Source organism: Suncus etruscus, chromosome 13, assembly GCF_024139225.1.
Source record: "Suncus etruscus isolate mSunEtr1 chromosome 13, mSunEtr1.pri.cur, whole genome shotgun sequence".
Taxonomy (NCBI): domain Eukaryota; kingdom Metazoa; phylum Chordata; class Mammalia; order Eulipotyphla; family Soricidae; genus Suncus; species Suncus etruscus.
Genome location: NC_064860.1, coordinates 98511525 through 98783590, shown reverse-complemented (window position 1 = coordinate 98783590; position 272066 = coordinate 98511525). Strand labels below are relative to the sequence as shown.

Here is a 272066-nt window from a genome sequence, read left to right as displayed (position 1 = left end):
GAAGTGTCCTCCCCACACGCTATGGCTCTGGCCCCCTCTTATAATCAAACCTGAAGCGAGCGCCTCTAAGGGGCAAAGTGCCAAGCTGAAGTCCCTCACCGTGACCCATTTCACCTCCTCTCCTGTTCTTAAAGACACTCAGCTGTTTCCCAAGGGGATCCCATTTACGGGAGACCTTGAGGATGGAGGTGCTGGGCGTGAGAGAGTGGGAGCGGCACAGAGAGTCACGGGGAGCCCCCATTCACGGCACATGACAGGGCAGGGTTGGTGGGCGGGTGGGCGGCCACACCTTCCAGGATGGGCTCGTGGGGCGAGAAGATGCGGGCGTCTCCACAGGGCGACGTGCTGATGTACAAGTGGAACTGCACCGAGTCCTTCAGCCGGAAGCCACCGCGCTCCGAGTGCTGGAAGATGGATTTCTTTTGGCTCTCTCTGCTGCTGCCAGGAAGCATAGTCTGGGTCAGTGAGCGTCCGTAGTGCCCAGGGGGTACCCACCCAGCTCTCAGCTAAGCTGAGGAGGCTGGCACGAGGCGGGGACATAGTCTAGAGTGCAAGCACAAATCCCACTTCTTCGGAGCAGGCCGTGAGGCAGGGACGAGGGTGCCATGTTCTGCCCGCTTCCTGCAGGGGGCGGAGGGACGGGTGGGTACACAAGCTCCCGGACACACGCACCTCAGGGCCAGCTCGAGCTGGGCATAGAGGAACCGGAGCAGCGAGCGACGGGAGATAATCTCGGCGTGGCAGTCGTTGAGCGCCAGGCCCCGGTCACTCATGTACTCGCCGTTGATGCACTTGGTGCCCGTGGACACGCTGATCACCTTGGCGTCCTTCACGTCCGTGCCTGCGCAGGGACACGGCTGGCTCCCTCCTCTGCGCCCCACGGTGCCCCCAGACTCCCCGCCACAGGGGGAGCACAGGCGGGGACACGGCTGGACTGGACTGTCCCTGCAGCAGGTGGGGCCCGGAGGGTGGGGAGCACAGATTGAGTGCTCCAATGTCCCAGTGACTGTCCCCATCAGGACCATGGGTGAGGGGGGAGTCCAGGCCACCCCCACAAGGTGTGCAGGAGCGAGAGGCCGGGTGGTGAGGGGATACACAAGGGGGTGGCAGAGAGCACCAGGGCCCGAGTGCAGAAAAGGCACTGCTGCTGGCTCATGTGTGCACAGGCTGGATGATGCCTCAGCGCCTCCTGGCCATGCCGAGACGGGCCACGGGTGAGCAGGCTGACGAGCAGCAGCTGGCTTCCCAGAGAGGCAGGTGGGCAAGATCGCCCTCACCCGGGTGCAGCCCTGGCAGGGGGCGGGGGCTCTATGGTTGCTGACAGAGTGGGGGTCCAGGCCCTCAGGCTCTTCCCAGCCTTGGCAACAGTCTCAGCCTCACACGTGCCACTGAGCATTCACAGACCGGGGCATCCTGGCACCACCCTCACTCCTGAACAGGGGTGCTCCCCCACGGGCCCCTCAGCGCTCACAGGACCCGCCAGTACTGAGCTCGGTCCTGACAGGGAGTGCTCACCATGACGGCCCCCAGTACTCACAGGGTTTTGGCACCCCTGGAAGCCTCCCCTTGCCCAGGGTGGAGCCCCCCAGCCATACCTGTTGTCATGACGACACCAGCCAGGACCTTCCTGCGTGCGTGGGGGGAGGAGAAGTTGTCTGTCAGGTCCCCGAACTTGTCCAGGACCAGGCGGGCCACAGCATCCGCTAACACCTGTGTGCAGAGCGGGGGTCAGAGTGGGCGGCTTCTGGTGTCCCCACCAGGGTCTCTGGTGTGCAGCTCAGGTTGTGCCTGGGTGTGGGTGTCACCTGCCCAGTGCTCAAGCGTGCCTGCAGCTGCGAGTCACAGGTGTGCGTCTGTGTGGGGTGTGCGTGTGCATCTCTGTGTGAGGGTGTGTGTATGTGGGCGTGTGCCGCTGTGCGTATGGGTGTGTGCTTAGGTGGGCATGGTGTACATGGGTGTGTGAATCTGTGTGTGGCTGTGTATGTGGGTGCATGTGTATATACAATGCAGACCGTTCTGTGTGCAGGATGTGGGTATGCCCAGGAGTGCCTCTGTGCGTGCAAGTGTGAGCACACACATCAGAGCTGTGTGCGCAGGCACAGAGAGGAGGGAGTCCTCCTTGGGGCTGGGCCCAGGCAGGAGTGGAAGCTGCCCTCAGCGGGAACCGTGGCACAAAGGAGCAGCACTCTGAGTCCTGTGGCAACTCTTAAAAGCTGGCCCTGGGCCAGAGAGATAGCATGGAGGTAAGGCATTTGCCTTGCATGCAGAAGGATGGTGGTTCGAATCCCGGCATCCCATAGGGTCCCCCGTGCCTGCCAGGGGCAATTTCTTTTTTTTGGTTTTTGGTCCACACCCGGCGGTGCTCAGGGGTTACTCCTGGTTGTCTGCTCAGAAATAGCTCCTGGCAGGCACGGGGGACCCTATGGGACACCGGGATTCAAGCCAACCACCTTTAGTCCTGGATCGGCTGCTTGCAAGGCAAACGCCCGCTGTGCTATCTCTCCAGGCCCCCAGGGGCAATTTCTGAGCATAGAGACAGGAGTAAACCCTGAGCGCTGCCGGGTGTGATCCAAAAACCAAAAAAAAAAAAAAAAAAAAAAAAAAAGCTGGCCCTGAGCCCAACCCAATAGGGGTCAGCAAGAGGCTGACTCTGCGGAAAGGGCAGTCCCACGGATGGACTTCACATGTCAGCATGAAGGACAGTCACTGGCCTGAAGGAACACTGCCTGGACAGACCACCCCAAGGCTCAGGCCTCACTGGCACAGAACAGGAGCCAGGCCTGAGGAGCTGCCAAGAGCCCAGTGGAACCCACAGGAACAGTTCAGTTACTTCATGTCACTGTCCTGCTGGGCCAAGACAAGCTCTGGGGCGAGAAGATGATGACCTGCTTGCAGGATTCCAGCCAGAGGCAGAGCAAGGGGCAAGGGCTGAGGAGTGAAGCTACACCCAGGCAGCCGGGAGTAAACAGAACTCTGAGGTGGGGGTCCCCACCTGGGAGGACGGGAGTGCTCTGGTCCGAGCACAGAGGGAGCAGCGTAATGGGGACCCTGGGACGGCTCTGACACCCCCACAACCACTCAGGGGACACGGGCTGGACTTATATGTCCCCAAGGGTAGCCTCCCCTCTCAGAAATGGGCCAAACTGGGGGAGCTCGAGGGATGCCATGGGACAGAACAGCCGGAGCCCGGCCCAGAGCTGCACATCCACCGAAGGGCCCAGATCAGTCAGGATGGGGAGCCGAGGCAGGCCTGGGCCTCAGGCATGTCCAGCTAGCAAAAACCTGTCACTGCTCCACAGCTGGGCCAGGCCAGCCGGCCGGCTCAGGGCATGGCCACACACAGGTGGCCATGTGAATTCACGTAAGTACATGCAATGCAGACTCACACAGGTCTGTGCGCACAGACACAAATGCACACAGGTGCATGTGTGTGTGGCCTCCCCCATCCCCAAACGTCCTCTCCCCTTGTGCCCAGAGGCTGCATGAGGGCTCCCAACTCCAGCCTCCCAGGGCAAGGCCCCATACTGGTGTTCCCTAGTTCTGGAAGTGGTTCCTGGTTCTGCCCACCAGAGGCTGAAGCAGCGTTTGGTGTTCTGGGTGACAACCCAAGGCCCAACCCCACCCCACCGGCTGGCTCCTTCAAGCTGAAGCCAGGGGAACCTGCCAGTCTTTGGGGGTTGGGGGGCGTGTCCCATCCCACGAGCAGGAGAAAGCTGGCCTGGCCAGCCATGTGGGCACGAGCCCTGGTGCTCAGGAGCGGCTCACTCTCCTTCCAGTCTGATGCCGGCTGCCCAGGACCAGGCTGAGGGGTCCCACCAGGGCTGAGAGACAGGTGGCAGAGTTACCCGGAACCAGCTGGGGCGTCCGGGCCCCGTGGAGCCACCCAGCACCTCACCTGCGGCGAGTGCAGCTGCAGGCCCTTGCTGGCCACGGGGAGGCGCGACGGCGTCTGGTCCAAGTGCAGGTTGAAGATGGCAGCGAGGGCAGACTGCGCGGCGCGGGCCTTGGCCAGCTTCTTGTTGCGGCCCGAGCCCTCGAAGAAGCGCCCGTCCACCACCACGGACATGACAAACTTTTTGGCATGGCTCTCGCCACTCTCTGACAGGAAGTCGTATCTAAGGCCGGGCCGCAGCTCGTTGAGGATCATCACGGGGTTCTTGCCGCTGGGTGGCGGGAACGGGGGCGGCACGGGCAGGGGTGGCTGGGCCAGGCCAGCAGGCACGGGCGAGGCGGCCAGGCTGACGTCCCCGCTGGAGCCAAAGGAGTCCTCGCCGTTGGTGCCCATGTAGAAGGGCACCTCAGCGCGCTCCGGCGTCTCAAAGCCGTTGAAGAGCGCGTCGGGGAAGTCGGCCTGGTCGGATGTGAAGTCGGTAGCGGTGGACAGAGTCCGGCCCATGGCCAGGTGCGCCTCGGAGGCGTTGGGGAACTGCACGAAGGAGCGCAGCGCCTTCTCGGCCGCGTGCAGCTTGGCCTTCTTCTTGGTGGGGCCGCAGCCCTCAAACACCTGCCCGTTCACCTCCACGGCCATGACGAAGCGAGGGGCGTGCACGGGCCCCGTCTGCGAGAGCAGCGCGTACTGCAGCCCTGGCTTGATCTCGTTGAGCTGCATCAGTGCGTTCTTGGGCAGCGCCGGCCCCGGCACCCTCCTCCTCTTCTTCAGGCGGAACTTGGCACAGCAGCTGCTCCCCTCCTCCAGGGCCCGCTTCCTGCCACCCCCGTTGGAGAGCGGGGCGCCCTCGCCGCCGGGCCCCAGGGCGCGGCAGTCCGGGATGGACCCGGCACCCAGCCCAGAGGGCGCCTCGGCTTTGCCCGCATTGCCGGAACCTGCGGTGCCCAGAAAGAGTAACTTACAACGCCTTCGATGCAGGATCTTGTAAATGCAAAATTTATAGGTTCCTTGGTCACTCTTTGTGACTGGGCGGTGGGTGGTGTGTGTGCTGGCACAGCTATGCTATGCTATGCTATGCTATGCTATGCTATGCAATGGGGCCCAAGTCTAGCCCTCGGGGTGCACAGGGGTGGGTACAGGGATGACCTGGGGACTGAGACACAGCATTAGGGCTGCCTACTCAGGTTCCCACTACTTGTGTGGAGAAAGGGGTTTCAGGCCACTTTTTTCTCCAGAGACGACACTGGAGCAGGTTGTGACTGCAGAAAAGGGCCTGACAGGGCTGGCAGCCGAAGAACTCGAAAGACCTGGAACCATCCAGTCAGGCTAGTGCCGCGTCTACGCAGCGACTCTCCTGCAGCTGGGCGTCCCGGTCACACAGCTGCCTCATGGAGCTGGACCGAGCTGCTACCCTCGTCCTCTGGCCTTTCATGGACTGTGCCAGACGGAGGCTGATCCCAGGCCAGCTAACACGGGCTCACGATAAACATAAAGCGGTAGATTTTGAATCCCCCACATCTCGGAGAGGGACAGACTGAGGTCAGGCAGGTTACAAGCTGCCTTTAACCCTGAAACTTGGTCTCTCCACAAACTAATACTTGGAGAGTTTCCAGAACAGTTTGGTCATCCGCTTTCTGAAGGCAGTATATAGTAATAATGAATGGGAAAAGACTGAGGACTCCAGAAGGTCACGGCAAAATAAAAGTGGCTGTTTTCAGAGGGCAGGCACAGCACCCACGGGTGTCTGGGTTCTAGAGGTGTCCGTGCTGGCGTGGTAAGCAACCCCCACGGCTGTGGGCTCAGCAAGCACCGCATGGACATCAGAAGTACCCCGAGGGTTGCAGCTATAAGATGGTACAGGGCCTGGTATGGGAGTGGTGGCCTGTAGCTCTAAGCTCCAGGGTGGTCGCTGACCCACTGACCTCTGCATGGCCGGGCTGCCCCAGTGGGGGTCAGGGCCAGGGTGGAGAGAGACGGGAAGAGGATGGAGAGGGGAGGGGCCAGTGTGGGGAGTGGGGGGAAGGCCATAAAGAGCAGGGTGGGGACAGGACAGAGTAGGGTGGGGACAGGGTAGGGCAGGCCTGGGCAGGGGCAGGGCAAGGCAGGGCTGGCCTGCCGGCCCATTCTAGCCACTGTCCCTTAGGGGCTCTAGACACACACCACTTCTCCCAGTGACAAAGCGACCGGAATGCACACTAAATTTTCATTTATAACATCCTCCAGCAAAAGCTCGATAGGTTACTCCTTTTGGTACTGAGAGGAAAGAAGAGGTTAGAAGCAAGACAGGCTGTGCAGGGCACATGAGAGGAACCTGCAAGGACGGTCCCTGATCCCACCATCCCTGAGCCTACACGGATGGTCCCTGATCCCACAGGAATGGTCCCAAATCCCACAGTCCCCAAGCCTACATGACAGTCCCGGATCTCACACACCAACCGTCCCCGACCCCACACTTGTCTCCATGTCCCCAGAGACGCCCTATTCCCAAGGCCCAGGGGATAAATAGCACAGTATCTCTCAGCCGCCCAGGTCATTGGGAGTGACAGGCCGGATCACAGGCCTGCAGTGGACAACGAGCCTATCCCTGCCCACTGGGAGGGAAGGACGCCGCCCAGGGAAGGAGCCTGAGAAGAAAGGAGAACTGGCGGTCAAACCCACAGGAGGGTGTCCAGGTTCGGAATGTCCACACTGACTCTAGGGCAGGGCCCGGGGCTCTCACACTGACCCTGGGGGGCAGGTGCCCGGGACTCTCCTGGGTATCGGTGGCCGCCGTGACCTGGGCAGTGCCGGCTGTGGACGGAGCTTCGGCCTGTAGTGGCTGCCGGGCAGTGCCCGGCTTGGGACCAGCACAGGGAGCCCTGGCGTCCGGGGCTGAGCCGGCTCCGAGCGGTGGTGCCGCGGTCTCGGTCCATGCCCGCCGTCTGGCGTTTACTCTGGTTCTCACTGTCCTCGGGGTCCATGGCTGGAACCACGGGGCTCTCTCGGGAGAGCTGGAGGCTGAAAGACACGGGCAGGGGCCATCAGCCTGTGCTCGGCCCCTTTAGCACTGTGGGCCCAGAGAGGACCAGACACAGGGACCCGATGGGCAGGCAGGCACCAAGAATCGCCAGGACACAGCCCTGCCAGCTTGGGCAGAACCCGCACCAGGGCTTCCGCTGGGCTGCACTCCTGGTTTACATCATGACAGGAGGTGCTCGACGTGCATGCACATACCACACACACACACACATACACACACACACACACACACACACACCACACAGACACACACGGCCTCTCCTGGCTAGAGCCCCGCACCTGACAGCATGCTGGGGGTGGAGCCCCCGGGCTCAAGCACAGCCACTCCAGGCAGAAGGAAGGAAGCAGAGTCACACACGGGACTGTGTCTCATCCCCCAGGGCTCCTCCTCCAGATGGAATGTTCTGGTGAGTGCCGCCCCCTGGCCTCAGACTCACGCTGAGGGGCTCAGATTGAGGGGCTCACGCTGCCCAACACCCTGAGAGACTCACACTGAAAGACACTCACAGACGCATACTGAGGCTTACTGAGGGGCCCTACCGAGATGCTGAAACACACTGAGAGACACTGAGGGGCTCCCATTCAGAGACACTGGCGCCCACTGCAGGGCTCCCCCTGAGCGACTCCGACTGCCAGACTGTCTGACTCTGACTGTCAGGCTGCCCCTGGAAACTCCTCGGGGAGGAGAGACGCCTGCTGAGACTCCCCGAGGGGCTCACCCTGAGGCAGGTGACCCTGAGAATTCTGGGCAGCAACAGAGGCTGGGGAGGGGTGCTGGACTATCTGCACTGCTGGAAGGGGAGCTCAGCGGGGAGCAGGCTGCTGGGGGGGGCAGGGAGGTGGACAGGGGCCCCTCAAACTGTGGGTCCTGCGGCCCCACCTCTGCCTCCACCCGCACCTGTACCCCGTGCGGGCCACCGACCGGTTGACCAGATCTGGCAGCTGGGCAGGCACCCCGCCAGGGGCCGCCAGGGGGCAGCAGAGCAGAGGGCGAAGATGCTGACAGGCCATGCCAGGTGCCGGGCGGGGGGGGGGGGGGGGGGGCTCCTACTCCACCGGAGCTCCTCGACCTGCCTGCTCCCCAAGGAGCTCCAAGAAGGACGGACCCCTGGAGCAGAGGGAGGGGAGCAGCAGCAGGCGGGGAGGGCCAGGGCCAGGAGAGTCTGGAATCAGAGGGTCAAGGTCACAAGGCAGGGCTCTGGCTGCGGGAGGAAGCGGCCACTCTGGGGACCGGCCAGGCCCACCTTCTGATCGCAACTCCCTCCCCTCCCGGGGCGAAGGTGGCACCTGCAAGACATATGCGCCACCTGGGGTCCACACGCCATGAGCACGACACCCGGGCGGCATGCTGGGATGTGGGGTATGTGGGCACCGCGGGGCAGGCTGGATAGGGGCATGAGGGCACCCAGGGATGGGGGCACGTTAGGGTGCAAAGCCTACTGAGGTATGGGTAGGTGCGCACTGCGGGGCATGCTGGGGTACGGGGCACACACTGCGAAGCATGCCGGAATATGGGCTGTGAGCACACGTTGGACACTGAAGGGCACGACTGGACACAGTGGGACACACGAGCACCCATGAGGCCTAATGGGATGCGACGGGGTATACTTGGTCTCGGGAGCACCATGGGGCATGCTGGAACATGGTGGGGCATGCGAGCACCCGCAGGGACATGGTAGGACCTGTGATCACCTGCGGGGCATGCCGGGACATAGTGGGGCATGTGGGGTGTCACACATGTGAGCGTCCAGGGGACCCACGTGAGCAGCACAGCGAACAGGCCCAGCTCTGGAATTGAGTGAGGGGTGACAGGTGGGCTAGGGGGTGGGCAGAGTCAGAGGTTCCAGGGTTCAGGACAGCCTGTGGGTGGGTGTCCACAGGGCAGCTGGGCACGGGGGCACCGAGGAAGGAGTGGGGCAGGGATTCCCATGGGCCGGCCGTTGGTTAAGTCACGCTGGGGAAAGAGCTGCTCCATGCCATGCCTGGATCACACTCAGAACCTCTCGCTGCCAGGATGAGCGTCAACCCCTGAGCCCTCGGGGGTCCCACCCCACCTATCAGACAGGCAGTGACCAGGTGAAGCTGATATACCGGTGCTGTGGGGCCAGAAACATGAATGGTGCCACCCTGGATCAGTCACGGGTCAAGCCCGGGACACTGGAGTCAGGGCTAAGTGCAGGGGGGTGTGAGCCTCTGAACACGGGACTGGGGGTGAAGGGGGCTTCACCCCGGCTGGCCCAGGGTGCTGGGACACCGGGACACGCACCCCTCACTCCCGACAAGAGGCGCTTTTGAGTCGGTAGGAGCCGGGAGGAGGCCAGGCCCTTCCTGGCACGCTTGCCCGATCTGGCCTATGCTCAGCTCGGGCAGGGGCTGCGCGTCAGGAGGGAAGCACGCAGAGCAGAGTCCCACATTCTCTCTTCACACTCCAGGCGCGAAAAGGTCAAGTAAAAATAAACACAAAGCAAACAGGCTAATTTGAGCTGTTCTGCACTGGCTCCGAGCACAAAGTTAGTTAAAAATAAAGGAGGGAGAGGACTGGGGTAAAAATACCCTCACACCTGCCTCCACCACTGCCGCTGCTGGGCCTGCCCGCCTCACCTCCCCACCTCGCTCTGCTCTGCCCCGACCCTCCCCACCCCACCCCTGGGGCCAGACTTCAAGAGCAGACAGGTCTCTCTCTCTCCCTCCCTCCCTCCCTCCCTCCCTCCCTCCCTCCCTCCCTCCCTCTCTCTCTCTCTCTCTCTCTCTCTCTCTCTCTCTCTCTCTCTCTCTCTCTCTCTCTCTCTCTCTCTCTCCTCTGTCCCTCTCTCTCTCACACACAAAAAGACCAGTGGGCACCAGTGGGACCAACAGATCCTGCGCAGAGCAGCCACAGAAGCTAGGCAGGCTACAGAATGGGGCTCTAGCCCTCCGAGGACACACGTGTGTACATGCTTATATATCCACTCATGCGAACACTCAAATATAGTCACTTGTGCATACACTCATGCAAGCACACTCACACACATGGCCATCACTCCCAAGCATGCAACACACAAATGTACACTCTCAAGTACTCAACTAGTCAGGCACTCACAAACCTGCACATACTCTCATATAAGCACCCACACTTACAAGCATGCATGACACACTCACATGCCGACACATTCACACACATGCACATAGACTCTCAAGCAAACGCACATGCCCTCACATAAACTCACACATATATACGGACCCAAAGATACATGCACGCTCCTGAAAACCCCTTCCACTACATCCAAGGCACACATGTTCACGCACATTGTGCAAACCAGCCCAGTCACAGTCCACGCTTCGTGAGGGCCGTGTGCAGGGTCCATGCGCACAGGAACACAAAGTGAGAGGTGAGAGCAGGACAGTGACAGCCAACATGTGACCATGCCTGTGACCCGTGGGCACTGCCAGCCAGCTGCCCCGGCCCAGCTCAGAAGCTTCTGAGGCACCTGCTCCAGTGGCCGCCCTCCCCCTGGGGCACTGCCAGGCCTGCTGGTCTGGCACTTTCGCTGCCCCTGGCAAGCATCTCTGTGGGGAGCTGGAGGCAGGGCCAGGGGAACTACGGCTTGCCAAGCTCCCCCCTTGCATTGATTGCTGTGCCTGTCCTCCCATGGGGCATGCCCTGAGCAGGGAAATCGTCTGCTCCCTGCTCCCCGACTCCACAGGGCCACTCAGTTCCTGAACTCTGACTCTTCAGGGTCCCCCAGTCCCTGAACCTTGATTCTGCAGGGCCCCCAAGTCCCTGAACCCCGACTCTGCAGGGTTTCCTGCCTCCGCCCCAGTCCCTGAACTTCAACTCTGCAGGACCTCGCTTCCTCAGTCCCTGCCAAGTAGGAGGTCCCCCCAGACAGTGGGGGGTTAGCCATCTGTGTCCTGTACTCTGTGCCCACATAAAACCCCAAGTCCAGCTGTGCGGGATCCCACAGCACACAGGCAGCACCCCCACATTCACACTGCCACTCTCACCTTGAATGAACCCTCTAACCTCAAGCAGCCACACACACACACACACACACACACACCCTGAGAGTCAGAGCCACCCAGATAGTCATCCTGGACCAGCTTCTGCTGGGCCACCAGACTTGAGCCGGTCTGTTAGGAATAGGGGTTCAGGGGGCACAAGCCCCGCCCTGTGGCAACATAAGCTCCCAGACACCAGCGGGTGTCGATGTGTTAAAGCAAAGCACCAGCGAGTATCGACACGGGAGCTCACAGCACCAGCCACTCGGCATGTTCTGACTCGGGAATGAGATAAAATGGGAAGTCGGACCTGGCCCGGGACCTGAGCACCCACGTGGCCTTACCTGGGTGTCCAGGAGGCCCCTGCACTTTGGGGTGAGGGGTCCAGGAATCCCTGGCATTGTGGGTCCCAACTTGCTCTTGGATCAGCCAAGACTCACCCCAGGGTCCTGGACCCCCAAAGCGGCAAACCCGACTTTTCTCCTGCAGGAAACACTCGCTCCTTAGGCACAGTTTTAAGAATTCCCAAATCACATCACCAGGGAGAGACTGGAAGGGGCCCCAGGAGACTCGAGGACATCCGCTCATGCCCATCTCAGGCTATGGGTGTGTGAGGGTGGCCAGGGGGTGGGGAGCATGGGCAGTTTCAGATCAGCCTGTTCCATCCCCACCACCAAGGGAGAGGGGGCACGCCCGTTTCGGGGCTGCCACGGATAAACCCCAGAAGGCACAGGTACATGGTGGGAGGCAGCTTGGGGGCACAGCTGGGGGCTCAGGGTGCCGTGAGCATCCACAGGGACCCGGGGGTCTCTCGAAGGAAGGGGTTCCCCGCACAGCACCTTACACAGAGGTGACCTTGTGCTGCACCAGGAAGGGACCTACGGGGGCAGACAATGGCTTTGGCCCATCTGGAGTCATTTCTGATCTCTGAAGTACGCCTGACACTGAGTCCACAAAAGTGGCGGGGGGGGGGGGTCTATCCTGCATTGCCTTAGAGCACCCAAGGGTCCTGTCACCCACTTGGTGTCTGAAGCAAAGCTGTTGGCAGCAGGGAGAGAAGCTAAGAAAGGGGTGCAGGGGGGCCGGGAAGGTGGCGCTAGAGGTAAGGTGTCTGCCTTGCAAGCACTAGCGTAGGACAGACTGCAGTTCTATCCCTTGGCGTCCCATATGGTTCCCCCAAGCCAGGAGCGACTTCTGAGCACATAGCCATGAGTAACCCCTGAGCATCAAACGGGTGTGGCCCAAAAACAAAAAAAGAAAGAGAGAGAAAGAAAGAAAGAAAGAAAGAAAGAAAGAAAGAAAGAAAGAAAGAAAGAAAGAAAGAAAGAAAGAAAGAAAGAAAGAAAGAAAGAAAGAAAGAAAGAAAGAAAGGGGTGCAGGAAAGAGACTGAGAATGGAGCGAAGGTCAGGTGGTCTAAGAATGGTGTGCAGGTGAGGTTGTCGGAGATCAGGGTGCAGCTGAGGCGGTCTGGAAATGAGGTGCAGGGGAGACACTCTGAGAATGGGACGAAGGCAAGGTGGCCCAGGAGTGGGCTGCAGGGGAGACATGCCCAGTCCTGCCAGTCGTCGCTGCCCACAAACAGGCTGTGAAGACCAGAGACTCACCGTGGCGTTCAGAACGTGGCCCGCCCAGAAGCGAGGCCTGACGCTGTCTCGACCACCTGCCCTGACTGCCAGCCCAAGTGCCAAGCTCACTCCTCCCTGCCAGGGACCGCCAACCTGACCTTGGCCATGCCGAGCGCTGCAGGACGACCTCCAGAACCCCAGAACCCCAAGGCCGCGCCGGGGGAGAAGCCCTCGCAGGGAAGGGGGCACATGCCGGTGGGGCCTCGGGGCAGGGCCTTGGGTAGGCTTGCTCTTGGGGCCGGTGCTAGGGCGGCCGTGTCCTGGGCCGTTCCTGAACCCCCAGGGTTTCCTGGGACGTGCGTGGCCCAGTGAGTGTGGCCTTCCAAGTGGCTGCATCCCTGCGGCGGACTAGGGAGGAGGCTTGAGAGGCGTTGGCGCAGTGGCGAGTGTCGCAATGGGCGTGTGTCCTGTGGCCGTGGCCCAGCCGGGTGTGGTCCTGGGGGGTGGCTACAGGTGGGGCGTGGCCACGGGCACAGCCTTAAAGTAGGCATTGATTGTCCTGGGCATCGCCTCAGGAAGCTTTGCCTGTGGGCGTGCCTTATGAGCGAGTGGTCAGTCTGGTAGTGGGCGGGGCCTCGTGAGCATATCGTCCAGGGCTGGGGTGGTCATCAAAGCAGCGCCTGGGGCGTGGCCACAGGCATGGCCATATACGGACGGAGTCCTGGAGTGTGGCAGTAGGCGGGGCCTTACAAGCATAGTGCCTGGGCGTGGGCGTGGCCTCGGCAAGCCGTGTCGGGGCGTGGCCTCCTGTGGGCGGGGCTTACGGGCATGTCGGGCGGTGTGTGGGCGTGGCCTCGCCAGCTGGGTCTTGTAGGGGCGTGTTTTGTGGCCTTAGTGCATTGGTCGGGGCATGGTGGTGGACGGGGCCTTGAAGCCTAGTGTCCAGAGTGTGGGCGTGGCCTCACGGACCTTATCTGGGTGTGGGCGTGGCCTCACGAGTGCGCTGTCCTCAAGCGAGGTGTCTTGGGTGTGGCGGTGGGCGGGGACTCGTGAGGGGCGTGTCCCGCGAGGGGCGTGGTTCCACGAGCCCGTCACCCGTGAGCGAGGTTCTTGGGCGTGGCCTCGCAAGGGGCGTGTCCTGTGTGGGCGTGGTCTCCCTTCCGGGGCGGGGCGTGGGCGGGGCTCGGCGGGTTCTAGCCCGGGCCTGCGCAGAGCCACCGTGCGAACCTCGACAGACAGACCGTTAACAGCCGCCGGCACACCTGCCAACCCTCGCCTCCTCTCCGCGCACCCGTCGGCCCGTCCAGCCCCAGAAGCCGGGCGGCGGAGGCCGAGCACCTGCCCCGCACCACCCAGCAGCGCCATGGCCGCGCGGCCCGCGCTGGCCCGCCTGCTGCCGCTGCTCCTGCTGCCGCTGCTGCGCCCGGGGCCGGCCGCCGCGCAGGAGCCGCCGGAGGAGCAGCCCGACGAGCAGCCCGACGAGCAGCCCGAGGCCAACGCCGAGGCCGAGGCCGAGGCCGACGCGGACACGAACTCGGAGGCGGACGCCGAGACCAACGCCGACGTGGACGCCCCGCCCGACATGCCCGGCCGGCCCGACCCCACGGGCCTGGACCCCACGGCCTACGGGCAGCTGATCAACAGCTCGGACGCCGCCGCCGACCTGCCCGACATGCCCGACGTGCCGCTGCTGGGCCGCGCCGCCCGCCCCGGCCCCGGCCCCGGCCCCGGCCCCTGCCCGCTCGCCCTGCTGGCCCCGCTGGCCCCGCTGGCCCTCGGGCCCGGCCTGGCCCGCGTGCTCGGGTAGCGGCGCCCGCCTGGCCCGCCTGGCCCGCCGGACTCTGCGCCGGGGCCGGGACCGAACCAAACCGGCGCCCCGGCCGGACCCGCGGCCGGACCCGCGCCCCGGCCCACCCGGCGACGGACGGACGGACGGACGCACGCCCGCACGCCCGCACACCTGGAGCGCACACGGAGCTGTCTCGCCGAGCCGAGCCGCCGGGGACCCAAGGCCGTCTTTGGGGGTCCCCCGCCTCCACCTCGGGACCAGAAACAAGAATTTCCCTTTATTTTTTTGGTTCAATAAACGTAGAGTCCAGCAGGACTTGGTGGCAGGTTGCGCGTGCGTCCGTCCGTCCGCCCCGGGGTTGGGGGACAGGTTCGGCCCAGCTCACCTGGAGCATTCCAGAGCCGCCGAGTGGAAAGGAAGGGCACGGAAGGGCACCGCAGCACCTGCAGCCTCCTTGCCCAGTGTGGGGGCCACTCCCTGGGGAGACGCTGCAGCGACAGTCCTCCTCCTCCAGGGCCAGCCGCACACCGGATCCGAGTCAAGGGTGCCCCAGAGCAAGGCGGGGTGGGGTGCTAGCTCCCCGGGGTGCCTCTCCCGGGCCCTGCAGGGCGCTTCATGGGAGACCGAGGCGGGCGGGGGCACAGCCCAGACAGACAGGACACCTTTGAGGGCCTCCGTGAGCAGAAGGAAGACAGATCAGGAGGAGGCTGTGGGCCTGGAGCAGATGGAAATGGTCAGAGGGAGGAGGAGCTGCGCACAGGGCCATGCTGGGAGAAGGAGGGGAGCACAGGATAGGCGAGCTGAGCACAAGGCACTGCGACCAGAGGGTGGTGGGCAGCAGAGACGGGAGCGAAGACTATCCCCTGCCGGACCCTGGAAGCTGAACCGACTGGGATGCAGAGGTGCCCGGCCGCAGTCAAGCTCTCTACGGGCTCCTGCCCTGCCCCCTGCTGGTCACGCAGGGGCAATGGCAGCTACATGTCCACAGCGGGACAGCATGACAGAAGGACACAGGGATAGAGGCATGTGGAACAGGGACAGCGAGAGGGACAGAGGGACGAGTGGCCGCAGCTGTCCTGGGAACTGTCCCTCCAGGTCAGCGGAAGTAGATGGAGCCAAAGCTGGCCCTGTGGGTCCCCTGCATCCCAGAGGGCCCTAGAGATACTTGGACACCCACATGGGACCCACATGGAGACCAGGCAGCTCTGCAGAGCCCAAGGTTCAGGCTGGGCCTCACTCAGCTCACCTGCTCTGCTCCCGCGACCCACACCCGCCAACCTCATTCTGGGACCGTGGGCTCGAGGGCCTGTAGGAGCCACAGCCCTCGGGGGAGGTAACCACAGACGTAGCGTCTGGCCGGACCACCCCTGGAAAACAGCCAGGAGGACAAGTGGGCACCATGCCAGGCACTAGGGTGTCCTGCAAGTTGGCAGGTGTCAGCATGACCCACAGCCTGCAGCCCCCACTAGTGGGCCACTCCCACTAGCTGAACCCACCCACCAGACCCTGTGCCCAGCCCAGTCCACCCAGCAGCCAGCCCTCTCCCTCGGGCTCAGCTTCCTTCCTCCCAGACCCGCTTATCTCTGAGTCCCAACTTCCTGCGGTGCAGGGACCATTGTGCAAATATCTGGGGCGCATTGGCGTGGCCCAGCACACAGGACAGGACGGGAGCCCCAATCGGGAAGGGGCCCCTGGGCTCTGGCCTTCCAGACAGAACCGCACAGAACCAGGATGGAGGAATCGCCCGCACCTCTCTGCTGATCCCCGAAGCCACAGGGCAATGGGGTAGGGCCTGGGAGGCCCCACGACCAGGACGCCCCCTGCAACATCTATGGAAAAGCCTCTGCCCCTGAATCTCCAGGCTGGGGCATCAGGTATGGCCCTAGGAGCAGGGTATGTTCTGGGGTCCTGGGGGGACCAGAACCAGCCAGGTGGGAGCAGAGGACCCCGCACCTTACCTCCATCCTCCACCCTCCATCCTGGGGCTCCAGAAAAGCGGCACACAGGGAGCCCAGAGCAGCGCGTATTTTCCTGTCCTCTGGCGTTCGCCCTGCCAGCAGAAAAGGGCAGAGATGGCAGAGATGGGGTGGGAGCCCCTCCCGGCCCCCCAGCACCTGTGCTAACAGGAAGTGCCGCAGAGCTGGGGGAGGGAACTGCTGAGTCGGGCTGAGTCGGCACCGCGGGCAAGGACGGCTGAGTGGACACAGGACGGGCAGCTCTGGATGCTCATGCACACTTGGCCCGACAGACGGGAGTGTGCCATGTGACCAGGACCCCACAAGCACATGCCACCACGTGCCCCAGATGACCACAGCCTCAGCACTCCTGTGGCCCTGTGCCCCCAGAACCATGGCTGCCCCTTGTCAGCCCCAGACGGTCCATTCTCGTCTCTATAAATAAAGTTGCATCTTCTGTCAGAGACTCACGTGGGAAGTGACCCCAGGGCACCCCGTGAGAAGGGTGGGGGGCTCAGGTGCCGGTGCCGACGGAGCACCTGATGCACTGTGGCTGGAACTCGGCTGGGTGAGGGACAGAGAGAAGGGCACAGAGACATACACAGACACAAAGATGGGCACAGACAGACACAGACCAGCAGACACGGGCACACTCAGCCCTCAGCCCTGCTCTGACAGCACACCCACAGCAGATGGTCAGGTGCGGCCAAGGGAAGGCAGAGGCATCCACTACAGGATGGGGTTCTGGGACCCGGATGCCTCAGTCCCCATTTCGTCCTGGGGAAGGAGTCAGGAGGCCCAGTGGACACAGGGGTCAGACCCAGATAGGGCCGGGAGAGATAGCACAGCGGCGTTTGCCTTGCAAGCAGCCGATCCAGGACCAAAGGTGGTTGGTTCGAATTCCGGTGTCCCATATATTCCCCCGTGCCTGCCAGGAGCTATTTCTGAGCAGACAGCCAGGAGTAACCCCTGAGCACCGCCGGGTGTGGCCCAAAACAAACAAACAAAAAAAGACCCAGGATGATACAGGGATGGGCAGTAGAGCCCCAGGATAGTCGATGCGAGACTAGGAGCAGGTGCTGTGCCCTGAGCACTGTGCCAGGGACCCTGGCTGGCCGCACCCAAAGTCGGGGCAGAAGGGTGGACGCAAGCTCACGTGATGGGGAGCCCAGGGGCCAGCTCTGTCCCCGAAACAACTCTTTTTCCGCTTTTAATAAATTAACAAGACAAGACGGATCCAGTTTCCAGGCACCCGCAGCTCTGGCCACAGGGACCACGCCCTCCCCAGCCCGTGCCTGCCCGGTCACATTCCCCAGTGCACCCCAGTTCTGGGCACAGACCCTGGGGGGAGCCCCAGAGCTTCAGAACAGCCGCTGCTCCTAGGGACCAAGGCCCATCAGTGTCACAGGAGCACACCTCACCCAGCCAGCATAGTGTCCTGTGTCCTCTGCCGGGCAGAGCTGGGCTGGTGCAGGGCAGAGGCCACATCATGGCAGTCACAGGTGTGGGAGTTTCAGGAGCCTTGCTGGAGCCCACTGGCCTCCAGCCTGACCCCTGAGAGCTGCCCCCGACCGATCCAGGCAGTGATCCAGGCACTGGCCACTCCTTGGGACAGGCAGAGTGTCCCGGCTTCCCTGACCCTGTGACAGAAATGTCAAGGAAAGGGACCCCAGAACCAGGCAGGGGTCCCCACATCTGCCCTCCCCCTTCTTCCCTCCACCAGACACCTGGCTTTCCCAGAAATCTCGCCGGTCAGAGCCAGGAGCTGCCTGCGAGGGGCTGTCGGCTCAGCCTCTACTAGGGAGAGATGTGGGTCGGTCCCCCAACGGGGTGTCCCTAAGGCACCCCGAGGCCCTGAAAGCTGCCCCGGTCCCCAGGGGACGGAACGAGAACGTAGGGAGACGAGGCACCAGGCTGGCTGGCTGCAGCAGCATCTAGACTTCACGTCATAGATGCATCCCTGCCCAGCCCCCTCCTTCCTCGCCCCTGCCCCCAGATTCCTCCCAGGTCCATCCGTCACCCTTGCCCCAGCCCCTTCCTTCCTCACCCTGTCCCCAGATAGATTCCTCCCAGCCATCCGTCACCCTTGCCCCAACCACCTCCCTCGCTCCTTCCTTCCTCAACTCTACTCCAGCACCTTCCCTCCTCACCCCTACCCTTCTAAACGGCCCCAGTTTCTACCCCAGGCTTTGCTCCCATCCCCTCCGGAAACAGCTCTATGCCCCCACTTTCCCGGACCGGCCACTACCCCACACTGGACAGCCACCCCAGAGGTAGCCAAGGACAGCTCAGCGCACGAGGAGCAGACACGAGCACCAGCCTGCAGCTGGGCAGCCTCCACCCTGTCCCCATCCCTGCGACATGTCCCCAAGGACGTGACCCCGCCTGTCCCCTGTCCTGGCTGGCCCCAAGGACACGATGCAGCCCGTCCATCAGCCCCACCCGTCCCCAATCATCCTCCCCTCCTGGCCCTGGGACGAGCCCGAGCCCTGCCTGGCCGGTCGGCCCCCCAAACCGCCAGCAGCATCTGAACGGTACACAAGCTCGGAGGTTCGTCTCGTGTGGGGCTGATTTCCGTGAACCCACCAGCCCGTCCACACACCAGCGAAGGGCCCGAGGGAGTGGGTGTCCACGGGCATCCCGTACAGCCCCACGCCACCCGCCTCACCCCACCTCACCCTCTTCCTCACTCCGGCCTGCAGCGAGCCAGTTCCCTCCGCGATCGGGGCGCGCCAAGGTCTCCCGTCACGCTGGACCGCTGCGGGCAGCAGCAGGGACCCCGACCCCGTCGGCCACCCTCTGCTGCACCCCCCAGGCCGCCCACGGGCTCTGAGCCCGCCGCTCTGGGGCCCCTCTGAGCACCCGCGGCGGCAGACTTGAGTCTGAAGTTTGCAGGTTCGCTCGCGCAGACCCCCCAGGAAGGAACTTCCAGCCGGGTGAGTCAGCCGGCCGGCCGGGGCAGGAGGCGGCGAGGCTCGGCGACTGCCCGAGGCCCCGTGACCTCACGGCCAGCTCCGCGGGCACCCTGCCCACCGGGCGCGGGGCTGCGGGGTGGCTGGGGCAAGTCTGCGGGGCCGAGCCGCCTCCGCCCGGTCGGGCGCTCTCCGGGACCCCACGGAAGGCGACGCGCGGCCCGGGCACCTGGAGCCGGCCCGGCAGCGCCCACCTCCTGGACGACGGCGAGCGGCCGTCGCTCGGGTCCCGGTGCTGGGCGCGCGGGGATGCCCGCCAGGGCGAGGCGAGGACGGCGCCGCGCACCTGCCCGCTCTCTCTGTCTCTCTGTCTCTGTCTCCCTCTCTGTCTCGGGGCTCACCTCGCCGCGTCGGTCCATCCCGGGCGCAGCCTCCCTTTATCCCGGGCGCAGCCTCGCTCCATCCCGGGCGCAGCCTCGGTGCCGGCCGGGCTTCGGGCTCGCTCCCAGCCGGGATGCCGCCCGCCCGGGGCTCAGCCCAGCCCGGCGCCCTCCGGGGTCCGGCGCGGTCCGGCCGGGCTCGGCACGGCCCCGGCCCGGTCCGGTCTCGCCCCCTCCGAGCCCGCCGCACCCGGCCCGGCCCGGCCCGGCGCGCCTCCCTCCGCTCCCTCCGGCCCCGCGGCCCCGCGCGGACACGGCCCTCCCGGGGCGCAGCGCCTCCGGTCCCGCAGCCCAGCCCGGCCCGGCCCGGCCCGGGCGGGTCCCCCCGCCACCTGCTTACATAAACGCCGCAGCCCCGCGGTCCGGCGCGGTCCGGCGAGCCCCGCGCCCAGCCCAGCCCAGCCCAGCCCGGCCCGGCTCACCTCGCTCGCCTCTCCGCGCCGCCTCGCCTCGCCCGCCCGCCCGCCCGCCCGGGGCTGCCTGCAGCGCGGGGGCCGAGGGAGGCCGGGCGCGCCCCCGACGCCGGCCCAGCGCGCCCCGAGCCAGCGCCGCCCGCACTGCCGCGCGCGCACGCACCGGCGCCGTGACGCACGGAGCCCGCCCGCCCCCGGGGCCGCGCGGCGGGACACCTGGGCACGGCGCGGGCAAGCGGAGGGACGGGACGGGACGGGGCCACCTGGGCATGGGCACCCAGAGCCCGGGGACGGGGACGGGACGGGGCCACTCTGCGACGGGCGCTCGGGGGCCGGGGGCCACCTGGCTGGGGACGACCTGGCGACCGAGGACTGGGCGCTCGGGGACCGGTGGCGACCTGGGGACGGGGACAGCTAGGGACACGGCCACCCGGGGACCGGGCACAAACTGGGGACAGGGTCTCCAGGGATCAAGGACCACCCGGGAATGGGCGCTCGGGAACTGGGAACTGGGTGCCACCGGTCTCCGGGCACGGGACGGACCAGGAACAACCTGGGGATACACAGCCTTGGGGCGGGGGCACCCAGTACCGCTGGCAGCCTGGGGACGGGAACAATCTTGGGACCCGGGACAGCCTGGGAAGGGGCACTCAGGGACCGGGAACGGGACACCCAGGGACCAGTTGCCACCTGGGGACAGGGCGCCCAGGGGGCAGGGACATTCTGGGGAGACCGGGGACAACCTGGTGACCGGGCGCCCGGGACCCAGGGACAGCCTGGGAAGGGGCGCTCTGGAACAATCTGGGAACTGAGCACCCGGAAGCCAGGGACAGTCTGGAAACTGGGTGTCAGGGAGGCTTGCTGTAGGGCGCCCAGAGGTCTGGACGCCCGAGGAAACGCCTGGGGCCCTGGGAAATGACAGAGACCTGGCTGTGACCACAGGGGCTGGGGGTGGGGGCTGCAGGCTGCCTCCCCATCCGAGTCCAGGGCGCTGACACTCAATGCCCACCTTTCCCAGAGAGGACCCCCAAATGAGGCAGCGGGAGTCACCTCTCTCCTTTGTACCAGAGTGTGTGTATGTGTGGGTATGAGTGTGACTGTGAAGGTGACAGTGTGTGTCCATGAGTGTGTTAGAATTGTGTTCCGTGAGTGTGTCTGTAAGTGTGTTAGTATTGTGTGTGTCCATGAGTGTGGTAGAATGTGGCTGTGAGTATTAAAATGTGTCCGTGACTGTCTTAGTGTTTACATGTGTGTGTGGGCCCAGGACCTGTCAAAATGAGCACCCTTGGGATCAGCCAGTTAAGCATGTGTCACTCCGAGGTTCTCCCCAGAGGTGAGTCCACTGCTGGCCACCGGCTGGTCCTGAGCAGGGATGAAGGTGCCCCGGGCCCAGGAAAGAGGTTCCAAGAGAGAATCAGGCAACCAGAAACCAAGAATCTCAATACGTGCATGAGCCGATATTTGCCACCTGCACAGAGACTCCAAGTGTGCAGGCCGTGGGCAACGTCACAGACCGTCCAATGGCCCTGAGCCTGAGCCCTGTCGCGCCCAAGACCCAAGACCCAAGACTGGGTCAGCCACATATGTAGCCCACGGCTGCTCCAACCACTCCAGGCCTCCCACAACTTTGTTTCTGGGCCACACCTGGCAGTGCTCAGAGGTTATTCCTGGCTCTGTGCTCAGGAATCACTCCTGCTGGGACTTGGGATGGGACAGTATAGGATGCTGGGATTAACCCGGGTCAGCCACATGCAGGGCCAGCGCCCTCCCCACTGTGCTCTCTTCCCAGCCCAGATTCCAGAAACCCTCCCTGGTCAGTGATCCCAGCATAATGACAGAATCAAGCCTCACACACCGCTTCCTGCACCAAACCGGACTCTAAAAGTGTCAGCACCCAGGACCGCCACCCACTAGTGTGGGTGTGAGTGCAGAAGAAGTCTATGGGCCAGCCAGCCCGCAAGAATGGTCACCAAGGGAGCGGGTGCCGGCCTGGGGCAGGTGTGGGCAGCAGCCCAGTGACTCACTGGTGAGGGTTGCGTCTGCACCACAGGCCCACACCAAGCCTCCGGCATTGGGAGCTGAGCCCTCCCAGCGAAATGACGAGTATGGGGCCAAGGAGGTGCCCCAGCACCTAACTTCGGGCCACAGCGCCCCCGTGGAGCTGAGGAGACAGCCCAGCGCAGAGCAGCTTGTCTGGGTCTGGTGGTGCGAAAAATGGGTACTCTGGCGGGCATGCACCCTGTTTGCTGTGTGCATAAAAAGGCAGCCATGTCTCCCCGTGCACTGGATACGCGCGTATGTAGCATTGAGTTGCTACACTTACTGGGCAAGGAGAGGCGGATTGGGGCAGAACCCGGAGAGCAGAAGGGATTCTCTGAGCATGCCCAGGACAGAGCACAGAGCATCCCAAGACAGACCTGGACAGAACCAGGAAGACAGAGCCCAGTTGGGATTTGGTGGCCTAAGTGTGTCACCTTCTGAGAAACTGATGCATAGGTCAGGACATGGAGTGGGTGGCCGAGCGCAGTTGGCATAGGAGACACAAGTTCGCCCAGCACCGCTGTCCCCCTAAGTAACAGCCACAAGTAAGAACTTAAAGAACGGGGCCAGAGTGATAGCACAGCGGGGAGGGTGTTTGCCTTGCATGCGGCTGACCCAGGCTCGATCCCTGGCATCCCATAGGATCCCCTGAGCACAGAGCCGAGAATAACCACTGAACACTGCTGGGTGTGACAGGAAGGAAGGAAGGAAGGAAGGAAGGAAGGAAGGAAGGAAGGAAGGAAGGAAGGAAGGAAGGAAGGAAGGAAGGAAGGAAGGAAGGAAGGAAGGAAGGAAGGAAGGAAGGGGAAAGGAAGGAAGGAAGGAAGGAAGGAAAAAGGAAGGGGAAAGGAAGGAAGGAAGGAAGGAAAAAGGAAGGGGAAAGGAAGGAAGAAAGGGGGAAGGAAGGAAGGAAGGAAGGAAGGAAGGAAGGAAGGAAGGAAGGAAGGAAGGAAGGAAGGAAGGAAGGAAGGAAGGGGAAAGGAAGGGGAAAGGAAGGAAGGAAGGAAGGACAAAGGAAGGGGAAAGGAAGGAAGGAAGGGGGAAGGAAGGAAGGAAGGAGAGAGGGAGGGAGGGAGGGAGGGAGGAAGGAAGGAAGGAAGGAAGGAAGGAAGGAAGGAGGAAGGAGGAAGGAGGGAGGGAGGAAGGAAGGAAGGAGGAAGGAAGGAAGGAGGAAGGAAGGAAGGAAGGAGGAAGGAGGGAGGAAGGAAGGAAGGAAGGAAGGAAGGAAGGAAGGAAGGAAGGAAGGAAGGAAGGAAGGAAGGAAGGAAGGAAGGAAGGAAGAATGGACAGCCCAGGGAACCAGAAATGCCCTTTGCATGCACAGAAGACCCTGAAACCCTGAGCAGTGCATGGACGTGGGGGTCAGCCCTGAGCTCTGTGTGGGACCTGAGTGCACAGACCAAAGTCCTTCCCTGTCTCCCTGAAGCTGTGGTTGATTTTGGGGCTGTGCTAGCTGCTTCCATCTGCCTCCCCACACCCACCACCTCCCCCACCCCGATATGTGGCCCCGCACCCCATGGGCTCATCTCCAAGACCCCAGAATGTTCTGCCTCTTCATGGGTCTCTTTTTCTTTGTTTGTTTTTGGACCACATCCAGTGACACTCAGGGCTTACATCTGGCTATGCGCTCAGAAATCACTCCTGGCTTGGGGGATCATATGGGACGCCAGGGGATCGAACCGAAGTCCTTCGTAGGTAAATGCGTGCAAGGCAAATGCCCTACTGCTGCAACACTGCTCCGGCCCCCGTGGTGTCTCGTGTAGGAGCCACTCCTGGATCTTCGTTTCCCCTTGTCTGCCCGTGCTGTGCTGGGTATTGGGGTGCAGGGCGGTGTCTGTGGCCCTCAGCCTACAAGAGAAATTCCAGGGAGTCAGGCTAGTTTTGACATACCAGTGCTGGGGACGCATCTGTACACCCCCATCTCGGGCCTGGACTCCAGCCATCTGCCCGCCGACTGCTTCCCTTCCAACCTGCAGCATCTCAGCCTGATGTCCTGTCCCCTATGCCCAGGTCACCCTGTCCAAGTCTCTCTGCCCAAGGCCCTAAGGACGCTGAGGGTCCCCGTGTGGACACTGGGAGTCACAGCTCCCGCCCACGAGCGAGCCCCCAGTCCAGGCTCAAGTGGGGGCAAAGGTGTCGGCTTGCCCTGCTCAGTAGCTCTCGGGCGCCTGCCGTGGGCTCATTGGCCGGTGCTCCAGACCTCCTGTCAGGGCCCTTTCCAGGTCCAGGAGGAGACGCAGGCGCATTCCAGAGAGCTGAGCACAGCCACGGCGGAGCCACAGACGGGGCTAAACCCACCTATTTTTGCTTTCTAGAATTCCATTTCTATTTTTGGTGGAATATAAAAGCTTTGACTATTTCCCAAATTGGAAAAAGCACTTTTTTTTTTTCCTGGACTGCCTTACGGTTTCTGGGCACACTGTGAAGGAGCGGGCACTGCTGCGAAGGCTGGGCGAGCCCAGCCTGACTGCCGGACAGTGGGTGAGCCCCAGCCACCTCCTCCCTTGTCTCCGCTGGTCCTGGTGCCAGAGTGCTCCAAGGGGTGGGTCGGGCTGGAGGGAGGGGGCCCGCTCACTTCCACCGCCCTCATGGCAGGATGCGAGCAGAGCTGAGAATGTCTGAGGGAGCCACAGGACCTGCAAATGCTGATGCTCACCCACTCATGGACCCCCAGGGCACAGATGCCCCCAGTACCAGACTCCCCGTGCTCGTAGGCACTCTCGGTGCTTCCAAGTGCTCATAAATACGACCAGTTCTCATTGATGCTCCGGATGTTCGTAAATATTTACAATGCTCCCAGTGCTCCCTAGGTGCTCATAAATGTTAACAATGCTCAGAGGTACTCATAAATGATCATGGTGCTCTCAGTGCTCACAGAAGCTCCAGGTGCGGAATTATTATTGAATTGATTATTGTTGAATAAACAATAATAATAATTAATCGTCATTGCATTCATCCCTCGGGTTCCGCCTCGGAACACCGGTTAGCCGCTGGTCTAGGTTCAGAGGATGGTCTGGATAATAGCTCTCACACACATGCGTGTCATGAGAAAATGCAATGCATGTACTACTCAGGCTGACAATCCAAGCAGCTTCCTGGAGCTCCGGAAAAAGAAAGGGCAAAGACCTTTATTCCTTTTCTTTCTTCTTTTTTTTTTTTTTTTTTTTTTTTTTGGTTTCTGGGCCACACCTGGCATTGCTCAGGGGTCAGGGGTTCCTCCTGGCTGTCTGCTCAGAAATAGCTCCTGGCAGGCATGGGGGACCCTATGGGACACCGGGATTCGAACCAACCACCTTTGGTCCTGGATCGGCTGCTTAACCACCTTTGGTCCTGGATCGGGTGCTTGCAAGGCAAACACCGTTGTGCTATCTCTCCAGGCCCCAGACCTTTATTCTTATTCAATCAAGCCTTTTATCTTAGCAAAAGAGTCACACCTGAGGGGCCGGGCGGTGGCGCTAAAGGTAAGGTGCCTGCCTTGCCTGCGCTAACCTTGGACGGACCGCGGTTCGATCCCCCGGTGTCCCATATGGTCCCCCAAGCCAGGAGCAACTTCTGAGCACATAGCCAGGAGTAACCCCTGAGCATTCCCGGGTGTGGCCCAAAAACCAAAAAAAAAAAAAAAAAAAAAAAAAAAAAGAGTCACACCTGAAAGGCAGAACATCCGGTTTTCACCCCTATTCGAGGCTTTACATTCAAAGCTCCACTGAGAAACAATGCATGAAGAAAGGCAGATATAGACAAATTCCATAATTCCACAGGCTCCCAAGTGCTCCCAGTGCTCTTCAGGTGCTCAGAAATGCTCCCAGGTGCCTAGAGGTGCTGTCAGTGCTCACACATGCACCTTTGACAGTCACGTGGCACCTACTGGGATCTGACGGGTAGGTTCTGACACTGTCCAGCTCAGGACCCCATAACACTGGCCCCAAGCACACTGCTTCCGTCGGGGTCTCGGGGACCCTCCAGTCCTTCAGCATCTCCCAGGCTGCTCCCTAACAATCCTGAAGGTCCCTAGCTTTATGCAGCACAGGAGGCTCATGGCCTGTGAGAGTGACACCGACTGTGTGACTGAGAGGACCTAGGAGACTCAGATGGCTATGTGAGAGATGGAGACGGTCTGGGAGACTGAGACGACCTGGGAGACAAAACTTCTTGAGAAACTGAGACAGCCTGGGAGATGGAGATTCAGCCTGTGAGACCGATTCTGAGACGGAGATGACCTGTGAGATAGGATGTTGGGTTTGGTTTGATTTGCTTTGGTTTTTGGTTTTTGGGTCACACCTGGCAGCGAGCACTCAGGGGTTACTCCTGGCTCTAGGCTCAAAAATCGCTTCTTGGGGCTGGAGAGATGGCATGGAGGTAGGGCATTTGCCTTGCATGCAGAAGGACGGTGGTTCGAATCCAGGCATCCCATAGGGTCCTCCGTGCCTGCCAGGAGCGATTTCTGAGCCTAGAGCCAGGAGTGACCCCTGAGCGCTGCCAGGTGGGACCCAAAAACCAAATCTCTACCTACCTCCGTGCTGTCTCTCTAGCCCCTGAGACAAGACAAGACTTCTTAGAAACTGAGTCAGTCTGTGAGACCAATTGTGGGGCTGAGATGGTCTGTGAGACGGAGATCGCCTGTAAGGGTCAGGGTCGGTCTGTGAGACGGAGACTGTCTGAGACCGACACAGGCCTGTGAGATTGTCTGTGTGACTGAAATGGCCTATGAGACAAAGAAGGTCTGTGAGACTGACTGTGAGGCTGAAAGGGCTTATGAGACGGAGACGGCCTTTAAGAGACGGACATGGTCTGAGACTGACTGTGAGAAAGAGAGGCGGAGACGGTCCGAGAACTAAGACGGTCTGCGAGCCTGAATGCAAGACCAAGACGGTCTGCGAGACTGGCACGGCCTTTGAGACTGAGATGGCGTCTCAGGGCTTCCCCTATGTGGGTCTGGGTTCCCAGATCTCAGGTCTGCATGGGGGGTTCTATAGAGCCTTGATCGGGACTTCCACCTGAGGCGAGTCAGGGAGGACCCCTTGCACCCACCAGGGGTTTGAGGATCCTTGCTCAGGAACTGGGACCAGAGGCGGGAGAGAGGCAGGGAGGCTCTGCAGGCCGGGACTGAGCAGCGCTCTGTCATGGTGCCGCACTGATGCTCTGAAACAGAAACAGCAACGCTTGCGTCTCTCAGCAAAGGCAGGATTTTATCTGCCTTAGGATAAAAGGCTTTTCCACTCCCTGAGGAGCCTGGCTGCACTGCCCTCGATGCCGGAAGGCGCCTCTGCGTCCCCACCCAGGCTCAGCTTCTCCCCCTGTGCTCACAATGCAAGCTGGGACCCACATCATGAAGAGGGCTCCCCACGCGCTGCCGCCAGCACGGAAGGGACACTGAGCTGGTCTGCAGAGTCTGCTCGGGGCTTCAGTATCAGTCCCCAAACCCTCGACCTGTCCTGTTGGATTAACCGGGTGCCACCCCACTCAGTATGCGCCTTATTATTCATTGGCAGGAAACATCTTTTTTTGTATTTTGCTTTTTCATTTTTGTTTTTGAGCCATACCCAGTTCCTCAGGGAACTCAGAGATTCCTCCTGGTTCTGCGCTGGCAGGCTCAGTGGACCATATGGGATGCCGGGAATCGAACCTAGGTCTGTCCTGGATCTGTTGCATGCAAAGCAAGGACCCTACTGCTGTGATAGCGCTCCAGCCCCCAGGAAACATCTTTGAATGTAGCACCTTGGATTGGTGTTTAGGCTACTTGCTCTCTACCCCAACGGGTGGTCTGGTTCTTCCTAATAAAAATCCCAGGTCTCTGGAAAAAACTCTTTTGCGTTTCTGGTTTTCCTCCACTGAGCTACCTAGCTCTTAGGAGCAGAAGGCTGGCGTGTCGGAATTCCTGATCTCTGAGTTCTACCCTCCTTCAGTGCGTGTGGATTATTTCCTGTGCCGGTGTTTGCTTCCAGATCCGTGTCTCTCCAATATTCTGGTCTTAGAGTACAACGCTTCCTTCTCACAGTCCCACTGGGGCATTGGGGACCCCCCGGCCACATGAGGACAGACTGGGAGAGGCCATGTTAGCCACAGAGTAAACCCCAGCATTGAGGGAGGAAGGGCCCAACAGGCAGCAAAACACGAACCAGTGAAGGGGTCCCCTGAGGGACAGTGAGGGGGTCCCCGGGGAGACTGTGAGGGGTCCCCCATGTGAGCCCGGGCTCTCTGCTCTCTGAGGTCCCAGCCTCAAGCTGACTCAGATCCCGACTGGCTCAGGGCAGGGTGGCCTGAGTGGCTTCTGATGTCTCAGACCAGTTTCCTCCCAGACTCCACGCCTTGACCACACTTATTTTTGCTAAATTCTTGTGTATCGTGCTCTGTGCTTTATTTGTGCCAGAATCATGTGAAAGAAGCCTGGACCAGGAGGGACCTCCACAGGCTAATGCTCAGCACATGGGGGAAGGGCTCATGGGGCAGTAGAGGGGCAGGGCTCCCCCAGTCCCCACAGGGACCCCGGCTCTCCCAGGAGCTGTTTGCAGCCCCTGGGCGTGCTGGGGAAGCCCCGCTCCTTCGTAAACACAATTACCTGATGGGCCATTTCCCAGCATCGTTTTGAATCTGGAATCCCACAGCATAAAGGAAGAGGCTCAGGACGTGGAATTTTCCTTCCAGTGTTTCTCCCCCAGGACTCAATGCCGCCAAGATTTTGGCTTCCGCGCCATAGCCTTCGCCCAGGAATGCCTGGCCTGGCCCGGCCTGGCCTTGGGTCACCGCTCGGCTGGCTTCAGGGCAGCTGCCTCCGCTTCCCGGACTGGGGCTGGGAAGATGTTGAAATGTGGCTGCTGGGCCAGCCCGGGGAACCGGCCCCTCCCGCCTCTCGGAGGCCACGTCTGACCCTCCCTCGGTGTGGCCAGCAGGCGCCTCTGGGCCGCCATCTTCAGCGGCTTTACAGGGGAAAACTTGAGGTCGTGGAAGGTTCAGTGCCCACGCGAGCAGGAAGGACCGTTCCTGACTCCCCTTACCCTCACGCAGCTGCTCGCACAGCTCATACAGGCCTGGGAACTCAGAAACACGGAGCTCCGGGCAGGGATGAAGCTGGGGCCATGTGCAGGGCCCTTCTTTCATACCTGGCCCCCACCCCAGCACCTCCCCAACTTCTCACCAGACATCTGCACAGCCAGGAAAAGCCCCAGTGTCGACTGCGCCCTCAGTTCAGGGTCTAAGGTTTTCTAACATTTCGGCCCCTTTTACTGAGACCTAAAACCCAGAGCTGAAAAACTAGGACCCTGTGCCTCCACCCAACCTAGGTGCAGTGCCACAAAAGGTCCCCCGAGCTTCGCTTCGAGTGATCCCTGCATGCAGAGCCACAAGTAAGCCCTGAGTACCACCAGGTGTGGCCCTAAACCCAAAGAGAAAGGGAGAGGAGAGGGGAGGGGAGGGGAGGGGAGGGGAGGGGAGGGGAGGGGAGGGGAGGGGAGGGGAGGGGAGGGGAGGGGAGGAGAGGAGAGGAGAGGAGAGGAGAGGAGAGGAGAGGAGAGGAGAGGAGAGGAGAGGAGAGGAGAGGAGAGGAGAGGAGAGGAGAGGAGAGAGAAAGAGAGAGAGAATGGAGAAATGAGAGAAAAGGAGAGAGGATGGAGAGGAGGGGGAGAGGCATAAAATCCGGATCAAAGAACCTCATAGGTGGTGTGGGCTGTGTGGTGTCTAGTGACCACCAGGGGTGGCACCCCAGCGCCAGGATCCTGCAGTCTAGAACAGACCTCCTCTTGATCTAGAACAGACCATCTTGGCCCAGAACATTCCCTGGTCAGGGTCTAGAACACCCGCCAATGTCTAGGTCTAGAACCCGCCCTTGTCTGGGTCTAGAACTCTCTGCTGTTTGGGTCTAGACCACACAGTCTGACCATGATCATCCCTGACCTCACCCCAGTGCAGAATTTGGGGTCCACAGAGGCTCCCGGGGTAGCCTAATGTCTGGGCAATAGAGCTAATTTTGTTCCAGCCCCCACAGGCAGGGGGCCTCAGCCTCAGTTGGTCCTGGGTTCCAGGGCTCACGCAGCAGGAGAGATTGCCCAGTGGTTGATCCACACCCTGTGCGGCTGCACCGAGCCCCCGAGAGCCCTGGGAGCCTTTCAAAAGCCTCGTCCGAGATGACAGATGGCCCATCCTGCAGGCAGCCACCCTTCTGCCCCCCTCCCCCTGCCTCCTGGATGCCTGGACTCTCCTGAGCACGGACCAATGTGGACCATTATCATTAGCGGGGCTCAGACTGTCCCCGCTGAAGCGCCTGGGGCCTTTTTTAACAGCAGGGATTTAATTTTAGAGATGCTGAGATTTATGGAGCAGGGGCAAGCAGGAAGATGAACCCATCAGTGATGCTCCAGGAGGGTCTCCACTGCTGGAGCTGCAGCCTTGGTGTCTGTCTATCTGTCTGTCTGTCTGTCTGTCTGTCCCGAGCTCCATTCGTCTGTCCCGAGTAGGCACAAGGCTCCCAGGTAGGGTAGCCGGAGCAGATGCCCTGGTCTGTCCTGTGGACAGTCCTGAGCCCTGAACAACATGGAAGGGGCCTTCCCAGGAGCCTCGTGTCCCTGCCATCCTTTAAGGGAGATCTGAGGGCTGTCCCTGAGGTGAGCCTGTCATGGGCCCTGCAAAGAATTCTGGTCTCCCCTTCCTAAGAACACACCAGCGCAGGGCTACACTGACCTCACACGACCCCAGCGTGGGCAGAAATGCTGAGACGGTGAATAAATGTGAAAGTGCGAGTCTAGTCATGGCTAAGTCCATGTTCCTGGACACACGCAGGGCCTTGTCCAGGGTTGATGGCTCAGAACGTCACCTGGTGAAGTGACAGGCATGGGAGCTGGGAGACGCCAGACCTCAGGGTGCTGGATTCACATGTGTGTGCTGGGTGTGTGTGTGTCTGTCTGTCTGTCTGTCTTCACTCAGGCTCAGCGGGCCCTCAGCACTGCAGCACTGGACACCCGGCCTCATGCGGCCCTGCTGAACCCACAGTCTCAGGCTGCACTGCCTCACCTGTTGGCTGGTCACTGGGAGTGTCCCCTGGCCCCCCGACATAACAATCTCCTCTGACTCCTCCACTGTGTTAGTTCACTGCCCTTTGTACTCACTGGGCACAGACAGACATTTCTGCAAATGGGGGAAATGGGTGGTCCAGATTTACCCAGCCCAGAGCCAATGCGGGTACCAGGCTAGTTGTGGGACCCTGCCTTCTCCCCTCAGTGGGGCTGAGAGTGAGAAAGTGGGAGCAGGGGCCGGAGCAATAGCAAAGTGGTAGGGCATTTGCCTTGCACACGGCCAACCCCAGACAGACCTCAGTTTGATTTCCAGCATCCCAAAACGTTCCTTGAGCCTGCTAGGGGTGATTTCTGAGTGCAGAGCCAGGAGGAAACCCTGAGCGCCACAGGGTGTAACCCAAATCCTCCTCCAAAAAAAGATAAAATGGGGACAAGAGTCACAGGAAGACTGCCCCACCATACCCTACCTGGCCTGCCCTCGGCTCCTGTTCTGTCCCCTGGGTTTCAGAGTCCAGGAGGCCTCCGAGGAGCCGCAGGAATGAGGCTCTTCAGCTTTTCAGGCTGGGCTGCTAGGGCTGGCCTGGAGCAGAATGCTGACTGACGCCTTTGAAGGTACTTTGCTAGTGGTGAGAACCCGTCAGCGACGGTCCAGAGACAGTGACAGTCACTCAGCCCGACGACGACGTGCATTCAGACGGAAACCTTGGCTCAAAATAAACATGTGTAGAGCCTTAAAATAACAATCCGCGCAGCCTGTGTGCTTTTAATTACCCCTTTCCCGTCCCGAGGGAGGGAGAGACCGCAGGCGCGGGGACTGGCATGGGCACAGAGAGGCCCGGGAGGGCCAGAATCGATTGGCTGGAATCGGTGACTGCTGCTGCTGCTCAGACCAGAGCCCCCCTCCCCCGCTGCCCCTCACACTTCCCTCAGATAAAATCCTCCCTCTGAAAAACCCCCAATGCACCATGGGCCACTGCAGGTCATGGGTGGCACAGGGAGAGGGCCAGTCCCTCCTGGTGCACTTCAACGGCACGGGACGAGGCGCCTGTCCAGGGCCTCCTCATGGCCCTGCTGAGCAGTGCTGGGAGCTGCAGAGGGTTTCAAGGCTGCCCCTAAGTGTCCTCAGCACTAGTCGCCAACGCTCCGAGTTCCCCCAGCCAGAGACCTAGGGTCTGGGACAGGGATGTTCCCAGCATGCCAGGACCCCACCTCCGGGGGTTACATGGCTCCTGCACTGGTCCCCCCAGGGCCCAGATCACCCTCGCGGGGCTCACACATGCCCCAAGACTTCCTCACATTCCCACTTCGGCTTTCCCCACCACGGCTGCACTACTGTGCTACTGGGGAGACAGCAAGAAGGTCCAGAGGTTCGGGGTGTTTTGTGGGGTGGCCCCACAACCTGCCCCCAGGAGGAGCAGAAGTGAAACCAGGGGGGTCGGGTATTTGCCTTGCAACGCAGCCGACCCAGAAAGGATGGTGGTTTGAATCCCGGCATCCCATATGGTCCTCTCGAGCACAGAGCCAGGAGAAACCCCCGAGTGCCACCAGGTGTGACCCCAAAACAAAACAACGAAAAAAAGAAGTGAGACCATGGTTCCCAGAACCCTCTACCTCCCGGAACTTCTGGGGTCCTAACCACGCAGGGGGCTCTGGCCTCAGTCCTTCCCCTCCCCTGGACTGTGGTGGACATGGAACCCAGGGCCCAGGATGGGGCCTTTCAGGGCAGCCCTTTCCCCTCCGACACGTGGAACATGTCAGTCAGCAGCACCCCAGTCCTGGCCGCTGTCACTGCCGATGGGCTGTTTGCTGACAGCACAAACATGGACCCCAGCTGCCCCCGACTCCATGGTCTGAGGTCCCCACACCCTTGTGGGCCCCCTTGACTGTTCCCAGTGCAGAGTGACATGGGGCAGTGGGCAGCCCTGCCACCTCCCAAGAAGCTTCTAGAAACCTGGCATTCTCTGTGCCGTGCGTGTGACCTGGGCTGGGCCACGGGTCAACTGAAGACCAGGGACCTGAGTTCTGAGACGTGCCAGTGTCCCCAAGACACATTCTTCCCAGGAAGTGATCTCACTTGCTGGGTTCTGCCTGGTGCTGAGAGGGAAGGGGCAACGGGTTGGGCAGTGCCACGGGAGACGCTCTGTGCACACAGCCCCAAACTCGGTGCCACTCTGGCGCCCCTTCACTGCCACCTCTCCCTGGGTTGCTCGTGCCGAGGACCACGTGGTGAGCGGCTCAGACACGCTGCTCAACCCCTCAAGCGTCACATTCCTGGAGCTAAAAATAAGGCGCCACCGACAAGCCCGAGATAACTGTCCCTGCCAAACCATTCTGGACGTGAGGCCAGCCCGGGGGGGGGGGTGTCACAGGCAACCCCTGTGTCCCCTGGCAGACCCTTTGTAGCGCCAGATTCAGCTAAGTGTGCCCCCATCCCATGAGGTCCATCTCGCCATGGGCCTCCCAGCCCCCCACCCCATCCTAACTCAGCCCTTCCCCCCCCCCCAGGTCTAACACCCGGGGGACCAGCCACACATGTCTCCCAGACACACGCACCAAGTCTGATGGGAGAAGGGAGCCCCCATCATTCCTCAGACCTGGGGCTGAAGACTCGCTCTGGCTGGGAATAAGGAGGTGAGCGGGGTTTGGGGAACTGGCAGGAGCCTCTGTTTTTTGTTTATGTTTTTGGTGCACACACAATGGTGCTCAGGGATTACTCCTGGCAGACTCAGGGGACCCTATGGGATGCCAAGATTGAACCCAGGTTGGCCACATGCAAGGAAATGCCCTCCCTGCTGTGCTATCACTCCAACACCAGAGTTTTGGGTTATTGTTATTTATTTTTTGGCTGAGGCCACACCTAGCAGTTTTCCAGTAATGCTCCTGGCTCCTGGGGAGCTCAGGATCACACCAGGTCGGGCTCAGAGACCATAAAGAGCTCAGAGACACCCCCCTACCAAGGTGTAGCTTGGGGCTTCACCCCGGGTCTCTGTGATCTGACCCTGCATCGAGCCCTTCTCTCTCCCCACAATAGCTCAGCCCTCATGTTCTTGTCCCTTGTCTCAGGCCATCAGAACTGGTGCTTGGTGTTCGGACGCTGGGACTTCAGCCCTAGCCACTGCCACGCGCTCGCTCACGGCCTCTCTGGCCTGACCTCCACTTCCCGAGGCCTGGCCAGCTGCGATGGGTGCTGGGCAGCCTCCAGCCTCTGGCCCACAGTAGACTCTGGGTAGCCCCGAAAGGGTCCCATCCACTCTGGGCCGGCTCTGCCTCACTGTCTGTCCGAGCCATGTGGGCGGCCACAGGCAGAGCACAGCCCCGACGGGCGTGGGAAAGAGACAGTTCCCAGCGCCCCTGCAGGATGCCAGCCGCGGGGGCAAAGAATGTCTGGGAACCGGAGACAGGCTTGGCCGGGAGCTCCAGCCGGCACTGAGCAAGGGAAACTGCAGATAAGACGGCGCCCACTGGCCCCGTGGTCCCGGGCCCAGGCCTGGCAGGTGTAGACTCAGGCCAGAGGGAGGACCCACGTCTACACCCAGGACGAAAGTCTATGCCCAGCCTAACCACCCCTTCCCTGGCACTGGGACTAGTCACCGCTCTACTAGTCACTACTAGACAGCTATGGACATGCCCAGGCAGCCGGAACACCAGGCCCAGCCTTGTGCTGAAGTGGGCCATGGCTTCCGGACCAAAGCTGACTCTGCCGGGTGTCTCTTCTGTCCCACTTCAAAGCAGGGCAGGCTGGGCTGTGCCTGTCCCGGTCCTTCCTTCTGGCCCTTCCCCAGTGTGTCTGTTCTGTGGTCCCTGGGGCAGTGCCAGTCCCAGTGTCTGTCCCAGCCACAACCGCAGCCCCTCTCCAAGGCGTGGACCAGTCCAGTGGGTCAGGCACTGCCCCTGCCCACCAGGACACATTTTGAGGACAAGCCCTGCCCACCAGCACCTGGCTCCACTCACCTTCAGCTGGCCCCGCCCACAAGGCCTTATCCAAGACTCTTGACTCCACCCCATGCCAGCTCCCTCCACCTCAGACTCCAACCACAGGCTGTTGGCCCTGCCCTTGGCCCCACCCACCTGCTGTTGGTTCTGCTCTAGGCCCCACCCACCAGGCCCCCCAGCCCCACTGCAACCCCATCTCTTCCACAAAAGGGTCCACCATCACCCTCCAGTGCTTGCCTCTGGGCTCCCTGCCCTACACCCCTTGGTTACTAGGGAAGGGTCATCACAGGACTAACAACCCTAATGAAGAGGGAGAGGAGCCCCTGGGGCTGCTAGCTAGGGACCCTCTCTTGGGCAGAGCAAGTACCAGCCTGTCCGAAGCCTGTCCCCTGGAGAGGATCCAGCTAGGAGAGGCGACTGTGTGTGACCTCCACTGAGGGCCAGGCCCAAGGTCTCCAGGCGCATGTGGCCCTGATCTCAGTGATGCCGAACAGGGTCCACTTCCCATTCTCAGCAACTCAGACCAGGGAGGGGGCTGTAGGCCTGGGGCTGGCCCGCACTGCCGCCGTGAGACCCCTGTTCAGGCACTGCCTCTGCCCAGTGCTGCCTTCTGTGGGCATCCACTTGTCATGGCTGGTCCCATGCTCGGGCATCCTGCACCCCACAGCTGTGCTGCTGCCGCAAGGAACCTGAACTGGGAGCTGCACCCACACAGGGTGGGTGAAATGGGGCCCGTTCAGAGGCATCTGCAAGCAGGTGGGAGGAGGTGGGAACCCTGGAGAGGAAGTGAGTACCCTCCCCCCAGGAGGGAAGAGCTGCTGGCCTGGGGAAGAGGTGAGCCAGTCTGCCCCAGGAAGCCTGGTGAAGTCAGTCCTGTTCACCCTTGACCAGAAATTCCATTTTTAGGAGCCTCGAGGAAACGCCAACCCAGGGAGTCATTTCCACACAGTGGAAGACCGAGGCCCAGAGCCTCCCGGGGTCCCCAGCTGTGGGGGGCTTCCAGTACCCCTGGCCCCTTCCTGGGCTTGAACAAGGACCCCCCCTCAGGCCCCAACCTCCCCAGTTCTAGCCCAGGGAGCCCCTGGCAGCTGGCCACACAGTGGCTCAGGGGCTGGCTGGGCCGAGGGCCAGCGGGATGGGGAAATAGGAAACTATTCGGAGCAGCCGACTGAGCCAGCAGGGTTATCGGGCTCGGAGTTTTCTCCGACTTTCTGGCAGCCTGAAGCTCACTACTCTCAGGATAGGAAAGATGCAGGTTTATTTTCCAGCCGGCCAAGGCGTCTGGCCTCGGGCCAGACAGGGACACCCACAGCACGGCGAGAGGAAAGCGGGCGCCCAGTGGCCGTGGGACTCCCAGATCTGCTGGGCCAGGTCTGAGCTTCTCAGAGAGGAGACGAGGGCTGGATGGGCTGGCGAGGCCTTAAGAAATGCTCAGGGTCAGGCCGGCTGGCGGGAGGCCCACCCAGCTACACGCTTCAGTGGGCGGCGTAGACAGGGCAACAACCCAGAGAAAACAAGCTTCTCCAGAGGGGCAGCCAAGGGCACCCCATAAAGGAAAGCATCACATGCACACACCCATGTACACGCGTGCGCACCCCCCCACCACTTGGCTTTGCAAAGCTGATTTCATGGACTTTATTTTTCTGAAATAGAGGAGTCCACTGTCATGGGGAAGAGCCTGGAACTTTTAGGGTCCACCTTCTCATCCTTCTGATGCTGATGGGGACCCTGGGTGACTTATGTGAAATGGGGAGGGGGGAGGTGGCAGCCCGGAGAAGGGAACATGCTCCTTCCTTTCTCCTGCGTCAGCCACCCAGATAGTGGCTGGAGATCCAGGTCCAAGCCCTGTCCGGCAGGAAGCCGACTTGGGTCTAAACCTGCCCAGGCCTTCAGGTCCGACACCTTCCCTCACAGAAAAGGACTTCAGGGGGAAAGCAGTGAAGGGGAAACAGGCTTTGCAGAGGTGCTGAGGAAGGGGAGAGAGAGGATAAGAGGGAGAGAGGACACGAGAGCACAAGCTTCTCCAAAGGTAGAGACAGCCCAGCATGCAAGTGGGAGCACCCACAGCTCAGGACAAGGAGAGTGTTCAGACACCAACCACCAGAGTGTGTGTGTGGGGGGGGGGGGGACAGCACCCCCTGCTGGACAAAGGGCCCTTTTTCTTTCCAGATTTCTTTTTCTCTTTTTCAAAAGGCACCTATAAAACGTATCAATACAGTACAGGCAGCAGAGACCCCAGAGCAAACCTAAAAATTGTCTCAAAATAAAAACCAAGGTTATGTCTTCACATATGGTATTTATTTAGTTATACAATGGTACAAATGGCCTGGGCCATGGCCATGGGCGGGGCAGGGGACAGGCAACTGGTCTGTGGTCTCACCTCAAAGAGCTAATCTGATGGCAGAGGTGGGGGAGCAGAAAACATGAGTCAGTTTAGAGGCGGTTCTTGACTGTGACGGAGGGTTCAGGGACATGAGGTCCAGGTGGAACAGTGTGGGCAAAGTGTCTGGCGGGAGAGCAAGTGGTCCCCAAACCCTGAGTCCTCAAGTTCGACTCACAGGGCACTCTTGCATCTGGCCAGTTCCCACAGGGGTCCCAAACCCTGCGAACACCCTCCTGGGCCTCCAGCCCCTGCATCTTCCCATGAGAACCGAATTCTGTCTACAGGGCACTCCAGGTCAAGCAGTCGCCCCAGGTCTGTGTGACAGGCAGGTTCTGGTCTCCAGATCAGTGTCCCAATTCGGACCAGGAGTTGGGGTCAAGGACCCGCCCTCAGGCCCACAGGCTGAGCCCCTGGTAACCCTGCCCTGAGCCAGGATGAGGCGGAGGGAGGCGGAAGGCACGTTGCTCCTACAGGAACAGCCGGAGCACCTGGGAGTGCTCAGAGGGGGGCTGGCCGGAAGCAGACGCTGTGGACATGCGCCTGCCCCAGCACCCAAGGGCCACTCGTGCTCAGAGCCAAGTACTGCAATGAGCACCCTCCTACCCCAGGGGAACCCTTAACATTGCTTGGGAGCCTCCCAGTTAAGGAGGCTGGGGCCACTTCCAGATCATTCTGGAAGCTTCCAGGCTACAGAGCAGCCCACATGAGCCAAGTGGCCTGTACCACCTGCACCAGGAGAGGCATGGCTTCTATGGGATGATGTCAAAGGTTGGGTTTGCAGGAGGCGAATCAGAGGTGTGCAGGGTGTGGGAGAGGTGGTGCCCCTTTGGCACCAGGACTGTGGGCCTCGCCCTGCAGCCCAGAGGTCACCATCCTGGGGAGCTGCTGTGCTGGAGCCTCTGGGGTACCCAGTTACAGGGCGCTCCTGGAGTCTCAGGAAGGCCGGCCTGTTTCCCGCTCCTGGAAACCCCAAGCCCACAGACCCTGCACTCTCAACCCTGCTCACCCAGGCTGGGTGGTAAGTTCAGCAGCTCCAAGCACTGCAGCCCACACTGCGAGGCCAGCTCTGTGCATCCTCGTCCCGCCCACCATGATCACCTGCTACAGGGCTGGGGCCAAGCACGGTCCAGCCCTGCCCTGAGTTGTCACCTGGGCAGGAGGGCAGGGGCTTCAGAATCCCTGAGGATGAGCCACTGGAGGGCTCATGTTCTGGGGGCAGGGCCCAGGAAAGGGTCTTGCAAGAACCTGGGAAGCCCCCAAGGCGGCTGGTTTGAGGAGCAGGTTCCCGACCAACCCCTGCAGCTGATCTCCTGGTGCCTTTGAGGTCTGTCCATCCTGTCATGGCCAAGGTAGCTGCTACCTGCCCGGGGAAGGTCTGGCCTGGCTCTGTGAGAGCCTGCGGCGGTGGTCCCACCAGGTGGGGACAACCCCAGCTGGAGCCTCGACCTAGTCAGGGCTGTCCCTGGATCAGACCCTCCACCTTCCCTGCGCCTGACCCAGGACTGACCTGCAGCGTTTCCTCCCTCTGGGACACAGAATGTTCCTGCAGCTTCCGGATGCCTGTTTGTCCCTGGAAGCCCCATCACATGGGCAGCTCTGTCTGCTGGGCCTGCACCCCAACCCCCAGAACACATATGTGGGTAGGATGGAACATGGGTAGTGAGAGAGGCCAGGAGGTGCGCATCTGCTCAGGGGTACCATAAATGCATGGGGGCACGCATGATCTGGGGGGCCAAGCTGCCCAGGAGGGAGGGCTGGGGCAGTCCTAGGACCACATGAGAGGCAGGCCTGGTTCCCTGCAGTGAGGTCATCTGGGCCGATCGGGGAGCAGCCCTGTAGCACCAGACCCCCAGACAGCCACCCACTCTGTGGCCTCCACTGTGCCCCCAACCTGCTGAGGAGTTTGTCCGAGGCCAACACAGAGGTGGGGGCTGTGCCAGGAATGACCCCACCTCACATGGCCCTGGCCGTGCAAGTTGGCAGGGCATTATGGAGGGCTCTCCACACCTATTCCCAAGAGGTGTGGACCAGAGCCAGACCATAGGGGGTATCCCACATCAGCCCCCAGAACACTAAAAAACCCCTGGGTGGCTGCACAGACTGGAGGAATGGAGAAGGCCGGAAGGGGTGGGGCTCGGGACCTGAAGTGACAGCAGCTGTTGCCATGAGACCCGTACACACACAAACACATGATACAAACATGGCCACAATGGAGGGTCTCCGGGCCACAGCCGGCAGTCCTGGGTGTGCAGAGCTGCTGGGATCACAGGTTACTGTGGTATGGCACAGGCAGAGCCGTGTGGCTTGAACGTCCAGTGACCCACAGGGATGTCAGAAAGCTTAGGGCATGGAGGTTCGGGGCTGGGCCGGGCCTTTTATTGGGGGCATTTGGGGCTGTGGTTGCACCCCACAAGCAAGTGGGAGTCCCCTGGCCTGGCCTCAAATGTGGGGCACACAGCTCGCACCAACTCACACAATTCACATGCACAACCGCACGGCCCACACCCTGCACAGTTCACACGCAGCCCATATGGCCGCACATCCCAGACGAAGGCTCTGGAGTCTCGGGTCGCTGCAGTGTCCCACGCTGTGGCGTCTTCGGTGGTGCTGTCACAAGACCTGGCCCTGCAGCTGTTCCCGGATGGCCAGCAGGGGGCAGGCCCTATAGACGGAGCTGGCCAGCAGCTCCCGGAAGTGTGTCCTTTCCTCCTCCCTGTGGATGGGGGACAGGTTGGTGCTGAGTGAGGGGGAGGACAGAGAACTGGGGTGGCGGGGTTGAGCCCAGGTGAGAAACTGGGCAGGGCAGGGGCCACCACAAAGGTGAGGGGCCCTGGGAAGTGAACACCCCCCACACACACAGGTACTCACAGCAGCTGTTGCCTCTGGGCAGTGCTCATACGGCTCAGCTCGGTGGGCCGGGGCTTGCTGCTGGGCCTGCTGTGGGAACGGGGTGACATGAAGAGACACCGGATGATGGTGCGGTTCAATGACCCTGTACAGGAATGAGGGATGGGGGGACCCTCACGCCCAGATTTGCCTGAACCCCTCACCTGCGTCTGTGCGGGCCCCGGGCACTGGCCTCCAGCTGCAGTAGCTCGGGGAGTGCATCCCTCAGGGGCTGCAGGTCCCCCACCACCACGGTGGCCCGACGCTTGCGTGCAGCCTGCTGCTCGCGCTCCGCCTGCTTCAGGGCCTCCACCTCTGCGGGACACAGGCACGGTGACGGGACTCAGCATACACACAAAAACTTGCTCTCAAATACATTCACGAGCCCCCACTCCTCACCCACGGCCCGGCACCTTTTCTGTAGCAGAGCAGGGGCACAGGCTGCGTCTGGCTGCCACAGGGAGGGTGAGGGACACGTAAGCTCAGCGGCTGTTTCACCTCTGCAGGGTCCTGTTCACCCCGCACCCCTAAAGGGACTCCATGACTCTGCATCCCTCACCCCTGCAAGGACCCGCTCACCCTACATCCCTCACCCCTGCAGGGACCCCATGGCTCTGTATCCCTCACCCTTGCAGGGACCTGTTCACGTCGCTCACCCTGCAGCCCTCACCCCGGCAAGGACCCACTTACTCTGCAACCACTGCTCCCGCCTCAGCCGACGCTTGTCTTTCTTGGGCAGCACGACCTTGGGGTCCACACCTGGGGACAGAGAAAAGGGATCGCAGGCCTCAGGAGGCAGCAATGGGGCCCGTCCAAAAACCCTGCTCTGCCCATTCAGGCAATCCCAGAGGCCCCAGCTATCTGCATGCTGTCCCTGTGCCAGGCTGCACCCACATCCCGTGCCACCCCAGGGCCCCAGGACCTGGGCAGAGTGAAGACCTAGAGCCCTAGAGAGCTGAGCAGAGACATGGGGGCCACCTCTCAGAGGCAGGAAAGTGACACCGAGGAGTAGGGGCGGGGTCGACTCCTGGTTCCTCCATCCAGGCTGGGAAATGTGTGCAGGCGGCACTCTATGGGCTCTGCTGCCCCCTGCTGGGCACCCACACACCCCACACCAAACAAAGGAAGCTCTAGCAAGGACACACACTAGAGGTGTCTACGGGTGGGTCTCAGCGGGTACAGCCTCCCCCCACAGGCTGCAGGCACTGGAGGTGGAGATGGGGTCCTGAAGATGGAGATGGTGTCTGTGGCCTGCAAGATGGGGACCACACCCAGGGCTGGTGGAGGCCTTTGGAATGCGTGGAAGACCCACAGCACCGCAAGGTCTGCACCCTTACAAACAAGCCTATACCCAGCCTCTCCCAGGATAGCCTTATGGGCAGCCCAAAGAGGCAAAAGGGGAGGATGCCCCAGTCCAGACCCACCCAGACGCTGGCATGTTTCCTGACCCCCATGTCTTGCTCCCCCCAGCTGCAGGACTTGTAGGAGTGCAGGTTGCCTGGAGGGGTGGAGGCTGTCTCTGCACTGACCCAGTGCACACGCTTGCGTGGAAGAACAGACTTCCCAGGGCGACCCAGGAGAACCCAGAGGGGACTTAGGGGGTCCAGAGTAAGCCAAAGACCAAGTGGGGTGGGGGCAGTGCCAGAGGGCGCCTGGGGCATGAGGAGTCCCCAGCGGGCACAGCGAGGAGTGGGCCTGGGTTCCCGGGAACCTCTCTACCAAGACGGCCCAGCCCCACTTACCTCTCCTGAATGAACCCACGCACCGCGATTCTGGCTCCAACTTTGGTTGCAGCGTCTGCACCAGGGTGCTGGGGTCAATCTTGGTCCCCGTGAAGATATCTGAGCCCAGTGGATCCTGAGGGGAGGGAGGGAGAAAAGGAGGGAGGGGGAAGAGAGAGAGAGAGAGAGAGAGAGAGAGAGAGAGAGAGAGAGAGAGAGAGAGAGAGAGAGAGAGAGAGAGAGAGAGAGCCACTCTTCCAGTGTCCACATAGTCCACATAGTCCCACCATCTCGGCGCCCCTGGAGTGTGGGCAGAGCCGTAAGAGCCAGAACTGACGCCTGGGAAGGGGAAATGGAGCGCTGTGTCCCTGTGGTTGAGGCAGGCAAGGTCTGGCACCCACGGAGCTGCTGCAAACCAGAGGGGTCAGGCTGGAGCAGACTAGGAGGGGTGCACAGACATGGGGTGCGGAGACACAGGGCGAACAAAGGGCACACAAGGTCGGGGTACACAGACGCGGGGCACACAAGACACGGGGTGTGGGGTGGGGTGTAACAGATAAGGCGCGCGCAGACTTGGAAGGCACAGACTTGGGGCGCAGACCTGTGAAGCACCAGCGTAGGGCACACAGATCTGGACACACAGACTTTGAGTGTACAGACCGGGACGCAGACTTAGGGCGCAGAGACACGGGGCTCACAGACCCGGACACATAAAGTTGGGACGCACAGACAGACTGCAGACTTGGGGCGCACAGACCCGGGTGCACAGATCCAGGCGCAGACCTGGACACACAGACTGGGGCGCAGAGACCCCGATGCACAGACACGCACAGACACGGGGTGCATGAGCCCGGACACAGAGACTTGGGGCGCACAGAGCCGGGGGCAGGACTGGGGGGTCGCAGACCCAGGCGCAGAGACCCGGACGCAGACTCGGGGTGCACAGATCCCAGACGCGGCCTCTGCCCGGCCCCGCCGTCCGCGCGCCCCGAGTTACTCACCGCCGTCCCTGCGCCGCCGGCAGAGACCTTCGGGGCGGCCGAGTCCCGGGCGGGGGCCGCAGGTCCGCCCGCCGCCGCCCCCGCAGGCCTCACGGCCGCCCGGTGCACCCGCGCCCGCAGCGCCCGCACTTTGCCCATCCCGAGCCCGGCCGCCGGAAGTCGCACGCGCGCGCGCAGCGGACCCGGAAGCCTGCCGGAAGCGGGTCCGGCGCGGCGTCTTCCGGGGGGACGGGGAGCCGCGGAAAGTAGGTTCCGACGGCTTCCGCGCAGGCGCAGGGGTTGGGGCCGTGAGGGCGTGGGCGGGACCGGCTTGGCGGGCGGGGCCTTGCGTGGGCGGGGCGGCGGTGGGCGGGGTTTCCCGGCTCCTCGTCCGCAGCCCGATTCCAGGTCGTAGGTTTGTGTCCTAGGCCCCAGGATGTGCGTCGCGCCTGATGGGCCCCTTCCAGTGGCTCAGCGGTAGGGCGGGCGTTTGCCTTGCACGCGGCTGACCCAGGATGGACGCCGGCTCGATGCCCGGCATCCCATAGGGCCGGCCCCCCAAGCCAGGAGCGCTTTCTGACCCCAGAGCGTCACCGGGTGTGGCCCCCCAAAAGAACCCCAAAATCCAGCACACTGAAGTAGTGCGATAAATTATTATATTTGTTCTATTATATTATAGTAACACAAACCGTCATAAGATGTGTTGATTCATAAAAATAAAAAATCCCCAAATTTGGGGCAAGTGGCCAACACAGGACGGCCCCCAGCTCCAAGCCTGGCATCCCATAGGGCCTGTCCCCGGAGCCTGCCAGGAGTGCCAGAGCGTCACTGGTGTGGCCTAAAAAGCAAAGGAAGGAAAACAAAGAAAGATGGAATCCTGCACAGTGGGGTCACGCACAGTTTGGGCACGCTCTGGGGCATCTGCTCAGCCCCTGGCACACCTCAGCCACTGCCTCACCCCCTGGGACCCCTGCTCTCAGGATGTTGGGCTGGACTTGAGACTCCCAGGCGCCTCTGACAGCCAACTCAGAGCCCAGAGGCCTCCCTCCCCCTCCCGGGCCCTGCCCCCCCCCCAGCCGCCTTCACACTCTCGCACCCAGGGGTGGGTGAAAAAGTTTACAGGAAACAGCGGAATTGAGTGACAGGTTCTGCTTTTGGGGCAACCAAAACGTCAAAAGTCACAGCGGCTTTGCCTCTTAGGGGAGGAAGTGGGGGAAGGGGAGAAGCAGCTACCCCAGAGGAAGGAGGGTAGGAGGGGCAGAGTGGGGTGCAGAGTGGGGGGTAGAGGGAAGGGCAAATGGGGTGCAGAGCAGGTTAGGGTGTGCTGGGCAGGTAAGTCTGGACACCCTGCTGAGCACCAGTGAGCATGGGAGAGAGGAAGTGGAGAGGAGAGAGGGAAGAGAGAGATGGCGGAGAGGGGCCAGAGAGATACAAAGTGGGTAGGGCATGTACCTTGCACGACTGACTCGGTTGCCATTCCTGGCATCCCATAGGGCTCCCCAACTCTGACAGGGGTGAATCTTGAACATAGAGCCAGGAGTAAGCCCTGAGTGCCACCGGGTGTGGCCCCAAAACAAAACAAAGATGCAGGCCGGAGTGATAGCATGGCAATAGGGCATTTGTTTGCCTTGCACGCAGCTGACTCAGGACAGACCTGGGTTCCATCCTGGGCATCACCCCATATGGTTCCCTGAGGCTGCCAGGAGGGATTCCTGAGTGCAGAGCCAGAAGTAACTCCTGAGTGGGGACCCTCTTTTCTATTCTACTTTGGTTCCTGCCCCATCTCAGACCCTCATCTTCCCAGTTCTTTTTTTTTTTTTTTTTTTTGGTTTTGGGCCACACCCAGTGGTACTCAGGGGTTACTCCTGGCTGTCTCTCAGAAATAGCTCCTGGCAGGCACGGGGGACCAAATGGGACACCGGGATTCGAACCAACCACCTTTGGTCCTGGATCGGCTGCTTGCAAGGCAAACGCCACTGTGCTTAGTATTTGGGTTCCCTGAGACACTTAACGGGGTGAGGAGGAGGAGGAGGAGGAGGAGGAGAAGGCTGGGGTCCCAAGACCAGCTCAGTGCTAACCATCTGCCCGAGCTGCAAAGACTGAAGCTCAGCACTGCTTATCAGTCCTGCATTCTCCCCAGTTTCCGGGGTGCAGAGGTGCAGAGAGAACAAAAGAGAACAATTTCCTTCTTGAACCTGCCGCCCTCCTCCCCCACTCACACAAGCCACCCAGAACCCCACACATCTCAATTTGGGGACTCAGGCCGGAGCAAGGGACGTCAGTCCTACCACTTTCGGACCCTTTTTGGAAACTAATCTCAGGAAAGGGCTGGAGCGATAGCACAACGGTAGAGCGTTTGCCTCGCACGTGACAACCCAGGAGGGTCCCGGGTTCAATCCCCGGCATCCCATGTGGTTCCATGAGCCTGACAGGAGCAATTTCTGAGTGGTCCAAAAACCGATAAATAAATAAATAAATAAATAAATAAATAAATAAATAAATAAATTCAGTAGGAGGCAGAGCAGTGGGACAAGTTTAATGGTGAATAAAGGGAGGAAGAAAAGAGAAGGGGGAGAGAATGCAGCAGAGGGGGGCTAGGAGTGTCCAGTCTCGGGAGATGCCAAGGCCGATGCCATGCAGTTGCGTCCTTCGCTCGGATGGTTCCCACTCTTTGCCCAGCTCTGCACCGTCTGTTCTGAGGGTGCTTCCCCAGGGAGTTGGAGCCAGTTGGGTGTCTCTGACCCTGCACTGGACCCTCACAGGGGACCCAACCCCTTGTGCTGGTCTGGATTTCTGCGCCTCTGGACTTCCTGGCTCCTAAGCTGGGTCCTTGTGTCAGAGACCTCCATGGCTTCAAGTTGATGCAGGCCTCACACTGTTTACCTCAAAGTCACATTAGCCAGGTCCCTCCATCTCCCTATCTGCAGAGAGGCTGCCCAGACCTCATTCTCGGGGGCCCTGAGCCCGTGTGGCCCCATCCTACAAGGTCCCCCACATCTGGGAATCTTCCCAGGGTCCCCCCTCCTCAGAGCACCATCCACTCCTCCCTTACCCCTCACCCTTGCTTGACTATTTCTGGGCAGACTTCAGCTCTCACGACGGCCCTGTCTGAAGCTTATGGCCCCAGGTCCAGTCTCCTATCTCCTCCCCTCTTCTCTCTTCTCCTCACCCCTTTCCACCCTTCCTCTCTTCTTCCCATCCTCCTCCTTCCTCCCCCTCCTCCCCCTGTGGAGGAGGATGGCTGAAATGTGGCTTCCTCTTCTCTTCCTGAGGCCCCAAGTCTCCATCTCCTGCTTCCTTTCCCCTGTAATCTCTTGCTTTGGGGCCACACCCAGCGGTGCTCAGAGCTACTCCTGGCCCAGTGCTCAGAGATCACTCCTGAGGGGCTGGAACCTAAGCTGGCTGGGTTCGAGGCCAAGTACCCGTTTTCAGGGTTTCTGTTCCTTTTTGTTTGTTAATTTTTGCACCATACCCGGCTGCACTCAGGAGGTACTCCAGGCTCTGTGCTCAGAAATCGCTCCTGGCAGGCTCAGGGGAACATTGGGATGCCGGAATTTGAACCAGGGTCTGTCCCAGACTGCATGCAAGGCAAACACCCTACCACTGTGCTATCTCTCCAGCCCTGTTTTCAGGTTTTCTTCTAATCAACCAGCCTTTAACTGGCAGTGGAGACTGTTGGGAGGTTGGCGATATTGCAATGTGAGACATGCACAGTTATCCTGAAGAGCACCGTCCAAGGCCTGTGAGTGGTCCAGGCTGGCTGGTTGCGGTCCCCTCCTGCCCCAGTGGGCGCCCCGGCCCCCAGCACTGCATGTTAGGGCAGAGGGCCTGGTTGGGCCCTTCCGGGGCGTCTGCACCACTCGCCCACCGACCCTGCCCTTTGGTCTTAGGCCATCACCCTCTGCTGCCCTGGTCACTTCCTTCCTCTGTGGGAAACTTGCTGCTTTCTGGGGTGCCTGATCCATCCCTCAAGCCACTCCCTGCCCTCTGGGGTACCCCATCCTTCCGGCCCCTGGGCTCCAGAAGTTTCTGCATGCGGTGGGGGTAGGGCCAGAGTCTGTCCCTACTGACCAGTCAAGGGTCGCTGAGTTTTCTCTCCTGATCCCTTGTTTCTCCCTTCTGTACTTCAGTCTACACCCCAGGCTAAGGCCACGTTTTGGCTCAGTGTCACCCACGCTCTCCCTCACTGACTGTGTCATCTGCACCAGGCTGGGTGTCGCAAGAGTCTGTTCGTCAGGTCCCGGGTAACTGTGCTCCGGACCCGCCAACCTGGGTCGGCTTATACGCGCCTGTGCTGGGAGGGACCCCACGGAAGAGCCCTCGGAGCGTCTATCCCGGGCACTGTCAGTGTGGCCGTGTGGACCCAGTGTGCTACAGAGTCTGAGGCCCATGTCCCTAAGCTGCCTTCCCCGTCCCTCCCTCTTCCTGTTAGCCCTCATCCCAGGGATCCATATCCACAGCCCCGGGTCCCAGTGGCACCTGCTGCCTGTCCACCCTATGCCTCTGTGTCCCCACCCTGGGCACTGGGTTTTCTTGGTTCTCAGCCCTCCCAGCCCCCTGCCTTGCCCTTCTGTTGGTTCTGAGAGTTTGTGTGGCTCATCGGGCCAGACCCAGCTGCTGTGGAAGTAGTGAGGGACACAGAGCGACAGGCCAGCACCTTCCTGTCCCTCATGCATGGTCCATGGTGTGAGCATGTGGGTGCGTGTGTGTGTGTGTGTGTGTGTGTGTGTGTGTGTGAGTGTGAGTGTGAGTGTGAGTGTGAGTGTGAGTGTGAAGGAAGAGGCTTCTAGATTCTCTTCCTGCCACTTCCCTGGAAGTGCCCACAGCCATCCCCCAGGTCATGTTAGTGGGTCCCGCACCCCCGTGTGAGCTTGTGCAACAGCAGTGACCCCAAACCCCGGGACCACTGTGACTCAGACAGGCAGACAGCGCCCGCCCCCATGTTTTCCACTTTGCCTGGTCGCCCAGAACTTTCCTTTTGTTTTCCTTAGTCACTAAACTGAAGGGGCCAGAGACACAGGACAAGGCACTGGCCTACACGCAGCCAACATGGGTTCAATTCCCAGCACCACAGAGGGTCCCCCGAACTCTGCTAGGAGTGATTCCTGAACACCTCTGGGTCAGGCCCAGAAACAAAGAAAATAGATTCACTCAGGGGCTGGAGAGATAGCACAGCGGTAGGGCGTTTGCCTTGCACGCAGCCAATCCAAGACAGATGGTGGTTCAAAACCCAGCATCCCTATGGTCTCCGAGTCTGCCAGGAGTGATTTCCAAATACAGAGTCAAGAATAACCCCTGAGTGTCGCCGGGTGTAACCCAAAACAAAACAAACAAACAAAAAATAACCAAAAAGTAAAATAGATTTGCTCGATAATCCGGGACATGCCGGCGTCTGACGGACTCTGGAGGGTCACCACAGACAGATCTGAGTCCAGTGACACTTCCTGTCGGGAATACAGCCTCATCCTGCCTTGGACGGGGCCACTCCTCTGTCCCCACAAATCCACCTCTGGTCTGTGCCCCTGGCTCCACTGCAGTCTCGCGGCGCTTGTCTGACGTGACTCTGGAGCTGCGGTGGGTTTCAGGCTACAGAGCTTTCAAGCAGTCAGTCACTGGAGAGTCAATAGGGGCTCTTTGCTACGAACCCTGATTTTTCTTTTTCAGATTTCGCACATTCAAAGGTGAGGGCTCTGGGGGCTGTGAAAAAGCACAGTGGGAAGTGTTTTTCTCACAGGTGGCCAACCTGGGTTTGATCCCTGGCATCCCATAGGGAGTGATTCCTGAGAGCAGAGTTGGAAGTAACCCCTGAGCATCACTGAGAGTGACCCAAAAACATAGATGATAGGTGGATGGATGGACAGACGCAGACAGACAGATGGGTAGGTTGATAGATAGATACATACATTCATACATAGACAAATGGATAGATAGATAAATAGACAGATAGGCAGATGATAGACACATGAATAGATAGATAAACAGACATATAGACAGATAGATAGACATATAAATAAATAGATAGATAGACAAACAGGTAGATAGATGATAGATAGATAGATAGATAGATAGATAGATAGATAGATAGATAGATAGATAGATAAAGGCAGACCGACAAAGAAGAGAGATGAATAAAGGTGTGTGTTCTGTTCCTCAGCTTGTCTGAAGCAGCTTTTCTCTGCTGGGCTCGTCCTTACAGGGGTCTCTAAAGGTCCTATTCAGGGTAGGGGCTTTGCTTTCTCTTTGCTTTTTTGTTGTCTTCATCTGGTTTTGGGGCCCCACCCAGCAGGACTCAGGGGTTACTCCTGGCTCTGTGCCCTGGGAGCACTCCTAGAGGAAGTGAAGGGACCCTCTAGGATGCCGGGGATCAGGCCCGGGTCAGCCCTGGGCAAGGCCAACACCACCTGCTGTGGCTCTTTCCCTCAGGACTGTCTGCTCTTGTGTAGCTTCCACAGAGAATGCTTATGTCTTTTGAAATTCCTTTCATGGCATTTGGAAGTATTTTTTTATAAGGATAATTTACTTTAATTAAAGAACATGTATCAGATTGTTAACATAATTCATTGTAATATCCTTGTTTCCAGATCAGTAGGAGCAAAAAAAAAAATATTAAAAAAAAAAAAGAAAAGGGGCCCGGAGAGATAGCACAGTGGCGTTTGCCTTGCAAGCAGCCAATCCAGGAACAAAGGTGGTTGGTTCGAATCCCGGTGTCCCATATGGTCCCCCGTGCCTGCCAGGAGCTATTTCTGAGCAGACAGCCAGGAGTAACCCCTGAGCACCACCGGGTGTGGCCCAAAAACCAAAAACCAAAACAAAACAAAACAAAAAAACCAACTTGAATGGTTAGACCATCCCACACTTCAAGTTTTCTTTTCTTTTCTTTCTTTTTGGATTTTGGGTCACACCCGGCGCTCAGGGGTTCCTCCTAGCTCCATGCTCAGAAATCGCCCCTGGCAGGCACGGGGGAGCATATGGGATGCCGGGATTCAAACCACCATCCTTCTGCATGCAAGGCAAACGCTTTACCTCCATGCTATCTCTCCGGCTCCACACTCCAAGTTTTCTTTTTTCCCAAATGCCAGGTTTCTAGCCCCTTCGACTGATGGGTCTGATGAAGCAGGGGAGCGGTGGAGAAATAATACCAAACAGTCAGAAAAGATATTCATTGGAATCAGCCTGCTTTTTGCCTCTCTCAGTCAAGTGCCCTCTCAGCCCCCAAAGCAAGACTTTCTCTCTTTATTCAAACCAACTCCCAAATACCTGGAGGGGGAAGGTCCAGTAAGATCCAAAAGTAATTATCCAAGGGTTTTTACATCTCAAAGGAAGAGGTTTAGGGAAATAGGAAGTTAGGAGAACACCTTTGTTTGAGGTGGATTGCTGGGTATTATCTTATATGCAGGACTTTATAAATCACAATGGTTTCAATAAAATGAAATTAAAAAGGAAAGAAAAGAGAAGGAAAAATTGGGGCTGGAGAGAGAGCACAGAGGAAGGGCATTCGCCTTGCACGTGGCCAACCCAGGACAAATCCTGTTCGATTCCCAGCATCCCATATGGTCCCCAGAGCCTGCCAGGAACGAATTATGAGTGCAGAGCCAGGAGTAACTCCCGAGTGCTGCCAGGTGTTCCACCTACCCACCCCGCAAAAAAGAGAGAGAGAGAGAGAGAGAGAGAGAGAGAGAGAGAGAGAGAGAGAGAGAGAGAGAGAGAGAGAGAGAGAAGGGAAAAAAAGGGAAGTACAGCAACAAGCAAATTTATGAAAATTACTGTATCTCCAATGGGGTAATGAAGTCACTGTCAGAAGGTTTAGTAAGTGCTTTCTGACCTTTATTTTTTTTCTTTCACTTCTTTTTTTTTTTCTTTTGGTGTTTGGTTTTGGGTCATACCCCAAGCATTCAGGGGTTACTCCTGGCTCTGCACTCAGGATCACCCCTGACAGGCTCAGGGGACTAGTTGAGATCCAGAGATGGAGTCCAGGTTGGCAAGCGCCTCCCCTCTGTGCTCTCACTCACGCCATATTTTCCTTAGGTTTGGAGTCCAGCAGGGCGAAGGGGTTACTGCTAAAACAACAGTTTGTTTCTATGATTTTGGAGAGTGGCTTTGGGCCCACTCCACAGTGCTCAGGGCTCACTCCAGATTCTGCTCAGGGGTCACTTCTGGGGTGGGTTCTCAAGTGAATATATGGGGTGCTAGGGATGGAACCAGGTCAACCATGTGCGGAACAAATTTCCCCACTGTGCTCTGCCTCCCGCCCTATTCGTCCTTGGCTTCTCAGACCCACCCAGCTGCCCTGAAGTGACATGCCTCTCGCATAGCGTCTGTGCACATGGGTGGTTCTGAGTGTGGGTGTGGGTGTATGTGCATTTGTGCTGCGTTGTGAGTGTGGGCATGTGTGTGTCGGTGGAAGGGAGCATGTGTGTTCATTGAAGGCAGCCTGTGTGTGCTGGCTGTAGATAGCACATTTGTGTTGGCTACAGGTAGCATATGTATTTTGGTTGAAGGCAGCGTGTGTGTTGATCGTATCCCTCTGAAGTGGTCAGCAGTGGGCAGGCCCAGCTTCTGCAAGTGGGTTCTAAGAGAATTGGTTGGGACCTACGGTCCTGCACTGTCCGTGCCCTTTATTAAGTGTCATTTGGTTTCTGTGGCTGGCCCTGGGTGCTCTGTGCTGGGCCTGGGTGCTTGCTCGTGCCAAGTGCTGTCCTGCCTTCCTCTGCTGGCAGAGCACAGTGGGGCACGGCGGGGGGTGTCTGTGGCTGCCGAGTGAGAGTGGTGGGCGTCGTGCTAGTCACTTAGGCTCCAGATGAGGCTCAGACTGACCCACACGTGTCACATTCCTGGTCCTCGCTGCCCACTCTGCCCTCCATACACACTGCCATGGTATAGCAGGCTCTGGCGGCCCCTGGGAAAGCCGTGATCTGTGCCCCTGACCTCTTCATCTCCTACGTGACCCCTGCCCCTTGCCCTCCCTCCTTGCCTCAGGTTGCGTCACTGAGCCAGGCTGGGAGATGCCAGCTGCCTCCCGGCCCCCTTCCTCTGCCCTGTCTGATGCTGGCTGCTCTCACAACCCAGTCCGGAGGCGGGGGAGCCCCAGACTGGGGGGATTGGCCACACGTTGTCTGAAGTAAAGCAGCAGCTTCCTCCTGGCCCGGGAAGAGGAACAGGCCAGCACTGCTGAGGCACCCGCCAGCCCGCCCAGACGGTGAGTGAGCCGGGGCTTGAGTCTGACAGTGGGGGACGGGGCTTGGGCCTGTCACCGGCTCCTTTCTTGCACACAGCAGGTGTAGCCGCTGAGTCCTGGGTGTGTGTGTGTGAGGGGGGGTCCTCTCGGCTGGACCAGGTTGTGGCCAATGTCAGAACAAGAAAGAGGCTGGGGACAGGCAGGACCCGGTGGGGGTCGAAGGGGCCCCAGTCCCTTCCTTTCCTCCTTATCTACTGCAGAAAAGCCTCCACCAGCCAGCTCTGGGGCAGCACCAAGTTTTAGAGGGAGGGGAGGGTGCTGAGGGCAGCCTGATGGTGGCCGTAGCATAAATTGGGGGGCTGCTGGGTGTTCAGTGCTCAAGACAGGGAGGACCCCAAACTCCAGGGGCTGAACTCATAAAATTTTGGAAACTGATCAAAACCCCATGTCCTACCAATGGGGCCACCTAGGACCATGCATTGATTCTATTTATATATCAGGAGGGTTCACACCGGCGGTGCTCAAGGCTGACTATTGCCTCTGCACTCAGGCCTTACTCCTGGCGGGGCTCAGTGGACTCCCTAGTGTGCCAGGAAAGGAACCCCTTTGGTCTTCTCTCCCACCCCTAAACTCTGACCTTTGATTGTCCATTTAAAGGGGCTCCATCTCTGCATCTCTGGCATGAACTGTCTGCACTGTTGTGAGAATTAGTGGGCCCCCAGCAAAGTCAGGCACGGGGACCCAGGAGTCTTATGCCAAAGTCCCTGGTCCAGCCCTCAGACGAGACTGGGGCCAGGCAGGGTTGGGACAGGCGGCCTGGTGAGCCCCCAAGTGGACACGCAGGCAGAAAGGGGAGCCGCGAGGGTCCCTACCCCTGGTGCTGCCCCCTGAGCCCCCTCATGAGTCCACCCTCATGCCAGAGTGCCACACCCCAGGGCCCTCTTCCCAGCAGACCACAGCACCCAGGCTGTGGGTGCAAATTCCGCCTTCCTCAAGAACCCCTGTTTAGTGCCGAAACCCCATTTCATCAGATATGAAGTCAGTTCCTGCTGCGCGCGTACACACACACACACACACACACACACACACACACACACACACACACACACAGCCCTCTCCCCCTCTCCCTCAAACCCTGCACTCAGGGCAGAGGCACCTCAGAACTTCCAGGAGGAAAGTGGGGGGTGCTGGCCCCAAAGTGCTGTCAGGGTCAGAGGTCCCTGCTCTTTCCATGGGGTGCCCCAGGTCCGGCAGGCAAGGTGTTCGCTGGGGCCTCAGGGGCCCTGCCTGTGCTCAGGAGATGCCCCTGCCTGGGGCCTGGGCAGGGCTGGGAGCTGGTCACCCCCCGCGGAGGACCCGAGGACCAGGCCAGGGCTAGGGGCTCAGCCAGCCAGAAACCCCTTCCTGGGCAGCCTACCTGCCCTCCTGCCCGGCTGTCTTACCCTGGCTCTGTGCCTTGCTCTGCCTTGTGCCCAGGCCCCGCCCTCGACAGCCCAGAGGCTGGGGTGTGCAGTGCCGGCAGAGGGCGTCCTTGCAGGGCCGAGGTTGAGGGCACAGCAGCATCTTCGCTGACCCCCGAGCCCTGAGTGGGGACCTGGCTTGCCCACGGCCTGTGCGGGAGAGCCCTTCGCAGCGCCTGGAGTGCTGAGGCTCCCTGAAGGAACAGGAGGAAGTGTGTGGGCAGGCTCACCGGCATGTGTGTCTACGTGTGTGCGCCCTGTGAATGCAGCGCGTCCTCATATGTGTGTGCCTGCACGCACATGTCCTACATGGATGCATGTCCTCGTGTGTCCACGCGTGTCCACGCGCATGTCCCTGTGTGTGTACCCCCATGCATTCCATGTGTGTTCATGCGATGTGTTCCTTGGTGTCCATACAGGTGTCCCTGTGTGTCCCGTACATGTGTGCCTGTGTCCACATGTCCATGCATACCCGTGTACCGCTCCTGTGTGACATGCATGTATGTTCATTTGCATGAGCTCATGTGTTATGTCTGTGTGTGCGCATGTCCACTCACACACGCACTCATATGTGTCTGTGCGTGATGTGTCCCCGGGCCTGCACGTGCATGCCTATGAGCGGAAAGTTCAGGCATGAGCATTGTGCTCCTCTTTGTGTGTGCACATGCCAAGTGCACGCATGTGCCTTTTATCCTGTGTGTACAGATCTTTATGCTTTGTCCATACACAAACATATTGCGGCCCTGGGGCTTCAACACAGAAGTGTGCACATTCTACGTGGTGAGCTTTGTGTGTGTGACCACTGGAGGTGTCAGTAAGCACCCTCTGGCGAGCTCCAGGGATCCACTCGTGGAATGTGGGGGGCCCAGGACAAGAAACCCGGGCTCGATGGCAAATCTCGAGGCACCTGTGTGTGGCTGGGATGGCTCCCTCATGGTCAGCTCTGTGTCCTGCGATGAGGCATCAGGGTTATGCAGAGGCTGGAGGGGTCGTGCTCCAAAGGATTCAGTGCCTGTAAAGTGCGGAGGGGAACCCGACAGAACCCGGGCATGTTCCCTGCTGGCACCGTGTGGGGGTCCCAGGAGTGAACCCCTCACTCTGGCTTCTGTCGGTCGCAGAAGTCAGGACAGAACTGGGTTCTGCTGTGGCCCTAAGCAGAGCCCCTCTTCTGGGCGGCTGCTCCAGTCAGAGGGTGGCTCTGAGAGCTCAGCGACCCTCTGCGCCCTCCCGGCTGCACACACATACACCCCCACCCCACGCGACTCTGGGTCTCCGCCCAAGTCCATAACTGGGCGTCCTCCCTGCAGGTCCTCATGTACCGCCCCCTGCTACATGTCCTGGTGGCCCTGCTGGCCTTAAAGTCTGGTAAGTTTTGGGGACAGCTCCAGCCACCGGTGGGCCTGGGTCTGGGGAGAACCTCGGCCTGTCAGACCTGCCCCTCCCTCACACCCCCCCAACAGTCCTCCTCCAGGAATGCGCCAAGTACAAGGCCAGCACCTGCCGGGAATGCGTGGAGTCGGGGCCTGGCTGCGCCTGGTGCCAGAAGCTGGTGAGAGCCAACGCCTGCTGCCCCCTCCCTCAGCCGCGCTGCCCTGCCTCTCTGCCCCTTCACTCCTGTCTGTGGTGGGAGGCCACTCCACGCACACGCACGCACCCTCCCAGGCACAGGCACACACATTCATCCACACACACCTGCGCACGCAATGCGACCTACACACATGCATGCCGGCAGGTGATGCACACAGATGCAACAAACATGCGTGCACACACACAGATCTACACATACATCTATCAGATCTACATGGACATCTTTCTACACACCAACATGCACAAACGCACAGGCATGCAGGCATCTGTTGACACAGACATGCTTACACATACAGGCATGAAAATATAGACAGGCATACAGGCGCACAGCTGCTTATGCCAACCTGCCTTACAGAACTGTGGGAGAGGCTAGTACATGTGGGAGGTGCCAGGCACAGTGGGAGGAGTCAGATGCGGTGGGAGGGGCCAATTGTTATGGGTGGAGCCAGTGCTGTGGGAGGAGTCAGGCATTGCGGGAGGGGGCTGTGATGTGGGAGGGAGGAGCCAGGCTATATGCTGGCCAGGTACCTAGGTACCTAGGCAGGACTTAGGCCCTTGCCAAGACCAGCTCCTGACCATGCCCTCTGCCCAGTCTCCCTCTCCTTCCCTTTCTCTATAGGGTCCCGGGGACTTTCGGGGGGACAGAGGTGACCTGTACTTTCCTTGCTATGATGCCAGCGCCTGGCGGGACCCGGCTAGGATCCCTGTGTCTGGCACATGTTTTCTCAGTGGGGACCTGTGAGGGGCCAGAGACGCTGCTCCAGTTAGTGACTCTGTGCCCCACCCCCCAGGGACCTCTGACCCTATCTTGGGTCACCGTGTCCTCACGTTCCCCAGAACTTCACAGCACCCGGGGAACCTGACTCTGTCCGCTGCGACACGCGGGAGCAGCTGAGGCTGAAGGAATGCCCCCCTGACGACATCATAAACCCCACCAGCCTGGCCGAGCCCCAGGAGGACCGGGAGCAGGGCCAGAAGCAGCTGTTCCCGTCCAGGGTGACGCTGTACCTGAGGCCAGGTACGATCTGGAGAGGGCCCCCGCTCTGGGCTGCCTCTGGGGAGGACGAGGACCCCGGGGCCAGTGGGTTCAGCCCAGATGTGCTCCCGGCCCTCAGGGCACCCACAGTCGCTCCTTCAGCTGCTGTCTGGGCCCTTGGAGCCCTGTGACCTAATTCCCACACCTGGGAGCATTCTTCGGAACCCCAACTCACACACACACCATGGCACTCACATGCTCTCTTGTACTTACACATACACCTTTTCAGCGACATTCACCCCACACGTAGTCACGTTCGCACACTCACAGACACACCCTCACCCTCATAAACACACAGTCCCACGCACGCTCTTGTTCACACACATTCAGACCCTGGTCTGCACACATCCACTCACATCCAGCCACACTCACATACATTCACCTCACACGCACATCGTACACACGAACAGTCACCTCTCCAATGCTTTCGTACATGCACTCTCTGGCACGGACACGCACATTCACATTCTCCCAGGCCCTCAGTCACACACAATCATTTACACATAGCCATGCAGACACAGTCTCACACAGTCATGTACGCACATTCATACCCACACTCCCACACATCCTCACAATCTTACATGCTCACACACATATGACCAAAAGTGGCAGAAGAAAGGTATTGATGTCGCCTACAGCCAGCCTGAGGGCCGAGTGAACCTGTTTGAACCAGTTGCAACCTGGCCCCCTGTGGCGGGCCCTTTGAGGGAGTGGTAGGGCCCACGCCTTAGAGCCACCCAGGTCCCCATCCTGTCCTGCCCCGTCCCTTTGGCCCTGTCCTCCTGTCTCATTCCCTGACCCAACCCCGTCCTGCCTCATGCCCAGGAAGTGTGCCTGGGGTCACACCGGGGAGGACACCATGGCTACCCTTGCTCCTCCCGGCTCATCTCCCTCCTCCCTGGGGTACCTGAGCACCTGCCGTGTGCACCCACAGAGCTGCGGGCAGAATGTGGCTTCAAACGTAGGGGTCACCGAGAACAGAAACGAGAGGCTGGTGGGCTGAGGCTCCAGTGGGCCTCGGGGGCCATGACCCCGAGTCAGCTGCCGAATCCACGCAGGCCAGGCCGCGACCTTCAACGTGACATTCCGGCGAGCTCGGGGCTACCCCATCGACCTGTACTACCTGATGGACCTGTCCTACTCCATGCTGGATGACCTCAGGAACGTGAAGAAGCTGGGGGCTGACCTGTTGCGGGCACTCAACGACATCACCGAGTCGGGCCGCATCGGTGAGCGGCTGCGGGCACCCGCTGGGCACCCACCAGACACACCCGGCTGGGGCTCCCAACCACTCACCCACCGCCTCCCTCAGGCTTCGGCTCTTTTGTGGACAAGACGGTGCTCCCCTTCGTGAACACGCACCCCGAGAAACTGAAGAACCCCTGCCCCAGCAAGGAGGAGGCCTGCCAGCCGCCCTTTGCCTTCAGGCACGTGCTGAAGCTCACCAGCGACGCTGGGCAGTTTCAGGCCGAGGTGGGCAAGCAGCGCATCTCCGGCAACCTCGACGCCCCCGAGGGTGGGCTGGATGCCATGATGCAAGTGGCCGCCTGCCCGGTAAGTGCCACCCACTAGCTTCTCACAGCCACGCCCGGGGGAAGGGACACCCATCGCCCACTGACCTCACTCCCGGGAGCCCCTTAAGCAAATCTAATACCTAAACGTGTGCAAAGATTGAGGCCTGAGCGAGAGCACTGCTGGGAGGGCGTCTGCCTTGCATGCAGCCAACTCAGGTTAGATCCCGAGCATCCCATAGGATCCCCTGAGCCTGATTCCTGAGCCAGAGCCAGAAGTAACCCCTGAGTGCTACCCGGTGTGGCCCCAAAACCAAATCAAAACAAATCAGAAATCAAACCAGAAAGTGCAAAGGAGGCTGAAATGAATGTATCCCAAGGCTAGAGCCATGGTACAGCCGGTAGGAAGCCTGACTTGCACCCAGAGGACTGGGTTCGACCCCAAAGGGCCCTTGAGCGAAGTCAGGAGTGATCCTTGAGTACAAAGCCAGGAGTTAGGCGTGAGCACGGCCGGGTGTGGCCGCCTCCCAAGCATAAGCTTGTCCCTGGCCCTCCAAGAAGGGGGTCCCTCTGCTTAGTGGCTGGTCATGGGGCCTATAGCTGGCAAGGCCCCGCCCACATGTCCCCCACTCAATCATGCCCTGTTATTCTGCCACCTCCCATTGGCCCTGCCCCATCCTAGGCCATATCCTGGATTCGCCTATAGTATTGACCCTGCCACCTTGCTCATTGGCTCCGCCGTAGCCCCGCCCCGTTGTGCTGGCTCCGCCCCACCCATCCCAGTCATGTGTGTTGGCCCTGCCCCATTGCATTGGCCACACCCTGGGTATTAGCCCCACCCTGTCCAACCCTTTAACTGGCTCTGCCCCATCATTTGGCCACACCCCTGAACATTGATTTCCCCCCCCCAGCCCCTTCGCACAGCATTGGCCCCGCCCCCTGCACCTTGGCCCAGCTGTAGCCCCACCCCATCGTGTGTGTGTGTCCCCCCCCCCTCCGCCACTCACCACCACCACACCTGCTGCCCTGAGACCCAGTTCAGTGACCCATCAAGCCTGTGTTCACTGCGTCCATGTGCTCTTTCCAGTCTTTCCTCATCCCTTCCCTTCCCGGCTGCCTCTGTACTGGCCGTCCCCCTGCGTGCCCTGGGTCCAACTTCCCCCAGTTTGAACCGGGGTGGGGGGGCCCTATCTGCCAGTTTCCCTTCCTCTGCTGGGAATGAATATGTCTCACGTTCTGGGTCACAGATCACTCACAGGTCTGGGTCCTGCTGAGCTCAGCGGGTCTGCGTGAGCAGCGTGAGGGCAGCGAGGTGGCCCTTGGGCAGCCTCCCTGCCTGGACGGCCCCTAGTGCCTGGAGATCACTGGGTTGGGGAGTCGGAGGACTGGGCACTGAGGGAGAAGATGGGCTGGGCATGGGGAGTCAGCGGGTGGTCCTGGCCCTGCAGGAGGAGATCGGCTGGCGCAATGTCACGCGACTGCTGGTATTTGCCACGGACGACGGCTTCCACTTTGCTGGGGACGGGAAGCTGGGGGCCATCCTGACGCCCAACGACGGGCTGTGCCACTTGGAAGACAACCTGTACAAGCAGAGCAATGAGTTTGTGAGTGCCTGGCCCACACCCAGATCACCCCGCAGCACCTCCCCACAGGCAGGCCCACACCGGGTTCTCCTACCCACCCTGCCGGGCCCAGGCCTGAGAGCAGCTTCCTGATGAAGGGGGAACCAGCCCATCTTTCTTTCCTCTGCTCCTGAGTGTACCCCTTAGGGGCTCCCTCTGGTCTCAGAGGCAGTTGGGGCAGGAAGTTCCTTCTGGGTGTTGACCCAAAGTCAGTGTTGGAGCTGTGGGTCAGGCGAGTACTTCGGGATCACGAGGTTTCACCCCAGGGGTCAGTCAGGGTCTGCCTCGCCCCGCCCAAGCTCACTCCAGAGCGAGCCGCAGGTGCCCACCCCTGCCCTTCCCGCTGGCCCACATGCTGGGATGGGCCTGGTGAGAGGGGAGGCACAGACACCCAAGCTGTCCCCTCAGGACTACCCGTCGCTGGGCCAGTTGGCACACAAACTGGCTGAGAGCAACATCCAGCCCATCTTCGCCGTCACCAAGCGGATGGTACCGACCTACGAGGTACATGATGGCACGGGGCCGCACCAGGCTGGGCAGTCACAGAGCACAGCCTTAGGAGCCTGGGCGGGTGGCCGGGGGCCTGCTAAGGTGGGCAAGACCATAGGGCAGGTGCACAAATGGGGGAGAGCTGGACAGACAGTGGGGGACCCAGGGGGGCTCTGGAGGAAGTAGAGAGTTTCTGGAGAGTTCTGAGTTACAGAGCACCTCTGCATGGAGAGTCCTCCACCCCCCTTGCACTGGGCAGGGTGTGCTCCCAGCAGCGGGAGGTGCTCTGGGGTCCAAGGAAGGGCTGGACACAGTTATCGTAACCATGGCACCTTTGCCACAGAAACTCACGAAGATCATCCCCAAGTCTGCTGTGGGGGAGCTGTCGGATGATTCCAGCAATGTGGTCCAGCTCATCAAGAATGCCTACAACGTGAGGGGCGAGGGAGCAGAGGGCCTGCACGGGAGGGACAGTGGGGCCCCCAGAGGCCTACACACGGGGCGGCTTGCTGAACGCTTGCCTGGTCTATCCATAGGAACTCTCCTCTCGAGTCTTCCTGGAAAACAGTGCCCTGTCCAGTGCCCTGAGGGTCACCTATGACTCTTTCTGCAGCAAAGGGGATCCCAAGCTGGACCAGCCTCGGGGGGACTGCGAAGGGGTCCAGATCAACGTCCCGGTAAGCTGCCCACCCACCTTCTGGAAGTTTCTGAGGGCCCTGTCCACACTGACTTCTAGTTGGCCTGTATGGCCTCCCAGGACACAGTGGGTCACGCTGAGCAGCCCTTGTCCCCTCCCTTCTTGCCAACGCATTTCACACATGCCAGCATTTCTTTTTTTTTTTTTTTTTTCCTTTTTTGTTTTTGTTTTTTGGGTCACACCCGACAATGCTCAGGGTTTACTCCTGGCTCTGAGATCAGAAATCGCTCTTGGCCAGCTCGGGGGACCCTATGGGATGCTGGGGTTCAAACCACCGCCTGTCCCGGATCAGCTGGCTGCGTGCAAGGCAAATGCCCTACTGCTGTGTTATCTCTCTGGGCCACGTGGCATTTCTGAGCCCCGTTTCAGGAGAACTCGGCTGACTGCAGGCATAGTCGCCTACATAGTCACCTGGCTCTGCCTTGCCCTCAGCTCCCACACCGCCCCTTGGCAGCCAGACTGTGGGATCATAGTCCAGCCTTGTGCCGGCTCTGTGGGCAGAATCTCCACAGAGTGGTCCCCCCAAATCTCCATGCAGAAAACAAGTAGAGGGGCCATAGCAATAGCACAGTGGGGAAGGCCATTTGCCTTCACGTGGCCGACCCAGGTTCGAGCCCCAGCATCCCATAGGGTCCCCCAAGAGTGCCAGGAGTGATTCCTGAGCACAAAACTGGGAGTCACCCCTGAGCACAACCAGGTGTGACCCACCCACGAGAAGGCTGCCACCGAGTGTTCATGTTTGGGGGATCCCCTCAGGAGACCCCGGGCCTATGTTGTACAAGCATCTCCCATTTGCTCTGGCCGAGGTCGTACAAGGTGTCTGGAATCACTTCCTTCTTTCTCTGTCCTTCAGACAGGCAGGCGCCCACTGTGGGACCCACAGGCTTTCTTCCCCTGGGGTCCTCGAGGCTGCACATCAGGGATCCAGGGCACCATGCCAGGCACCACCTGCTCTGTTCTTTATAAAGTGGCTCCGAATGATTCCAGGCCACGCCAGGAATCTGCACTTAAAGTCCATGCTAGGGACCAGAGTGATAGTACACCAGTAGGGTGTTTGTTTGCCTTGCCTACTGCTGACCCGGGAACAGCCTGGGTTTGATCCTCAGCATCCCATATGGTCTCCAGAGCCTGCCAGGAGCGATTTCTGAGTGCAGAGCCAGGAGGAACCCCTGAATGCCACTTGGTGTTCCCCCCACAAAAAAAAATAAAATAAAATAAAATAATGTCCATACTAGTGGCAGTCCCCAAGCACAGAGCCAGCAGTTGTAGCTCCTGATCCCTGAAAAAGGAAAGGGAAAAAAGAGAGATAGCATAGCATGCGGGGCGCGCCGGCCTTGCACAGGGCCCACCCGGGTTCCAGGCCTCAACACCCCAGCCTTGAGCCCCACTGGCCCTCACTGGCCCTCACCTCGCATCGCCCTCCCAAGTCCTGGGTCCCATGGTCAGCGCCACCGGGACAGTCCTGGCGGGCACCAGGAGGGGCAGGGCCATGGAGGGGACCCGGCGCCGCCGTGACCGGAGCCCCTCTGTCCAGATCACCTTCCAGGTGAAGGTCACAGCCTCGGAGTGTGTGTCCGAGCAGTCGTTCGTCATCCGCGCGCTGGGCTTCACCGACACAGTGACCGTGCGGGTCCTGTCCCAGTGCGAGTGCCGCTGCCTGGACAGGAGCCGCGACCGCCACCTGTGCAGGGACAAGGGCTTCATGGAGTGCGGCGTGTGCAGGTGCGGGCCGGCCGGGTGGACAGGGCAGGTGCCCCAGAGCCCCGAAAGTCCTCGCGGCCACCGCGTCGTGTCCTCGCCAGGTGTGACGAGGGCTTCATCGGCCAGACCTGCGAGTGCAAGACGCAGGGCCGCAGCAGCCAGGAGCTGGAGAGCCGCTGCCGCAAGGACAACAGCTCGGTGGTGTGCTCGGGGCTGGGCGACTGCGTGTGCGGGCAGTGCGTGTGCCACGCCAGCGACGTGCCCGAGCGCCGGGTGTACGGGCAGTTCTGCGAGTGCGACAACTTCAACTGCGAGCGCTACAAGGGCCAAGTGTGCGGGGGCGCAGGTGCCTGGCAGGGCGGGCCGGGCTGGGGCAGGGACAGGACGGCGGGGGCCAGAAAGCGTCGTGTGGGCGTGGCAACGTGTGGGCGTGGCGGCGGGCAGGGAAAGGATTGGGTGGGATCGCGTGGGCGTGGCGGCGGGCAGGGAAAGGATTGGTGGGGATCGTGTGGGCGCGGCTGTGGGCGTGGCGCGGGCAAGGCGGGGAAGGGCTGGGCGGCGAGCGGTGTGGGCGTGGCGGTGGGCGTGGCGCAACATGTGGGCGTGGCAATGCGAGGGGCATGTCGGAAAGTGGGCGTGACAGTAGGTGGCACCTGGGTGGGCTGGAGCGGTGTGTGGGCGTGGCTCCGGGAGGGAAGGGGCGGGGCGGGGCCTCCAGGTGGGCGAGGTGTGGGCGGGCGTGCTGGGGGTTCCGGACCGTGCTGGGCAGCGAGCGGCGCGGATGGCCATGCCCGGGGTGCAGCCCCGGGGGCCCAGGGACCCACCAGGCTCCCCTCCCGCCCCCGTCCAGAGCGCGGCCTCTGCTTCTGCGGCCAGTGCCAGTGCAAGGAGGGCTTCGAGGGCTCGGCCTGCCAGTGCACCACGTCCACCCAGGGCTGCGTGGACGGCAGCGGCAGCGGCGCGGTGTGCAGCGGCCGGGGCAGGTGCGAGTGCAACGTCTGCAAGTGCGACGCGGGCTACCAGCCGCTCTTCTGCAGGGACTGTCCGGGCTGCCCCTCGCCCTGCCCGCGATTCGCGTGAGTGTCCGCCTGCCCACCTGCACCCGGCTCTGCCCCTCGCGCCTGCACCCTCTGCCCTCCACACGCACACACCCCTTGCACCTCCTGCCCTCCACACGCACACACCCCTTGCACGCCACCTCCTGTTGCGCCTCAGCGTGCCGGGCCAGCCCCAACCACTCCGAGCACTTGCCTTGAGCCCTCCCCCTGTGTGTGGAAGTAATAATGACATGAGTAAGAGCCCTTGAGGGTTATAGATGCTGGTGGATGGATGGCGAGGCCTTTCTCGGACAGTCCGGGCCAGGCGTGAGCCTTCCCTTCCAGGGCTCAGGCTTCAGGGTAGCGGCGAGGAAATGATCCACAAGCAGGCAGGTTTCAGGGGACTTGAAGCTTTTTATCAATAATACGCCTTAGCCACCACGTGTGGCTTCTAAGCTTACCTTTAAGCAGGGCTCTCTAAGCAGCCCTGCACCTCAACCTGTTTCTGCTCTCTCTCTCTGTCTCTCTCTCTCTCTCTCTGTCTCTCTCTCTCTCTCTCTCTCTTTTTTTTTTTTTTTTTTTTTGGTTTTTGGGCCACACCCGGCGGTGCTCAGGGGTTCCTCCTGGCTATCTGCTCAGAAATAGCTCCTGGCAGGCACGGGGGACCATATGGGACACCGGGATTCGAACCAACCACCTTTGGTCCTGGATCGGCTGCTTGCCAGGCAAACGCCGCTGTGCTATCTCTCCGGGCCCTCTCTCTCTGTCTCTCTCTCTCTGTCTCTCTCTCTCTGTCTCTCTCTCTCCCTCCTTCCCTTCCTAGGCTTCTTCTGCTGAATCCTTTTGTTCCCTTCCATAGACCCCTCCCAGAAGTGGGCTGGTCTGACCAACAGGTGATATTAGGATTTTTCCCTGGGAGGGGTGACATGCATCCACCTGCCCACAGCTCGTGTGCCGAGTGCCTGCGTTTCGAGAAGGGCCCGCTGGCCAAGAACTGCAGCAAGGCGTGTGCAGGGGTGCAGCTTTGGAACATAACGGGCTCGGGACGCCGCTGCAAGGAGCAGGACTCGGAGGGCTGCTGGCTGAACTACACCATGTATATGCGGGATGGCCGCGAGCTGTACTATATGCAGGTGGATGACAACCGCGGTGAGTGAGTGGGGCCGGTGTCACAGAAAACCTGTCCTCGCCCTGCCTCCCAGGCACCTTTTCCTGTTCCTCGGTGGGTCAAGCTCAGTGTTTCCAGGTCCCCAAGGCCCGCCGAGGTCTCACCCCTCAGTGAGGACAGGCTGGTGCCCCCATGGCGAGGGAGCTGCTGCAGGGTCACCATATCCCAGAGGAATGGAGACCTGCCCAGGGGCCTCGTGGATGGGACCAGAGGCTGATCCTGAGCAGCGCTGTATGGCTGTAGGGGACACACCACAAGGCAACTGTCCTGGTCTTTGGGGAGACTATGGAGTGGGAGGAGACCCCTCACTGTGCTTCAAGGAACTGGGCATGAAGAATGGAAGGGGGACAGAGAGGGGACAGGGTGTGAGTGACACAGGAACAGGACATAGTAAAGGGACACAGCAGAGACAGGTGGGGAACACAGAAAAGGGCATAAGAGGTGGGTTCTGGGGCACAGGACAAAATGCTCGGGGACAAGACAGACTGCTGGGGGACAGGAGGCTTGTCCATAGCCTGGTTCGGGTCAAGGGCATGGGAGCAGGCTCAGGAATCGTGGTGGACCTGGGAGTCCAGTGCACAAAGTGGGGTTAGAGGTCCCAGGGAGACTGAAAGTGAGCCTGGGGACCTTGGGAGCAAGTCATGTTTCAGAGTTTTCAGTGAAACTTTGGGTCAGGACTGGCGTCTAGGCAGCAGCACGAGATGGAGGAGTCAACTCACTTCTTTCTGCTGGGATTCTATGTGGCGGGGGTGCCCATGAGAGACCTCAGCCTAGCAGCTTCAGCTTGGGAAGCAGACGGAGCCTGGCAGGGCTGGAGAAGGAGGACCTGTCCTCACTTGAGTATCACCGTGTCACATGCTCATCGTGAGGGCGTCACGGGCCCAGGCTCACTCTGTCTCACCTGACCTCCCTCCACCCCGCAGAGTGTCCAAAGGGCCCGAATGTGGCGGCCATTGTGGGGGGCACCTTGGCGGGGGTGGTGCTCATAGGACTCCTCCTGCTGGTCATCTGGAAAGTGTTGACACAGATCAGTGACCTGCGCGAGTACCGGCGCTTCGAGAAGGAGAAGCTCAAGTCCCAGTGGAACAACGTAAGGCCACGGGGGGCGGGGGGCAGGGGAAGAGCCATACCAGGGCTCCTCTCAGCAAAGGTGCCCTCCTGCAGCCCTGCGCTGAGGCCTCTCTTATTTTCTCCCCAGGACAATCCCCTTTTCAAGAGTGCCACCACAACGGTTATGAATCCCAAGTTTGCGGAGAGCTAAGATCTGGTGATGACTTCCCCAGACCTAGCCATCTGCTGACGGGGACCCCTGGGCACTGGGTGTGTGTCCCGCCATCAGACTCCAGACGCTTGCTTTCTTCTAAAGAAATACATATGCCTCTTCCCCCAGGGACAGTTGCTGACACCCCTGAAATGCCACTTCAGCAGGGACACCTGGAGGAGGGCATGGAGGAAGGGACTCATGGGAGGCAGAGGGATGGGGTAACCCTGTCCTTATGAAGACAAGGGATCTGGCCTGTGCCCATGAGAATAAACCACCTCTGTGTGTAGGTCCCCACGCTGGGTCTCTTTTCTCTCCCTCTCTGGCCCTGCAGTCTGTGTGTTGTGGGTGGGCCAGCCTGGGGTGGGTCCGAGGGTGTGTGTGGGGGGGATCCAGGCCCCAAAGGGCCTGAGTGGTCTTCTGAGCAACTGGTCCTGAGAGCAGCCAGGCCAACAGGTCTGCGCCCACTTGCCGGTCCTGGGACTCTTCCAGGAAAGGGCAAGTTGGGTTCTGCATCCCAGGGGCTGCAGTGGGAGGTGAACAGGCAGCGCAGTCCCATTAAGGGGGCCACCTCAGGACTGGGGCCACAACACATAGGGAAGGGCGTTTGCCTCAAACTCTGCTAACCTGATTGAATCCCCAGCACTCCAAAGGGTCCCTCCAGTCCAGCAGGAGTGATCCCTGAGCACTAAGACACAAGCAAGCCCTGAGCATTACAGTGTGAACCAAAAACAAACAAAATGCACTTTTTGTAAAAGGGGTGTGGCTGGGGGTGAGGCGACAGCACAGTGGGGAGGGCATTTGCCTTACACGTGGCTGATGCAGTTAGATCCTGGCATTCCATATGATCCATGGAGCCTGCCAGGAATGATTCCTGAGTGCAGAGCCAGGACTAATCCCTAAGCACCACGGGGTGTGGCCCAGAAACCAACAAAAAATAAAAATAAAATAAGGGGCCGGAGAGATAGCATGGAGGTAAAACATTTGCCTTGCATGCAGAAGATCGGTGGTTCAAATCCCGGCATCCCATATGGTCCCCTTAGCCTGCCAGGAGTGATTTCTGAGCATAAGGCCAGGAGTAACCCCTGAGCGCTGCCGGGTGTGACCCAAAAATAAAATAAAATAATAAAATAAAATAAAATAAAAGGACCAGACCGACAGCATAGGGGAGAGGGCATTTGCCTGGCACATGGCTGACCTGGGCTCCATTCTTGGCATCCCATACAGTCCCCCAAGCATGCTAGGACTAATTCCTTCCTTCCTTCCTTCCTTCCTTCCTTCCTTCCTTCCTTCCTTCCTTCCTTCCTTCCTTCCTTCTCTTTCTTTCTTTTTCTCTTTCTTTTTCTCTTCCTTCCTTCCTTCCTTCCTTCCTTCCTTTCTCTCTTTCTCTTTCTCCCTCCCTCCCTCCCTTCCTTCTCTTTCTTTTTCTCTTCCTTCCTTCGTTCCTTCCTTCCTTCCTTCCTTCGTTCCTTCCTTCCTTCCTTTCTCTCTTTCTCTTTCTCCCTCCCTCCCTCCCTTCCTTCCTTCTCTTTCTTTCTTTTTCCCTTCCTTCCTTCCTTCCTTCCTTCCTTCCTTCCTTCCTTCCTTCCTTCCTTCCTTCCTTCCTTCCTTCCTTCCTTCCTTCCTTCCTTCCTTTCTTTCTCTTTCTCCCTCCCTCCCTCCCTCCCTCCCTCCCTCCCTCCCTCCCTCCCTCCCTTCCTTCCTTCCTTTTTCTTTCTTTCTCCCTTTCCCTTCCTTCCTTCCTTCGAAAATTTTGGGCCACACCCAGTGATGCTCAGGAGTTACTCCTGGCTATGTACTCAGAAATCACTCCTGGCTTGGGGGACCATATAAGATGCCAGGGAATCAAACCACGGTCTGCCCTGGTTCAGCCACGTGCAAATCAAACACCCTACTGCTGCACCACTGCCCTGGCCCCTGTGATTAATTTCTGAGTGCAGAGCCAGGAGTAACCCCTGAGCCCTGCCAGGTGTAGCCCAAAGACCAAAACAAACAAACAAACAAACAAACAAATAAAATAGGGCCGGAGTGATGGCACAGTTATAGGGCATTTGTGCGGAAGAACCCAGTTTCTATCCCCAGCATCCCATGTGGTTCCCCGAGCCTGTCAGGAACAGATTTCTGAGTGTAGAACCAGGAGTATTCCCTGAGTGTTGGTGAGTGGGACCCTAAAACCAAAATAAATTTTAAAAAAATCAAAAGGGGGAGACCTCACCTCTGCAGCCAGCTGGGTGATTCCTCTGAGATGGGATGCACTGAGGGGAAGGAGGCACAGGCACCCTGAGGGTTGGGGTCCACCCTGCTATGCTGTCCCTCAGGACTGCCCACGAACAGGACATGTGGTTGCTGGTCTGGCTGGTGACTTTCTCACTTGATTGTGTTCCAAATCTTGGGTCAAAGCTGACTCTGTGCCACGCCTGCCAAGCCAAGAGCTCAGCTCTCCCCATATGTATCCCGTAACCACTGTTCCACGGACCCCCAGAGATGACTTTGCCCATGGGACTCCCCCGAAGCCATCAGTGCGGGGTCATCCCTGGCGTCCCTGTCTAAGCCGAGCTCTGTTCCTAACAACCTTGGTGAACAGGGGGTCAGTGAGCAGCAGGGACCTGCTTAGGTTGTTGACTTGTAGTGTTCCCCAACTTCCTGCCACCCTTCAGGGGACGAGGAGGATTTGGGGATGAGTTAGGGGCTCAGAGACTGGCTCCTTGGATGGACCAAAGCTGCACTGTGTGGGTCAGAGCGTTAGTACAACAGGAAGAGCATTTCCTTGCACGAAGCCAAGCCACGTTCGATCCCTGGTATCAATATGGTCCCCCTAACCTGCCAGGAACGATTTCTGAGCGCAGAGCTGGGTACACCCCTGAGCTCTGTCGAGTATTGCCCCCAAATAAAAACAAAGGCACAACCAAAAATCCAAAGTTGGACTGTGCCCCGCCCAGTTTCCACATCTGGGAGGCAGCTAGATCTCCCCTGAGGCCCAGGAACGTGATCTGTGGCCACGGGCATCCTGTCGGCCCCCTCCAACAGCAGAGCCTGCCACTGACCCGTGTTGAAACCACATAACTTTCCAGATCCCTCTGAAACCATCCAGTCCGCTGGGCAGTGCTGCTCTTGAGGTTAATATCTGACCTGCTGGAGCCACCTCATCAAGCCCCAGACAGTCCCCTCCCAGCAGTTCCCAGGTGACAGCAGGTACAACAGTCATCCCAGACTTCACGGGTCACCTGTTGTCGAGACAAACCAGGGAGCCAGACAGTCACGGAGTCAAAATCCTACTGCTGGGCCATAATCATGGCACAGGGCCATAATGTGCTCCCGTTACAAAGTGAACCTAGTGAAAACCTACACAAAGGTGTTCCCCCAGCTTCCTTTTTCTCTAACTCTCTTTCGGGATGTAAAAACCCACCTGGATTACAGAACCTTCCCCCTCCCTGGTGGATTTAATTTTGGAGACTAAAGAGGAGGTTTAGGGCTGGTTTTGGCTCGGCAGGAAAAGCACATGGCAGGGAGAGGCCAAGAGGAAAAAACAAACTAACTCCTGTGAAACTTTAACTCACTGCTTGGTGTATTATTTCTTTGCCACTACCCTGCTTCATCTGACCGTCCACCTTGGGGCAGGTCACCCAGACACTGGACCTGGCTCTGCCCCGATGGTGGGCGGGGACACCAGGCTCCCCAGGACCCAGATGTCTGGGGACCTGTGGGACATATGAAGCATGGAGGCACTGACTATAAAGGGGAGTGGGGAGTTCAGTGGGGGATCTGGGATGCCTTTTCTAGCACCTCACGAGCCCTGCACTAGAAATGTGCAGAAGCGGCTATAAGGAAAAGATTTGTCCTGTACGAAGAGCTTGCCTGAGGCTTCTAGGTTTTGCAGCTGCAATTGAGGGAGGCGAGGAGATGACTATAAGCAGAGTGCAATAGATGGAAAAGTTTATTAAATAACAAAAGATGGGAAAGTTTAGGGGCTGGAGCGGTAGGGCACCTGCCATGGCTGACCAGGGTTTGATCCTAGGCATCCTATATGCTCCCCTGAACCTCCCAGGAGTAATCCTTGTATATTGCCGGATGTGGCCCCCAAAACAAACCAAACCTGATAAGGTTGGGAATTCCACACGCACCCCTCTGACTCCAAGAGGCAGAGACCATGCAAAAGCAAGGGGTTTTATTATACGAGCATGCAGGGGCCCTCCCAGAGGATGAGAGAACCTCGAACCAGATCTAACAAGCCTTTATATAGCTTCCAGTAGGGTGGTCCATTTCAGGGAGTACTGACACTTGGCGTTTGCTCAGTTACATTTCTGCAAGACTTAGATAGCCTCAAGTCAGGAGGTTTGCAAAGTTAAAATGTCAAGGACAAGTTCCTGGGATTTAGGAAGGGGTGGGGTCCTGTGAAGCTCAACAGTTAATGTATCTTTTGGTCAAGGGGGAGTCCTTGGGAAGCTGCAGAGAAAAATTATTTTATGTCTTTTACCTTTCCTGCACTCCTGGTTGGGCTTGGGGGAACCTGTGGGATGCAGGGGGTTGAGCCTAGGTCAGCTGCATGTGAGGCAAAAGTCCTCCCTGCTGTACTATCGCTTCTGCCCTGTTTTTGTTTTGTTCTGCTGAAACTGGGTTTTTCCAAGGTTTCAGTTTGCTCGTGATAGATGTCTTGTTAATTTATGGTCCGTTTGTGCTAAAATGAACGTTTTCATTCCCACTCAGGCTGGTTCACTTTCGGTTCCATATTTCACCGTAAATCTAAGTTTTGTGGGCCTGGAGAAATAGCACAGCGGTGTTTGCCTTGCAAGCAGCCGATCCAGGACCTAAGGTGGTTGGTTCGAATCCCGGTGTCCCATAGGGTCCCCCGTGCCTGCCAGGAGCTATTTCTGAGCAGACAGCCAAGAGTCACCCCTGAGCACCACCGGGTGTGGCCCCAAAACCAAAAAAAAAAAAAAAATCTAAGTTTTGTGCCTTATCTCTTAGTCTCTTGTGAGCCTAAGGAGCAGAATTTATGGTTTTGGGGAAATTGTCAAGTCTCAGTGTCAGGGAGCCTGGGGATCTTTCGCACTGTCTAACGGGTGGAACTGGAGACGACGAAAATAGCTGCTTGCAACAGCTGGCAAGGGGAAACTGAGGCTTCCTCTTTCACTGGGCGGGAGGGGCCCACCCAGGACCCCAGATGGGCCATTGGAGCCAGAGCCCCCTTTCCCAGGAGGCCCCACCGGGCGCCCCCAGCGCCCCTTTCCCCATGGGACACCCTGGGTCAAGCTGGTGAGGTCCATAAAACATTAAAAGGGTGAGTGAGGAAGCGTGGGGAGTCACAGCACCTGGGCCAGAGCGTGAGACTTGCTCGCAGCAGACCTGGATTCGATTCCCTGGATCCTATATCCCACCCCACCCACCCCAGCTTTCCTGGAGTGAGTCCAGAGCACATAGCCAGGAGCAACCCGGGGGTGGTCCCACAACAACAACAACAGAATCAACAAAGGAAGGTGAGCATGCAAAGATGGGGGAGAGGGGTTAGTTAGCACTCTCAGCCCCCCCCAGGAGTGACCCCTGAGCACGGGTCTCTGAGCACTCCCGTGTGTGGCCTCCCCCAAATAATGCTTTGCCCTTTTTTTTTTTTTTTACTGCGTGGGATACTGTTTATTATCCATTTATCTTGTTTCACAGTTAAAAATAATGCTGTTGATGTGCACAGCCCATTGTCTCTGAAGCAGCTGGCGGAAAGTTGGGGGCAGGCTGGCCCGGGCGGCCCACAGCGGCCCACAGCAAGCACAGGCCAGGCTGGATCGTTAGCATGCAGCGGGAGGGCAGCCCGGAAACCCCTTTCCCGGATTCTTTTTTGGTTTTTGGATTTTGGGCCACACCCGGCGGTGCTCAGGGGTGACTCCTGGCTGTCTGCTCAGAAATAGCTCCTGGCAGGCACGGGGGGACCATAATGGGACGCCGGGACTCGAACCAAGCACCTTAGGTCCTGCATCGGCTGCTTGCAAGGCAAAACGCCGCGGTGCTCTCTCCGGGCCCTTTCCCGGATTCTGGAGCAACCAGGGCCCCGCCGCGCAGGCGCACTGAGTCCCAGAGGGTCCCGCGGGCGGCGGGCGGCCGTTAGCAGCCGCGCAGGCGTCTCGAGTCCCAGCCCGAGGCGGGCCCGACGCGCGACGCGCCTCCCCACTGCGCAGGCGCGGTGTCCTCGCACCACCGGGGGGCGGGGCGAAGCGCGGTGGGCGGGTCCGCGGCTGCGCACTGGCCGCCCGCCCACTTCCGGCGCGCGGCGCTTCCGGTCGGGGCTGCAGGGCTGCTCCCGAGGCGGGGCCGCTCGGACGTCGACAACGCCGCCGACCCGACCCGACCCGGACCCGGACCCGGACCCGGTCCGGCGCGGCTGAGTCCGACCCAGCCGTCCGCCATGGCGCCGCTGCCGCGCGGGACACTCGTGGGGGGCGCCGCGCTGCTCCTGCTGCTGCTCCCGGCGGTCGCGGCGGGGACTGGTGAGCGGCGGGTCGGGGCGAGGGGTCGGAGGTCAGGGGTCGGGGGTCAGGGTCAGCGTTGGGCCGGGGCGGCGTTCAGGGCTGGCGTTCGGGTCGGTCGGGGGCGGGGCCAGGGCCGGACAGTGGGCAGGGGTTGGGGTCAGTGTCCGAGCCGAGGCCCAGGGGGGTCAGGGCTGGGGTTGGAGACGCAGGAGTCGGGGGTCGGGCCTGGGGTTGGGGTGTTCATGGGCAGGGGGGCTGACAACAGGTTCCACACTCCACCCAGCCCCACCGCCCTACTGTCGGTTCCGTGTAGGCCCCAGCGTTCCTGGCCGGACCTCTGGTCTCTCTGTCTGTCAGTCTCTCTGTCTGTCTGTCTGTCTCTGTCTCTCTGTCTCTGGACCTTAAGGAAGAAGCTAGAAAGTGGGTCTTGGGCGAGCTTGCTCACATCGTCCCTTTGTCTTCTCATTCCTTTTCCAAAGTGAGCAAATGAAACCCAAGGTATCGATCAAGCTTGTTGGATTCGAGAATTGGGGGCTCCAACCGGGACCCTGGCCACGTGATGTTCATGGTCTGGCCATCAGGGGACCTGGGGCGAGCTCTTGGGGACACACCCATCTGGTTTCTACGTGAGGCCCAGTGCTCAGGGGCAGCCCATGGGACGGTGCCTGTTTCTTGGAGCCCCCTGCTCCCAGGGGGCTGACACTAGCAGCCAGCGGGAGCTCCCTCTGCCCTGCTCACTCTGCTGTTGTCCAGGGTGAGCGGGAGGGACCTTTGTTCCCACCCTGCTCTTGGACGGGCCTCCACAGCCCCTCCAGCCTCCGCCTTCTCTCACCCTGGGTGCCTGCAGCGCTCTGCTGACACCGCTGAGTCTCTGCAAGAACGAGCACGAAGGGGGCAGAGTCCCCTGTGAACCTGCTCTGGCCTTAGTCTCCTTGCACAGAAATAGCTGATATTCCCGGGAGTCTCAACCTCCCCAGCTCCCAGCCTGCCTCCTTCCTCTCCAGGGGCTCAGTGTCCAGTCCTGTAGTAGGTGCTCCCTGACCCAGCCCGTCTGCTCCCCACACCCCCTCACCCAGGAGTGTGACTTGGGGACCTTCTCACACTCGGGGGGGGGGCGGCTAGAGCAATAGGAGCAATAGAACAGTGGGGAGGGCGCTTGCCTTGCGTATGTCCAACCCCGGTTCAACCTCCGGCATCCCTGTGGCCCCCTGAGAACCGCAGGTTGTGGCCCCAAACCGAAAAGTGATGAAGTTGCTGGGATGTTCCTGGACTCGAAAAGTGATGATGATGAAGTTGCTGGGATGTTCCTGGACTCGTGTGCTTGTTTTCTGGGGCGGTGGAGTGGGAGGACTGGGTCAGGATGAAGGCTGCTTTTTCTGTACTCCCACTCCCCTGGCTCCCTCCACCTTAGTGTGGCCAAATGGTTGGATCTGAGCTTCCCAGGGGTGCAGCGGGACTCTTCCCAGGTGTGTCTGGGCTTTGTAGGGTTCCGCTGCAAGCGGCAAGGGAGCTGTGGGATGTCAGGGATGACTGAATTCCATTGCGGGTCTGGGTCATCTCCAGGGATGGCTCCTGGGATTCCTAGGCTCTGCCTTAGGCCTGTCTCCCAGAGCTCCTTGGGTACTTAAGGGCAGGCCCGGGGCTCACGGATATGTTTCTTCCTGCCCATAGCCTGTTTCCAGTATACCAACAAGACGTGCCAGGAGTGCCTGAGCAATGCCTCGGTGAGTATCCCTCTGCTAATGCCCGTCTCCACTCTCTGGTTAGTGTCCACCTCTGGTTAGTGTCCACCTCTGGTTAGTGTCCACCTCTGGTTAGTGTCTACTCTCTGGTTAGTGTCCACCTCTGGTTAGTACTCAGCAGTGCCTGCCTGTGGGTCAGTGCCACTTCTGGGGGCCAGGGGTCAGTGTGGGGCTCAACTAGGCTGTTAATGCAGCACCTGTTGGACTGGGCCTCCTCATTTTTGTCCACATCGCTCTGGGTGAGCCATGAGACTGTGGAGGGTAGCTGGCCCAGGTCGGGTGTTTGGGAAATAAACCTGTGAGGTCCCGACCTGGGGGCTTAGCGAGCCTCGAACCCCCAGGTCAGTCTGTGCGGAAGTTTGGAACGTTCCTTCTTGCTGTTGGGGGTGAGGGATGCTTGTCACTATGTTGGGGATCCCGTTTGCGGCACGTCACGTGGTTGCTTGTTGTGACAAGACCATCTACCCTAGATGTCGCTTCTGACTTTGTAATTGGGCAGCCCTGAGCCATCTTCTGGGTGCCCTGGCAAGGCCTGTGTTCTTACATTGGTGCCCGAGTGATAGGACAGAGCATACAGCTGACTGGTGTTCGGTCCTTCATATCCCGGGAGTGACTCCTGAGTGCAGAGCGAGGAGTCATTCCTGAGGGTAGGGCTCAAAAAACCAACTAGCGAAGATCCTGCCTTCACTGCCCTGCTCCAAACCCTGACTGGCCAGCCAGTGGGGGAGGGAGAGGTGCCTGCATCCTTCTAGTGCCAGCCAGTGCGTGCAAAGACCTGGGACGGGCAGCATTGTCTGCCCTCAGCCTGAGCAGAAACCCCAGGCGCTCTGCAGGGCCTCGCCTGGCTTCATGCTATACCACACTGGGGAGTACAAGGGAGCACAGCCCCTCTCCTGTGGGGATCCTTTTCCTGGGCAGGCTCGGGAGGACACTGGCAGGACGTGAAGCTTTGAAACCGCCAAGTGCTCTGCTGACAGCGCCTGGCCAGTGTCACTGAGCCAGCAGCATTTTTGAGTTGTTCTTTGGCTTGGGGCCACGCAGGGCTCAGGGTTTCCTCCTTGTTCTGTGCCCAGGGATCTCTCCTGGCAGGGCTTGGAATCATACGGGGAGCCAGGGATGGAACCTGGGGGTGCAGGCCTGGTGGAAGGGAAGCTTCTCCGCTGTGCTCTCCGGCCTCTGGCATCTTTCCTGCCCGTGCGGCCCCTGGTCTGTGGTGCCCTGTGTGGTCATCAGTCTAGCCCTGCCATGTCCAGTGTGAACATGGAAGGTCCTGAGGCAGGTGCCTTTGAGCTGGAGCTGCCCTGTCCCGGGCGGTGAGATGTGCTCGTGAGTTGGAGCAGTACATGCCGTAGACATTCTCTGAGGTTGACCTTGGCTACAGCTAGCTACAGAGCAGGCACCAGCTCCTGGCTGGCGGCGTTTTTCACCGTCCCTCTCGCTCTTGCTCTGTCAGTGTCTGTGGTGCAACACGAACAATACCTGCTCAGACTATCCCGTCACCCGGATCCTGCCCCCCGCCTCTCTATGCCAACTCAGCTCCGCGCGCTGGGGTGTCTGCTGGGGTAAGTCCGACCTGAGCCTCTGGCCAGCAGCGTTTCAGGATGTAGATGTGGCCTGAGGCAGGGCCCACTATACCTTCCCCTTCACCGGGCCACCTGAAACTCTTGTCTTTGTGAGCAGCTGGACAATTTCAGGGTATGGGGGTGCAGAGAAGCTGCCCCCCCCCCCGGGTGCCCTGGGGTGTGTGGGGCTGTGGTTTTTTGAGCTGTGCTGAGGGCCTGGTGGACGGGTGGGGAGCAGCTGGGTGGCCGACATTGTGGGGCACTGCAGCTCCCCGCCCGCTCTCCTCCAGTGAACTTCGAGGCCCTGATCATCGCCATGTCGGTGGTGGGAGGCAGCATCCTGCTGGGTGTGTGCTACTGCTGCTGCTGCTGTTGCCGCCGCCGGCGTCGCAGTCGGGAGCCCGACAAGCAGGAGGAGAAGGCCATCCGTGAACGTGAGGAGCGACGCATCCGCCAGGAGGAGAGGTGAGGCCGGCAGGCACCCAGCCAAGGCCCTGCCATGAGCAGGAGCAGAGCTGCCCACTCCCCACATCCTTCCCAAGGACGGCACTGCGGGCCTCACACCTGCCAGGACAGACTAGGACAGACCTGGCCCCGGCCTGGCTTAGTGACCCAGGCCCCTGCCCCCGAGGGATCTGCTGTTACCTCAGGCCTTTGCTTGGTTACAGGAGAGCAGAGATGAAATCAAGGCATGACGAGATCAGGAAGAAATATGGTGAGAGCCCCTCCTCTCCTTCACACTCTGAGAGCCCCTCCCCGCCCCACACACTGAGCACTCCTCCACAGGTTCTGCACTCGCCTTCCTCTGGGACCTCCGTCACCCTGCTTGCACCCATTTGTGTGACTGGAGTTAGGCTACAGGGCGGGTGGGGAGCAGGTTTGCCCGCAGCCAGGGTGACACGCGGCACTGTGCCATGGTTCAGCGTCGCGGGAGGGGGTGCAGCTGACGCCCTGCCCCTTGACCTGCTGGTGTGGTGCCTTAGTGATTGGGGTGTTTTGTGTGCAGGTCTGTTCAAGGAAGAAAACGCCTACGCGAGATTCGAGAACCACTGAGACCACTCCTAGGCTATGCAGCCTCCTGGCCGTCCACCAGGGCACCTCGGCCTGTCTCTTTCTCTCTCTCTCACTCTCTGTATTAGCTGTTGGCACCTCAAGCCTATCCCTCTCCTGACATAGGGCCTGTGGGGTGCACAGTCTGCGGCTCTGGCTGCCAGATTGCTGCCCCCACTCAGCAGAGCACAGTCCCCCGCAGCCGTATATTTAGGGAGTTGGGTTTCCATGCCCCTTCTTGGGGGAATTCACACCACTGAGAGAGCTGCCGGGACAGCAGGAATTTTGGACGGGCCAGCCTCTGGGGCCATGGCTGTGTCTTCCTCTGCCTTTTCTGGCCACCGCTCAGCCCCAGGGGGAAGGAGCAACAAGCCCGGCACTTTCCTCTGGGCTCAGGGCCATCGACGTCGCACTGAGTGGTCTCACACAGCACAGCTCTGCCAGTCTGTCCCCCTGGGCCCCAGAACCGTCTGTGTCCCACTGGGTGACCTCACACCAGCAAAACTCAAAGCCAGGTCCATTCCTCTGGGCCGTGGGACCATCGCTGTCCCACTGGGTCACATCACACTACCAGAACCCACAGCTAGGTCTGTTCCTCTGGGCCCTGGAACCATCTCTGTCCCCACTGAATGGCCTCACAGACGGGCTCTTGGCCTGGAGTGACCAGAACAGCAGACCAGGAGCAGGCCCCATAACCAAGTGTGGCTCCCGTGCCTGCCTGTGTCATCCTGTCCACAGGCTCGGATATCTGCCGCCTCCTCAGCATTCAATAGCAACTCAAGCCTTCCGGAACATTCCTAAGTGTGTCTCCCGCAGATCCAGAAAAGTGGTTCACGTGGGCCTTGCCCATTTTGTACTAATCTGTAGCGTGTAGCTGCCTCACTGACTGTCACGCCTGCAGTGCCTTTGCCTCACTAAATATTCCGGCCCTGCCTCTCTGCCTGTGCGCCGCGGCTCCTTCCTTACTGGGCCTTGGCTGAGTCAGATTCTGTGCCCTGAACAGACCTGGGGCACCTGCTGAATCGTGCTGGAGAGAGCCTCTACTGGGCCCCTGTGATGCGGCGGGGTGACCTATGAGGGCAGCAAGGACCACGATTATAAACCGGGAGATGAGACGGGCCCGGGGGTGCCCTGTGGGCACTGCTGAGGAGTCACATGGCATCCCGTCTTTGGGTGGCAGGTCAGAAGTCCTAGGTAACCTCAGGGTGGGAAGGTCAAAGGTCATCCAGGAGGTCCTTGGTTGTGGCCTTCCTCATGCTGGGATTTTGCTAGGGGTCCTGGCCTCCCCTCGTTGGTGCCTCATTCGCTGATAGGGCACATGTGGGCAGACCAGTATCTCCACCTCCATGTTGCCCACGACTGGGCCCTGGCAGTGCTTGTTGCACATGGTTGGCCAGGCTTCAGGCTGCAGTGCTCAGTACCACATCTGAGCCCTGCCAGGTGTGGACTCCAGACCAAACATGTTTTGGGGGTGGAAGGACGTTTACCTCACAGACTGTGCGGTTCTCCAAGCCCAACCAGGGGTGATCTGAGTGCTGGGCCAAAAGGAAGCCTGGGCAATGCTGTGTGTGGTTTCCCAAAGCAAATGAAAAGTATCTGTGACTTGGTTTGGGTTTGGGCCCAGCCAGGGCCTGTCCTCATGGCCCTGGGCCCTCGGTCACTACGATGAAGGGTTGCCTGTTGTGACTACACGTTTCTTCTCCACACATGGGCCTGTCCCTGCTCTGCACTGCTAGCTTCGGAGAGGCTGACCTTCCCACCCTCCTGCTGGTCCTTGGGTCACCTGGTTTACTGCAGGTCCAGTGTCCTGTGGTCCTTCTGGTTGTACTGAAGGTTCTCCCTGTTACTCTACTGTTGCATCACATCCGGCCCTTCACTTTTTTGGTGTTTGGCCATTCCTTGGGATCTTCTGGGAACTCCTAGAAGAGCCATGTAGGATATCGGGTATTGAGCTGGGTTGGTCGCCTGCAAGGCCAGAGTGCTGGCTGCTGTGCTGTGGCTCCAGCCCTGTCCGCTTTTAAGTCCTCTGGGTCTGGGGGTGTAAGCCTCTGGTGGTCCGTAGGCAGAGAAGGCAGGTCCACGGATTCATGGGCCCCACTGGCACCTGCCCCAAACCCTGTCAAAGGTGAGGTGCCAGCTGGAGTTTTTGAGCAGCACAGGACAGCTCACCCAGGCTATGACTGGAGAAAGGAACTGGCTCCACTGACTGCATGGGGGACTAGGCCACCAGCAGGTCCCCAGGTAAAGCGATATACAGGGCCAACACGCCCACTTGGCATGCAGGCAGGAGCCTGGCACACAGCAGGGCACTGGAGGGCATCAGCTGTGCCTGCTGACAGGAGAGCTGCGTTGTCTCTGACTCACGGGGGCCCAGCAGCAGCCCAGTGCCTGGGCTGGAATGGAGGAGGCTGTTGAGGGGAAGAAGGGGTACAGGGTAGATGGGGGGTGAATCCCTGTCCTGTGTGTCCCTTACTAGCAGCCCCCCCCAGCACACTTATGAGCCCCTCGTGTCTGTACAGCGGAGACCTGGGTACGGGCTCTCCCGCCTTGTCTCCTTGGTGCAGTGTGGGCGTGGGGCTCAGAGCCCTGGGCACTAAGACCAGAGCTGGGAAGGCCTCAAATGTACCCCCCCCCCCACGGTCCCTCCGAGGGCTGGGTACTGGGCTATGTCCACATGGGGAGGGAAGACCATGTCCAGAGCTCACCCCACAGCCTGCAGCCCCAACTGCCCCAGCGCGACTCATTGCTCCCTCCTGGCCACTGGCAGAGCTGCCAGCACTGTCACTTGCTCTGAATCTCCCAGCACCTCCCATCTGGAAATACCAGTGAGAATTCCGGGGCATCCCCACCATCTCCTTGATGTCATGCGACGGGCATCTGTTCCCTTGGCTAGCCTATGCAGTTATTTGCCAGTGAGGAGGGATATTGGGGAGTGGGGAGGGTCGGTGGGAGGATGGGGTGGTGGTGAGTGGACAGAAGGGCGAGTGAATAAATGGTGGGTGAGTGGTTGGATGTTTGCCCAACTGCTGACCCTGCCTCTCACAGGACTGACCTCACCCCGAGGTAGGTCACTGCTGTCCTTGCCTTTGGAAGGAGACCACCTGCCTGCTGCCCACACCTGTCCTCTTGGTGTCTGGCTCCTCACAGGGTGCTGGTCGTGTCCGATAGCCTCCAAATGCTCGTCATTTAGATTGGGGGCTGGAGCGATAGCGTTTACCAGGAGTAACCCCATGAGCGCTTCGGGGTGTGGCCCCCAAACACAACAAACAAAAACGATGGAAGGAGGTTGGAGTCTTTCAGGGCCCTTGGCTCCTTCCCCAGTGAGGTGGGTTTCATCTTGAGCTCTGAAGCTGGCTCTGGCATTTCGTGCTGCTGCCTAGACTATGTGAGTGTTTTGGACGGACGAAAGCTCACACGGTCCTTCCCCTGATTCAATAGAGGCGACCCTGCCTCCAAGTCCTGTCCCTGTCCCTTCTGCGTCTTTCTGATCCATCTTCCAGTTTATGGGTCATCTGTTCCGCTATGTCTAACCACACACGGAACACAGCATTTGCCATTTTGAGGTTTCACTTTATTTTTATCTCGAACTTCTCAGTAAACGCATCACTTGCAGAGAGTGAGTGAGTGTGTGTGTGTGTGTGCGTGCGCGCTTGCTTGCTGTTTACTTCTGGCTTTGTGTTCAGGGTTCATGGCTGGTGGTGCTTGTTGGACCATTCGGTGCCAGGGATCCGAGAGGTCAGCCGCACTCACGGCAAACACCTGATCCTCTGTACTATCTCGGACCTTCACAGGTTTTTATTTGGGGCCACACTTGGCAATGCTCAGGGCTCACTCCTGTCAGGCTTGGGGAACACTGTGTGATACCGGGAGTCGAACCCTGGTCGGCTAGGCGAGGCAAACAGCCTCACTCCTGCCCGAGCCTCTTACAGTGTTTTCCGGTTACTCCTCCTTTTCCCCGGACGGTGTTGGGTTCCAGGGTCCCGGCTGTGAGCTTCTCATCTGGCCTCTGGCGTGGTCACACACGTGAGGACCTGGCTCTGCTGCTCGGTGCCCAGCATCCCTCTCCTTGTTGGCCCAACGGTTCCTGGGGATGACTCTTGGCTCGGTGCTCAGTGCTGACTGACTCGACCTGGAAGGACCATGCGTGCCTCCTTGCACACCCTGAGCCCCACCCACACGTGGAATCGTCACCCGCGTTGCTGGAGGTTTTTTGCTTTTTATGTGCGGCTGCTGTTCTCCAGAGGTTGCCTGGGGGCTGCGGACCGTGGCAGAAAGGCCGTGAGCTGGTGAGGCCAAGCCGGTCCCCGCTCAGGGGCTGGGGTCTTGGACCGGTGGGAGCCGTCTCCCGTCGCTCCTGCGTGCCGGGCCCGGTGGGCGCCCCGGCGGGGGTGTGCGTGGGCCACAGACACGGGAGAGCCAGCCGACTCCCGCCAGGTCCAGTCCCAGGCCGTGGCTGCCCAGCACACACCGAGGGTGCCACCGGCCGCTCTCGGGGGGTTCTGTCTGGTGGCGGTTCGCTGTGTCCCTCAAGACCAGGGCTCAACACCGCACCGAGCACACGTTGAACGTACGGGACTGTGCTTTGCGCCCCGACACCCCGGGGGCGATCCCTGGGCACAGCTGCGCGGAGTCCCCGGGCTGAGTCCCGAAAGCTCCGAAGAGCGGTGTAGGCCGGAGAGACAGTCCAGAGGCTTGCTTCCTTCCTTCCTTCCTCCTTCCTCCCCCCTTCTTCCTCCTTCCCCCTTCCTTCTTTCCTTCCTTCCCTCCCTTCTTCCTTCCTCCTTCCCTCCTTTCCTTCCTCCTTCCTCCCCCTTCTTCCTCCTTCCCCCTTCCTTCCCTCCCTTCTTCCTTCCTCCTTCCCTCCTTTCCTTCCTTCCTTCCTTCCTTCCTTCCTTCCTTCCTCCCCCCCAGCCCTGCCAGGGGTCCGGCGACGACTGCGCGCTGCGACCGTGTCCTCGGCCGGCTCGTGGGCCACACGCAGCCGCGGTCGGGCTCTCTCCCGTCCTGGCAGTGCCCGGGATGGGCCTGGAGCGGCCCCCTGCGACTGGGGAGCCGTCCACCGCCACGGGCGCGTCCCTGCTCGAGGTCGCCGGGTCTGCGCGTGGCAGGGAGCGAGGGCTGGGGGCGCGGGCTGCGCGCGACAGACAGTCTTGGGTGCGGGGCGGCAGGGCTGCGAGCCGGGACCGGGCAGCGGAGTGCTCCGGCGGGGTCCGAGGCCGCCCGGGCACCTCCCGCACGCAGCCGGCCAGGCCTCGGGGCGCTGGCTCGGCGGGGACCAGGGCAGGCCGGCGGGTCTGCGCGCGCGGCTCGAGGCCCACCCGGCGGCGGGGGCGCGCAGGGCCCGCCCCGCCCCGCCCCGCATGCGCAGCCGCCGGAGCCCGTCCGCCCGAGCGCGCCCCCGACGCCGCGGGCCGCGCGCCTCGTGCACGCGCAGCGCCACGTGACCCCGCGCGGGCCAATCGGCGCGCCGCGCCCGGGGAAAAGCGCGGCCCCCGCGGGCAGTTGCGGCGGGAGACGGCGGGGCCGGGAGTGACGCGCTCGCTCCGCGCTGCCGCCTTCGCCTCGCCGCGCCTCGCCTCGCCTCGCCTCGCCTCGCCTCGCCTCGCCGCCGCCGCCGCCGCGCGCAGCCATGTCTGAGGAGAAGCCCAAGGTAAGCGCCGCCGCCCCGGGACGGCCGCCCCCGGCTCCGCGGCCCGCCCGGCCGGGCGGCGCGCGCACGCCGGTACCCGGGGCCGCGGCGAGGTTTCGGGGCGCCGGGGGGCGGCGGCGGGCTTCGCGGGGCTCCGGCCTCCCGCCCCTCCCCCACGCCCGCGGCGGCCGCGGCTCCCCTCCCCCACCCGCCCCGAAGGCCCCGCCCCGCCGCCAGGCTCCGCCCCGGGTCGGCCCCGCCATTGGACGGGCCCCGGCCAGACCCCGCCCCGCGCCCAGGCCCCGCCCGGAAGCCGCCCTGCGATTGGCCCGGCCCCGCCCCGCCCCGCGCGAGGCCCCCAGCCGCCGCCTGCAGTTCCTCGACGTTCAGGCCCCGCCCGCCCCCGCCGGCTTGGCCAGGCCCCGCCCCGCCCCAGGGCTCCATCCGCGCGCAGGCCCCGCCCCGTGCGTGCGCTCCGCCCAGGCCACGCCTACGGCAAGCCCCGGCCCCGCCCCGCCTCGGGCTGCTGCTGCGTCCGGCGGGGAACGGCGCTGCTGCTTCGCGTCCCCCTTCTTTTTCTTCGCCTTTTTCTTTTTGCCGTACCCGGCGGCGCTCGGCGGTTCCTCCTGGCTCTGCGCTCAGAAATCGCCCCTGGCAGGCTCGAGAAACACCATATGGGGTCCGGGGATCGACCTGCTCTGGTGGGTCCATCCCGAGCCAGCAACGTGCAAGGCAAATGCCCCACTGCCGCGCCGTGCTGTCTATCACTCTGGCCTTTGCGATTGCCTTTTTCCCGCGCGTTCTCCTCGTTGGGGACTCTCACAGCCGCCCCCTGAGCCCCCCCCTCCACCACTCACCCCTTTATGTTTCCTCCTCCCGGGCTGGTTCCTGCTGGGCGGACAAGCACGACCCAGCGAGCTCCAGCCCCGGTTTTCCCTGTCACAGCTGGGCGCCAAGGGCCGAGCTTCCAGCATCAGCAGCCTGCTTGGCGGGTCCCACCCATGCCTGAGAGAGAGTCCCTTCCTGGGGTGCACTGGGTGCCTCAGCAGCACCCTGCACCCCACCCTGTGCTTCCTGCCCACCCCACCCCCGCAGCACAGCGCTTGTCTCTCTTCACCAGGCTCATGCAGGAGCCATAGGGCTGCCTGGCACACAGATGGCTCGAGGTGGGGCCCCTCGGGTTCCCTGAGCACCGCCAGGTGTTGTCCAACAACCAAAAACCGAAAAGCGAACAAAAGAGCAGTTCCGAAAGGATGGGGACGAAGGGCAGATGCGCTGTGGGTAGCCAGTCTCGGGCGGGACAGAACAAGCTCTGGTCGGCTACAGCCCTGTCCATGCCCGGACAGTGGAGGACAGACAGGCCGGCCTTCAGGAGAAGAGAAGAATCGGCAGGCAGGCAGACCACTGATGGGGACCCGAGAACCCAGCTCGGAAGACCCGACAGAGCACCGACTTGAAAGGGCTTTTTCGCTTGGCACGAGGCTGACTCATTTTCATTGCCTGCACCACCTCTGGTCTCGAGCACAGCCAGGAGTCAGACCTGAGCACCGCTGGGTGTGGCCCAAAAGCCAAAGCAGCAACAAGGACAAATCCCCCAAACCCACAGGAAGCTGGTTGTGTCCAGGGCGGTGGCTGTGGCAGAGCCTGGCCTGGCCTCTGGGGCCCTGAGCTGCATCCCTGCCATGCGCCGTCCCCAAGGCATTCCTGTGCTGGACTGAAATTTCCAGTAACCAGAACCCCAAATCCACAGGCATGGGTGGTGGGTCTCTAAGGATGGGAGCCGGGGTGGGGCTGCACCTTGGGTGTGGAGGCGCCAGACTGTGAGGCTGGACCCCGATGTGGAGGGCTCCCCTGTGGGACCAGGACCCTGGCTGTGGCTGCAGAGCTTCCTGCCTTAGCCCCGTGCCTGGAGATCCTGGCGCCCTGCGGAGAGGTCGTGGCTCAGGCTCTGGGGTGGGCGGGTGGACGGGAAAGTGGCCCAGCGCTGCAGAGCAAGTGTGAGCGCGAGTGTGTTCTCCCGTGTCGTGGCAGGAGGGTGTGAAGACTGAGAACGACCACATCAACCTGAAGGTGGCAGGGCAGGATGGCTCAGTGGTGCAGTTCAAGATCAAGAGGCACACGCCGCTCAGCAAGCTGATGAAGGCCTACTGCGAGCGGCAGGTGTGCACATGCCCTGTGTGCCCGTGTGTGAGCGCCCGTGCTCGTCTCGTGCGTGTGCTCATGTGTACCCTTGTGCTTGCACGTTGGGCCCATGTGTATGTATGGGCCCACACGTGTGCAAGGCTCTGCACCCCGCTCCAGTGTGTTCCCTTGCTCATGTGCTTGTCTCCTGTGTGCTTGTGTATCTGTGGACTCGTGCACATGCCCGTGTGTGTGCTCATGTGTCATAGATGTGCAGTTTGCATGTCTGGTTTGTGTGCACATTCACGTGTGCTTGTATGTGAATGTTCCTATGTGCTCCCGTGATCATGCATTTTTGCTAACGTGTCTGTGCTTTTACGTGTTCCCACATACCTGCATGTACTTGTGTGCATCTGTGTTCTCACGTGCATTGCCCATGTGTACCTTTGCATACGTGTTTACATGTACCTATGGCCCCTCACTTGGCCCTCTGCGGGGGGCTTCTTCCCGCCTCAGTGTCCCCACGTGGGAGTCTCTGCAAAAGGGCCTGGGGCACCAGCGAGATACTGCAAGGGCAGCAGGGAGGGTCTGATGTGCTGGTGCAGTGTAAATTATCTGGGCTGTTAAATCCTTTGTTGGGTATTTGTGAATCCAAGAACAGTCCCCAGAATGAGAAATTACTTCCCATCCCCTTGTCCCCTTTGGGGGGAGACCTTGGTACTATTTATCCGCAGCAAATAATAATCCACACAGACAAGAAGGCTAGGGTGTAAAAGATTGGGCAAAGAGAGAGAGCGAGAGAATCCTCTTGCAGCCTGAAAACAGCTTTCGCAAAAGGCCCCCTCTCCCCTCTCCATCAAGCTATTGATTGCCAACTCCACAGCGCCCCCACCTGGGAGGGCTAGGTGGGGCAATAGTCACAGAACAATCCTAAGGAAATACTTTTATAGACAACAATTCCCAGAATAATCTATGGAAACTTTTTCATATACTACAGTGCAGCATTTGGGAAAGCTGTAGGTGGGGGGGTTGGACCATCATGGGCCCAAACACGGGGCCTCCTCAGACGGGGACCCCCATGATTTCTGTTCTTCCAGGGTTTGTCAATGAGGCAGATTAGGTTCCGGTTCGATGGGCAGCCCATTAACGAGACAGACACTCCGGCCCAGGTAGGTGCGGGGGTGGGGTGGGTGGGACTATCGGCTCGAGGCTGCCGAGGCCAGAGCGGGCATGGGCCCTCGCCAGCCTCCTGGGCTCCCCGAGTGGCTCTGACGCTCCGGGCGGGCTACCTGGATTGTGGGAGAGCTCGTGTGGAGGGCCTGCTGGGGGGTGGGAGGGGTGGGGGCCTGCGGGTGGCCGACACCCTGCGGGGATTGGGCCTGTGCCACCTGACGCCGCTCCCTGCCTTCGTCCCGCAGCTGGAGATGGAGGACGAGGACACCATCGACGTGTTCCAGCAGCAGACGGGAGGCCGGCACGGGACCTGCTCCCCCATGGGCCACCGCCTGTAGGGTCGCCCCCTCGCTCCGTCCTCACCTTTGCTGCTCAGTAGTGACACGTGCCCGCGCCAGCCCTGGGGGGTGCCGGACCAGGACCCGCCGCAGCCCACACCCCCCCCTCCGCCGAGAGCTGCCCAGGGCTGCCGTGACCTCCGCGTGGACAGCCGGTGCCGTGGCCCGGCGGCGGGCGCCACTTCACCCGCAGTCTGTTTGCCGCGATGCCGTCTGCGGCCTGTGTCTCCCGGCAGGGGCCTGCGCACAAAACTGCCTTTTCCCTTTTCTAAGCTCCAAGAAAGCAGGCGGCCGTGGCCGGCCCTAGAGCCACCGTGACGGGGAGCCCGGCCCCCCTGCCTGCGCCCCAGACCCGTCCTCCCCGCCTGCAGCCACCTGCCTGTGCTGCCCTCCGCCCTTTCCCCACCTTCCAGGATCTCGGCGCAGCCTGCTTGAGGGGGCACGGGGTGTGGGGCGCGGCAGCCTGTTCCCCCCACTGGAAACAGTAAATCTAGTTTGGTATTCTGTGTCCGGCTGGCTCGGTGGCTGCGCGGCGGGCTGTGCCCCCGGCAGATGAGGGAGGTTCTGGCAAAGTTGGATGAGCCGTCCTACCACGCGTCCCGTCCCGTCCCGTTCCGGTCCCGTCCCGTTCCGCTCCCTCTCCCCCCCCCCCCCGCAGGTATTTGGGTGGATGGGGGACGGGCCGCCAGGGACAGGGCAGGGCAGACCCAGCCCTGGGCCCCACGCGGCAGGCAGCGGGGCCTGGCCCTCGCCCTCGCCCAGGCTGCACTCGGCGCCGTGCTCAGGGGCCGGGCCGGGCCGGGCGGGAGCTCCCGAGTCGGTGCCCCTCCCCTCGCCCCGCCCCGCCCCCGCACGCCGGGCCCCGCGCACGCGCAGCCGCAGGCCCCGCCCACCGGAAGGCCCGGCGTCCCGGAAGCCGCGCGGCGTCGGCGGCCGCGACCGACCCCCGAGGAGGAGGAGGAGGAGGAGGAGGAGGCGCCGCCGCGGCCCGAGCATGGCGGGCACGGCGCTCAAGAGGCTCATGGCCGAGTACAAACGTGAGTGTGTATGAGGCGGGCCTGGGGCTCCGCCGCCCGCGCGAGCCCGCCCCGCCCCGCCCCGGGCCTGCGGGGCCCGCCGCCCCCCGCGACACGGCCGGACATGGACACGCGCAAGCCCACACGACAGGCACCCGCTGAATGTGTGCCAGCACTCCCGCGCACACGCTGACACCCGTGCGACGATGCCTCCAGAACTGGGTGCGGCCACGCCGGTGGGGCGTGTGTGGGCAGCTCACAGGTGCGCACGTACATGCGGCCACACTAGGTCAGGTGCACATACATGTCACAGAGTAGCCCTCAGGCACGTATCTGTACACACGGGTCACACTACAGCTCACGGCGCACATACGTACATACATACATACAAACACATACATACAAACAGAACAGGCAGCCGTGCTGCAGCTGTGCGTTGTTGGGATGGGGCTTGGTAGGAAGCCAGAGGGGTCAGCTTCCTGTGAGGGAGGCCCAGGTTCCAGCCCCTGGCCCCCTGCACTCCCAGCAGTGACACCAGGAAGGTCCCCGTCGGGCAGAAGCACCCACAGCTGGACTGCGGTGGCAGGCGTCCTGGGGCACTGCCATCTGCCACCGGCCTCTCTCCATCTCCGGACTTCTGCGTGGCCCCTAAGCTGGCATCTCCCGCGTCCCTGGCAGTCCCTGCCCTGTGCCCCCCGCTGGGATGTGCCCTCTACCTTCCAGCTCTGGGCTCCGCGTAGAGGGAGGGGCCGAGGCTGGCAGCCCCTGCCGCCTGACTTGTGCACTCCAGCTGTGGTGGGAAGGATGGTGGGTGTCCGAGTGGCGGGCCAGCAGCTGACGGTGAGCACCTGCGTGTCAGTGGCAGGGTGACCGCTAGGTGGGGGTAAAGGGTCCTTGTCCCTCTGCTCCAAGGGTTGTGTTTGTCCTCTCCCTGCGCAGAAAGAATCAGTCAGGCGCCACAAGGGGCAGTTCTGGAACCACAAGGGGCTGCGGCCCAGCTCAGCTCCCTTTGCCTTTCTGAGTCAGGCCCAGGACCTGCTTAGAAGCGCAGGCAGCTTGTCTTGTCACCGTCACCCACCGTGTGTGTCGCCCGCACCCAGAGCCTGGTGACAAGGGGCGCAGGTGCGTCCCACTGGGGCAGAGCTGGGTGCCCCGCAGGTGCAGGCCAGCTGGAAAGGCTCCTCTCTGTGGTTTCCTGCGGCTGCTGCAGGCCCCGGTGCCCTGGGCGTGGGGTGTGGCACTCAGCCTCAGCCCCTCGCTCAGGGGTAGGCAGCTCCAGGCACCTTGCCCTCCTGGCCAGCTCCATTCTTCCCCGGTGGCAGCCTCGGCTGAGGTGTGGCTTCCCTCTAGTTCCCCCGTGCACCCCCTTCCCAAATAAGGCCAAGTTGATCCCAGGCCGGGTGCACCTGGGAGCTGAACCTGGAGCTGGCACTTCTACCCTCCAGGTGCTGGGCGGGCATGTGCTTCCTCCCTTTTCTCCCAGAGCCTCACCTCTCACACAGCCTAAGTCTTGGGATGGTTCCCTTTTTTTTGGGGGGGGGGGCACACCACACCCAGCAGCGCTCAGGGGTCACTCCTGGCTCTGCACCCAAAAATCGCTCCTGGTGGGCTTGGGGGACCAGATGGGAAGCCGGGGATCCAACCCAGTCTACCGCGTGGAAGGCCAATGCCCGCTCCAATGTGCTACTGCTCCAGTTCCATGGGTGGCTCCTTCCTGAATCTGGAAAGGCAAGACAACAGGGAACCTGGAAGCTAGGAAAGGGCTAGACATGGCAGCGTGCAGGCACCGTCTCCGTCTCTGAAGTCCCATCCCACCTGTCCACTCCACACCTGCCTGGGACTGGGGGAGCAAAGAGTGGGAGAAGAAGCAGCGAACCGGCCCAGTGGGAAGCGGAAAAGGCCACGGCACTCCTTACAAGACACCCTGGGCTTTGTCCATGTACCTCCTTCCTGCCCCCCACATCACCAGGAGAAGCACAAGCTGCCCTCAGACGCTCACGAGGCATCATGTGCCTCTGGGCAGCCGAGGTAGAGTGGCATGCACACTGGCACTGAGGCAGTGTGGCAGCTGGGCTGGGCTGAGCTGAGCTGGGCCCGCCCCAGCGGATGAGAAGCTCCGGGCAAGGCTGCGAAGGGCATGGCTGCCGACACTGTCCACGCAGCCAGAAGAGTAGAAGAGTCCGCTGGAGCCAGCTTGTGCAGTGCCGCTTTCTGGGCGTTCCAACAGGCCTTACAGGCTGGGCAGTAAGAGCATAGCAATAAGGTGCTTGCCTTGCACGTGGCCGACCTGGGTTTGATCCCTGATGCCCCATATGGTCCCCAAGCATGCCAAGAGGTGGGGTCCCAAATGCCCCACCGCAAGTAAAAAAATATAATGAGTTGTTTATGTTTTAAATTAAAATTTTGGGAGGATGGGGGGCTGGAGAGATTAGGGCCTTTGCCTTGCACGCGGCCCATGCAGGTTCAGTTCCCGGCATCCCCTATGGTCCCCCAGCCTGCCAGGAGCGATGTCTGAGCGCAGAGCCAGGAGTAACTCCTGAGCACTGCTGGGTATGGCCCAACAATTAAAAGAAAAAAATTGGGTTTGAGGAGCTTGAGAGAACACAGCAGAGACTGTTTTCCTTGCATGCAGCCAACACAGGTTTGTTCTGACTCTCATCGGGTCCCCTGAGCCTGCCAGGAGTAGCCCTGGACCTTGTTGGTGACTGGAAGCCAAACGAACAGTCCAGCTGGCGTCAGTCTTCGGCAGCTAGCACCCAGCTCCGAGGAAACTCGTTTGCTTCTGGGCTACTTGATCTTGCTTCTGCCAAGAGGCACTGGGCCAGTTCCACCTCTTTGAACCTGCTCCTGGATTTTCCTCAGATGCTGCGTCCCTGTAGCCTGGGAGCTTCCTTCCACGTTTCCTCCACCCTGTCTAGAGTCCGTCTCTCGCCGCCATCTTCTCCCATTAGTTAACACCTAGCGCATCGCCTCTGGTGACGTGGAATCGTTCGTACCATGGAGGGTGGACAAGCCTCATCCGTGGCTCCTTTCAGGGCCCAAACCTGTGTTTCCAGCAGGAGTTCTGGCAAGTCCTGCAGCCAGTAGAAGGGGAAGAAGCCACGTTGCCCACCAAAGCGTTCCACTTACATCCCGGTGACCCGCCCCCCGCCCCTCCCCCTAGTCTTGCCAGGCCAGATGTACTGAGAAGCCAAGGCCAGCGGCAGGCCAGTCTGATGACCCACTGTGACACTGGCACTGGCACTCCAGGCTTTGGGAGACCAGGAGCATCTGTTGCACAGACTGTTCTTCCTTCCTTCCTTCCTTCCTTCCTTCCTTCCTTCCTTCCTTCCTTCCTTCCTTCCTTCCTTCCTTCCTTCCTCCCTTCCTCCCTTCCTCCCTTCCTTTTTTTTTTTTTTTTTTTTTTTTTTTTTTTTTTTTGGTTTTTTGGGCCACACCTGGCGGTGCTCAGGAGTTACTCCTGGCTGTCTGCTCAGAAACAGCTCCTGGCAGGCATGGGAGACCATATGGTACACCAGGATTCGAACCAACCACCTTAGGTCCTGGATTGGCTGCTTGCAAGGCAAACGCACTGTGCTATCTCTCCGGGTCCCTCCCTCCCTCCCTCCCTCCCTCCCTCCCTCCCTCCCTCCCTCCCTCCCTCCCTCCCTCCCTCCCTCCTTCCCTCCCTTCCTCCCTCCCTTCCTTCCTCCTTCCCTCCCTCCCTCCCTCCCTCCCTCCCTCCCTCCCTCCCTCCCTCCCTCCCTCTGTTCCTCCCTCCCTCCCTTCCTTCGCCAGGGCCAGCATTGCTCAGTGCTTACTCCTGGCTCAGCATCCAGGAGTCACTTTTGGCAGTGTTTGGGGGACAGGAGGGGCCTTACGTAATTGCCCAGGATCAAACCCTGATTGGCTATTTGCAAAGCGAACAGCCTAACCCGCATATCTGCTCTGGTCCTCATATCTCTTTCCACAGAGGCAGAAGTGGTCTGGCTTTTGTGCTTTGTCACACAGACTGTCCTGTATTTTGCTGGGCTGGATTTGTTTTTATCCCAGATAAAAATGTTCTTTCCTTTTTTTGTTTTTGGGCCAAATCTCTGAGTGGCACTCAGAGATTATTCCTGGCTCTGCACTCAGAAATCACTCCTGGCAGGCTCGGGGGACCATATAGGGTGCCAGGGATTGAATCCGGGTCTGTCCCAAGTCAGCAGTGTGCAAGGCAAATACTCGACCACTGTGCTATCTCTCTGCTGTCTTCAAAACTTCACTTGGCATTTCTTGAAGTGTGCCTTCTTCTAAATTATCTTACTTTTCTTTTTGGCTACACCTGGCATTGTTCATGTTGCTCCTGGCTCCACATTCAAGGATCATTCCTGTCAGTGCTTGGGGGACTGTATAGGATGCCGGGGGCTGAATGTGGGTTGGCTGTGTGTGCAAGACCAGCACTCTCCGTTCTGTGCTTTCACTTTGGCCCTCACAACTCATTCCTGACCACTTGGACCAGTGCTTCTCAATTATTATCTCTCACGCCCCCCTAGGAAGAAGAAAACATTTTTTGTGCACCCCCCCCCCCCGTGCGACTGTAAATAGTACAGGGGTCTCAAACTCAATTTACCTGGGGGCCGCAGTAGGCAAAGTTGGGGTGAGGCAGGGTCGAATAAGGGATTTCACAAAAAAAAAAAAAAAAAAAAAGGGACAGCGGGCAGGAGCAGCAGAAATGATGTCTGCGCTAGGCGCAAAGTATTCGCGATTATTCACTTACCAAATATTCGCAATAAAAAATTGCATTAGGGGGCCTGGAGAGATAGCACAGTGGTGTTTGCCTTGCAAGCAGCCGATCCAGAACCTAAGGTGGTTGGTTCGAATCCCGGTGTCTCATATGGTCCCCCATTCCTGCCAGGAGCTATTTCTAAGCAGACAGCCAGAAATAAACCTGAGCATCACCGGGTGTGGCCCGAAAACCAAAAAAAAAAAGGAAAAAAATTGCATTAGTAAGAAAAAAATTGTATTAAACATTTGCATACCCCGAACGGAACTGCTCGGAGTATGCGAATGTTTAATGCAATTTTTTTTTTTTGCTAATACGATTTTTATTGCAATTATTCGGTAAGCGAATAATTGTGAATACTGCAATACTTCAAGGCCGGCCGCGGGCCACAAAATGTGTGGCCCATGGGCCGTGAGTTTGAGACCCCTGAAATAGTATCTTTATTAAAAAAAAAAAACTGGGGACGACGAGGTGGTGCTAGAGGTAAGGTGTCTGCCTTGCAAGCGCTAGCCAAGGAAGGACCGTGGTTCGATCCCCCGTATCCCATATGGTCCCCCCAAGCCAGGGGCAGTTTCTGAGCGCTTAGCCAGAAGTAACCCCTGAGCATCAAACGGGTGTGGCCCGAAAAACCAACCAACCAATCAAACAAACAAAAAACTTTAACCCGCAAACCAAAAATATATAAAATCATTTGAGTTGATTTCTTTTTTCTTTTTCTTTTTTTGGTTTTTGGTTTTGGGGTCATACCCAGCAGCGCTCAGGGGTTACTTCTGGCTCTATGCTCAGAAATCGCTCCTGGCAGGCTCGGGAGACCAAATGGGATGCCTTCCTTTTGCATGCAAGGCAAATGCCTTACCTCCATGTTATCTCTTTGGCCCCTGTGAGCTGATTTTTTTTTTTGGTGGAGGCCACACCCACTTGATGTTCCGGTTACTCCTGGGTAAGCGCTCAGGCTCAGAAATTGCCCCTGGCTTGGGGGGACCACATGGGACACCGGGAAATCGAACTGCAGTCCGTTCCTTGGCTAACGCAAGGCAGACACCTTACCTCTTGTGCCACCTCACTGGCCCCGTGAGCTGATTTTTTGGTTTGTTTGTTTTTTTGGGCCACACCCGGCGGTGCTCAGGGCTTTATCCTGGCTGTCTGCTCAGAAATAGCTCCTGGCAGGCACGGGGGACCCTATGGGACACCGGGATTTGAACCAACCACCTTTGGTCCTGGATGGGCTGCTGCTTGCAAGGCAAACACCGCTGCGCTATCTCTCCGGGCCCGAGCTGATTTTTTTTTTTTTTTTTGATTTTTGGGTCACACCCGGCAGTGCTCAGGGGTTATTTCTGGCTCCAGGCTCAGAAATTGCTCCTGGCAGGCACAGGGGACCATATGGGGCGCCGGGATTCGAACAGATGTCCTCCTGCATGAAAGGCAAACGCCTTACCTCCGAGCTGATTTTTTAATCAGAGGTGATGTCTGAATTAATGGCTACAATGAGCATGTTTTGCAATGCATAGTGAAGTGGCGTTTGAAGCAGGATACAGCAACTCTCAGCTCCCGAGACATACAGAGACATAATCACGGGTCTTAGCTTGTTATGACTATTTGCCGAGGTCAAACGCGCCCCCCCCTTTACAGAGCCTCGCGCCCCACTATTTGAGAAGCACTGACTTAGACTAACCCCGCCCTGTGGCACAGACCTGTGTCTCATTGGGTTGTCTGAGCTCTAGTGCTTTGCATCTACCAAGACGGGGGAGCAGCTGGTCCTCTCTGAGGTGTGCATAGACCTCACTACCGTGTCTGCTTCAGAACATGGTGCTCTTGGTGCTGTGGACCCAGGGTTGGAGCCTGCACTGGCTGTGGGCTGAGGACAGTTTGTCCGTCTTAGAGCCGCAGGAGCATCAAACCTTCAGACTCGTGTGATGCAGGCGGGACCTGGGCCTGCCTCTGGTCAGACTGTCCTGCTGCACAGCGCTCACCATGGCCCTGGGCCGGCTTGATGCTGCCCGTGCTGTGTTGTGGAACCTCCTGAACGGGCGAAGATGGGCATCCAGCCCTGAGCCTTCCCGCCTGGCCTCTTCCTTGGCTGTAGACTTGCTAAGCACGTGGGTGGCTTTCTGTGTTTTCAGATCTCCCCAACTGTGCCCCCTAGCTGGGGGGGCCTCTGAAGATCCATGGCCATCTGGGCCGGTTGAGTGCAAAGCCCGGGGTGTTGCTGCTGCTCAGCCCTGTAGGCCCAGGCTCCTGTGCTCAGGCTCCAGCTGCAGTTTGCCTGCATGGTTTCCCGGCCATTCCCAGGGAGCTTCAGGAAGTTTCCCTGTGGACTTGCTCTGTTTTTTTGGGGGGCCACACCTGGCGGTGCTCAGGACTGACTCCTGGCTCTGCTCAAGGATCGCTCCCCACGGGGGGCATGGGATGTAGCCTGTATGTAGCACATTGTATGTACTGTGGTGAGGATCTCACACACTCTGGATTTTTCTCCCACTCCTGTGTCCACTGTCCGCCCTGCCCTGACTGCGTGGCTGCACCCCAAGGTGGGTCCTGTCCTGGCCCCTTTCTGAGCCATGGGGCTCTTTGCCAGGCACTCAGAGCTGAGCCGTAGCTCATGGCTCCTGTGGCCCACGGCAGGGCAGGGGTGGCAGCTCCTTTCTGCCCTGCCAGCTGTCCCCAATTCCCCGCCCTCCCTTACTCTTGTTTCTTTTGTTTTGGGGCCACACCGGCTGGGGCTCAGGCCTTACTCCCATCTGCACTCGCACTCAGGGCTCACTCCCAGTGAGGGACTATATGGGGTTTTGGGTATGCAGGACCAGCACCCTCCCTGCTGTGCCCTCGCTCCAGCCCGTGTCCCCCCTTCCACGTCCCCCAGGACTTCTCAGAGCCGCTGCTGAATCTTGCCCAAACACTCTGGTTTTGGCTATGTCAGGATAGAGTTTGGGGTGTTTGAGGCCAGAGGTTAGGCTCTAGCCTGGCCCTGGCTCCATGGCCTGGGCCCCCTGCTGAACTTGGGGGGCCACCGGCCCCTGGCCCCCTCTGCTCCCCTCTGTCAGGTCGTGGCCAAGCCCAGAGGGTCAGGCATGGCCACCTCCTGACCCCTTCCTCCCTAAATCCTGACTCCCTCCCCTGCCCTCTGTGAGTCCAGGAGGACTGGAGAGGTGGAGGAGGAGAGATCAGACGGCGATGAGCAGACCTTGGCAGTCGAGGCGTGTGCCGGGACTCTGGCCTCTGCCCAATCTGTCCCCAGAAAGTGGACCAGGCCAAGAGAAGCGTCTGAGGTGTGGTCGGTGCAGCCACTGCCCTTCGCCTGCCACTCTGGCCTGCCTTTGGGACACACAGCATTCATGGGGCTGATGGTTCTGCAGTTTCCAGAGCTTTCTCAGAACAGACCCAGGCAGTGGGTAGACCTTCCACCCACCATCTGCACTCCTCTGGCTACTCACCGGGTGCCTCTGGGGTGAAGCCAAGCCTGTTCCTGTGGGCTGGGCAGTGCCACCTGGTACCCAGCTGTGCCTTCCCGTGGGCGGCATTGGCCTGCGCATAGCTGCCTTATACCCCGTGATTTTGTGGAAGATGGTTACTAGTCAAGTGCGTGCGTGTAAGTCTGTGTGTGGTTGTGTTTGTGACTGTGTGTGTCTGTGGTCTGCACCGAAGCCTCTGGCCATATACCTGGTCCCCTTGCTGTGGGCTGTTGCTTACCATTGCGTCTGGTTTTGTTTGCAGAGTTGACGCTGAATCCCCCGGAAGGAATCGTGGCAGGTAGGCCAGCCCCTCCCTCTCCTCCCCTCTCCCCCTCCCCTCTCCCCCTCCCCTCTCTGATGGCGTCAGCCCCAGCCGCTCCCCGCCCCCGCCGTTGGTTCCAATGTGCCCTTCTCCCTTGCAGGCCCCATGAACGAAGAGAACTTCTTCGAGTGGGAGGCGCTGATCATGTGAGTGAGGGTGGGACTGGGCTATGTCTCTGCCCAGCGGGTGGGCCAGGCGAGGCCCTCAGCGTGTTCCAGGTCCTGGCCCATGGCTGGGGGCACAGGTCCAGTCCCTGGCGCCAGGGTGGTCCCTGAACACATGGGGGCGGCCCAGACCCACTGCAGATGAACGAGGCCCAGTCACATGTTTTTCCAGACTGGGAGCCACTGAGCTACCCTTCGTCTCTGCTGCCATTCCTTTAGTGTCATACACACATGCACACGTGTGCTCAAGTGCTCATGATGACTTACACACACTTGCGTACAGCCACTTGCACACTCACACGCTCTTTAAACTTTATTGGTTGGTTGATTGATCTTTAGGCACTGCTGGGGGTCTCCCTGCCTGCCTGCCTACGCCCGAGGGCCGAGAACTGTGGGGGGGAACATCCAGAGCCAAACGAGAACCTGCTGAGGGCTGGCCCAGCGGTGGTTTGGGCGGCATTCCTTCTGTGGGCAGGATCGGGACAAGGCACCCAGCTCTGCGGGACTGGTAGTGCCTTGGGCTCAGGGCGCGGGGAGGTCTGCAACCCTCTCTCCTCATCCTTTCTACGTGGCTCGTGTGCCCTCGGAATCTGGGTGCTCTTTGCACTAGAGAATTGGAGTCCACTCTGTCATGGCTCCTGTGCTTCGCTCTGGCGTGTGGCAGGGGCGGGGGGTGCCCCACTCTGGGGTGGCCCGCTCACCCGGGACGCCTGAGCCCTCGTTTGCCTGGCTGTTGAGGGCCAGGTGGGAGTGAGGCACGATTCTCGGCAAACAGCTGGGGCCCTGTTTGTGGGGCGCCTGTTTGAAGAGGGCTTTTGCTCTTCGCGGAATTCCCCGGGCCCCCGGCCGCTGCCTCTGTGGGTTTTGGGTCCGTTCCAGGCCCTTTCACGAGCACGCGGCCGTTCACAGGCCGACCAGTGGTGGCGAGGAGGGAATTAACTGTCCTCACAGGCTGCCGCGCCCCTGTTCCGGCACTGCTGGGGGTCTCCCAGCCTGCCTGCCTACGCCCGAGGGCCAAGAACTGGGGGGGAACATCCAGAGCCAAACGAGAACCTGCTGAGGAAGCTCGTGTGCTGCCAGGTGTTTGCCTGGTGCTGTGCCCTCGGGCACCTCTGCCCTCTGAAACTGCCCAGAAGTGTCTGTACCCCCACTCCTGCAGCTGCGGTGGGCGCTGTAGAGATTCTGCGTGAGGGGCCATGTCCTGGGCTCTGCCTCACCGGTGCCCACATGGAGACCCATAGCCCCCGTTTGTGCCCACCTTGCCACTGTCGTATCTGTGGAGGCACCGAGGCACAGGGGTATGGTTGTGGCCACGCCTGGTGTGTGTGGAGTCCCTGACACAGGGTGGCACCCTTGGGTCTTGCCTGGAGGCTGTGTGTCCCCACTTCAGCTAAACTCTGGCCCTGGAGAACTTGTGTCCCAGGACAGCGCTGGGGTCTCCCTCTGACTGTCCTGGCTGCAGGGGCTTCAGGCCACCTCATGCATGCTTCCTCCACTCTCTCCCCCAGGGGTCCTGAGGATACCTGCTTTGAGTTCGGAGTGTTCCCTGCCACCCTCAGCTTCCCGCTCGACTACCCACTGAGTCCCCCGAAGATGCGCTTCACCTGTGAGATGTTCCACCCCAACAGTGAGTGCAGCTGCGGGCAGGGCAGGGGGCGCCGTGTGCACTGAGGAGTAAGGGCTGAGGGGGTGGAGATTTGGGGGCTTCTCCACCAGCACGTGCCCCATCCCTGTGCAGCTATGAGGTAGGGGGTAGGGCATGTGCCATTGAGTTCGCGTGCTGAGTCCTCATGGTGATTCCCAGGTCAGGCATGTCGGGGTTCACCTGGGCTTTTGGGAGCCCCACAAGGTAGGCAGGCGAGCGTCCTATAGTCAGTGGAAACCCCCCTGCCGTCTAAAGGTGGGTGACACCAGCATCGGGTACGCTTGAGCCTGCTGTTGGGGTCCCAGGGTGTCTCTGGAGAGGGCCGAGTGGAGTGGGAGACGCTGCTCGGGAGGGTGGGCACAGCCTGGGGGGCACCAGAGCTCTGTAGGTTGTGGGGCTCCTCTTGCCGTCTTGGTGGCAGTCACTTGGGCCCTGTCCATCCTTCTACCTGTTTATGCTTCGTGTCCCTGTGTTGCTGGGCAGGCTCTCACACACTCAGGCTCACCCCAACCCATCCCTGTCTGTCCATCTGTCCCAGAAGTTTGGGGCTCCTTGTCCTGGATGTTGGACATAGGTGTGCACAGACCTCTACCAAGGAATGTTCCTGATTTTGGGGGACAGATAAGAAGTGAGATTTTTGGGTCCTCTGGAAGATATTTTTATTTATTTACATAGGCTTTGGGGCCACACCCAGTGGTGCTCAGGGGTTCTCAGAAATCGCTCCTGGAAGGCTCTGGGGACCCTATGGGATGCCTGGGACCAAGCCAGGATCAGCTGCATGCAAAGCAAATACCCTCCCACAATGCTATCGCGCCAGCCCTGGAAGCTGTTTTCATTCTGCCATTCTCAGGGTTCTTCCTGGCTCTGCTTCCAGGGATTACTCCTGGCAGGCTTGGGGAACCCTATGGGGTTCTGGGGATGGCACCCGGATCAGCCTTGTACAAGACAAGTGCCCTCCCCTCTACTCTTCTCTGGCCCATTAAGGCCTCTCCTCATTGTTCTAGTACCCCCCCCCCCACCCTTGTCAGATCAGTGCAGACAGCCACGTGGCTCAGGTGCGGGAGCTTTGCCCCTTCTCTGTGTATTTGGGGGTTCTGAATGGCCCTCGGAGCGTCCACTGACACCCTTGGCATCGTGGTGTGGCTGTCCTTGGTGGTGTGGTCTGTGCGTGAGCCGCACTGATCAGCGACGGGCTGCCCTGTCCTGTCCTGTCCCATCCCTGGACATATGGTCCTGCCTCTCCGGGCTGTGGGCCGAGGGGGCACCACTGCCCTGCCTGACATCCCCTGCCACCCTCTGCCCTTCGCCCTGAGCCATATCTCTACCCTCAGTCTACCCTGATGGCCGTGTGTGCATCTCCATCCTGCACGCCCCGGGCGATGACCCCATGGGCTACGAGAGCAGCGCTGAGCGGTGGAGCCCCGTGCAGAGCGTGGAGAAGATTCTGCTGTCCGTCGTCAGTATGCTGGCAGGTGGGCTTCATGCTCCCCCTGTGGAGGCGCGTGCTGGGCGGAGGGAGCCAGGCTGGGGATGCCCTGGCATCAGGCTCCTGGGCGCAGCCTGACCCTGGGCAGAAAGGAGTTGGTGGCTGAGTAGTGAGGCATGAATCTGGGAAAAGGTCGAGTCGGGGGGCCGGGTAGGTGGCGCTGGAGGTAAGGTGTCTGCCTTGCAAGCGCTAGCCAAGGAAGGACCTTGGTTCGATCCCCCGGCGTCCCATATGGTCCCCCCAAGCCAGGGGCGATTTCTGAGCACATAGCCAGGAGTAACCCCTGAGCATCAAACGGGTGTGGCCCAAAAACCAAAAAAAAAAAAAAAAAAAAAAAAAAAAAAAAGGTTGAGTCGGAACACAGCCATCCTGGGTACCAAGGGCTCATCCGAAGGGGCAGAGCCGCCCTGCAGGCAGCTGGGCACCACTGTCCTCCGTCCTGGCACCCACTCACAGGTGCTTGTGCTCTGCCCTCAGCTGCTTCTCTGTCCTCCCCTGTGTGCTTGGTCCCTGTGCCCTTCCTGGTGTAGCTCTGGAGGCTGATACTTGGTTTCTTTGAGCTCTGGGCTGGGCACATTGTCTGCACCTATATGCTGGGAGCAATAAAGAACAGTGGGACCCCGGTGAGAGCAGGACCCTGAGGACAGTGTGACAATGACGGTGGCAGAGGAGCTTGCTGGGGTTGTGGATATTGTGGCTTTGCTCTCCTGCCCCCCCTGCTGCATCCCGTCTTGCCCCCTAGCCCTGCCTCTCTCCTGTCCTGACCTGAGCACTGGGTCCCCTGTGGGCAGCTTAGGACAGGCGGAATGGGGACACTGGGTGCCCGGCCCCCGGCGCTGACTTGCCATCAGCGCCAACCTCGCGTCATTCCAGAGCCCAACGACGAGAGCGGCGCGAACGTGGACGCGTCCAAGATGTGGCGGGACGACCGGGAGCAGTTCCAGCGTGTGGCCCGGCAGCTGGTGCAGAAGTCCCTGGGGCTCTGAGGGGCTCCCGCTGCATCCTCGTAGGACAAGGCTTGTCCCCAGCCCAGCCCGCCCTTCTGAGCAGGTGTCCCGCCACCAGGGCCAGGCCGTGTTGTGTCCTTGTGGCTGTGGTATGCCACGCTGGGAATAAAGACTCGGAGCCATGAGCCTGAGCCTCGGGAACCCTCCCGCGCCGCTCTGGGGCACAGGAACCTCCACTGTCTGGATGCAAGCGGGTGTCTGTCCGCTGAGGATGGTGACCGGAACACGCCATTCTGGCCCGCCCTCCTGCCCAAGGAGTCGGATGCACCCTGTGCCTGAGTTGTGTTGCTGTGGCTGCTGCCTCCGCAGTGCCTGCGGGGATGGAACAGGCTGGGCTGTGCAGGGACGTGGGAGTGACTGTCCCACCCAGCTGAGCTGTGTCCTATCGGCCAACCCAACCGGCCTCGGGATGGGTGGGCACCTGCCTGTGAGCACCTCGGCCCCATCTGGAGATTGCTCAGTGGGGCGTCCATGTGGGTCCCCCAGGATCCTAGGTTCTGGTTCTGAGCCCGTTTCTGACTTGAGTGTGAGCCTGGCTAGCCCGGGTTAGGGGTGGTGGGGACAGCCAGCCCTGATTGTGTGGGGACAGCATGGAGCGGACCAGGGCGTGTCCCATGAGTTCCCATTCCCCCACGAAGGAGACACTGTTATCACTTGAGCCTGCCCGCAGCAGGGCAGACAGTCACGTGGCCCCCTGTGTTCTCTGGGTCCTTCTCGGTGTCCTCGAGGTGCTTCTCACACGGGAGGTGTGGGCACAGCTGACCCTATCCTGCTCGTCCAGCTTGGCCGTATGGTGCTGGGTTTGGAAGGAAAAAAGACCGTTTGGAAATTGCCCAGCCACACGGGAGAGGGTCCTGCGCCCAGTGCCCCTGAGCCCTTCCACCCTGCCCACACCTGTGCCCACATTGCCCTAGCACGTGCTGGCACAGCCCGTTCTGTCCTCGCTGGGCCAGACAGCTCAGGTGTGCAGCCTGCAGGCCTGAGCACGCCCTCCGGAGCACCCTATGTGGGGACCTGCAGGGGCTGGTTCTTGGCAGCAGACTCGGGCCTTGGCCGGCCCAGAAAGGCCCCAGGGCCTGAGCCCGCTGCCCTCGGTCCCCCATGTCTCGGAAACGCCTGTCCAAGGTCTACTCGCAGTGTCCGTCTCCAGAGCCATCCCCAAGCAGCCTCTGGCACAGTGGGACAGGGACTTGGTTCAGAAATGGCATGCAAAACCCAGGCCGGCGACAGCGCCCTTGTGCAGGACCTCTGAATCCTGGGCTGTCTCAGTTCCACCCAAGTGACCACACGAGACCTGGCTCATGCAAAGTGTTTGTGTGAAGAGGTTTGACTCAGCCACACTGGAGGGACCCTGAGAGCCTCACAATGTTCCCGCATGAGTGGGAGCTGGGCTCAGCCCACACAGGGGCCCCATACCTGAATTCGGGGCACACTGAGGCTGCCCTATGGGACTCACGCATAGGCCCCTCAGGCTCCTTGGCCCCGCCCTGTCTACAGCCTTGCCAGGACCAAGTGGCCCCAATTATCCACGTGACCTTAACCTTCCATGTGATCCCTCAGTCAGGCCCCATGCTCTTCAGTCAAGCGCCATACTGGGCTTTCCTGTGGCCCCCCTGCTTTCTTGACAGGTTGGTCTGTTGCTGGATCTCGGTTCTGCCCATTGAGGGCTTCAGGGCTCCAATTCTGCTCTGGCACCTACTTCCCAGCCCTGGGTGATCTGCCCACAGCACCTTACGCAAGTCTGAGATGGCAGGGTGACGGGGTGTGCCAGGGGCATTGGGGACGTTGGTTCTAGAACCTCTCGAGGAGGTGCTTAGGGGAGTGAGGTTGCTCTGGGCCTGAGCCCCTCTGCTCAGCCAAAACCATTGGTATGGTGTCTGCAACCAGGAACCTGCCAATAGCACTGGACTGAATGTGGAAGGGTGGAGTGGGGCCAGCACAATGGGGACAGGGGCAGCCACCTGTTTGGGGTTCCGTGTGGACAGTCAGGCTCCAGGGGAATCAATCGCACTGGCAGGCCCCGCCTACCTGGCCCCAGCGTCAGACCCGAAAACCAGCACCCACCAGCTGCTCCGTCAGATCTGGTTTCCCGGGAGACTGGGTTTGGGGCACATCGTCGTCATCTCCCCTCCCAGGTGACAGATGTGACCAGCCTCAGTCCAGCGCCTGCGACTCACCCCTTGGGCCGATCGCACACTCCCTGCCTGGGGCCCACTGGCAGTACAGATCAGGCGTGCTCTTCCCGCCCAGTGCTCTCTGCACCTCACCTCACCCCACTTGATCCCCAAGAAGATTAGTGTGGGTGGCATGGAAGAGACCGCAGCCCGACCTCCCCTGGCCCTGGCCCTTCCCGCATTCCCCACTGCGGGACTGTGTGTGGGTAGTTCTTGCTTCAGACGGTCCAGCCACCTTGTGAGGGACCAGAGCAACGTTGTGGGTCTCTGTTACGTTCCGAACTGGGCGGTGTGCACAGCTATTCACCTCAAAGACAGTCTAAGGCACATATTAAAATCAAAAGCAAATTATGAGTCATTTGCAAATTTAAATTGTAATTCGCATGAGCTGCAAGTCAGTTCACAACAGTTAAGGTTTTGAAGTGGTTTGACTCTCTCCCTCTCTCTCTCTCTCTGTCTCTCTCTCTCACTCTCTCTCTCTCTCATTCTTTGGTTTTGGGCCACACCTGGCAGTACTCAGGGGTTACTCCTGGCTCTGCACTCAGGGCTCACTCTTGGCAGGGCTCGGGGGACCCTCTGGGGTGCCAAAGATGGAACCCGGGTCAGCCACTTGCAAGGCAAACACCTTACGTGCTTTAGTAGTACTCTTCCCCACAAATGGAGTTCTTTCTTTTTTCCCTCTTTATGTGCTCTCTCTTACTTTTTTGTTTGTTTTGGGGCCACACCCAGGGCGCTCAGAGGTTACTCCTGGCTCTGTTCTTTTTTTTTTTTTTTTTTTTTTTTGGTTTTTGGGCCACACCCGTTTGATGCTCAGGGATTACTCCTGGCTATGCGCTCAGAAATCGCCCCTGGCTTGGGGGGACCATATGGGACACCGGGGGATCGAACCGTGGTCCGTCCTACGCTAGCGCTTGCAAGGCAGATACCTTACCTTTAGCGCCACCTTCCCGGCCCCCTGGCTCTGTTCTTAGAAATCACCCGTTTGGGGGGCCCGGAGAGATAGCACAGTGGTGTTTGCCTTGCAAGCAGCCGATCCAGGACCAAAGGTGGTTGGTTCAAATCCCGGTGTCCCATATGGTCCCCCGTGCCTGCCAGGAGCTATTTCTGAGCAGACAGCCAGGAGTATCCCCTGAGCACCGCTGGGTGTGGCCCAAAAACCAAAAACCAAAAAAAAAAAAAAAAAAAGAAATCACCCGTTTGGGCCCGGAGAAATAGCACAGCAGCATTTGCCTTGCAAGCAGCCGATCCAGGACCAAAGGTGGTTGGTTCGAATCCCGGTGTCCCATATGGTCCCTCGTGCCTGCCAGGAGCTATTTCTGAGCAGACAGCCAGGAGTAACCTCTGAGCACCGCCGGGTGTGCCACCCCCCCAAAAAAAAAACTTTAAAAAAAAAGGGCCCGGAGAGATAGCACAGCGGTGTTTGCCTTGCAAGCAGCCGATCTAGTACCTAAGGTGGTAGGTTCGAATCCCGGTGTCCCATATGGTCCCCCGTGCCTGCTAGGAGCTATTTCTGAGCAGACAGCCAGGAGTAACCCCTGAGTACTGCTGGGTGTGGCCCCCCCCCAAAAAAAATCAACCCTGGTTGGGGCCGGCGTGATGGCACTAGAAGTAAGGTGCCTGCCTTGCCTGCGCTAGCCTAGGACGGACCTAGGTTCAATCTCCTGGTGTCCCATATGGTCCCCCAAGCCAGACGCGATTTCTGAGCTCATAGCTCATAGCCAGGAGTAACCCCGGAGCATCACCGGGTGTGGCCCAAAAAAAAAAAAATCACTCCCGGCAAGGGATTGAACCAGGGTCCATCCCAGGTCGGCTGTGTGCAAGGCAAATGCCCTACCACTGTGCTATCGCTCCAGCCCCTCTTACTTATTTTGAGTTTTAGGCATTGTGATCTATATAGTTTGGTTAACAGTAAGGCTCCCAGTATAAAACTTTCTGACGCTCTGGGGGCCAGAGCAATGGAGGACATCAGGGAAGGGAAGGCAATTGCTTTGTACATAGCTGACCTGGGTTCGATCCCTAGCATCCCATATGATTTACCCTACCTCAAACATCACCAGGAGTAATTGGGGGCGGGGGGTTGGGTCACACCTGGCGGCATTCAAGGGCTACTCCTGGCTCTGCACTCAGAAGTTGCTCCTAGGAGGCTCGGGGGATCATAAGGGATGCTGGGATGATGGTCCTGGACCAGCTGCCTGCAAGGCAAATGCCCACCTCTGTGAGCCAGGAGGATCCCCTGCGCACTGTTGGGTGTGGCCCACCCGGCAGACAACCCCACCCCAACGATCTGCTTCCCCTCAGGGATCAGCTGCACCTCTTGTCTGGGGTTGAGAATTATTTCCCCACTGTATTCCCCCCCCCCCCTGATTCTGGGGCTACCTCCTGGCAATCTTGGGCTGCCCAAGATTGAGCCCTGGCCTGTGACATGCAAGGCCAGCGCCCTCCTTGCTGTGCTGTCTCTGCTTGGTCCCATGATCGAGGTCGTGTCTGTCTGTCCTGCCTGACCTCACTCAGCAGGGGCCGCTAAGATGATCGGCCAGCTTTCCTTACTGAAATGGACTTTCTTTCTCCATCCATCCATCTATCTATCTGTCCTGCTCCATTTCTTACCCCGCTCCTCCCAGGCCTGGCTCTGTGCAGGGGGGGGGCCGTTTAGCAGACACTGTGAGGGTCTTTGTGGAAGCCAGGAGGGTCCCGTCCCCCGAGACGGCCATGCTATAGCCCAACCTCACTGTGATCAGGGGGTGGGCGGCCCTCCTTGAGGAGTCCCTGGGACCCCACGTATAGTGGAGCTACTTGGGTGGGCTCCAGGCTGGCTCAGGTGACCCAGAGCTGAGGGTCACAGATGGTGCCTTGGTGCGACCTGATGCCACAGGCTTGTGTTTACACGTGCCACCCAACGGAACTGAGGTGCTGGGCCTCCCACACATGCCTGAGACCCTCTGGCCCAACTCGAGACCCTTGGGCCATGCATTCCTGTTGCATCTGTGCGTTCTCTCCCCTGGGGCTTGGTGCATCTCAGAACAACTCCGGGACGGGGACCTCCAGAGCCCGGCAGGTTCCTGGGTCACACTCCATGGGTTGGTATTGGGGGGCACCAGCTGCAGCCCACTGTCTCTCGCTATTGGTCACCCTGCTGTCCTGACCTGAACCCGCTGATGAGGCACCCCGAGCCTGGCTGTGCTCCCCCAGCACAGTGCAGGCCTGGGCGGACAGTGCCTCATTAGCGATGGGGCCCCGCGCACACCCAGGGCTCCCAGGGGACCTTCCTGCGATGCCCTGAGGGCTGCCAGCTGTGCGTGGTGGCAGCTGCCCGCGCTGACTCAGCCCTCGTCCTGGGCCAACAACACACTGGATCGTGAGCAGCGGCTGCACATGGGACATGTGCTGACACGTGCGGACATGGACCACACAACTCACTGTCCTGGGGGACACATACGCAAACCCACCCGCACTTGGACATGCCACAACGTACATGTGTGCCCACCTGCACACACTAACATGTGGACCCACTTGTACACACACAACTATGCTATAGATACAATGCTATAGGTGTGTACATCCATCTGCACACACACTACCGTATACATGAGCATACCCACCTGCACTTACACTATAACACATGCATATACATGCCTCACACATACACGCCCACCTGCACTCACACTATGACACCCATGTGTCATATGACACCCACTTTACACACAGGAAAAATATGTACAATGGGACTGAAGCGATAGCACAGTGGTAAGGTGTTTGCTTTGCACGCAGTTGACCCGGAACAGACCTAGGTTTGATTCCTGGCATCCCATATGGTTCCCCGAGCCTGCCAGGAGCGATTTCTGAGCACAGAACCAGGAGGAACTCCTGAGCACCACCGGGTGTGGCCCAAAAACCAAAAAAAAAATATATATATGCAAACCCGTGCTCGCTTCGGCAGCACATATACTAAAATTGGAACGATACAGAGATCAGCATGGCCCCTGTGCGAGGATGACACGCAGATTCGTGAAGTGTTCCATATTAAAAAAAAAAAAAAGCAAACCCCTCCACATCATACGTGTGTGGCGCACACACCTGCATGCTCGTCTTGATGTCTAAATGCACATCTCCATCCACGCACGTGGCGCGTGCCCACAACCTTTCTGTGCATACACACAGGAGAAGGACAGACTCCCCAATGCAGCGGCCTGTGGGGGGCTGAGTGGTGTCTTCCAAGGCCCCTGGTGGGTTTCCCACCTCTCCTGTGCTGTGGGCCTTACCCCAGGGCTGAGCCTTCTGGGATCTAAGCTCTGAGCCCAAGGTCTTGGGGATGGACCCCTTGGGCCCAGGAGGAGACGGTGGCGTGTGTGAGTAGGAATGAGAATGAATGTGCGTATGAGCATACGGGTAAATGTATTTAGGAGTGTGTGTACGTGAGTGTGAGTGCATGTGTGTGAGAACACAGGAGTGAGAGAATGTAGGAGTGTTGAGCGTGTGCGAAGGTCCATGTGTTTCTCGAGCACTGCAGGCGGGGAGCTTCCCGCTGCCCCCAGTGCTCTTTCCCCCCTGCTGTGGCCATTTCTGCTTCTGCTTCTGCTCCCCACCAGGCCCCGCCCAGCGTCTGCTTCTAGCACTGTGGATAGGGCGGGAGGGGCCGCTTGACTGGCTTGACCCAAGAGTCCTGTGACAGGAACCCTCAATCTGGCTCTGCTGTGGAGGGTCCTGTTGGGCTGGTGAGGGTAGAACTCTAGCTGGGGCCTGAGGAGGGACCCCGCTCCTGGAGTTTGAAGGTCAGAAAGGCCCCTTGGCATCGGGTGTGTGGAGCCCTGGGGAGTGACCTGTGACAGGACGTGGGTGGAACCACCAGGCCTTGAAGACTCGGCATCCAGGCCTGTCCACAGCCTCAGGCATGCCCTACGGTTCACGTGCCAGAACCGTTTCTCTGTCCAGAGGGCCTGGGCTTGGACTCTGATGCTCGAACTTTCCTTATTCCTTCCAGAAGGTTCTTGTCTCTCCAGAGGACACAGAAACGGGTTTCTCCTTCGGCTCTTAGCCAGACCCCCTGCACCTCAGCCCTGCCTGTCTCCCCCAAGCACCCACATCTAAGACCTGCTGTATGTGGGGAGGTGGGGACCAACCTGTCTGGACTGCCAGGACCTTTCTCCTCAGCCTGAGTTTCAGCGCCTGTGCCCACATCTCTGTCTTTCAGATGCTGGCACTGCCGCGAGCGTCAGAGCTCACTGCACCACACAGGCCCTGGGGCCCATTTCCATTGGCAGGCTTGCAGTTCTGGAAAGTTCGGGAAGGTTCTGGAAAGTCCTGGGAGGTTCTGGTATGTTCTCACTGAGCAGATGGAGCCGTCTAGACCCAGGAAGCACCTCCCATCCAGATGTTCCCTATAGAATCCTGGGCACGCAGCCCCCATGGTGCTGGGCCGAGGTCAGTCTGAGCAGAATGGGGTGATATGTCCCTCAACTGTGTTTTCGGGATTCAGCTCCCCTGGCAGGAAGATCTGAGTGGACGTGAGCAGGACAATCAGCTATTCCTTCCCTGTGGGGGAGACAGAAACCAGAGGCCCCAGAATGAGAGGAAATACTGGGGTCCGGGTGAATGGGTGAGAGCCACAGAGCACTAGGCTGGGAGAATATGCCGAGGGAGGGAGGAAGGGAGGGTGGTGCAGGCAGCATGGGGCAGAGCCTGGGGCTGGCGGGGGCAGGAAAGGGGCCCATGTGGCCCAGCCCCTGAGGAGATGATGCAGAGACCCCTCAGGAGAGACAGCTCCGGGGGGCCCCGCAGGTCCTCGGCAGAAACCCTCACCATGCAGGGCCAGTGGGAGGTGGTGGGAGGCCCGGAGCAGAGGTGAGCCTGGAGCCCGCCTGGCCCTGGGCTGTATAGGTGGGAAGCGGCTTCGAGAAAGGAGGAGGGACTCGGGGAGTCAGGGAGGGTTTAGGTCTGAGGGGTCAGGGAGGACAGGACTGTGAGAGGTTCAGGGAGGACTCGGCCATGAGAAGGTTAGGGAGGACTCGGCCATGAGGAGAGAGAGTCCTGGCATGGGAAGTCTGGGTCACGTCTGGGCCAGTGGTGGCGGGGGGGGGGGGGGAATGAACTCGGTGGTCCCTGCCAGTGGCGATGTTCGGTAAACTGGGGCAGTTGGGGACTTTCAATCTGTTGGAGTAAACAGCCTCACTGCAGGCTCAGGGCTGTCTCCTGCTCTGTGCTCAGGAATCCCTCCTGGCAGGGCTCGGAACGTTATGTATGGGATGCTGGGGATTGAACCCGGGTCAGTTTGTACAAGGCAAGTGTCTTAACCTCTGCACTATCTCTCTGACCCCACCAAACCTTCGAAGTTGACCCCAGGGGCCCTCTGTGCCCTCCTTTCCTTGTAAACACCCCAGGTTCATGGCGGGAACGGGGTGACTCAAGGATAGGACAGCTGAAATGACTGGCTGGTCTCCTTGGGACCCGCTGCCTGCCAGGGCCCCTTCCTGGGTACCATAGGCCCGTCCGTTGGGGTGAGGGGGTCTCCTGGTGTGCAGGGGTGCAGGAGGCCGCTGGGGTCCTGGAGCAGGGTGGGGCGGCCTGCCCCTGGCGCTGTGACTCACATCAAACATTGGCGCTTTGTTCAAGCCGGCCCGGTGCCCGCACGTGGGGCTTTCTCGCCGCTCGGGGCCGAGGCGTGAGCACGCCCGTGGTCGCCTGCCCGCCCTAATTACAGCTTTGCCCGCACCGCCCCCCACCCGGCCCTTTGAAGTGGGCGCCTCGGCCCCGCAGCCCTGCACCCCATAATTGCAGCTCAGCTCCTCCTGGGCCGGCTGCTGGTTGCTAAGCTTCCTGGGGCTTTCAGCAGGTTGTTGGGGAAATTACAACGTAGCCCCAGAAACAGGGAACCCCGGGCTTTATGGGTCTTAGGGGACCATGGGCTAATCTGTAAAGAATTTTAAGAACAGCCTTTGTGTGGGGAGGGTGGCTTTGCCTGGAGCCGGGGCCCTGCGGAGCTGGAAATGACAGGCTGCGCAGAGTAGGAAGCCGGCCACGGTGCCCCAGTTCCCTCGAGTGTCGCCTCACTTGCCTGCACCCCGACGCTGGTTCCCGAGGACGCTCACTGTCCACCCCGTGTGGCCCTGCCGCATCTCTCAAACAGCCAGAGGCACCCAACCAACCTCTAAGGGGAGGGGCAGAAGGGTGGGACCCCCCAACACGGCTGCAGAAGGAATCAGGTCAGGGCAGTGGTGAGGAGGAATCTGGCAGGTGCTTTCCTGGTTTATCCTCTCCCTCTTTCTCTCCCTCTCTCTTTTCTTCTCTCCCCCTTTCTCCCTTTCCGTTTCGCTTTCTCTCTTTCTCCCCCTCTCCCCCCCTTTTCTCTCTCTCTCCCTCGCCACCCTCTCTCACACACGGAGCCCTGTGAGCAGGACCCTCTGCCCAAGCCACCCCCCAAGTTGCACCTCGGGGATCCCACTGGACCTACTTCCCAGAGCCCATGGGAGGGGAGTGGTTTGTGGGAGTCCAAGCTGACGCCCAGAGCAGGACAGAAGAACCCGGCCGTCTGAGCCTCGTCTGGTGCCCATAGAGCTGGCACTGCCCACTGGTGGGCAGGTAGGAAACATCTCCTGGTTCCCCACATTTGGATCAGGGTGGGGACAGCCTCACCCTGCTCTCCGAGTGCTTAGGGTCACAGGGTCGGACCTCAGGGGTCCCAGGTGAGCCCAGCCCAGGGCTTTTATGAGAAGGTGAAATGTGCCCACAGCTCAGTCAGCAAGACTTGAGGTCAGGGGTCATGGCTGTGAGTGGGGGCCAAGGGTCATGGCCATGTATAGAGGTCAAGGGTCATGGCATGGGTGGAGATCAGGGGTCAGGGGCGCATGGTGGATCCGCCCGTAGGCTGTGACTGTCTGGAGGTTCCCCATGCCCACCCACTCAGCCCCCTCTGTTCCGAAGTTTCCCTCACCCGAGAGTGACCATACCCACAGGCTAAGGGGCTGCTGGCTTTCATCGTGGCCCAAGTTCGTCCTAGAGCGGGAGCCCCTCACCCTGAGGTCCTCTAGGTCTGTTCTCACAGCCCTGGGCACTGTGTCAGTGCCACCTGTCCACCACTCATCTGTCTGCCAACCAGTCTGTTCACCTGGCTGTCGTCTTGTCTGTCTGCCCACCTGTCTGTCTACCCACCTGTCTGCTCGCCTGTCTGCCTATGTCCTTGCCCGTCTGTCTGTCTTGGCTACCATTCCGCTCTGTCCCTCTGCACGCAGCCGACAATAAGGGAGGAACGGGGCCCCCATCTGGGCTGCTCTGTGAGGAGTTTCCATGTCTGTCTTCTACCTGCCTGCAGCCCCCTAATCCCAGAGCCCTGGTCAGGCCAGCGCCTTGTACCCGGCACGTCTCCGCAGGGCTTTGGGTGAGCCCCCCCCACGGGCTACACAGACCCCCCCTTGAATTGGGGCGGGGCTCAGGGAGTTGCGGGTCTGTGGGGTTCTGTCACGCCCCCCGCTGCTCCCGGCCGCGCCCCCTCCCCACACCCAATCTCATTAGCTGCTCCCTGGAAGCCCAAACTTCCTCCGAGGGAAATTCCTGAAGCCCAGCAGTTGGCACACTGCGCGCCCTCGGAGGCCGGGCAGAGGATAAAAAGCCCTTCCCAGGCCGGGCTGGGCAGCAGCGCTCGGCTCCCAGCGCCCGTCCTCGCTCTGCCAACGGCGCCCTGGGCCGCATTGGCCCCTGGCCGGCCGTGCTATTCCTGGCGGTGCCGGGAGGCTCCAGTGAGTAATCGGAGATCTTATCGCTGTCACCTGCAGCCGACAAGACAAGCCGACGCTGGCGGCTGCCCCACCTGCCCCGGCCCCAGCCCATCGATGGGGCCCCCGGTGACCGCCCTGGGGACCTGAGCAGCCCTGCATGGAGCCCCAGCCCCGGCCCCCATGTCTGCCCTGCTGACCCTCTGTGCGCTGCTGCTGCCCCTGGGGACCCCTGGCCGAGGCGCCCAACCCTGGGAGCCCTGCACGGGTAAGTGGGTCCGGTCCGCTGGGGCACAGCTGGGCAGCGGCGGCCAAGAGCTGCAGGCACCCACAGAGCAGCCACCTGTGCACCTGCTCTCCCGCGGGCCACAGTGGCCTCCAGACGTGCCCAGTTGGTCCAGGGGTGCAGGGAGAGTGGCCCACGGGAACTTGGAGCAGAGGACAGAGTGGCTGGGCTGAGACTCCACGCGGGCCCTCGGGCTGGCCTCACCAGGTGCGTGTGTGGGGGACGGAGGCCGCCCCCACTTTCCAGGTCCTTAGGTACCCAAGAGAGCTGGAGAGTGGGCGGGTAGGTGGGATGGGGCCCTGGGTGGCCTCGATGCTGGCCTCCCGAAGTTGCGCCCGTGTTCAGGGCTGGCTCTCCGGTTCTGGGGTGCTCAGGTGGCTCAAGCTTGGGGACACCATCCCGTTGTGGGTGGGGTCTCTGCTTGTGGTTGTGTTGGGGAGGGGCTTGGGCCCTGGGGTCCTGTGTGGGCTGGGGTCTCTGAGCTTCCGCCAAGTGCTCCCCCCACGAGGTGGCTCTGCGAGGCGGGTGCAGCCATGGCCTGTCCCCAGCTCGCTCGCCTGGCTCCGGCTCGGACCCACATGCGCCCCATGGCCCGGCCCTGCAGCTGTGGCAGCTCCGGTGACTCACGGCGACAGGCAGCTTCATGCTCGTCGCGAGGAGCCCAGAGGAGCTGCAGAAAGGCTGCTTGTGCAGCCGACCCAGCCCCTGAGCCCCGAGCCCCCGAGACTATGGCTACCACCACGCTCTGCTTCCCAGTCTTTTTCTGCCAGTTCTGGACCCGCTGGGAGTCTACACTGCGGGGCAGGAAGGGGACTCAGATGTCCTGATCCTGCTCATGGCCTATGAATGCATGTGTGTGTGCATGCATGTGCACATCTGACTTCATTCCAGCTGTGATCTCGTGTGAGTGTCAGTGTGTGTATGTGAGTGTGTGATTGTGTATGTCAGTGTGAGACTGTCAGTGTGTATGTGAGTGTGTGTGTGTGCCCTATGTGTTATTACCCATACAGGGACAGGATTTCCTTCTGCGGTGGAGGGCAGCCCCACTTGCCCACCCTGCTCTGGAGTGCTCTGGGCTCTCCAATTTCTGCCCTCTTGGTGGGCATGTTTGCAGGAAGACCCACCCCAGGCACTCAGCATGGCCCTGGGCAGCCCCAGCAGGTGCCGGAGAGGCCTTTGTTGTCCCGTGTGCAGGTGCCCCCTGCTGGCTGAGGGTAGACTCGATGCTGAGCCCCTGGCAGGGGCCTCTGGGGGCCCCTCCAGGCCTCACCCCAAATGGCACCTACCTTCACCTTGGCACCACCCAGCACCCGCTCTGCTCCCACCCCTATTTCCTTGAAAGTCTTTGCCCCGACGGCCAGTCTTTGTTTGTTTGTTTGGTTTTGGGACACACCCAGCAGTGCTTAGGGGTTACTCTTGGTTCTGCACTCAGAAATCTCCTGGCAGGCTCAGTGGACCATATGGGATGCCGGGAATAGAACCCAGGTCGGCCTCTCTCCCACTGTACTACCACTCTGGTCCTAATGCAGAGCCATTTCTGGTCCTCATAGAAAATTGGGCCACAGCTTCGAATCACTCTGTGCTCCCTCACAGGATTTCCGGGGTGGGGGACCCTGGCAGGACCCATCTCAGGGCTCTCAGCAACTTAGTTCATGGGACCCCGGGTCCCCCAAGTATCTGGTCAGACTCTTTGTCTTGTTCCTGTGCGTGGCTGTGTCTGGCCATCTGAGCCTCGTGAGGGAAGACCCTGTGTGTGACCCCTGAGTGACCCGCATGATCCGTGTGTGACCCCATGTGGGGGGGGTCTCTGCTTCCTTCTGTCAGGTCGGCTGAGACCTGCAGGGACCTGGGCGTAGCTCTGCCGAGGGCTGGGCTGGGTGTCCCGGCCTCTGGACCCCTGTCACTCACCCCACAAGCGGGGCACGACCCCAGCTCCATCTCTTAGTGTGGGGGCTCGGGGTTCAAAGTAGCTCCTGCCATCCCTCTGAGGGTGGGGACCCGTGAACATGCCCAGCTTGCGTGACTCTTAGGCGGCCACATTGTTAGGGTATCAGTATCCCTGGGGGCAGGCTGGCAGCTGTGGGGCGGCTGGAGCCCCGTGGGGGTGGGGTAGAGCAGCACTGGCCTGGACAGTGGCTGCGGCAGTAGAGCCGGTCATGGGGCCTCCGGCCGAGCCCCTGCAGCACCGGAATGGGGACCCTGGGCAGTTCTGCACGTGTCTGCACCCGGGCCTGTGCGACTCGAGCATGTGTGAGCACCAGTATACATCCTATTGCTCTGGCCCTTGCGTGAGATCACTGATGTCCATTTTGTGCCTCTTCTCCATCCCTCGAGGCATCCTTCTTTCTCTCGGTCCCTCCATCCCTCGGTCGCTCTGTCGAAATCAGGGTGTTTGTACAACTGGTCAAGTGTTAAAGTGCACACACACGATCACACAAAATCCAGTGCATTGACACACAGGCATACATGATCATATATAGCCAAGTGTATGCACACACCACCAGAAAACACACACATGATCGTTAGAACCCAGCACATACATATATGCTCATATACAACCACTGTATACACACATGCACGTGTCACACAGGGACCTGGGTTCCCCCAGCACACAGATAAGACAAGAACATACGCTCAAATGAAATCACATTCGCGACACACACGCGCACTGTTGCTATAATTTGTGCAGGTGCAGCCCAGCAGCCAATGCAAGTACATCCTCCCACGTGCACCCAGGGGCTCCTGGACCCTGCACAAACACACAGACCCTCTGGCTGCCTGGATCGGACAGGCACTCGGAAGCTGGCACTCAGAGCAACCCCGGGGCTGGACAGCTGAGTCAGGTGCTTGGCGATCTGCCCGACCTTAGGGTCTCAGCACCCCCGATCTACCCTGTACCGTTGTGCGTGCCTTGAGGAAGTGGGTCCCAGAACCTCAGAGCACCACGGAGGCAGTAGGATGGAAGCTACGAGAGCTTTATTTATTTATTGCTTTAGAGGCCAGGCCCCCAACTAAGAGGGCAGGAGACGTTGGGGCCAGAACAGGTGGGACTTGTGGCCACAGTCTTTCCAGGAGACGTCTTAGACATGCTGGTCTGGACAGTGAGTCTCGCAGGTGAGCCAAGCTGTTGGGGACACATGTCAGCAGCAGCAGCAGGGGCGGGGGCCACATGGGGAGCAGCTTATGGGCGCACAGCAAGGCGGGGGCCCCACAGGACACGGGCTTGCAGAGCAGGGTGGGGCCACAGGGTGGGGCAGCACCCCGAGGACGACTGGCAGGAGGGCACCATGACCATCATGGGCTGGCAGCTCACAGACGCACAGCAGGGGGGTGGGGGCCCGGCAGGGACAAGGGCTTGCAGAGCAGGGTGGGGCCACAGGGTGGGCAGCAACCTGAGGATGACTGGCAGGAGGGTGCCAGGCACAGCATGGACTGGCAGCTCATGGGCACGCAGCAAGGAGGGGGCCCGCAGGACACGGGCTTGCAGAGGCAGAGTGGGGGCCACAGGGGAGGGCAGCACCCTAGAGATGCCTGGCAGGGAGGGTGCCAGGCACAGCATGGACTAGGCAGCTAGTGGGCATGCAACATGGCGGGGGGCAGGGGCTGGATGCACAGCAGACCAGGACACAGGCAGGGGCCTGTCCGCAGCTTGGGGGGCAGCAGGAGGCCTGGCACACACAGGCTGGCGGGCAGGAGGGGCCAGTGCTGCAGGCCGGCTGGCAGCCTGCAGAGCCTTTGCAGTCGGAGCAGGCCGGCTGGCAACCTGCAGAGCCCTTGCAGTCGGAGCAGGCTGGCTGGCAGCAGGACGAGCGGCTGGTGTGGCACATGGTGGCGGGGTGGGATGGGGCGGTGTGTCGGCTCCGTCCCCCCAGGCCGCCTTTATACCCGGCTGGCCTGCGTCCACCGTGTACTTAGTGTGGCTTCCTTCCCTGTTCCTGCTTGATCCCTGAGGAAGCTGGTTCCACAAGGACATCCTCGGACAGCGAGCACCACACAACCCAGCGCGTGACCGAGTCAGCTGGCCCAGGTGGACAAACACAGGCGTGGCCCCCCTGTGCTCACACACCTGCTCTTTGGTCTGTGGCAGGCGCTAGCCTGCTCCCTGCAGGCTTTGTCCAGGCTCAGGGTCACTGCCCCTCCTCTGGTCACTTTTACAGGGGCATTGGGATCCTGCCCACTGGTTGGGCCTCAGAAAGAGGGAAGGAGCTTTCCTTTATGGTTGACTGATTATTGAGTGACTAGTTTTTATTTTATTCAGGATAATTTGTTTTTTTTTGGAGCCAGTTCACAAAGTCTCTTTATTTCTCTGTAGTTCCTATGATTTTTTTTTTAAATAATGTCTTGGGCCGGAGAGATAGCATGGAGATAAGGCACTTTGTCTTGCATGCAGAAGGATGTTGGTTTGAATCCCGCCATCCCATATGGTCCCCTGAGCCTGCCAGGAGCGATTTCTGAGCGTAGAGCCAGAGTAATCCCTGCTGCTGCTGGGTGTGACCAAAAACCAAAATAATAATAATAATAATAATAATAATAATAATAATAATAATAATAATATCTTTAAGCACTATGAGTACAAACATGTTTGTAGTTGGGTTTCAGTTATAAAAAAGAACACCGCTCTGGGGCCAGAGCAGTGGTGCAAGCAGTAGGGTGTTTGCCTTGTATGTGCTAACCCAGGACGGACCGTGGTTTGAGCCCCTGGTGTCCTATATGGTCCCCCAAGCCAGGAGCAATTTCTGAGGACATAGCCAGGAGTAACCCCTGAAGTCACCGGGTGTGGCCCAAAAAGCAAAAAAAAAAAAAAAAAAAAAAAAAAAAGAAGAAGAAAAAGAAAGCAATTTCCCTTCACCAGCGCAACCTTCCCATCACCAATGCCCCCATCTTTCTCCTCTCCACCCCTCCTATCTTCAAGAAAGGTATTCTACTTTTCTTACTCACTACCATTGTCATGATAGTTGTTGGTGTAGTTATTTCTCCAACTAAATTTACCAATCTTTGTGACAAGCTTCATACTGTGGGCTGGTCTTCCAGCCCTCATCTTTATTGTCTCTGTGTATTATTCCAATAATGTCTTTTTTCTTAAATTCCATAGATAAGGGAGACTATTCTGTGTCTGTCTCTCTCCCTCTGACTTCTTTCACTCAGCATAATAGTTTCCATGTTCATCCATGTATAGGAAAATTTCATGACTTCATTTTCCTGATGGCTGCATAGTATTTTTTTTTTCTTTTTGGTTTTTGGGCCACACCCTGTGACGCTCAGGGGTTACTCCTGGCTATGCGCTCAGAAGTTGCTCCTGGCAACATATGGGGACCATATGGGACGCCGGGGGATCGAACCGTGGTCCGTCCTAGGCTAGCGCAGGCAAAGCAGGCACCTTACCTCCAGCGCCACCGCCCGGCCCCTGCATAGTATTCTTATACCACTCGTAGGGTGTACCCTAGGAACACAGACACACAGCACAAAAAGGCCTTCTGCACTCCTATGTTCATTGCAGCGCTATTTATAATAGCCAGAATCTGGAAACAACCCAGACGAGTGGCTAAAGAAACTGGGGTACATTTATTCAGGATATTTCTTCTTTGCATACGCTTGTCCCCCCTGGGTGAGAAGCACCTCTGGATTGGCTGCTACCTGTTCTCCACCCATGGGGTGGACTTTCTCTTCCCCATTAAGACCTTGGGTGTCAGGGAGAAGCGGCTGTGGCTTCAGTTTCTACAACTAGCATATCTGCCTGCTGGTGTCTTTTGCTAGTGAGCGGAAAGCTTGTGGAACCTGTTTTTTCCCCTTCAATCTGTGTGGATTATTTCCTGTGTCAATGTTTGCTTCCAGATCCATGTTCCCCAATCCCTCAGAATTGGGCATGAGGTTTCTGCTTCCCACTACCTCCCCTTTCCCAGTGTCCCATCTCCCATCCTCTACCCCAGCCTGCCCCTTGAAGGTACAAATTCACATCATATTGTCTGTTACAACAAAAAGGCAATGGAATTATCAAATTTTAGATCAACAGGAGTAAGTTTGAAATGATTGTTCTATCTCTCTGGCTTTTTTTGTTTGTTTTTGGGCCACACCCTGCAGTGCTCTGGGCTTACTCCTGGCTCTGCGTTCAGAAATCGCCCCTGGCAGGCACAGGGACCATATGGAATGCCGGGATTTGAACCACCATCTGGTCTGGCTCATCTGCATGCAAGGCAAACACCCTACTGCTATGCTATCTCTCCGCCCCCTCTATGGCATTATTAATGTTAGTGTCTGAGTATTTCCTGGGCTGTGGTTGACGCTAGTTGAGGTTCTGTGTTATTGTTCAGGCTCTCTGAGTTTGGGAGGTTTCTATGGAACTTTCCATCAGATTTCCTGGGACGTGACTATAAGCTATTGAAGAGTCACATGCCACAGCATTTCAGGATTTGTGGATCTGAAACAAATTTCATGGCTTGGCTGTTTGATAAGATTAAGCCACAGAGCTGTGGGAGGGTGTAGGGGTTGGTGCTGGGCTGTTGGGGGTCACTTCTAGAAAGATGGGATGTACCCCCAACGCCTTTCTGAGAAGGCCACAGAGGAATCCCTGGGCTACTGGGAAGAATGGTCAGTTCTTATTTTCTCCTGGACTTGGTGGGGCAGCTGGGTCATTTTTCTGCTGGGAAGATTTCTGGCAGGTTTGGGTGGAGGCTGCTAGTTATTATGATTTTTAATCTGAAATCTATGTTGAAGTTTGTCAAGCGACATTCTGAATAGGTTGTCACAGTGTCTACTGATAATAGTAAATGACTTGCTAATATCTTTTATGGGTTTTGTAGTTGATGTAATTGATTGTAGTTGATGGATTTGTTTGTTTGTTTGTTTGGGTCACACCCGGCGGCACTCAGGGATTACTCTGGGTCTACGCTCAGAAATCGCTCCTGGCAGGCTCAGGGGACCATATGAGATGCCGGGATTTGAACCACCTCCTTCTGCATGCCTACCTCCATGCTATCTCTCAGGCCCCTTGATGGATTTCTTTTTTTTTTTTTTCAGGCCACACCCATTTAATGCTCAGGGGTTATTCCTGGCTATGCGCTCAGAAATTGCCCCTGGCTTGGGGGACCATATGGAACGCCGGGGGATCGAACCGTGGTCCTTTCCTTGGTGAGCGCTTGCAAGGTGCTTACTTCTAGCGCCACCTCGCCGGCCCCGCCTTGATGGATTTCTTACAGTGGTTTGCTTGATTTCTTTCTTTCTTTTTTTTTTTTTTAAATATGGAACACTTGGGCCCGGAGAGATAGCACAGCGGTGTTTGCCTTGCAAGCAGCCCATCCAGGACCTAAGGTGGTTGGTTCGAATCCCGGTGTCCCATATGGCCCCCCGTGCCTGCCAGGAGCTATTTCTGAGCAGATAGCCAGGAGTAACCCCTGAGCACCGCTGGGTGTGCCCCCCCCCCAAAAAAAAAAAAAAACAAAAAAAAATAAAAAAAAAATAAAAAAAAAAATAAAAAAAAAAAAAAATATGGAACACTTCACGAATTTGCGTGTCATCCTTGCGCAAGGGCCATGCTAATCTTCTCTGTATCGTTCCAATTTTAGTATATGTGCTACCGAAGCGAGCACTTGATTTCTTGTTTGTTTTGTTTTGGGGCCACACCTGTTGATGCTCAGGGATTACTCCTGGCTATGTGCTCAGAAATCGCTCCTGGCAGACACCTTACCTCTAGCACCACTGCTCCAGCCCGTGGTTTCCTTGATTTCTTTTCAAGTTATACTGAATTGGGGGGCCAGAGCAGGGGCGTTTGCCTAGGACAGACTATGGTTCAATCTCCCGGCATCCCATATAGTCCCCTGAGCCAGGAGCGGTTTCTGAACACAGAGCCAGGAGTAACCCATGAGCTTCACTGGGTGTGGCCCAACCCCCCCCCAAAATAGATTATACTGAATTGGGGCCCGAATGATAGCACAGTGATAGGCTGTTTGCTTTATACATGGCTGACCCAGACAGACTTGAGTTAGATCCCAGGCATCCCATAGGTTTCTCAGAGCCTGCCAGGAGCGATTTTTGGGGGAGGGCCAAACCTGGTGAAGCTCAGGGGTTACTCCTGGCTATGTGCTCAGAAATCGCTCCTGGCTTGCGGGGACCATATGGGACACCGGGGGATAGAACCGCGGTCCGCCCTACCTAGCGCTTGCAAGGCAGACACCTTACTTCTAGCGCCACCTTCCCGGCCCCTCCAGGAGAGATTTCTAAGTGCAGAGCCAGGAGTGACTCCTGAGCGCCGCTGGGTGTGGCCCCAAAACCAAATATAAAAAAAAATGCTGGTAAAGTGCCCATTGCTGTGCTATCGCTCCAACTCCACATCATCCAAACATTTTGTTATGCCTGTATGGCCTGTAGTGGTGCCTCTAACGCTGTGTCTGTGGGGCAGGTGGGGTTTCCTACCCCCCTTGGCACAGGACCCTCAGGCAATGGGGTCTTGAGCACCATGTGGTCCCTCACTGGCCTACCATGACCCCTGTTTCTTTTTGTCCTGCCCACGGGAAGCAGCACTGTGCTGTGGCTTGTTTGTCCCAGAACCCCAGAACATCAGACAATGAACCAGAGGGAGCTGCATGGAAAATCAGGATTTATTGGGTCTCAGGAGTTGTGACTTCTCACTGGAGACAGAGCGGAGTCCTGATGCCAAGGCTCCCCAGGAGGTGTCCAGGGGCACTGGGGACTATCCCTATGCAGAACAGACTTTCCAGTTCCATGGGCAGACCCTCAAGGCCACCCAGGGAGTCTTCCTGGAGGAGGGGCCAGCACTGGAGCAGCTGGCTGGAGTGTGGAGTTCAGCAGCAGCAGGACGGGGGGCCACATGGGGAGCAGCTTACGGGTGCACAGCAAGGCGGGGGTCCACAGGACACGGGCTTGCAGAGCAGGGTGGGGCCACAGGGCGGGCAGCACCCCGAGGACGACTGGCAGGAGGGCACCATGACCATCATGGGCTGGCAGCTCACAGACACACAGCAGGACGGGGGCCCGCAGGATACGGGCTTGCAGAGCAGGGTGGGGCCACAGGGTGGGCAGCAACCTGAGGATGACTGGCAGGAGGGTGCCAGGCATAGCATGGACTGGCAGCTCGTGGGCATGCAGCAGGGAGGGGGCCCGCAGGACACAGGCTTGCAGAGCATGGTGGGGCCACAGGGTGGGCAGCACCCTGAGGACTGGCAGGAGGGCAGGCACAGCATGGGCTGGCAGCTGGGGGAGCAGCCGGAGGAGCAGCTGGTGTGGCACATGGTGGGTGCTGAGGGCGTTGCTGGGGTGTGTGTGGTCTGGGGCGTTGGGTGTCTGTGCCCCCTGCTGTTCCCCGGCGGCCTTTATACTGGCTCTGGGCTTGGGCACTGTGGAAGCTGCCTGCGGACTTCCTCCTGGCAGGCTCCACACTTCCCCGTATGGCCCCAGGATGCGCTTTCCCTTGCTGCTGTCACAAACAAGTCTGGCTTCGGCCGGGCGCCTGCTGCAAACAGGAAGATCTGGTGTGACTCAATTGTCCTGGTGGGTTCCTCAGGGCCGGTTGTGCCAACTGTGGCAGAACACGGCACTGCCTCTGTCCTTTTCCAGCCTCTGTGAGGCCCTGGGTTCATGGGGTGATGGAGCAGCGATGACCACAGGACACTAAGGCCGGGCAGTTCTGGTTGGGGTGGGTTCTGTGGGGTGTAGACATGACAGTCTGGGGTCTAGACTGGGCAGTTCTGGGTTAGGGGGTCTGTGGGGTCAGTATTAGGGTATGGGGGATTTGGGGATGTAGATCCTTCATAATTGGTTACTTGGGTCTGTGGAGAGTCATATTATTTGGGTCTGTGAGTTTAGATAGAACCATGCTGGTTTGGAGGGCCTGTGGGTGTAGACAGGGCAATGTAGGCTATTGTGGCCAGCCCAGGACCTGACTGCCCTGATGTGGTTTCGAACCCTCCTTTGCTGTCTGAGCTCAGTTGTCCCCCCATATCTGCATTGGCATGTGCTGTAGACGCCGGAGCCATCCAGGAAGTGAGGCGACAGGTGTTTCTGGAGAAACTCAGCAGCTGGACCTTGGGAAGGAGCTGAGAGTCACACAGTGCCCGGTCTCCGTGGTCTGGGACTGTGAGGCTGGTACCATATCCCACAGCCACCCTGGTGCGTACCGAGCCCAGCCTGGCCTCCTCTTTGAGCCAGGTATCCCCCACGTGAAGACCCCCATGGGTCTCCTCTGTCACTAAACCCCAAGAACGTCTTGGTAATGGGCCATAACCCACATTGTATGTTTTGGTTAGTTTTGGTTAGTTTGTTGGCCAGACCCTGGTGTTTTGGTTAGTTTGTTGGCCAGACCCTGCGGTTCTTGAGGGTAACTCACCACCGATTGTGCTGGGGGTTACTACTGGTGGAGTTGAAACTGTAAAGAGTGCCGGGGATCGAACCTATGTCAGTTGTACAAGGCGTGTGTCCTGCCTGCTGTCCTGTGTTTGCCCCCACCAATTTCATTTTTTTTAAATATATATAAAATCTTTATTTAAGCACCATGATTACAAGCATGGGTTTGTATGATTACAAGTTGGGTTTCAGTCATAAACAGAACACCCCCCTTCACCAGTGCAACATTCCTACCACCAATGCCACCTTCCCTCTTCCCCCACCCCTGCCTGTATTCGAGACAGGCACTCTACTTCTCTCATTCATTAAGATTCATTAAGATAGTGTAGTTATTTCCCTCACTGAAATTACCACTCTTTGTGGTGAGCTGTTGTAAGTCAACCCCTGATGAGGTTGACTGATGGAGGGATGGAGGATGAGGCCTTTCTCCTCCAGCTCGGACCACGCGTCTGTTCCCCTGTTCAGCCAGTGGTTCTGAGGAGAATGCGGCGGGAAGAAAGCCAACAGGCAGTCAGGCTTCCGAAGAAAACAGCTCTTTATTCCGTGAAGAGGCCTAAGCCAAAAGGCCTAAGAATAGGCCTCAGGAAAAAAAGCCCCTCGCCTTCCACAAACCCTTGCTTATATGCCCCAGAATCAGGTACCACCCAATGGTGGGATCAGGTACCACCCAATGGTGGGAGCAGAATCAGGTGCCACCCTAGGGTGGGAGCAGAATGCCAGGTCAAACCCTACGGTAGGGCACAGTCACCGATCAGGGTAGGTCAGTAACATAATAATCCCATAAAAATGTTTACATGCACAACAGTGAGCTTCATATTGTGAGCCAGTCCTCTCATCTCTAATGTCTCTGAGCAATATTACAATAATTTCCTTAATTTTTCTTAAAACTCATATATGAGTGAGACTGTTCTCTCTCCTTCTGATTTATTTCTCTCAGCATGACAGATTCCATGTACATCCACATATAGGAAAATTTCATGACTTCATCTCTCCTGACGGCTGCATAATATTCCATTGTGTGTATGTACCACAGTTTCTTTAGCCATTCATCTGTTGAAGGACATCTTGGTTGTTTCCAGAGTCTGGCTATTGTAAAGAGCACTGCAATAAATATAGGTGTGAGGAAGGGATTTTTGCATTGTATTTTTGTGTTCCTAGGGAATATCCCTAGTAGTAGGATAGCTGGGTCATATGGGAGCTCAATTTCCATTTTTTTTTTTTTTTTTTTTTTAGTTTTTTTTTGGGCCACACCAGCGTTGCTCAGGGGTTACTCCTGGCTGTCTGCTCAGAAATAGCTCCTGGCAGGCATGGGGGACCATATGGGACACCGGGATTCGAACCAACCACCTTTGGTCCTGGATCGGCTGCTTGCAAGGCAAACGCCGCTGTGCTATCTCTCCGGGCCCTCAATTTCCATTTTTTTGAGGAATCTCCATATTGTTTTCCATAAAGGCTAGACTAGACTGCATTCTCTCTCTCTTTTTTTTTTTTTTTTTTTTTTGGTTTTTGGGCCACACCCGTTTGGGGTTACTCCTGGCTATGCGCTCAGAAATTGCTCCTGGCTTGGGGAACCATATGGGACACTGGGGGATCGAACCACAGTTCGTCCTATGCTAGCGCTTGCAAGGCAGACACCTTACCTCTAGCGTCACCTTCCCGGCCCCTAGACTGCATTCTCACCAGCAATGAATGAGAGTTCCTTTCTCCCCACATCCCCACCAACACTTATTGTTCCTGTTCTTTGTGATATGTGCCAGTTTCTGTGGTGTGAGATGGTACCTCATTGTTGTTTAGAGCATTTTTCCATGTGTCGTTTGGCCATTTGTATTTCTTCTTTGAGGAAGTGTCTCTTCATTTCTTCTCATTTTTTGATGGGCTATATTTTTTCTTTTTCTTTTCTTTTTTTTTTTTTTTTTGGGCCACACCCGGTGGTGTTCAAGGGTTACTCCTTGCTATCTGCTCAGAAATAGCTCCTGGCAAGCATGGGGACCATATGGGACGCCGGGATTCGAATCAACCACCTTAGGTCCTGGATCAGCTACTTGCAAGGCAAATGCTGCTGTGCTGTCTCTCCGGCCCCCCCCCCCTTTTTTTTTCTTATTAAGTACTGTCAGTACCTTGTATATTTTCGATAATAGGCCCTTATCTAATGGGGATTGGGTGAATAGTTTCTCCCATTCTGTGGGTGCCTTCTGTCTCCTAGGCACTATTTCCTTTGAGGTGCAGAAGCTTCTCAGCTTAATATAGTCTCATCTGTTTATCTCTGCTTCCATTTGTTTGGAGAGAAAGTGCTGTTTCCTCCTTGAAGGTGCCTTTAGTCTCAATGTCATGGGGTGTTTTACCTACGTAAAAGACCTATATGTATACCTTATGGTTTCAGGCCTGATATCAAGGTCTTTAATCCATTTGGATTTGTCTTTGTGCATGGTGTTAGATGAGGGACAATTTCATTTTTAACTCAAAATTCTGGCTCCAATCTGGTCTCCAAGGATCCACCAGGTCTTTGTTTGTTTGTCTGTTTGAGGTCGCACTTGGCAGTGCTCAGGGGTTACCCCTTGCTCTGTGCTCAGGAGTTCATCCTGGAGGTGCTCCTTTGAGATGCTGGAGATCGAACCCTGGTTGGCTGCATGCAAGCAAATGCTCTCCCCACTGTGCTATGGCTCCAGCTTGGGACTTTAGGTCTTTTTTGTTTTTGTTTTTGTTTTTGGGTCACACCCGGCGGTGCTCAGGGGTTACTCCTGGCTGTCTGCTCGGAAATCGCTCCTGGCAGGCACGGGGGACCATATGGGACACCGGGATTTGAACCAACCACCTTTGGTCCTGGATCGGCTGCTTGCAAGGCAAACGCCGCTGTGCTATCTCTCCGGGCTCAGGACTTTAGGTCTTACCCACCCACACATCTTGAACCTCTCCTGCCCACTGTGTCAGCCATCCCCCAAATGTCCTGCACGTGGGGTCCATCTGTGCCTATGGCCAGTGGTGAGGACCCCCTAGAAGCTTGCAGGGCCTGGCACAGAGCTCCCTGTGCATCCTGCCCATCTCCACATCATGGAGACCAGGTCCTGGTCTTAGGATCTCCTGCTCACCAACGCCAGCCCCATGTGAGAACTGAGGGCAGGATAGACACACGGCTGACCTTGTAGCCCTGAGAAGGCCCTCGTCCTAATGATCCCCTCTAGCAGCTGCTGAGTCACCCCGAGTCACTGCGAAGCTGAGGCTGTGCTGAATCATGTCCCGGAAGGTCCGAGCGTGGCTGCCAGGGCCTGGGGGGCAAAAGCACCTGCCGGTCCAGGAAGGACGTGAGGGCTGGGCACCCGGGCCAGGTATAAAGGCTGCCGGGGAGAGAGCCCACAGATCAACTTCTGCACCCCGACCTCACCAGTACCGCATCACCATGAGCCAAGCCAGCTGTTCTTCCTGCTGCATCCCTGCCAGCTGCCAGCCTCTGATGATCATGGCACCCGCCAGCCAGTCCCCAGGGTGCTGCCCACCCTGCGGCCCCACCCTGGCCTGCAAGCCTGTGTCCTGTTGTTCCTCTCCCTGCTCCGCATCTGTGAGTTGCCAGCCCATCATGGTCATGATGCCCTCCTGCCAGTCTTCCATGGTCTGCAAGCCCATGTCCTGTGGCCCCTCTCCCTGCTGTGTGCCTACGAGCTGCAAGCCCTTGATGGTCATGGTGCCCTCATGCCAGTCTTCAGGATGCTGCCAGCCCTGTGGCCCCACCCTGACCTGCAAACCCGTGTCTTGTGGCTCTCCTTGCTGCTGAGTTGTGGCCCCAGGACACCTTCTGGGTGTGTGGGGTCAGCGGGGCCCCCTCGGAAGGGCCCCTACAGGCCCCAGGACCCGACTCACTCGCCGACAGAAAGTCACGTGGTCCCACCCACTGGCCCACCAGGGCTCTCCTCACCCCCTCCAAGCCCAGTTCATCCAGGTGATGCAAAGCCGGGGGCTGCTGGCTTCAGGCGTTGAGCCCACAGCTGAGGGTCCAATAAATTCTGAGCACAAAACTTCCTTCGTGTCCTCTCTCCTGTCACAGCACAGACGTCCCTGTATCCTCTGTCTCTCCTCTTGTAGGGATTGGAAGGTTTCTGCTCTGTTCAGGGGGCTCGTGCAGGGTACTGGGGTGATCCCGCACCCAGGGGCCTCCCTGGACATGCATTCCTGGCTCCATCCGGTGGGGGCCTCAGTAGAAACACCTGCTTTTGCTTGGGTGGCAGAGAGGGTGTTGGGGAGGCCCTGCCCAGCGCCCTGTGCCTTGACCCTTCCATGGTGGCAGTTTCTCCCTGGTGTTCCCGCCTTCGCCCATCCCTGGCACCTGCATCCAAGGGCACCTGGGGCTGATGGGAAGTAGGGCAGGGGTGACCCCAGGGATCTCAAGACTCAGCAGCGGCCTAAGGAGTGTGGCCTCATGGAGCAGGTGGCTGGGATCCTAGACCTGGGTATGGGAGGAGCAGTGGGGGAGAGACAGCCACCTCGGGAATCTCCCCTGGATCTGAGTTTGAGGCATGGGTGATGGGAGTAGGGGCCTGGCCTAAGCTGCCCGGGGTGTGGCCTGGTTGGGAGCAGGGCGTGGCCTAAGCCCCTTGGGGTGTGGCCTGGGCATGACAGGATGTGACCTAAGACAATTGGGGCTTGGTGAGACTTCCTTGGCTGTGACCTGGAATAGAATGGTGGTGGTCTGAGCTGCTTGGGGTGTGGTCTGGGTGTGGAGGGGGTGTGGCCGGGCAAGCCAGGGTGGGTGGGGCCTAGCCTGCCAGGGCGTGGCCGGGGCATGGCTGGGACTTGGTGGAAGGGCTGGAGGCCCTTTTTTAAATTTTTTTATATAATTATCTTTATTTAAACACCGTGATTACAAACATGATTATAATTGTATGATTACAGTCATGTAAAGAACACCCCCCTTCACCAGTGCAACATTCCCACCACCAATTTCCCAGATCTCCCTCCTCCCCACCCCCCTACACCTGTACTCAAGACAGGCTTTCTACTTCCCTCATTCATTCACATTGTTATGATAGTTTTCAGTGTAGTTATTTCTCTAACTGCACTCATCACTCTATGTGGTGAGCTTCATGTCATGAGCTGCACCTACCAGCCCTCATCTCTCTTGTCTCTGAGATACTGGAGGTCCTTTTTAACATCACCCACTCCTGGGGCCAGTGAGGTGGCGCTAGAGGTAAGGTGTCTGCCTTACAAGCGCTAGCCAAGGAAGGACCTCGGTTCGATCCCCTGGCGTCCCATATGGTCCCCCCAAACCAGGGGCAATTTCTTTCTTTCTTTTTTTTTTTTTTTTTGGTTTTTGGGTCACACCCGGCACCACTCAGGGGTTACTCCTGGCTCTACGCTCAGAAATCGCTCCTGGCAGGCTCGGGGGACCATATGGGACGCCGGGATTCGAACCAATGGCCTTCTGCATGAAAGGCAAACTTCTTACCCTCCATGCTATCTCTCTGGCCCCACCAGGGGCAATTTCTGACCCCTCAGCCAGGAGTAACCCCTGAGCATCAAACGGGTGTAGCCCAAAAAACAAAACAAAAAACATCACCCACTCCTCTCTGTGTAGAATTACATATTAATTATCGAGTCCTGGATGGTGGTGGATGGCTGGTGAGGCCTTTCTCAGCCAGCCCGGGCCAGGCACCTACAACCCCTTTCAGCCTGTGGGTTTCCAGGTTCAGGGTAGGGGTGAGGAAATGATCCACAGTCCATCAGTAGAAGTCAGGAGATGACCAACTTTAAAATAATACGCCCTAGCCACCTTGTGTGGCTTCTAGGCTAACCTCTTAAGCTGCCCTGAATTTAATCCTGAATCTGCCATCTCTCCATGCTGCCTTCTTCTGCCCAGTCTTCTTGCTGAATCTCTCTCTGAATGTCCTTTCTGCCCTTGAGGCAACTCTTTTGTTATTTTCTATAGACCCTTCCCAGAAATGTGTGGGTCTGACCAACAGGTCATATTAGCATTTTGCCCTGGGAGGGGGTGCCACCTGCATGACCTGTATCCTGATCTCAGCAGCTAGGTGCCCACACTCCACACCCAAGTGTCCCTTCCTGGGTGCCGTCGTCGGTGCCCCCTCTGCCAAGGCCTGCCCTGTGCAGACTCTGATGTGCTGAGTCCTCTCCTCTCTCCAGGTTTCTGGACTGTGGGGACCTGAACAGTCCCCACTCTGCACCAGAGTCTACCTTGAGCGTGTCTTCCTCCCTCAGGAGCAGGGTTCTGGGGATACCCACAAAACCCTTCAAGCCCGCACCACCATCTCCTTGGCTGATCCTCCCTCTGAGGCCTGAACTTGGGGCAGCAGTTATTTCAGGGTCTGGGCTGGGGGGGCAGTAGTAATTTCCCAGTATGAACAGGTGGGGTAGGAGTCATTTCTGGGTCTGAACTGGAGAGGGAGTATTTTCTGGATCTGGACTGGGGGGCCTGGAGTAATTTCAGGGTCTGAACTAGGTAGGGGACGGCAGCATTTTCCATGTCTGAGCTGAGTGGAAGTATTTTGGGTCTGGATGGGGGGCGGGGTAATAACGGGACTCAGTGAATTGGCGGGTGTCTAGCCAGGCCACTCTTATTGGAAAGACCTCAGGCTTTTGTTTTGTCCCCCCCCCTTATTTGGGGAGCATACCTGGCAGTGCTCTGGGGTTACTCCTGGTTCTTCATCCCGAAATCACTCCTGGCAGATTCAGCGGACCATTTGGGATGGCTGGGATTGAATCTGGGTCCGTCCCATATTGGCAGCATGCAAGGCAAACACCCTACCACTGGCCTATCACTCAGGCCCCACTCACGTTCCATCCCTTCTTGCAGCAGAGTTTAGTTGAGGGAACCCTCTCACCCCACCGGAGGAATTTAGTCCTTGTCTCATCCTTGTGTCCACAGCTCTATCCGCTAAGCCTGGAGATGTTGGCATGGGACCCAGGGGCATTGGGCACTGATGGGCACTTGGCCAGTGTCCCCCGCGTCCCACACTTGTGGCCCAGAGATGCCGGGACCATCCTCCTGCAGGCTTGGTGCCACCGCAGAACCTTGAGCAGAACTAGTGACAACCTAGTAGTCGCTGTAGGCGACTGTGTTTGAGGGTACTGGCGGGCACTGTTGGCACCTATGTCCAAGGGTGCTGGGTACTGTAGATGCCTATCTCCTTGGGTGCTGGACGCTGCACTTCCAACCCTCCTATATGGGGACCTGCTGCTTTCCAGTTTACCTGAGCCTGTGTGAGGCCCTGGGGCTGTTTGTTTTTCCTGCCCATCCCCTGGCTCCTTGCCAGCCCTGATGCCCTCGTGGTGAGGCAGCCGCAGGCAGAGGGAACAGAAACCTCAAGCCTCAGCTGTCAGATTGGCACCAACTGCTTTTGACTGGGATGTGGGAAAGTGACCTGCCCTTCTTCTAGCTCATATTCTGGAAATTTCTACCAAACTCAAGGCCCAGATGTGTGTGTGCGGGGTGGGGGGGAGGCAGGGATTCATACAAAGAAGAGATGCATACATAGCACAAATCACTCAGCACAAATATTTTATTGTTATAGCAAGAGATACAGGCACATCAAAGGCCATGAGCAGCCTGCAGGGAACCTCCATTCATGCTCACTCCCTTTAGGATTTGTTGGTCGTTTCTTCTCAGAGAGGAACAAATTCAAGGCCCCAGGGACCACCGAAGGGCCCCTGATGGTGTGAGGGAAGGTCAGGGCTCAGCAGAGGGTCCAGGTATCCTGAGATGGAGCAGCTGAGTGGGATGTTGGCTTGGGGCACAGAGCTCAACAATCAGCAGGTCTTTTGGGCTGATTCCGAAGCGCAGCAGGAGGGCTTACAGGCAGGCTGGCATAGCAGGGACACGCTGGACCCCGAGCGGCAGCAGCTGGGTTGGCAGCAGGGAGAGGGGGCACAGCAGGCGGGCTGACAAGTGGGCTTGCAGATGAGGGACACGCTGGAGCAGGGTTTGCAGCAGGGGGAGCATGAGGGCGCCTGGCAGGGGGAGCCCCCACAGCAAACTGGGGTGCAGCACATGGGTTTGCAGCAGACTGGGGTGCAGCACATGGGCTTGCAGCAGACTGGGGTGCAGCACATGGGCTTGCAGCAGACTGGGGTGCAGCACATGGGCTTGCAGCAGACTGGGGTGCAGCACATGGGCTTGCAACAGACTGGGGTGCAGCACATGGGCTTGCAACAAACGGGGGTACAGCAGGCTGGCTGACAGGGGGAGCAGGAGCAGCAGGATGGGGAGCAGGAGCTGGAGCAGGGCCCGCAGCTCATGGGGCTGCAGAGGAGAGTTGGGGCACAACAGCTGGGAGCGCAACAGCTGGGGGCACAGCAGCTGGGAGCACAGCAGCTGGGGGCACAGCAGCTGGGGGTGCAGAGGAGAGTGGGACCGCAGCAGGAGGGAGCACAGCAGGAAGGGCCGCAGCAGGAGGGGCCGCAGCAGGGGGGCTCACAGCAGTTCTCCGGGCAGTCGTCCCCCAGGCAGGAGGGGGCGTAGGGGTCACAGGCCTCGGGCAGGCAGGCCCGGGTGTTGTAGCTGAGGTTGCTGGAGCAGACGGACAGGGCGGAGGAGGCCATGGTGGGTGAGGAGGATCAGGGTGAGTATGAGTGTGTGAGTGAGTGAGTGAGCGAGTGAGTGAGTGAATGTGGGGTGTCGGGGATTCCCCTTTTATATAGACCGGGGTGAGTCCCCCCACCAGACTCACGTGCCTCCTTCCTGCTGCTGGGCCCTGTGGACTCAATAATTTTGTGTCCTCCTGAGGTGACTCATCACCTTGTGTTGCTTTGTTTGGGGGTTTTGGGTCACACCTGGCTGTGCTTACGGGCTCTTCTTGGCCCTGCTCAGAAGGGAACCCTGGCCCTATAAGGCAGAGACTGGGCTAGATCTGAGCTTCACACCAGACAAGCACGGAAAATCTTGAGAGCGTCTCTCCAGCCTGAGGGTGTGGGTCCTGAGGGGTGGTGCTGGGGAGCCTCCCATCCCACCTCTGTGGAAAATGGCAGCTGGGCGTCACCCTGGGAGCGAGTTTGAGGATCCTGGAACCCATCCATGCTGCCGGCCCTCCCCATGGCTTTCCGATCACCCCTGAGGTTTAACTGGGGTGTGGAGTTGTGCGAATCTTGAGCCTTCAGCCATGGATCTGCCCACTGCTATGGCCTGTCACAGACCCACGAGCCTCCCAGTCACAGCCTCTGAGCTCCATCCGAAGCCCCCTCAGGCCTGTCGCGCCTGCACAGCCCCAGGGCTGAGTGGACCTAGTAGGAGGGTGGCTAGGAAGATGCACACGTACCCGGGCGGAGCCACCCGGGAGCTGGGGCACCTCCTGGTGCCCCTCCCCACCAACTCCCTCCAGCTCTCACCCCTGGGCCAGCTTTCACTGAACAGTGGGGCCTGCCCAGGTGCCCACGCGGATGCTGCAGAGCTGGGACCCTAAGCCCTCCACTGACTGTGCACAGGACCCCCAGGGACTTGGGATGGGGCTGGGCACCAAAACCAGCGCAGAGGGGCGCATCTATACCTCAGAGGGGTCCCTCCCCACGACCCTGCAGGCCCAGTGATACAGGAGTGTCTTGGGACCAAGTATTGGCCTAAAGACTCCAAGAAGAACTTCTAGAAACAATAGATCTAGGTGGTAAACTGGCAGGCTACCAACTCAGTAGCAAAGTCTATGGCTTTCCTTGGTACATTTAATGAAGGGGGAGAATGGGGTGTTGGAAAACCTTCCATTCACAGATGTGCCTCAGAAAATTAAGTACCTGGAATCAATTTTTTTTCTTTTTACCTGGAATCAATTTAAAGAAGTGAAAGACCTCGACAAAGAAAACTATGAAATAAGGACTCGAGGAAACGGAAATACTTTCCCTGCTCTAGGATTGGGAGCATTAACAGCATTAAAATGGCAATTGTCCCCCAAAGCATTGTATAGATTCAATGCAATTCCTATGTTGATACCCATGGTATTTTTCTTTTTTTTTTTTTTTTTTTTTTTGTGGTTTTTGGGTCACACCCGGCAGTGCTCAGGGGTTATTCCTGGCTCCAGGCTCAGAAATTGCTCCTGGCAGGCACGGGAGGACCATATATGGGACGCCGGGATTCGAACCGATGACCTCCTGCATGAGAGGCAAACGCCTTACCTCCATGCTATCTCTCCGGCCCCCATGGTATTTTTCAAAGAAACAGATCAAATATTTCTGAAATTCAAATGGAACAATAACACCCCCCTGTTGTTTTAATATAAAATATAAAGTCCTAGAGTTGGGTGAGGCCTTTCATAGCACAGCACTTCTAGGCCCTTTGGCCAGTGGGTCTGAAGATGAGGGATAATGGTGGAGAAATAATCACAAGCAGTCAAAGTTTCATCAGAGACAGCTCAGTTCAGTTTATTCTGTGGCCCTACCCGCCATGTGCATTTCCTCACATGGCTTCTATGCTAAGCCTTTTCCAAGCAGCTTCCTCTCTGCACCTTCTCCTCTGGCTTTCTGCCTCTTTCTTCCTCTCTTTCCTCCAGCCAGACTCTTTTCTTTTTCCTCTATATCCCCACCCACCAGGGTGTGGGGAGTCCTTGTTTTGTTTTTGTTTTTGTTTTTTTTGTGAGGAGGCCTTGTAATCCCGGTGTGATGAACCTTTCAACAGAAAATTTAAGGCGTTAGGGGAAGAGATACCTACAATCCCCCAATAATTGCTAAAGCAATCCTTAGAATAAGAAGATGAGAGGAATCACTTTTCCCAACTTCAAACTGTACTACAAAGTGTTGGTAATTAAAAGGACATGGTATTGCAATCAAGACAGACCTTCACATCAGTGGAATAGAGTTTGAGATCCTGGGACACAACTTTAAGTCTATGACCAGAAAATCTTCTATGAGGAGCAAAAAATTTGAACTGGAGCAAGGAAAGCCACTTTAACAAGTGGTGCTGGGAAAACTGCTCAGCTACATGCAAAAAACAAACAAACAAACAATGAATTCAGACCTGTTTCTAGTTATGTGCACAAAAATCAAATCAGGGGCTGGAGAGATAGCACAGTGGTAGGGTGTTTGCCTTGCATGCAGCTGACCCAGGATGGATGGTGGTTTGAATCCCAGCATCTCATATGCTCCCTTGAGCCTGCCAGGAGTAATTTCTGAACGCAGAGCCAGGAGTAAGCCCTGAGCACTGCCAGGTGTGACTCAAAAACAAACAAATAAAAAATCAAATCAAATTGGATTAAATACCTTGATATCATACCTGAATCCATAAATTGCATAGAGTAAAATGTAGGTAGGATTCTCCATGATACTTAAGCTAAAGGCATCTTCAAGGAAAAAACATCACATACCAAACAAGTGGAAAACAAAATAAACAAATGGGACTATATTTAATCAAGAAGCTTCTGCACTGTGAAAGAAACAGTGACCAGGATGCAAAAGCTGCTTATGGAACGGTATAGATTATTTACCCAACAGCCACATGACATGGAGTTATATCCAAGATATACAAGGCACTGGTAGAACTTCATAAAAAATAAAAACACATCCAACTCCATAAAGAAAATAGGGAAAAGAGATGAACAGAAACTTCCTCAGAGATAAAATTAAAATGGCCAAATGCACGTGAAAAAAATGCTCCATATCATTATCAGTCAGGGAGATGCAAATCAAAACAATGAGATATCATCTACAGTACACCATGGAGTCTGGCCCACATCACAAAGAACAAGAACAACCTGGGCCCAGAGAGATAGCACAGCAGTGTTTGCCTTGCAAGCAGCCAATCCAGGACCAAAGGTGGTTGGTTCGAATCCCGGTGTCCCACATGGTCCCCCGTGCCTGCCAGGAGCGATTTCTGAGCAGACAGCCAGGAGCAACCCCTGAGCAATGCCGGGTGTGACCCAAAAACCAAAAAAAAAAAAAAAAAAAAAAAAGAACAACCACAGGTGCACAGATGCAGGGAAAAAGGTTCTTTCATTCACTGATGGGGCAGTGTCAACTGATTCAGCCTTTTTAGAAAACAAGGGGCTGGAGAGATAGCATGGAGGTTAGGTGTTTGCCTTGCATGCAGAAGGAAGGTGGTTCAAATCCTGGAATCCTATATAGTCCCCTGAACCTGCCAGGAGTGACTTCTGAGCACAGAGCAAGGAGTAACCCCTGAGTTCTGCCGGGTGTGACCCGCCCCCCCCCCAAATAAAAACAAGATGTATATTCTCAAAAACTATAAGTTGAGTTTCCATATGACCCAGTAATACTGCTCTTGAGAATATACATGAGGGTCCCAAAAACAACACAGAAAAGCCCTCTGCATTCCTATGTTCATTGCAGCATTATTCACAATAAACAGAATGTGGAAACAATCCAAGTGCATGAGAACATGAGTTGATAAAAAACTATGGTACATCTACACAATGGAGTATTATGCAGATTTTAGGAAAATGTCATGATTTTTTTTATCCATGGATGAATATGGAGAGTATTATGTTGAATGAAATGAGTCAAAGGGATAGGAACAGACATAGAATGATCGCCTTCATTTGTGGGATATAAAAAAAAGATAAGGGGCCGGAGAGATAGCATGGAGGTAAGGCGTTTGCCTTGCATGCAGAAGGACGGTGGTTCGAATCCCGGCATCCCATGTGGTCCCCCTGAGCCTGCCAGAAGCGATTTCTGAGCATAGAGCCAGGAGTGACCCCTGAGCGCTGCCAGGTGTGATCCCCTCCCCCCCCAAAAAGAAGATAAGATGGTAGTAATATTCCAGTAGAGAAGAGGAACAGGAGAAGGACCAGTCCATGGGAGGAAGCTTGTCACAAAGAGCAGGGGATGCAGTTAGGTCAGAGAAGGAAGCGCTGTGACAATGAGTTGGAAGTGATCACTCTGGACAAGAGCTCAGTGCTCAAAGAAGATGAAGTGATCAGCCCTCAATAACAAAATTACAAACCACAGTATCTAAAAGGGAAGAAGAGCTAGTGCCTGCCACGGAGGCAGTCTGGGGTGGGAAACTGAGGACATTGGTGGTGGGAAAGTCCTCCAGTGAAGGGAAGAGTGTTGGAATATTATATGACTGAAAAACTCAACCATCAACAACATTTTAGCTCTGTATCTCCCAGTGATTCAATTGCAAATAAAATATATCACAAGAGAGAGAGAGAAAGAGGGAGGGAGAGAGAGAGAGAGAAAGGAAGGAAGGAAGGAAGGAAGGAAGGAAGGAAGGAAGGAAGGAAGGAAGGAAGGAAGGAAGGAAGGAAGGAAGGAAGGAAGGAAGAAGTAAAAGAAAGGAAGGCAGAAAGAAAAGGTCATACTTGTCTAGGATCAAATGCAGGCCCCAGAGAGGGGGACGGGACAGAAAGGGCGGGTCCTAGAGAAGGGATGGGTGTGGCCAGTGGCATGAGGGTGGGGACAGGGTGGGACCTGAGATTCTTGGGTGGGTTGGGCGGGCCTTGGGTGCAGGCGCCAGGGCCATGCGAGATACGGGCTGGGAGGGGAGAAGGCTTAGCAGAAGAGTGGGGGACATGGCAGGGCCTGAATATTCTGGGACTGGTTTGGTGAAGCCTCATCCCTCCATTCTCCCTAGGTAACTTGACCTTACCTGAAAGACCCCGCCCATTCCTGGGAGGGGTCTTGGAAAAGGTAGATAAGGCCTTTGACCCAGGGGATTGGGGGTCTTTTGGTCTTTGGCCAGCATGGAGGTCAAATGGAAGATGGCTGAAAGGAGTTAAGATGCAGGGCTAGCTAAGAATAGCAAATGCTTAAAAGGTTATGATAGAGGCCACACATGTGGTGCACAGGGCATGAATAAAGCTGATGCTTCCTGATGCCTGTCTCTGGATGAGTGATTCCGCCGTTCACCTAAACCTGGGACCCGCCAGCTGAATGGGGATTGCGGAGCCACGTGGCCTGGGATGGCAGAGAAAAATTCCTTCACCACCCACATCCATCCTTCACTATCCACCACCATCGTTAATTATTTAATGCAACAGTTTGGGAGGGACCTTGGACTGAGGGGCGGGGCCTGATGGATTTTGGTTGATATTGGGCGTGGCCTTGGGCAGAGGGTCAGGGGAGGACATGGGCTGGGCCTGATAGTTCTGGGGAGCTGGGTGTGGCCTTAGGCAGAGGGAGGGAGTGTGGGTGGGGCCTGGTAAATGGACTGGATTGGACAGAGCCTTCGGAAAGGGGCGGAGCCTGATAATGAGCTCCATTGGGCATGGCCTTAGGCAGAGGCAGAGGCATGGCATTGTCGTGGCCTCGAGAGGGGTGGGGGTTCAGGCAGGAGCCAAGGCAGGGTCTCTCTCTGTTCCTGCCCAGTGTCCCGAGTCCTGCAGGCCCTCGAGGGATCTGCCCACCTGGAGGCCACAGCGCTGGGCTTGATGGCTACCGTGGAGACCTTGGACACCAGCAGGTCTTCCCTGCGAGGGGATCCCTGTGACTCTGGTGCACCCAAATGTCTTCTCCCTGGAAATGGTCCAGTAGCCTTTGGCCCTTGGTCCCTCTGCTGCCCTGCCTGGCCCCACCCGGGGCCCGTGAGTCTTCCCTGTTGGTCCCACGAGGGGCTCGCCTTAGTGCTTGAGTCCTAAGGGGAGCTCCTGGAGCCCACCTGTGGAAGGACACCTTTGTGTTCTGCTTTGGGGCCCAAGTGGGCAAGGCCAGGAGTGCCTCAAACTGACCAGTGAAAGAGAGGTGCATCAGTCAGCTGCTTGGAGCCCTAGAGATGGGTCTCCCTTAAGCAGGCAGCCGTTGGGTCTGGGGGTGTCTTCCTACCGACACCCTAAGACCCCTACCCTGGGTGTTCAACGTGCGGTGCTACATTCTTCCGCAAGTTTTGCATCAAAACTGCCCCCCAAAGCCTGCACACAGATAGGGCCGAGCTGTGCAGTGCCCGAGAGATCCACACTCAGAGCCATTCACAGGGATGTCAGTCAGCAGCTTTATTGGTGAGCGTGCATGTCAGTCACCAAGGTGCATAGAGCACCGTCCACCCATAGGGAGGAGAGGACTTCGGGCGCCTGCTTGCAGCAGACGGGACACCTAGGCCAGGGGAGGTGGGTCTAGGCAGTGACGCCAGGCTGGGCCTCTGGCTCCAGTGATGTGAGCAGGAATCAAACTGGGTGCCAGAGAACGGGCAAGGGGTTCAGCAGCAGGCGGGCTTACAGGCTGGCCGGCACAGCAGGGACATGCTGGACCCCGAGCGGCAGCAGCTGGGCTGGCAGCAGGGCGAGGGGGCGCAGCAGGCAGGCTTGCACGTGGGCTGGCAGATGAGGGACACGCTGGAGCAGGGTTTGCAGCAGGGGGAGCATGCGGGCGCCTGGCAGGGGGAGCCCCCACAGCACACGGGGGTGCAGCACAGGGACATGCAGCAGGAGGGCTGGCAGGGGGAGCAGGAAGACTGGCAGCAGGAGTCTGAGCAGGGAGAACCCCCACAGCACATGGGTGAGCAGCACATGGGCTTGCAGCAGAGCGACACACAGCAGGCTGTCTGGCAGGGGGAGCAGGAAGACTGGCAGCAGGAGTCTGAGCATGGGGAGCCCCCACAGCACACAGGAGTACAGCACATGGGCTTACAGCAAACCGGGGTGCAGCACATGGGCTTGCAGCAGAGGGACACACAGCAGGCCGGCTGGCAGGGGGAGCAGGGCCCACAGCTCATGGGGGTGCAGAGGAGAGTTGGGGCACAACAGCTGGGAGCACAGCAGCTGGGGGCACAGCAGCTGGGGGTGCAGAGGAGAGTTGGGGCGCAGCAGCTGGGAGCACAGCAGCTGGGAGGACAGCAGCTGGGAGGACAGCAGCTGGGGACACAGCAGCTGGGGGTGCAGAGGAGAGTGGGGCCGCAGCAGGAGGGAGCACAGCAGGAAGGGCCACAGCAGGAGGGGCCGCAGCAGGGGGGCTCACAGCAGTTCTCCGGGCAGTCGTCCCCCAGGCAGGAGGGGGCGTAGGGGTCACAGGCCTCGGGCAGGCAGGCCCGGGTGTTGTAGCTGAGGTCGCTGGAGCAGACGGACAGAGTGGAGTAGGCCATGGCGGGCGAGGAGGAGAGTGAGTGTGAATGTGAGAGAGTGAATGAGTGAGTGAGAGAATGTGGGGTGTCGGGGATCCCGGCTTTTATACCCAGACCAGCTCTGTCTCACGAGGCCTTCTTGCCCCTTCCTTATTGGTGTCAGCACTGAAGCTTCGGTAGTGAGTGAGTCATGGCTGGTGCGTATCCTGCCTGTGTGTCCGAGGAAGTGGTGGCAGGGCTTTGTGGGCCCCGCATGACCTACCCCAGAGTTGTGAGGTACCTGAAGGCGAGAAGCAGTTTTGGGGTCACTCTCTGCAACTGCTATGCCCAAGGCCTGGATCTCTTATATCCTCAGTCTGAGACCCACCACATGGAGCTAGGTTAGGTCTGACTTATCTCAGTCTGTTCAGCCCAATCCAACCTATTTTAGTCCAGTGCATCTTTTTCCAGTCTTTTCTAGCTTGTTCCAGTCTGCTCTAGTTGATTCTGGTGTCTTCTGGCCAGTTCTTGTCATGTCTTTTTTTTTTTTTTTTAGTCTGTTCAGTTCTAGAATGTTTCAGGCCAATCCAGTCTGTTTGAATCTGTTCTTGGTTTTTGCAGCCTGTTCCAGTCGGTTCTAGTTTCTTCTGGACTATTTTTTTTTTTGTGGGGGGGGGGGTCTGCTTTTTTTGAGTCTATTCTGTCCTATTCTGGTCTATTTTAGTTTGTTTGAGTCTATTCCAGTTCGTTGCAACCTGTCTGGTTTGTTTGTATCTGTAGCAGTCTGTTCTGGTCTCTTCCAGCCTTTTCCATTTCGGTCTTCCCAGTCTGTTGTGGTCTTTTCTTGGTCTTTTCATGTCTGTTCTGGTCTCTTCCAGCCTTTTCTGGTCTGTTCTAGTCAGTTTTGGTCTGTCTCTGTTTGTTGTGGTCTTTTCTGGTCTCTTCATGTCTGCTCTGGTCTCTTCATGTCTGTTCTGGTCTCTTCCCGCCTTTTCTGGCTGTTCTAGTCAATTTTGATCTGTCCTAGTCTGTTGTGGCCTTTTCTGGTCAGTTCTGGTCTGTTCCAGTCTCTTCCAACCTTTCTGGTCTGTTTAGGTCTATTTCAGTCTGTTCTAGTCTTTCTTGGTCTATTCTGGTCTCTTCCAGGCTTTTCTGGTCTGTTCTAGTCAGTTTTGGTCTGTCCCAGTCAGTTGTGGCCTTTTCTGGTCAGTTCTGGTCTCTTCCAGTCTGTTCCAAACTTTCTAGTCTGTTCTGGTCTGTTCCAGTCTATACTAGCCTTTGTTGGTCTATTCTGGTCTCTTCTGGCCTTTTCTGGTCTGTTCTAGTCAGTTTTGGTCTGTCCTAGTCTGTTCTGGTCATTTCTGGTCTATTCATGTCTGTTCTGGTCATTTCTGGTCTATTCTTGTCTGTTCTGGTCTCTTTTAGCCTGTTCAAGCCTATTCTGGTGTCATCTTGTCAGTTCCTTCTTGTTCTGTTCAATTCTGGTCTCTTCCACATTGCAGCCTGTGCTGGTCTGTTCTAGCCAGTCCCAGCCTGCTCTGCTCTGATCTGGTCAGTTCCAACTTTTTGGGGGTCAGTTCTGGTATGTTCCAACCTGTACTGGTCTGTTCTAATGGACTATTCTAGATTGTTCCAACTTGTTCTGTTCTGGTCTGGCTAGTTCCAGTCTGTTCTGATCCGTTCCAGTCTATCCCAGCCTGTTCTGGTCTGATCTGCTCAGTTCCAACGTGTTTAGATCTGTGCTGGTCAGTTCTGCTCTGGTCCAGCCTGTGCTTGCCTGTTCTAGTCTGTTCTTGCCTGTTCCAGTCCATTCAGGTCAGTTCCAGCCTGATTTAGCCTGTTTTAGATGACACATGGCCACATCTTTGAGATCCTGCCCTGCCCTGGCCCCTATGTCTGTGTGATGGCTATGAAGTCTCCGTTGCATCCCTCGCCTACTGGCAGGCACTGAGGCCAAGACCCTGACAGTGCAGTTGCATATGCGAGGGCATATCTGGGCACATGTACAGTATACATGAACTTGTATGTAAGCACATGCACAACCCTTATGTGAGGGCATATTTGAGCAATACTGTATACTTCACACCAGAGCACAGATGCAGCTCTGTGTACGTTAGCATGCATGAGTCCCATATACATGTATGAGCATGTATTGGAACATAATAATTTACTTCAAATTGCTTGCTTACAACTGAATGGTTTTCTTTTTTTTTTTTAATTTTTTTTTGTTTTTTGTTTTTTGTTTTTTGTTTTTAATTTTTTTTTTTTTTTTTTTTTTTTTTTGGGCCACACCCTGTGACGCTCAGGGGTTACTCCTGGCTATGCGCTCAGAAGTTGCTCCTGGCTTCTTGGCGGACCATATGGGACGCCGGGGGATCGAACCGAGGTCCGTCCTAGACTAGCGCAGGCAAGGCAGGCACCTTACCTCCAGCGCCACCGCCCGGCCCTGAATGGTTTTCTTGTTCTCCTTCCATTCCTTTTTTAGTAAATGAAGTAATTGGTTTACAATAGTTTAGTTATTTATGTTTAAGAATGCATTTCTATCATAACTGCGATCAGACTGCTTTCCCTCCTCACCTTCCATAGATGTTTTTCTGACTGTGCCCCCTTCCCATGAATCCCATTACATGATACAGTGAGTCCCATACACATGAATGTATATGTGAGTCCCGTATACAGGAGTACACATGAGTCCCATTATGAATGCACATGAGTCATACATGAGAGCTCATGATTTTACGTGTGAATCCTATATACCTGAGTGCCCCTGTAAGCATGTGAGTCCCATGTACATGATGCACATGAGTCCACTATACACGAGTGCATGTGTGAACTCATATGACATCCTGTGTGCAGCTCCAGCTCTCCATCATGCCCCTTGTCCTCTTTTCTTTCTCCCACCACTAGACCCCTTTGTGTCCCCCAGACCACTGCTGTCCCTCCTATAGTGTCTCCCCCTGCCCCAGGCTGGCCACTTTCTCAGAGCAGGCTGCTCATGGTCCTGCTGTTCTAAGAGAGTGCAAAATCCGGGGATCCCGGCCCTCACATCAGTGTCTGCCAGGGTCTGGGTGCTGTGTGGGGCCCCTGAGGCTGATGAACATACCATAGGCCCCTCCTCACCAGACCCCACAGACACGGAGCCTCCATATTCCCAGGGGCCTGGGACATTTCCGTGGGGGCCTCTAGCCGAGAACCCCTGAGGGCCTGGTTCCCCGACAGGCTCAAAGCGAGTCCCGCCTCGTGGTGGGTCTGAACAGTTGGGCCGGACCTAGAGCAGAGGGTCTTAGCTCCTGGCACGGAGGCAGTGGGTGAGGGCCGAGGGGACAGCGAGGCAGAAAGGAGCAGCTGGCCCTGTGGCCCTGACCGGATAGACGTGCATGGCGTTCCCAGGCCAGCGCTGAGCTGGCCAGTGCCTGAGAGATCCACACTCAGAGCCATTTACAGGATGTCAGCAGCTTTATTGGTGAGCGTGCATGTCAGTCACACAGATGCACAGAGCACCTCCCACCCAGAAGGAGGAGAGGACCTTGGGGCGCCTGCTTGCAGCAGATGGGCAGGTGGGCCGCATGCAGGGCCTCCCCAGCCTGCAGGGGAGGTGGGTCTGGGCAGAAACCCCAGGCTGGGCTTATGGCTCCAGCAATGTAAACAGGAGCCTGACTGGGTACTGGAGGTCGAGCAGGGGGTTCAGCAGCAGGCGGGCTTACAGGCGGGGCGACACAGCAGGGACATGCTGGACCCTGAGCAGCAGCAGCTGGGCTGGCAGAGGGCGAGGGCGCAGCAGGCAGGCTTGCACGTGGGCTGGCAGATGAGGGACACGCTGGAGCAGGGCTTGCAGCAGGGGGAGCATGAGGGTGCCTGGCAGGGGGAGCCCCCACAGCACACAGGGGTGCAGCACATGGGCTTGCAGCAGACTGGGGTGCAGCACATGGGCTTGCAGCAGACTGGGGTGCAGCACATGGGCTTGCAGCAGACTGGGGTGCAGCACATGGGCTTGCAACAGACTGGGGTGCAGCACATGGGCTTGCAACAAACGGGGGTAGAGCAGGCTGGCTGACAGGGGGAGCAGGAGCAGCAGGATGGGGAGCAGGAGCTGGAGCAGGGCCCACAGTTCATGGGGCTGCAGAGGAGAGTCGGGGCACAACAGCTGGGGGCACAGCAGCTGGGGGCACAACAGCTGGAAGGACAGCAGCTGGGAGGACAGCAGCTGGGGGTGCAGAGGAGAGTGGGGCCGCAGCAGGAGGGGGCACAGCAGGAAGGGCCACAGCAAGAGGGGCTGCAGCAGGGAGGCTCACAGCAGTTCTCAGGACAGTCATCCCCCAGGCAGGAGGGGGCGTAGGGGTCACAGGCCTCGGGCAGGCAGGCCCGAATGTTGTAGCTAAGGTTGCTGGAGCAGACGGACAGGGCGGAGGCCATGGCAGGTGAGGAGGAGAGTGAGATTGTGTATGTGTGCGTGTGGCTGAGGAGTGAGCGTGGACTGAGCGTGCACATCCCGGCTGCAGCTTTTATACCCCCACGGGGATGTTTTCTTCCTGGTCCCAGCTGGCCCTGCCTGGCCCTTCCTGCTTGGGGCAGGCGCGGGCACCTGACCTGTGCGTGTGCCAGATGCAACGAGAGCAGGTGTTGATGTCTCTGCTGTTTCCTGGTACCTGCTGGGCAGTTGTGCGGGTGCATGTTTGGTACCGGAGAGGCGGCTTGCCCAACCTCCTCTAGGCTCCCTCTCTGTCACCATCAGGGCAGTCGACTGGCCCCCGTGAGCAAATTCTGGGGTCCTGTGTGAGGCCTCTCGGGCAGAGACTGAGGCTGAGAGCCTGGGATGTGCACAGGCCATGTGCAGGGTAGGGGCTGGACACAGGGCAAGACAGGGGAGGTGAAGGGACGTGGTCAGTGCAGGGAGAACAGGGCAAAAGGCGTGGTCAGAGCAGGCAACATGTGATCATGCAGGTTCTAAAGGTAGAGCAAGGGTAGTGGTCAGTGTAGGCTGTAAGGGAAGGGACGTGGTCTATGCCGGACTATGCCCAATAAGGGGCGGGTCAGCGCAGGCTACACATTAGAAGGGGCATGGTCAGTGCAGGCTGTAGGGGGAATGTGGTGGTCTAGGCAGGACTTGGCATTGGAAGGTGGGGTCTGTGCAGGCCACACACCGGAAGTGCTGGCTCACTCCCTTTCTCCGAAGTGGACTTTGGGAAAGTCCTTGCTGCAAAGCAGCCCCTTCGTGAACCACATGCCCTTGGGAAGTTCTGCTGTTTTTGTTTCTCAAGTAAGCCCCCCCCCCAATGTAAATGGACATATGCTAAGAGATTTGTATATTCTTTTTTCCTAAATAGGATTTTTCATACTTGGATTATTTGGCATTAGGAGTTTGGGGATTTAGGCCGTAGGGTGTGTTATCTGCTGGACCTGGTATCCCTTGCTGCAGTGGCCACTGGCCCAGAGGTGCTCAGTCACTAGTGGCACCTACCTGGAGGAGCTGAGGGGCCACCCAGGCAATGCCTGTGGATTTGAAACCTCATGCATGCAGATGTGAACTCCAGGCCTTGAGCTGCTTTCCTGGTCCCCTTTAACATTTGTCATATCCTCCCGCTGTCTGGTGCGGCCACAACTGCTGCTTCATTGAGCCTGGTTTTTCTGACAATGAATGGATCCCAGAAAGAGCCTGTTTTCTGTGGCAAGGTTTTCATCTCAGGCTCTGTACCTTCAGCCCTGGAATTCCCGTTGGTTACCTTCATGTAAATTCTGCCTCAGTGCTGACGCTCTGTCTGGTGAGATATAATTCTTGGGGGTTCCTCTCAGGACTTGGGCTCTGTCTTTTGTTTTTTTTTTTTTTATTTTTTGGGCTACATCCAACAATGCTTACGAGTTACTCTTGGCTCTGTGCTCAGAAATCATTCCTTTCAGCCTCTGGGGACCATATTCGATGCTGAGGATTGAACTGGGATTGGCTACGTGCAAAGCCAACACCCTTACTACTGTGTTGTTGCTCTGACCCTTATGTCTTTTTTATTTGTGGTAAGTTTTAGAATGCACCAAGGCTATAGAACCCATCTAGGAAGTTCCATTTGTTGGATTCTTCAAGACATGCATTTTTCCCTTGGGAATAAACATGCATGTCTTGTCAATTTTCTCAAAAAATGAACACGTTATGTACTAAAATGTGACCAGCCTGGGTTTGCTGTTCCCCGTTGTCAGCTCCTCGTTGAGCGATGTTGTCAGTTATGGATGGTGGTTTCTGTCATCTTGATGAATCCCCTGAGTTATTTTCCCAGTGACTGTCCCAAGCTGGGTGTGGTCACTAACCCTAGTGTGACATAGAGTTCATTTAATCAAGCACATGGAGACAAACTCTGGCAGAAGAACAGGAAGGTCTTAATTTTCACCGGTTGATCAGAGTAGTGGGTCTGTTGGGGTCCTCAAACGATGGCCCATGGGCTACATGGGGCCCACCAAGGACATTTATCCAGCCTGCCGGTTGTTTTTGCTACCACTGCCTGTCCTGCTTAGTAGCTGACTTGTCCCAGCATGCATTGCTCATGTTGGATGTGCCCCATCATCTCTGACTCCCTCCTCTCCCCCTCTCAACTCCTTTCAGTCTCTAGCAGGGGTCCTCAAACTATGCTGGCCAAAAGCAGGCCCATAGATCCCATTGAAATACTGGTAGGTTTGCAGATTTAACTTGACTTGCTCTTCATTTTAAATCTTGTATTTGTTCTAATTGTTTTTGTTTTGTTTTGTTTTACCTTTTGGACCACACCCTGTGACGCTTAGGGGTTGGTTACTCCTGGCTATGAGCTCAGAAATTGCTTCTGCCTTGGAAGACCATATGGACACTGGGGGATCAAACCCAGGTCCATCCTAGGTTAGCGTGTGAAAGGCCAACACCCTACCGCTCACTGCACCACTCCGTCCCTTGTTGTAATTGTGTTGTTTTTTATTTACTTCAAAATAAGATATGTGTAGCATGCATAGCAAATTGTTCATAGTTTAATTTTTTTTTTTTTTTTGGTTTTTGGGTCACACCCGGCAGCACTCAGGGGTCACTCATGGCCCTACGATCAGAAATCGCTCCTAGAAGGCTCCAGGGACCATATGGGATGCCAGGATTCGAATCACCATCCTTCTGCATGCAAGGCAAACACCCTACCTTCATGCTATCTCTCCAGCCCCCCATAGTTTAATTTTTTTTTTTTTGGTTTTGGGTCACACTGGGCAGTGCTCAGGGGTTACTCCCGGCTCCATGCTCAGAAATCGCTCCTGGCAGGCTCGAGGGACCATATTGGATTCAAACCACCATCCTTCTGCATGCAAGGCAAATAAATGCCTTACCTCCATGCTATCTCTCTGGCCGCCATAGTTTAATTTTTAAACAATAGTCTAGCTCTCCAACAGTTGGGGGACAGTGAACTGGCCCCTGTTTGAAAACCCTGGTCTAGGCTAAGCAAGCACCTTAAACCTGAGACAAAGCTCAGGGGTCCAAGAGCCTGCTTTCGTAGGACTTCACTGCAAACTCAGTGTTACTTCTTTCATGCTTAAGCAATGTGGGAGCACATGCACACTGTCTATCTTATCAGTCCGGCTCTGGGGCATTTCCTAAAATCAGTAACTTTTAGCTTGGAACAGGAAAGTTCAACCTAAGTGCAGAGAGGGTGGGCAGCTTTTAAAACTTTCCATCCACAAGCAAGATCATCTCTTTAAAGCGCTTGCTATGAGTCAATATAAAATCAAGCGTACACATCATAAATTTCCATCATAACATGAGGTGCCACATATGACGAAGCCTGTCAGACATCTGGGGACAAAATCATTTTCTGCCAGTCCTCCTAGCAAGCGCTGAGTGTGGCCGGCGTGTGCGGTGAGGCCCTCACAGTTCTCTTTGCTGCCTGCCTTTGCCACCCTTATTGCATCTCCAGCCCCAAAGTCCAGCCCAGAAGAGAAGAACACTGAGGACTGTCCCGTGTGGCCTCTGAGGCACTTGTAGCCTTCCTTTTCCGCGCATTGCCAACTTCCCCACTAGTCATTCACTGAACACCTGGTCCCAGAAGCTGGCAGATGAGGGAGATTTGGTTGGAGGACAATCGGCAGCAGCGAGAGCACGAGGGGTCCTGGCAGAGGGAGCCCTGATAGCACATGGGGTACAGCACATGGGCTTATAGCAGATGGAAGTGCAGCAGACAGGCACCCCGCAAGCTGAGGATCAAGAGCTGGAGCAGCTCATGGGGGTGCAGAGGAGAGTCAGAGTGCAGAGGGAGGGGGTGCGGCGGGGGCTCACAGCAGTTCTTGGGGCAGTCTTTCCCCTGGCAGGAGAGGGTGTGGGGGTCAGAGGTGTTGTGGCTGAGGTTGATGGAGCAGACAGACACAGGGCGAAGGAGGGAGTGGGTGAGGGCATCTCTTGGTGAGTGTACTGGGTTGAAGGTCTGTAGGGGTGAGAGTGAGGGATGAGGGTGTGAGGAGGTGCGTGCAAGAGTAAGAAGGAAGAGGCGGAGGAAGAAGAGGAGGAGAGAGAAGAGGAGCTCCTGTTCTGGGGTCATGTTCCCCCTTCGGAGTGCTATGTTTCATCAGAGTCCCCAGTAGACATCTCTGCCCCCTGCGTGCCCTGAGCCACAGCCATGCATTGAGACACTGGTACCAGCCAGGCCCTTGGTGGGCTCTAATGCTGGCAGCGCCCGAAGCTGCTCTGGCTGCAGGGGCGGGGAGAGTGTCCACGGAGGGCATCGTGTTAGTTTCTCCAGGGGATCTGCTAACATCAAAAGTGACACTCGCAGCTCGCTCCGATGGCTCCATGGACACAGATGCCCTGCCCATTCCCCTGGGCCAGGACTGGCACCCTGCCGGGTGTCAGTTATGGCCCCTTGCCAGCTTCCAACCCAGTTCTCTGGTCCCCTCACAGCTCCATGGGATGTGTTCACTCTTGTCCTCAATCTTGATTCAGATGGGACAATGTCTCCCTCCCCATCTCCCCCTCCTCACAAGCTCCTTTCAGCTAGGGAGTGAGATCCCTGTCTGGATCTGCCTTGTTCCCCCCAGGGCAGACCTCTTTCTTGATTTTTTTTCTTTGCTCATTTCTGTATCTGTCATTCAGTTTGTCCCCAAGCCCTGATCCGTTTCATTCCTGAGTTCTGTTCAACTTGCTTCCCAATCTGGTCAGCAGTGAACAGCTTCATGCTGGGAACCTCCCACCCCACCAGCGCCTCCTCTGAGGTTGGCCTGAGCTGCCTCTCCCCCAACTGAACACCACCCCCTCTGCCTCCCCATCTCTCCTCTCCTCTCGACCCCCAACTCTCTTCTCTCCAGAATATCAGATGTTTTCTCTCTGGAGTCTGACTGTGCTGAGAGGTTCCCTCTGGTATCTTGCTGGATCTGGGTCACGGGAGATGATTTTTTCTGTCGAGCACGAGCAAAACATCCATTTCTGCCCCCTCTTGATTGACAGTGTAGCTGGGGGTAATGGTCTGTAGTCCAGAGGCATTTTGGGTTTGTTTTTATTTGCTTATTTTTTACGATGTCGAACTTTCCAGAATGTTCAAGAATGACAATTCTGTTTCTCAGCTTTCCCACTTCTTCTGAGAGTTCCCACCACCCCACCTTCCCCCTCACTCATGAGATTGGGGCTCCCATTGCTCACCCTACTATCTGTGAATAACACCTGTGTTGTATACTGACTTATTCTAAGTTTCATCATGCTGTCAATCACTGCGTTCATCCCAACTACACATTATCTGTTCTCTTGCGCAATGTGGATTGTGAAATGATTTCAAATTGTAAAATCAGACGCTTGCCTTATTTACAGGGTTATTTACCTTCCTTATTGATTTGTAGAAACATATCACGTACTCCAAACACAAGTTCTTTGCTCACATATGGAGCCGGCAAGTGATTAATGTTTAATCATCTCCCTGGAAACAAAAACAAGCCCTGATTTGTTGACTTTGCGAAGTTTGCATGGTGTCAGCACACTGACCAAATCTGCAGGTGAGACCTCGCTAGCTCAGACTGGGAAGGTGGGGCGTGGTGAGCTCTCGAGAATTGGTGCAAGGAGTCAGCACCAGGGGGCACGCACATTGCCAGGGGTCATGCAAGTCCTCTGGAGGGTGTGTTCAGAAATAAAAAAAGATGGCTTCTTAGAGGCATGTTTGATAGATTGTGAAACGTATCCTTTACAAACATCTGTTTGCTCAACTTAGGGATACGTACATCCATTCACCATACCTCCTAGCAAGAGAAAGAAACCCCATCACTCTCAAAGTTTTCCACCCTAGGGGCCAGAGAGATTAGGATGGGAAGGGCACTTGCCTTGCTCATGGTCTATGTGGATTGATCCCTGGAACCCGGTATAGTCCCCTGTGCTCAACGAGTGATACCTGAGCACAGTGCCAGGAGTAAGCCTTGATCACTGCTGGGAATGGTCTCCAGAACAAAAACATAGCAAAGCAAAACAATCCAAGTTTCTCAGGATCTTTGCATAGCCAGATCCAACTTCTGCAAAGCCCCAAGCAGATTTTTCCTCCAGATGTAGATGAGGTAGGGTTTCCAGAGTATCACACAGGATGAATTAGGCAGATTTATTTCTCTGAGCTAACTGCAGTGGCGCTCTACCCGAGTCCAGATGCCTGTGTGTGTCTTCTCATCTCTCTGTCTGCCTGCCTGCCTGCCATCCTGAGGGACAGATCTCTAGCCCAGGTCTATCTCTCGAACTCTCACCGTCTCCTCAGCCACAGTTCCTTTCCATCTCTGTGGCTGTGTTCACCCACGGCTCTTTCTGCAGTTGTGCCTCATTGTGTGGATCCGATACAGCTTGTGTGTGCATTCGGCTGTCCGTGCACATCCAAGGCTAGTGAAGACAGTTCTGTGCAAAGGGAGTGAGCCTGTGCGGACACGCTTCTGCCTCTCCTGGGTAAGCAGCCAGGAGGGGACGTTGGGTCATGGGGTGTGTGCGTGTCTGTCGTGAAGAGAGCTTGTTTGGTGGTCTGACTTCTCCGCCTCCTCGCTGATGAGGGCGCTGGGTTTTCCCTTTGAGTCATCCTCGGGTGTGCTGTGGGACTCACACACCTTTTGAAGCACAGTTTTTGATTTTAATGAAATCCACTGCGCTGATTTTTTCCTTTTGTGTGGAATGTGGTTGCGTGCAGTGGCCGAACCTGCCTCCCACATGCTCGCTCTCGGGGACCTGGGTGCAGCCTTTCAACCTGGCTTGCATCTTGAGGCGAGGCTGCGGCAGCTGTCCCAGTTCCAGGACCCCACTCCTCATGTCCCCCATCCTAGTGCAGTGCCACTGCCCGAGGCCTGGAAGAACCATCACCGAACTTTCCAAGGGTCTGTCCCCGGGGCTGGCATGACTATGCAGTGTACCCTCATTTATTTTCTCTTCATCATGGCTTTTGTCAACCGTCTATTTGCTTCACCTACATTGATTTCAGCAATTGTATTTTCCTGGAAAATGATCCTCAAGTGTTGACTTAAAGGTACTTATTTTTCTAGTAATTTAATCTTTCTTCACCCATGAGACCAGGGTCTGTTTTCCCACTGGCCCTGGATCTCACTCCTTTTGATTTGCCTACATTTAAATTCTTTTTTAACTCTTGTTTTTTTTTTTTTTTTTTATTTCTGTGGTCCTCACTCAGTGGTTTCTCCTGAATTCAGCCGGGATCAAACTCAAGTCGGTCACATGCAAGGCAAAAACCCCTACCTGCTGTTCTATAACTCTGGCCCTTTCTGTAGCTCTTTTTTTTTTTTTTTTTTTGGTTTTTGGGCCACACCCAGCGGTGCTCAGGGGTTACTCCTGGCTGTCTGCTCAGAAATAGCTCCTGGCAGGCACGGGGGACCCTATGGGACACTGGGATTCGAACCAACCACCTTTGGTCCTGGATCGGCTGCTTGCAAGACAAACGCTGCTGTGCTATGTCTCCGGGCCCTTTCTGTAGCTCTTTTTAAAAGTAAGTGTTAGGCCCGGAGAGATAGCACAGCAGCGTTTGCCTTGCAAGCAGCCGATCCAGGACCAAAGGTGGTTGGTTCGCATCCCGGTGTCCCATATGGTCCCCCGTGCCTGCCAGGAGCTATTTCTGAGCAAACAGCCAGGAGTAATCCTTGAGTACCGCCGGGTGTGACCCAAAAAACCAAAAAAAAAAAAAAAAAGTAAGTGTTGAGGGCCTGATCACTAGTGCAGCGGTAGGGCGCTTGCCTTGCATGTGCTGACCCCGGACGGACCGTGGTTCGATCCCCGGTGTCCCATAAGGTCCCCTGAGCCAGGAGAGATTTCTGAGTGCATAGCCTGGAGTAACCCCTGAGCATCAACGGGTGTGGCCCCCAAAAACCCCTCAAAACAATAAAAATAAAGAAGTCTTGAGCTTTGGTCAAAGAACATTTTCTTGTGTAACTACTTCCTGTGGGAAGTTTCTCTCGCTGTGTATGGGAGTTTTTCTCGTTTCCTGTGGGATGTCTGTTCCTCGGGCCCCTGGAGCGCTGAGGCGGTTTCTTTAGGGAATGTCCTTCTGACTTTCTGCACCTCTTGCTGAGTCTGCTCAGGGGTGTCCATGGCGTCCAGTTTCCACGCTGAGGTGTTTGAGGAAGGGAAGAGCAGAAAGGAGCGCCCTGGTACTTGCCAGCTCTGAGGTGGAGCGCCTGTGGCCTGCTGTGGACATGGATCACCCACGTCCTTGCCCTTGGGCCTTGCCTTTGTTTCTGCACCCAGACAGGGAGTCCTGTGAGGCCTGGGTGGGCGGGGGGGGGGGCTCTGCTGGCTCCAGACATACTATGCCCCATGAGTCGGCCGCATGCATTCTCCTTCCCGCCTCACATGCCCAGATGCTTCAGCTCTGAGGGTCTCTGAGATTCAGTGCTTCATTCCCTGAGGGAACTGGGGGTCTTGATGCCCCAAGAACAGCCCCAGTCAGGTTCCTCAGGGTGTTGTGCGGGCGGGGGGGGGTGCAGGGGTGAGCACAACGTCCGCCCATGTGAGAATGGAAGCTCCTCAGCCCACCCTTGTGAGGGACAGGGAGCCCCTCAGTCTGCCCATGTGAGGGACAGGGAGCCCTCATTCACCCTTATGACGGACAGGGAGCCCCGCAACCCACTCTTGTAAGGGACAGGGAGCCCCTCAGTCACCCTTGTGAGAGCTTGGGAGCTCCTCAGTCTGCCCATGTGAGGGACAAGGAGCCCCACAGCGCCCTTATGAGGGGCAGGGAGCCCTCAGCCTGTCATGTGCCGAGAGTGGGACTTGACTTTGCCTGAGTGACATCCCACAGGAGCCCACGCCCCGGCGAGTCCATGAGAAAGGCAGCTGTGCTCCTGCCTGCACAGCCCAGGGTCCACCCTTTGCCTCAGTGGCCTTGGAGGAGGGCGTTCGCTGCCAGTCAGAGAGCGAGTCTTTGCAGTTTGCTTTAGGGAAGGTTTATTGCCAACCTGGCCAGGCCGGGGCTGGGGGGCAGCGCCTCCACCTGCCCATCCATCAGGGTGCCTGGAAATCTGGAGCTCTTCCTGGAACTCGGGCTTCTGCTTGCAGACACTGAGGCTGCCCGGCTGGCCTCTCGGGGTCACTGCCGGCTGAGGCCGGCAGGGCACATCGATTGGGGGCAGGGCGTGAAGCCAGAAGCGCAATGCCCTGGCCGGCTGCCAGCGGGCTTAAAGATGCCCCGCTGTGAATCAGGAAACCCAGGGAGACAGGCAGCACCCCAGCTCAGAGGGGACACAGCATCATGAGCTACATAGGACTTCTGGACTGAGGAGGTCACACCAGGCAGGCTTGCATACGGGCTTACGGATGACGGAGACACTGTAAGAGGGTTTACAGCAGAGGGAACATGAGGAGGTCTTGCAGGAGGAGCCCCCAAAGTAAATGAGGCTTTAGCATGTGGAAGTGCAGCACATGGGCTTGCAGCAGACTGGGGCACAGCACATGGGCTTGCAGCAAACAGGGGTACAACACATAGGGGTGCAGCACATGGGCTTGCAGCAGACTGGGGTGCAGCACATGGGCTTGCAACACACTGGGACGCAGCACATGGGCTTGCAGCAGACTGGGGCGCAGCACATGGGCTTGCAGCAGAGGGACATACAGCAGGCCGGCTGGCAGGGGGAGCAGGAACCGCAGGATGGGGAGCAGGAGCTGCAGCAGGGCCCGCAGCTCATGGGGCTGCAGAGAAGAGTTGGGGCACAGCAGCTGGGGGCACAGCAGGAGGGGCCGCAGCAGGAGGGGCCGCAGCAGGAGGGCTCACAGCAGTTCTCCGGGCAGTCGTCCCCCTGGCAGGAGGGGGCGTAGGGGTCACAGGCCTCCGGCAGGCAGGCCCGGGTGTTGTAGCTCAAGGAGCTGGAGCAGACGGACAGGGCAGAGGCCATGGCGGGTAGAAGAAGGAGCGGGAGGAGTGTGAGGGCGAGTGCGGGTTGAGTGCAGGGTGAGTGTGCATGAGCCTGTGCTCTGCCCCCTTTTATACTCCTGCTGGGGTGTTGCTGGCAACAGCTTCCATTTCCCTATGGGCACGTGCATGTGGGAAACCCTGTCATTACTGTGCCTGTTGACAGACTGACCTGGCCCCAGCCCATTCTCCAGTGAGCGCCGTCACAACAAACTCAGGAGATGCACAGACAGGACTCATGGTCAAGGGTTGCGGACGCTGCTCCAGACCTGAGCGCAGCCTTGGCATGGGAGACCCAGCTTCCATTCCCAGCACCCCTTGGAACCCCAAGCACTGAGGCCAAATGATTCCTAAGCACTGCCGGGTGTGGCTCCCTAGCCGACGTCAGAGCCAAACACCAGTCACAGCGAGGACTGGTCAGAGCAATAGAAGACAAGAGCTCAAGCTGCAGCTAAGACCTGGGAAGGCGGCATGAAGGGGAAGATCTGTGGTCCTGCAGTTCTGGCCACCTGTCCAGGCCTTGGAGACGCAACGATGCAAGAACAGTGTGTGCCGGGTGCAGGGGCTTCCGAAGGCCAGGGACTGAGGGATGGATGCATCTCTGACAGGATGGGCAAATAAGGCCGATGCCACTTGGCTTGCATCATGTCACCACTTCCCAGCAGTTGGTCCTTGACAGGCTGTTCCCAGGGGGTCTGACTCTTACGTAGCTTAGAAATATGAGGGACCCAGTGATGATGTGTAGGGAGGCTGAGCTCGTCTCCCCTCCAGGAGAGTTGTACAGACCATGCAGAAACTCTGGGCGATGAAGGATGAGAAGTCAGGGAGCCATGTTTTGAATGGACACTTGGGGACGCGGAACCCATCAGCCAACACTCTAAAAACACTGGACAGGCAGAGCACTCACTGATTACGTGCAGATATCACATTGCGAGTCTGTGAAAGGCCGGAAAGCACATAATGTGCCCAGACCTCTGAGGCACAGAGATAGCAGGGAAGGGAGGCCAGGGTCTGGTGGGGTTCCTGTGCCATGTCAGAAAGAAAACATGCCTGAGGTCAAGGGCATGGTGCTCCAACAGATGAAACACGGCTTAGAGCCTGTGCTGCAGCGCAGGTGAAAAGGGCACCGTTTAGGGGCATGTCTCTCCCGCTTGACAGAGGCTAGAAAATCACCTCCAAGGGGAAAGGTTCAGTCTGAGCCACAGCCAGGAATCAGCAGCAGGACAGGAGCACTCAGGGACGGGACTCAAGAACCGGGACCAGCAGAGCGTCAGGCCAGCTCGTGGCAGTGCCCGTCAAGCACCTGCGGGGCATAACTCAGTGACAACAACACTCGAGTCCCCAGAATGTCAGGGATCATATCCTCGGGCCTGGGAAGACAGGGACAGCCTCCTCCAGTGCCCAGGACTCCTCAGAGTAACAGGCATCTTGGCCCACAGAAAGGGGTCCCGGAAGGCAGAGATCAAGCAGTAGTAGCACCTGCCAGCTGCGAGTGCGGTGGGAGAAGCGGAATGACCCCTCGTCTTTGTGAATGTGGGCTGTAGCTGAAGTGACAGTGGGCAGTTATGGCTGAAGTGACTTATGTGGGCAGATACGGCTGAGGTGACTGGTGTGGAGCATGTGGGGTAGCTGAAGTGACTGGCTGTGGCACGTGTGACTTGCCAAGTATGGCCGCAGTTTCTGGCCCAGGCGACAGCGGGCACGGTCGGGACTGGCTGAGGGGACTGGATGGCGTCAGGTAGAGATGAAGGGATTGTGGATGTTCGCTGTGTGGCTGAGGTGACTGGAGACTGACTGGTCACTGTGGTTATGGGACGAGGGTGTCTGAGGCGACTGTCTTAGCGGAGTGGCTGATCTGGGTGAGGTGGTCTTGCTACGTGGCAAGCGTGGATGAGGGGGCACCCTGATGGCACAAAGTGAGGCGGCACAGCAGGCTGGCGGGCTTCTCGGGAGACTGTTAGAGGCCTGTCTGTGTGTCAGACACTCCACCTTCACTGCTCTGAGACCTGCCAGGTGATCCCCCGGGTATGCCCTGAGGGACACAGGAATGAGTTTACGAGCTGGGTCTCCACAGATAACAAACAGCCCCGTGCCCCCAGCAGGAAGAGGAAGTGGGCTGGCAGGGACAACAGGAGAGCAGGGGTATAAAAGCCACAGCACACACACTCTTTCACACACACGCTCTCCCCTGCACTCACCCAACTCACACATCCACTCCTTCCTCCACCGCCATGGCCTCCTCCGCCCTGTCCGTCTGCTCCAGCAACCTCAGCTACAACACCCGGGCCTGCCTGCCCGAGGCCTGTGACCCCTACGCCCCCTCCTGCCTGGGGGACGACTGCCCGGAGAACTGCTGTGAGCCCCCCTGCTGCGGCCCCTCCTGCTGCTCCTGTTCCCCCTGTCAGCCGGCCTGCTGTATGCCTGTCTGCTGCAAGCCCATGTGCTGCACCCCAGTTTGCTGCAAGCCCATGTGCTGCACCCCCGTTTGCTGCAAGCCCATGTGCTGCACCCCCGTTTGCTGCAAGCCCATGTGCTGCACTCCAGTCTGCTGCAAGCCCATGTGCTGCACCCCAGTCTGCTGCAAGCCCATGTGCTGCACCCCCGTGTGCTGTGGGGGCTCCCCCTGCTCAGACTCCTGCTGCCAGTCTTCCTGCTCCCCCTGCCAGCCCTCCTGCTGCATGTCCCTGTGCTGTACCCCCGTGTGTTGTGGAGGCTCCCCCTGCTGCAAACCCTGCTCCAGCGTGTCCCTCATCTGCCAGCCCACGTGCAAGCCCGCCTGCTGTGCCCCCTCACCCTGCTGCCAGCCCAGCTGCTGCCGCTCAGGGTCCAGCATGTCCCTGCTGTGCCAGCCTGCCTGTAAGCCCTCCTGCTGCTGAACCCCCTGCCTGGCCTCTGGCGCCAACTCACTTTGTGCCCACCTCAGCCCAGAAGTCCTGCAGCTGACTAGGCGTGGCCCTCAGGATCAGCAGGCTCCAGGGCACCCCCCCAAGATCCTCAGGCCAGATATGACCCTGAAGGTGACTGCCCCCTCAGAGGGCTCCATGTTTGCCCTATCCTAACCTGACCCCAGTCTCCAGAAACTGTCCGGTGCTCCTGGGGTCCTATCTCCCAGCGGCCTCTCCTGCGCGGGGTCCCTGTCCTCACTCCCATGATCTTTGCCGGGGTCACCAGCCCCCTCTCCATCCTGCTGGCCCACCTGGGACCCCAATAAACTTTCTTAACCTGATCTTGTGTTGTGACGGTGACTGTGCTGGGGACATGTGCCTTGAGTTCTGGTCTGTGTCCTGCAGCCAGAATGTCCTGGGGGAGGAGGAAGCCCTGGAAAGCGTGGCTGGACATTTGGCCAGACAGAGGGGGTCAGGCAGCATGGACAGGGTGCAGGTCTTGCCCATCCTGACCCCTGCTGGCGACTGTTGTTCTGGGGCTGTTTTCCTTGGTGCTACCTGGGCACTCTGGCCAGGAGCCCAGTGAGGTGGGCTACGTGGGCTCCTGGGACTCTTAAGTGGTGCCAGGAATCGAATCCAGGTTGGCCAAGTGCAAGGCGAACTCCCTGTCCGCCATTCTCTTGCCTGCCTTGTTCAGTAGGCAGGAGCCCGAGACCATCCACTTGCTCTGTGGTTAATGGGGCACTTACTTTGTTTGGTTCTATCGCTCCTTGCTGAGACACGGAATTTCTGGACGTTGACCTTGAGCTCTGCCCCTGGCTTCGTTCACTGGGGTGACAGTCCTTCCTCAGTTTCACGGTCTGAGAAACTCTGAAGTGGCATTTCAGCAGACCTCACCTGCTACATGCCAACGTTGGCCCCATAGTCCCACTGCTGACTAGGCCAGTCCCGCAGGACGGATAGGCTCAGGCCTGCCTTAAAGTGTGTCCCAGTGCCATCCCTGAATCTGTAGCCGTCCTCTGCGAGATTGCTGCAGAGTGAATCTGCTCCCAGGGAACTTGGAGCCCAGGACTCCACCAGAACCAAGATGCTCTGGGGTTGTTTGTTAGGACCTCTGAACCTTTCTTTCTACAAGCCTGCTTTGTGGGTGCTGGTAGAAGGGCCCCTCCAAAGGGGTTCAGCAGGTGAGGTTGGGTGCTGCGAGGTGGGGACTGTGTGGGACACCAGAATGCCACACAGCTGGGTAGGAACAGAGACTTCAGGGACCCAGCAGGACTGGCAGCAGGAGGGGGCACTGAAGTGGGAACCGTTTTTATTTTGGAATATTGTTCCCAAGCATCTGATTGGACAGCACCGCTAGTTAGTCCAGGGCACCTCCCACACATCTGATTGGACAGCGCTGTCGGGCACGGGCACCTCCCACGTGTCTGATGGGACAGTGCTCTCAATCAGGGACAGTCAGAGCACAGAGCTAGCAGGTCAAGGGTGGGCCACCTTCCCTACTCCCTGGGTCTCAGTACCCTCGGGTTTCTCCTTGGCTCCCTTTTCCAAGTAACAGTGAGATTTGCAGGGGGGCCCCCAGGACTCTCTAAAAGTGCAAAGATCCTTGTGCAATGAGATCACAGCCACAGACCAGGACAGGGGACAGGTGGTAGGGGTGTCGGCATATGTCTGGGACCCCTACCCTGGCGCCTTTCTGAGGTGTGTGCGTGTGAGGTCTGGAACCCTGGGCGTCCATCAGAGCTAGGGGTAACTGCTCTAAGGGCCCTTCAGAGTAGGGGCGACAGCATTCCTTTGCAGAGGAACTGTCAGCTTCATGGGGTCCTATCGGCTTTCGGTGCATGGCCCATAGACTGCAGGGGTGCTCTTGGGCACCTATTTGGTGCGTCCCCCTCCCCCGAGTCCAGTTGCCTGCTCCTCCCTGGCCTCTGTCCCCTGGCCCTGGGGGGGGGGATGTCAGGGAGACCGAGATTCCCACCCCTTCCTGCCTGTAAATTCTGGGATCCCAGCCTGGCTGGAGCTACTCACTGTTTACTGGGAACCAGGAGAGCCCCAGCCTCTGCTGCTATCCTCATGCCAGCCCTGGAGGGAGGGGCTCAGGGCATCCCTTGTCCCCTCTTGCTCTGGCCCTAGCTCCTCAGGGGCCCTCACATCTCCCAGGAGTCACCAGGAGCAGGTTCTGTTGAGCACTCACGGACAGAAGAGGTAGCAGGTGGGTGTGGGCCTGTCCTGGTTTTCAGGGTACTCCACCCTCACCCCCAAGGGTCATGGTGGCCACAACTTTCCCTAGTTCCCTCACCTGCGGTCTCCACCTCTGCCGAGCCCTTTCCTTTTCTTTCCTGCCTCCCAGCTCACGGCTTTTGGGTTTCTTTGAAGCTTCAAATGCAGCCAATTAAGTTAATTGATTGTCTGAGCCTCTAATTCCCAAACAATTACAGCGTGGCAGGAAATGGCAGAGCTGGTCCCCAGGCTCTAGTCTTGGTTATGGGGCCCTGCGTGCCCCACTTTTTCAGTGGTGCCAGGCTGAAGGTCCCAGGGCCGAGTGGGAAGCAGGTGGGTCAGCAGAGAAAGAGATACACACACAGAGACTGAGAGATAGAGACAGAGACAGAGAGACACCCCGCCAGCCCCCATAGGCTAGTGTCAGGATGTCAACGTCCTTGTGGCTGGACTGCGGGGGTGAGGGGAGTCCTGGTGTTGGCCGGGGCCTGTTCCCCATCTTTGCACAAACACCCGGCTTCACCGGCGCCTCTGAAGTCTCAGCAGCTCCTCCTAGTGGCCCCCAGGGGAAAAACCGCCTCTGGACCTTGGGGTCCACCGGGTGATCAAACGGGGTTGCAAGCTCGGGTGTAGCCCTGTGTACCCCACCTGGAAGGTGCAGGGAAAGGACAGGAAGCGCTACGCTCATTAGCTGGGGCGGGGATCATGCTGGATTAGCAATGTTGGGGGAACCCCGGCTGGTAATGGGCCCTAATTGCCGTGCCTGGGGCTGGGCCAGGCTGAGACTCGTTCTGGAAGATCCCATCATCAGGCTGCAGTGCCCACGGCTTCCTGGAGCAGGGAGGCTGTGCCCCGCGTGGGGGAGACTCTCCTGCTGGGTGGGGTGGGGTCCACTCCTTCCCATCCAGGGGATAGGGTCCTTGTGCCTCAGAGCCCCCGGTGCAGTCCCTGCTGCCCAGGGCCTGGGGGCTGACCCTGTGAAGGGCTGAGTGGGACCCGACCCAGACCAGCCTGCACGGTGGAGGAGCGTCTAGGGTGCAGCATGCTCTGGAATAACCTCTGCGCTCTCCCTGGCACAGACCTGCGCCCTCTGGACATCCTGGCAGAGGCGTTGCCCATGCACGGCGCCCCACACGCTGTCCGGATGCTGCAGGACCAGGGGGTCCGAGGACTGCAGCTGGTGGCCGGCGCGCCACATGCCCTGAGCTTCCCGGCCTCGAAGATCTTCTCCAGGTGCCACTTCTTCCCCGAGGAGTTCTCCATCGTCGCCACCCTGAAGGCGCCCCGCCTGCCGCCCAAGGTCAGTAGCGAGCACCTTTTTATTCTCTCTGTTATTACTCATTTATTTTGGTTTTGGGGCCACACCCGGGAGCGCTCAGGGGTTACTCCTGGCTCTGTGATCAGAAATCACTCCTGGCAGGCTTGGAGGACCATGTGGAATGCCAGGAGTCAAACCTGTGTCTGTCCTGATTGACTATGTGCAAAGCAAGTGCCCTGGACCCACTGTACTGTCTTTTTGGTTCCAACATTCTCTTTGGCCACCTGTGGTTCTTTTGCTCCTGTGGTTCTGAGGCGGTGGCCGGCTGTCCGGCTCTCAGCTGTGGGAATGTCTGTGTCTGCCAAGGGTCTGGTCTCTGCGCTGCCTGGGCCCTTTGCCTTGTTGGTGGGCGCCACAGGAAGCTGCCGCTGCAATGTTTACTTTCTCTGTCGTGCCTCAGTTGTTTTCACATGTCTGGTTTCTCTCACATTACTTTGGCTTCTGGCTGGCACCTCTCATTCTTTGTGCTGGTCTAGAATTGGTTTTTCGTCCTCTGGCCCATCATGGGGAGCCATGTTGGGGTCATGTGCCATGCTTATGTGGCCAGAGAACCAAATGGCTTGCATCTGACACCCTGTCCTCTCCCAAGTGCCCCAAATAGTGGGGGTTCCCAGCTTACAATGCCCGGGTCAGTGCCAATGTTAGGGTTGACACCCATGTCAGCACTGAGACTCAAAGACCATGTCCAATAATGCAAGGTGCAAAAGGGAGTTTATTTGGCTAACCAAGGTCTGAGCCCCATACCACTGGGGAAACTTGGCAAGGACCCCCTGAGTCAAATCTTCAAGCAGTAGAAATCACAAGCAGTAACAGTACAATCATTTCATTGTAGAGATGTCTTAATCACTGATTTTTCTTGCTCAACTTTCCTTGTCTAGGGATACTCTGATTCGAACCTTGGTTGTCTAGGAATACTTTGATTCAAATCATGACTGTCAAGGGATGCTCTGATTCAAACTTTGGTTGTCAAGGGAGCCTCTTCAGATAGAACATCCAAGCTCACTCAAACCCTAGTTCCTTATTCCTGGAGGACGCCAACTTTGGTTATATTTCTGAGTTAACTCTCTCTGCCTGCAGCTAGGAGTGGAAAAGTCCACTTTACTAGGGTTTGGGCTCATCTTAGAGTTTCTTATCACGGACTTATGGGGTGGAATCTTGGTCTCTGCACCAATGCTCAGGATTTCGGTGCTCAAGGTCTGAGCCAAGTATCCTCTGTTGCCATCCACTGTTGAAGGGGGGAAGGAGACAAGTGGCAGAGGGTGCGTGGCTTCCTCCCTGACTGTGCCTCAGCATCTTGGCTCTGTGACTTTGTACCTGCATCTCCAGCTACTGTTTTGGGTGGACCAGCCTTCAGCACTTGCAAAGGTCTCCTCTCTGGAGATGGCTTTGGCCTTCCAGGGCTGCCTACTAATGCTCTTCATTAGCTTCCCTGAACTTACTGTGGTATGGCCTGACCTTTCCACCCTTATTTTCTACCTGTTAGTCCTTTAAGATATTATTTTTGTTTTGTGTATTGTTTTGGGGTTAGACCCAAGGGTACTTAAGGCTTACACCGAGTCTGTGCTCGGAAATCACTTTTGGCAGTGCCTAGGGGACCTTATGTAGTGTGGGGATCAGATCTGGTTGGCAGCATCACCGGACAAGTGCCCTCCGTGCTGTCCTATCTCTCCAGACCTCTCTTGGATCTAAACTGTCACAGAGAGTATGGTCAGGTTGCCCGATCCCACCATAAGCTATACTTGCTGTCTGTTTTAAACATTCAGTTCCAGCGTTGTTGTGTTATGGGGTCACACAGAGAGAATGAGAATCCTGGAAAGGTATAAGAATTTCACAGACTTTTATTTGCCGGTGACTGCATGGAGCCCCAGACCCAAATCACACAGCCTTGATCCTCGTTTTCCCAGCCTTTTCGAGTGGGACACAGGCTCTTCTAGCAGATGTGAACAGTGTCACACTCGTGGGAAAGGGGATCACAGGCCTGAGGCTATCTTAGCAGTTAGTGTCTAGTCTGCACCAGTAAGAATTATTTTCAGTCTATAGCTTGAAGGAAGTCCCTGTCATTGGTCTTGCTTGATTACTTTGCCCAAAAGTTAATTTCCATCGGCAGCTCTCTGAAAAGTGTCCATCACTAATTGCTATCACAGAACATGTGTTCAGATTGATTAGTCAAGGAGTTTGATTCAAGAGGGTCGCCATGGGGCCAGAGAGGAAGCGTGGAGGTAAGGCATTTGCCTTTCATGCAGGAGGTCATCGGTTCGAATCCCTTAGTCCCATATGGTCCCTCGTGCCTGCCAGGAGCAATTTCTGAGCCTGGAGCCAGGAATAACCCCTGAGCACAGCCAGATGTGACCCAAAAACCACAAAAAAGAAAAAAAAAAAAGAAAAAGAAAAAAAGAGGGTCGCCATGTGTGAAGCCAATTATAGTTGCAAAAAATCCTTGAGCCTCAGAGCTGTCACTGCTTGTGGGAGATTCACAGGAGCCCCAGGCAGATCCGGGAAACACAGTCCCCAAAATCGTTGTCTCTGTGTTGACGTGTTGGCAGCTCAATGTCCCTAAGGCCTAAAACTCCAAGTCCTAATACCAGATGATCCAATGACAGAAAATTACACCAGGAAAAAAGAATTTACTAATATCTTAGTGTTGTGTTAAATAATTAACGATGGGGCTGGATGGCGATGGATGGAGGCCTTTGTGCTTAGGCCCCAGCCACGTGGCTTCATCCCCCATCCAGCCGGCAAGTTCCAGGCCCAGGTGAAACGCGAAATCACTCACTCACAGGCAGGCGTCAGGAAGCATTAACTTTATTTAGGCCCTATCCACCACATGTGTGTGGCCTATCTCATAACCTTTCAAACATACAGCCATTCTAGGCTTGCCCTGCGTCTTATCCTCTTTCAGCCATCTCCCTCAGAGAGCCCAGCAGGGCCAAAAGGCAAAAGCCCTTAATCCCCTGGCTTCTGGGTTTATCTACCTATTCCAAGACCCCTCCCAGGAATGGGCCGGGTCTTGCAATTAAAGTCACACCTATTATCCGGTTCCCAAGACCCCTCCCAGAAATGGGTGGGTCTCAGATAAGTACCCTACACTTAGTATATGTTCACTTACACTTGTGTGTGGCACATTTGTTTGAGAGTCAGAAACAGCACAACTTTGCAGGCCACTTGGCCAATGGAGGGGCTGCTCTGAAGCAAGGACCTTCCCAAAGTCTACTTTGGAGACAGGGCTGGAGGAACGAATCAGCACCTCCTGCGTGAAGCCTGTACGGCCCTTTCCCTACGCAGCCTGTGCTGACCCTGCCCTTCCAATGCAAAATCCTCCGTAGACCACTCCCCTTCCAGTGTGTGGCCTGCACTGACCCTCCCCTTAAGTTGCATAGTCACATGTTGACCTGTATTGGCCATGCTATTTGGTGTGTGGCCTACACTGACCCTTCCCCTTTATTTGGCATAGTTCTGCATAGACCATGCTCCTTCCCTGCAGCCTGCACTACCACACCCTTTGTCCTGTTCTCCTTGCACTGACCACGTCCCTTCATCTCCCCTATCCTGCCCCGTGGCCAGCCCCTACCCTGCACATGGCCTGTGCACATCCCAGGCTCTCAGCCTCAGTCTCTGCCCGAGAGGCCTCACACAGGACCTCAGAATTTGCTCACGGGGGCCAGTCGACTGCCCTGATGGTGACAGAGAGGGAGCCTAGAGGAGGTTGGGCAAGCCGCCTCTCCGGTACCAAACATGCACCCGCACAACTGCCCAGCAGGTACCAGGAAACAGCAGAGACATCAACACCTGCTGTCGTTGCATCTGGCACACGCACAGGTCAGGTGCCCGCGCCTGCCCCAAGCAGGAAGGGCCAGGCAGGGCCAGCTGGGACCAGGAAGAAAACATCCCCGTGGGGGTATAAAAGCTGCAGCCGGGATGTGCACGCTCAGTCCACGCTCACTCCTCAGCCACACGCACATATACACAATCTCACTCTCCTCCTCACCCGCCATGGCCTCCGCCCTGTCCGTCTGCTCCAGCAACCTTAGCTACAACACTCGGGCCTGCCTGCCCGAGGCCTGTGACCCCTACACCCCCTCCTGCCTGGGGGATGACTGTCCTGAGAACTGCTGTGAGCCTCCCTGCTGCAGCCCCTCTTGCTGTGGCCCTTCCTGCTGTGCCCCCTCCTGCTGCGGCCCCACTCTCCTCTGCACCCCCAGCTGCTGTCCTCCCAGTTGTTGTGCTCCCAGCTGCTGTGCCCCAACTCTCCTCTGCACCCCCAGCTGCTGTGTCCCTAGCTGTTGTGCTCCCAGCTGCTGTGTCCCCAGCTGTTGTGCTCCCAGCTGTTGTTCTCCCACTCTCCTCTGCACCCCCATGAGCTGCGGGTCCTGCTCCAGCTCCTGCTCCCCCTGCTGCTGCTCCTGCTGCCCCTGCCAGCCAGCCTGCTGTACCCCCGTTTGCTGCAAGCCCATGTGTTGCACCCCAGTTTGCTGCAAGCCCATGTGCTGCACCCCAGTCTGCTGCAAGCCCATGTGCTGCACCCCTGTGTGCTGTGGGGGCTCCCCCTGCCAGGCGCCCTCATGCTCCCCCTGCTGCAAACCCTGCTCCAGCGTGTCCCTCATCTGCCAGCCCACGTGCAAGCCCGCCTGCTGCTCCCCCTCGCCCTGCTGCCAGCCCAGCTGCTGCCGCTCGGGGTCCAGCGTGTCCCTGCTGTGTCGCCCCGCCTGTAAGCCCGCCTGCTGCTGAACCCCCTGCCTGGCCTCTCTTGCGCTGGAGCCATAAGCCCAGCCTGGGGTCTCTGCCCAGACCCACCTCCCCTGCAGGCTGGCCCACTTGCCCCGTCTGCTGCAAACAGGTGGCCTGAGGTCCTTTCCTCCCTATGGGTGGGTGGTGCTCTGTACACCCATGTGATTAACATGCACGCTCACCAATAAAGCTGCTGACATCCTGTAAATGGCTCTGAGTGTGGATCTCTCAGGCACTGGCCAGCTCAGCGCCGGCCTGGGAACACCATGCACGTCCATCCGGTCAGGGCCACAGGGCCAGCTGCTCCTTTCTGGCTCGCTGTCCCCTCGGCCCTCACCCACTGCCTCCGTGCCAGGAGCTAAGACCCTCTGCTCCAGGTCTGGCCCAACTGTTCAGACCCACCACGAGGCGGGACTCGCTCTGAGCCTGTCAGGGAACTAGGCCCTCAGTGGTGGTGCATGGCCAGAAGCCCCCACAGAAATGTCCCAGGCCCCTGGGAATATGGAGGCTCCGTGTCTGTGGGGTCTTGTGAGGTGGGGCCTGTGGTAAGTCCATCAGCCTGAGGGGCCTCTCACAGCGCCCAGACCCTGGCGGGTACCTGGGACCCCAGGGCCCTGTGACAGCGGGGCCGTGACCAGCCTGCTCTGAGAAAGAGGCCAGTTTGGGGCAGTTGGAAACACTCTAGAAGGGATAGAAGAGTTTGGGGACACAGAGGAGTCTAGGGGTGGGAGGAAGAAAGGAGGCTGAGAGATAAGATGGAGAGCTGGAGTTGCACACATGATGTCATATGGGTTCACACATGCATCATGTATATGGGACTCACATGCTTACATGGGCACTCAGGTATATGGGACTCACATGTACACTCATGAGCTCTCATGTATATGACTGGTGCACTCATGGGACTCGTGTACTCATGTATATGGGACTCATGTACATTCATGTGTGTGAGACTTACTGTATCGCATGATAGGATTCATGTGTGCTCATGTGCTCGTATATGTATATCAAGATACTGATACATGCTAACATGTCTAACAGAGCTGTTATCCATATAACCTGTGCTCCGGTGTGTATTGACGTCTATAGGACTACACACATACTCAAATAGGCCCTCATATAAGGGTTGTGCATGTGCTTACATACAAGTCCATGTATACTGTACATGTGCCCAGATATGCCCTCGCATATGCAACTGCACTGTCAGGGTCTTGGCCTCAGTGCCTGCCAGTAGGCGAGGGATGCAACGGAGACTTCATAGCCATCACACAGACATAGGGGCCAGGGCAGGGCAGGATCTCAGAGATGTGGCCATGTGTCATCTAAAACAGGCTAAATCAGGCTGGAACTGACCTGAATGGACCAGAACAGGCAAGAACAGACTAGAACAGGCAAGCACAGGCTGGAACAGACCAGACCATAACTGACAAGCACATATCTAAACACGTTGGAACTGAGCAGATCAGACCAGAACAGGCTGGGATAGACTGGAATGGATCAGAATAGACTGGAACTAGCCAGATGAGAACAGAACAAGTTGAAGCAAACTAGAATAGTCCATTGGAACAGACCAGTACAGGCCAAAAAAAGACTGGAACTGATTTAAAAAAAGAAAGGTGAAACTGACCCAAAAAATGGTGAAACTGACCAGATCAGACCAGAACAGGTTGGAATGTGGAAAAGACCAGACTGAATAGAACAAGATACAACTGACCAGATCAGACCGGAACAAGCTGGAACAGGCTAGAAGAGACCAGAACAGGCATGAACAGACTGGAACAGACCAGAAAAGACCACAACAGACTGGGACAGACCAAAACTGACTAGAACAGACCAGAAAAGGCTGGAAGAGACCAGAACAGACATGAACAGATCAGAACAGACCAAGAAAGACTAGAACAGACTGAAACAGACCAGAAAGGTTGGAACAGGCCAGAAATGACCAGAAAAGACCACAACAGACTAGGACAGACCGTAACTGACTCAAACAGACCAGAAAAGGCCTTACGAAACCAGAACAGGCTGCTACAAATAAAAACAAATCAGACAGGTTGCAGCTGACTGGAACAGACTAAAACAAAGTTGAATAGAACAGAACACGACAGAATAGACTAAAACAGAGTAGACACCCGTCCTCCCCAGAATATGCCAGAAGAAACCAGAACCAGCTGGTTGCAGAACAGGCTGCAAAAGACCAAAAGAGTCTGGAACAGATCCGAACAGACTGGATTGGTCCAAAGCAGTCTAGAACTGAACAGATAAAAAATGACAAGAACTGGCCAGAAGAACGAGAATCAACTAGAAAGAACTGCAACAGGCTAGAAAAGACTAGAATAGGCTGAATCAGACAGAAATAGGCTGGACTGGGCTGAAACAGACTGGGATAAGCCCAAAGCAGTCTACTTCTGTGTGATGGTTCTCGGACTGGGAATACAGGAGAACCAGGCCTTGGGGGCAGCAGTTGCGGAGGGTGACCCCAGGACTGTTTCTCGCCCTCAGGTGCCTCACAGCTTTGGGGAGGTCATGCAGTACCCACAAAGCCCTGCCGTCACTTCCTGGGACACAGGCAGGACACGTACCAGCCATGACTCACTCACTACAGAAGCTTCAGTGTTGACAACAAGGAAGGGGCAGGAAGGCCTCGTGAGACAGGGCTGGCCCGGGTATAAAAGCCGGGATCCCCGACACCCCACATTCTCTCACTCACTCATTCACTCACTCACATTCACACTCACTCTCCTCCTCGCCCGCCATGGCCTACTCCACTCTGTCCGTCTGCTCCAGCGACCTCAGCTACAACACCCGGGCTTGCCTGCCCGAGGCCTGTGAACCCTACGCCCCCTCCTGCCTGGGGGATGACTGCCCGGAGAACTGCTGTGAGCCCCCCTGCTGCGGCCCCTCCTGCTGCGGCCCTTCCTGCTGCGGCCCCACTCTCCTCTGCACCCCCAGCTGCTGTCCTTCCAGCTGCTGTGCCCCAAGTTGCTGTGCCCCAAGTTGCTGTACTCCCAGCTGCTGTACCCCGAGCTGCTGTGCTCCCAGCTGCTGTGCCCCAACTCTCCTCTGCAGCCCCATGAGCTGTGGGCCCTGCTCTAGCTCCTGCTCCCCCTCCTGTGACTCCTGTTCCCCTTGCCAGCCAGACTGCTGTGTGTCCCTCTGCTGCAAGCCCATGTGCTGCACTCCAGTTTGCTGCAAGCCCATGTGCTGCACCCCAGTCTGCTGCAAGCCCATGTGCTGCACCCCAGTCTGCTGCAAGCCCATGTGCTGCACCCCCGTGTGCTGTGGGTGTTCCCCCTGCCAGGCACCTTCGTGCTCCCCCTGCTGCAAACCCTGCTCCAGCGTGTCCCTCATCTGCCAGCCCACGTGCAAGCCTGCCTGCTGCGCCCCCTCGCCCTGCTGCCAGCCCAGCTGCTGCCGCTCGGGGTCCAGTGTGTCCCTGCTGTGTCGGCCGGCCTGTAAGCCTGCCTGCTGCTGAACCCCCTGCTCGACCTCCAGTACCCAGTCAGGCTCCTGTTTACATCGCTGGAGCCATAAGCCCAGCCTGGGTCTCTGCCCAGACCCACCTCCCCTGCAGGCTGGGGGAGCCATGCACGTAGTCCATCTGCCCCATCTGCCACAGCAGGTACCCAAGGTCCTCTCCTCCCTGTGGATGGGCGGAGCTCTGTGCACCTTTGTGACTGCTGTGCACGCTCACCAATAAAGCTGCTGATGTCCCTGTGAATGGTTCTGAGCCTGGATCTTGGCAGGCACCGTTAAGCCCATCTGCGTGTGGGGTGGGGTGGAGGGTTTGACGCAAACTTTGCTGGGGAAGGTGGCACCACACTCTGAACATCCAGGGTGGGGTGTTCAGGAGTGTCGGGAGGAAGACACCCCCAGACCCAGTTGCCTGTCTGCTTTAGGGAGACTCATCTCCTGGGCTCCGAGGCAGCTGACTGACACTCCTCTTGGATCTGCCCACTTGGATCTGCACCCGCCCCAAAGCAGGGCATAAGGGTGTCCTCCCACAAGTTGGTTCCCAGGGGCTCCCCTCCAGGATTCAGGCACTAAGGAGAGCCCCTCGTGGGACCAACAGGGAGGATTCTCGGGCGCTGGGGTGTGCTGGGCAGGTCAGGGCAGGGCAGCAGAGGGACCGAGGCAGAGAGACCATGGGTCAAAGGCTGCTGGAACATTTCCAGGGAGCCGGCACTTGGTTGCACCCAAATCACCGGGAGCCCTGCGCGGGGAGGACCTGCTGGTGGCCTGGGTCTCCATGGTGGCCATCGGGCCTAGCACTGTGGCCTCTGGGTGGGAAGGTCCCTCGAGGGCCTGGACACTGGGCAGGAAAAGACTGTCCTGGTTCCAGCCTGAAGACCCGTTCTCATCACAAGGCCATGCCACTGACCACAGACCTCCTAGACCACGCCCATGCCCTGCCCCCAATATCCAAGACCTGCCCCCTTGTCACCCTATTCCACTGGCCACGCCCCATCCCATCTATGGGCCCCGCCCTCTCTGACCCTGCCATCCCTCCAGTCCCTGCAGCTGACCCTGGCCAACTGACCTTTCCTTCCTTCTTTTTCTTTCCTTTCCTTTTTCTCTTTTCTTTTCTTTTGGGGTGATATATTTTATTTATTTTTAATAATATCTTCATTTTAAGCGCCATGATTACAAATATGATTGTAGTTGGGTTTCAGACATAATAAATATTTTATTTTATTTTTTTTTTTTTTTTTTTTTTTTTTTTTTTTTTTTTTTTGGTTTTTGGGCCACACCCGGTGACACTCAGGGGTTACTCCTGGCTATGCGCTCAGAAGTCGCTCCTGGCTTGGGGGACCATATGGGACGCCGGGGGATCGAACCGCGGTCCGTCCTAGGCTAGCGCAGGCAAGGCAGGCACCTTACTTCTAGCGCCACCGCCCGGCCCCTATTTTATTTTATTGGTTTTTGGGTCACACCTGGCAGCATTCAGGCTTTACTCCTGGCTCTACACTCAGAAATCTCTCCTGGCAGGCTCAGGGGACTGAGCTGGAATGCTGGGATTCGAATGACTGTCCTTCTGCATTCGAGGCATACCGCCCTACCTCCATGCTATCTCTCCGGCCTCACTAAGGAGTGAAATCTTTCTATGTCTGTCGACTCCAGACTTTTTTGTTTGTTTATTTATTGTTTTTCGGGCCACACCCGTTTGATGCTCAAGGGTTACTCCTGGCTAAGCGCTCAGAAATTGCCCCTGGCTTGGGGGGACCATATGGGATGCGTGGAGATCGAACAGCGGTACTTCCTTGGCTAGTGCTTGTAAGGCAGACACCTTACCTCTAGCGCCACCTCTCCGGCCCCCAGACTTCTTTTTTTGTTCTTGTTTGTTTTTTGGCATATCTGATGGTGCGCAGGGGCTATTTCTGGCTCTGTGTTCAGGAATCACTCTTGGCGGGCTTAGGGGACCATATGAGATAGTAGGGATCAAACCCGGCTTGTCTGCATGGAACGCAAATGCCTACCCAATGTATTATTGCTCTGGCCCTTTGACTCATTTCACTTAGAATGATACTCTCTATATCCATTCATGTATAAGCAAGTTTTTTGACTTCAATTTTCCTAACAGCTGTGTAGATGTACCACGGTTTCTTCATGCACTCATCTGTTCTCATGTACTTGGGTTGTTTCCAGTTGCTGGCTATTGTGAATAGTACTGCAATGAACATAGGAATACAGAGAGTTTTTCTATGTTGTGTTTTTGGGCTCCTAGGATATAATACTAGGAGTGATTTTACTAACTTATATGGAAGTTTAATTTCTTTTTTTGTTTGTTTTTGTCTGTTTGTTTTGGGGCCATATCCAGTGACGTTCAGAGGTTACTCGTGGCTATTCGCTCAGAAATTGCCCCTGGCTTGGGGGATCATATGGAACACTGGGGGATCGAACCACGGTCCGTCCCAGGTTAGCATGTGGAAGGCAGACACCCTACGGCTTGCACCACGGCTCAGGCCTCGGGAGTTCAATTTCCAGTTTGTGGGGTTTTTTGTTTGTTTGTTTGAGGAATTTCCATATTGTTTTCTAAAGAAGCTGGACTGCACATTCTCTGCAGCAGTCCCTTTCTCCCCTCATTCACTCCAGCTCTGGCTATTCTTGTTCTTTTTGCTGAGGGCCAATTTCTGTGGTGTGGGATGGACATTGCTTTGATTTGCATCTCCCTAATGGATAATGATGTGGAGTACCTTTTTCATGTGCATTTTGGCCATTTGTCTTTTTTTTTCTCCGAGGAAGCATCTGTTCACTTCTTCGCTCCATTTTTCTTATGGGTTTGGATTTTTTGCTTGTTTTGTTTTATCTGTACCTGTGTATCTTGGACATTAAGTCCATGTCACATGGTTGTTGGGTAAATAATCTCTCCCATCCCATGGGAAGTCTTTGTATCCTGGTCACTGTTTCTCTCGCAGTGCAGAAGCTTCTTAATTAATTATGTAGTCCCATTGTTTATTTTGGCTTCCACTTGTTTGGTGTGTGATCTTTCATCCTTGAAGATGCCTTTAGCTTCAAAGTCATGGAAAGTTATGCCTATGTTTTCCTTTTCTCTGTGTATCTTATGGATTCAGGTCTGATATCCAGGTCTATAATCCATTTTGAGTTGACATTTGTGCACAGCATTTAGCAACAGGTCTGAGTTCATTTTCTTGCATTAGCTGACTAGTTTCTCCACCACCACTTTTCCTTACACATTTTTTGCTTCTTTATTGAAGGTTTTCTGGTCATATAATACAGGGTGTTTCTCAAGATTTTTTTTTTTTTTTTTTTTTTTGGTTTTTGGGCCACACCGGGTGGTGCTCAGGGGTTACTCCTGGCTGTCTGCTCAGAAATAGCTCCTGGCAGGCACGGGGGACCATATGGGACCCGGGATTCGAACCAACCACCTTTGGTCCTGGATCGCCTGCTTGCAAGGCAAACACCGTTGTGCTATCTCTCCGGGCTCGTTTCTCAAGATATTAAACTATTTTATTGATCAGAGTGTCTGTTTTCATTAACATACCATATCAAGGTTTTTGTTGTTGTTTTGCTTGTTTGTTTTTGGGTCACATCCTGTGGTGCTCAGAAGTTACTCCTGGCAGATTCTGGGGACCCTATGGAATGCTGAGGACCAAACCTGGGTCGGCTACATGCAAGGCAAACGCCCTACACACTGTGCTATCACTCTGACCCATCATGTTGTTTTTATTACTATAATTTTGTAGTACCGCTTGAAATTGGGGAAAGTTATGCCTCTCATCATATTCTAAGGATTAGCTTTAGCTATCCTGTTTGGGGTGTTATTATCCCATTTAAATTTCAGGAATATTTGATCTGTTTCTTTGAAAAACATCATGGTATCCTTATAGGGATTGCGTTGAATCTGTACAATACTTTGGGGGACAATTGCCATTTTAATGCTGTTAATGCTCCTAATCCATGAGCAGGTGAAGCCTCATCCCCTACCCTTTCTCCCTAGGTAACTTAACCTTACCTGCAAGACCCCGCCCATTCCTGGGAGGGGTCTTGGAAAAGGTAGATAAGCCTTTGACCCAGGGGATTCGGGCCCTTTGGCCTTTGGCGGGCTCTCCCCTTTTGGTCTTTGACCAGCATGGAGGTCAAAGGAAAATGGCTGAAAGAAGTTAAGATGCAGGGCTAAGAATAGCAAGTGCTTAAAAGGTTATGATATAGGCCACACACATGTGGTGAATAGGAATGAATAAAGTTGATGCTTCCTGATGCCTGTCTCTGGATGAGTCTGATTCCACCGTTCACCTAAACCTGGGACCCGCCAGCTGAATGGGGGTTGTGAAGCCACGTGGTCGGGGCCTAAGGACAAAGGCCTCCATCCTTCGCCTTCCACATCCATCCTTAATTATTTAATTCTACAAGCAGGGAATGTGTTTTCATTTCCTCATGTCCTTATTTCATAGTTTTCTTTGTCAAGGTCTTTCACCTCTTTAGTTAATTTGATTCCAGGTATTTGATTTTCTGAGGCACATCTGTGAATGGAAGGTTTTCCAACACCTCTTTCTCCCCCTTCATTAAATGTACCGAGAAAAGCTTTAGACTTTGCCATTGAGTTGGTAACCTGCCAGTTTACCACCTAGATCTATTGTTTCTAGAAGTTCTTCTTGGAGTCTTTAGGCCAATACTTGGTCCCAAGACACTCCTGCATCGCTGGGCCTGCAGGGTTTTGGGGAGGGACCCCTCTGAGGTACAGATGCGCCTCTCTGCGCTGGTTTTGGTGCCCAGCCCCATCCCGAGTCCCTGGGGGTCCTGTGCACAGTCAGTGGAGGGCTTAGGGTCCCAGCTCTGCAGCATCCGTGTGGGCACCTGGGCAGGCCCCACTGTTCAGTGAAAGCTGGCCCAGGGGTGAGAGCTGGAGGGAGTTGGTGGGGAGGGGCACCAGGAGGTGCCGGCTCAAGTCCCAGCTCCTGGGTGGCATCTGGGTTAGCCAGGCTCCGCCCGGGTACGTGTGCATCTTCCTAGCCACCCTCCTACTAGGTCCACTCAGCCCCGGGGCTGTGCAGGCGCGACAGGCCTGAGGGGGCTTCGGATGGAGCTCAGAGGCTGTGACTGGGAGGCTCGTGGGGCTGTGACAGGCCATGGCAGTGGGCAGATCCATGGCTGAAGGCTCAAGATTCGCACAACTCTGCACCCCAGTTAAACCTCGGGTGGCCTGAGAGCCCTGGGGAGGGCTGACAGCAAAGACGGGTTCCAGGATCCTCAAATTGGCTCCCGGGGCAGTTCCCAGCTGCCACTTTCCATGGCGGTGGGATGGGAGGGCGCCAGCACCACCGCCTGCAGGACCCAGGGCTGGAGAGATGCTCTCAAGACTTGGGGTGCTTGTCTGGCATGAAGTTTGGATCTGGGCCTTTCCTCACCTTAAGGGCCAGGGGTCCCTTCTGAGCTGAATCAAGAAGGTCCCCTAAACATCGCCAGGTCTCACCCCAAGCCCCCAAACAAAACAACAACACAGGGTGATGAGTCAAGTCTGGAGGAGGCGGAATGAATGGTCCACAGGATCCAGCAGCAGGAAGGAGACGCATGAGGCTAGAAGGGACGGACTCGCCGGGGTGCATATAAAAGCCGGATCCCGACACCCCACACTCACTCACTCATTCACCCACACTCACACTCACACTCACTCTCCTCCTCGCCCGCCATGGCCTCCTCCGCCCTGTCCGTCTGCTCCAGCGACCTCAGCTACAACACCCGGGCCTGCCTGCCCGAGGCCTGTGACCCCTACGCCCCCTCCTGCCTGGGGGACGACTGCCCGGAGAACTGCTGTGAGCCCCCCTGCTGCGGCCCCTCCTGCTGCGGCCCTTCCTGCTGTGCTCCCTCCTGCTGCTGCGGTCCCACTCTCCTCTGCACCCCCAGCTGCTGTCCTCCCAGCTGTTGTGCACCCAGCTGCTGTGCCCCAACTCTCCTCTGCACCCCCAGCTGCTGTGCCCCCAGCTGCTGTGCTCCCAGCTGCTGTGCCCCCAGCTGCTGTGCCCCGACTCTTCTCTGCACCCCGAGCTACTGTGCCCCCAGCTGCTGTGCTCCTAGCTGCTGTGCCCCGACTCTCCTCTGCACCCCCATGAGCTGTGGGCCCTGTTCCAGCTCCTGCTCCCTGTCCTGTGGCTCCTGCTCCCCATGCCAGCCGGCCTGCTGTGTGTCCCTCTGTTGCAAACCCATGTGCTGCACCCCCATGTGCTGTGGGGGCTCCCCCTGCCAGGCACCCTCATGCTCCCCCTGCTGCAAACCCTGCTCCAGCGTGTCCCTCATCTGCCAGCCCACGTGCAAGCCCGCCTGCTGCGCCCCCTCGTCCTGCTGCCAGCCCAGCTGCTGCCGCTCGGGGTCCAGCGTGTCCCTGCTGTGCCGGCCAGCCTGTAAGCCCGCCTGCTGCTGAACCCCCTGCCTGGCCTCTCTTGCGCTGGAGCCATAAGCCCAGCCTGGGGTTTCTGCCCGACCCACCTCCCCTGCAGGCTGGCCCACTTGCCCCGTCTGCTGCAAGCAGGCGCCCCAAGGTCCTCTCCTCCTTCTGGGTGGGAGGTGCTCTGTGCACCTTGGTGACTGACATGCACGCTCACCAATAAAGCTGCTGACATCCTGTAAATGGCTCTGAGTGTGGATCTCTCAGGCACTGGCCAGCTCAGCGCCGGCCTGGGAACGCCATGCACGTCCATCCGGTCAGGGCCACAGGGCCAGCTGCTCCTTTCTGCCTCGCTGTCCCCTCGGCCCTCACCCACTGCCTCCGTGCCAGGAGCTAAGACCCTCTGCTCCAGGTCCGGCCCAACTGTTCAGACCCACCACGAGGCGGGACTCGCTTTGAGCCTGTCGGGGAACCAGGCCCTCAGGGGTTCGCGGCTAGAAGCCCCACGGAAATGTCCCAGGCCCCTGGGAATATGGAGGCTCTGTGTCTGTGGGGTCTGGTGAGGTGGGGCGTATGGTACGTTCATCAGCCTCAGGGGCCCCACACAGCCCCCAGACCCTGGCAGACAGCAATGTGAGGGCCGGGATCCCTGGAGTTTGCACTCTCTTGGGCACAGTAGTGCCATGACCAGCGTGCTCTGAGAAAGGGGCCAGCCCCAGGCAGGGGGAGACGCTATAGAAGGGACACCAGCTGTTTGTGGACACCGGGAGACTAGGGGGAGGGAGAAAATAAGGAGGGTGAAGGACGGATGGAGAGCTGCACATGGGATGTCATACGAGTTCACACATGTATACGGGACTCATGTGTGCGCTCACGCCATAGTGTCACGGACTGATTAGATACTAAGGCATCTTCTGGGGTTCCTTGAAGGGTGGTGTACAGAGTGGCTGTGGGAGACAGAGGCCAAAGACTCCAGTTGGGTTCAAGCTCTGTTCTGTTTATTCAAAGCAAAAGGTGGAATTTGTATGTTCAATTTCTTGGCAAATCATAAAGCTAACTTACCCAAAAAGGCACCGGGGCAAATATTTCGAGGCCTAGTCTGACGTAGGGCAGTTTCACCTTTGAAGCCGCTTTTTGCTGTCTGAGGCCCCTAGCCTACAAGGTCAGTTTGCCAGTGACTAATATTTGTTTGGATCTTATTCTAGCTAATGCATTTTGAACTGGGGCTTTTAGTGTGAACCCTTGATATTACTGCACATAGGCTAACAGCAAAGTTAAACTTGAGAGTGAGTAATTTATTCTGTAAGATTAAATATAAAATAATTGAATCTGTGCAAATGTCCCTCATAAGGTGTGCTTATAAATCTGAGTAATCTTTAAGAGAGACTCTAAAAAAAAATAATAAAGAGAGACTCTAAGAAAAGTGAATAATAATTATTAGATAAAGAATATTTGAGGGGCCGGAGAGATAGCATGGAGGTAAGGTGTTTGCCTTTCATGCAGAAGGTCATCGGTTCAAATCCCGGCATCCCATATTGTCCCCCATGCCTGCCAGGAGCGATTTCTGAGCATGGAGCCAGGAGCAACTCCTGAGCACTGCCGGTTGTGACCCAAAAAAACAAACAAACAAACAAACAAAAAGAATATTTGAATTAGGGCTGGAGAGAGAGCACGGAGGTAGGGCGTTTGCCTTGATGCAGAAGGATGGTGGTTCAAATCCTGGCATCCCATATGGTCCCCCAAGCCTGCCAGAAGTGATATCTGAGCATAGAGCCAGGAGTAACCCCTGAGCGCTGGCAGGTGTGACCCCCCAAAAAAGAGAATATTTGAATTCACAAAAATGTTAAATCTGAGTAATCTTTAGAATGTTCACTGAAGTTATGTCTCAAGTAATATTTATGCTACATCCCCTTTTTTCCCCCCGAATGCCTCAAGGATAGGCAGCCATGGTTTTACAGGCCCTAATACCTGTGAGCACAGATTGTTCTCCAAGCGTCTTTTTGTTTTTGGCCACACACCTAGCCGCGTTCAGGGGTTTCTCTGGCTCTGTGCTTATCAGTTGCTCCCGGCAGGCTCGGGGGACCATTTGGGATGCCTGGTATTGAAACTGGGTCCTCCCAGGTCGTCCACGTGCAAGGCAAACATCCTAGCACTGTGCTATCACTCTGGCCCCTCCGAGCAGCCTTTCTGCCAGGTACTATTTGCATGGCCCTCTCTGTGAGTACAGACAGTTTTAAAAAAGTTAAATAGGAGACAGCTTTAGAAAACCCCTCCCTCAGGTAGTTGGGGCCGTTTCAAACGTGATGCCTTCCTAGGTCGCAGGGTCAGAATAGTCCTCACGCACAGTCACTGCGCACGTGTTCGCCTGTGCCCTCACAGCCACGGGGCTGCACGTTGCTCTCGTGAACACTCACCATGGGTCTCCACATGTGGGAACATGGTATCCTACACATACATGTACCCTGATATCCATGGGACAGCACATGTGCTCATGTACAGGTTGGTGCATGTACTCACATGTACCTCCCAGGCCTGCAACGTGTTCACACATATGCATGGGTCCGCATATGTGCTCACATGTACACGCAGGACTCTGGACACATTGAGAGATCCCAGAGTGTGGGGAGCAGGGATCCAAGAATGGATGTTTCTTCTGGCCCAGAATGTGGGGCTATGGCTAGAGCCCAGTGAGGAGGGTCATACCGGAACAGCTGGGGGAAGGAAGGAAGCAGAAAACAGGCTGTCAGAGGACAGGCCCACAGAATGGGGTCCCTAGTCAGGAGGGAGGGATCACTCACGAGAAGACACTGGGCCCCTCCTCCCCACAGGCACAGGGAGGTGCAGGCTGCTCAGAGAGGAGCAGGTCCACAGTCCTGTGGGTGTCACACCATTGTCAAGGTGGCCAAGATTCCCACCACCCGCCCTATGTCGTGGGTTCCTCTGCCTGCCAGCAGACCTCAAAGTGTCCGCACAGGCAGGGATAAGGACAGGGTGGGATCCCAGGATCATGACCATGTGTCACCCAGAAAAGACTAGAGCAGGCTAGAACTGACCAGATTAGACCAGAACAGGCTGGAGCAAGCTGGAACCGATGGGAGCTGACCAAAACAGGCTGGAACAGGCTAGAACCGTAGGAAGAGACCAAAACAGGTGAAACAGATGAAGTCGACTAGAAAAGGCTAGAAAGTTCTAAGCAAACCAGACAGGTTGGAACTGACTAGAACTGACTGGAATAGGCTAGAGCTGACCAGAAAGGACTAGAAACAGTTGGGACAGACTGAGATGGACTAGCAGGTAGCAACTGACTGGATCAACTAGAACTGACCAGAAAAGACCAAAATGGCTGTGACAGACTGAAACTTGAACAGACCAGAAGTAGCTGGAACAGACACAAGCAGACAAGACAGGTTGGAACTAATTGGAACAGGCTGGAACAAACTAGAATAGACCAGAACAGGACCCACACCCACACCCCCAAAAAAGAATCGGCTAGAAGATACCAGAACCCACTGGAAGAGGCTAGAGAAGACCAGAAGAGGCTAGAACAGACCCTAATAGACTGGATTGAGCTGGAACAGACTGGAACATGCCGGAAGCAGTCCAAACACAGGCAGGACACACACCTGCCAGTGACTCACTCACTAATGAAGCTTTAGGGCTAAGGAACAGGGAAGGGACTGGGAACAGGGAAGGGGCTGATCTGGGTATAAAAGCCAGGACTCCCCGACACCCCACACTCACTCACTCACTTATTCACCCACACTCACTCACACTCACCCCGCTCCTCCTTCCCTGCCATGGCCTCCTCCGCCCTGTCCGTCTGCTCCAGCGACCTCAGCTACAACACCCGGGCCTGCCTGCCTGAGGCCTGTGACCCCTATGCCCCCTCCTGCCTGGGGGACGACTGCCCGGAGAACTGCTGTGAGCCCCCCTGCTGCGGCCCCTCCTGCTGCGGCCCCTCCTGCTGCGGCCCCTCCTGCTGCGGCCCCTCCTGCTGCGGCCCCTCCTGCTGTGCTCCCTCCTGCTGCGGCCCCACTCTCCTCTGCACCCCCAGCTGCTGTCTTCCCAGCTGTTGTGCTCCCAGCTGCTGTCCTCCCAGCTGCTGTGCTCCCAGCTGCTGTGCCCCAACTCTCCTCTGCACCCCCAGCTGTTGTGTTCCCAGCTGCTGTGCCCCCAGCTGCTGTGCCCCGACTCTTCTCTGCACCCCGAGCTGCTGTGCCCCCAGCTGCTGTGCTCCTAGCTGCTGTGCCCCCAGCTGCTGTGCCCCAACTCTCCTCTGCACCCCCATGAGCTGTGGGCCCTGCTCCAGCTCCTGCTCCCCGTCCTGTGGCTCCTGCTCCCCATGCCAGCCAGCCTGCTGTGTGTCCCTCTGCTGCAAACCCATGTGCTGCACCCCCATGTGCTGTGGGGGCTCCCCCTGCCAGGCGCCCTCATGCTCCCCCTGCTGCAAACCCTGCTCCAGCGTGTCCCTCATCTGCCAGCCCACGTGCAAGCCCGCCTGCTGCGCCCCCTCGCCCTGCTGCCAGCCCAGCTGCTGCCGCTCGGGGTCCAGCGTGTCCCTGCTGTGCCGGCCAGCCTGTAAGCCCGCCTGCTGCTGAACCCCTGCCCTACCTCCAGTGCCAATTCACTCTGTGCCCATCTCAGCCAAGTATGGCCCCCGGACCAGCAGGCTCCAGGGCACCCCCAGACATCCTCAGGCTAGACGTGACCCTGAAAGTGGCTGACCCCTCAGAGGGACCCCATGTCTGCCTGTCCTGACTGACCCCCAGTCCCCAGAACCTGCCCTGTGCTTCTGGGGTCCTGCCTCCCAGCAGCCTCTCCTGCCCAGGTCCCTGTCCTCTCTGCCACAGTCTCTGCCGGGGTCACTGGCTCCCTCTCCATCCTGATGGCCCCACCTGGACCCCAATAAACTCTCTGTACCTAACCTGCGTTTTGACAGTGACTGTGCTAGGGGTTGTAAGTCTGAGTTCTGGGCTGTGTCCAACAGCTGGAGTGTCCTGGGGGAAGGGGGAGCCCCGTAAGTGTGGCTGGTTCTGGGCCAGACTGAGGGGGTCAGGCAGTATGGACAGGGGCAGGACTCCCCCATCCTGCCCCCTGCTGGCGACTGTTGGACTGTGGCTTTCTGCTCCTTGGTCTCACCCGGGCACACCCTCTCTTGGTACCTTGTGGAAGAACACGTTAATTACCGAGTCCTGGATCTGATGGATGATGTTGGGATGGATGGATGGCCTTTCTCCTCCAGCCTGGGCCACGCGCCTGCAGCCCCTTCCTTCCAGCCGGCTGGTCTTAGGGTGGCAGCGAGGAAATGATCCACAACAGTCAGGTTTCAGGAGACATCAACTTGATTAAGGCCCTGGCCAACATGTGTGGTTCATAATCTTAAACCTATTTAAGCATGCTCTCTTCAGCTGCCCAGCATCTTAACTTCTCTGCCGTGTCTCCTTCTGCTGATTCTTGCTGAAATCTTCTGAATGCAATCCTTCCTGCACCTCAGGCAATCCTTTTGTTACCTACCAAAGACCCCTCCCCTTACCATCAGATGAGGTTACACAGGAAGAATGGGGCACGGTGGTAACAGTACCTGATTTAAACATCAGCTCAGGGCTGGGACTTGGGGAACTGGAGATGCCCCCCAGAGAGTCTCCGGTCACCGTGTCACAGGCCTGCCCTGTGGGTGCCATGTCCAGAGTGATTCCAGAGTGGGCAGCACTAAGGAGCCTAATGGTGCCCCCAAGGTCCCCACTTGGACCTGCCTGTGACCCCCAATTCACTTGTGAGATGCCAAGGGAGAGTGGGGGTGACCCTGCTGTCAGGTGGATTTGTTATTCCTGCCCGTCATTGTTGGGGACAGGGGTGAGTCCTGTGACAACACAGTCCTGAGTCTGGGACACGCCACCGAACCTTTGGTCCTGTGCGTCATGCAGAGAGTTCCAGAAAGACTGGGGAGCATTTATTTCCCACACGCCAAGAGCAGAGCTTGGGAATAGTTCCAGGGGTCCCGGGTCCTGGAGGTAGAAGCCACAGCCCCCATGACCGATGGTCCCATCAGCAGTGAGGATGGTGCATTCTCAGGGAGGGACCTATCACAGCTGAACTGACTGGTCAGAGCTTAGAGCGGGGGCCAGTGTAGAGGAGGCCAGGGGCTCAGGCAGGGACCTCTAAGTGATCCCTGAGCACAGAGTCGGGAGCAAGGCTGAGCACTACTGGGTGTGACCAAAATTCCTCCCCCTAAAGGGGAAAGACACTAAGGCATGAACACTGAGCCCCAGGAAAGGAGACCCAAGACAGCAGACGCATTCCAGAAGTCTGGCTGGGGTATTTGGGTCTTGATAAGGTCGGGAATTCCACACGCACCCCTCTAATGACTCCAAGAGGCAGAAACCATGCAAAAGCAAGGGGTTTTATTATACGAGCATGCAGGGGCCCTCCCAGAGGATGAGAGAGCCCGGAACCAGATCTAACAAGCCTTTATATAGCCTTCAGTAGGGTGGTCCATTTCAGGGAGTACTGACTTGACATCTGCCCAGTTACATTTCTGCAAGATTTAGATAACCACAAGTCAGAAGGTTTGCCACAGTTAAAATGTCAAGGCAAGTCCTTGGGATTTAGGAAGGGGTGGGGTCCTGTGAAGCTCAACAGTTAATGTATCTTCTGGTCAAGGGTGAGTCCTCGGGAAGCTGCAGAGAAAAATTATTTTAATTCTTTTACCTTTTATAAATAGGAGCCGGAGCAATAGCATATCTGTAGGGCATTTGCACGCAGACAACCCAGGATGGACCCGGATTCAATCCCTGGCATCCCATATGGTCTCCCGAGCCTACCAGGAGTGATTTCTGAGTACTGCCAGGCGTGGCCCCCAAAAATAAATAAATAAAATAAAATAAAAAGAAATAAAGGTTTTTTTTTTAAAAGACTGGTAACAACTCGACATAAATCAAATGGGCACAAATAATTACTGTGCAGTTATGTGCAGGCTTGTGCCTCAGTTTCTCCACCAGCTTCCACCCCGAGGAAGACCTGTTTCCCTGCAGTGGGTGTTGTTCGAGTCCAAGGACTGTTCTAATGGTTATTTCTGCCCGACACATTGGTCAGAACAACAGCCCTACAGTGAAGACTCAAACAGCATCTCGGGGGACACAAGGGGGTGTCTTCTCCCTTTAGACTGGCCGCTTGTGTGTCTCGGGAGGGTTCGCGGCTGAGTCTGTCCGAGTCACTGATTCTCACTCTGTTCTCTCTTATAGGACTTGATCACTGTTGTGCTGCAGAAAGACTGGTTGGGGGGCAGGTTTCTCTCAGAAGGGCTCTTCAGCTTTGACCCCCTCACCTACGGTCCTTGAGTCTCTCTATAAAATATACATGAGACTGAGGGCAGAGCGATAGCACAGTGGTAGGGCATTTGCCTCGCACACAGCCAATTCAGGATGGATAGTGGTTCGAATCCCGGCATCCCATACGGTCCCCTGATCCTGCCAGGAGCTACTTCTGAGTGCAGAGCCAGGAGTGACCCCAAGCGCCACTGGGTTTGGCCCTCGAACCAAAAAATATATACACAAGAAAGAAATATATATGTTTATAAATATATAGTATAAATATAATTTATAGTATATAGTATACAATATATCACATCTTTATAATATTATAAATATATTTATAAGTAGATATAAATATACATACCTGAGAAAGAAGACTGTTGAGATGCGTGTCTGAGCATCAGTGATTGACCTGTGCTCTGTGGTTCTGGAGCACTGTTGATCGTAGCTGATGATCGTACATCCTGGCTTTCAGGCTGGAGGCCCCTGGCCTGTGCCCACACTGGGTCCTCCCAGCTGAGCACTTTGCCAAGAGTAGCCCTTAGCCCTCAGCAACCAAGGTAGCCCCGTCCACGGCCACAGTTTTTCCTCTTTCCTCTTGGTGAGGAAGAGGGGAGGGGAGTGTCCTAGGTCCCCCCCCCACTGCCCTGCAACCCTGTGACCTCCTCCCTCCCTCACACATGCCAGGCTCCACTCTGCTCCTGGCATCTCCCACCGTCACCCAGACCAGGTTCTAGCTATAGGAGCCCAGCGGGCATGGGGCGACTTACACGGCACACGTGGATTAAGACACCAGGTGCAGGGGCCGGAGCGATGCACAGCAGCAGGGCTTTTGTCTCGCACACAGCCGATCCAGGAGGGACAGTGGTTCGATTCCCGGCATCCCATACAGCCTCTCAAGCCAAGAGAGGTTTCTGAGTTCATAACCAGGAGTCAGCCCTGAACGTCACCAGGTGTGGCCAAAAAAAGACACTGGGCGCTGACCATGGTACAAGCCTGGCATGTGGGACACTGCTCACCTGTGCCCTTTCCAAACTTTGCTTCACACTACACAAAATGGAAGGCCAAGGCCAGTGCCCTCCTCAGGACGCTGCTCACACTGCCTTGTCTCTTGAACTCCTGCTCAGGGCTCAAACCATCCCTGGGATTCTGGGGAGCCCTCAGTTCCTGTGTGTCCACTTGTCCACTTGACTCTGGTGCCCCCAAGCCCAGGCAGCCAGGCCATGCACAGGCCCCCAGACCAGCCCCTAGACATAGTCAGATGTTTGTGAGACATCCAGGCAGGCTGAGGTGACGATGCCCACAGGAGGGCAGGCAGGGGCCGGGCCAGTCCGTCAACAAGCCCATAATGAGGGGCTCCCACGCGGCACGCGCCACACGGAAACGGAAACTGCCGCCAGCAACACCTGGCAGGAGTATAAAAGGGGGCAGAGCACAGGCAGATCACACACACAAATACACACACTGACACTCACACTCACCCCACTCCTCCTCCCCCGCCATGGCCTCCTCCGCCCTGTCCGTCTGCTCCAGCAACCTCAGCTACAACACCCGGGCCTGCCTGCCCGAGGCCTGTGACCCCTACGCCCCCTCCTGCCTGGGGGACGACTGCCCGGAGAACTGCTGTGAGCCCCCCTGCTGCGGCCCCTCCTGCTGTGGCCCTTCCTGCTGTGCTCCCTCCTGTTGCGGCCCCACTCTCCTCTGCACCCCCAGCTGCTGTCCTTCCAGCTGTTATGCTCCCAGCTGCTGTCCTCCCAGCTGCTGTGCCCCCAGCTGCTGTGCCCCCAGCTGCTGTGCCCCAACTCTCCTCTGCACCCCCAGCTGCTGTTCCTCCAGCTGTTGTGCTCCCAGCTGTTGTGTTCCCAGCTGCTGTGCCCCGACACTCCTCTGCACCCCCAGCTGTTGTGCCCCCAGCTGCTGTGCTCCTAGCTGCTGTGCCCCCAGCTGCTGTGCCCCAACTCTCCTCTGCACCCCCATGAGCTGTGGGCCCTGCTCCAGCTCCTGCTCCCCGTCCTGTGGCTCCTGCTCCCCATGCCAGCCAGCCTGCTGTGTGTCCCTCTGCTGCAAGCCCATGTGCTGCACCCCAGTTTGCTGCAAGCCCGTATGCTGCTCACCCATGTGCTGTGGGGGCTCCCCCTGCCAGGCGCCCTCATGCTCCCCCTGCTGCAAACCCTGCTCCAGCGTGTCCCTCATCTGCCAGCCCACGTGCAAGCCCGCCTGCTGCGCCCCCTCGCCCTGCTGCCAGCCCAGCTGCTGCCGCTCGGGGTCCAGCGTGTCCCTGCTGTGCCGCCCCGCCTGTAAGCCTGCCTGCTGCTGAACCCCCTGCCTGGCCTCTGGCGCCTACTCACTCTGTGTCCACCTCGGCCCAGATGTCCTGCAGCTGACCATCACGGCCCCTGGACAAGCAGGCTCCAGGGCACTCCTGTGACCCTGAACCCAGTCCCCAGAACCTGTCCAGTGCTCCTGTGGTCCTGCATCCCAGCGCCCTCTCCTGCTCAGTATCCCTGTCCTCACTCCCACAGACCCTACTGGGGTCACCGGCCCTCGATCCTGCTGGACCCACCTGGGACGCCAATAAATTCCCTGAATCTGAACTTGCATTTTGACAGTGACTGTGCTGGGGGCGTTTGTGTTGAGTTCTGGTCTGTGGCCTGCAGCCAGGGCATCATAGGGAGGGCAGATGGGGTCCGCACACATGATGCCGCCCTGGCCAGGAAACATGGGACCCAGAGATGTCCTGACCTGAGAGCTGCTGCCCAGCTGTGTCCTGGGTCTCCTCGGTCGATTGTCCTCCTTGCCTAGTGCCAGCAGGGATGGCACCCGGCTTCTCTTTCGTTCCTTGATGGGCCTGGGTCCGTGACAGTCCCAGCGTCATCCTCGCTCCCACGGCCCGGCCCGTTAGGTGCTGTAGACAGCGATTACCCCGAAGGATCCCGCAGCTTGGACCCCACACCCTGTGACCCGTTGTGGTAGCAGGCGCCTGGTCCCACCTCAGTCTGCAGAGTGGCCACTAGCGTGGGGGACCGACGGGGTCTCGGGACCTGCCACGCAATGACCTTAGCTGGCCAGCATCAGCCCTGCTCCTGCCGGTCCCCCCTCCGCTCCCCACTGCCGTCCTCCCCACAGCCTCCCTGCCTCACTGTGCTCCCACCCTCTCTTGCAGAAGAACGAGTACCTGCTCACGGTGCTGTCTGAAGAGCAGGACTCGCTGCTGCTGGGCGTCCGCTTCTCGCCCAGCCAGCTGCACTTCTTGTTCCTGAGCGAGGACTCTGCCGGCACCTGGCAGACGCGCGTGTCTTTCCGCAGCGCGGCTCTCGCCGATGGCCGCTGGCACACGCTGGTGCTGGCCGTGTCTGCGGGCTCTTTCTCGCTGGCCGCCGACTGTGGCCCGGCCCTCGACATGTAGGTATCGGGCCCAAAGGGTTCGCTGGAAGCCACGGAAATGGGGGGGGGGTGCCTGTTTCGGGCTCTGAGCCACTCCGTGTCCGCAGAACAGCCGACGTGCCCTTCCCAGCCGCCCTGTCAGTGAGAGGTGCCCGCTTCTTCGTTGGCAGCCGCAGGAGAGCCAAAGGCCTGTTCACGGTGCGTCCAGGGCCGAGCCGGCCCCACTGAGCCCGCTCCCTGCCGTGGCCCTTGGCCGTGCGCTCCTGGGCCCCGACACACTCACCCACGGGCCCCGCTGCTGGGACCCCGCCAGCAGGTTCCATCCTGGTACGGCCCCTGACTCCCGCAGTGCCCACGGGGTCCCCACTCACCCCTCTCACTTTCTCACGGCCCTCACCCCTGTGTCTGCCGGGAGATGAGCTGACCTCGGCTGGTCCCCTGGGTGGCCCTGGGGTGGTCCTTAGGCGGAACTTCTGCACCCTGCTGTGCAGGGTTTGAGCCACATCTGGGTCAACAACGGTGCCTAAGACAGTCTGTCCCGGCGTATGTAGACAGTGAAGGGGCAGGGGAATGGACACACAGACAGAGCAGAGGACATTCGTGGTGGGGCGCAAGGATGTGGACGGGAATGGATATGACCCCTCTTTGCAGGGACTAGACATGCCCGTCTCTACCTCTCTCTTCCTCTCTCTCTGTGGGGACTGGATGTACCCCATTATCTCTCCCTCTCACCCTTCTCTTCCTCTCTCTCTCCCTCTCCCTGTCTTTCCCTTCTCTCTCTCCCTCTCCCTGTCTTTCCCTTTTCTCTCTCTCCCTCTCCCTGTCTTTCCCTTCTCTCTGTCTCTCTCTGTCTCTGTCTTTCTGTCTCTCTCTCTGTCTTTCTGTCTCTCTCTGTCTTTCTGTCTGTCTATCTTTCTGTCTCTCTCTGTCTCTGTCTCTCTCCTCTCTCTCTCCTCTCTCTGTCTCTCTGTCTCTGTCTGTCTCTGTCTCTGTCTCTGTCTCTGTCTCTGTCTCTCTCTCTCTCTCTCTCTCTCTCTCTCTCTCTCTCTCTCTCTTTCTCTCTCCAGGGCCTGCTGCGGCAGCTGGTGCTGCTACCTGGTGCTGATGCGGGCCCCAGGGTGTGCCCATGCCCAGCCGCAGAACTCGCGGTCCTCTCCCTGCCCCCAGTTCTACAGAGGCCTGGGAGCCCTGAAGATAACGAGGTGCTGGAGCCCCATTATGGTCAGTAGTCACCGCTGTGCCCCTGAGTGGCCGGCGCAGCCTCCTGTCCTATCCCAGCCACTCTGGCTTCCTGCAGATGCCCCATTTCTTCCCCAAGGGCTCTGGGGACCCTGATCCTCTCACTTGGGACCCTAGGATGCAGCCGGTGGGTCCTTCCCCGTCACACCTGTACTTCATCTAGCCAGGGGGCTGGGGCCCCACCCTGCCTATCTCTTCCCCCAGTCTCCTTGTCTGAGCCCCAGAGCACCCACCCATGTGCTCAGCTCTGGTCTCAGCCTGAGGCATGAGGGAATCTGTGCTCGCCTCACCTCAAAGGGCTCTGGGCTGGATCCAGCTCAAGAAACTGAGTGTGGGCAGCACTCTGGGGTGCCAGGGGACCCCAGTTCTTGGGGAGTGGAAAAAGGCTGAGAAGAGAAACAGGAGATACTGTGGGAGGAAACACAGCCTGTAGCCCCCCCCATGGGGGTGGGGATGAGGCGAGAGCTGAACTCTCCCTGTCCAGCCGGTCCCCCCTGCTGTGACCCCTGCTGTCCCATGGGCTTCACTCTTGGGCTGTGGACAGTCTCCCTGGTGTTTCCCACGCCTCATGCCTCCCGCCCTTGTTGTCTCCCCAGAAACGCAGCTCAAAGTGACGCTGGGGTCCCGGCCACCCTGCACTAAGGCCGAGGCCGCCCAGCTGTGGCTGGACGCGGGTCGCCAGAGGCTGTACCTGTGCGCCGGCCACCAGTGGGTCTCCGTGCTAGCAGGTGGGCACTGTGGGGACAGCTTGGGGTGTCTCAGAGAGGAGGCACCAGGGAGCTGGGAGGCTGCCCGTAGCCTTGTGTTTGGCCCTGCCCTGGCCGGGGACTGAGGGAGCCCATGACCCTTCCCAGACATGGATGCTCACCTGGGACTCTGGGGGTCCAAGTCCACAGTGGAGCCCTGAACCCAGGTCACAGGCAGATATCGGGGGTTCTGCCTGTTCTCACCCCTCAGGCAGGACCTGGGCATCCAGGTGCCACCCACCTGGATGGGTGGGCAGTCCAGTTAAGCACATTTCAGCAGAGACTCGCCCTCAAGGCCACTTGCGGCTGCTGGACGGACCTCGGGGAGGGGAGGAGGAGGGGCGTCCCCTTGGGGCCCTGAGCAGCGCCGCCAGCCCAAGGCCGCTGTCCCGCAGCCAAGGAGCGGCTGGACTACGTGGAGGAGCACCAGAGCCTGCTGACTGGCGCCGAGACGCTGGGCGTGGAGGTCTTCGCTATCCCCGGGGCAGGGCTTTTCGTGGCCACGGCCAACCGCAGGGCCACGTCGGCCATTTACAAGTGGACGGATGGCAAGTTCGCGTCCTACCAGCGCATCCGCACCCACCAGGCCCAGTCCTGGCGGTACTTCACCATCGGGGAGCAGGCAAGTGTGGCGGGCACAGTTGGTATCGTGGGGTGTGCAGGTGTGTTGGGAGGGCACAGTTGGTGCCTTGGGGTGGGCAGCGCATGTGGCGGGCACAGCAGTGAAGCAGTGGGGTCTTTCTGGGGCCCCCCAGCAGTTGCTGAGATCCAGAAGTCTCACCCCTCACCCCATCGTGGATGGGGGCACCCAGCTCCCAGGATATAAAGACGAGCAGCCCCTCAGCAGTGCCTGGGACCCTGCATCCCCATGGGACTGAGCGACCCGAGCACTCCCTCCTGGCCCCACATCTCTGCCCCTGGATGCTGTGTGAGACCTGGGGTGGCCTGCGGTGGAGGGTTGAAGAGCTGGTCCCTGTAAACTCCAGTTTATAGTCCCTGTAAACTCAGTTTCCCTGCCTGGCTCCACTCCCGTGGCAGTGTCCTTCGGGCAGCTACGTCCCTGATATTCGTGCCACCCCTGCGTGCCACTCTGTTCTGCCCCACTCGGGCACTATGCACGGCTGAGAGAAATTTCACAGAGGAAAATAGGCAGATTTAGAAACGCCAAGGAGAGGCTGGAGAAATAGCACAGCGGTTGGGCGTTTGCCTTGCACTCACGCGGCCGCCCCCGAACGGACCTGGTTAGATTCCTGGCATCCCATATGGTCCCCTGAGCCTGCCAGGAGTGCTTTCTGAGTGCAGAGCTACGAGGAATCCCTGAACACTGCTGGGTGTAGCCCCAAAACGGGGAGGGCCTTTGCCTTGCATGTGGCTGACCCAGGTTCAATCCCATAGGTTTCCCCCCCCCCTGCCCCAGTGAGAAATAAAAAAAAAAACAAAACACTTGTGGGTGAGACTGCCCCAGGCACTGTGTTTTAACCCCTTGCAGCTGGGTCTGAAGAAACAGGGTAGCAGCAGAGAAATAATACCAAGCCAGTCAAAAGATTCATCTGAGTTTGCCTGCTTTTTCCTCATGGCCTCTCTCTGCCGTGGACTGCTTCTCTCACACCCAAATCCAAACTCCTCTCTTTATTCAAAACAACCCCCAATCCCAGGACAAGGAAGGTCGAGTCAGATGCAAAAAGTCCCGTGGATTTTTACATCTCAAAGAGTTTACAGAAAAAGGAAGTTGAGGGAAGGGTTCACCTTACACCCTAACACTGCCAGAATGATTCCTGAGCGCAAAGCCAGCAGTGAGCCCTGAGCACTGCTGCGTGTGGCCCCAAACCCAAAAAGGATAAAAGAATTTCTGAGCAGACAGCCAGGAGTAACCCCTGAGCACTGCCGGGTGTGGCCCAAAAACCAAAAAAAAAAAAAAAGAAGAAGAAGAAAAGCCGGCCCATCTGCAGAGATGCCGCTGGCACACGGCTTGCCCCAGCCCTACTCTGAGGCTTGGGCGGTGCCCTGGGGCCTCGATGGCGAACCTATGGCACGTGTGCGAGCGGTGGCACGCGAAGGCCTTGCAGCTGGCATGCAGGAAGGTCCGCAATCACGTTATGCTTCTCGACGGGAGGCAAGTGTGCCGGTGTCTGCTTTACTCTGCAGCTCACCTGGCAACAGAGCCGGACTGGCCATTGGGAGGACCGGGCTTTGTGCGGCAGTTTGGGCTCCTAAAGGTTAGCCCTCACTGCGGGTGTCACTCATGGCATTTCCATGGAGACCACCCCAGCTCCAGCACTATGTTCTGCTTCCACCATGCTCAGACAAGGGCAGATGCCAAGTGAAAACCCCCCCGGGTTTGGGGATTATGGGTGGACACAGTTTCGTAACCCTAATGGCCAAAGACACGGCTTCTCCACTGCCTGAGGCTGTGCCCCTGAGCTGGCGCAGCCTGGTGTGTCGGAGGCCGGCACAGGGTGCCACGGAGCACTGCCACAGTAGGACGGCCTCACTGTCTTCCAGGCCTTCCTGGCCGTGGCCAACTTGGAGCCCAACAAGAAGGGCCAAGAGTTCTCGGTCATCTACAAGTGGAGCCGGACGAGGCTGCGGTTCACCCCGTACCAGCGGGTGCCCACCCACAGCGCCCGCGACTGGGAGGCCTTCCAGCTGGCCGGGGAGCACTTCCTGGCCGTGGCCAACCACCGAGAAGGTGGGCTGCTCCTCACACCCCTGCAGGGAGCCCCTCAGGCTTCACGCCAGCGTCTCGCTATCCCCATTTCCAGGGTCTTGGGTCACGTGTGTGTGTGTGGGGGGGGGTATGTGTGCGTGTGGGGTGTGTGTACGCCTGTGTGTTTGTGTGTGTGTGTGTGTGTGTGTGTGTGGCGGTGGGCATTTCTATGGGCACCGGACCCCCGAGAGACATCACAGACTCCCAACCTGGGTTGCCTGGGGAAAGTAATCAGCCAACCAGAGTCACCAGACCAGCCAGAGCCAGCACCAGCTTCCCAGACTCACCAGCTGACTCACTAATCCACCCAGCGACTCCTCACCCAATTCAACCTCCACCCACCACTTCCCCGCCGGCCAACACACCAGCACAGCAGGGTCCTGGATGGAGTTGCAGTGGGCTCTTGGTGTGGACAGGCAGGGACCGTCCCCATGCGGCCCTAGATGATGGTCGTTCCACTTTGAAGGTCTGCAGGGTGGTCACACGGAGGGCTGGCCCAGGACCAGGGAGCAGCGCCCCCTCCCGGACACAGGGAGCAGGGTCCGAGGTGGCCTTGGGCCAGAAGGGTGTCTGGCTCCAGCTGGCTCTGGTGTGGGGGTCCAGGCTCCATACTCAATTCCCCTTAGCCCTCCACGACACCGGGAACTGTGGGACCACTGGAGGATCCCAGGATGCTCCCAGAATCCTCGGGAAGGGAGCAGCAGTATGCTAATGAGATGTACAAGGGGGAATGGTTGGCCAATGGGGGGTTCTCCCCATGGGGCCTAATCTGGAGTGGGGGGCTGCAGAGGGCAGCAAGTCCTCCCATCGACATGACCCCTTGCTCCAGGTGACAACCACAACATCGACAGCGTCATCTACAAGTGGAACCCGAGGACGCGGCTCTTTGAGGCCAACCAGACCATCGCTACGTCGGGTGCCTACGACTGGGAGTTCTTCACCGTGGGGCCCTACTCCTTCCTGGCCGTGGCCAACGCCTTCAACGGCACCTCCACGCGGCTGCACTCCCACCTCTACGTGTGGCTGCTCGGCGCCTTCCGCCTCTTCCAGTCCTTCCTGGTAAGCGCCGCGCCCAGTCTGGCATCCACATGGCCCAAAACACCAACGCACTTGGCCTGGCATCTACACGGCCAGCACCAGGCACACACCAGGCCTGGCCTCCACGCACAGCGAGACCAAGCAGGGTGCAGGCCCAAGCGAGCTGGCTGGCGAGTATCACATCCTGCGGCCCTGGCCCTCCTTCCCTCCCAGCTCTGTCAGCCCCAAGCCTGTGAGGGCCCCTGGGGAGCCTTGCCCGACAGCCGGCCTGTGTGGACATCAGGATCTCTGGTGCAGGAGCCTCTTTGCTCTCGAACCCTGGCTGGTACTGGTCCAAGGGGTCAGCTCGAAGAGCTTCTGAGTAGTGGCAGCTGTGTGTGTATGTATGTGTGGGGTGTGGGGTCGGGGACACACTGGACACCCCAAGGGCGCACACGTGGGTAGTGTGGCCTCAGGCTAGTGAGAGATGCCATGACCTGTCAGGCACAGTGGGAGCCCTCGCCTGGACTCCCTCAGTTCCCTTACCGGGCAGAGCCCACCCTGACCCTACCCATGCCCTTCTCTGGCCTGGCACCTCCCATTCAAACCCACCCACTCATCCCCTGCCCGTTCACTGTCTGGCCCCATCCATTTTCTGAGGTCGCCCCATCCACCCCCTGGTCTGCCCCCCCCCCACCGTCCACCTAGACTGCCCACTTAGGCCACAACCTATATCTTGTCTAACTTTGCCCATTTAGACCACACCCCTTACATTGCCTGAACCTGTCCTCTGGCTCCGCCCACCTAGGCCCCACCCACTTAGGTCACACCCCTTAAGCCTGGCCCGTCCACTCATGCCACGCCCTTTCCTTGTATGCCCACGCCCACCGAGGCCCTGCCCACCCAGGGGGAGCCTTGGCATAACCCCCCCTTCTTGCCATTTCCCACACTCTCCCCACTCCTGGGTCCCACAGGAGGGCATAAGGGGTCCCCACAGTGCGAAGATGTGGGTGCAGGTGGGGGCACCGCTGACCAGCGCTGAAAGCTGGGCCCATCTGGGGTGGGGCTCAGGCCTCCCAGTGGAGCGAGGTCAGCTGGGCTGCGGGGCCCACCTGTGCTCCTGGCTGCTTCCTGCCCCCACCCCAGCTGTGGCACCCCGTTTCTGGGTTCCTGACTGCATGAGCTCCCTCAGGAGGTGGTGAGGGTGGGTGGGTCCAGGCACCCACATCCCGGGGTCCTGCGCCCACCTCAGCCCTGGGGAGGCTCCAGAGCACCAGGCTGTGCCAACTCAGCTCTGTGCCAGCCAGTGTGGGGGCGCCCTCTGCTGCCAGCTGCTGGGACGTGCCCTGAGAGCGCGCCCGGCTGACCAAGATCCACCTGGGCTCAACCCAACAGGCAGCAAAGGCACACACTGGCACAATGCCTTCGAAGGGAGGTTTTCTTTCCTTTAATATCGAAGCAGTTTTGTTATTCATTACTTTATTTAAACAATGTTGCTCCTTATTTTTTGGGGGGGCCACACCCGTTTGACGCTCAGGGGTCACTCCCGGCTATGCGCTCAGAAATCGCTCCTGGCTTGGGGGACCATATGGGACGCCGGGGGATCAAACCATGGTCTGTCCTACGCTAGCACTTGCAAGGCAGACACCTTACTTCTAGCGCCACCTTCCCGGCCCCAGTTGCTCCTTTTTTGTGTGGTTATTGGTCTGTTTGGTTTGTTGGTTTGGGGGCCACCCCAGGCAGCGCTCAGGGGTTCCTCCTGGCTCTGTGCTCAGAAATTGCTCCTGGCAGACTCGGGGGACCATATGGGATGCTGGGAATAGAACTGGGGTGTGTCCAGGGTTGGCCACGTGCAAGGCAAATGCCCTATTGTTGTGCTATCGCTCCAGCCCCTGCCCTGTGCTTGTTCCATCTGCCTTATGCTCTCACTGCCCTGTGCCTCCTGTGCTTTTTCTCTCGAGAGCCCCAAGCCAGACTCCTCTTCATTATCCAGAACCCCACATACCAACAGAAGAAGTTAGGAAAAAAGGAAGTTGGGGGAAGGGTCCCGCGGTCCCATCCTCTGTCCCATCTACCCTGTGCAGACTTTCGGAGCCGCCGACTGGGAGGTCTTCCGCATTGAGGAGCGGGTTTTCCTGGCTGTGGCCAACAGCCACAGCTACACAGTGGACGCTGAGGCCCGCAGCGACTCCTACATCCTCAACTCGGTCATCTATGAGCTGAACGTCACGGCCCAGACCTTCGTCACCTTCCAGGAGATCCCCACGTGCAGGTGGGGAGGCCAGGAGACGGGGCGGGGGCTCTGGGCTGAGTTTCCGGGCTGGTCCTTGCCCCGGTGCCAAGTTTCCCGCGGGAGGGCATGGTACCACCCCACCTTCCTGGACAGACGGGGCAGTGCTGGACCCCGGGGTGCTGAGGTCTCGCTGTCCCCGCAGTGCTTTGGACTGGGAGTTTTTCTCTGTGGGTGAGGACCACTTCCTGGTGGTGGCCAACTCCTTCGATGGCCGCAGCTTCTCGGTGGACAGCGTCATTTACAGGTGAAGCTCGGCGGCCACCCTGGTCACAGTTCCCCCACTCCCGGGAACCCTCCCCGTGGTGTCCCCACCGGCTCCTGGCCACTGTCGTGTCCCACAGCTGGGGCGCCCAGAGACGCGCCGTCTGGGGCTGGAAACCGGCCTGGGGGGACCCGGGTGTCCACAAGGTAGGCTCCCAGCACCGGCGGGCACTGTGCTCACGGTGCTGTCCTGCAGGTGGCAGGGGTACGAGGGCTTTGTGCCGGCGCACAGCCTGCCCACGTTCGGCTGCAGGGACTGGGAGGCCTTCCGCACAGCTGCCGGCTCGTACCTCGTCTACTCCAGCGCGAAGGAGCCCCTGTCCCGGGTGCTGCGGCTCAGGATGCGCTGACCCAGGGACCTTCCGGGTGACTCTCCAGGTCGGATCTTCCAGGCCTGACCCTCTGGTGCTGATCCGGGACCTTCCGGTTGACCCTTTGGTGCTGACCCTTCCGGGTGACCCTCCTGGTGCTGACCTTCCGGGATGACCCTCGAAGAGTGACCTTCCCAGGGTCATCCTTCCAGTGCTCACCCACAGTGCTCACTTCTAGTGCTCACTCTCCTGGGCTGTGATTCAGGACACGCTCATGTGGCACACGGAAGAGCCTCCTGCTGTGACGCTGCTGCCCTGCGTGTGTTTGTGCGGGCCTGGGCTGCCCACCCAGGAGGCCACGTTTATCCGTCTGTCCGTCTTTCTATTGTGCAGTCTCCGTAGGGCTGACCGGACGTGCACTTGGCCCCTGAGGCCTATCCGAGCCTTACCTCACGCCCAGCAGTGGGAGCCCCGGCTCACCCCAAACCCTATTTATTGTACCCCCGCAAATATATTTATGCCACTCAGGGGGCTGGACTGATCTTTCCGGTGAGGATTCACACTCAGAATCCATCTCCTTTCTGCTACCTCAGTTTACCCTCCTGTGCCCCAGGCTGGGGCTCAGCAGGGACTGCCCAGTTTGTGCCCTGCTCTCCCCAAGGGCCAAGGATCTGGGGTGTTTTCCTCCGGCACAGCCCTCCAGGGCCCATCCAGCGGCCTAACTCATGCCCCGAACCCCAGAGAGTGAATGCACCTTCATGGTGCAGAAGGTTGAGTCCAAGCTGTCCCTCCAGGAGTGCCCCCAGGTGTGACCCCCCACGAATGACCCCAGATCCAGAGCATGATAAGGTCGGGAATTCCACACGCACCCCTCTAATGACTCCAAAAGGCAGAGACCATGCGAAAGCAAGGGGTTTTATTCTACAAGCATGCAGGGGCTCTCCCAGAGAACGAGAGAGCCTCGAACCAGATCTAAGAAGCCTTTAGGTAGCTTCCAGTAGGGTAGTTCATTTCAGGGAGTACGTGACACTTGACATCTGCTCAGGTACATTTTTGCAAGATTTAGATAACCACAGGTAAATTGTCAAGGGAGGGCCCGGAGAGATAGCACAGCGGCGTTTGCCTTGCAAGCAGCCAATCCAGGACCAAAGGTGGTTGATTCAAATCCCGGTGTCCCATATGGTCCCCCGTGCCTGCCAGGAGCTATTTCTGAGCAGACAGCCAGGAGTAACCCCTGAGCAACGCCGGGTGTGGCCCAAAAACCAAAAAAAAAAAAAAAAAAAAAAGTCAAGGGCAAGTCCTTGGGATTTAGGAAGGCGTGGGGTCCTCGGGAAGCTACAGAGAAAAATTTTATTTCTTTTTTACCTTTCAAGCAGTCTCCTGGGAGGTGCGTCAGACACCCTGAGGCCCTTCCGGGGTGTCTTGCCCACCCTGTATTTGGTTCTGCTCTGTGGATCTCAGCTGTAAACTCCTGGTACCTCAGTTTCCCTTCAGTGGAGCCAGCAGCTCTCCCACGGCCTCTGTGGTCTGCGCCTGCCCTTCCTGTAACCCATCCGTTGCCCGTCCGCCTGCCTTGTCCCTCTCCCCAACAGGGCAGCAGCAGCGCCCTTTTCCACCAGTGAAATTCCAGCAGTCAGTGATGGGATATGGTGGGTGGACTCCAGGCTGCTTGTGCAGGGCAGGGCCTGTTGCTCTGAGGTCTTCCAGGCCGAAGCAGCACCCCCCCGCCCCACCCCCTTCTACCTCCAGCTCTTCTGAAAATAAAAACGTGGGGCCTGGAGCAGCTCAGGTTGGGGGCCCTACCCGCCCCGGGGAGCCCCGACACCCGCTTCTGGCTCCCACCACTCGGTCGGGCCCTGCCTCGCTGCCCCCAAAGCTGCCCACAGGCCTTGCTCTGCGCCAGTAGGACCATCCCCGCCTCACGGGGAGGGGACAGGGGAAAGCAGGAGTGTGCCCATGTGTGTGAGGAGTGGGCCATGCAGGTTTGGGTGTGTGTACATACATGGGAACGTGAGCCTGTGGGTGTGTGCTACCATGTACACTCGAGGACACACATGTGAGCGTGTGTGATTGTTCACATTTGAGAGTGTAAACTGCGGGGTCATGAACATGTGAGGGAGCGTTACATAGGCCAGAGCACGTGTGTGGGAGTATATGTGCGGAATGTCTACATGTGGAGTGTGCTGTGTTGGAGCATGTACACCTGTAGGAGTGTGTGTTCACTCATGGAATGTGCCGTGTGGGAGCATGGCTGGCTTGGTGCTTTGCGCATGGTGGAGGAGGCAGAGGGCACATGGGTAAACTGAAGCCTCACTCTGGCTCTGAGCAGCACAAGTCTCCGAATCGCCACAGCGGATGGCCCACAGTCCTAGACCTTCCTGCAAAGGTGCCTCTGCCACCTGAGAGGAGCTGAGACAGGGCAGAGCAGAGCGACCCCTTCCCAAAAAGCACAGGGAAATGCCTGGAAATTGGGGCCCACCTGGGAGCTGAGGGGCCAGGGCCTGGTTTGGGCTGCTGAGGATGGCAGCAGCAGGGATGGGCACCGGGGCCAGTAGGCGGGGGAGAGGGGCTTGATGGAAAGACTGTTGGGACTCTTGGGGTGCTCTGGCTCACGGGTGCCCCCTGGCCCCCTGCCTGGCCCCTCAGAGTGCCCCAGCCACAGCAGCAATGGGGGCACTGCATGGATGGATGTGACACGTGCCAGTGCTATCTGTACAAAGGCCCCCAAAGGCCAGCACCCGAGCTGCACCTCCCTGTCCAGGAATCCTGACTCACGAGGAACACAGAGACATGAGCACACAGGGCCATGGGAGCCCTGAGCCCTGAGCTTCGGACTATGGGAGCACTAGCTACAAGAGCAATCGGGCTACATGACCCCTGGGCCATGGGACCATCAAGCCACAGGGCACTGGGCCAGGGCAGCTTTGGGTTAGGGGAGCATCAGGTCAGGGCACATAACTGGGGGCACCATGCAGAAGAGGTGTGCCCTCTCCGTCCATGCTGCGCTGTCCTCACACCCCTAGGAACGGAAGGGGCAGCCAGTGGGTGAGGGCATGGGTTCTCCCCAACCCCGAGAAATGCTACCCCAGAGTAGCAGCCCTGCCTGAGCCCTCTCCCCCATCACCCCTGCACTCCCCACTCCCTCCAGTCACACCCCAGCACCCAGTCCCTCCCCCGTCACATCCCTGCACCCACACTCCCTTCACACTCAAAGTGTCAGCAATTCACCTGTTTCCTCCCCCAGAAGTTATTCAAGACAGACAGAATTACACAAAGGCTGCCAAAAATAAAAATAGATTAAAAAGACAGCAGGTGGGCCCAAGCCCAGAAGAAAAAAAAAAAAAGACAGCAGGTGTGGGGGGAAGGAAGCAGGTCACAGATGTGAAATGAAAAAGGAAGAAGCTACCGGACACAACTCTGCGGGACCCCAAGGTGAGTGGGGGAGAGTGCAGGAGAGAAAGGGGGAAGGGGAGAGGAGATGGAAATGAGGGGAGGGGTAAGAGGAGAGGAAGGGGAGAGATTGACTCATCCCAGGGGCATCTGGAGCAGAAATCATTCCTGGCAGGCTCGGGGGATCATATGGAATGCCGAGATTCGAACCACTGTCCTGCATGCAAGGCAAACGCCTTACCTCCATGCTATCTCTCCGGCCCCTGAATTGCCTTTGTTTGTTTGTTTGTTTTGGGGGGGGCACACCCGTTTGATGCTCAGGGGTTACTCCTGGCTAAACGCTCAGAAATTGCCCCTGGCTTGGGGGACCATATAGGACACCAGGGGATCGAACCATGGTCCTTCCTTGGCTAGCGCTTGCAAGGCAGACACCTTACCTCTAGCGCCACCTCTCCAGCCCCCTGAATTGCCTTTTTTTTTTTTTTTTTGAAAATCAGTAGTTGGCATATGTATGAGTCTACCTGCTTTTTCTGTTCCATGGGTTTACTTTATTGCAAATATCCCAAGTTGTCTCTGCTGATTTATAATAATTGCAGAAAGCATATTCCAACTTTGGCTCCAGAGTTCTCTTGATCATCCTAGAGCCTTTCTCATTGCCCCTTGGACTTTAGTTTCTGGTTCACCCTTACCCCAAATCCATAAAAGTCTAGTGGGGCTGGGAGAGGGGTACGTTGCACTGAAACTAGTTTTCAGTGTTAAAAAAAAAAATCAAGAAACTGGAGCGATAGCACAGCAGGGAGGGCATTTGCCTTGCACGAGGCCAACCCCGGATTCAATTCCTAGCATCCTATAGGGTCCCCAGAGCCTGCCAGCAGTAACTTCTGAGCACAGAGCAAGGAGTAACCCCTGAACGCTGCTGGGTGTGGCCCCCAAATAAAAATAAATAAATTCAACAGCTTGACATTTGATTAGACAAGTCATGAGCATGCTATTGCCTGTCGTCATGTAGAACATCTTTGATATTTTTTACCCCTGTTTACTAGTTTATAGAAGGGGCCACACCCAGTGGTACTCCGGGCTTACTCCTGGCTCTGGGGCTCAGCGACGATATGGGAAGCTGAAGATGGAGCCAGGGAAGGCTGTAGCCCCAAACCAGTCTTTTAGTTTTTTTTGTTTGTTTGTTTGGTTGGTTTTTTTGTTTGGTTTTTGGGCCACACCTGTTTGATGCTCAGGGGTTATTCCTGGCTACACGCTTAGAAATTGCCCCTGGCTTGGGGGGACCATATGGGACGGCGGGGGATCGAACCGTGGTCCTTCCTTGGCTAGCGCTTGCAAGGCAGACACCTTACCTCTAGTGCCACCTTGCCGGCCCCCTTTTAGTTTATTTTCATGCTGAATTGCACCAGCCGGAGCCTCTGGTTCACACTGAACAAACTCACCCCTATTCTCAGGGGACCCTGTTCCATGTTCCACCTTGAAGAGCTGTGCCCCATCCTCATACTTGGTCACTGTCCCTGCAAGAACCAAGACATTTCCTTCTTTGCCATCAGCTGGGGTGTCTGTGGGGGACAGGTGGGTGTTCTGCATTTGCTGGAAATTCCCTTTCACGTCTGTTCACTGGGCAGAATTTGTTGACGGATTTCCAGCATGGAATCCACCTTATTCTCTGGGAGGCAGAGTTTGGTCCTTATGCTGTTGTCGAGCTCTTTTCCAGACCAAGGGCTGCAATGCTCATTCGGACCCATGATCATTGATGGCTCGTGTTGCTCAGAACCTACATTTGGGATCTAGAGCAACAGCACAGTGGGGAGACTTTGCCTTGCGGGCAGCAGACCTGGGCTCCGTCTCTGACACCCCATATGGACCTGAGCACTGTCAGGAGTAATTCCTGAGCAATCAGGAATAAGCCCTGAGGATCACCCGTGTAGCCTAAAAACAAGCCAACGAAAGCAACAACAAAACATATTATTTTCCATTTTATTTAAGTCGTCGAGTTCACCACGAGTCCTTCCTGATCATAGCATGACATATGAATTTTTGGTTTATTTGTTTTGGGGCCACACCTGGTGGCGCTCAGGTGTTACTCCTGGCTCTGTGCTCAGAAATAGCTCCTGGCGGTGTTGAGGGGGTCCTATGGGATGCCAGAGACCGAACCTGGGTCAGTCATATGCAAAGCAAACACCCCACTGTGCAGTCGCTCCAGCCCCATAGCGTGTGACATTTGATACCCAAACACAGGATGGAATGCCGAAGTCATAGCTCTGATGGATGTTCCTTCTTTTTACTGATCTTGTCAAAGCAGCAGGTTTTGGTTTCCTTGACTTTCCTGTTCTTTTCCTTTATTTTTATTTATTTATTTATTTATTTTTTGTGGCTTTTGGGTCACACCCGGCAGTGCTCAGGGGTTACTCCTGGCTCCATGCTCAGAAATTGCTCCTGGCAGGCACGGGGGACCATATGGGATGCCAGGATTTGAACCGATGACCTTCTGCATGAAAGGCAAGCGCCTTACCTCCATGCTATCTCTCCGGCCCCCTTTATTTTTATTTTATTGGGCTTTTTTGAGAGAGGTCCACAACTGCAGTGCTGAGGGGTTACTCCTGGCTCTGCTTCAGGAATCACTCCTGGCAGGCTCAAGGACCCTATGGGATGCTGGGGATGGAACCTGGGTGGGCCTCATGTAAGGCAAACGCCCTTCCCTCTGTGTTCTCGTTCCAGACCGTTCTTTTCCTTCGTCACCGTCTAGCATGCTGGTGGTTTGCTTACTGCAGGTTCACTGTTTTCACATCTTTCCAGCTCAAGACCACAGATCTTTCCCCCAAGAACAGACATTCGAGCCCCATAGCAACTGTAGCTCAGAAAATCCGGCATGTTCTAGCCTCAGACTCAGGAAGCGCCAGAAACTTCCTACGAGAGGCTTGTGTTTTGTTTTCAGATATCTACTTGAGGGAGTTTTCTGGAGAAATTTTTCTAGTGAGGATTGATTTTTGAAAAATCTCCACCACTGAGGTTGGTGCGATAGTACCCCAGTGGGATGCTTGCCTTGTACACAGCAGACCTGGGCTTCATTTCTGGCACCTTACAGGGTCTCCCAAGTCCCACCAGAGATGACTCCTGAGCCCAGAGCCAGAAGTATGCCCTGAGCACCCTATGTATGACCCGCACACACACACACACACACACACACACACACACACACACACACACACACACACAGGCTGTTGGTGTTTCTGCTGGACGACCCTGGAGTCAACACAGGCAGGCCAGTGGGGCTCAGCCGCACTGTGGGTGGGGGTGGGGATTCCCTGTCCCTCTCTGGGACTTCCTAGACCTCCTGGGCTCTGGGGGGGCGGCAGAGTGTGCTGGGTTGTGACTGTCCGAAGTGTCACCTCATCAGCGCTAAGGACACACACATACACACGCATGTCATGTCCTCCGCTGCAGCACTCCTCCTGCTATCTGTGTGTTCCCCTGACCTGCCCTTCAGTTCCCCACAGACGCCCCAGAGCAGATGCTTCTGGACAGGCACAGTTCCCACCCAGTGAGTCAAGCTGGGAGGCACTTCCAGGGGGTCCCTGCATCGCCTTTCTCTGGGCCCCTGGATCAGCTCTGGGCACCTGTCACCTTCCTTGCTGTGTTTATACACCAGGACACCCCTTCTCCTGGCCAGAGCCAGCCCTACCAACGCCCAGCTCTCACAAGGCTCTTCCTGGCCTTTTGTCTCCCACTTTCCGAGGGCCAGAGGAGGTCTGGGAGCGAGCACTGGGGAGGAGCTTTTGCCTCACCTTGAACCCAGGGGCCCAGCTCCAGTTCATCCTGCCCCCAGAATCCCTCAGTGGTGAGGGAGTCCCCCCCACTGCCTCCTGGGGGCTCCCTCTACCCCAACTCGGGTGACCTCCTACTCCGCTGCTCCACTGACCCCCAAGGAGCTGGGGATGGACAGAGGCCAAGTCACCTTCCACCCATGGCTACAGGTGTGTTTGTCAGTGTGTGTCCATGTGTCCCTGGATGGCTATGTCTGTGCTTCTACGTGTGTCTGTGTCAGTGCAATCACACTGTCTCTGAGTTTGTCTGTGTTCGCATGTGCACGCAGGGACCCTCTAACCGGTGTGTCCTCAGCCTGCCCATCAATCCCTGCAGGCAGCACCTGTCTGGTGAAGGGTTCTTGGGGGGGCACCCTGAAGCCTTTAGTGGGTGTCCAGGTGGGTTCTGGAAGCCCTGCACCTGGGACCAACTGAGCCTGTGCCCCATGGAAGCAGTCTAGGGGGTCCCAGTTCCCTGTAGCAGGGCCGGGGGGTTGAGAAAACCCAGAGCTACAGGTCTGCAGGGTGGCGGGGTGCTGGCCAGCCAAGAATGCGTGGGATGGAGGAGAAATGGGGAGACCTGAAGGGCACAGGAGCTGGAGAGGCTGAGCACAGCTCCCACCTCAGAGAGAAGTTACCCCACTGCCTCACCTCAGAGGACCCCACCATGAGAGCAAGACCCAGCTCAGAAAGTACCCCACCACAGGGAGTACCTCACCTCTGTGGCCCAATCTGAGTGTACCCCACTTCAGAGTACCCACAACTGGGAATACCCTGCCTTGCAGAGTGCCCTACCCTGGAAGTACCCCGCCCTACAGTGCCCATCTCTGTGGTCCTCTGAATCTTTATTAGGGACACTGGGGCATTCACCTGGGCCTCGGGCTATCCGCCTAGGGTGCAGACAGTCGCCTCTGCTGCAGCCCAGGCCCAGACACACAGGCTCCTCACCCCATCCCTGGGACTTCCTGCCTCATGGAGTCCAGCCCTGCAGGCGATGGCCAGTGGGGGTGTCCCACGGTGCCCAACAGCCAGGCAGGGGCCCGAACTAAGGCTGGGTGGGTGATGGGTCCCAAAAGTGCCTGGAAGCAGTGGGTGTGGTTCCCCACTGCAGCCCTGTCTCAGGCCCAAGAGGCGTCGGGGATCCACGCTGTTGCTGTCCCTGGCTGTCCTGGGTCGGCCGCTCAGTAATAGGCACCGAAGAGCGAGGCAGCCTTCTGCAGCAGTGTCTTGTGGTCGGCGTAGAGCGGGAGGCGTCGGTCCAGCACCTGCCACTCCACGGCGCTGCTCCGGGGCTGCGGGCAGAACGGGTGGGCTGGCAGGGGGCGAGGGGAGCCCCGTCCCCGCCCAGTGAGCAGCTTCCCCAGGAGCCCCGGGAGCCCCCGCCCCGTCTACTAGCAGGAGCCGCCCTCCCAGACCAGCAACCTCCCAGGCCGCCGAGGTGCCTGGCCAGGCCCCACCACCCCGGCTGAACGTGTCCACAAGCCCCCAAGAGCCGGGCCCCACCAAGCCGAGCGTCCGCAGCAAGGGGTCGTTCTGGTCAGGGAAGTGAACGCTCACGGCCACCGTCTCAATCCACGCATTGTCCGTGTTCCGGGGATCATCCACGTAGCCCTTGTACAGCTGCGGGTTCGGGGTGCAGGGTGAGCCGTGCCGAGACCCCAGGCCTTACAGGGCTGACCCGGAAGCCCCTGGCCGTCCCCAGCCCCCAGCCCCTCCAGGCCTGGCCTCTCCGTCCCCCTATGATGAGAACGAGGTGCCAGGAGCTGGGGGGCAGTGGGGACACCCCAGCGTCTAGCACAGCCCAGCGCTCAGTGTCCGTGTCCCCTCACACGTGGAGCCGGGCACAGCCTTCCCCCTCTCAGGGCCCAGCTGTCCTTTGTGGGTGGAATGTTCTGGAATGAACTAGAGGGGACAGCTGCCCCATCGTGCCCTTCACTGGCAAATGGCTCGTTTTCAACATTTGCGTTTCAGCCAATAAACTCTCACAAAGTCAACGGAGGTGCCTCCTGGGACAAACTGGGGGAGGGGAGCCGTGGGGGGTTGCAGGAACCCCCTCCCAGCACCAAGCAAGCCCTCCGAAGGCACCGAGGGGGCATGGCCTCACCTCCGTGCCCTGGGCCAGCAGGGCCTCGAGGGCAGCCCAGCACTCAGCGCCGACCACCTGCTTCAGCTTTCGCGGCAGCATCACGCCTGGATCCCGGGAGCCCTGGGGAGAGGGTGCTTGAGTGAAGGCTCGTGGACCCCCTCCTGCTGACCCCCACTTCAGCCCGGTCGTGTTGGCCAGAGAGGCAATGTCCAGAGGTGTGGACAGCCACGGGGCAGCTTCTGGACTGAAAGGGGAGGGAAGCTCTGAAAGTGCCCAGTGACTGGCATGTACTCCCCGGTCCAGCCCGTCCATAGGGCTCTGGCCCCCCAGACAGCCGCCCCCAGGTGAATGCAGAGGGGCAGCTCCCCCATCCCTGACCCTCCCCCGGTGACAGGATCCCAGGGCAGATCTTCCCCCAGTGAGGGGCGTCTCCAAGAACCCCACAGCTCTGGTTGAACTGGGTTGATCTGGCCAGCAGGCCCAGCACAGGAGCACCCAGCCTCGCTAAGGTCCTTCTGGGGGTGGGGGGAGCGCAGTGCAGGGGAGGTGGTGTCAGCGGCAGGTGCACAAAGGCCTCGCTCGGCCTTACTCACCCCCGGCAGGGCCCAGAGCTCCAGCCCAGGGCGTCTCAGCACCAGCACCTCCAGCATCTTCTTAATGCTGCGTCTGCAGATGCCTCCGTCCTGGTTCCGCCGCCACCTGCGCGACAGCCACCCCCACTGGTGACCCAGGGGCCTTGGGGGAAACGGACAGGGGCCGGGCAGGTCTCCAGGGCTGCCCGCTGGAGACCCTCCCCATATCACCAGGCCTCGCCCCTTGTAAGCAGGCTTCTGCCATCAGGCCCCGCAGCTCCCCAAAGTCCTCCCCTGCCCATCAGGCTCCGCACCAGCAACCAAGCCCCTTCCTCCTGTCTTGAGACCCAGCCTCTCCATTAACAGCCCCTCCCACTGCCACCAGACCCCGCCCCTTTGGTGATCAGGCCCCGCCCCCGGCAATCAAGCCCCTCCCCTCTCATCAGACCCAGCCCCCTCCATTATCAGACCCCGCCCCTAGCAATCTAGCCCCGCCCTCACCTTAAGGCACTGACCCTCCTGCCCATCAGGCCCTGCCCACAGCAATCCAGCTCCTCCCTCCCTCCTGTCATCAGACCCGGCCCCATCGGTGAAGCCCCGCCCCTTCTGCCACCAGACCCCGCCCTTCATCATAAGGCACTGCCCCTCCTGCCCGTCATGCCCGCCCCTCCCACCAAAGCCCCCCTCTCCCACTGGGGTCCCTTCAGAGTGTCTTGGTCTGTCTCCACAGCGCTGCCCAGACACCCCCCATTTCTGGTTTCTGCGTCACTGTCCTCACCCTAGGTGATGGTCCCACAGGCCCCACCACCCAGGACCCTCTTTTCCAGGTGCGCTCAGGTCTCACCGCGTGATGACAGGCTGCAGCGTGTGGTTGGGTCCGAAGAAGCGCAGGGTCCCGCGGCCCTGCAGCCCTGTTCGGCCCATGGGGTTCCTGGGGGCGAGGCCAGCTCGGTCAGCCCGGGCGGGGCTGGGCTGGAGCCGGGCACAGGGCGGGGCTGCCAGCCAGAACCCGACCCCATCAGTCACCAGGCCAGGCATCAGACACAAGGCTGGGCCTGATCCCCTCAGACGCCCAGGGGCCCCCACTCAGATGCCAAGATGGGGAACTCCCCCTCATTGCCTGTCCAGGGCTCCACAGACCCCTACTCCTGCTCCCCGCCACCCTCCCGTCCCCATGCCCTTCCCCCTCTCCCTAGGGGTCCCCCAGCCCTCGCCCCACCCCTCTGCACCCAGGGATGGCCCCACACCCCACCTGCTCTGTCCCAGCCCAATCATCTCTTCTCGCTCCTTGTCACTCCTAAATATACCCCAATATCCCTCCAGGAATGAGGGCCCAGTGTAGTCCCACTGAACAGAGGTCACAAGTCATGTTCTCAGTGGGGTGGAGAGGGGTTTAGGGTGACCAGATGCTGAGGCGGGGATGGGGAGGCAGGGTTCAGGCCCCACCTCATCCCGCAGCTACTCACAGTGGGAGCCCGTCCTGCACCTCATAGGCCCCGTGGAAGCTCCGTCGGTCCACAGCCCCATCCACCGTGTTGTAGCTTATCCCTGCACGCAGCTCTGGGGTACTGAGCAGAACACCCCAGAGACAGGCTGCAACTGAACCTGGCCTGATGGTCTCCCTGGCCCCCAAGGGCCCCTCCTTCTCTCTCAGCCTCCAACACCCCCTTCAGCTGGCCTGGATGTGGTGTTCGGGGTCACAGCAGAAAGGAGGCCCCAGAGACTGCCCAGGTAGCAGGGCATCAGGGGGAGGAGACCCTGGTGTGAGGCACCCCACCCCATGTCCATAGTGGGGAGAGCGGCCGAAGGGACATACTCACCTTCCCACAGGATCCTCTAGGCCCTTGTCCCCCCTCTGGGCAGAGTGAAAGGGCGGATCATAGATGAGAAACTCGGCCTGCAGGGGAGTGATGGGCCCCCTAAACACTTGTGCACGTGCATGGGGGTACACCAGGACCTGGGCCTCAGGAAAGTGGAGCTGAGGAGGTTTCCCAGAGGCAAATGAGAGGGCAAAGGTCACAGAAAATGGTCTGGAATGTTCTAGAAGGGCCCAGAAGATCGGGATGACTGCTTCAAGGCCCGGCCTGAGTGGGGCAGGGAGAGTCAGAGGGGGCTGGTGTACAGCAGGCTCATGGGGTCCCTAGATACCCACTCCAGCTCCACCCTACCTGTGCGTGCCAAGAGCCCGGGCCCAGTCCAACCACTCACCCCCAGACCGGACACCACTTACCTCCCAGGGCACTTTCTCGTCGGGCACTGGGAAGCGAGTGACTGAGGAGTTGGGGTACAGTAGGTGCCGGGCATTCATGTGGTGGGGGCCAGCACCAGCATCCTCTGCCTTTTGCCTGCTGTCCAGCGCTGAGTCCTGGCCTTCGGGGGTACTTGGGGGGTCTGGGAATGGAGCCAAAGGATGGGGAGTGAATCATCTGCATCCATCCCTGAGGCCAGGCTCCCACACACACATGGCCAAAGGGTCCTCTTGTGCCCTTGCACTGGCCCCGGAATGACAGGGACTGGGGTGGCACTGTCTTCCTGCAGCGACCAGCCATGCCAGGCCCGCAAGTCCAATAGCTCCACAGAGCTGAGGGGCAGCAGGGCCAAGACCCCCCTTCAGTGTGAGATGCAGGTGGGGATGGTAGCCGAGAGCTGGGCCGCTTCCTTGCAAGGCACAGATGTGCAAGCTGAAGGCCCCAGCCTTCCTCCCACTGCTCCCCACACAGTCCCCCACTCACCCAGCAATGGGGCATCCTCCTCCCCACCCAGGCCAGCCCTGTTCAGGGTCTTCGCAATGCAGTGCAGTGCTCTGGCTGTCTCGGCCACCTGCAAGGCAAGTCCCGAACTAGCCGTCACCGGCCATCCTGTTCTCTGCTGCAGGCCATTGTGGGGCTCCCCAACCACACCAAGCTCGTGGCTCACAGGGATGCCAAGACTGACACTGGAAGAGGCCGAGAGAGTGAGGGAGACAGGAGGGTATCTCCCCTTTACCTCCTGAAAGCAGTGGCCCAGGGTTCACTGCAGGAAATGGGGGACTCAGATAAGGGGGACTGGGAAGGCGTCAGAGAGTGGGTGTCAGTCAAAGAGGCCACACCTGAGTGCTCACAGACTGAGCAGACACCCAACAGAACCAGAGGCTGAGGCGACAGCACTGGGGACAGCTGGTGCTCTGGGGGAAGGAGACATTCTGGAGGGAACCTGGGCAGAACCCACAAGTAAGGAAGAGAATAGGGCGCATGGGTTCCAGCCTCCACTGGGCCACCCCACCTGTCCTGGAGGATAGAGACCCCTCTGGCTGTTGCTCACCCTGCTTCTCTCCAGAGGTTCCCAATTGGAAGGCTCCAGGGCAGTGGTCCTCAAATTATGGCCCGCGGGCCACATATTGTATATGTATCTGTTTTGTTTCTTCATTGCAAAATAAGGTATGTGCAGTGTGCATAAGAATTCGTTCATAAGTCTTGTTTTTACTATAGTCAGACCCTCCAATGATCTGAGGGACAGTGAACTGGCCCCCTGTTTAAAAAGTTTGAGGACCCCTGCTCCAGGGTGAAAGAATGCCTGCTCATGGGAAGTTCCCAAGGCCACCCCATCATAGCAAGGAGGAGGGATGGAGGTTTGGAAGATGGGGTTGAATAGTGGATACATGGATGAGTGGATGGATGAGTGGATGGATGAATGAATGAGGGTGGATGGATAGGTGGGTGGATGACCCAGATATTAGGATGGGTAAATGGGTGGGAAGATGGTGGAAGAATAGATTGATGGATGATGGATGGATGAATGGATGAATGAATGGGTGGATGGTGAATGTTAAAAGAATGGATAATGAATTGGTAGATGAGTTAATGTAGGTGGGTAGATGGATGGTAAGTAGATGGATAATATATGTATGAATAGACAGTGGATGGATGGGTGGGTGGCTGGCTGGGTGGATAGATGGGTAGCAGGATGAGTGGCTGGGTAGCTGATGGGTGGATAGATGGATAGTGGATAGCTGGATGGTGGATGGATGGATAGATGAATGGATGAATAGTGATGGATAGATGGTAGATGGATGGGTAGAGGAATGGATGAAAAAGTGAAGTGGTTATATGAATATTTGAGTGGGTGGATGGATGGGTTGGCTGGATGAGTGGATAGATGGATGGTGGATGGATGGTGATAAATGGATGATGGATGAATGGTGGATAGATGGGTGGATGGGCAGATAGATGGGTGGATAGATGGATGGTGGATGGATGGGTAGATGATGAATGACAGAAGGATGGATAATGAATTGGTAGGTGGGTGGATATATGGTAAGCAGATGGCTAATGGATGGATGGACAATGAACAGGTGGGTGGGCTCATTATCACATATCACTGTCCCTCAGCAGCTCTGGCCCTGCATAGATACCCTACAAAACATCGACCCCCATTGTCCTGGGGCTGTCCATTTCAGCAGGAGTGCTGGGCTGGTGGTCAGGGCTGCCTTGGACCTAACGGGAAGAGGAACCCAGGTTCTGCCTGCAGCTGTGGTGACTATCCTGACCCGCATCTTACAGAGACCAGAGCCTGGCTCCAACGCTTCCAGACCCGACCCCAGATCAGGCCCAAGACCCCGAGTTCCTGGTGGCACTTCCTGCCCGGTGGCCGATGTATCTTTGCTGCCAGGGTCCATTCCCCACCCCAACCCCAGTAAGGCTGTTATAATTCCACCCTCCCAGGTCCTGGCAGCCACGCCCGGAGGAAGCCAGGCAGGGCAGGTAACACGCACCCTCGACCAGCCACAGTGGCTGCTCAGCTCGTGCTAAGGCTCAGCCAGGGAATTTTCCAGAACGGGCATCTCTTCTACATGGAGATGGTGCCAGCTCCCTGCCCACCCCTCGTCCCCAAGCTCCTCATTCCAGACACACCTGTTCCTCCAGGAGGGCCAGTCTCTGCTCCGAGGAGACCGAGCGCTTCAGACGGTCCATCTCCAGCTGGTGCACCATGGCGTCCACCCTGAGGAGAGCCCAGATGAGCCTGGCCAGCAGCGGGCCTTGCTGTCCAGGGGAACCGAATCGGCCTGGGGATCTGGGCAGACTGGCAGGAGAATATCTGGGGCCCAGGCAGAAACACGGGATGACCCGCCACTGGGTCACCCCCGAGGGATGCCCCCAACCCTGCCCCAGGGCCCGGTAGCAGCGCCCTGTCCCTCCCGCGCCTACTTGTCGCTGACGTCCTGGATCTTTTGCTCGGTGCTCTGGGCACGTAGCAGCTGCTGGCCCTGCAGGTGACTCTCCTTCAGCCACGTCTCCCACGACAGCAGTGCCGCCTCCTCGTTTTTCTCCAGCCTGTTCTCTGCGAATGCACCAGCCTGAGCCCGCCCGGGTTCAGCCCAGAGCGGGGCGCTTCCTGGGGTGGGCAGAGGGTGTCCCTCGGCCTCGTACTCAGCTGCCGGTGCCGCCGGCCAGGGATCTTGAGGACCACCCTCTTGATGAAGAGCTGCAGGTGGCTGAGGAGGATGAGGGGCGGCGGGGCGGGTGGGCGGCCGTGGTATTCCTCGATCAGGTCGTGCCGCTGGAACTTCCAGATCTGGTCCGTGTGCTCCTGCACCTGCTGGAACGTGTAGCTGGGGAGAGGAGAGGAGTGAGGGGTCAGGACCCCAGTAGCTGGGGCAGGGTCACTCGCCCAGGTTCTGCATAGACCCAGCACGAGCATGGACCAGGTGGGCTGGGCTTGGACTCGGGCTCAGCGTGCTGCAGGGACACAGGTGGGTGGGCACCTCGGGGCCAGCATCTATGTATGGCCCTAGCACGGGCTAGCCAGTGTCGCCTTCCAGCTGGGCTGAGGCCGGCCTAGGCACCGGCAGCATTCTGGGCTGGGTTCTGGCTGAAGCGCCCTGGGGAGGACCTGAGGCTCAAGTGGGGAGTGGGTGCGTGGCCAGGCACAAGGCCAGGTGTGCATGTTCACTTGTGGGCAGGGCAGGGCACAGGTAGATGGAGGAGGGACGTGGTGGGGGCGCCCCGTGTGGGACCGAGAGGATATCGGTGGTGCAGGCAGTGGGGTTGCCAGGGGCGGGGCTGGTCGGTTGGTAGGGGAGAAGAGGGTCGTAGGTTGCCAGCGCAGGGCAAGAGAGAAGGAGTGGGCAGCGTGTGCGTGGCAGGGGCGGGCCGTGCTCACTTGAACATGGCGATGAGCAGGTTGAGCAGCAGGATGTTGGTGAAGAGCAGGTAGAGGCAGAGCAGGGTCACCGTGAGCCACTCGGGGAACGCGGGAGCCTGCTGCGTGGAGTCGCTCTCGGGGCACTTGGGCTTGTAGGGGTCGGTGCCGTTGGGGCTGCAGTGGTCGGGGTCGAAGTTCACACCTGGTGGCGGTGAGGGGGCAACCCCACGTCAATAGCGCCCAGCTGAGCCGGAAAGAGGTGCTGAGCCTTCTGTGCCCAGAGCCAAGCCCTGCGAAGGCAGGCCAGCCTGGAGCTACATGCAGCAGGAAGAAGCAAACCACAGCAGGCCCCGGATTCGGGAGCCAGTTCAGCAGCCCAGGAGTTTGGCCTTGCAAGCCGCCACCCTGGGTTCAATCCCCGGCATCACATATGGTCCCCCAACCCACACCAGGAGTGATTCCTAAGTGCAGTCAGGAGGCAGCCCTGAGCACAGCTGAGTGTGACCCGAAAACAAAAGCAGGAAGAAACAAACAAACAAAAAGTCCCACATAGATACAAATAATGAAAGCATCACAAAAACTTGTAAATTAAACCAACCAAACCAAAATCTGGTTCTTGGAAAAGACCAACCAGATGGAAAAGAAAAAGACTTTCAAACTACTAGATCATGTGAAAATGCAGCTGGTACTACTGCAGGAATCAAAAGAAATGGAAGGGGGTTGGAATACAGTGGGGAATACGTTTGTGTTGCATGTGGCCAATGTAGGTTCAATCCCTGGCCCCCCATGGTCCTCCAAGCCTGCCGGGAGTGATTTCTGAGTGCAGAGGCACAATTCATTCCTGAGGAGCACCTGAGTATGGCCCAAAAACTAAAAAATAATACTGGTGGGGAGCAAACTTATGCTGAGGGGGACGGTGGTAATATTCCATAGGGTCCCCTGAGCACTGGGTGTGACTGCCCCCTCAAAAGCAAAAGTAATCCCCAAACCAAAGCATCTGACTGGAAGGAGCCAACTCAACGTCTCTCAATGCCATGGACCGACCGGCCTTGTGAGGGCCTGCCCTGGGCAGCAGCTGGGACCTCCTCTGTCCCAGTGAGCTCGCAGAATCTCAGACTTAAGATACCCCAGCCAGGCCCCCTGCGGGTCCCACCGTCGATGTAGGCGGGGATCTGGCCGAAGAGGGTGAGGTAGGACTGGTAGACGACGCCCCGGAAGATCCAGTCCACGCGCTGCTCGTTGTGGATGAGGATGGCCTGCTTGGCCACGCCGAAGGACACCACCCACACCGCCAGCAGGAAGAGGAAGAAGAAGACGTCCTTCATCTGGAGGGAACGGCGGCCCTCAGGGTGGAGGCGGTGTGCCGCTCCAGCCCAGTCCCAGTCCCATGATGGGAAGATGGGAAGATGGGAAGGGTCTCTGTGCCGTCGGCTTGGGAAGGGCACTGTGAGATGGGGGTGGGGGTAGAAAGGAGCCGCGGACATCCTGGAAGAAGTGGGCTGAGGCAGACCTGCCAGGGGCTGGGCGGGCCCGGGGTCCCCCTCACCATGCGCTTCACGATGATGATCTTGGGGCCCAGAGTCTTGCTGACGGTGAAGATGTGCATGAGCCGCAGGCAGAACATGATGAAGTCCAGGGCCAGGATGATCCGGCCGGGGTACAGCAGGCCCGGGGTGAGCCTGGCGGGCACGGGGCCCTCAGTGCCCAGCGGTGCCCAGCGGTGCCCGGCCCCCGGGTGCTGCCAGCGAGGTGGGTGGCAGGGCTGGCCCGGGAGAAGGCCGGACGGCGGGCGCAGGGGAAGCCCCCCAGAACCCCGGCGGACCTGCAGGCTAGCCCCGCGACGAAGAGCAGGATGGCCGCCAGGTCCAGCTTGTTCCAGAAGTCGCTGAAGTAGAGCCGGGCCATCTTGGCCAGCCCGCAGCCGTCGGGGTCGTAGAAGAGCTGGGGACAGGGCGGCACGCTCAGGGGCCCGTCCCTCGAGGCACGGCCCCTTTGCGGGACGGAGGCCTCCCCAGTCCGGAGCCTGGCCCCGGCCCTCGCACCCCGGCCCGGCCCGGACCTGGCGCAGCTCCTCGCACACCAGCGAGAAGAGCCAGACGTAGATGAGCCGCTCGCTCCACGACGGCGCGGGCTGGAAGTCCACCACCAGCACGAAGGCGAAGAGGAACAGGAAGGCGAAGTAGGACAGGATGTTCAGGTGGAACACCACCACGGGCGCCGTGAAGAAGGCCGGCACGCGCCGCAGCCCCCGCAGCCGCCGGTCCCTGCGGCAGGGCGGGCCCAGGTGGGTCGGGAGGCCGGAGGGGCGCGCGGGGGCCGGCCCCGCCCACCGCAAGCCCCGCCCATGGACACGCCCCTCCGGCGACCGCCACCGACCTGTGACCACGCCTCCCGGAGTCCCGCCCACCGCAAGCCCCGCCCACACAGCCCTGTGAGGCCATGGCCACGCCCCTCCGGGGCCCACCACCTGCCTGTGGCCGCGCCTCTCGGAGCCCCCGCCCACCGGCCGTGCCCCTACGAGGCCCCGCCCATCGCAAGTCCCGCCCACAGACACGCCCCGCGAGGCCTCGGTCACGGCCACGCCCTTCCGAGGCCACGCCCGCCGCGCGAGGCGCCACCCACAAGCCCGCCTCTCTGACACTCGCCTCAGAGCCCCGCCCACCACCCCTCGCCCCCCGAAGCACCTGAAGGAGACCAGGCCGGTGCAGAGCAGCGGGAAGGCCAGCATGCCCAGGACGACCCTCCACAGCCCGTTGTCCACGCTCAGCTGGCCCCACCACACCTTGGTCAGGAAGGCCTGCCGGGAGGGCGGGGCGGGGCGGAGAGAGCCGGCGTGTCATCGTCGTCGTCATCGTCCCCCCCCCCCGTGTGCCTTGGGTGTGGGCGAGCAGGGGCGGGGCTAGGGTGGGCGGGGCCTGGGCGAAGGGCGTGTGGGGCGGGGTCACGGAGGAGGGCGGGGCCAGGCGAGGCCAGGGGCGGGGCCAGAGCAGGCCCCGGGCGTCACCTGGATGCCCCCGTGAGACACGAACTTCATGGCTTTGGCCTCCAGGGCCAGCTGCAGGCACGTCGTCCTCCCCCAGGCCTCAGACACGCGCGTCAGCAGCTTCTGAGCCCGCTCCTCGTCCTTGCGGTAGCACTCGGTGAAGACCCCTGGGTGGGGGACAGCACCGCAGGGACGGGTCGGCCTGGCGGTCCTGGGCCCAGGCGCAGCCCAGACGTGGCTCTCAGGGGCGGCCGTGGGGCCCGAGGCCTGGGGACGGGACGCCGCCTCCGCCTCACCGATGGCTCTCTGCTCGTACTCGTCGGCCAGCGCCAACATGCCCTCCATGCTGTCCGTGTCGCCCTCCTCCTTGGACAGTTCCTTGAGGATCTTGCTGCAGGCCAGCGCCGCCGCAATGCAGTCCTGGCTCTGCGGGTGGCGTGCGAGTCCCCGGGTCAGGCAGTAGCCCTCCCGCCGGCCCGCGGGGACCCCGGACCCTGCGCAGCCTTGGTTGGGGTCGGCACCCGGGCACATCTCTGGCAGCCAGTGGGCAGCCCCAGCTGCATGGAGGCCCGGGGGGGGGGGGCCTGGCCTGGGAGGTTGGGCACCCTGGCAGGGCAGGATGAGGAGCTGTCAGAACCCAAGGAAGTGCTCTGAGAGTAGCCAAAGTCCCCTGTCTGCAGGGGGCCGCGAAGAGGTGCTTCCAGGTGACAGGAAGGGGCCTGGAACTCCCACCCCTCCGAGAACCCACCCTCACTCAGGCTCGGCCCTGGACCGACCAGCTGTTCACAGGGTCATCTCTGGGCCTGCCCAGGGCAAACGCCTCGGGACTGTGGAGGGCTGAGGCCTTGGGCCCCTCTGTGGGGCTGTCTGGAAGGGGTCACAGGACTGAACTGACTTGGGGCTCTAGAACCTTTTAGAACCAAGCACTGAATCGAGCACAAGCACCCCATCGCTGAATCTGTTCTCCACCCCCCAACGACACACGACACACACATCACCCAGTGCCTGGAGTCCCAGCTCCGTGGCTCAGGCCGTACCTGAGCCCAGATGATCTCAGCCAGCTCCCGGCGGTTCTGGACGACAGCCCAAATAAGCAGGTCACGGACCGGATCCACAGTGAAGGCATTGGGCCCTGAGGAACGCTTGTAGAAGGAGCGGAGGCTGGGACCTTGCACCTGGGGGACCGGGGTGCTGCGTTGGCCCCTGCCTTCCCAGATTCGATCCCCAGAGCCAGCCCTGCCAGTAGCAGCCCAGGAAACTCAGAAGGCCCCCAGGTCTGTGTGTGTCACATGGCCACTGCCTTCCAGCCCCTCGGAGTCTCCTATGGGGTCCTTCTATTTTGGGAAGGGCACACCCGGCAGCACTCAGGGGTTACTCCTGACTCTGGGCTCCAAAATTGCTCCTGGCAGGCTCGGGACCATGTAGGAAGCTGGGGATGAAAACGGATCAGTTCCGGATCAGCCACATGCAAGGCAAATGCCTTACCACTATGCTATCACTCTGGCCCCAGGACGTTTCTTCTAGAAACAAGACCCAGGGGTACAGCCACCACCCCACCTACTGAAGAGTCCAGAGGGAACAGACACACATATGCACCTTCTGGAGCCCACACGAGCCAACAAGGGGTGGCCCAGACCCTGAGGAGAGTGGATGCTCTTTGGGTGTGGGGGCCCTGAGAATAACAGCTTAGCTGAGCAGAGAATCCAGAAATCCCAAAGACCCCCCACAAAACAAAGGGCCACAGCCCCCTCGGGACTGGGAGGGACCAGGAGCTCATCATAGAAGCTTTCCAGGAGAGTAGGGACCTTCCCCGGGGATCTGGGGAGTGAACATAAAACCGGAAGCAGGGACCCAAGTGGGACAGTCTGGGCTCCCCATGGACACGGAGGAACACTGACCACGGGAATCACAGCTGGGGGTAACTCTGGAGCTCCGGGCCCCTGAGATCCCAGCCGGAAGTGGGCAGAGCCAGAAAAATGTGTAGACAAGGATGAGCTGGGGCAATTCCTGGGGGCCTGGCAGAAGAGTGACATCAGTGAGGCCCTGAGCTGAACCCTGCACACCTGGTACACCCCTGAGCCCCTGCGCTGGCGCCCCCCCCCCAACCACATCCCTAAAGACCTATGAGCTGGCAGTAAACCCCCCCCCACCATGCCTGCATCCGGAGACGAGTCCTGGGAAACAATCCCAAAGATGATCTTTGGGGAGGAGACAAATAACTGGGACCCTGGCCCCCGATAGTCTAGCAGTTATCAGCTTACAGACAGCCCTGCCTGAACCTCCCAACAGGAAGGGAGGATCCTGACTGAGGTGGCCAGCACATGATGTGTGGGACAGAAGACTGCCCAGTCTCGGAGCCCACTTCCCTCATCATGTATCCTGCTATCCGGAGTCTGCCATGTTCTGTCCCCAGGAAGGTAAAGAACCCACAGTCCAGGGGCCAGAGCGAGAGCACAGTGGGACAAGCACTTGTCTTGTACAAGCAAGACTAGGTTTGAACCTTGGCACCCCATAGGGTCCCCTGAGCCTATGCAGGACTAAATCCTGAGCCAGGAGTAAACCCTCAGCATAGCTGGGTGCTGGATGTGGCCCACCCCCCCAAAAAAAAATAACCATAGAGCTGAAGTGATACCACAGTGGGAGGGTGTTTGCTTTGCACATGGCTGACACGGGTTCAATCCTAGGCATCCCATAGGGTCCCCCGAGCCTGCCAAGAGTGATTCCTGAGCACAGAGCCAGGAGTAACCCCTGAGCAATGCCGGATGTGGCCCCTAAACAAGACAAAATAAAAAACAAGACATGTTTAAAGGTGGTTAGAAAGAGTGTGTCCCGGGGCCGGGCGGTGGCGCTGGAGGTAAGGTGCCTGCCTTACCTGCGCTAGCCTAGGAGACGGACCGCGGTTCGATCCCCCGGCGTCCCATATGGTCCCCCAAGCCAGGAGCGACTTCTGAGCGCATAGCCAGGAGTAACCCCTGAGCGTTACCGGGTGTGGCCCAAAAACCAAAAAAAAAAAAAAAAAAAGAAAAGGAACTCAAGTTATTTTGGGGCCGGGCGGTGGCGCTGGAGGTAAGGTGCCTGCCTTACCTGCGCTAGCCTAGGAGACGGACCGCGGTTCGATCCCCCGGCGTCCCATATGGTCCCCCAAGCCAGGAGCGACTTCTGAGCGCATAGCCAGGAGTAACCCCTGAGCGTTACCGGGTGTGGCCCAAAAAACCAAAAAAAAAAAAAAAAAAAAAAAAAAAAAGAAAGAGTGTGTCCCAAGGCCAGAGCCATGGTTCATACCATGGTTTGATCCCCGGCTTCCGATATGGTTCCTCGAGCACTATCAGGAGTGAGTCCTGAACATTGAGCCAGGACTAGCACCTGAGCATTACTGAGTATGGCTCCAAAACCAAAAGAAAGATGATAGATAGATAGATAGATAGATAGATAGATAGATAGATAGATAGATAGATAGATAGATAGATAGATGATAGAGATAGCATGGAGGTAGGGCATTTGCTTTGCATGCAAAAGGATGGTGGTTCGAATTCCGGCTCCTATATGGTCCCCCAGGTCTGCCAAGAGCGATTTCTGAGCATAGAGCCAGGAGAAACCCCTGAGCGCTGCCGGGTGTGACCAAAACAAACAAACAAACAAACAAAAAATAGATGGGGCCGGAGAGATAGCACAGCGGTAGGGCATTTGCCTTGCATTCAACTGACCTGGAACTGGCCTGGGTTTGATCCCCAGCATCCCATATGGTCCCCCATGCCTGCCAGGAGCAACTTCTGAGTGCAGAGCTAGGAGTAACCCAAGTGCCGTCCCGTGTGACCCCAAAAATATAGAACCCACATGACTGCTGAACCTCTCTCAGGGCCTAGCCAGCAGCTGTGCCCAGGGGCTCAGTCCCCGGTGCTGGGCATGCTGGGGCACGGGACATTCACTCACGCTCAGCCGGATATGCGGCACGGGGAGCAGCAGGCGCTGGCGGTCGCTGTGCCTGGGCCGTGGGTACAGGGGCTGCGTGAAGTCCCCCAGCAGCTCCCGCAGCACCTGAGCCACGTGGTGCATCCGCAGGCGTGGGGCAAAGGGCGCGTCGGGCACGTCCTGGGCATCCGCCTCCTCTGCCAGCACCTTCTGCAGCTTGGCCTGGAATACGCCGGGCTCCAGGTTCCCGTAGAGCCAGGGCAGCGCGTCCCAGGTCACCAGCTCCTTCAGCTGCACCCCGTTCTCCAGGAAGAGCCTCACGAACTCAGGCTTGTTGGACACGAGGGCGGCCGTCATCATGGGGTGCAGATCTGAAGGCTGCAGGGGTCAAGCGACTCAGAGCCCCGTCCTGAGGGTGCCCTGAGGGTCGTGGACTGTGTCCCAGGTCAGGGGAGGGGAATGGGTGAAGGCATGAAGTGGACCAGTGCCCCATGGACACCCCCTGCCTCTCGCCTTCCAGTGGCTCTCGTCCGTGAAGATCTCGCTGCGGGCGATGTCCACGCGGCTCCAGGCCACGGCCAGCTTGAGCTGGTGTCCCCAAGTCTCATGACCAAAATGGTCACGGCTCCGAGAGGCTGCAGGAGAAAGCCGAGGGCAGGTCACTCCATTGCCTGAATGTTCCACGCGAGGACCTGACCAGTACTTCCTGCTGCCTCAGAAACAGGAAATTCCACAGTGCACAAGTGGTCCCAGTTCCACCCAAGCCGCCAAGTTTATCTATCTATCTATCTATCTATCTATCTATCTATCTATCTATCTATCTATCTATCTATCTATCTATCTATCTATCTATCTATCTATCCATCCATCCATCCATCCATCCATCCATCCATCCATCCATCCATCCATCCATCTATCTATCTGTTTGTTTTGTTTTTTGGGTCACACATGGCGACACTGAGGGGTTACTCCTGGTCCCAGTTCCACCCAAGCCGCCAAGTTTATCTATCTATCTATCTATCTATCTATCTATCTATCTATCTATCTATCTATCTATCTATCTATCATCTGTTTGTTTTGTTTTTTGGGTCACACATGGTGACACTGAGGGGTTACTCCTGGCTCTACACTCAGAAATTGCTCCTGACAGGCTCAGTCGACCATATGGGATGCTGGGATTAGAACCACCGTCCATCCTGGATTGCTGCGTGCAAGACAAATGCCCTACATCTGTGCTCCAGCCCCAAGTCTCAAGTTTAGAGACAACGGAGTAGGACATGGAAGCCATGCTTGCTAGCAGCCCTGCCATTCCCACCTAGCCCTGCCCAGAGCCACCTTGTGCTTAATGTGGTTGGAGGGTAAAACGACAGGCTCTGCCCTCCTCTGCACCCCTGCACTGCTCTGAGGGGCCTCATGTCCTGGCCCTGAGAAGACTGAAGGTGTTCACACCCATGGCAGGTTCAGGCCCTGCAACCCTGCTCGGAAAGTCTCTGGCCTGGCCTTCCTGAGAACGGCACGGTCCCTGAGTGCTGTGACATAGCGAGCAGAGCCACGGCTGGGTCTGGAGGCAGGGACCGTGGGAGTGGACAGCCCTGGGCTGGGAGGTTAGGGGGACCCCTAGATGCCCCACCTTTGAGCAGGGCCTTCAGGATGGCCACGTCCACGTCCTGCTGGCCGTCCTTGCCCAGACGGAAGACGGTCAACAGCTGCCGCTGCCTCACGATGTCCTGGATCTGCAAGGACCCTGGTGAGATCCCCGGTCACCCCAACCCAGCCCGGGGCCCACAGTGACCCCCACCTCTGCCAGAGGCCCCAGTCACACCAACACTAAACCAGAGTGCATGGTGACCCCAACACGAACTCAGGGTCCCCAGTCATCCTGATCCCTGCCCAGGAGCCCCTGGTTACCCCAACACTAAACCAGGATCTCTTCCAAACCCACAGGGCCATTCAGATCAGCTCCTAAGTACTCTCGGAACCCCCTAACCCAGCCAAAATGTCTCCTGGGGGCCGGAGAGATAGCACAGTGGTAGGGCGTTTGCTTTACAAGTGGCCAACCCTGAACAGACCTGGGTTTGATTCCTGGCATCCCATATGGTCCCCTGAGCCTGCCAGGAGAGATTTCTGAGCACAGAGCCAGGAGTAACCCCTGAGTGCCACCAGGTGTGGCCCCAAAAACCAAAATCAAAAAAAAAAAAAAAAAACAAAAAAAAAACACAAAAAACAGACCACCAAAAATCCCCAAAATGTCTCCTAGTGGGGACCACCCTGTGCCCAGAACCCCACTGTGCGGGACAGCTGAAAGACCCCAATGGCCCGAGCACATGGCCCTCCTGGCCTCTCCCCTGCAGAACTGACCACAGTGTCCACAGTCAGTGCCCATCTGGCTTCTGAGCACAGCCAGGAACCCCACAAATGAGCTCTGTGATCTCTGTGGCTATAGACAGTCTGCCTGGTCCCATCCGGGCAGCTGCACACTCAGCTCTGCTGGAAGGAGCTGGGGGGCTCATGGGTCCCAGAACCAGGTGGCCAGGATGAGCCCCAAGTGTGGACAGCATATTGTGAGCCCTGAGAGCAGGAGGGAATCCCCCAAAAGGCCTGGGATGCTGGAGTGGTCAACAGTTGGGAGGGCACCTGCCTTGCACACGGCCAACTAGGTTCCAACCCCGGCACCACTCAGGGTTTCCCCAGGTCACCAGGAGTGAGCCCTGAGCACTGCCGGGTGTGGCCCCCCAACCAAAACAAAACGGAACGGTCACCTGACTCTGGGACGCCACCCCTAGACCACACTGCCTGCTGTGGTCTCTGCCCAGGTTCAAGAGCAGCAGATGCAGGGGAAGGGGCCTGGCCTACTGCCTTAGCTTACTGACGTGCCCTGGGGGTGTCCGTGGCCCCCCAAACACACCTTCTTGGTCCACTCGACGATCCTGAGCTCGGAGAAGCTGTCGAAGGTGTCGTGGAAGAGGACCGAGAGCTTCTGCTGCACCAGCCCCACGCGGATGTCGGGCACCGGCAGGCCGGCCACCTGGGCGATGACGTCGGCCACGCGGCCTGAGCCCTCCAGCACCACGCAGGGGGTGCCGTTGGTGATGGCGCTGTAGATGGTCTGCAAGACGCGCCGTGAGCCCGAGCCTGGGGACACCAGCCCCACCCCCTGGCACAAGGGACTCCCGGGGAACTGGGCCAGAACCAAGGGGACGCAAGGGGTCATGGGTACCTGCGCCTCAGAGCCTCTGCACCAGCCTCCCCAGTTACTAAGGAGGCTGGACCCCGTCTCCACAGTGCTGACTCGTCCAGCCCCCAGATCTCTGGAAGGGCCCCAGGGACCAGGATAAACAGACACCCTATTTCCTCTCAGTGGAGGAACCAGAGGGAAGGGGGACCGCAAGGCCACCTTCCTGGGACCTTTTCGGGGAGGCTCAGAGCCCAGAGTGACCCACTGCACAGACTCGTGGCACCAGGGCTTAGCCCTGTTCTGTTCTGGCCTGGGCCACGCATGGATCCCCAAACCCTCTGTTTGTCAGTAACTGCCCCACTGGCCAGCCAGGAGCAGAGGGAAGTTGGGGCTTCACCAGCCCATCCAGGGATCCTGCGGTCAGTGGATGCTGCAGGGCCATGGGGAGCCCCAAGGGGGGTGTGGGCAGGGTCTGAGGTCCCACAGGACTCACGTGCAGAGTGCCCGGCCCGCCCTCCAGGACCACGCACACGATGGGGATCTTGATGGCCACACCTAGGACAGGGCGGCCATCAGGGCAGTGGGTAGAGGGCAGAACACTGGCTATCCAGTGTCCCTGAGGTACCTCCTTCTCTCCAGCACCCCCAGCCGGAGCAGGAAGCAGTTAGTCCTCCACCCTGCTGCTCCCACACTTCACACCATCCCCCCCCTTAGTTTTTGGGCCACACCCGGTGGCACTCAGGGGTTACTCCTGGTTCTGTGCTCAGAAATTGTTCCTCGTAGGCATGGGGAACCATATGGAATGCCTTGCGAGACAAAAGCCCTACTACTGTGCTATCTCTCCAGCCCCATGCCCACCCTTTCTCTGAGGAAGGGAGTTTCCCTGGCGCAGGAGCACAGGGTACCCCGAAAACTGAGAGAAGAGGATTCTCCCCTGGGCTGAAGGTTGGGAGGACACACACTGCCTCAGGGGGCAATGGAGCTGAGACACCCACTTCCGGGGTTACTCAGGCCCAAGTCTGGGGCTTCTTCTTCCCTTCCTCCACCCCACTGCGCCTCGGAGGCGGTCACCAGGAACCCCGACTTCCCTTCCGACAGCCCCGCACTCACCGCCCTGCTCCTTGGTCTGCTCCGAGATGAACTTTTCAAGCCGGGCCCGCAGCGGGATCTCCACACCGTAGCGGCCGTGTGTGCCGTCGTCCACGAGGATGAAGTGTGAGTGGTTGCTGTCCAGGCACGTCAGCTGGCCCTGGCCCTCCTCATCCACCACGTACTCAGCGGGGAAGCCGCCCTGCGGACATGGACACTCACCAACCCACGCCAGGCCCTGCCACGGGTGACCCATGGAACAAGGACCCGGACTCTGAGCAGGAAAGGAGGTGCCCAGAGCTGGGCAGGGACTGCAGGACAGTGGCCCCGGCCTGAAATCTGGGGATGGAAGAAATGGATTGCGGGTTTGGGGATTGGGCATCCAGGCAGGACAATGAAAGGAACCCCAACTAGGGGTCAGAGAGATAGCACAGCGGTAGAGCCTTTGCCTTGTATGTGGTCGACTCGGGATGGACCCGGGTTTAATCATCAGTATCTGATATGACCCCCTAGCCTGCCAGGAGTGCTTTCTGAGCACAGACCCAGGAGGAACCCCTGAGCGCTGCCGGGTGTGGCCCCCAAAATAGGCCCCAACCTGCCTGGGAACGCACAGGACTGTCATCACAACAGACAGTTGTCCCATCGCCACTGTCCCTCACCGTCTCCCCACACCCTGCTGGAACTTGATGCCCCAGGCCCCTGCTCACCGTGGGGTGCACCAGATGCTCCCGGTTGTGGATGGTACCCCACGTGGCCACGCCAATGGTCACCACGCCTGCCTCGCTGCCACGGCCGCCCAGGCTGGAGTCCCGCACAGCCTCACCGACCTGCTTCATCACGCCCGTGTGGGAGCCACCGGTGATGATCCAGGCACCTGTGGGACGCACAGTGGATGGGTACTCCCAACCCACACCTGCTCCAGGTCCTCCCCACACAGTGCTCCCACCATTCCCTGCAACTCGTACTAAGTCCTCTCTGCACCACAGTGCTCCTGCCCCTCCCTGCTCCCGTCCTCCCGCACCTGTGGTCTGGGCCACCTTGACCAGGCCCCTCCGGAAGACGCTCTTCAGCCGGGGCTTCATGTTGAAATCCTTGGCACCCCCCGTCACGGAGATGAGCAGGTTGGGGACCTCCAGGCCCCAGTGCTCGGTCATGAGGTGGTAGATGACGCTGGGTGGGGTGTCCTGGGAGACGCGGACGTACTGCCAGTGGGAGAGTGGGAGCGGTCAGGCCTGTCACAGGGGCTGGGACACAGGCCCTGCTTGGGCCTGGTCCCACCTCCGGGCAGGCAGCCTGAGCCCGCAGAGAGCACAGAAGCCTTGGCCAGTTCTTCTGCATCCCTGCCCATGAGGAACACCCATTGCCGAGCAGTATCTATTGAGCACCCAATGCTGAGCACTTGTGGAGCACTGTCTGCCGAGCACCCTCATCCCAGGCTTGCCCGAGGACTGTGTCTTTGTGTGGGGTGAGTGGTCCCGTCCATGGCCCTGCGTGGCCCCCACCTACCTTCCCCACCTTCTGGCCCAGGCCCCTGAACACGATGTCCCCAAAGGCATCCGTGGGCCGCTCCTGAACGTGCCTCCTGGGGTCCCACTCCTTGTCCGGGAAGGGCTGCGACCCGCGGGCCTCGTCCCCGTGCTGCTGGCGTGTGTGGCCACAGGCGCACACCACCTTCCTAGGAGAGCACCAACATCATGTCCCTGCACCATCCCTGTAGTCGCCGCGAGCACAGCACCCCAAAGCCCAAAACCACGGCAGCTTTGAGTTAGACAAGGGTAGGCTGAGGGCAGAGGGGGCAGAGGAATCTGTTTTACGAGCACCCCTGCCACTGCCTGCTCTGCCCACGCAGGAAGGCTGGGGGCTGGGTGGGCTGGTGGGGCTCAGAACCAACCGCCTGGCCAGTCCATGAGTCTGACCCCAGCCCTGCAGTGTGGGGGTGTCTCCAGCCAAGTGTGAACAAACCCCACAAGGAGAGCCTTCTGGCTAGAACTGGGTGAGCACTATGGAGGGAGCACCCACCATATGAACACTGCACAGCCTGGATGGACGTGTCCCCACAGAGAAAGGAGGAAGCAGCAGAGCCTAGTGGGTGCAGGCATTGGGGACCTCGACTCCCACTCCAGAGCCTGTCCAGAACCCTTGTCTCTGGGCTGGGCCCTTCCAAGTCACAAGTGACCAATGAGTGAAAGTCCAAGGGGGACAGAAACTCTGTGCCAGGCCCAGAGGGATAGCACAGCGGTAGGGCATTTGCTTTGCACGTAGCCAACCCTGGATGGACCCAGGTTCGATCCCCGGCATCCCATATGTCCCCCGAGCCTGCCAGGAACAATTTCTGAGTGCAGAGGCAGGGGTAAACAGAGTGCCACCGGGTGTGACCCAACCTGCCCTCCAAAGAAAATCAGTGCCAACATCACTGGGAGGCAGGAGCGGGGAGGGGGGGAAGGAGGGAAGAGGCAGGAGAGGGAGGAACAAAGCCCAGGGAGAACAGGAGAGGGGTGGAGGCAGGGCTGGAACCTCCCCACTGCCTGGCCCGGCTCTTCCTGCCCTGTGCCTCTTTACTCCACAGGAATGGGGGGACTGCGGCTGAGGCTAGCAAGTTCTATAATAAGGCCATGCTGTGCAGTGGAAGATGGGTACTGACGCTCTCCACAGCCCTGCAGGGCCTCAGGGCAGCCCAGGACGCAGAGCTCTGGCTCAGGCCCTGAGCATCAAGCTCTGTCCCACAGAACACCCCATCAGACTCTTCGGGGGGTCCCCGTGCTTTGAACAGCCCAGAAAAGGCTCAGCCCTGCACCCACCGCAGAGCCGTCCGGGGCTACAGCACTGCCCACTGACATGCTGACCCAGAAACCAGTGCTCAGCTCAGGGCGGGTACTTGGCCTGGATAAGCAGAGCCGCAGCAGCCCTGTGCAGGCTGGGGGGTGGACCCTCCGTGGGGGCCGGGGTGGGGGGCACTGACCCTGCATCTGACAGCTTGGGGCTCTCCAGGAAGTACACACACTGCTTCCGGCTGATGTGCGCGGGGATCCAGGAACTCAGGTTCTCCTGCTGCCGAGGGGGCCGGAGCTGGGTCAGGAGACAGGCAGACAGACGGACAGACAGACAGACACAGAGAGAGGAGGGAGAGAGAAAGAGAGGAAGAGTGGGGGGAGCGGAGAAATAGTACAGCGGTAGGGCGTTTTTCTTGCACACGGCCAACCCAGGACAGACCCGGGTTTGAGTCCCGGCATCCCATGTGGTCCCCTGAGCCAGGAGCAATTTCTGAGCACAGAGCCAGGAGGAATCCCTGAGTGTTGCCAGTGTGCCCAAAAACCAGAGAGAAAGGAAGGGGGAGAGAGAGAGAGAGAGAGAGAGAGAGAGAGAGAGAGAGAGAGAGAGAGAGAGAGAGAGAGAGAGAGACAGAGAGAGAGAGAGACAGAGAGAGAGAGATAGAGAGAGACAGAGAGAGAGACAGAGAGAGACAGAGAGAGACAGAGAGAGAGACAGACAGAGACAGAGACAGAGACAGAGAGACAGACAGAGACAGAGACAGAGAGAGACAGACAGACAGACAGAGAGAGAGCGAGAGAGAGAGAGAGAGCGAGCGAGAGCGGGAGAGTGCCCTAGTTCCCACCTCACGCCCATCTCTTCTTGTTGTCCTCCTGGGTGGAGACGGGGGGGGGGGGGGACTAGCAGGGCCCACCTGGGCTGTGTCCCCTCAGCCCGTGGGTTCTGCCCTACCTTGTCCCCGCAGCTGAAAGGGGGTGCTCTCCTGCTCTTGCCACCGCTGCTGCCCCTGAGCAGGGGCCCCAGGGCCAGGTCGGCTGCCCTCCTGGGCTGCACCCCGAAGTCCTGCTCCTGCCTGGAGCTGGCTTTCCTCAGGGGGGGCTCCATTGTCATCACCTAAAATGGAGGGACCCAAAGTCACCGGGACGCAGTCCCCAGCCCCCAGCCCCAGAGACCCGAGCCAGCCAGAGTCCCCGACTATGAGTCCCCAGCTGCCTCCCAGAGCCTGGGGGTCCCCCGCCCTTCAAGCAACAACAACCTTTGTCCCGCAGCAGGAGGCCACACTGAACCCCCAGGTCTCTGTCTCTGCCATCCACATGGCGCCACCCCAGGTGGCCTGTGTACCCAAGTCACCATGTGACCCAGAGCTACTGCTGTGGCCCTGTGGCAGCCCCCTCCCCGCCCTCAGACTACCCTGTCTCCCACCCTCACACTGTCTCAGCTGCACTCACCTGGAAGTCCCGGCCCTAAGATTGGTCCCCACCTGCCAGCAGTGTCTCAGGGTCACAGCATTCCCTCACCGCCCATGGCATCCCAAAGGGCTGGGCAGAGAGGGTGGGAGGGGACGCTCACACACTAAGTCACACGCTCACACACTCAGTCACACATGCTCACACTTGTCAGGTTTCCCTTTCACAACAAAGATTTCTTTTGAGGTGTCATTCCCACCTGGAGGGGGATACCCACCCACACCTGGGTTGGGTGCTGGGCGGGCTAGTGTGAATAAAGAATAAGGGAGTCTGCCTGGGGGAAGGGAGGAGAGGAAGCAGCCAGAAAGCATAAAGAGGGGTGGGAAAGGTAGCACAGCTTTTGCCTTGCTGCTGTCCAAAGACGGACCAGGGTTCGATCTCCGGCATCCCATGTGGTCCTCAAACCTGCCAGGAGCGACTTCTGAGCACAAAGCTAGGAGGAACCCCTGAGCGCAGTCGGATGTGGCCCCCAAACAAAAACCAAACCAAACCAAAAGGAGGCATAGAGAGAAGCAGCAGGGAGCTCATCTGGAGAAGAGACGAGTTAGGCAGACATGACAGAGACTGCACATGGCAGAGACAGAGCTACAGAATAAAGCGAGCTGCCTCTGATGAAACTTTGCTTGAGAATCATTTCTCCACCGTTACCTGCATTGTCAGACCCTTCCGCCCAAGGGGTCAGAAACATAGTGCCTGGGGCGGCCTCACCCAACACGTGGACATTATACTTTATACTGTATGTTTACATTTTTTTAAATTTATAATTTTTTATTTTAGATGAAGTTATTGTTTTTGTATGTCTAAATTTTTTTTCAGTTTTTGGGCCACACCCAGAGGCGCTCAGGGGTTACTCCTAGCTGTGCACTCAGAAATTGCCCCTGGCAGGCTGGGGGATCCTATGAGATGCTGGGGCTCGAACCCGGGTTTGTCCTGGGTAGGCAGCGTGCAGGGCAAATGCCCGACCACTATGCTACCGCTCCTGCCCTATATTATTATTATTATTTTTTTGTTTGTTTGTTTGTTTTTGGGCCACACCCAGCCTCACTCAGGGGTTCTTCCTGGCTCTATGCTCAGAAATTACTCCTGGCAGGCTTGTTGGGGGACCAAACCCAGGTCCGTCCTAGGTTGGCCACGTGCACGGCAAATGTCCTACCGCTGTGCTGTTTTTAATCTACGTACATTCACAGATACACACACGGTCACACACACGCAGATCATCACAGGCACGGGGGTGGGGGGACGGACGGACAGGCAGAGAGTCTACCGTCTGTGGCTCGGAAGGACCCCGAGCTCAGCTGCAGACCAGGAGGGAGCGGCTGGGCAGGGAGAGGGGGAAGGGCCATCCCCTCAGGGGCTCCTGTTCCCCCCAGGCCACCCCCTAGACTTGCTAGCCTTGGTGGCATCTCGGGGGCCCCAGGACGGAAGCCTAGGCTGGGGCTCTCCTGGAGGATGAGATGCTGGACTCTCAGGGTTCAGAGCAAGGACAGCGAGTGCACCCGGCCCGTCTGCAGTGGCCTCCCCACTTCTCCCAGGACGCCCAGAGCCGCCCCGCACCTCTGATCAGGTGGGGGCAGCGCTAACCTCACCCCCAGGTCGGACCCAGGACACCACCCATTCCCCCCCCCCCCCCCGAGCGCCCCTCACCCCTGCCACTACCTGGCTCCTGGCTCGAGGCGAAGGCCCCCTCCTGTGCAAGCCGAGCCAGAGGAGCCGCTCACACCGCCAGGCAGCGCCCTGCCCTCCAGAGCCAGCCGCAGCCGCAGCTCTCAGCCCTCAGCCTTGCAGCCCTGCAGTTCTCAGCCTGCAGCTCGCTGCCCTCAGCCCTGCGTCACTGAGTGGGAGAGGAGGGGAGAGGAGAGGAGGGGAGAGGAGAGGAGAGGAGAGGAGGGAGAGCAGAAGAGGGGAGAGAGGCAGCCACCTGACCCCTCCCCTCCCCTTGGGGCCACTTCCTCTCCCAGGGGACACTCTGGCTCTTCAACTCGAGGTTGGCACCAGACCACTTCCCCCAGACACTCCCCAGGCCCAGGATAGGAAGGACTAAGCGCTCAGCACCACAGGGCAGGTGGGAAGGACTAAGCGCTCAGTACCCACAGGGCAGAGTGGTAGGATTAGGGACTCAGCACCCACAGGGCAGGTGGGCCCCTCAGATGTGCTCCTAAGTCAGGACCAAACGCATTCCAGAGTCAAGGATGTGGCCTCCCTGGGGTTCAGTCCCGCCCCACAGAGCACTGCCGGCTTCCACCAGCACCCAGTGCTCCCCACGGCCACACGGTCAGTCGGGCGGGAGACTGGGGGGGTGCAGTGGTCGGTTCATGGCACAATCCCCGGGTGCTGACACCCTGAGTAAGAAACAGCGAAGGAAGTAGGTGTGCACATCACACGCATGCACCCACAGACACACGCTCACACACGTTCCACGCTTCCAGACACGTTCCCTCTCACACGCCTTCATGTCCCCACGTATACCTACACACATACTCACACATGCATTCACATGCACATAATCACACACAAAAACTTGTGCCCTGTGTGGGCCAATGGTGGGGCCTCACCAAGGAGAAGCCCCCCCACCCCACGGCCTATCCAGGAAGAGTGGGGGCTGGTACTGCAGTGTCTGGGTGTGGGTGTGGGGAGAAGCCGGAGAGTGGGCTGAGGCAATGGCTGGCTGGCCTGGGCCCTTCCTAGAACAGCACGTGCTGAAGCTGCCCACTGCGCCTTGGGGGGCCCGAGGGTGGGGAGACATGCCCCTTTCTGGGCAATGAACGATCCGTGCCCTGAAAGCGGCCCTGCAGCCTCGCGTTGGTGCCCAGAGCGTCTCAGCCAGCCACGAACCCAACCACAGCACCATGCTGGCCAGCTGGGTAGCCGGGCAGGAGACCGCCAGGTGGGGAGGGCACGGCTGAACCACATGAATAATGCAGGGACTGGTGCCCACAGAAGCAGGCACGCAGGGAGCGCATGGGGCAGGCGTGTAGGTGAGTGTGCCATTGTCCAGAGATCAGTCTCACACCAGTGTTCATTCCACATACACGGACACACAGACATTCACACAGATCAAGACACTGACAGATTCGCAGAGACACACAGATACAAATACACTGACTCAGACATACAAATACAGAAACATATGACAGACACACAGATACACCAATGTAGACACACATTGATACACTACATACAGGCACAAGCAGATGGTTTTGCACACACACAAGGGTCCAGAACGAGAGCATAGCGGTGGGGCATTCGCCTCTCACGTGACCAACCCAAGATGGACTTGAGTTTGATCCCCAGCATCCTATTTGGACCCCCAAGTCTGCCAGGAGTGATTTCTGAGTGCAAAGCCAGAAGGGACCCTTGAGCACCATCGGGTGTGACCCCCAAGCCAAAACACACACAGCTACACAAACAGCCACACTCTCACACAGATCCACTCCCATACACAGAGACAGACATACAGAGCCGCTTCCCTGAAATTGGGCCTGCAGTCAGCAGGGGATTCCTGAAATCGTCCCTGCCCTTGCCCCCAGAAGGGAGACCATGAAGGAAAGGAAAGGGAAGTGCAAAGTGAGGTCTGGGGTCACAGGGCATCATCTTGTGGCTGTGGTGCTGAGCCTGGGGTCTGAGGGCTGCCAATGCTGGTGGGGGAAGAAGAGTATCCGGGCTGCACCCCACTTTTGACAAACCAGGTCATTCCCGGTCAGGGGCTCATTGTGAAAGTAAAAGCCCCAAATGTGACACAACCACATAGGTTTCCACAACTCACGAGGGGCCTGGGTGTGGAAATGTAGAGGGAAGGAAGAGGAGCCTGGGGCAGGGGGTGGGGAGAGACTGAGGGCACCTAACCGCTGTCCATCTCACCCTGGACTGTGCTCGGCCTCCCAGTCAAAGCTCACCCCCTTCTCATCCTGGCAGGGACCCCCCCCCCCAGCACCTACAGAGCAGGGCCAGTCGCAGGGGTCCCAGGAATAGCCTGGTGGTGGGAACTTCCTGCACACCACAAGCTTGGGGGTGGGGGTTCAAGACCCCACAGGCCTGAGGGAGAGGCCCCTACCCCCACTCCAGGGGTCTAGGGAAAGAGGGACAGGTTGGGCTTGCAGCACCCCAAAGCCCTCTTCCCACTTCCCACTGGGAGCTCCGCTTATCCCCAACAGTCACACGCCTGACCACTAAATCCAGATTCTGGGCTCACTGCTCTGCCCCGGCGCCCCGATGACCCGGCCGTCTCCCTATGTTTCCAGCAGCCCCCCCACCCATCCCTGTCCCTTAATAGCTTCCAGGTTGGCACAACTGGGACCTCCAGCCCCCCAAAATCAAGAGCTTTCCCAAAGTGCCCTGGATGATCCTTGGGGGAGACATGGGGGAGAGGGTCGAGAGAAAGGGCTGTTGAACTCTGGGGGTTCTTTCATGTCCGCAAGTCTTGGCCGAGGCACGCTGCCTGCGGAGATGTCCTCAAGCAAGTCAGTGCGGCCTTGCATGCTTGGTACTGCTCCCCCAAACTGGTCCTGGTCCCCCAGGAAGGCGTCCAACAATACCCACAGGCCCCGAGCTCTGCGAATGCAGCGCTGGGGGTCGGGGTTGAAACCGAGTCCGCGTCGGAACTGCAGCCGGGAACCGGGGAATCGAACCCCCGGCGCCACGCCACCTGCGGGGCTAGTGGGTCGCAATGTCCAGGCCTGGGGTCAGAACGTCAGGGCACCGCTTCCACACTGCGCCTGCGCAGGGCCCGGCGCGCACGCGCACGCGCGTGTACCCGGAGGGGGCGTGGCGTGATGGGACCAATGAGCCGCGTAGGAAGCCCAGACGCCCTCACTACGCCTGCGTGATCCCGCCTCTTTCTGCTGGACAGCCAATCGATTTGTGGTACCCGCCCTGACGACGCAGCAACGCCCTAGCAACGCAGGCCACGCCCCCGGAAACGCCGCGCGCAGGCCGAGAGCATCCCGGGGCCGAGAGCATCCCGGGGCCCGGGTCGGGTCCTGTCGTGTCGGGTCGGGTCGGGTCGGGTCGGGTCGGGTCGGGTCGTTCCCGCCTCTGGGCCATGAAGCTGACGCGGAAGATGGTGCTGTCGCGGGCCAAGGCCTCGGAGCTCCACAGCGTGCGCAAGCTCAACTGCTGGTGAGGCCGCGCCCCATGCCGGGCCTCTGTCCCCCCTGCACGGTGTTCTGCAAGGGCCGGCCGCGAGTCCGCAAAGCTCCGGGCGACTCGGTGCCAGCGCCCACCCCGGCGCCCAGCTTGCCTCCTCGGGCCGCCTTTGCGCCCGAGTAACTGCCGTCTCCTCCTCCCCAGGGGCAGCCGCCTGACAGACGTGAGTGCTCTCCGTTCGTCGCCTCTCCGCGCCCCCCAGCCCAAGGCATCCTGCTCCCCAGAAGCCCCTTGGGCCGCTGGAGCCTCCCCGGGCGGGCGTGCCCTGCACCTTTGGCTGCCCAGCGGGGAGGAAGGCTCCGGGTGCGCTCGCTCGGGAGTGGAGCCGCAGAGGGGCGCCTCGGCGCAGCGCAGCTCCGCACCCGCGCCGGCGCTAGGTTCCAGGCTGGAGCCTTTCTTGGGGGGGGGGCGTACACCCAGCAGCGCTCAGGGCTTGCTCCTGGCCCTGTGCTCACGGGTTCGAGCCCGGGTAGGCTGCGAGCAAGGCGATGTCCTCCCCGCGGTGCTATCGCTCCCTAGGGAACAGCTAGGGAGGCCCTGGTGGTGGGGCCAAGAGCTCAGCCTCTCTGGGCGTGGCTATGTTCAGTCCCACCTACTGGGTGGTGGCCATTGGGGCAGTCCCTCCTCTCTGGTCAAGTCCAAACCAAAGGGCAGAGCCCAGCTGGGGCAGGTCCCTGGTCCAGTCTCACCCACACACACAATGACGTGGCCATTGGGTCGTCTTGGGCGGGGCGCTGCTGCCACACCCCCCACCTGCTGTTTGGAAGTTGAGGTGCGGCTTTGCTCCCCCCATTGAGGCCGTGGTGGTGGTGGTGGTGAGGACCCCAGCGCCCTTCACACTCGCCCACCCCTCCACCTAGATCTCCATCTGCCGGGAGATGCCGAGCCTGGAAGTGATCACGCTCAGGTACCAGGCCCCAGGGAGAAGGGGGTTGGGGGACAGTCGCTGAACCCACTCACCAGCAGTCCCGTAAAACTTCCAGGCACAAGCACAGGGCAGGAGGGATCCCCAGGCTTGGTTGGTTCCCTCTCCAGGTGCTGGGCTCGAGCCCTGCCGCAGGCTGGTTGGGCCCCTGGGACCTGGCAGGGCTTCTGGTGCAGCACCCAAGGGTCCCAACGCCTCGCGGACCTTGGCACTTCCCCTCCAGCCTCTCCCCTCCCAGGGCCCCAAGTGCCGTTGCCATCACGATGGGTTCATTTTCAGCGGCGGCGGGGGCCTTCACCCTGGGAGGGGCTCTCGGCGCCTTGCACTGTCCCTTTCCCAGGTGGGGGTCATGTGTGGGCCCCCTGCTCCAGGAGAGGACTTACCCCTCCCTCGTTGGGTTTCTGTGATCGACCCTGCAAGGCTGACCTGGTGCGCCTGCACTCAACGCCCTGTGTGCCCACAGCGTCAACAGTGTGTCCACGCTGGAGCCCGTGAGCCGCTGTGGGCAGCTGAGCGAGCTGTACGTGCGCCGGAACCGCATCTTCAGCCTGGCCGAGCTGGCCCACCTGCAGGGCCTGCCGTGCCTGCGGGTGCTCTGGCTGGCCGAGAACCCCTGCTGTGGCCCCGACCCGAGACGCTACCGCATGACCGTGCTGCGGGCCCTGCCACGCCTGCAGAGGCTAGACAACCAGGGTACGAGCGGACCAGGACCTCCTGCCCTCTTCTAATCGGCCCTGGGGAGCAGCGGCAGCAAGGGGTCTGGGTGCTGGCGGCACTCTTTGTCCTTTCTGCTCTACCACCCAGACCCTTTCTGCCTACTGAACCCTCGCGCTGCACACCCCTCCTGTCTCCTGCGTACACCTTCACGCAGCCTCGTCTTCCACAGCCGTGACCGAGGAGGAACTGTCCCGAGCACTGACGGAGGGAGAGGAGCTCACAGCCCTGACTGTGAAGGATCCTGTACCCGAGCCCCAGATGGACCCTCTGAGCGGCACTGAAACAGAGACAGGGTGTGTGAGGGGAACCTTGCCCTGTCTGGAGCAGGCGGGTGGGTGGGTGGGTGAGACCTTAGGGGACGCATGGCCACGGGCAGGCAAGGCCTCACTCGCCCTGTCCTCTCCACAGCACCGAGGGGCAGCTGTGCCTGAAGCCCCCTGCTGGGCCCCCCTTTTCCTCCTCTAGCACACTGGCCTCAAGCAGCTGCAAGAATAAGGTGAGTGGAGCTGGCCCACTGCCCACCCGGGGGCAGGATGGCTCTTCCAGAGCCAGGCCAAGGTATCAGGAGGGGCTCACCCAGGTTTTGCTGCATCCTGTGGGACCACCCACAAACTGCCCACTGCCCATCTCCTGCCAACTTGTTTTGTTTTTCTTTTCTGGGCCACCTGCTAGTGCTCGGGCTACTCGTGGCCCTGTGCTCAAAAATCGCTCCTGGTTGGCTCAGGAGGCCATATGGGATGCTGGGAATCTAACCTGGGTTTATCCCTGGTTGGCAGCGTGCAAGGAAAACGACCTACTATAGCTCCAGCCCCTCCCTACCAACTTCTGAGGACCTTTGGGCAGGCTTGGGGGGTGGGCCTGGGGAGACATGGGTGGGGCCAAGGGCCCTGTGTGCTAAGGCTGCCTGGGATGTACTCTGTGTGCATGGGCAAACCTGCCTGCCAGTAACCACAGCAGCTAAAGGAGCCCCACTTGGGGCCCTGCTGGGCAGGGAGGGCAGAGTCAGCATACGTACTTGGGGTCAGCACACATGTACACACATACATTCACACGTGGGGTCAGCATACACACATGTGCATGCCTGTCCCCAGGCCAGCCATGCTCAGAGCCTCCTTGTTTGCAGAACCGTGTTCTGAGTGCGGCGCTGCTACTGCTTCAGGAGTTGGACACGGAGGCCTTAGAGACACTACACCAGGCTGTGCTGAGCCGGCTGCAGACCCTGCAGGCACGTGAGATGCAGGAAGACATGGGGTGAGCCCTCCACACCCCGGAAGATCAGCGCCTGCAGGCGACCTCACACACATGCAAACACACACATTGGAGAGCCCCTCAGTGCTCCCCAAAGGTTACTCTTGGGCTGCACAGGCTCACATGGGCATGAAAACTGCCTAAGGTGAGCCCTGGTCAATCCCTGGTACTGGGACATGTGGAATGGACATGAGGGACCAAGAGGGGTCCCTTTACTCTGCACAGGTTCTGCTGGGGGCCTGTTGGTCTGCCAGGTAGGCAGCCCTCTAGAAACTGTCCAGCACAGAGATGAGGCGTGGAAGTTGGGGTGGTACGCTGTGAGAGGTGTGTCAGCACCCCCAGACCTGGAGCAGAACTGCTGCATCCTCTGCTGTAACAGGGTGTTCAGCACTCAATAAAGGCTCTTTACAGACAGTACCACCCCCTGTGCTTGCCTTAGCTTCTCACATACCCCAAGACCTGGAGCTCCACCTTGGACATTAGGTTGGGACTCATCACACCCCGGCCTCTGGCACATGAGCTCCGAGGGCTCAATCCAGGTTGAGCACCAGGCAGGGCGAGGGGGACCCACCTGCCCAGCCCCCCCCCCACCTGGACCCTTACAGACCTGGGTCCCCCAGTCCCACCAACTCCAGGCCACACAGGGTCCTGATAGCCAGACTCCCCAAGACACACAAAGTCCACGGTTGGAGATTTCATTTTTACAGAAGGGATAGTTGTGAGGCCCCAGAATTCGGTGCACCCCTCCCCATCGGGCCTGAGAGATGCCAGGCACGGAGGACGGAGAACGGGCCCAGCACTGACTTCCTGGCCATCCGCAGAAGTGGAAGTGGGGCCCAGCCCCGGCCCAGCGTCCTTGCTGAGCGCTCAGAAGCCCGTGTCGACGCTGAGGCTTCGGCGCGTGACGTGCTCCAGCTCCCCCGACACGTAATCGGCCAGGCTGACTCGGTAGTGTGCCAACATCTTCAGCAGCAGGCGCAGGCTCAGCCACCACTGCTCGCGGGGCATACGGTGCCTGTGTGGGGAAGAGCGATCGGTGTCAGGGCCAGCTCGGGCTCACACTCCATCACCTGCTTCCCTGGGGCTCGGGACTCACTCGAAGTCCGTGTCCTTCTTGAGCTCAGTGACGGGGCTGAAGGCCACTACCTTCTTCCGCAGGCCGATCACGACAGCCGAGTCGGGGCAGTTGGCAAACACACGGCCTGGACACGCGGGAAGGTGGGCCAAGAGCTCCAGGGCACCTGCTCCACCACCCCAGTGCCCTGCAGCCACCTCCCACTCTCCCGTGTCTCCACCCATGCCTCCCAGGGCCACAGCCACTCCTTCCTCCTACCCACGGACTCGCCTACTACTTTCTACTTTCCTGTGGCCCTCACCCCACTGCCCCTTAGCTCTGCCCACACCCACTTCCCCAGAACCCCACCCAGGAACAATTTCCCACTCCCCACAGCCCTGCCCGCTTTCCCAATAATCCCACCCACATAGTCCCGCCCACTGCACCCCACTCCCATTCCCTACCCACACAGGGTCCCATCCAGTTGACCATAACCCGCCATGAACACATGGCCGTCCCACTGTCCGTGGTCCAGCCCATGACCCCACCCACAAGCGCAGGCCCCTCCCACTACCCATCCTCCATGGGCTCCTCCCTGTCTAAGCCCCCCAACAAGCAGCGCCGCCCACTGCCCTACCATTGCGGTAGAAGGTCTGCAGCTGCTCGGAGATCCAGAGCGCCGCCTTCACTCCCAGCTTGGTGCCGTAGTTCCGATCAAAGGGGGTCGGAGCCCCACCCTGGAATGGGGACGAAGCCCACGGCACGGGTCATGGGAGGGAAGCCTGGCAGGCCCTGCTCCGTAGTACCCCCGGACACTGCCATTGAACCCTGCTGACACCCCACCCCTGAGTGGGATCTCTAGGGCCTCCTCAGACACGGCCCACAGTCACCTTCAGAGGCCCACATGCTGCGGGGGGGGGGGGGGGATCCTGTGCCAGTGTCTGCCGGGCACTCCAGAGACCCCCACATACCTGCTGCAGGTGCCCCAGCACGTTGGTCCTGCAGTCGAACACGCCTTTGCCCTCAGAGGAGTAAAGGCTGTACAGGAAATCTGTGGTGTAGTGCTCGTGACACTTCTCGTTCCTGCAAGGCCAGGGCAGGCCTGGATGGATGCCAGCTCACCCCAGGGCACACACATCCTTCCGCCCAGCCACCCACAGCCTTACCGTATCACCAGGCCCCTCTGGATCTCTGTCTTCATCTTCTCTGTCATGTGCTCCACGTTGGCCTGCAGGTAAGAGGGCGCTGAGGGGGTGGCCCAGGCTGCCTGAATCCCAGAGGGCCCCTGGGACAGGAACTCAGGGTCCTCACCCACCTCCAGGTCGTGGATGTTGAAGGGGTCCTCGAAGATGTAGGCGGCGTCGGCGCCCACGGCGATGCCCGTGACAGTGGCTAGGTAGCCACAGAACCCCCCCATAGTCTCAACCACGAACACGCGCCTCTTGGTCCCCGATGCCGACTGCTTGATACGGTCACAGCTCTGTGGACGCAGTACCTCAGCACAGGGGTGTGGCAGCGGGGGCCAGGTAGGCGTTCCCCACAGGCTCCCCACAGCAAGGTGGGCAGGGCTCAGGGAGTTTGGGAGCGCAACACCGCACAGGCCTGTTGAGGTGGGGGTGGTCCCAGGACAGCCACAGGCTTGTCTTATGCAGGGGCATGTCCTGGTCACCATACCCAGAACATCACTTCTGCCTCCAAAAATATGCAACATCAGGGGCAAGAGAGGCAGTACAGTGAGGACGGAGTTCGCCTTGCATGTAGCCAACCAGGTTTCAATCCCCAGAATCCCATATGGTCCCCCGAGCCTGCCAGAAGCGATTTCTGAGTGCAGAGTCAGGAGTAACCCCTTAGCACATGGCACAGGTGTGGCCTAAAAAAGTCTCTCTCTATATACATATACATATATATATATATGTATGTATGTATATATATATATATATATATATATATATATATATATATATATATACATATATACATATAGAAAAGAAGGGAGTTTGCTCCATCTCAGAGTGCCCTGAAAACTATGAGAATGGGTGCTGGCAAGGCAAGGGGAGGAGGCTGTACCCACAAGCCAAATCAAGAAGTCAAGCCCAGAACAGTGGGTCAGATACCCAGTGGCTGGCGTCCCTAACATGAACAATGAAAATGAGTGAAGCAGCCAGTAGGGGAAGGTCCTGGGGGAGTGCAGCACCTTCTCTTCAGCCGAGACCTCCCCCAAATCCCCAGCCCGACAGCAGGAAGCCCTCAGCACCCAGATGCAGGGTTCATCTACACCCGCGCTGCATGGGGCCCGTACCTCCATGGCAGCGTTGACGGCTGTGTCTGAGCCCAGGCTGAAGTCAGTGCCAGGAACGTTGTTGCTGATGGTGGCGGGGATGACGCACATGACGATGCACAGCTCCTCGAAGCGGCCTCGCGCCTCCACCAGCTGCAGCACACCCTCGTAGGCCTGTAGACAGGACGGGTTAGGGGGGATAGGCTGCAGGGGCGGCTCAAGGCCTGGCCCATGCTGCAGGGGGGAGGCGGGGGTCCTAGGCCTTACCTCGAAGCCCCCGATGACCAGCAGGGCGTGGATGTCGTGGATGCGGATGTTGGCCACTATCTTCTCCAAGAAGGCCTTGGGTAGGGTCCTACGCCGAGGAGTGACACGTCTAGAGAAGCCAGCGAGGCCCCAGCACCCAAGAGGGCGCCCCCACCCTCACAGGCAGAGACAGGCTCAGCACCATGGGGTGCGTGGGGCTCGGACACCCCACTGCCTGAGCAACACCCAGCAGAGGGACTAAGGCCTGTTGGGGTGCAGAGGCCCAGGACCCCTCCCCTGGCTGAGCCTGCACTGGGCTGGCACCCCTAGTCTCCAGGTGACAGGCCGGCCACTCACCTCTTAGTCCCCAGCATAGAGCCGCCACGCCCCAGCCAGCCGGCCACATCGTGCCAGCCCACTTCTTGCACCTGTAGACACGGGGATTCAGGGGGTGCTAGACCCTGGAGGGGGGGCCCACATCCAGGGGACACCAGAGCTGCCTCGAGGGTGCCTGTGCCCACCTGGCCCTGTTCCATCTTGGGCCCTGCCCACCGTCCATCTCTAACTCTGGTCCCGCCCACCTGCCTCACCCCCATCGTGGACCAGCCCCCCCCCGCCCATCCCCGCCCACTACCCGCCTCTAACCCTGGCCCCTCCCACATCCTTCATGGGCCACACCCACCTGTCCTACCTACATCCCTGCTCCGCCCACCTGCCCCATCTCCTCCCATGACCACACCCACCACCCCATCTCTAGCTCTAGCCCCGCCCCATTTCCTTCCCCGGCCACGCCCACCACCTTGGTCTCCATCCCGGCCCCGCCCACCTCCCCATCTCTAACTCAGGCTCCGCCCACCTGCCTCCTCTCCATCCATCCCCAGTCCCCCACATGCCCACACAGGTGTGGCTGCCACTCCCCACCTTACACCTCACACCTCACACCTTACCTGCCCGGCCGCCAGGCCTTCGAAGCCGTCGTGCACCACGTACACCCTGTGGCCCTGGGAGATGGCAGTTCGAGCCGCGGAGCGCACAGCCGCGTTCATGCCGGCCGCGGGGGCCCCCACGTTCAGGATGGCCATGGCAAAGCTGGACTGCACAGGGAAACGCGGGTCAGGAGGGTTCTGGGGACCCTCAGAGACAAGAGGCCCTGAGCCCTGGCAGATCTGGGGTACAGAGACTGACTGCCCCAGCTCACATGGGGATCAGTCCTGGGGTACTCGGGGGCTGCACCCGCAGAGATGTAAGTGAGGCCCGGATTCAGGCCCCACACTCAGCACCCCTACTGGAAGCTGCCGGGTAGCTCAGGCAGGGTGGGTGAGCCTTCTCCCACACGTGGTCCATGTGCCGCCCCGCCCAACCCTGGGCATGGGGTCCCCTCCAGGATGGGCCTCTAAAGGCCTTTCCATTGGCCCCCAAAGCCTCAGAAATGAGTCAGGGCCAGAATGAGAGCACAGAGGGGAGGACGTATGCCTTGCATACATACGGCCAACTCAGGTTCTATCCCCAGCAGCCCATAGGATCGATCCCCAAGCACCACCAGGAGTGATTCCTGAGCGCAGAACCAGGAGTAACCCCTGAGTACCGCCGGGTGTGGCCCCCAACCCCCAAATTAAAAATAAATAATAAATAAATAAATAAAATTAGAAATCTGGGCTCTTGGGAGTGGGGAGGGGCAATGCTGGGTCCCTGCTGCACCCCTGGCCTGGCCCATCCTCACTGACCCAACTTCAGCCCTGCCTGTGTGGGCCAGTCAGGGTCAGACCTTGGGCCTCACCTTGGCCTTGGCTGGCTTCTGGTGCGCCAGCATCTTGTAGATGTTCCAGTTATTCTCGAAGCTCCTGGGGGAGGGAGGGCAGGTGGGTCAGCTGCAGGGGGACGGACCCCTTATATGTGGGTGGAGGTGATGTGGAGGGGGGCGGGGTGTACATTCACAGCCCAGTTCAGGAACACCAGACACCCACCTGCCCCACGGGACCCCAGGGTGCCCATCACTCGAATAGGCTCCAGGGCATGCCTGACTGCCTGCCCACCTGCCCTCTCCCTGCCTGCCTCCCCTTACCCCCCTAATCCAGTCTACTCACCGGCCCCGCAGCTGTATGGCCTCTTCAAAACGCAGCTCATCCATGGCCTTCTGCACCTCCTTCGTCTGAGGACAGAATCTTGGCTGACACAGATGGACACTGGAACCCTGCTGTCCTCAGTCCCAGGGCCCAGTGGAGGGGAGCCCTAGACCACCCATCCACCCACGCCCCCTACTGAGAGGGTCCAGGGCAGGAATGGGCAGCTGGAGGCCCGGCCCACAGCCCACAGTCGAGAACAGGGCCCTCCGCACCCCTTTCTCCCCTCCAGACTTGGGGACTCACCACTTGCACACACTCCATGAGCGGCAGCCTCACAGGCTGGTTCCCGGACAGACTCACCACACAGGCAGGGGTATCGGGGGTGGCCTCGAGCAACGCCATCACCGCCTCCACCCCCATCTTGCTGCTCTGGGGGTTTGGATACGGCACCTCGTCAGTGTGACATCCACAGACGGATAGACAGATGGACAGTCACCCCCCACAGTCCACTCATCCCACTCCACACTCACCCTCTCAGTCAACAGACACCCCTCTCACCCCCAAACCTCCATCACTTCACACACATCCCCCACTTCACACACATTCCCCAACCTTGCCCGAGCCGAGGCCCCCACCCAGGCCTTACCAGGACGCGGTCGAAGGCGGACGGGGTCCCTCCCCTCTGCACATGGCCCAGGACAGTGACCCGCGTGTCGAAGCCCAGTCGCTGCACCACCAGCTGCGGCATCACAGGGGTCAGCTTGGCCCGTGGTGACCCATGTATCCCCGCCCAGTCGCTGCACCCACCCCACTGTGCCAGGGGGTCAGGTCTGCACCCCCTGCCCAGCCCACCCACCCAGGCTCACGCTCCTGTCACAACAGTTGGCATGCTGTGTGTGTGTGTGTGTGTGTGTGTGTGTGAGGGGTGTTGCAGTTTGTGTGCATGTGTGTGAGTTTATCCCAGGGTATGTGTAAACCTGTGATGTGGGGGAGGTAGATATGCTGCGGGTGCAGCTGTGATGTTGGTGATGGGACTATCTGTGATGGCTGTGTTGGGATGTGGGGTATGTATATCCGTGACGTGTCTGTGTCCGTCATGCGTCTGTGATGGGATATGTGTGTGCGTATGTGGGTGACCCTGTGCCGTCTGGCTCTGCCTCCCTGAGCTGTGGTTCTGAGAGACAGAGCCCCGTGGCCAGACTCAGGGCAGCTGTGGAGGGCAGGCAGGGGGCTGGCGGATGGACCTGCAGCCTTTGTGGGGATCCTGGGGGCCCCGTGGGAGGCAGCCCGGTTCAGCAGAAATGTAGTTCTGAGCCAGCACTGAAAACGGGCCCAACTCCCCATCCCTGAGCCCACACCCCACTCACGTCCTTCACGTAGCGAGAGGAGATGGGCTTGCCATGGCGGTCGATGGCGCCCTCGGCCATGATAATGATGTTCAGCCGAGACCCCCGGCTCCGAGTCTGGGTGCGAGACAGGGTGGGAAGCGGGCTCAGCACCTAGTCAGAGCCTCGTGGTCGGCCCATCCTGGCTTCTAGGAGCCTCCTCCCCAAGGCCTGGGCAAGGAGGAAGGGCTTTCCTGAGACCTGTTTAGTCTCCATCAGAAGCTCCCCAGGACGACCGAGGGACCCCAAGATGACCGAGGCGAAGCTGATCCCCTGAGCTACAGAAACTAGGGGCCCCCACTCATATACACCTTCCCAGGCTGCACCACAGTGCATGTGAAGGCCTCTGGGACCTCTTCCTGGGCTCCTCTGACCCAAGGGCTGGGTCTTCAAGAGGGACACGGGGAGAGAATGGGACCAGAGGGCTGCATGGAGGGGGCAGCATGGGTGAATTGACACCCGCAAAAAAGAGCCCAAATCTTGCTGGGACTGCTCACAGGCAGGGCAAACTGAGGCTCAGGGAAGCAAGTTGTGGGGGCAAAGGGCTGTACCCAGGTCAGCCAGGGGCCACCAGCATCAGCCTTCCTGTGCCTTGGTTGGTTTCACAGGATGGTTCCCGAAGTAGGTCGTGCCCTCCCCCACTGCCCAGAGATGGTCACTCAAAGGGGCACAGCCCGTCCCTCTGCCAAAGCCTGGCAGCCCCTCACCTCGCCCAGCCTCTCACACATGAAGTTCTCCCAGCCATCCTCAGGGGGTGCCTCAGGGATGAAGAGCCAGTCGGCCCCCGAAGCCAGGGCGGAGACCAGGGCCAGGTACCTGGAGGGGAAAGAGGGGAAAGAGGCGGCTGTGGCCCTGGCAGGGCAGCGCTGTACCCATGTGCGACCGCCCAGAACCCCCACCTCCCAGCCACAGTGCAGGGACGACTCAGCCCAGCCATAGCCACGTGGGCCACGCCACAGTCATGCCCCCACGGGGGCCACATCCCACCCAGGGTCACCACCGCAGGCCACGGCCACCCGGGGACTAGCCAAGGAAGGCCACATTCACGGGCACACCCAACCGGGGTGACATCCCACCATAGGCCACGCTCCCAGTCACGGACATGTCCCACCATGGGCCACGCCCACAAGGGACCAAACCCCTGGGTACCCCTCCGTGGCCAAGCCGAGCTGTGCCTCTCCCCAAACACCCCACCACTGGCCACGCCTCTTGGCACCATGACCACGCCCGCCCAGGACACACTTCTCCCAGGCCCCCACATACCCACAGTGGCGCCCCATCACCTCCAGCACGAAGGTCCGCTGGTGGCTGCGAGAGGGAGGAAGGAGTGTGAGGGGGGCGTCCCGGCACCGCCCCAGCCCGGCCCCTCACAGCGCCCTGCACCTCTGCGCCGTGGTGGTGATGGCGTCGATGACCTCCATGATGCGGTGCAGCGCCGAGTCGGTGCCGATGGTCATGTCGGTGCCGCAGAAGTCGTTGTCGATGGAGCCCACCAGCCCCGCGATGCTCAGGTGCGCGTGGGTCTGCGCCGTGGCGGCCGGGATCCTGCCTGCGAGAGCACCTCTGGCACTATCGCCCACCGTCCAGGCCCCTGCCACCCACCCAGGACCAGGCACAGCCAGGACCCACCTGCCAGGGCCCACCTGCCAGGACCCACCTGCCTGGACCCACCTGCCAGGGCCCACCTGCCTGGACCCACCTGCCTGGACCCACCTGCCAGGACCCACCTGCCAGGGCCCACCTGCCTGGACCCACCTGCCAGGACCCACCTGCCTGGACCCACCTGCCGCCACCAGCTCCTCCAGCAGCCCGCTCCACTCCTTGCGGAAGATGTTGGCGCCCGTCAGGCTGCCGTCACCGCCGATCACGCACAGGTTGGTGATGCCCCGCTGGACCAGGTTGCAGGCGGCCTCCAGGCGCCCCTCCCGCGTGGTGAAGGCCTTGCAGCGGGCGCTGCCGATGATGGTGCCGCCCTGCCCGGGCATACGGGGGCTGCTGGGTCTATCTAGGGGCACCACGGGGCCCAGAATGGACAGGCCAGCCCTCGGGAGGGGGCCCTCCCTGTCCTGTGCCCTGCACTCCGGATAGGAGAAGGGATTGGGAACAAGGCGAAGGAGACGAGAAAGAGGAGAATGGGAAGCGGAAGGGAGGAAGGAGAGGAGAGGAGGAGGGAGGGGAGGACAGTAACAGAGGAATCGGGGAGGGGAGGAGTTGGAGGAGGATTCTGGACAAGGGGCGGGAGAGGCGAGCGAGGGCAGAGGGAGGCACAGGGCAGGGCAGGGCAGGGGGGAACCTCACCAGCTGGATGATGTTGGAGACGCTGAGCCACGTGGCTGGCTTGATGTTGTCGCCTCCTTCCACCAGCCCTTCATAGCCCTGGGACACAGGGCAGGTGAGGGGGCGTCCAAAGGTCCCCGCGGGTCCGAAGCACCAACCAGCTACCCCCAGGCAGCCGGGAGAGGCCTAGGGTCCCGGCGGGGCTTCCTGAAGTGTTCCCAAGCTGTAGCTGGGTACAGCGCCCAGGACCCAGCTGTGCCCCGTCAGAATCATGCCAGCAGCTGTGCTCCATCAGCTTCTCTTTCCCCTCCCTCCAGCGTGGCAGGGCCTCCCCAGTGAGATCCCCCCCACCGCCCACAGGGCAGTTCCGTCGGTTTCAGTCCTGCAAGTGGCCCCACCTTGCGTGTGCCCAGTCCCCCCCACGGAGGGATTCAGGGAGGGGGCACGGGTCAACTGGTTAGAGGGGAGGGACAGCACTGGCCCTGCACAGCATGATGCCCACCTGCAGGGGCATCCCCCTGAGTCTGGGCAGGGCACTGGCTGGACACACTGACACACGGGCCCTCAGTGACGGTCCCACCTGAGCCGCTGCATTCCGGGGCCAATGCCCCGACCTCAACTCCTGCCCCGGGCTGAGCCCACCTTGCTGGGGAGGGCCCCGGGCAGCGAAGCCTGGGGACAGGCAGGCAAGTCAGAGTGTCTGCTAAAATAATTAATGTCTGAATGGGGTTGAGTACTGAGTATGTTGTGTGTGTGTGCGTGTGTGTGTGGACTCTAGTGAGTGTCAACTATCAAGACAGGGGAGTTAGCAAGATGAACAATGGTGTTTGTCAACAAGACAGGGTGTGTGGCATATGTGTGTGTGAAGATGTGTGTGACACTGTGCGTGAGTATGTTTGTGTGGGGCATTCTGTGTGGCATGTTTGTAGGAGTGTTGTATAAGTGGGTTTCAGGTGTGTGTATGTTGTATTGTTGTGCAGGTTGCGCATGTTGTGTAAGTGTATGCTTATTGTTATATATGTGTGTTATATGAATATATGTGTATGTTATGTGTGTTATGTGGGTGTATGTTGCATTATTGTGTATGTGGGTGTATGTTGCACTGTTGTATAGGTGCGTGTATGTCGTGTGGGTGTATGTTTATGGTTGTGTGGGAGTTGTGCTGCATTCTTATGTATGTGTGTGTGGACGTATGTTGTATTGTATATGTGCGTTGCAGGTATATATGTATTGTGTGGGTGTATGTTTATGGTTGTATATGTTGTGTGGGTGTGTAGTATGGTTTTGTAGTGTGTACGTGTTGTGTAAGTGTATGTTAAATTGTGCAGCATGTGGGTGGTGAGTCCCCTGCAGCGTCAGGCCCACCCAGACGCCCAGAACCGGAGGTCTCCCCATCACTGGGGCTCAGGCCGCCTCCCTGGCTGGGTTGAAGGACACAGATGCCCGACCCTCACCTCATAGATGAGGAAGACTTTGGCTCCGACGTAGATGCCCATGCGTGTCACAGCCCTGACGGCAGCGTTCATGCCTGCAGGAAAGGGAGGGCCAGCAGGGACAGGGGTCAGGGGGTGTGGAGGGAAGTGGGAGCATCACCAGGAGAGGGGTGCAAATCACCTCCAGGGGTGAAGATGGCTGCCCTGAAGCCTGGCCCTGGGGGCCCACCTCAGGGGGCAGAACCTACCCTGCCCTCAGGCTGTGCTGGGGTTGGGGGGCGTCCGTGGCCCTGCTGAGACCCCTTCCTCTCACACCTGCACACTACACACATGTGCTCACACCACACAAGTGGGCTCACAGCACAGTCACACGCTCACTCACGCATGTTCTGAGCATCCCTGAGCATGAGCCTCTGGGAAAGGGGCCTGCAAGTAAGTCCCGACCCGGGACTCCCCACTCGCCCCCAGGACAGCTCCAGGGCCAGCCCAGAGCCCCATGACCACCCATGAGGACCCAGCTGGCCAGGCTGGGCCATCAGCAGTACTGAGTAGGACCCAGACCTTTCCTGGCAACGGGCTCTAGAACCAGGGCGGGATGGGGGGACAGATGTATGCAGCCCAGCCGAGAACCTCGGGGAGGAAGAAAAGCCCCCCCGGCACCAGCAGACCAATGCGGGGACCCTGTTCCAGACCATCCACCTTCCACGAGGCTGCTCACATGTAGCCAGGCCTAAGGCCTGCTAGCCGGGGCCACGCCCAAACACCCCCACCCCCACACCAGGGAGCACTTTGCCCTTAGCCCTGGACGCACACGGCTCATTCCTGACCAGCACCCACTGGCAGGAGACCCCATTTCCTTTTGGGTATGTTGTATATTTGGGTTGTATTTTTGTTTGCCTTGGGGTCACACCTGGCAGCACTCAGGCATTACTCCTGGCAGTGCTGGGGGACGCTATGGGATGCCGGGGATGAGACCTTGTAGGCCACATGCGAGGCAAACGTCCTTCCTTGATGCTGTGGCTCCTGCACCTAGGAGACCCCATTTGGAAAACAGCCTTGGGCCCCTGCGGGCGGGAGGCCTTAAGGAGGCGGAAATTAGGGGCAGTGCTCAGCGCTCCACCCCCGCACACACACAGGAAAATTCTCCGAGGCTCCAGACCCCCATGCAGAGGGTTAGGAGCACTGTCCTGGAGGGTCAGGTGGCAAAAGAGCACTGCAGGGAGGGTGCAGACCAGGCCGGGATGGCGGGCATGGAGGGTTCAGCTGCTGGCAGTGGGGGGGGGGGGCACTGGTGGGGAAGGTAAGAGGGGCCCCGGGACAGGACAGGGGCACTGCCCAGCTGGGGTGTGAGCTCAGCAGAGCCTTGGCCCGGGCATCCCATGCCCACAGCTCCGTGGGCAGCTCGCCCCTTGAACCCTGCCCCACATCTGCCGAGGGACTGCCACCCAGGGCCCTGCCTCTGCCCAAAGCCACACTTGAGCCGCGTCCAGCCCTGCCTCTGGCCCCGCTCTGGCCGCAGTTCAACCGCTACCAGCGGGGCTGGAGCGATAGCAGCAGGGCAGCACAAGGCATTTGCCTCGCACGCGGCTGACCTGGGACGACCTGGGGTTCAATCCCCGGCAACCCATATGGTCCGCGGGGCCTGCCAAGAGCGATATCTGAGCCGGGAGCCGGGAGCAATCCCTGAGCCCTGCTGGGTGTGGCCCCCAAACCAAAAACCAGAAAACCACCCACAAAATGCAACCGCCAGCAAGCGGCCTGGAACCAGCCCAGGCAGCCGGAGCGCACCTAGGAGGAAGGGGCCACCCAAACCCCAGAGCGAGAACGGGGTGCGCTCCCTCCCGAGGGCGTTGGGGATCCCACAAGCGGGGAGACCCCGGCCCCCGGCTCGGGGGTGCAGGAGACCAGGCAGGCGAGCTGGGGCTGGAGCTCGGCGGGCCTCTCCCGACCGAGGCCCCAAACCGCCCCATCCAGAAGACTCCCCGGGTTCCGTCCCCGGGGCGCAGGGCCCCGCACAGGCGAGCAGGGGGCGGGTCCGGGTCCCCTCGGGGCGCACGAAGGACACACCCCCGGGCGCGGGGCGGGGCGCGAGGCCGTGCGGAGCGGCACGTACGACCGATCGGGGTGTCCCCGGGAGCCTTGGGGGGCCCGGTGCGACTCCCCGAGGCGCAGCGACCCCGGGAGGGACCGCGCGCTTGGAGCCGGAGCCGGAGCCGGAGCGCAGCGCGCGCCCCACAAGCACCGGGCCGGGACACGCGCGCCCCGAGACCCCCCCGTCACCCCGAGACCCCCCGAGGCCCGGCCCCGGCCCACCTTGCGCATCCCCGCCGCTGGTCAGCACCCCGATCGCCTTGCCGGCGCCCGACGCGCGCAGCTTCTCCAGGTCCACCGCGGCCATGGCGCCCGCGACGCGAGTGACACCCTCGGCCGGCCCGCCCCGAGTCCGCCGCCGCCGCCGCCCCGGGCCCGCCCCGAGCCCGCCCCGAGCCCGGCCCCCGAGCCCGCCCGGCCCGCCCCGGGGCGCCCTGCAGACGGGCCCGAGCGCCCCCAAACCGCCCGCGCGGGGCCGGCGAGAGTCCGGGACCCCAGGGGGGGGGGTAACCCGCCTGCCTGCGCCTCTCAGGACCCCCTGACCAGGACCCCCCGACGAGACCAGAACCCCCCAGGGGCCTGGGAGGGGGCCGGGTGCGCGCCGAGGAGTGCCTCGCTCAGACGCCCACGCATTCATTCATTCATTCACTCGCTCGCTCGGCCACCCAATCAATCATTCACCGACCCACTCAGCCATTCATTCACTTATTCATTCCCTCATTCTGTGACTAGAACCGGTCTCAGGTAGGGGAAAAAGGTTCCTAGGTCAGCGGTCCACCTGCAGTCCCTGTCCCCAGCAGACTGCACCCATCCCTGTCCCCAGAGGCCTGGCCAGGGTGTGGGAGTATCCCTGGAAGTTCGGGGCTGCAGGGAAAGGCAGACTTCCCCGCAGCCTACACCCTTTGGAGCTTAGCACTTCACCCAAGTGTTGGCTAAGCTCCCAGCCTGGGAGTGACTTTCTTTGTGTCCCGATACAAAGTTGATCCCATGTGGCAAGGACAGAGGGACACCACGCTGCTCTGTTTACCCTTGGACCCAGCCTCAGGGCCTCCAGCCCCAATCTGGAACCGGAGATAAGCCCCGCCTGCAGCAAGAATGTCTGTGTTCTCGCTCCTGATAGCCAGGGCGCCAGGTGGCAGTCCCCTAAAGTTACCCCAGCACGGGCCCATGTATGAATGGGGACCCTGCGTCTTGTGTGTTGGGTGGGAGTGACTGGCTGTGATGGACCCTGCCCCAGGAGAGGGGACCTGAGTCTTGGATCTGAGCAGGATGGGAACTGGCTGGCACTGGGTGACCATTTCCTGAAGCCTGGCCACCTCAGGACCCACTCTGATGCCTCCGCTTGGGCTTCTCATTTCCTCTGGTCTCTTTATGCACCTGTGCGGTCCAGGCCAGGTGTGACCCCTGGGAAACCTCCGAGCATTGCTGACCTGCCACACCCCCAGGACCTCCTGAAAGGTGACCCCTGGGCCCTCAGAGCGATGTCCTTGTCTAGGGGTGCAGGGGAAGGCGTAGCTCTCTGTGCTGGACTTTCCTAAGATGGGAGCCCCCTCATCCCTCCTTCGGATGCCAGCACCCCACAAATACACACACACACACACACACACACACACACACACACACACACACACGAGAGCAAAGGAAATGCAGTGATTTAATCTGACAGCCAGAGGATGTCTGTCGTCCCCCCCCCCCCATGTGGGCAGCCAGGAACTCTCGTCCAGCCCCCTTGGAATCCACTGGAGCTCGCCACTTTGGGGGTGTGCAGGGCACACGCTCAGGAGGGGAAGGTGGGTGTCTCAGTCAGGGGCCGCGTCATGCTCTGGATGGCCCACTGCAAAATTCCGTCGAAAGTGTGCTGCGGACAGGGGGACAGGGCACGGTGGGACGCGGGCCAGAGGAGGACAGGAATGTGATGAGACAGGAGATAGCAGGGGACGGGGCAGGGTGTGCTGGGAACCGAAACATGGAGGATGGTGGTAATGGGGCAAGAAGCAGTGTGTACCCTCCAGGTTGGCCTAGTTTGGTTCCCAGGGCCCGGCTGCCCCAACCATCCTGTGCCCCAGGCCTGCTATTCTTTTTTTTTTTTTTTTTTTTTGGTTTTTGGGCCACACCCAGCACTGCTCAGGGGTTACTCCTGGCTGTCTGCTCAGAAATAGCTCCTGGCAGGCACGGGGGGACCATATGGGACACCGAATTCGAACCAACCGCCTTAGGTCCTGGATCGGCTGCTTGCAAGGCAAACACCGCTGTGCTATCTCTCCAGGCCCAGGCCTGCTATTCTTTGAGGGTGTCTTTGGGGGTACCACTTGGGGTCCACCTAGAGGCCCCCTGACCCTCCAGGCTTGAGATCAGCCAGTGGCAGGGGCCTGACACAAGATGGGGTGCCTCTATAACCAAACAGGGCTGCCTTCCCAGGGATCCCACCCTTGCTAGCACCCCTGCTGTCTGCATCTGTCCCCCATAACCCACTGCTCAGCTCCCACCTGCCAGGACCCTCAGGTCCCTTATGGGGCTGGGGAGCTGGATTTTGGCCTCTAAGTCTGTTTTTTTTCTGGGAGATTCTAGAGCTTGTCACTCCGCCAGCCTGTAGCCACTGGGGACAGGGCCCCTCCAAATGCAGGGGCAGCTGGAAGGAGCCGACTCAGAAACCAGGGCACCTGTGTGTGCCCTCAGCCCCCCAGGGAGGTGTCTTAGCTCCTCTGCTAGAAGGGCAGGTGTGAGTTCATAGGTGAGTGCCACAGGTGTGCCCTGCAGGTGTGTACCCCATAGATGAGTCCCCAAAGTGTACCCCACAGGTGTGCCCCACAGTGAGTCTGGTGTGTCCAGGTGTTACCTCTCTCAGCATACACTCTAGATGAGTCCTCTTCCCCACAGGTGTGTCCCCACAGATATGTACCCCACAGGTGAGTCCCGCAGGTGTATACCCAACTGGTGAGTCCCCACAGGTGTCCTAAGATGTATTTTCAGAGAAATGTACCCCACAGGTGAGTCCCGGGGTGCCCAGGTGTTACCTCGCTCAGCATAGTCTCCAAATGAGTCCCCACACAGGTATGTACCCCACAGGTAAGTCCACAGGTGTGCCCCGTAGGTGTGTACCCCACAGGTGAGTCCCCACAGGTGTGCCTCCAAAGGTTGAGGCCCCACAGGTTGAGGCCCCACAGGTGTCCTGGGGTATATCTCCACAGGAGTGTACCCCACAGGTGAATCCCGGGGTGCCCAGGTGTTACCTCGCTCAGCATAGTCTCCAGGTCGTCCCTATGCAAAGCTGGCTCCTGAGCTGCAGGCTCGTCCCCCACCTGCAAGCCAGGAAAGAGGGCCTGTGTCTCTGCACCCCAACAGCTCCCGTGGGGGGTTTGGCTGAGAGAACCAGCAGCCCAGTGAAGCCTCATCCCTCCTTTCTTCCTAGGTAACTTGACCTTACCTGCAAGACCACGCCCATTCCTGGGAGGGGTCTTGGTAAAGGTAGATAAGGCCTTTGACCCAGGGGATTAGGGCTCTTTTTGGTCTTTTGCCAGCATGGAGGTCAAAGGGAAGATGGCTGATAGGAGTTAAGATGCAGGGCAAGCTAAGAATAGCAAATGCTTAAAAGGTTATGATATAGGCCACACATGTGGTGGACAGGGCATGAATAAAGCTGATGCTTCCTGATGCCTGTCTCTGGATGAGTCTGATTCCGCCGTTCACCTAAACCTGCGACTCTCCAGCTGAATGGGGATTGCGGAGCCACGTGGCCTGGGATGGCAGAGAAAAAAAATCCCTCCATCCATCCACCTCTATCCAGCACCATCGCTCATTATTTAACACTACAGCCCAGGTCAGTCCTGCAGCACCCAGGCCAGTGACTTGGGAAGGAACCGGGTGGGGTCAGTCTCATCCCCCCAAGCCTCATGCTGGGGTGGAAGGGGGTCACAGCCCAGGGCCTATAGCAGAAGTGGTTTCACACGGAACAGGCAGAATGGGGCTGGCTCAGGTGAGGGATAGGAGCAAGGCCAGTGGGAGACACTTCCAGAAGATCGGGGGCCAAGTCTCCAAGAGCTGCTCAGACCCGGTGGCACTGACCTTGGTGGGCGTGGGGGCCATGGGGGCAGGCAGGGGCACTCCATCTCTGTCTCCGGGGGCCAAGCCTGTTTCTGGGGCACAGGATTTGCAGCGCAGGGCAGCCCTGTGGGAGTGGGAGGGACAGAGGTGGCTGTGGGGCTGCCCTAGGTTGGGGTGCCCTCCCCTAGGCCCCTCAGCTGCCCTCAGTCCTGCCCCACTCACCCCGGCCGGGGGGCAGCTCCTGGGAAGTGGCAATGCCAGTGAAAGGCAGCAGCACAGAGGGCACAGCGCAGGGCATTCCCGCCGTCCCCGCACACCCCGCAGCGTGCGCCTGATGGACCCTGCAAGACAGAGGGATGCAGCTGAGAAGGGGAGTCTGGAGAGGCCTTCCCACACCTCAGATCCCCTCAGACACCCTCAGACGCCCTTAGACTCCCTCAGATGCCCTCAGATACCCTCAAAGCCCTCAGACACCCTCAGACTCCCTCAGACACCTTCAGATGCCTTCAGACCCACCCCCAAACATGGCCTGGAACCCCAGCCCTCACCTGCAGCCTTTCAGGGCCCCCGCATAACAGGGGCCGAAGTGCCGAGGGCTCCAGGAGAGTCAGTGGGGTCGTGGAGGTCAGCAGGTGCCGGTAAGTCCCCGTAGCATCCCGGGGGTCCCCGGGGTGGCTCTTGGGCTCCTCACCCACCGGCCTCAATGCTAGGCTCACCTGTGGGGGTCAGAGGTCAGGGCTTACCAACCTGGCCTGGGGGGCTAGTGGAGAGCGACCTAGCTACAGATGGGGTGTCCCCCAGCCCCCCAGATTGTCTCATGAATGCCCTATGTTGTGGGGACACAGGGCTCCATGTGTGGGTCATGTGATGAGCTATAGCGAGGGTCCGTCAGGCTGCGAAGGGCCTGGGCATACCGGGGTGCTTGTTGGCCCCTCGGAGGGTTCCTGGGTCCGTGGCAGCTCCCACAGGCCTCCTCTCTGCAGGCATCCTGCACACCTCCACGTTCCGCTGCTCAGTCACCATACATGGGGACAAGGCAAGGAGATGGCGCACCCCGAAACCTTCCTTCCCTTCCCTTCCCTTCCTTTCCCTTTCCCTTTCCCTTTCCCTTCCTCTTCCCCTTCCTTTCCCTTTCCCTTTCCCTTTCCCTTCCCCTTCCTCTTCCCTTTCCCTTCCTTTCCCTTTCCCTTTCCCTCCCTTTCCCTTCCCCTTCCCCTTCCCCTTTCCCTTCCCTTCCCTCCCTTCGTCCCAGAGGGGCCCAGTTGGTGAAGGATGGTGCACGGGGGTCTCCAACAATCACATCACCCGTGTGTGTCACTCCTGAGCCCAGAGATTTCACACGTCCCCAGACCTCAGCCCCTGAGCCCCTGAGCTGTGGTCTGGACCCCGACACCACGGGCCTGAGCCTGCCCTGCTGGATGCTGTGGTTTCAAGGCCTCCTTCATCCTGGCGGGGATGGTGCCCAGCAGCAGGCCGAAGAGCAGAAAGAGTGAGAGGCACGTGACCCCCCACTAGTCCCCGATGGGAACCGCGAAGCTCCAGGGCCAGGACAACGGGCTCCAGACTGGCAGGCAGGAGTGGGGCCCACCACGCCCCCAACGTGTCCCCCAGCACTCAGCACCCCGGAACGGGGCGCCAGGCCCCCGAGGCCTCCAGCAGCCGGCCCTGGGCCGTGGGCTCACCTGGGGATGCCGCGCAGCGGGGGCGACAGGCAGGCCAGGTGGAAGGCGCGCGGGCAGCCGTCGCAGCAGAGCAGCTCCCCGCCGTCGCGGCAGACGGCGCACTCGTCCTCGTTCTTCTGGGCGCGGCGAGACGAGACCCTCGGTGTCCGGCCCGGGCCGTGCGCGAGGGGCTCCGCGCGGCCTCCCCCCCTTACCTGGTGCAGCGAGGGCTCGCCGGGGAGCGCGGCCGCCCCGGGGTCACCTCCGCCCTAGGAGCGGCGAGAGAAGGAGGGACGGAGGGAGGGAGGGAGGGAGAAAGGGAGGCTCAGTGCGCCGGTCGGCGGCTCCATCGGGGGACCCCGGCCGGGGAGGGCGGCGGCGCTTACGGAAGCGGGCCCCGAGGGCCCCCGGGCTCGGGCCACCGTCTTCAGGCCGCCGTGGCCGCCCACGCCGCCGCGGGCCTTGCTCTTGCCGCCGCCGCCGCCGCCGCCGCCGGGCTCCTCGAGCGGGCCGGGGCCGTAGAACTCGCCGCCCACCTGGACGCACTTGGAGCCGCCTGCCGCGGACGCACCGGGACGAGACGACACGACACGAGACGAGACGGGACTCCGCTCCCGCTGGGGCCACGCCCGTCGGCCACGCCCACGCGGCCTCCGCCAATCACGCCCGCGCCCGATCTCGCTCGGCCACGCCCCACCCGGCCTCGCCCCATCGCCCGGCCCCGTCCGGCCACGCCCGCATTCAGCCTCCACCCACCGCAGCAGCCGCGGCCGGCCCAAGTCGTCCAGCCCAGTCCGGTCAGCCCCGCCCACACTCTCGCTCGGCCACGCCCACGCCCGGCCTCCGCCAATCACACTCGCGCCCGATCTCGCTCGGCCGCGCCCCCACCCGGCCTCGACCCATCGATGGCCCGGCCCCGTCCGGCCACGCCCGCATTCAGCCTCCACCCACCGCAGCAGCCGGTTTCGGGTTGGAGCCCCCAGCGGTCGGCCCAAGCCGTCCAGCCCAGTGGTCAGCCCCGCCACACCTCGCTCGGCCTCCGGGGGGCCCCCGGCCACCGCCACCCCGCGGCGCCCGCCCGAGTCTCGGCCCAGCCGGGAAGGGCAGCCGGCCCGGCATCCCGGGGGCGCACGGCAGCCAGGCCGGGCGCTGTCCCCTACCTGACTCGAACACCTGCTGGATGACGATGCCCTCCACCGCCCCGCGGGCTCTCTGGACCGAGGCCACGGTCTGGATCCCTGGAGAGCGGGGAAGGCGGCTGGCCGCAGGGAGGCGCCTCGAGGCGCCCTCGCCCGCCCAGCCCAGCCCAGCCCAGCCCAGCGTCCCCGGCTGTCGACGGACAGAATGGGATCCGGGGCTTGCTGCGCGTGGGGGCAGATGAGGGACTGACTGTGCGACCCTCCAGGTGTGTGCGCGGTCAGTGCGCTGCGTGACACGACAGGACATTGCTGTTCTGTGTGACGAGGACGTGCGTGTGATCCGGGTGCCGGAGGGGGACCCTTCCCTGCGGCAGTGACCAGGCCCTCACGGAGGGGGCGGAGAAGGGACCAAGTGACGGAGCCCCGCCAGGCCGGCCGCCTCCAGGCCCCACCGAGGCAGAGAGAGGCCGTGCTCACCGTTGCCCGGAGGGAGGACGGGCGTGTCTGCGCCGCTCTCCGGCTTCCTGGGGGGCTTGGCTTTGGTGTGGGCGCCTGGGGGCCAGATGGGCTCGTGGGCACCCCAGACTCCAGGCCCCCTCCGTCCCCTTCTCTGCAGCCTGGCGTCGGGAGAGCCCCCACCTCGCTCCCCGGGTACCTGGGCTGGGCCCTGGGGCCGGTGCAACGGGTGGGGTGGCCCCAGGCTCCTCGGCGGCCTTCCTCTTGGCAGGGGGCCGGGGGGCCGGCACGGAGGCCTTGGGGGCGGCGGCAGGGGGCTTCCTCCCCTTCCGGGGCTGGCTCAGGTCCACGTCTGCGGGGGGCGGCGGCGGGAAGAGAGGTGAGGGAGGGGCCGGACGGCGCTGCCCACCGCGGGTGGCACCGGTGCCTGCTCCGTGCCCACCTCGGGGGAACCCCTCCAGGACGCGCTGCAGGCCCTTGTAGCGCTCCAGGTTGTAGTCCTTGAAGAGAACCTTCCAGAAGCCCAGGACGGCAGGTGCGTCCTGGGTGAGCAGCCAGGACAGGAGCGCGTGCACGGCCCGGGGGCAGCCGTCCCTCTCCTGCAGGCGCAGGGTCTCCTGGGGGCAGGAGTGGGAGTGAGGGGGCAGTGCCCCAGGGTGGCTGGAGACCCTCCGACCCTCCAACCTGTCCTGACACCCCGAGGCCCCACTGGATCCACCTGGAGCTTGTGGTCCGGGACCACGTCGTGGTCGGCCAGCGCGTGCAGCAAGGGGAAGGCGCTGTCCACGGCCACGGCGATCTCGGTGCGGTGACGTCTTAGCAGATGACGCAGCACTGAGTCCCCTCCGGGGTGCCCGTCCCCAGCCATGAGCACCTCGAGGTTGGGGTCTCACCCTGCTGCCCTCGGCTGCACCCCTGGGACAGGCACCTGGAAGGGACTCAGAGCTCCAAGTGCCCGGGCCCAGCCTCTCCAGGTCTCTTATGATGGGCGCGCCCCTAGCCCGGCCCATCAGGGAGACGCTTGGGTGTCGGTCCCTCCTTCTCAGGGAGGCTTCTGTGCCCCCAACTCAGGTCAAAAGGGGTCCAGGCTGGGTGGAGGCTCTGGGCTCATGTGTCCTGGGGCGCTGGATTGAAGGTCCCGGGAGGGCAGGTGTCCAGAGCATCCAGAGCTCAACTACAGGAGTGCCTTGTGACAGTTGACTGTCTTCTCAGCAGCAGTCCTTTGTTTTTAAAACTATTTTTTTTTTAATTAGGGCTGAGAGATAACACAGCAGTAGGGCATTTATTTGCCTTGCACGTGTCCAACCCAGGATGTACCTGGGTTCGATTCCCGGCATCTCATATGGTCCCTCCCCCGAGCCTGCCAACCAGGAGCGATTTTTGAGCACAGAGCTAGTGTGACCCCAAAATCAAAAATAAATAAATAAAATAAAAATAAACAAAAAAGAAAGAAAGAAAACTGGGGGGGGGTATTTTGGCCTGAGAAAGTGAGTAGGCTGTCGGAGACCCAGAACTCCTGCCTCCCCTTTGAGTTGCCTTAGAGCAAACATTGAACAGGGAATTCAAAACAGGAGCTTTCCTCCAAATTCTGGGATTCAGAGCAAAGAAAGTTGCTTTCCTCTGGCCTTCTTTTCCCTAGAATCTTCTCCCTGGACTTGCTCTCCTGCAGTGGCCCCTGGGAAATAAAGTCACTGAAAGTTTAAAAAGAATTTTTTTTTATTTTGAATTTTTTGGGGGCACACCCAGGGATGCTCCGAGGTTACTTCTGGCTCTACACTCAGAAATCACTCCAGAAAGTGCTCAGGGGAGCATATAGGGATGCCAGAGTTCAAGTCTGGGTCCGAGGTAAACTCTGAGTGTCGCTGGGTGTGGCCCCCCAAACCAAAACTTAAATATTTTAAATAAAATGAGAGACAAGAGGCACTTTCCCTGAACACGGGTTTCCAAACCCCATCAGGGGTAATCCCTGAGCACCTCCAGGTGTGGCTCCCAACCCATGAGCAATTCTAAAATAAAGCAAGTACATTCGGTTGTGGCCTGGCTGCCCACAACTTGAGGTCCCCCAGGGGTGCTAGAAGGAGCCCCCAGCTCTGAGAAAGTCTCCCATTTCCCTACTCAGCTAGAGCGCCTGTAGCTGTGCATGAGGTGGGGATGTGAAGACTCGAACCCTGCACCCAGAGCACCCCTGTAGGGGAAATTCCCTGTTTCTCGTTTCCTACTTCCCAGGGCTGGGGGTCCAACTGACAAAACTCTCATACCTGCACTCTAGGGAGGGACATACTGGGAGAGCCATGCTGGGTTTAGGGGTGACCAGGAAAACCCCTTCTTCCCCCAGGAAGCTGTGCTGGGGCGTCTCCCCTGCAGCTGCCAGCAGCCCAGCACCCTAAAACTCCCCAGCTGTGCTGACTCATAGCCCCTGTAGGCATCTCCCCACCTCTGCTGGGTCCCCTGTAGAGTTCTGTACTTTCCAGGCTGTGGGGTTTTCTGCAGCCCCCTTTCCAGGGATGGAGGGGGGGGGGCAGCTGTGGCCAGGTGCCCCATGCCCTGGGGGCCCTACTGGGGTCCCAACTTTCCTGCTGCAATCGGAACCCAGCACAGACACCACCTGAAGAAGAGGTTGGCAAGAGAGAGTGGGGACCCCACCCAGGCCATAAAGGCCGGAGCCCTGAGTGGACACTTCGTTGATTTTGTTTTTGAGCAACACCCGGAGGCGCTCAGGGGTTACTCCTTCCTGGTTCTGTGCTCAGAAATCACACCTGGCAGGCTCAAAGTGCGGCCCACCAGAGAGAGTGGGGAACACCCTCCCCCAGGCCATAAAGGCCAGAGCCCTGAGTGGACACTTCGTTGATTTTGTTTTTGAGCAACACCCGGAGGCGCTCAGGGGTTACTCCTTCCTGGTTCTGTGCTCAGAAATCACACCTGGCAGGCTCAAAGGACCATATGGGATGCCAGGGATTGAACCTGGGTCTTTCCTGGATCGGCAGCATGCAATGCCCTACCACTGTGCTATCACTCTGGGTCCATGAGAGGACACTTTGGACCCCACTCTCAGACCCCGGCCACGTGGGAGACCATACCTGAGGGCAAGGCACACGCCGTCCCTCAGCCTTCTGACAGTGCTTCCTCCCTCACCCTGTTCTGGGGTATTGCCGCCAGGTTAGGAGTGGAGGATGACCCCAGGAATGGGTCTGGTGGCCCCCTAGGAGAGCTGTGTGACGCTCTTGGTCAACAGTCATGCCCTGTCTGGGCCTCAGTTTCCTCAGGAAAAGATGCTTATCATGGAACCCGAGCCACACATGGTGCCACAAGCTGCCTGGCCAGCTATTGCATATTTTATGAAGTCTAGAGCTAGTGTATGTTCTAAGTCTAGAGCTATAATATATTCTCCTAAGTCCAGTTATTATCTATTCCACTAAGTCCAGCGCTATTATATAGTCTATTAAATATATAATTGCTATAGATTCTATTAAGAATATAGCTATTATATTTTATTAAGTATATAACTTATATAGTGTATGTGTAGCTATTCTATATTCTAAGTACAGAGTTATGTGTTTTATTAAATATAGGGCTATTATACATTCTATAATGTGTTAAGTGTATAGTTATGATAATTATACTAAATAAAAAGCTTTTTTTTTTTTTTTTTTTTTGTTCTTTGGCTGGCAGAGCTCAGGGTTACTCCTGGGTCTGAGCTCAGAAATCGCTCCTGGCAGGTTTGAGGAATCATATGGAATTCCAGGAATGGAACCTGGGTCCGGTCTGGGTTTGCCACATGCAAGACCAATGTCCTACCGCTGTGCCATCTCTGGCCCCAATGAATAATTTTCTTGTTTTTTTTTTTTTTTTTTTTTTTTTGGAGGGCACACCTGGAGTTCTCAGGGGTTCCTCCTGGATCTCCACTCAGGAATCACCCCTGCTGGGCTCATACAGGATGCCAGATTTTGAATCCAGCTCAGCCTTGGGCAAGTCCAGTGCCCTCCTTACAGTGCTGTCGCTCCTCTTCTTAAATTTCTAAATTACCAATGGCTTTTGCCTCTAACACCCGTTCTCACAAGCTCTGGGTTTATTTTATTAGTTTTATTTACTGAGGGGAGTCGAGTCGGGCCACACTCAGCAGTGCTCAGGGCTGACTCCTACGGATGCTTGGCAGACCCTAGGTGGTGCTGAGACCAAGCACCGCGCTGTCACCTTGCAGGGGACTCCACTTGTCTCCCAGGTCCCTGAGTTGACTGAAAGTCTCCCTTGTGAGAGCTCACTCGGTGACATCTGTAGCAAGTGACGTGCCAGGGCAAACAGCTCCTGGTCACGCTCACCAGACCATGAGGCAAAGATTCCCTTGTCCTGAGGCGCTGACGAATGCCAAGCCTCCTGCTGTCCTGCCTTGGGGGCTTGGCACCACTGTCCTGCCATGCTCGGTGACTGTGATCAGTCTTGGCCGGGCATTGCCCATGTAAGTGTTTTGCCTTACATGGGTTTGCTCATGGAAGTGGCGAGATGGAGGAGGAGTTGGAGGAGGAAGAAGAGGAGAAAGAACTGAGCAGAACATGCATGTCCACTCAACTCTGCTCTGATGGTGCCCGGGCTGAGCACCGACCCCTTGACCCTTTACCCACAGTGTTCCCCCTCCCCACCCCATAGTGCTCCCACCCCAACCTGGAAGTGACCCTCCCACACTACCCTCTCTCCCCCATGTGGAAGCCTCACTGCCCAGATTCTCTTCCAGTTGCAGCACCGTTGTATTTTTCCATTTATTTGTCTGTATTGCCACCCCCAGAGGCGCTCCAGGATTACTCCTGACTTAGAGCTCATGGGTCACTCCTGGTGGAGCTCAGGGGGCCGTGTGGGATGCCAGGGATTGAACCTGGGCCAGCTGCATTCCACACATTCTACAAAAAGCAAGTTATCTGCCTGCTGTCCTACTTGTCTGGTTGGCCATATATATACATACATACATACACACACACACACACACACACACACACACACACACACACACACATGTATGTATGGTTTGTTTGGACCACACCCAGTGGTGCTGAGGGGTTACTCCTGCCTCTGTGCTCAGCTAAGTACTCTTGACAGTGCTTGGGGAACCCTATGAGATGCCGAGAATCGAATCAGGTTGGCTACATGCAAGGCAACCATCCTCCCTGCTGTGCTATCACTTCTGCCCCCAACATTTGTATTTTGTTTTTTTTTGTTTTTGTTTTTGTTTGGGGTCCATGCTGCAGGTGTCTTGAGTCTCAGCATCTTCTAGCGGGGAGAAATCCTTCACGAAAGGAAAGCGGGCACACAAACGAACGGACAAATATGAAATATAAAATAATGAGACCACACAAAGTAAATTGTATGGGGACCCACTTCTGCAATAGATGTGAGACAATTTTACTTTTCATGTTGGAAAATATATACAAGTCACTGGTATGCAAAGTATTTCCCTGCTAACAAAAGGTGGAGAACCTTAGGAGAAAACAACACAATGGTACCAAGCCCTAGAATATACATATCAAAAAACGAGCCCATATAGGTGAAAAGAATCCCGAGCTAAAAGGTGAGGAGGTGACATAAGGGGGTGTTCTAGTTTAGCAAGAAGCTTCTTATAACAAAGAAAGAGAAACTGGTTTCTCTACAGTTTTGCAGCCAGCTGGAATAGTAAAATGCAAGAAAGACAAGAACTGTTTGCTTACTACCTAGAAGCTGAAAACAGAAAAACAGATCGCAGGTAGCTGCTGGACTGTCTTTGAGTTGCAAATATACTTAGTCAGCGGGGAACTCTGGCGGCTTTTGGTACTGAAATTTTTCTGACTGCACATTGACTGAGGCCGAATTTTGGTCTGTAGGTTTGCAAGGGAGATAAAGCCAAATGATAAAAGGGTTATTTGTCTATGGCCCTTTCACCCTGAACGCACGGGATCTCATCTGATCTTGGAAGCTAAGCAGGGTCGGGCCTGGTTAGTACTTGGATAGGAGACCGCCTGGGAATACCGGGTGCTGTAGGCTTTAAAAAAAAAAAGTGGGGCCGGAGAGATAGCATGGAGGTAAGGCGTATGCCTTTCATGCAGAAGGTTATTGGTATGAATCCCAGCATTGCATATGTTCCCTGAGCCTACCAGGAGCGATTTCTGAGCTGGAGCCGAAAGTAAACCCTGAGCACTGCCGGGTGTGACCCAAAAACCAAGAGAGAGAGAGAGAGAGAGAGAGAGAGAGAGAGAGAGAGAGAGAGAGAGAGAGAGAGAGAGAGAGAGAGAGAGAGAGAGAGAGAGAGAGAGAGAGAGAGAGAGAGAGAGAGAGAGAGAGAGAGAGAGAGAGAGAGAGAGAGAGGAGAGAGAGAGAGAGAGAGAGAGAGAGAGGAGAGATATTTAATGTCACCACCATGTCTTATATAACAGAAATATAGCCAGTAATCCACGCATGGGTTATGATTAATTCCACGAATGGGCCTGCTGGCCAAAATATTTCTTGGGGAAGATATCAGCTCACTGCACTAGGAAAGCCAATAGATACATCTGGTGGCCTAGCTTCCCCTAATAATGGAGACATCCATGATGCATGACAGGACCACATCCGTTGACACTTAGGAGTTACTTCTGACTATGGGCTCAGAAATCTCTCCTGGCTCGGGGGACCATATGGGACGCTGGGGGATCAAACCGTGGTCCGTCCTAGGCAAGAACTTGCAAGGCAGCACAGGCTGAAGCTGTGCTCCGGATTTTATCCCAACCAGACTATTTCAAAAATCTTTTTCTTTGGTTTTTGGGCCATACCCGGCGCTGCTCACGGGTTACTCCTGGCTGTCTGCTCAGAAATAGCTCCTGGCAGGCACGGGGGACACTGGGATTCGAACCAATCACCTTTGGTCCTGAATCGGCTGCTTGCAAGGCAAACGCCGCTGTGCTATCTCTCCAGGCCCACAAATTTTAGTTTTAAATGTATATTAATCTGGGGCTGAAGAGATAGCACAGCGGTAGGGCGTTTGCCTTGCACAGAGCCGTGCCTGCCAAGAGCGACTTCCGAGCATAGAGCAGCAGTAACCCCTAAGCGCTGCCTGTGTGTGACCCAAAAACAAAACAAAACAAAAAAAACAAAAATTATATTGATCAATCCTTAAAGCTGTTTCTAAAGTTTGTGGCCAAGAGATATTTCTTTTTAATCCATAGCTATGAAAATCTAGGGGCTGGAGCAATTGTACAGCAGGTAGGATACTTACCTCGTATGTGGCTGACCTTGCTTGTTTCTATTCCCAGCATCTAGTGGGTACCCTGAACCCAACAGGAGTGATCCCTGAGTGAGAGCCAGAAGTAAACCCTGAGAACTGCTAAGTGTATCCCGAAAACAAAAATATGTCGTGCAAGTTCAGTTTCAGACATACAGTGTTTTATTTGGGGGGGGGTCACATCCAGCAGCACTCAAGGGTTCCTCCTGGCTCTACGCTCAGAAATGGCTACTAGCAGGCCCTGGGGATCATATGGGATGCCGGTATTGGAGCCACTGTCCTTCTGTATCAGGGACAATAAGGTTGTTGTTTTTTATTTTGTTTGTTTGTTTGTTTGTTTTTGGTTTTTTGGTTTTTGGGCCACACCCCAGTGACGCTCAGAGGTTACTCCTGGCTCTGTACTCAGAAATCACTCCTGACTTGGGGAACCATATGGAATGCCAGGGGTCAAACCAAGGTCTGTCCTTGGTCAGCCATGTTCAAGGCAAGCACCCTATCGCTATGCTATCTCTCCGGCCCCAAGGTTTTTTTTTTTTTTTTTTACTGTTTTTTTGGTTTTTGGGCCACACCCGGTGCTGCTCAGAGGTTACTCCTGGCTGTCTGCTCAGAAATAGTTCCTGGCAGGCACGGGGGACCCTATGGGACACCGGGATTCGAACCAACCACCTTTGGTCCTGGATCGGCTGCTTGCAAGGCAAATGCTGCTGTGCTATCTCTCTGGGCCCGGGTTTGTTTTTTTATACAGGTTACAGTAATTTAATTGTTTCATCACCTTAATTTTTTGACTCCAATATTTGAAATCTAGATTAATGAGCTGGTCACCTTCTTAGGAGAGTATAAAGAATACCATAACAGGGCCCGGAGAGATAGCACATCGGTGTTTGCCTTGCAAACAGCCGATCCAGGACCAAAGGTGGTTGGTTCAAATCCCGGTGTCCCATAGGGTCCCCCGTGCCTGCCAGGAGCTATTTCTGAGCAGACAGCCAGGAGTAACCCCTGAGCAATGCTGGGTGTGGCCCAAAAACAAACAAACAAAAAAACAAAAACAAAACAAACCAAAAAAAAGAATAGCATACAGTATAGATATTTCCCAGTTCGTGGCCTCTAACTCTTAAGATTATTTGCAGCGAATCCAGACATTTTTTTTTTTTTTTTTTGGTTTTTGGGCCACACCCGGCGGTGCTCAGGGGTCACTCCTGGCCGTCTGCTCAGAAATAGCTCCTGGCAGGCACGGGGGACCATATGGGACACCGGGATTCGAACCAACCACCCTTGGTCCTGGATCGGCTGCTTGCAAGGCAAACACCGCTGTGCTATCTCTCCGGGCGAATCCAGACATTTTATCTATTTTTACAGATATATTTTTGAAAGACAGACTTGTTTATGATGTAGAATCATATAGAAACAATGTTGTTTTTTTTTTTTTTTTGGTTTTTGGGCCACACCCTGTGACGCTCAGGGGTTACTCCTGGCTATGCGCTCAGAAGTTGCTCCTGGCTTCTTGGGGGACCATATGGGACGCCGGGGGATCGAACCGCGGTCCGTCCTAGGCTAGCGCAGGCAAGGCAGGCACCTTACCTCCAGCACCACCGCCCGGCCCCAACAATGTTTTAATTGAATTTTTCTTATAAATGGTTAGTTTTACTAGTTAGTTTTACAAAGATAAAGGGATTTTTTTTTTTGGCCACACCCAGCAGTGCTCAGGGTTTACTCCTGGCTGTCTGCTCAGAAATAGCTCCTGGCAGGCACAGGGGACCATATGGGACACCGGAATTCGAACCAACCACCTTTGGTCCTGGATCGGCTGCCTGCAAGGCAAACACCACTGTGCTATCTCTCCGGGTCCAGATAAAGGAATTTTTTTTTTTTTTTTTTTTTTTTGGTTTTTGGGTCACACCTGGCAGTGCTCAGGGGTTATTCCTGGCTCCAGGCTCAGAAATTGCTCCTGGCAGGCACAGGGGACCATATGGGGCGCCGGGATTCGAACCGATGACCTCCTGCATGAAAGGCAAACGCCTTACCTCCATGCTATCTCTCCGGCCCCCAGATAAAGGAATTTTTAACTAAATTTTGTTTATATTTTGATACACAGGAGTGCAAATCTTTTGTAAAAATTAATGTTTCTGGGGCCAGAGAGACAGCATGGAGCTAAGACGCTTGTCTTGCATGCAGAAGGTTGGTGGTTCAAATCCTGGCATCCCATATGGTCCCCTGAGCCTGCCAGGGTCGATTTCTGAGTGTAGAGCCAGGAGTAGACCCTGAGTGCTGCCGGGTGTGATCCAAAAAAAACCAACCAAACAAACAAACAAACAAAAAAAGAATATTTCTTCAGTAGCTACTGAATATTAAGTAGAAAATCTATTTAGTAAAATCCAAGCTGCCATGGAAGAAATACCTGTAAAAGTTGCTGTAAGAATTAGATCTCTGCTATGCAAAGAAGTTCTTTGTAACCATCAAGTTTGTGTGAAATGTCTCCGAAACACCTAGCAAATAATCACTGGGAGAGATAGAGTTTTTACTTTCGATTTTGTTTTTGGCAAACATTCCACTCAAGATAAAGTTTTTAATACATGTAGAAAGCACTCATTGGTGCTCTGATGCAACTGTTTTTGCTTATGGACAACCTGGATCTGGGAAGACGTCCACCACTGGAGGGAAACCACATTGGTAAGATTCTCCTCTTCTCTTTGATTTTTAGTTGAGATACCAGAAAGCAGCTAAAGTATACTAATACTCACTATGTACTAGGTGCTTAGCATATGAATTGAGACATAAGGTTAGTATACTGAGCTCTGTTCACAAGACCATCATTGAATATTTTAATTGAAGCTTCAGGGCCTGGGGAGATCGTCTGGGGATTTAGTCATTGCCTTGCTTGCATCAGGCTCAAGGCAATCCCTTACGCCACGTAGGACCACCTGAGCAACCAAGAGTAAAGTCCGAGCACCTTGGTGTCCCCCTCCCTACAAAAAGATTGTGCTCACTGTCTACACTTTGCCACTTGGAGTAGAATTTATAATAGAAATGAGTCCGCACAATCATATTTGTTTATTTTAATCATCCATTTACAATACTAAGTGCTGTGTTCAGGGAGTAGGTGAGACTTACCTATGTGGTAAAATGTTACTTTCGTTTCCTAGCCAGATTTCTGTCTTAACTACTATTTTAGGATATATACTTTCTCCTGATTTGATTGAATTTAGTTTAATTTTATTAGTAATAATAAAATATTAATTTTTTTAATTATTTTTGGGTTTTGGGTTCACAACCGGCAGCGCTCAGGAGCCACTCCTGGTTCTGTGTTTAGAAATCACTCCTGGCAGGCTCGGAGGGACCATACGGGATGCCGATATTAGAACTGGGGTCCGTTCTGTGTTGGCCTCATGCAAGGCAAAAGCCGCTGTGCTATCTCTCTGGCCTGATTTAATTTTAATTGGGAAATAATGGAACCACAGGACTTGGAAGCTGGATGGAACCTTGAACATCATTTATTTTCACTTACAATTGGGCAACTCTAGCCTCAGACCACTGAAGGGCATGGTTAGTTAGGCAGCCAGTGAGATAACTAAGAGACTTTATCATATTAGATTTTTTTTTTTTTGTGGTTTTTGGGTCACACCCGGCAGTGCTCAGGGATTACTCCTGGCTCCATGCTCAGAAATTGCTCCTGGCAGGCACGGGGGACCATATGGGACGCCGGGATTCGAACCGATGACCTTCTGCATGAAAGGCAAACGCCTTACCTCCATGCTATCTCTCCGGCCCCATCATATTAGATTTTTAATTGTGTTTTTAAGTATTTCTGAATGTATCGTCTAATCAAGATGTCAGGGGCCAGAGAGATGGCATTGACATTAAGTTGCGTGGCTTGCGAGCTGCTGACCCTGGTTTGATCTCTGCCTCTGTTACCGAATGGTCCTCAGAGCACCACCAGGAGCGAACCTGGAGAACAGAGCTGGACTGTAGTCACTCCCGAGCACCTCTGGATGTGGTCCAGATCTGTCCCTTTCACTCTACTACCCCCAATCAGTGTTTTCTAAAGTGGCCAAACTGCCTTCCCTTTCTCCCCGCTGCACCTTTCAGGAATGCTTGGGTTTCTGGGACGAAGGGAGAGGCAAATGTAGCCTCGGGTACAGGTAAGGGGACCTTTTCTGTTTGATCACTCAAGTCCATGGGTCACACAGTGATTCTTAGCTCCTCCCCCCTTTTCAAAAGGGGAGGAAGGCCAAAGAAATGAGTTTGGGAACCTTGGGACTAAATTTATCATAAGTATTTTACATATTTATAACGACTGCCCTTTTTCCTGCTGAATTAGAATATGCATCTTCGGGAACATCTCTATTTGCAGGCATCCTAGCATGGAAGTGATGGTGGCTGCGTGGTTTGAGGAATCCCTTTTTTATTTTCTTTCGGGTGTGTTGGGGTCATGCCCAGTGGTTCTTAAGGGCTACTTGCATCTCTCTGCTTGGAAACCCTGAGCTGTGCTTGGATTGGGTTGCCTGAGTACATAACAAGCACCTGAACTCCTGTACTATCTCTCTGGCTCCTGAGGAACCACTCAGTTTACAACGGAGTGGCCAAAACTAGTTTGGAGGTGTGGAGCACATGTTTTGCATTCAGAATCCTGGGTTCAGTCTCTATGTCCTCAGTAACCCTGAGCACATAGTCAGAAGTAGCTGCCTGAACACTGTTGTTTTGACCTAAAGCCTCAAAAAATAAAAATAAAAAGATAATGAAGGGGCTCAAATGTCCCTTAACTCCTACATCCATTTTTCTCTCTTTTCTCTTTGGGCCACACCCAGTGACACTCAGGGGTTACTCCTGGCTTGGAGCACCATATGGGACGCCAGAGGATCAAACCGTGGTCCGTCCTAGGTTAGCACCTGCAAGGCAAATGCTCTATCACTTGCGCCACTGCTCAGGCCCCCTACTCCCACTTTTTAAGAATCACTGTTGTAGGGGTTGGAGTGATGGCACAGCAGTAGGGCATTTGCCTTGCACTGGGCCAACAAAGGATGGACCACGATTCAACTCCTGGCATCCCATATGGTCCTCCAAGCTGCCAGGAGCGATTTCTAAGTGGAGAGCTAGGAATAACCTCTGAGTGCCACCAGGTGTGACCCAAAAACCAACCCCCCGCCCCCCCCCAAAAAAAAGAAGAATCACGGTTACAGGAAACAGGAATAGGAGTTTCAGGATATTTTAAATATCATTTTAGTGTCTCGTAACAAGGTCATCTTCTCTTTTAAGTTGTGATTTTTGAGGTCATCGTAACTGTTTATGGCTTCTCTGCTCAATGTACTCCACTGTACTCCAGCCCCTAGAACCAATAATTTAAAAGTCTGTATAGTTCTATGGCAGAAATCATCACTGTTCACAGATGGTTTTCATCACACCAGAGAGAAGGTTTATATATCTAAGAGTTTCTTCTCATCACATATCCTCTAGTGATCTCTATTATTCTCTCAATGAGTTTATTTTATCTATTTTATAGAACTGGAATAGAATACTTACCCTTCTCTATCTGACTTAATTTACTTAGTATGTTTTTTAAACACTCATCTTCTTTATTGTAAGATGAATCAGAATTTCATTTCTTTTCATGACAATATCTTTTTATTTGGATATATCACATTTTTGATTCATCTCTTGATAGATACAAGAGGAGTTGTATCTATTGATTATTGAGGCTAAATATTCTGGATTTTTTTTGGGGGGCAGGTTGTGTCTGGATCACAACCAGCAATGTTTCAGGGTTATTCCTGACTGTACTCTAGAGCAGTGCTCACGAATTACTCCAGACTCTTACTCAGGAATCACTCCGAGAGATACTAGGGCAACCATAAGAGGTGCTCAATGCCTGGGATTGAACTTGAGTCAACTCCACACAAGGCAAATGCCCTACCTGCGGTCTAATAATCCCTGGTACTTTTTGGGTGGGGGACCAAACCACACCTAGGGATGTTCAGACCACATGAGGTATCAATGAATGAAACTTGAGTGGGCTATATCGAAGGCAAATCCCCTACATGATGAACTAGAAATTCTCTTTGGTTTTGCATATATATATATATATATATATATATATATATATATATATATATATATATACACACACACACTATTTTCTTTTTATTTTTGGTGGTGCTTAGGGCTTACTCATGGCATTGCATTCAGGGATCGTTTCAACTGCTTTACTCATTATGCTATCTCACCACCCCTTCCTGTTTGATTTTTGTCCCGACACACCTACTACTTATTCTTTGAAATGTTATTCGCTCGTGTGTGTGTGTGTGTGTGTGTGTGTGGTGTGACACTGCCAGACAGAGTTCATTTTCAGGGCCTCCAAACATGAAATGAAAGTGCTGTACTGCTGAGCTACAATGCAGGGTCCCTTTTAGATTAATTTGGATCGAAAAGGTTTCTTTTTTCCAGTGAGGAATCATGATGTATACACTGTCAAGGATTCTGTAATGTATACGTTGTCCCAACAACAGACACCGACAGAGCCCCTCCTTCCCTGTACCAGTGTCCAAGTCCCCTAGCCCCCATGTACCCCACTTCCAGAAGGTAAAGTCTCCAGTTCTATTTCCTTCCTGTCACAGTAGTGTATTTCTGTTGACTCAAAGTCTTTATTATCATTTAATATTTTTTTTTTACCGATTTATAGTCAATCTATTTTGAAAGCATCACGATCCCATAGTCCGTACTCGAGGCAGATGCGTTGTGTGGCCCAGCCTGTGGTTCCTGCGGGAGGATGTCCCCGTGCACTGGAGAAGAAGAGTGTGGACTCGGATGTGTGTGGAGGCTGGATAATCCCGGATCGAGGTGGAGGCCACGTCTCCCACTTCTGTCCAGGATGCGCTGCGTTCTCGTGAAGCCAAGAAAGTGATGCTGACCGTGGCTCCACCCAGACAGAAGCGCAGAAGCCCGAGAGGCACCGAGGGGAGGACAGGCGCCCACAGTCCCCGCCGCCCACTGAGGATTCCGGGCAGCGGCCGAGGCGGGGCGGGGGAGCTCGGAGGGGCAGACCCTGGGGCGGAAGCGGAAGCGGAAGCGGGCGCTCTGGGCACTGGCCGCGTCCGCCTTCCGGGCTCCACCGCCCCCTGGCTGGAGCGGAGCGGAGCGGGGCTGGCGCCTGCGAGCACACGTGACACCTGGGAGTCGTCCACGCCCCAGAGGCGGGGAATGCTGGGATTGAAGGAGTGGCACAGGGCATTCTGGGACGCAAAAGCCGGAAGGACCGCGCGCAGGCAATACCGAGAGGACGCGCCCAGGGCGGACTGGGATAAGCAAGCCGGAAGTGATGTGTCGACCGGAAGTGCCGGGGCCTTGAACCACGAAATCGGCGCCCTCGAAAGTCCACCCCAAGACCTGAGAACCGTGACCCTGCCCATTGGATACGAAATGCCTGAAGTGCTAGACCTCGACTCCTGACCCTCAAACCTTGACCACGGACATTTGACTCCTGACCCTTCCACGTGGACCCATGACTTTTGATTCCAATGACCCAGGCACCCGAGCTTGAACTCTGAACTTTGATCTCTGACCCTATACCTTGAACCTAGAACACTGACCTTTGGCTCGGGGCATGCTGGGACAGGAAATACCGGAAGTGAGGTGCTGCAGGGCATGCTGGGACATGAAATACCTGAAGCGCCTATACCTTCATCCTGACCATCGAACCTTGACCTGTGACCTTTGACACCTGACCCTTGCATATCGACCCTGACCTTTGATTCTTCAAAACTTGCCCACATATCTTGGACCAATTAAAATTTGACCCCTGACCTTTTGCACCGGGGCACACTGACCCTCAAAACTCGACCCCTTGACCTTTGACACCTAACCCTGACTCTCGAGCATAGACCCCTTACCTTGGATCCTGGACTCATGTCTCTTGAACTTTGACCCCTGACCTTTTGTTACCGGGAACATTGGGTTGTGAAATAACAGAATGGACTGTCGCAGGGCATGCTGGAACATGAAATACAGGAAGTGCCTATACCCTGCATCCTCTCCCGACCCCTTGACCTTTTACAGCTGACCCCTGACTTTTAGCCCCTGGGTGGGCTGAGACGTGAAATACGAGAATGACATGCCGCTGGGCATCCTGGGACATGAAATACCGGAAGTGCCTTACCTTGAATCATGACCCTCATCTTTTGAACCCTGACAGTCGAATCTTGATGCCTGATCTTTGACCTCAGACCCACTGTCACTTGAAACTTGATAGCTGACCTTTGGCCCCGGGGCTTGCTGGGATATAAAATGCAGGAAGTTGTGTGACCGGGTGCATGCTGGCATAAGAAATGCCGGAAGTGGTGCTCGCTTCGGCAGCACATATACTAAAATTGGAACGATACAGAGAAGATTAGCATGGCCCCTGCGCAAGGATGACACGCAAATTCGTGTTGGGTATTTGTGAATCCAAGAACAGTCCCCAGAATGAGAAATTACTTCCCATCCCCTTGTCCCCTTTGGGGGGAGACCTTGGTACTATTTATCCGCAGCAAATAATAATCCACACAGACAAGAAGGATAGGGTGTAAAAGATTGGGCAAAGAGAGAGAGCGAGAGAATCCTCTCGCAGCCTGAAAACAGCTTTCGCAAAAGGCCCCCTCTCCCCTCTCCATCAAGCTATTGATTGCCAACTCCACAGCGCCCCCACCTGGGAGGGCTAGGTGGGGCAATAGTCACAGAACAATCCTAAGGAAATACTTTTATAGACAACAATTCCCAGAATAATCTATGGAAACTTTTTCATATACTACAGGACATGACACACGGGGCATGTGCAGAGCGCAAGACCTACTGAGCTATGGCGAGGTGCGCACTGCAGCATCCTGGGGTTCGGGGGTGCACACTGAGCTCACGCTGGACACTGAAGGGCACCACAGGACATGGCGTGCTGGGACACGGTAGGACCTTCCCTCGCCGGCAGTGCTCGTGGGGGTGCCGCCCGTGGACGCGTCCAGGGGACCCGCATGAGCAGCACAGCAAGCGGCCGGCTGCCCTGGCCTGAGTCCTCAAGGGCGGTGACAGGTGGGTGTCCACTGGGCAGCTGGGTGCAAAGGCGCCGGGGAGGGAGCGGGCCACTCACCAGCAGGCCGGAGCGTGCAGGGGTTGATTGGTTAAGTCGTCCGTGCCACGCCAGGGTCCCACTCCGAACCTCTCGCGCAGGCCCTGAGCCTCAGCCTCCCCCTCGGGGTCCCACCCCCGCTGGCAGCCAGGTAGCGAGTCCTCGAGGAGGCATCTGGGCGGGCAGGTGGGCAGGGCATGCTGCGGAGGCAGAAACATGGAAGACAGGGTTGTCTCTTCTTCTACTTCTTCAGTTCTGGAATCTTCTCTGTTGGTGTTTTTGGCCAAGGGTGGAGGCGTGACGGGAGAGTGTCGGGGAGGCTGGGTTCCAGGGATGAGTCCTGCAGGGGAGGGGAGGGCAAGGGCAGTGTCTGTGCTACATGGTCAGTCCGGAGAGGCCGGTCTGGAGGAAGAGAGCCGGGAAAGCAACTGTAGGCTGCTCTGGGCGCAGAGACACATATCCCATAAGGTCCCAGGAGTAATTCCTGAGTCCAGAACCAGGAGTCGCCTGAAGGCCTCCAAATTGAACCCTAAAATAAACAAACAAAAAACTGGGTGGGGGAGGAGGGGGTATTGAGTCACACTCAGAGGTGCTCGGGGCTCACCACTCCTAGTGGTGCTCAAGGAACCATAAGGGGTGCTAGGGATAGAGTTGGGTGAGCCGCGTGCAAAGCAAGCACTGACCAGCTGCAGTATCCCCCCTGGAATCTTTTACATGGAAACAAGTAAGTGAAAACCTTAGGAGCTCCCAGAAAGGATGTTTGCACTTACCTACTGCATTATTTCCTATGGCAATGATGACTTGAAGCAGGGATATTATAAGATGTTTTCGTCAGTGTTCAGAGAAGCCTCACCTCCCTAAGATAAGAGACAAAGGAATAAAAGATACATGAATTCTGGATTCCCAAGTCTAGGGAACTCTCAGACAGATGCACAAGTGTCTGAAATCAGGAATGTTCCTTTTCGAGAACAGTTGTAAGAACAGGTCGGAAACTGAATACAGGGGGCAGGAGGGCCGCAGCATACATAGCAGCTCCCGTCCCTGACCACCATGCCAGCTGGGCGCAGCACATCGCACCCCACAATCACACCCAGAAATGACTGGCAGACACCCCAGTCTTAGCACAGTCTCACCACAGTCGCACAAGATACCCCACAGTCTCACAGCACACTTGTTGGTGGAGGCCTTTGGATCGGTCCTCATATTGCCTTCTGACCTCAATAGTGGTCCTTATATTGCCTTCCAGTGAATTGGTTCTTCAGTCTACATGTTCAAAAGATGTTTCCCCATGGCCTCCTCATCTGGCTCTTTTCCCTCCCCTTGGGGGTGGGCTTGGTTTTTCCCAAGAAAGGCTGTTTTGGAGGTCTGGAGAGGCAGCCGCCCTCTTGGCTCGTGGTTCCAGGTGGTGGAAAGACTGGCTTGTGGGTGAACAGCTTGCAGTGGGAGTTTCTGGCCTGCTATCCCTTCCCAAAGGTGTGTGGATTATTTCCTGTGTTGGAATTGTTGCCGGGCCTGTGTCTCTCTTGTCCTACCCGAATTGGGGTCATGGGGATTCCTCTACCTCTTTGGGGATTGTGAAACACCACAATTTCACACACATTTCACACACAGTCACACCCCAAAATCACACACAGGCACCCCAACTCCAGAAATCTCATGTCACAATCGCACAGACACCTCACAGTCTCACAGCACACTCAAGCCCCACAATCACACTCCACAGTCTCACATACCACAATCGCAGCACTCCACAGTCACAAACCACAATCAAACTACCAGCACAATCACACCTCCTCCCCTACAATACACCCCCAGTTTCACCCTTCACTCACACACAGCGCCATCACACACCCCACAGTCACACAGACACCCCACAGCCTCACAGCAGTTTTACAAACCACAGTCGCACAAGACACCCACATGTACACTCAACCCACCACCACACACAACATAAATATCACTCCCACACACTGCAAGACTCCAGATTCCCGAATTCCGTCTCATCCGTTGGTCTTTCCCAGCTCATGGGGTGCCCCATCACGGTGATTCTTCTTTTAATTTTTATTGTGGCCGAAGTGAATTACAAATCTTTCATAGTAATATTTAAGGTACATAGTGACAGTGAATCAGGGGCATTCCCACCACCAGTGTTGTCTTCCCTCCACCCCTGTTCCCAGCATGCATCCCATCTCTTCCTCCATATACACTTGTACAGCTTGCTATAGTTTGGGTATAGATTCTGTTGTCGTTGACTTTGGGTTGATGTTCTGATCATTTGTTTTTGTTTTTGTTTTTGTTTTTGGGTCACACCCAGCAGCGCTCAGAGTCACTCCTGGCTCCACATGCTCAGAAATCGCTCCTGGCAGGCACAGGAGACCATATGGGATGCTGGGATTCGAACCAATGACCTTCTGCATGAAAGGCAAACTGTCTTACCTCCATGCTATCTCTCTGGCCCCTGATCATATTTTATTTCCACTAAATGTTCATGCGAGTGTCTGGACGTGGTACCATCCATTTTTCGAACTCACTTCATGAGGCTGAACAAGATTATTCAAGTACTGTGGTTCTGTTGGATATATAGGGGAAAAAAGGGAAAAGAATAAGAAAAAAAACAATTAGGAGGAGTCCCTCTAGGACGGTCTTATACATATCAATTTAGAAGAGGAAAGGGAAAAAGAACAAGGTAACAAAACAAAACAAAAACCAAAAAACAACAAAGCAATAACAGCAAAAGTATAATAAATAAAAACAAACAAAAACAAACAAAAAAAGAACAAACAAATAACCAAAGCCAGCAACTACAAAAAGCAGACCGAAAAAAAAAAAATAAAAGAACCAGTCAAAAAACCCAAACCAGCGACTGCATAAAAAGGTTTGTGTTGTCCTCTTCCTCCTCCTCCTCCTTCCTCTTCTTTCTTCTTCTCCCTCCACCTCTGCTTCCTCCTCCTCCTCCTCCTTTTTGCAAAGGCACAGTATGTATTGGGGAAGTTAGAAAGGGAATTTCCTTGGCCTAAGACAGTGGTCAGCAACCTTTTTTTTCAACTGAGCCAAATCTCGACAAAATCACGATTGAAATTTATTTCGAGAGCCACACGGCGTGCACTGACAGAGGCTAGGAGCAGAGTTCTGAATCCTGGAGCAGCCGCCCAGCAGAAGAGCCAAATTAAAAGTGGAAAGAGTCACATGTGGCTCGAGAGCCGCAGGTTGCCGACCACTGGCCTGAGAGATTTCAGGTTTCTTCACCATTGAAGCATACAGTCATGAGAACCAATACAGGCTCCGTACACATTTTTTCTCAACCTAAGGTCTCTTGATGGTGCCTGGCAACTTTCCGCTTGCTCAGTTGTGGATGATAATATCAGGCTTCTCTAACTAGAGATCTTGATATTTACACAGGTCATAGGAGGGAAGCCTAGCAATAGTCTTTCTTTATAGTTCTAGAAGTTCTGTTTCCTCACTGTTGTTGTAATCAGTCTTTTATAATTGGTGGTCTCGGTTTTTGCACAGATCTTTGGACAAAGCCTGGGATAGTTTTTATGTTATGATTTCAAAAGTTCTATTCTGTCACAGTTGTCACAGTCAGACCTTTGGGATTGGAGATCTTAGTTTTTGTACAGATCTTAGGCTGTAGCCTAGGTTAGGGCCTTTTTTATTGATCCCAGGGTAAGTACCCAGTCTTGGCTATCAACGTCAGTCTTCAGTAGTTGGCAATCTTGGTTTTTGCATAGGTCAAAGGGCGACGCCATCATGGTGATTCCTAGGGCTCAGTGTGGACTGGGAGCCCAGACTACGCCTGGCATGTTCCCTGTCGTCTAGGGGTCTGGGGATTCTGGGTATGGTGTGTGCATGCTTTCAGGGACTGGTGGAGCTTTGGTCTCTGTTTTCTGTCACTCCTGTGTGTTCATGTCCCAGACTGTGATGAGACTGGCCTGAGGGGAGGTAAGTCCCCACATTCGATGGTGCACCCCAGGTGGAGCCCCGGGCCTCCCCCAATATTCAAAAAGCACTGGGAGCAGGATGTGTGGGTTGGGGAGGGGACCCTTCTGGGGGTGCCTAGCCCAGGAGCCTGCTTGCCCAAGCCCAAATGAGGTGCTGTAAGGCCCAGGACACAGGGACGCCCACACACACACACACACACACACACACACACACACACACACACACACACACACACACACACGCAAGTCAGCTCAAAGCTGGCTCAGGGTGAGGATCTCACTGTCCACCTTTGTTTTTGAGTGGTGCTTGGCAGGGCAATGTCCTGGGACTTGCCAGAGGCCATGCGGCTCCTGGGGACATATCTGGGGGACCAACATATGCTGAGGCCATGGCTCCTGGGGGGTTCCCCTTTGGAGGTGCTTGGGTGCCCTAGCCCAGCTACATCCCCTGAGCTGGTCCCTCCTGCGTAGGATGAGGTTGGGAAGGGTGAGAGACACCCCTGACTCCCTGAAAAAGCATTGATTCAACTGTTCTAAAACAAAACACACCAAAACCTCCACAAATCTTATGGCATTCCACCTTAAAATCATATTGGGCTTATTTATTTCTAAACCAAGAAAAATGCCAAGAGTCAAAATGAAATAAACTGGGTATTTTAAAGATTTAATAGCCATTATCAAAAATATTTTTTTTTTCAAGAGAAGGAAATATTACTATGATGCTGGGAGCCCAGTACCCTTTCGA

The 272066-nt window shown here is 58.1% G+C and overlaps 17 protein-coding genes, 3 non-coding genes and 1 pseudogene across 25 annotated transcripts in view; 12 read left to right on the top strand and 9 right to left on the bottom strand.

Annotated features, from left to right (window-relative positions):
- Positions 1–7094, bottom strand: part of ADARB1 (adenosine deaminase RNA specific B1) — an 18152-nt gene extending 11058 nt beyond the window's left edge. For both annotated transcript variants that reach the window (XM_049785461.1, XM_049785462.1), the window contains exons 1-5: positions 6615–7094; positions 3896–4824; positions 1596–1710; positions 673–841; positions 290–435 (exon numbers count right to left, since the gene is read on the bottom strand). In XM_049785461.1, coding sequence (XP_049641418.1) covers positions 290–435; positions 673–841; positions 1596–1710; positions 3896–4824; positions 6615–6849 — 1594 coding nt within the window. In that variant the 5' untranslated portion in view covers positions 6850–7094. The remainder of the gene's footprint in view (positions 1–289; positions 436–672; positions 842–1595; positions 1711–3895; positions 4825–6614) is intronic.
- Positions 7095–18613: 11519 nt separating this feature from the next.
- LOC126025917 (basic proline-rich protein-like) lies at positions 18614–20378 on the top strand. Its single transcript, XM_049785636.1, has 3 exons — positions 18614–18745; positions 18898–19021; positions 19114–20378. The coding sequence occupies exons 1-3, from the start codon at positions 18614–18616 to the stop codon at positions 20376–20378; spliced, it is 1521 nt and encodes a 506-aa protein (XP_049641593.1).
- A 19304-nt stretch (positions 20379–39682) lies between these two features.
- Positions 39683–43064, bottom strand: SLX9 (SLX9 ribosome biogenesis factor). Of its 2 annotated transcripts, none has more exons than XM_049785483.1 (6): positions 42927–43064; positions 41947–42061; positions 40895–40963; positions 40369–40519; positions 40187–40255; positions 39683–40031 (listed from the first exon to the last, which is right to left on the bottom strand). In XM_049785483.1, exons 1-6 carry the CDS (start codon positions 43062–43064, stop codon positions 39929–39931), a joined length of 645 nt encoding a protein of 214 aa, XP_049641440.1. In that variant the 3' UTR covers positions 39683–39928. The 2 variants fall into 2 exon arrangements, with proteins under 2 accessions (XP_049641440.1, XP_049641441.1); XM_049785484.1 differs by having other exon boundaries at positions 40187–40252.
- Positions 43065–43357: 293 nt separating this feature from the next.
- On the top strand, positions 43358–65767 carry ITGB2 (integrin subunit beta 2). Its single transcript, XM_049785635.1, has 20 exons — positions 43358–43382; positions 47114–47248; positions 48443–48479; positions 48570–48586; positions 52079–52101; positions 54848–54905; positions 55001–55089; positions 55965–56145; positions 57222–57392; positions 57476–57717; positions 59123–59278; positions 59705–59800; positions 60129–60218; positions 60322–60462; positions 62017–62204; positions 62285–62529; positions 63034–63259; positions 64167–64369; positions 65312–65478; positions 65587–65767. Exons 1-20 carry the CDS (start codon positions 43358–43360, stop codon positions 65647–65649), a joined length of 2553 nt encoding a protein of 850 aa, XP_049641592.1. The 3' UTR covers positions 65650–65767.
- A 6217-nt stretch (positions 65768–71984) lies between these two features.
- Positions 71985–76633, top strand: PTTG1IP (PTTG1 interacting protein). The gene is made up of 6 exons (XM_049785859.1): positions 71985–72122; positions 73776–73828; positions 75300–75408; positions 75699–75873; positions 76077–76123; positions 76415–76633. Exons 1-6 carry the CDS (start codon positions 72041–72043, stop codon positions 76459–76461), a joined length of 513 nt encoding a protein of 170 aa, XP_049641816.1. The 5' UTR covers positions 71985–72040; the 3' UTR covers positions 76462–76633.
- Positions 76634–81952: 5319 nt separating this feature from the next.
- Positions 81953–85873, top strand: SUMO3 (small ubiquitin like modifier 3). Its single transcript, XM_049785455.1, has 4 exons — positions 81953–82108; positions 84119–84247; positions 85306–85377; positions 85627–85873. Exons 1-4 carry the CDS (start codon positions 82088–82090, stop codon positions 85717–85719), a joined length of 315 nt encoding a protein of 104 aa, XP_049641412.1. The 5' UTR covers positions 81953–82087; the 3' UTR covers positions 85720–85873.
- A 744-nt stretch (positions 85874–86617) lies between these two features.
- Positions 86618–99674, top strand: UBE2G2 (ubiquitin conjugating enzyme E2 G2). 2 transcript variants are annotated; one of them, XM_049785452.1, is made up of 6 exons: positions 86618–86756; positions 95188–95223; positions 95348–95393; positions 96920–97038; positions 98388–98528; positions 99416–99674. In XM_049785452.1, exons 1-6 carry the CDS (start codon positions 86714–86716, stop codon positions 99526–99528), a joined length of 498 nt encoding a protein of 165 aa, XP_049641409.1. In that variant the 5' UTR covers positions 86618–86713; the 3' UTR covers positions 99529–99674. The 2 variants fall into 2 exon arrangements, with proteins under 2 accessions (XP_049641409.1, XP_049641410.1); XM_049785453.1 differs by lacking the exon at positions 95348–95393 and having other exon boundaries at positions 86710–86756.
- Positions 99675–105644: 5970 nt separating this feature from the next.
- LOC126026810 (U6 spliceosomal RNA) lies at positions 105645–105748 on the top strand. Its single transcript, XR_007502026.1, has one exon. It is a non-coding gene; the product is annotated as a U6 spliceosomal RNA (small nuclear RNA).
- Positions 105749–110565: 4817 nt separating this feature from the next.
- TSPEAR (thrombospondin type laminin G domain and EAR repeats) lies at positions 110566–191603 on the top strand. Its single transcript, XM_049785424.1, has 12 exons — positions 110566–110693; positions 157495–157715; positions 182770–183008; positions 183098–183188; positions 184058–184211; positions 184826–184957; positions 185371–185597; positions 187478–187664; positions 188512–188741; positions 190784–190971; positions 191135–191236; positions 191450–191603. The coding sequence occupies exons 1-12, from the start codon at positions 110609–110611 to the stop codon at positions 191601–191603; spliced, it is 2010 nt and encodes a 669-aa protein (XP_049641381.1). The 5' UTR covers positions 110566–110608.
- LOC126026580 (U6 spliceosomal RNA) lies at positions 118188–118294 on the bottom strand. Its single transcript, XR_007501803.1, has one exon. It is a non-coding gene; the product is annotated as a U6 spliceosomal RNA (small nuclear RNA).
- Positions 119330–119953, bottom strand: LOC126026276 (keratin-associated protein 12-1-like). Its single transcript, XM_049785961.1, has 2 exons — positions 119549–119953; positions 119330–119461 (listed from the first exon to the last, which is right to left on the bottom strand). The coding sequence occupies exons 1-2, from the start codon at positions 119951–119953 to the stop codon at positions 119330–119332; spliced, it is 537 nt and encodes a 178-aa protein (XP_049641918.1).
- LOC126025654 (keratin-associated protein 10-8-like) lies at positions 128817–129608 on the bottom strand. The gene is made up of 2 exons (XM_049785449.1): positions 129439–129608; positions 128817–129327 (listed from the first exon to the last, which is right to left on the bottom strand). The coding sequence occupies exons 1-2, from the start codon at positions 129606–129608 to the stop codon at positions 128817–128819; spliced, it is 681 nt and encodes a 226-aa protein (XP_049641406.1).
- On the bottom strand, positions 136132–137013 carry LOC126026275 (keratin-associated protein 4-12-like). Its single transcript, XM_049785960.1, has one exon. The coding sequence runs from the start codon at positions 137011–137013 to the stop codon at positions 136132–136134; it is 882 nt and encodes a 293-aa protein (XP_049641917.1).
- LOC126025655 (keratin-associated protein 10-8-like) lies at positions 153542–154186 on the top strand. The gene has a single exon (XM_049785450.1). It carries the CDS (start codon positions 153542–153544, stop codon positions 154184–154186), a length of 645 nt encoding a protein of 214 aa, XP_049641407.1.
- On the top strand, positions 165211–165930 carry LOC126025656 (keratin-associated protein 10-8-like). The gene is made up of 2 exons (XM_049785451.1): positions 165211–165535; positions 165596–165930. Exons 1-2 carry the CDS (start codon positions 165211–165213, stop codon positions 165928–165930), a joined length of 660 nt encoding a protein of 219 aa, XP_049641408.1.
- A 7982-nt stretch (positions 191604–199585) lies between the features above and the next one.
- TRPM2 (transient receptor potential cation channel subfamily M member 2) lies at positions 199586–222569 on the bottom strand. The gene is made up of 32 exons (XM_049785416.1): positions 222412–222569; positions 221651–221757; positions 220198–220366; positions 219713–219893; positions 219399–219565; positions 218713–218893; positions 218096–218157; positions 217333–217533; positions 216058–216160; positions 214941–215062; positions 214449–214805; positions 211556–211693; positions 210815–210944; positions 210540–210685; positions 210220–210332; positions 209595–209799; positions 209358–209476; positions 209082–209214; positions 208689–208860; positions 207554–207737; positions 206821–207002; positions 206599–206731; positions 206305–206392; positions 204148–204235; positions 203646–203806; positions 203236–203312; positions 202882–202983; positions 202260–202346; positions 201437–201542; positions 200862–200963; positions 200261–200377; positions 199586–200049 (listed from the first exon to the last, which is right to left on the bottom strand). The coding sequence occupies exons 1-32, from the start codon at positions 222562–222564 to the stop codon at positions 199939–199941; spliced, it is 4497 nt and encodes a 1498-aa protein (XP_049641373.1). The 5' UTR covers positions 222565–222569; the 3' UTR covers positions 199586–199938.
- A 5353-nt stretch (positions 222570–227922) lies between these two features.
- Positions 227923–231375, top strand: CFAP410 (cilia and flagella associated protein 410). Of its 3 annotated transcripts, XM_049785444.1 has the most exons (7): positions 227928–228041; positions 228213–228231; positions 228929–228975; positions 229457–229686; positions 229880–230003; positions 230119–230206; positions 230834–231375. In XM_049785444.1, exons 1-7 carry the CDS (start codon positions 227965–227967, stop codon positions 230963–230965), a joined length of 717 nt encoding a protein of 238 aa, XP_049641401.1. In that variant the 5' UTR covers positions 227928–227964; the 3' UTR covers positions 230966–231375. The 3 variants fall into 3 exon arrangements, with proteins under 3 accessions (XP_049641400.1, XP_049641401.1, XP_049641399.1); XM_049785442.1 differs by having other exon boundaries at positions 230119–230959; XM_049785443.1 differs by lacking the exon at positions 228213–228231 and having other exon boundaries at positions 227923–228038; positions 228907–228975; positions 230119–230959.
- A 262-nt stretch (positions 231376–231637) lies between these two features.
- PFKL (phosphofructokinase, liver type) lies at positions 231638–244114 on the bottom strand. The gene is made up of 22 exons (XM_049785420.1): positions 244008–244114; positions 241716–241789; positions 240283–240360; positions 239768–239957; positions 239368–239533; positions 239248–239292; positions 238692–238800; positions 237967–238062; positions 237246–237338; positions 236903–237028; positions 236621–236685; positions 236314–236377; positions 235484–235630; positions 234894–234964; positions 234558–234645; positions 234312–234464; positions 233328–233492; positions 233179–233240; positions 232984–233095; positions 232650–232749; positions 232055–232160; positions 231638–231973 (listed from the first exon to the last, which is right to left on the bottom strand). Exons 1-22 carry the CDS (start codon positions 244090–244092, stop codon positions 231826–231828), a joined length of 2343 nt encoding a protein of 780 aa, XP_049641377.1. The 5' UTR covers positions 244093–244114; the 3' UTR covers positions 231638–231825.
- Positions 244115–245562: 1448 nt separating this feature from the next.
- Positions 245563–251950, bottom strand: AIRE (autoimmune regulator). Its single transcript, XM_049785634.1, has 14 exons — positions 251801–251950; positions 251525–251699; positions 251282–251434; positions 251104–251178; positions 250648–250725; positions 249874–250043; positions 249703–249756; positions 249509–249624; positions 248741–248834; positions 248375–248542; positions 248049–248167; positions 247848–247950; positions 247016–247084; positions 245563–245643 (listed from the first exon to the last, which is right to left on the bottom strand). The coding sequence occupies exons 1-14, from the start codon at positions 251948–251950 to the stop codon at positions 245563–245565; spliced, it is 1605 nt and encodes a 534-aa protein (XP_049641591.1).
- Positions 251951–256966: 5016 nt separating this feature from the next.
- Positions 256967–257085, top strand: LOC126026816 (uncharacterized; annotated as a pseudogene).
- A 9537-nt stretch (positions 257086–266622) lies between these two features.
- LOC126026744 (U6 spliceosomal RNA) lies at positions 266623–266724 on the top strand. Its single transcript, XR_007501965.1, has one exon. It is a non-coding gene; the product is annotated as a U6 spliceosomal RNA (small nuclear RNA).
- The last annotated feature ends 5342 nt before the right edge of the window (positions 266725–272066 follow it).

Bases quoted from the DNA above. Each gene is read 5' to 3' on its own strand.
- LOC126025917 (XM_049785636.1), top strand. From the start codon at position 18,614: ATGCAGCCCGTCCATCAGCCCCACCCGTCCCCAATCATCCTCCCCTCC. The intron at 18,746-18,897 runs GTTCGTCTCGTG...TCCGGCCTGCAG, and splicing joins AACGGTACACAAGCTCGGAG to CGAGCCAGTTCCCTCCGCGA. The intron at 19,022-19,113 runs GCTCTGAGCCCG...CAGACCCCCCAG, and splicing joins ACCCCCCAGGCCGCCCACGG to GAAGGAACTTCCAGCCGGGT.
- SLX9 (XM_049785483.1), bottom strand. From the start codon at position 43,064: ATGGGCAAAGTGCGGGCGCTGCGGGCGCGGGTGCACCGGGCGGCCGTG. The intron at 40,520-40,894 runs GTAAGTGGGTCC...TGTGTCCCGCAG, and splicing joins GCGGGAGCAGTGGTTGCAGA to AGGTGGAGGCCCTGAAGCAG. The intron at 40,256-40,368 runs GTGAGGGGTTCA...CCGTTCCCACAG, and splicing joins CGGGGCCCGCACAGACGCAG to CAGGCCCAGCAGCAAGCCCC.
- ITGB2 (XM_049785635.1), top strand. From the start codon at position 43,358: ATGGGCCCCTTCCAGTGGCTCAGCG. The intron at 47,249-48,442 runs GTCAGTGTGGCC...GCTCCACTGCAG, and splicing joins GAGCGTCTATCCCGGGCACT to TCTCGCGGCGCTTGTCTGAC. The intron at 62,530-63,033 runs GTGCCTGGCAGG...GCCCCCGTCCAG, and splicing joins CCAAGTGTGCGGGGGCGCAG to AGCGCGGCCTCTGCTTCTGC.
- PTTG1IP (XM_049785859.1), top strand. From the start codon at position 72,041: ATGGCGCCGCTGCCGCGCGGGACACTCGTGGGGGGCGCCGCGCTGCTC. The intron at 73,829-75,299 runs GTGAGTATCCCT...TTGCTCTGTCAG, and splicing joins AGTGCCTGAGCAATGCCTCG to TGTCTGTGGTGCAACACGAA. The intron at 75,874-76,076 runs GTGAGGCCGGCA...GCTTGGTTACAG, and splicing joins CGCATCCGCCAGGAGGAGAG to GAGAGCAGAGATGAAATCAA.
- SUMO3 (XM_049785455.1), top strand. From the start codon at position 82,088: ATGTCTGAGGAGAAGCCCAAG. The intron at 82,109-84,118 runs GTAAGCGCCGCC...GTGTCGTGGCAG, and splicing joins TGTCTGAGGAGAAGCCCAAG to GAGGGTGTGAAGACTGAGAA. The intron at 85,378-85,626 runs GTAGGTGCGGGG...TTCGTCCCGCAG, and splicing joins AGACAGACACTCCGGCCCAG to CTGGAGATGGAGGACGAGGA.
- UBE2G2 (XM_049785452.1), top strand. From the start codon at position 86,714: ATGGCGGGCACGGCGCTCAAGAGGCTCATGGCCGAGTACAAAC. The intron at 97,039-98,387 runs GTGAGTGCAGCT...CTCTACCCTCAG, and splicing joins TGAGATGTTCCACCCCAACA to TCTACCCTGATGGCCGTGTG. The intron at 98,529-99,415 runs GTGGGCTTCATG...GCGTCATTCCAG, and splicing joins CGTCGTCAGTATGCTGGCAG to AGCCCAACGACGAGAGCGGC.
- TSPEAR (XM_049785424.1), top strand. From the start codon at position 110,609: ATGTCTGCCCTGCTGACCCTCTGTGCGCTGCTGCTGCCCCTGGGGACC. The intron at 183,009-183,097 runs GTAGGTATCGGG...CCGTGTCCGCAG, and splicing joins TGTGGCCCGGCCCTCGACAT to AACAGCCGACGTGCCCTTCC. The intron at 191,237-191,449 runs GTGAAGCTCGGC...GCTGTCCTGCAG, and splicing joins GTGGACAGCGTCATTTACAG to GTGGCAGGGGTACGAGGGCT.
- LOC126026276 (XM_049785961.1), bottom strand. From the start codon at position 119,953: ATGTGCCACACCAGCTGCTCCTCCGGCTGCTCCCCCAGCTGCCAGCCC. The intron at 119,462-119,548 runs GTAAGCTGCTCC...CCCCTCCTCCAG, and splicing joins CCCCGCCTTGCTGTGCACCC to GAAGACTCCCTGGGTGGCCT.
- LOC126025654 (XM_049785449.1), bottom strand. From the start codon at position 129,608: ATGGCCTCCTCCGCCCTGTCCGTCTGCTCCAGCAACCTCAGCTACAAC. The intron at 129,328-129,438 runs TGCTCCCTCCTG...CAGCTGTTGTGC, and splicing joins TGCTGCGGCCCTTCCTGCTG to CCCAACTCTCCTCTGCAGCC.
- LOC126026275 (XM_049785960.1), bottom strand. From the start codon at position 137,013: ATGGCCTACTCCACTCTGTCCGTCTGCTCCAGCGACCTCAGCTACAAC.
- LOC126025655 (XM_049785450.1), top strand. From the start codon at position 153,542: ATGGCCTCCTCCGCCCTGTCCGTCTGCTCCAGCAACCTCAGCTACAAC.
- LOC126025656 (XM_049785451.1), top strand. From the start codon at position 165,211: ATGGCCTACTCCACTCTGTCCGTCTGCTCCAGCGACCTCAGCTACAAC. The intron at 165,536-165,595 runs GTGGGCCCTGCT...CTTGCCAGCCAG, and splicing joins CCTCTGCAGCCCCATGAGCT to ACTGCTGTGTGTCCCTCTGC.
- TRPM2 (XM_049785416.1), bottom strand. From the start codon at position 222,564: ATGGAGCCCCCCCTGAGGAAAGCCAGCTCCAGGCAGGAGCAGGACTTC. The intron at 201,543-202,259 runs GTGAGACCTGAG...GCTGTCGCGCAG, and splicing joins CTGCAGCCTGTCATCACGCG to GTGGCGGCGGAACCAGGACG. The intron at 200,964-201,436 runs GTGAGTAAGGCC...CCCTCTCCCCAG, and splicing joins AGCTCTGGGCCCTGCCGGGG to GGCTCCCGGGATCCAGGCGT.
- CFAP410 (XM_049785442.1), top strand. From the start codon at position 227,965: ATGAAGCTGACGCGGAAGATGGTGCTGTCGCGGGCCAAGGCCTCGGAG. The intron at 228,976-229,456 runs GTACCAGGCCCC...GTGTGCCCACAG, and splicing joins CTGGAAGTGATCACGCTCAG to CGTCAACAGTGTGTCCACGC. The intron at 230,004-230,118 runs GTGTGTGAGGGG...TCCTCTCCACAG, and splicing joins GGCACTGAAACAGAGACAGG to CACCGAGGGGCAGCTGTGCC.
- PFKL (XM_049785420.1), bottom strand. From the start codon at position 244,092: ATGGCCGCGGTGGACCTGGAGAAGCTGCGCGCGTCGGGCGCCGGCAAG. The intron at 240,361-241,715 runs GTGAGGGTCGGG...CCTGTGTCCCAG, and splicing joins AAGTCTTCCTCATCTATGAG to GGCTATGAAGGGCTGGTGGA. The intron at 233,096-233,178 runs GTAAGGCTGTGG...CTGGCCTTGCAG, and splicing joins CAGAGGGGCCTGGTGATACG to GAACGAGAAGTGTCACGAGC.
- AIRE (XM_049785634.1), bottom strand. From the start codon at position 251,950: ATGGCTGGGGACGGGCACCCCGGAGGGGACTCAGTGCTGCGTCATCTG. The intron at 251,700-251,800 runs GTGGATCCAGTG...TCCTGCCCCCAG, and splicing joins TCCCGGACCACAAGCTCCAG to GAGACCCTGCGCCTGCAGGA. The intron at 251,179-251,281 runs GTACCCGGGGAG...TCTGGCCCCCAG, and splicing joins GGCCCCAGGGCCCAGCCCAG to GCGCCCACACCAAAGCCAAG.